We start from the raw sequence: 288,358 nt of genomic DNA, 5'->3' as shown, positions 1-288,358 counted from the left end.
TTTCTGCCCCCATACTTCGTACTTACTGGATGCTAGTGTACCTCTCTATGTATGTCTGTCTCTTACTTTGAGCGTGTCACCATGTGAACTCTCGTACTTATGTCTTATTGAGCATTTTGCGCGTTTTTCCCATCACCTGTACAGTATGAGAATGGCTGCACACAGCCTCTATTCTATACTCTTTAGGGGGCACGTACAAGAGCAAACCATCAATAACTGTGACAATTGAACCCAGCAGATCAAAGAAATGAACACTCACTGTACCACATTACACTCTTCTTTCCGATGTTTCTCCTGGTCACACTTACCGTAACCATACCACAATTACGTATTTTTGGCCCCCTTTACACACTTATTATATCAAATATGTTCCGGCATATACGATGCATACACACTCATAAGCAGCACTCTATTCACAGCCCAGTTTGTCCTCCCTTTCCTCCCTTTTCAACTGTCCCTGTCCGTCTTAATCTGATATATATATATTTGTCTTTCTAGTTTTGATGTAAAATTATTTTTCTACTTACATTATATCTTTGTTTGTACTAACCCGCTTTTATTTACCCGTAAACCTAGAGAGAAAAATAGAAATAGTAGCAGTCACTAATGTATTTTCCGTGTCTTCCTTTACCAGACACCTTTATCTCATATTCCACTTCTTCATATATTCCCAGTACTAGTCAAGATAGCACTATGCGTTGCCGCCTTCCACCCCCTTGCGGAGCTAGGGTCCCGTCTCTTTATCTCTGTTCACCTCTTAATCCTAATGGCCATATGCAAAGAAAAAAGCAAAGAAAGTTTAGGATGGTCCTTAGTAGACCAAAAGTGCCCCCCTTTCAACCAGCCTCGTTCCCCGTCCTATATTTCCTCCCCTGCTCCCTTTAAGGTCTCTCGCACTCAATACTCACGTGCCCGTCTTGAACCGAGAGTCTCCGAAACTGGGTCCGTCCAGGCAGTGTTGCCGTTTGCTCAACTGTCAGCCCCCGCTCCGGCGAGCAGTACTCAAAGGGGATTTTTCAACCGGGATCCCGTACCCTCTCTCTGGTGAGTGCGCACTTCTGAGCGTACCGGTCGCCGTTGGCGGGCAGCCTCCCGGAGCCGGCGCACCGTGCGTATCCCTTTTCGACCGGAGATTTTCGTGCCAAAGGGGACGGTAGGGATATATATATTAGGAGAGAAGTTAAAATCACGCTTTCGGGGTCACCACTGAAGGCAAGCGTCCCCAGATAGCACGATCCTATACATGCACACACACACACACACACACACACACATCACCGTCGAGATGCCACCCTCACCACTGTCCCATTTCAATGCATGTTGCACACATCTCCACTACCGATTACACACTGGAGACACAACCAAACAGCCATTGGCACACAGCCCCTGAGTCATGGCTACAGCACGCAAGCCACGACACACCTGTAGGCCACCCAACAGACACCATGGGCATCATGGCTGCACCAGAAGGATGCCAAAACAAGAACCCCCCCAACTCCTGCAAGTACCATGGCCGCCCCTCCAATATGCACACAGCATTGCACATGACTGAAATTGAACCAACATCGATGCATGCAGGATGTAAGTTCACCCATCACTGATGCCCTACCTCTCCATCCCCCACAGGCATGGATTCAGATAGCGATGCAGACCACACTGCATCTCAGAAAAAAACACCTGCATGCATGGGCAGAGGCACGATGACGCCAACAGGCCTTTGACGTCTATGGGTGGGCCAAGCAAAACCAGCACCCTAAAACCACAGACCAGTGGCCAACAGGGAGCACAGGCCGGAGACCAGGATGAGCAGCCAGGCCGAAGAAATCAGTGCCATCAAGGCACACATGCAAAAAGACACACCGGCCAAAAGGTTCAGACCAAAGGAAACACTGGCCCCCCAGCAGACACCTCATGTTGACGAGGATGCATGCACAGTGGCCAGTGATGTTGAGGGGCCGCACTCAATGGCGACAAGTGACATGGGTGACACGGCAGCATCTGCACAGCACAGCCTGGCAGAGGACGAGGGGCTGGATGATGCAGACACAACAGGACCTTGCATGTGGGAGGACGTGCAGCACACACCAAGCATGCAGGACATCCCACAGTACTCTCTTGGACAGGGATCTGATGGACACAGTACTGGGGAAGAGATGTCCTAACAAGTGCTCAGCCCTGTGAGGAGTAACAGACCACCTCCCGTGCAACCATCAGGTGGGACATCCATACGGGACTTTGAGGGATGACTGAGCCACATGGAGGGGCGGCAGCAGGCCAAGCATGACATGGTAAAGCAATACTTGGTCGAAGGGGATGCCACACGCCGGGCAAATCAGAACACCCAGGCAATTACCTGTGCCGTATACCGTGTGCCCAAGCGGGTGCATGAGGGCATGGCAGCCATGATGCAGGCTGTGAACCAGTTGGCTACCAACATGGCCCAACAACATCCTGGCCCTGCCGAACCACAAGACCCACCATCGACCAGCTCAACACCGGCGAGCTCGACACAGACGAGCCCTGTGCGCAGGTCCCTGCGCAGTATGCGCCAGCTGGAGGTACAACCCCCTTTATCTAAAAGGGTGCATCAATAGCCTGGAACACCTGGACATGTCAGGAAGGAGTCCAGTGGAACTCGCATTGGGTGGAGGAGGCATGGGTGTGTGGGGGTTTTGGGATGGGGGGTGAAGGCTGGGGGAGTGGGTGTGTGGGGGTTTTTTGGGCATGGGGTGGGGGACGTGGGTGTGTGGGGGTTTTGGGGCATGGGGAGTGGGGGGGTGGGGCTCTTGGGGCATGGGTGTGGGGGCGTGGGTGTGTAGGGGTATTGGGGCATAGGGGTGGGGTGTAGTATTTACTGTATCGAGGATGGAGGGCAACGTTGAATCATGTAAATAGTTTAATTTCATCAATACACCAGTTGTGCTAAAAAAACGCATGACTGGACATTGCTTCTTGAGTGTGTGTGAATTCATTGTTCAACAAAGCCCAATGCCGAGTGTCCCCCAATCCCAGTGCCCAGTGTCCCACGTTCCTAGCGCCTTCTGTAACCCAGTACATTAAAAATATTGTGCAATCAAAGATTTGCGTACAGCACGTCCCTCACGCACATCGTGATTTGGCCGATGTGCAGCATCATCCTCCTACTCATCTTGTGGTATTTGGTCCATGTCAGGGGGCAGGGGTATGTTGTGCTAGATGCACATGTTGTGCAGAATGGCACATGCCAATACAATCTTGCCCACCTTCTCAGGCACGTAATTGAGTGCCCCACCAGACCTGCTGAGGCAGCGAAACCATGCCTTCAACAGGCCAAATGTCTGCTCAATCATCACACGAGTGCGTACATGTGCACGATTGTAGTCCTCTTTGTGCCTGTTCAGTGGATGCCTGACAGGGGTGAGGAGCCACGGCCTCAAGGGATACCCAGCATCACCTGCATGGGAGTAACAGTAAGTTTGAATGTGAGTATTCTTGGCATTCCCTGTGTGCACTGGCTGTACATTGTTCTTGTTCAAATGCAAAAGATTTTCACTGCCTGATTTTGCCATTTCATCTGCGCAATTATCAGGTCGGTGTACTATTTGTCAATCCATGGTGGGGGGCATGGGTAACATACACAATTTAGGGACCTTGACATCAATATAGCACTCACACAGATGAAGTCAGAAGGTCCATGATGTACTCACATGTGATAGGTGTGTGGCAGAAGAAGAATCAGAATGCATGTTGCGCACTGTATGATGCATTAGCCGGATGTCCAACATGATACACATAGGTTTGCCTATCATGCTTTCCACTATGTGATGACGCCATACACATGTCCCTCAACACCTCCACCCATGTGACCATGGCACGATGGAATTGGTGCTATGGTCCGCCAGTGTAGGGATACATTCCTTTGATGACACAGGGTGTTAACTGGCATGGTGGAACTGAGGTACTGTGTATTGTTCATGCTCTACTGGCACATATGTTGGTGATGTTGAATACTTGATGGAATTTGTTTTCTACATGCATGTGACATAGGATTAATAGGTGTCCCTTCAGCTGCATGGAATTGCATGGTGGTCTGCAGTGTTCCTGTTGGGCAGGGACAGTGACAGGGGATTCTCTGAGAGGCATTGCTTTTTTGTGCAGTCATGGCTGCATGACCTGTGATATGTTTTGCTGCGCTCCTGTGAATTCTGCTTTCTGACTGCAGGGTGGTGCATTGTGGTACCTGTGGCGCCGGTCTGATGATGTACCATGTGCATGTGCAGGGGTGGGCACTGTGTGTGTAGCTACCAATTAAACATAGCTGTGCGGCAATGGCACATCTGCATCCATTGTCAGTCTCATGCATTCTGTTGAATTAATTTGGGTCACAGTGGTGTTTGCCACCCAGGACGGTGTCCCCACCCAGTAATATCCCCCATAGCCCAGACAGCAGACAGGTTGCAGATGCTTGTGGTCCGCCCAACAACAACCCCCATGGCCAAGACAGCAGACCGGTTGCAAATGCTTGTGGTCCCTCCCCAACAACAATCCCCATGGCCCAGGCAGCAGACAGGTTGCAAATACTTGTGGTCCCCCCCAACAACAACCCCCATTGCCCAGACAGCAGACAGGTTGCAAATGCTTGTGGCTCCCCCCCAACAACAACCCCCATGGCACAGACGGCAGACAAGTTGCAAATGCTTGTGCCCCCCCAACAACAACCCCCGTGGTCCAGACAGGTTGCAAATGCTTGTGCCCCCCCAACAACAACCCCCATGGCCCAGACAGCAGACAGGTTGCAAATGCTTGTGGCTTCCCCCCCATACAACCACCCCCATGGCCCAAACAGCAGACAGGTTGCAAATGCTTGTGGTCCCCCACAACAACAACCCCCACGGCCCAGACAACAGACTGGTTGCAAATGCTTTCGGTCCCCGCCTCAACAACCACCCCCGTGGTCCAGACGGCAGACAGGTTGCAAATACTTGTGGTCCCCCCCCAACAACAACCCCCATGGCCCAGACAGCAGACAGGTTGCAAATGCTTGTGGCTCCCCGCCAACAACCACCCTCATGGCCCAGACAGCAGAGAGGTTGCAAATGCTTGTGGTCCCCCCGCCCAACAACAACCCCCATGGACCAGACATCAGACAGGCTGCAAATGCTTGCGGTCCTCCCTCCCCAACAACAACCCCCATGGCCCTGTGGTCAGACTTACCCAGCAGCCAGGCACGTTATTCAGCGTGTCGTTCCATGTAGCGGGGAAGCGTGGAGTTCCGCAGAACCATTGCATCATGTGTGGATCTAGCACAGCAATGCATAATTATCTTGCTTGCATCACACACCATCTGGACGGTGAGGGAGTGGTATAGCTTCCAGTTATGGTAGACCACCTCCATGGCATGCCAGACTACCAGCTCCACATGGGTGCAGTCGAGGACACCAATGACGTTTGGCATGCCTGCCAGTGCATATAATGGAATTCTGGTGGCATTCACCTCCTCTGCAGTCTGTGGTAGGGATATGTGGGCCTTTGCATGCTTCAGGAGTGCATCCAGCACCTGGTTCAGCACACTGGAGAAAAATGGTTCTGAGATGCCATGCAGCTGACCCACTGTGTGCTGGTAGGTGCCTGTGGCCAGTAAGTGGAGCACAGACACTATCTTTAGCAGTGGGGGGATGGCGGTGTGGATGTTGATCAGGCTGACCAAGTCATCTTGGGTGAGGACCACTATGGTGGTGATGGTGTCCCTGCCCAGGCGGTACAGGGTGTGGATCTGTGCATGGGTTAAGTCTAATGGACTGTCCCTTATGCGTGGGATTTGTGGCTGCCTGTGGGGTACCACTGCCTGCACTGGTGGTATGTGCTGGCCAAGTCTCACCCTCCTTATCCTCCTGCGCCTCCTCTGCATTCCATGGTTTACTGCCTGCTCAAGGAGAAGCAGTGCAGGCATATCTTCCAGCTCCTGTATAACAACTGCTAGTGGTATCATGTTGTACTTTGAAGGGGTGTGGTGTGTGGGTGTGCTCCTTTTGTGCTAGGCCAGACTCCATTACCTCCACCTGTGCTGATTGTGTGCACCTGTGGCAGGTCTGGACACAGCAGATTGCTGTTAACGGCTGCCCTGCGATGCTGGTGTTACCGGAAACGTGGTAACCCTTTTTACCGGCACCTGGATGCTGGTAAGTGCTTGTCCATGCAACTCATAATGTGCCCTACTTTGCGGCATGCCGTTGTTACTGGCACGGCTCTCACGCACATTCAGGGTTGGTGCTAACCGGTCACAACGGGTCCCTGGTGTTGCCGGTAGCACCAGCATCGCGGGTTGTAATACACCAGTCCGGTAAACGATGCCGGTATTCCCTTACCGGTATCATTATTACCGGACCGCCAACCTTGTAATGAGGCCCAATATCTTTTACTAAAATCACAAATTCTGCCCCATTGTATGCTAGCCTTTTTTTTTTTTTTTTTTAATAATGTGAACTTAATCACTTCTTAAGACCCCATTCTGCAGCTAAGTCATAGTGATATTGCACAATTTGTTTAAGAAGTGAACTCTGGATTTTAAACCATCTGCAAATTAGGTACTTGACCACATACATTCTGAACTCTACTTAGTACAAATATTTGCCTTTCAGGGACTACATTAATATTGTCTTATCATGTTTACCTGAAGACAAAACCCCAAATCCCATTGGAAAGTAACCTGACAATAAGGTAAATACTTAAAGAAACATGTGACGCCAAATAGTATAACTGTACAGTTATTTTCCACATTCTGAATGGAAAACCAAAAGTCATAGAATGTGAAAGAATTATAGCCTAAACAATCTTCTATTGTACAGAACTCTGCTTTCAGAACTTTAAATATACAAAGGCGTATTTTATGTAAAAACGTAAATTGCATGGAGGGGGGATGCTATGTGTTGCCCTTAAGTGCAAAAAGGTTCCATGCTTGCAATTTTATTCAATTGCACTATGAAGTGGAAAGTAAAGGTGCAAATGCATGCATAATCTCCTATACACCTTAGTTGTTTCACGTTGTAAAGCTAATGGAGTAAATGCTGCCTGCTGTTTAAGCATGGCAGGCAGTGTTGCAATACATTCTTTTGGAATCTTTCTGCTTCAAGATGGTATACAAAGCAGTCAGTGTTCATAATAATCCCAAAAATGTGTGCTATGCTCCCATGAAAATGTCATGTTGGCATACATGATTGTGCTATTGTATGATGGACGGGGGTGGCGCAAAAGGCATTTTCGTTCTGTGCCCCCTATATGCCATTCAAATAAATGAAAATATGGCACATAAAAAGTATGTGTAAAACTCGTACGAATGTATTTTACACATGCTTTGTTTTATGTCATTATAGACATGATACCTGCTCTAAAAGAAATTGGTCACCCATTATAGAGATTGCAACAAACTTCAAGCTTGCAGTTACGCACGATGTGTTAGGGAGAATTCTCTGTAAAGGCTAATTTCCCAAACCTAGTGAGTCCCCCAGCAGCTTTGCTGGATTTTTGGGATTAATTTTTTTCTCCTGCTAAGAGTGAGACTTTTTTACTCCCACTCTTAGACATGATTTGAGGTGTTCCTTTGTCTTTCCATGTGTTTTATGGGCTATGGGGTCTTTTACTCCATAGGGCCTCATGTGATTTTGATGTGGGTTACACAGCACCCTCCGTGCCTTAACCCAGGGGTGTCATAGCGACCCCCCAACATAGACTCCATACCCTGGGACTGACTTCTGTCTCCCAGGGCATGTAAAGTCACCATTGGCTTTACTAGTCCCAAATTATGGACAGAAACCAGTACAAACCATCATATTGTGGACGTACTGGTCGGGGCAATTCGATTGCCCCGGGGTCTGTAATTCGAGGGGGCACGTCTCCGTCCCCCCTGATCGAGTTTTGGCTGGTGGCAGTGGATACTACTTTTTATATTCGACCGCAAATATATCTCTATGGGATTTTCCCATTGTTCGGGGCTACCAACTTTATTTATTTAATTCTTATAGCCTCGAACATACCGCCGGTTTATTTATTTAATATTAATTCACCGGTTGGTATTTTTTGCCAGAACTCGATCTAAAATGGCGTTTGTGTTCTCTTCTGTGACTCCAACCCAAGTCGAGCCCTTTGTTCCACTTTTTGGCGGGCTTCTCCACAGAAGCCTCCAAAAGTGGTGCCACTCTGTCTGGGCATCACAGGAGGTGTGGGAGGGGGTTTAGGCACCCTGGACTGAGTTACCTTGGTAACTCAAGTCGCACTCTTGTGTGATTGGCCCAAGTGGTGAGCCGGCCAGCTCACCACTTAGCATGTTTGATTGACAGCTAGGCTGAGTGAATGGGGGTGTGCTGCATAAAAGCAGGGCTTTGGGGACTGGAACTTCAGAAGTCGCCACAGGACCTAAGAATCCGAGGAGGGAGAAGCTGAGCCGACCTGCAATGACGACACCACCGGTGGAGCCCTGCTGAACCGTCTCACCACTTTTCCCAACGACAGAGGAGATCTCCAGTCCGGAGAGTCTTCTTCCTTTGATTGGTGGGGATAACCAGTTTTACCTTCTTTTCATCTTTCTGGAGCATCTCGTGGCCGCCTTGCCCGTGCCAAGCACCCCGGCAACTGGAATACCATGGATTACCACTACCGCGAAGAGAAGGGTAGTACCTTTTAACCGGAGAACTCAGCAGCTGGTTTCTTCCCTGGCAGTGCAAATACCTTCATCTTTCCTTCACGGCGAGACCTCTTCTTCCTCTGGACGAAACGCCGACTTGCACCTGCTGCCAGGAACAACTGCCCCCGCTGGAGCTTCCTTCACACTTAAGGTACTGTGTCCCGCCTGGCTTCCCTTGCGACAGATCTTTCGGGGTGACAGTAAAGCCTCGACTTTCTAACCTGGGCTAGCCTGGGACAACCTAGCTAACTTTTCCTGACTTTAATTTCATCCTTTTTGTGCGAACTATCTACAAGACTCTTTGGGCATAACCCCACTGTGTGAACCTGGACCCCTTCTGCTTGCTCTCTCCAAGAGTGGGCTTTGCAATTGACTTCCTGGCTCCCCAGTAGAACTCTGCCTATCCTGCCTTACTGTGGTTCTTTTAAAAGTATTGAAACTTGTGTGCTTCCTTAACTCTGCCTTTTTCCCTCCCTTTCTTTACAACTTATTAGAGTGTCATCTTATGTTAAGCGCTCACCTCTGTCTGAAAATAAGTGGTGTTTCTGACTAAGACTTGTCTAATAAGTGATTAGGGTTGTATATATATGATAGTGACTGTGTGCTGAATTTACTTACCTCGTTTTTGCTAGTGTAAATCACAAGTGTGTTTTTAAATAAATAATTATATACTTTTACACCAACGCTCTGGTCAGTGTTTGTTTGTACTACTGTGTCTCTGTACCTATTGTGTATACTCTGCATACTGCCTAACTCTTCTTGAGGGAAGTCTGACTGCTCAGGAACAGCTACCAAGTGAATCTGTGTGGTACAGACTGCTACCAAGTGGGTTTACTGCCAAACACCTGTAGTCTTAAATCTTTTGCAGTGGTCTCTAAGGGAACTGCACAGGTTTTTGCCTAACATGATGCTAAGAACATTTGACATCCACATGAAGGCAAACTCTTTTGTTTGTTGCATGTCAAGGTAGTGGAAATCATAGGTATAAACTCGTTTTTACAAGGGAACTTTATTGTTTTACGCACTCTCATTGTCTTGGAAGCACACGCAGATTTGCTACTTAACTGGATCAATGGGAACGTCCTTCGGTTGGAAATGACCCATTGCAGTGCCCAGTGTCTAATAATCCAAGCCAATAAGGCACTGCTGATAGCACAGGGAAATTAATTGCACAGACCCAGACTGTGTTCATCGTGTGCATTTTCATGCTAAGGATGGCTCTGAAGACCAGCAGGCCCACTCGGGATTGGCCCCAGAATTTCAGTGGAGGGGGGCAGGGGTGTGGAGCCAACTAGCCCAATGGTGCTGCACCCATGTCTGTTGTAGATAAAAACAAATGCAGCATTGCGAGGAAATGGGAGGCAATGACCAGAGCCCATAGACGCTGCACTCACCAATGCAAAGCTTTCTGCACCACGAGATGCACCAACAGAGAGTGTATGTGTGAAGGAGGAAAAGCATATGGTTGATGTCAGAAAAGAAAGGAATGGGTCAAGAGAAGTGTGTAAAATGAAAGGGCACTGAGCTGAATTACATCCCCAAATGAAATCTGACGGGGTGGAATGGACCCTGAGATATTTATTCAACCATCATCGCTTGGTGTGGCGACAAATACAATAATTAAGCTACATAAGCTATGACATTGTATTTCTCAGAATTTCATACTGCTATTTCCTTTTACCTTGTGTGTACACTCTTTCTTCTTGGCTCCACACGTTCTCCCTTTGCTCTCTTGTACTTCTCTTTTGGACACTCCTCTCTGCTTTTCATGACGGTTTCACTCAGTGTATTGAAAGTGTTAATTTGGCCTTCAGCATGTACAAGAAAGTAATTTTCTAGCACATCATGCCACACTTCTCCCACACATAGGCGCTGTCATTATATCCTTTGTCAAAAGGATGTTTGAAACGTTCTAGCGGGAATAAAACCTGCATAATTCTGACAGGCCTTTTGTCCAAGGCAAGTGCATGAAACTCCTCGCATAGGACGTTTGCTACAAGCAGCTGTTAGTTTATAAATAACAGTTTAGGTATACATCCCATGAATTGGCCGGTATTATCCTGACAGTCTATCACATTTTCACAGTAGTAACACAACAATTTCCCTAGCCCAGTTCCTTCTGCCCACCATTCCACGAAATGTGTTCAGTTCCCTGTCTGAATTAAAAGGAGTGCCTCTTTTATTCCCAACACAACATTACAACCTTACACCCCTTAGCTTACAACCATTCTCAATATTTGCATTGACAGATTTATAGGAGATACACCTTCTGCATGAAAAGCAGCGGACATCTGGGTTGTGCACATGGGACAACACTACTCCTCACCAGTAAGTGTAACTTTTCTTCCCTCGAACATTTTATCACTTGCAATACAGTCAGCTTGCAGAATTCTCACATGGAAAGTAGCTGTCAGCACAGGCACACTTTCTAAGCGATGGTCAGGGGAAGAAAACGTCCCCAGCCGATTTGTTTTACCTTAACAAAGGCAGAGCGCAAAACCTGGAAAAACTTCACAGGGTAGGGTTGAATGCTACTGCATATATCTATGATTGAGATTGCGCCCTCTGCCGAATGTCAATATTTCATAGTCCGATTTCATTTCTGGGACTTTCACAGGGGCACGCCTCTGAGGACAAATCTCGGCAAACTTGTACCTGTCTTAGAAACGAGTGTAATTTCAGAATGCAAATAAATAGTGATTGGACTTGGAAATGCTCCATGAATGATGCATGTAGGAGGATGCAAAGTAGGTGTGAGAAACTGAGATTTCAAAGGTTGCCATCAAGCACACGTTAGGCACCTGTATATTGCTGTTAGATAAGATATGGAGGGTAGTATTGTGCCTGCTTTAACTGATCCCAGCTGACATTCGACCTTGTATCTGCAAAATACAGTGGGACACGGTAGTCTTACTTTATACTATTAGTCAAGACCACGCACGGTCATGTCAACGAGAAACCTCACCCCAGAAAAGCAGACTTGCAGAACAGATTCTATGTGTGCTGTCGGGGTGCAGAGGTTGGGCGCATGAGCGCTTCTGCGTAGCACGAAGGCGGTCCAGTCCCATGAGTGGAGGGAGTGTTATATTGTAGTCTTGTCTTGTCACTGTCCAGCTGTGCTTGCTATCAGAATGCTGATGCATGAATGCAGCTCAGGAGAATATTGAGTGGATCTGTGTCTGAATGTTCTGAGAGTATCAGCTGGGGGCCTGAGCTGGGATGATAGGATGGCCGGTGGGTCTACTCCTCTGTTAGTACTGTTAATACCTGTAATATCCATGCTACTAGGAAGGAGAGCACGAGAAGCACGAGAAGCCAGCATGAGAAGCCGGGAGCGTGCCAGAGACATTACGTAGGGAAATGGAATGTTTAATACGGGTTGAAGATCAACTGCTGCCAGCCCGGGCTGAAGGATGCACAATCTCCCTCCTCCCTAATGTTCACATCTACTTATAATTATAATTAAATTTCACGTTAACTTACTCCGTAGTCTTTTCCTGTTTATCCGCCGGACACTTCAAATGGCGACGAGGATTTTGTTTTACACCATCCAGCTGACATAACAGGCCGCTCCGCTCAGGCCCGAGCGTTGCAGCGGCCCGAATTGTCTAACGGTAACATTGTTAATATTGTTACATATACGGAGTAGCTTTATGTTGTGTTGGGTTGCCGTGACTCCACCTGAGCTCCGTGAAATCCTTTTCAATTACGTCCATTCACTTCCTCGATTTCCACACGCATGCGTGTTGAATGCCTTACTCTTAAAGGGACATACATACCATTTTGTCTGCATAAACCAAACAACGTGAGAAAGGAAGGTGCTGCAGGCGTTTTGGACTAGTCACATGTGTGGTGCTCATGTTATTCGGGAACTGTTGTTATTGTAAAGGAAACAACGCTGTTTTCCCAAGTAATTTTGATGTCAAAGCATTTAGAAACAATATTAGTATATGGAGTGATGTTAAATGAACATTTAAGGACACAATTTAGTCAAACAATCAGTGTACTATTTTACATTCACTGAGGAGATTCATCCTGCATTAATTTAGAATAGCTCCAGCACTCCGGTGGGCATCATATTAAACCACATTAACTATTGGTGGATTATATATCATATACAGGGGCAGCGATGGCATTTAGTAGTGTGCCTCCTCCAGCATTGTTTATGCCTGATACAGATGAACCCATCATTCCTTGGAAAAGATGGATACGGTCCTTTGAACATTATGCAGGTGTGGTGTGCGGACCAAATTGCAGTGCTGACAAGAGAAAATCATTATTATTGCACTGTTTAGGACCTGCTGGTCAGGAAAAATATGAATCCTTACCAGAACTTACTGCTGATGAAGATGTAAATATTAATGAGTCTGAACGCACAGTAAAGAAAATAAACAAACACTATGAAAAAAAAGTGAGTATTATTCTGGAGAGGCACAAGTTTGGCAAAAGAACACAGGAGGAGGGAGAAAGTGTTGAAAAATATGTGACTGCTTTATGAAAACTTGCCAAAACCTGTAACTTCAATGAACAATTAGATGAAAGGCTAAGAGACCAATTCATGTTGGAATGCAGAAGTACTAAAGTAAGAGAGAAGCTATGGTCGGAAAATGATCCTTCATTAGATGTTGTGATTAGAGTAGCAAAAGAAGTGGAGCACACTGAGGAATGTGTGAAAGAACTGGAGAACAAGATGAAATCTGTCAAATTAGAAGCAAGCAGTCTGAAACTTGCTAAATTAACATGTGAGAATGCTGATGAAAAAGAATCCATAGCTATGGTGACCAACTCCAGAATAAAGAAGAAAGAGTACAATAAGTCACATCAATCATCACTGGACAGAGGGAAGCACAAACTTAATCAGAAAAACATTCCAAGCAACTATTGCAGGAAGGAAAATTCCAATATCAACTCAAGGAAGAAACGTCAAGGCAGATGTTACAGATGCGACAGTGCTAATCATTGGGCAGACGATCCCAAATGCCCAGCATTGAAGATCATATGTAGTAGTTGCAAAGGAAAGGGACATTATTCCAAGTGTTGCAGATTTCGCAGCATGTCTACCAACTGGATTGGTGGGAATTCAAGTAGTGACCGCAGTGATCAAGACGAAGGTGAAGAATGTGTCTTTGTGGTCATGGATGATGAAGATGAAAAAGTATTAGACAGTCCCAAGGCTAAAGTTCATCTTGATGGTGTTGAAATTGACATGATGATTGATACAGGAGCAAAGTATACATTAGTACCACAACAGTTATGGGATAAAAAAAAGGCATGAATATCTACATGAGACATATATTAAACCCAGGGCATATGGTGGTGTGAAAATAGATACCATAGGATGGTTTTGGGGAAATTTGAAATTTAAAGGAAGAAGAGCCAATGGAAAGATCTACATCACTGACTCAGGTCAAACTCCCCTATTAAGCTGGAGACATCAAAGCAAATTAAAAGTGAAAATTGATTCCATTGCTGAAGAATCTGCGTTTGTTGTTCAGGATGAAATGAATAAACGGAAAAATAGTCCTGAAGTGAAGAATTACACTTCTCAAGATGTCATGACAGAAGTGTTTCGTGAAGGGATCGGATGTCTTCAGGGATATGTGCATGAGATAAGACTTAAATCCAATCATACGTCTGTAGTACAGAAATTAAGGAACATTCCTATATCCATGAGAGATGAAGTCAGGAGAGAGATTAAACTCATGGAAAGTCAAGGCATAATTGAAAGCATAAACGCCAGTGAATGGGTGTCACCATTGGTAGTTCTCAGGAAGAAATCAGGAAAATTACGAATTTGCATTGATTTGAGAGAACTCAATAAATGTATCATGCCAGATACGCATCCCCTGCCCAATATTCAAGAGCTTATATCTACCATTGGACCTTCAAGTCATTTCTCCACTCTTGATCTTACGTCAGCTTACCATCAAGTCAAGTTACACGAGAAATCGAAACATTTTACGGCATTTATTACACCGGATGGATTATACCAATTTAGGAGGATGCCGTTCAGTCTCGTGTCAGCAGCATCCGTCTTTCAGAGGATTATGCATAAGCTATTTGAAAGAGTGCCAGGAGTGATATGTTTTCAAGATGATATTTTGATTTACGCAAATAGTAAAAAACTTCATGATGAAAGATTGAAATATGTGTATGGAAAACTTTGTGGAGCAGGAATGACATTAAGCAAAGAGAAATGCAAAATTGACCGTGCTGAAATTGAATATTTAGGGCATAAGATATCAGCCGAAGGAATATCTCCAAAAGAACAATTGGTCAATGCAATAAAGAATATGCCCAGACCAAGTAATAAAGAAGAAGTACGTACATTTTTAGGTATGGCAGAATACTACTCTAAGTTTGTTTGTGATTTTGCTGTACATACTGTTCCTTTACGTGAAGCCAATAAGAAGAAGAATTTTAATTGGAACAACGAATGTGAGTAAGAATTTGAATTTATCAAAAATGCAATTGATAAAGCTCCAGCGTTAAAAAATTTCATTAGTGATAAGAAAGTCATAATTACCACAGATGCCAGCAACGTTGGATTAGGAGCTGTCGTCACTCAGGAACATGAAGGGCGAGAGATGGTAATCGCATTCGCTTCGAGAATTCTTAAGGGTGCTGAAAAATCGTATGCAGCAATAGAAAAGGAAGCTTTGGCAATTAAGTGGTCGGCAGAAAAGTTCAGAAGCTTTATTTGGGGTCATGAAGTGGAGTTCCGGACTGACCACAAACCGTTGGTTCATGTTATTATGTCCAAAGGATTGGACAAAGTATCCAACCGGATTAGAAGATGGGTGATACTCTTTCAGGAATATAATTGTAATGTAAGATATGTACCAGGTACAAAAAACATTACAGCCGATTGTTTGTGACGTTTGACTAATATATCAGAAACTACAGATGAGGATGACGATACTGAAAATGTTCTTAATATTGAGTCCACTTCTATTTCAAGGATGGAATGGAGTGATGCCATAAAAAGTGACAGTGATATGGACAATCTCAAAGGATTGATATGCAGTTAAGCTCCATGGAACAAAGCTTTGTTTGAGAAAGCCAATCTCTCAGAATATTGGCCTATTGCTGATGAATTACATATACATAGAGACATAGTTATGAGAGGAGACAAGATAATCCCACCTACCAGCCTGAGAAGAAGAGTCATGGAATTAGGTCATGAGGGCCACCAAGGGATGGTGAAAACCAAACAATGCATAAGAAATGACTACTGGTGGCCAGGTTGTGACCTGCAAATTGAGCGACATATTAGGGATTGTATCCTTTGCAACAATAATGATAAAAGTTGTGTGGGAGTAAAACAAACGATGGTTGTAACTGAAATACCGGATAAGGCATGGAAGGATGTGGGAATGGATGTGTTAGGCCCAGTGTGCAGTGCTGGTGTACAAAAATACTGTCTAGTAGTAATTGACCTTCTCACCAGGTGGGTTGAAGTACTTATTGCACCCAAAATCACAAGTAATACAGTGATTAAATTCTTATCTGAAATATGTGAGAGGGAAGGTTACCCGAGTAGCATCATGACAGATAATGGTACTCAATTTAGGTCTAAAGATATGAAAGAATTTTGCAAAAAATATTCCATATTACATAAAAGGAGTGCCATTTACCATCCTCAAACAAATGGTACTGTGGAGCGCTTTAATGAAGTGTTGAAACAGACCATTAGATTGGCATGGTCTAACGGCATGGATTGGGAAAGAGCAGTTAAGGAGAGAATTGTTGCACATCGATTCACACCCCATTCGACTACGGGTCTTTCCCCGTTTGAGTTAAGTAGGGGTAGAAAGGTGCACACCAAATTAGCGCCTATGTGGTTAGGCAATGAGAACAATAGAGTCAACAAAGACTTTGGGTTAGTGTGTGAAAATATAAGAAATACGCAAATGAGAAACAAAAATGTTTATGATGAAAAAAGACCCATGGGCAAGTATGATGAAAGTACTGTGGTAGGAAAAATGATAAGAATTAATTTACCCCCTGTACTCAGAGAGGGTCCCTGTAAATGGTCCAAGCCCATCAGAGTGTTGGAAGCATGCAAACACTATGTCAGAACTGTGGATGGCAGAATCTGGAATGTGGAAAGAGTATGGATATGTGGTGACAACAAACATTCTGATGGGGGCAGAAGTAGTATAATGATGAAGCAAAAGAAGGGAAGGAAGGTAGATCAAAGAGAAGTAGAGAATAAGAAAGATCAGAATGTTGTATGTGAGATGAAGAATGTGCAAGAGATGACATCCAACAAGTCTGAAGTAATTTCCTTGCCCAGTCGCATCAGCGAGATGTCCCGCAAGTCCAGAAGTGGGAGAATATATCGCAAGCCCAGAAGGATGGAGGACTTTGTGTGAAGTTGTATATAGGCTAGTGTCAACACCTTTGGTGTTTCATATTATTGTATATAAAGGAAGGGAGATGTGTAATATCCATGCTACTAGGAAGGAGAGCACGAGAAGCACGAGAAGCCAGCATGAGAAGCCGGGAGCGTGCCAGAGACATTACGTAGGGAAATGGAATGTTTAATACGGGTTGAAGATCAACTGCTGCCAGCCCGGGCTGAAGGATGCACAATCTCCCTCCTCCCTAATGTTCACATCTACTTATAATTATAATTAAATTTCACGTTAACTTACTCCGTAGTCTTTTCCTGTTTATCCGCCGGATACTTCAATACCCATCCATGTTCCTGTCCTGTCCATGCGTGACTGTAAATACTACAAGAGTAACTGGAATATGTACATACTGTACTTACTGTATAATAAAGCCTTACCTGGACCAATCTAGACTCCACAGCAGGTCTGTGTATGAGTGCTGGGTGCTGATGACTACACAGAGGCTTTACAACAATTGGCAACGAGGACAACTGGAAATTGACAAAAATGTGAAACACTAAGGACAGGAGACAGTGGAGATGCAGCAACAGTAAAGGAAAGTAAGGAGCTGTGGGAGGAGAGGGGGGAACAGCAGCGTTTAGAGTGACCCACCGTTTCCCTGTGCCCTAGAAGTAAACCATCCTACCCAGCTAATGGACTTAAACAATCAAGAAGTGCCACTGGACACTGGGAGGAAGGTCCCCACCAATGTGTAATTCCCCAGAGATCCCCATAATTGGATGCAAATGGCCCTGCTGTTGGGAAAAATAATGTCCAGAGTGTAACATCAATGCTTATTTAAAAGAAAAAAAAATTGAAACTAAATGCTGGTGTGCCACAGCAACAATGGACGATTCAAGCTGCCATCAGTGTAAAATGAAATATGACCAGCGCGCTGTTTAGCTGACCGTGGAGCAATGTGGAGAGGCTCCTTTTGGCAGCGCTGCGTTGAAATGGCAGTTAATATGGGAAGCCCGACATGAGCAGTGTAAAATGAAATATGACCAGAGCGCCGTTTAGCTGACGCTGGAGCAACGTGGAGTGGCTCCTTTTGGCAGTGCTCGGCTGAAATGGCAGTTAATATGAGAGGCCCAAAATGATCCTCTCACCCTGATGACAGGAGTGATATGATGACGTACTTGGAATCTCCAAAGGGTCTGGCGATGGCAGTGTGAGTTTTTTTTTTCTTCAAAGTCACAGTGAGGCTTGGAAGTTGGCGAAAAAAAAAAAAACTGACGTGGATGTGCTGCTCTACAGTGTCATGTTGCAGCTATGAACTCAGCAGCGTTTAGATTCAGTCAGCACATGTTTTCTTTTATGGTGATGTCCGTTTTGCTTAACGGGACGAGGCAAAGTTCAAAGTTGATATTTACAAACACAGTGAAAAGAGAATGTTAAGCATAACGAACAAGGGAAGCAATGGATCATTGCAGTTTTCATTGCCTGTTGACATTTTTTCACTGCCTTTGCGATTCCTGCTCACTGGCTTTTTATCTGTGCCTTCCTGAGAGCTTCCATATACCACCCCATTTTATAAGAATTACTTAAATCCTCTAACTAAAAGAACAAGAGGGGCATACAGTGGCAGCATAACATCAAAAGGGAACGACATATTTTTTCATTTGGCGATAATTCATCCGTCCCTTTGTTGGTCTGGCTTTTTCACAAGCCTTCCTGCTGATAGTTTCAAGCCGCTCAGACACCACAGAGCAAATTTCGAATGGCACAAAACAACTATATATCGTACTGTAGGAAGGGAGTGAACCGGATGGACCCCAGCCGGCCCATAAGACTGGGGGTCTCGAAACGACCATTTAAGATGAGCGGCAGCACCCTCGAGATAGATGGGATGCAAATTCGTACTCTTGCATCAAATAATAATGACAACTCAATAGTTTGGCAAAGGGAATCCGTTTAATGACAAGTACAAAAAACGGGGAGTTCAATGAACATCAGTAACCGCTCGATCTTCATTCTCGCTTAAACTCCAACTAATATCAGCAAAAACACAACATTTATACCAAAACTCGTCATCATTGATGTGTAATCTTTAAAAACCTAACATGCAACTCGATTGGTTATAGGAAGGTAACTTTAACATAGGTACTATATCTGTATACGGTAACGGGGAGAGGGGATTGGATAAATATGTCAGGTGGGGCAACTACGCCCTGCATTCAAACTGGCCACTGTAAACATCACTAAAAGTACAACATCCCATTGGCTCTACTCTCTATACGACCCTAGATTACATTGTCCACTCTGATTGGGTTGGCATTGATCCCACCCATACTTTTCCACTTGCGCTTAGCAACATGCAGAATAATTAGCCAGGTGCAGGAAGTAAGCCTGCACTCCAGCTTCCCTTCAATTTATGTTGCAACCATTCATCACCTCAGTGGCCGTGTGTCAATTACTGCTTTGTAGTTTGGCCTTCAGTCTGCTTCTTGGTCTGAGAATGTTAAGGAGTGACAAGGCTCCATGCATAGGTGTGAAAGCCTGATCCCTTTCTGCCTGCCTTGCCACGTGACTAGGACACTGTGAAATCGGCCTCTTCCTCATGCAGTTTTGTGTATTTGATTTAATTCTGTCAGTCGTATACCATATGCGGCTTATCTCGACCTTGCTGAACAGGAGACTCTGTTATTCTTCTCTTTAACTACAGGCATTGCTAGCCTATTCCAGCCTGATACGACCTTGGCCTCTTTGCAGGGTTACCTTCAGCAGGGTTTCTCTCCATCTTTGTTGCTGCGGCCTTCTCCTCTTGAAACCTTCAGGAACATCTATTCAATTCTGCTCATGTGCATAATGGATTTTCACTCATCTATAAAAAGCTTTTGCGGTAGATATATGTAGTTGGCACTTGCCGCAATCTACTTTCTATTACGCATAGCAAGCTTCACAATTTCTTTGCTTCTTGCGGTTTCTTGCGTATGTACACGTTTTAACTAACTTAATGGCTTCATCATGCATATGGCATATGTTTCTTCGTCTTGAAATCAACTGTTTCACCTTAGGCCCAAGATGTCACTTATCCATGGCATTTCATCTCTTTATCAGCATTCTTAGGTCATTATATATTCTATATGTGCATCAGTCCGATTTCTCATGACGTCACCAGTTGTCTTCTTTTAGTATCTACTTGGCTTCTTCGTATATTCCATTCTGACAAACGTCCTTTTGTCGTGTCTGTCGATATGCATTTCTCAGTGGGTACCTTACTGTCCAGGTTTGCTTGGGTGTTGGTTCTTCAATAGTTGCTGTTATTTGGCTCTCTGCTGGTTTAACTGTTCTCCATACGTCACATATTTTGGTGTGAAAGTTCCAGGTACTACGAAGGGGGTGGCTGGAGTGTGGATGACACTTGGCCCTTCCTCTTCACTGCCCCCTCTAGGCGATTCATTGACCACTCTCGCTTCTTTCTTTGCATTCACTTTTCTGTTGTCCACTGGATCTAGACATCTAGGCCTGCAGAACTGTTCCTTTGGGGTCCATGTCTTTATCACTCCCTTTAAACACTCTGCTGTTCTTACGTGCTTGTCTTTGTTCCATGTCATTAGTTGACATTCTCCACTTGGATTGCAATAGATCCATTTCCCACATACTTTTTATGTTTCTTAAGATAGCAAAACTGTGTTCATTCTGGTGCATAAATGCTGGCCTTCACAAAGTCTCTTATTTCTTCATCAGTCAGGTCTTTAGGCTTCCATCCTGACTCAACGTCAATCATGATTTTCATCCCTATGGCCTTTTTCACAGTTTTCTGGCACTGAGAGATTATTATCTTGACAACACAGAATCCAAGCAATATCATCATCAACAGGGCTCCTAGGAACTTGAATGCATCTGCCATCCATTGTGGAACCCATGAAAACAGTGATCCAAACCAACTGTCACCGTCAACTTCGTCAGCTTCATTAATCATCTGATTCTGTAGTTTTGTCAGCATACCTATGGATTATGTTTAGGTTCAATTTTTGTCATCGTGAGATGGTATAAATGTGCAACATGATTCTCCCATTTTTGCACAAATACCTCCATCCATAGCTGTGATCATGTCTAGGACATATCTGTTCTGGAGAGTCATTAGTCGCTCTTAACTCTTCTTTGATTGCATTGAATCCTTTTATGGTTGTGTTGATGGTCTGCAGTAACTCCCATCTGGTTATCTGCAACCATTTAGTACTTGCTCCAATCTGAACTCTTGGCATCAGGATTGTCGTGAACACTGATGAGGTCAAGCTGAACAGTCTGTGTTCGTATGGGATTGCATGAAAGGGTTCTTCTGATTTGGCAGAAAAGTAATTCTCTCTCTTCATTCAGCGCATCAGTTCCACAGATCTCTTCTTCCTCATGGAAGCATCTGCTTTCGGGAAACTGTCAATATTCAGGTCACCTTTCAGAATCACCAATGCTGGAACATGGACATTCACCAATGTGCACATACCGCCCCAATTCTTCAGCAACCTAATATATGCTTTGATCCACATGCCCAATAATGATCCATGATCACTGCAGTACCACGTGCCATTCCTGTAGCATCAAAAATTCGCCCACAGTTCTGATTTTCTCCCATTTTTCTTGTACCATGGTTTCTGAAGCACAGTTTGGAATTTTCCAATGGCACTATCTGGAGGGGTCCTCCTCTGTCTTCGACCCATGTTATCAGTCTTGCCAGTCTCGGCCATAAGGGTTTGCATACCATCTGTGTATTTTCAATGGTTTCCTTATAGTGTCCAATGATCATCCATGCTCTGTAGATGTTAGGGAGAATTCTCTTTTTATGCTGAATTTCCTAACCTAGTGAGTCCCCCAGCAGCTTTGCTGGATTTTTGGGGTTTATTTTTTTCTCCTGCCAAGAGTGAGACTCTTTTACCCTCACTCTTGGGCATGATTTGAGTGTGTTTCTTTGAATCTAGATGTGTTTAATGGGCTATGGGGTTTTTTACTCCATAGGGCTTCATGTGTTTTTGTGATGTGTGTTACACAGCACCCTCAGTGCAGTGACACAGGGGTGTCATAGTGACCCCCCAGTATAGACTCCATACCCTGGGACTGACTACTGTCTCCCAGGGCATGTAAAGTCACCATTGACTTTACTAGTCTTAAATTCTGAACAGAACCAGTACAAACCATCATATTGTGGACGTACTGGCTGGGGCAATTCAATTGCCCCGGGGTCTGTTAGTCGAGGGGGCACGTCTCCGTCCCCCCTGATCGAGTTTTGGCTGGTGGCAGTGGATACTACTTTTTACATTCAACTGCGAATATTTCCCTATGGGATTTCCCATGGTTTTAGGCTACTACCTTTATTTAATTATTTACGGTAGCCTCGAACATACCGCCGGTTTATTTAATTAATATTAATTCTCCGGTTGGTATTTTTTGCCAAAACTCGATTCTAAAATGGCATTTGTGTTCTCTTCTGTGACTCCAACCCAAGTTGAGCCCTTTGTTCCACTTTTTGGCGGGCTTCTCCACAGAAGCCCTCCAAAGTGGTGCCACTCTGTCTGGGGTACTTAGGAGGGGTGGAGGGGAATTTAGGCACCCTGGACTGAGTTGCCTAGGCAACTCAAGTCGCACTCCGTCCTGATTGGCCCAAGTGGTGAGCCGGCCGGCTCACCATTTAGCCTGTTTGAGTGACAGCTAGGCTGAGTGAATGGGGGTTTTCTGCATAAAAGCAGGGCTTTGGGGACTGGAACTTCAGAAGTCGCCACAGGACCTAAGAATCCGACCAGGGAGAAGCTGAGCCGACCTGCCACGACACCACCACCGGTGGAGCCCTGCTGGACTGTCTCACCACTTTTCCCAACGACAGAGGAGATCACCCGCCGGAGAGTCTTCTTCCTTTGACTGGTGGGGATAACCAGTTTCACCGTCTTTTCGCCTTCCCGACGTACCTCGTGGCTGCCTTGCCTGTGCCAAGCACCCCGGCAACTGGGATACCACGTTTTACCAAGACCGTGAACAAAGGTACCACCTTTAACCGGAAAACTCCGCGGCTGGTTTCTTGCCTGGTAGTGCAACGACCTTCATCTTTCCTCCAAGTCGAGATCTTCTCTTCCCCTGGACGACGACGCGACTTGCACCCACTGCCAGGAACAACTGCCACCACTCGAGTATCCTTCCCACTTAAGGTACTGTCTCCCGCCCGGCTTCCCTTGCTACCGACTGTACGGGGTAGATTTAGCCTCCGGCTTTCGAACCTGGGTTAGCCTGGGACACCCTGGCTAAACTTTCCTAAAGCCTCTCTAAACTCTTTTTGAACCCTCTGCAAGACTTTCAAAGCCTAGTGTAACTGTGTGATCTTGGGCGCATTTGTGCTCTGCTCTCTCTAAGAGTGGGCCCAGCCTTTGGACTTTGGCTCACCAGTGACTTTTGCTCTTCTGCCTTGCTAACAGTGTTCCTGAATCTTAGAGTGGTGTACCTTTCCATATTCTGTCTTTTTCCCTCCCTTTCTCACAAACTTATTGGAGTGCCATCTAGTTAAGCGCTCACCTCTGTATGAAAATAAGTGGTGTTTTACTGTGACTTATCTGATAAGGAAAAAGAGGTGTATATATTATAATAGTAACTGTGTTTAGAATATTTTACAATAAGAGTGCTGGAGTGTTTCAAACAGTGAGTTTTTAAATAAATAATTATATACTTTGATACCAAAGCTCTGGTCAGTGTTTGCTTGTATTGGTGTGTCTGAGTGCCTATTGTGTATACTTTGCATACTGCCTAACTCTTCTTGAGAGAAGTCTGACTGCTCAACCACAGCTACCAGGTAAATCTGGGTGGTACAGACTGCTACCAAGTGGGTTTACTGCCAACACCTGTAGTCTTAACTCTTTTGCAGTGTTCCCTAAGGGAACTGCACAGGTTTCTGCCTAACAGTAGATCACTACTTCTTTCTCCCACCTGTCTGGTGAAAGCACTGTTCCCCAGATTTGCATTTCACCTCTGTTCTTCCATCTTTGTGCTTCTTCTGGAGATTTCCTTTCGAAGTTCAGTTTTTTGTTTGTTTCTCTTCTGATTTCTGCTCCTTTAACTCCAGGCTTTTCATATCTTATCACAATGTTCTTTGTTTTGCCGTTGTTTCTTGTCTTTATGTCTTGTACATAATCATCTTCATCAGGATCAGTTGTTTCAGTTGCCCATTTGAGTGAAGCATCACTTCCCATGAACTGACCTCTGGTCTTGCACATTGCTATGTGTGACCGACAGTGTGCTGTCTGCACCTCTACTTCGACAGCTACAAAGATGTTTTTCTTCCCCATGCTGTAAGGTAAGAGTGCACACACAAAGCATTCTTCCTCTGAAGTTCGTCTTCTAACTTCCTTCAGGTGTTGGTACCATATGCCATTTCCCAAGTGTGCTTTGCTGTCCAAGTAATCGTTCAATTCGTTATTGTCTTCCTGTGTGCTCCTATTTCTCAAGGTCTTCCTGTAGTTTGCTATAACCACATCCTTAAACACATCTGTATAGCTTCTTCTGAAGTGAAAGTTCACTTCTCGGGTTCACTTTGCCGACCCTGTCTCCAGCATTGCAGTTCATTTGTTACAACAAGGTTTGTGTGTGTGTCACTATTTATCACATCCATCTTAAGTTCAGTCACTCTGTCATTCCTTCTAGGAAATGGAATGACTATGTGAGGTCTGGGTACCTTTGTAGGTTGCATGCGTACATCATTAGGTGGATGCACGGGGACCTGAACGCTCTGTGCACCAATGACAAATGCATTTCTAATTGTCAATGACAGTAATATGATAATGAATACTATGCATATGTAAGTAATACATTTGTAAGTGAGCTTACAGCATTTGTTCCTTGGCCAATATGTACGTCTATCCTCATGAGGGAGGACAATGTTACTGCTCTGGTTTCCCATCTCAATCATTTAAGGAAGCAACCTAACTTTTAGTACATACTAACATTTGCCATTTTTATTTTGTTTCAACTGTCTCTATTTGCAGGTTACACATGCAAGACTGCTTATCCTCCTCGTCCGATTATTGAACTGTCTCTTGTCTCTGGAAACCAGTCCTTTCTCTAAAAATGAAAGTTCAAAATAAGGCAAGTCTTTTAATTTGCGTGTTTAAAATAGACCAGTTCCCAGTCAACGGGCCTCATGACGACCCAGGCGGTAGGGGGTTAATGGCGCCGGTAGAGCTGCCGGCGCCGTTAACACCCTACCGCCTCATTACGAGGTCTGCTCGCGGGTCCCGCTAAGGATGTCTGGTAAAACCAGGCATTCTCAGCGGGACCCCCTAGCAGACCAGGATGTTAACAACAGGCCTGTCATTAACGGGCCCGTTGTCAGCATCCTCCCCATTTCCATTGAGCCCAAGGAGGGCTCAAATGGGAATGGTGATGCACCGGGTCCGGGTTCCAGGAAAGGGAATTACCGGGCCCTCCAAGGTCGGAATGGCCCGGTAATTCCCCATTGCTGGAACCTGGATCTGGTACCCGGTATGGAGGTAGCCATGCCGCTAAAAGCAGCATGGCTACCTCCATACTCGTAATGAGGGCCAATGTCTCTTATCTGTTTTGCATCAGATGACATGTTGTTCCCTTCTGTCAGCATAAACAAAAACAGAGTCCTTGGCAACACCTTCACGATCTGTCCCTCTGAGGAAAGTTTTACAATCTTCTCTGGTGATTCTGCTGCTGATTATAAAGTTTGACCTGCATTATGATACCATGCAGGAGCATACTCATCTGTACAGAGTTCGCTGGGTCTCTAATAAAAGTGAGGACGTCAACACTGGCATGTCTCCCCACAAGTTCTGGAAAGTCTTCAATTAAGCGAAAGAAAATGTAACTGGCTAGTCTGCTATCTTCTGGTGACCGGGACATTTGTCTTGTCCTCGCTGTATTCCGGAAGCAAAAGAAACTTCTCTGCAATCACTGTGAGCAGCCTCCTTATTGTCTTTTCGTTTTCTGGATCTTGAAGAAACTCTGTTATGCTTGTGATTCTTCCCACCAACGACAGGTATGACCTCAATACTAACTCGAAATAGATCAGGATGTCTTTAGTGAGGTCACTGTTGCGCGACACCATGAGTAAGTCCAAATAAGGTTCCTGTATTGAAAGAGTCAGGATACTGTATTCTCTTCCAATTTATGTATCCTCGAATCAACATCTGGCATATCCTTTCTTTTCAAGGCTTCAGTGTGCCTCAGTCCAAAGTCCAAAGTCAACAAGCTATTTTGTGGCTTATACGTGCAATTTTTCTTCTTCGCCCTGAAACTAGGATGAACAGAGTGTCCGTGTTTTTATATCCTTTTCCCCTTATTTTGCTCAAAGGAAGTGTCCAAATTAAGCCCAATTTGCACAAAATGTTCCTTGTCTCTGCTTTGCTGGTCATGCGTCCTTCTTCCTCATCATGGATCTCGTCTGTGTGTGCTGTGGTACTTCCCCATTGTCTGTAGTCTCTATGCGGTGGGGTGCGGGCAGGGGGTCTACTCCGATGTATGGCTTGATGTCACCCAGAAAGATCCAAGCTCTTCTTCCCTGTAGCTTGACTGCTGAGGGTGTAATGTCCTCTACTCTAAAGGGGCAGTTGAACATCGGCTCGTCCCACTTTTTTCTTGTGTGGTTTCTCACCAGGACTGTGTCCCCAGGGAATATGGGAGGAACGTGTAATTTCGGAAATGGGTCTGTTGTAGTATCTCCCTCTGTGTTCTGTGCTTCCCTGTACACTTCTTGTCGTCGCTGCAGCTGTCCTAAAATGACAATAAGACAAGATGTCATGCAATTCAAGTAGTTTTGCATTTCCATCCTAGCACTTCTCCTGTTGGCTGGGCATCACATCTAGCTCTATTTTGAGGTGTCAATGGCGTGCGCATTCTTCTGCCTGTCACGATTTTGTGCAGCGTGAGATGATGGTCAGAACCAGGCTGGTTTCTGAATGCATACAGTGCCAGTGGAAGACAGTGTAGCCATCCCTTCTTCAGAGTAAGCTTCAACTTGATTATCCTTTCCTTTAACAAGCCGTTGAGCTTCTTGCATATGCCGTTCCCTTGAGGATGATACGCCGAAGAAAAATTGTGCTTTATACCAAGCAACAAGCTAATGTGTTCAAATACTGCATTAACAAAATGAGGACCGTTGTCTCATCTCATGACTTCACACACTACCCATCTGGGAAACACCTCCATCACCAAGAATTTGGCGACACAGGTAGAGTCTGGGTGTGTACATGGACCTGCTTTTATCCATCTAGAGAATGGACACACCACAACAATTAGATACATGTACCCGTTACATACTTGAATCATATCCACATAATCGATATGCAAGTGCTGAAAAGGCCCATTAGGCTTTGGGATAACTCCTCTAATTACACATAGCGTATGCCCAGCCGTGAACTGCTGACCAGTTATGCAGTTCACCATAAAAAATGTAACGTGTTCTGCCAAGTTCGGTATTAACCAGTCTTCAGCAATCGTTGCTGCTAGATTCTCCTTTGTCATGTGCGCTGGATAATGTAACTGTTCCAGTGCTATCTTTATTAAGGCTATAGGCATCACCGGTTTACCAGTGCTGTCTTGTCACCACAAGCTCTCAGAGGGGTTTAAAGAAGACTCTTGTTGCCTCCATAAGTTCTTCTCTTCCTGTGGTGCCTCCCCCTGTAGCTCCACTAACTGTGTTCTTGCCAAACTGCTATAGCCTTCAGGCTCGCTTCGTGCAACGGTCATTCTCTCATGCACATCAGTTATTTCCACAATCATGATTATTTCATCTTTATTTGCCACATGCTTGGCTTCAGTGTCTGCCGCTGGATTTCCGCGTGAGGTAAAATCTGTCCCTTTCGTGTGGGCGGTGCATTTTACGACCGCTATGCCCACTGGGAGCTGTAGTGCCTTAATGAGCCTGTCCAATAAGGCTGCGTGCTGCACTGGTGAGCCGTCCGCTCAGAGGTAACCCCTCCTTTTCCAGCGCGCTAGACCTGCGTGCACTGTCGATGTCACATAGGCGGAGTCACTGTATACTGTCACTTCCTGGTCTGCATGATTTTAGAGTGCAAGTATCAACACCAAAAATTCTGCAGCTTGTGCTGAATAATGTGAGGGTAATCGTGCACTAATGAGTACTCGAAATTCCCCATTCACCATGTGCGTCATCATAGCGCCGCCTGTATATCTTTGTCCATCATTTTGATCGATCCTCGAAGAATCATCAACGAAGATGATTTCTCCTCCTGCCAATGCATTTTCTTTTACTCTGGGAATCTCACCATAGAACTTTTCATAGTTCGCACAATCATGTATTGGCTCTCCTTCAGTGACTGGTTCCGCTATAAACATAGCTGGGTTCACTATTTTGCATCAAACTATTTTAATAGTTGGATTTGACATGATCACTTCATAAACAGAAGCTCTCTAAGATGTCAAAGTGCCTTTGGGTTTCTCCAAAATAGCAAATAATGCGTGCTCGACGAATAACGTCACTGGGCACCACATCACAATGGTTGTAGCCTTCTCTATGGCGAACGCTGTGGCAGCTAAACTTTGTTCACACGGGAAGTGACCCCTCATCACTGAGTCCAAATTCCCTCTGTAGTATGCAAGGGGCTTGTACCCCAACATGGTTCTCTGTGTGAGTACTGCTGTCATAACACTGCTATTCGTGTGTGAAAACAGGTAGAATTATCGGCATAGTTGGGAATCCCTAAAACTGGTGCTGTGCAAATGGCCTTCTTTAACTCAACAAACCCTTCTTCCATAGTCTCGGTCCACACAACTTTTTCTTACATTGCCTTTGCTTTCTTCAAAGCTTGTAACAAGGGTCTGGTGTAGGAACTGTAGTCAAAGACCCATGCCCTGATATAATTGCATAATCCGAGATAACTCTGCATTTGTTTTGTCGTGTGTGGTTTGGCCGTCTTTAAAATGGCCTCAGCTCTTTCAGGGGTAAACCTTTTCCCCTCATGTGAGATCAGCTGGCCTATATACAGCACTTCTTGTTGACAATATTGTAACTTCTCTTTGTCAACTGTACATCCTTTCTCAGCCAGTATAGTCAATAGCTGGATAGAATCGTGTCTGCACTTTTCCTCTGTCATGCTGCAAATTAGAATGTCATCCACGTATTGTACACTCTCTAATGCGATATTGCTCAGGTCCATCTGCAGGACTCTGTTGAAAATCGAAGGTGACTCACAGTACCCTTGAGGCAGACAAACTTGTCTGAACGTAAACAATGTCAAATCTTATGAATCCTTGTGCAATGGGATTGAGAAAAATGAATTTTTCAAGTCAATCACCGTGAAATACCTTGCTTCAACAGGTATATTACATAGGATCGTGGACGGGTTAGGGACTAGAGGGAACTCAGCCTCGACTATCTGGATTATTGGTCGTAAATCTTGGATTAAACGCCAAGACCCTCCCTTTGATTTCTTAACCTGATAAGCCGCAGTATTGCATGAAGATTCTGACATCATTAAAATGCCCTGCTCCACCATGGCAGAAATTGTCTTAAAAATCCCTTCATCTGCTTCCCTAGACATGGGATACTGTCGTGCTTTTGGTAGAATTGCTCCTGATTTCAATTTGTACTTCTCTGACTCCTTTCAGTAAGCCTACGTCATAGGGGCCTGTAGTCCATACTGAGACACGCATCTTTGCCATGTTGTCATCTAAGTATTCAGGATGTTTTTGTGCCAGCATCATTCTCTGAGGCACTTCTCTTTTGATAATTTTCACCAAATAGATGAGATTAACCTCAACTGTCATCTCATCTTCACCTGTTTGTTCTTCAAACAGATCGTCATCGTTGATGTCAGTCAATCTGTAACCTTCCCCAATGGCGATTACTGCACACTATTGTCTGCCTTCATCATCACAACTGTCAAGCAGAACCATCTTTCCTCGCACTAGGGCTGTTTGTATTGTCAAGGGAAACACTCGTCCCTTTTCTTCATGCATAGGTATTCTTGGCCTGAACAGAAACTCTTCTGGGGCTCTCATGGTTTCGTCAGCAAGGCCTGGTAGCCATGCCATTAATATGCGCACTCCAGAAGCGAATATTTCTGGTTCCAATGGAATAGCTCTCATAGCCATGTGTCATGCGTATGCTCCATTCATTTTGCATATGTTCAAATAATGCATTCCTGGACTTGAACATACAATGCCCTTCTCCGTGAACGAGATTGTCATGTTTAGCTTTGTCATTAGGTCTCGTCCCAATATATTCACAGGGGCTTGCCTTGAATATAGCATTGGCACGTTCATGTCACATTCTCCTATGGAGACTGGAAGTTCTTTTGTAAAAGGAACACGACTTGTTGCTCTTGTGAAGCCCTGAGTATTTATGGCATCGACGGACAAAGAAAACTTACCTTCACGTATACACGAGCGTGTCACACCTGTGTCAACTAAGAAAGAATACTCTTTATCCCCTATACAGACATCTACCCTGGGTTCCTCGTGAGGGTTCGGTGTCACTGATAGGATAGAACACATCAGGTCACCCAGTGATCTGTCCTAGTCTATATATAATCTTGTCCCATTCTGAGTGAATGGATTTCCCCGTCACTTGTGGCATTTCTTGTTCCTGAATTCAGTACTTGTCCTGTACCTGTTGTTTGTGACAGTTGCATTGGCAACTGTTGAGACTGTCCCTGTGGAAAATTTGTCACATTCTGGAGTTGCAAACCTTGCTGTACTCCCGGCGCTTGCTGCTGCACTGTGTGATTCTGCGTAACTCCATTTCCACCCTGCTGCGAGAACACAGATGGATTCACCATCCCTCCTCTTGGGAATTGGTTGTTTTGCACCATGCCTTGACTTCAGCATATGCGTGCTAGATGCCCAGTCATTACACACGTCCAACATGTCGGTGATGGTCTGATTATTTGGCCATTTTGCATACTCTGGTTTCCATTTTGCATATTTTGGAGACCTCCTTGATTGTTTTCAAAACCACCCTGATTACTCTGCCATCCTCTTCCTCGAAAGCCTCTTCCCCTTGCGTAAAGCCCATTATTGCTTTGATAAAACTGCCTTTGGCTATTGACCTGCTGCATGTTTGATCCATCTGTATTAATTATCATTGCCCCCTCAATGGCATACTTTGATAATTTGTTCTGCACCAATTTAGCCTCTTCACCTTTTCGTGCAGCATCCTTTTTGCAATTCTTTTCTTGCAGCAGCCTGCAATAGTGTGCAATGGTCAACTGTATTTCAGACCATGGCTTTGCCTCAATCCCTACCAATTTCTTGAGCTGCTTATGTACCTGTTCTGGCAGCCCTTGGCATAATATATGGTAAAACACGGGTATAGATTTCCCCCAAGATTCATGAGTTTCCAGCACCCAGGCGTCTTGGAAATTCTGAATGTAAAGCAAAGGATCATCTGACTCCTTCATCTTGTATGACATTAAAGCTCCAATATCAGAAGTGTCCTGGTATAGCACTCTTAGTGCTTTCCACACCGCGGTTCTTCAATTGTTAAACAGCGCTTCCGTCATGCGCGTTATTAACTGTAGTCACTCCAGGGTAACCCGCTCGTGCCCACACATCATCAGCTCTATCACCAAGTATGGCGGTAAAAGACCCTTAACATCCGCTATAGCATTTTCCGGCTCCCGATGTCAGCATTTGGGGCTTATTTTTCAGGTTCTCTCCATCCATGTGAGGCCAGGGTATATATTGTGGCCTAGCTCCACCTTTTCCTAGTAAACGGAACTGTGACACATGACACTCCTTTTCCTCTCTCATTTTTCTGTCTACTGCAGGGGTAATATTCCTGCATCGCCGTCTACCTGGCAATGTCCTTAGTCTGTTCACATAGGGTGGTGGCGACACCCCCCTCCAACCATATGATACTCCTTTAATCCACTCTGATGGTGTGGCTGACTCTGATGTCTTAGGTGCATACCCACTAGAATCTGACCATCTTACTCTCTTTCCCCCTAGAGAAGCGTTTTTCGCATCTTCTCTTGTCTTCTCTTTCTTCACATTCTTCTCTTACTGCTTCCGATATTGTCTGTGCTCAACTCGTGCAACTTCTCTCATCCTCCTCATTTCTGGTTAGGGTCAGCCTATCTAATGACAGCTCTCTATTTCTGCTACTTCAGAAGGCTTCCTCAGTATCGTACAACTGAGTGCTCTCCAGACGCCCATCCTCTCCTTTCCCTTGGGGTACCTGTTCTAACCCCAGCTCATCATATATTCTATTGGTTGTCCGCCAATGCTTCTGGTATCAAAGTCATCTTCGACATTTGCCCTGGACGTGCCTGGTACTAAATTATACTCAGGGAAGAATTCTTCCATATCTTCCCAGCCTACTACTGGATTGGGTTTTTTAACCCCTCTTTCCAGTTATTCAAGATCCCGTGCTCTCTGTCTTCGCTTATGTTCTATGTCGTCATCAAACTCTCTACGCTTCCTCGCATTCTCTCTGGCACTATCTACTTCTTGTCCCGGGAGGATAGCTAAGGGGCAATGTAGTCGCCTTGCAAGCAAGACGACACAGAGCAACACAGGTTCGATCCCCAGGTCCACGCTTAGAAACCTCTGGGTATTAAGCGCATTATAAATAATCTATCATATCATATCATATCTTGTTTCCTCGCATCTCTTTGTTCATTTGCCCTTTGCATTTCCTTATCTTTTTATTCTCTCCTCCCGTATCTTTTGTTCTTCTTCTATTCTTCTTTGTTCTATTCTATCTCGATCATCAGCTGTTCTCTGTTTACGATCGTGTTTTCTCTGTTCTTCTGCCTTTTCCTGTTTTCTGACCTGTTTGTAATGATATAACTGCTCTTGTTTATGTCTATCCTTTTTCTTAGCTCCTTGATCAGTTTTCCTTTTCCCTCCTTTCTAATTCGTCCGGTTCTCCTTTATGTCTCATCTCCTCAATGCCTTTACCATCGAGTTTCAATAAAATCTGACCTCCCATCCATTCGTTCTGTGTGAATGCCATTTCTTCAGTCCTATCCTGATCTCCTTTCCATCTCTTTCCCTCTCGTCCCGTATCTAGAGATGTACTTGCTTGTGTTTCGTCTTCTTTTTCCTTTTCGCGCTTCTCCTTGTCCTTCAGGACTTTGGAGGTAATATATCTGTCACTGTCTTTCTCTGGGCTTTCGTCAATACTTTGCCTAGGTGACTCATATGCTGGGTTGCTATATCCGTGGCTGCTTTAAGTTCCCTCAATGGGTATAACTCTTCATCTTTACTGGCTTCGCTTTTCATTTCAGAAGGGGCGGGTGGTGCAGAAGGCTCTTTACCCCCCTCTGTGCATATATTCAGTGTCCAATCTAACGGCGGCTCCTCTTCCTTTTCTTGTTGATACATCTTCCAAAGCTCTAAACTAGCTAGGCGTTTGTATAACTTTTTGCCCGTGAATGTGGCGTACAGATATGTCATCATGTGCTGCAGGACCGTTTTAGATAGCGATCCTCCCTGGGGCCATGGCATAAACATTTTGTTTGCGGTCCCTTTATCCCATTCTTCACTGTACTTTTTAAGCTTAGGTGCATGCTTCGGCAGCTGTTTGCACATGTGCGCCAATAGGGTAATGTCTTCCATGCTTTCACCTATTTATCTTCTCTTCTATACAACACTTTATTATGCTTTACGTTTCGAACCCAAAATCAACAATACGAGCGAGCACCAATCGTCACAAGCTCCAATCCCGTTTTCCCAACAAAAATGTCACATTTACTTTTGTTAACTACAATCATCAATAAATGCCATGCAACATCAAATTATCACAATCATGCAAAATTCATGCTATTTTAAAAGGTTTTTACCTTCTCACATCATAGATAGAAAACATGAAACAGACAAGACAGACTCCGGCCGGCTACACAAATCTCATGCCATCTGCTTCTTCAGATGCATTCTGCCCCTAATTGTATTCTGACATGGAATTTAAGCCCATTTCTTTCACATCGTCTTTAATCGATTCTGGTCTTCTACGTCGTCCTATCAATTCAGGACTTTAAATGAATGCTTCTTCTAGTGCTCTATTAAAAAGTAGGAAAAATGGGCATATATGCTCTACTTCGGCAACTCCCGGTATCTCTCTTATTGCTCGGCCACCTTCGAGTAAATATTTTCCCCTTATATATATATATTATGTTCTTACTCTGACATTTTTTGGTCCCACCTCCCTCCGTTACCTTCCGTTACTTGTTTCAAGGCCTGCAAGTTTTTGCCAAAGCATTCAGTCTTTTTCACTCACCTTTCGCATTTTTTTCCTCTCCGGACGCTCGGGATCACTACCTTCGTTGCCGCCTTTCCGTGCTGCTTGTCCGATCGGCTGCTCGTAGAAGTGGGAAGGGATTCTTGGAGGAAAACAAAGGTTCCTTCAGACCCAACCTGCAGGGTTTTTCATTAAACTGGCCACTATCTACGGGGAGCTTCTCGTTCTATCAGCCGGATGGCAAAGGACTCGTGATATTGCTGAGGACCCGAAGTTACTTATTTCGACGGTCAAAGGGTGTTTTATCTAATCTAACCATCTAATCTCTGCTACCAAGTGAACCGTATGGACCCCAGCCGGCCCATAAGAGTGGGTCTCTCCAAACGGCACTTTAAGATGAGCGGCAACACCCTTGAGATAGATGGGGATGCAGATTCATACTCTTGCATCAAATAATAATGACAACTCAATAGTTTGGCAAAGGGGGTCTGTTTAATGACAAGTACAGAAAACGGGGAGTTCAATGAACATCAGCAACTGCTCGATCTTCCTTCTCGCTTAAACTCTAATATCAGCAAAAACACAACATTTGTACCAAAAAATTGTCATCATTGATGTGTAATCTTTAAAAACCTAACATGCAACTCGATTGGTTATAGGAAGGTAACTTTAACATAGGTTCTATATCTGTATATGGTAACGGGGATAGGGGATTGGATAATAATGTCAGGTGGGGCAACTACGACCTTCCTTCAAACTGGCCACTGTAAACGACACTAAAAGTACAACGTCCCATTGGCTCTACTCTCTATAGGATCCTAGATTACATGGTCCACTCTGATTGGGTTGGCATTGATACCACACATACTTTTACACTTGCGCTTAGCAACATGCAAAATAATTAGCCAGGTGCAGGGAGTAAGTCTGCACCCCAGCTTCCCTTCAATTTATGTTGCAACCATTCATCACCTCAGTGGCCGTGTGTCAATTACTGCTTTGTAATTTGGTCTTGAGTCTGCTTCTTGGTCTGAGAAAGTTAAGGAGTATGGGTACGACAAGGCTCCATGCGTAGGTGTGAAAGCCTCATTCCTTTCTGACTGCCTTGCCACATGATTAGGACACCGTGAAATTGGCCTCTTCCTCATGCAGTTTTGTGTATTTGATTTAATTCTGTCAGTCGTATACCAGTTGCGGCTTATCTCGACTTTGCTGAACAGGAGACTCTGTTATTCTTCTCTGATACGACCTTGGCCTCTTTGCAGGGTTACCTTCAGCAGGGTTTCTCTCCATCTTTACTTGTTGATTTGTTGCCGCAGCCTTCTCCTCTTGAAACCTTTTGTTAGGCGGAAACCTGTGCAGTTCCCTCTGGGACCACTGCAAAAGATTTAGGACTACAGGCATTTGGCGGTGAACCCACTTGGTAGCAGTCTGTACCACACAGATTCACTTGGTAGCTGTGGCTGAGCAGTCAGACTTCTCTCAAGAAAAGTTGAGCAGTATGTGGAGTATACAATTTAGGACATTTCTTCACAGTAAGACAAGCAAAAACGCAACAAGGCTTCAATGTAAAGATATTAAGGTATTTATTTATAACGGAACATCTATGGAAAACACTATGGCACTATCACGGCAAACAATTCAATTACAATTACTCTACGAAGAGGAACACGATCAATCCCCCTAACAATATTTTGACAAGTCTAGGTTCTACCGGTATCACCTATTTTCAGACAGAGGTGTATACCTCAACCTAGATGGCACTCTAATATCAGTTAGGACGGGAGAGAAAAATAGGCAGGTTATGAAATCAACACAGTTCAATATGTCATGGATAATATGCAAGGCAGGAAGGCAAGAACCACAATAGATCATAAAGTTCAGCGGCCAGGCCCACTCGGAGAGGGGCAAGGCGGTATGTCCCAAAAAGTCTCTAATGTAGCTGCGTTCGAGTCTTTGTAGCAAATTGTTAGTGGCAGATTGAACTAGTTCAGAACAACACGTTGAAAAAGCTTGGAGGCGACCCAACGGAAAGGTGAGGATTAAGACACCTCACTCGAACCGATCGAAAGGGAAGCCAGGCGGACATGGTACCTTGTTGTGGAGAGACAGCTCCGGCAGGGGCAGTTGTTTCTGGTGGTGGATGCACGTCGGGTCTTTGCCAAGAGTAGAGATGATCTCGTCATCGAAGAAAAGTGAAGTCCAGTGCACCACCAGGGAAGAGACCAGCCACAGAGTGCTCCGTCACAAGGCACCACCTTTTGGTTGCGGTACAGGGGTAGTGGCTATCCGGTTGCCGGGGTGCTCTGCACGGGCAATTCGACCACCGCGTCCTGAGGCAAAGAAAAAACAAAGGGGACTGGTTGTTCCCACCAGTCAGGGGAAGAGACTCTCCGGCAGGGAGATCTCCTCTGTCGTCGGGAAGTGGTGAGTTGGTTCAGCAGGGCTCCACCAGAGGTGTCGTCGTGCAGGTCGGCTCAGCGTTTCCCTCGTCGGATTCTTAGGTCCTGTGGCGACTTCTGAAGATCCAGTCCAAAAATCTCTGCTTTTATGCAGAAAACCCCCATTCATTCAGCCTAGCTGTCAATCAACACATGCAGGGAGGCTCACCACTTGGGCCAATCACTCCAGAGTGCGACCGGAGTTGGGAAGGCAACTCGGTCCAGGGTGCCTAAACCCCCTCCAACACCCCTGTGGTAACCCAGACAGAATGGTACCACTTTGGAGGGTCTCTGTCCAGAGGCCCGCCAAAAGTGGAACAAAGGGCTCAACCTTTGGTTTAGGAGTCACAGAGACGAACACAGACGCCATTTTAAAAACCGAGTTCTGGCAGAAAATACCATCCGATAAACTTATTTAAGATAAGTAGATCGATGGTACTTTAGAGATTAACGAGAAAAAGTATCAATCCCCAACAATGGGAGGAATCCCATAGGGTTATGTCCGGGGTCAAACATAACAAGTAGTTTCCACTGCCACCAGCCAAAACTCGACGAGGGGGGACGGGACAGTGCCCCCTCGAGTAACAGATCCAGGAGTAATTGAATTACCCCTACTAGAACGTCCACAATAAGATGGTTTGTACTAGTTCTGTTAGTAAATTTAGGTCTAGTAAAGCCAATGGTGACTTTACATGCCCGGGGAGACAGTAGTCAGTCCCCGGGTATGGAGTCTATGGTGGAGGTCCGCTAGGACGCCCCAGTGTTACGGCACGTAGGGTGTGGTGTAACACACATAGAAAAACATATGAGACCCTATGGAGTAAAAGACCCCATAGCCCAGAGAACACATTGACGTTCAAAGGAATTACACACATACATGTCCAAGAGGGGGAGGAAAAGTGTCTCACTCTTGGCAGGATGGAAAAAAAACAAACTCCAGAAATCCAGCAAAGCTGCTAGGGGACTCACTAGGTTAGGAAATTCAGCCTAAACAGAGAATTCTCCCTAACACCTTTAGTAACCTCTATTTAATTCTGCTCATGTGCGTATTGGATTTTCACTCATCTATAAAGTGCTTTTGTGGTAGATATATGTAGTTGGCGCTTGCCGCAATCCACTTTCTACTAAGCATTGCAAGCTTCACAATTTATTTGCTTCTTGCGGTTTCTTGCCTATGTACACGTTTTAACTGACTTACAGGCCGATTCATGGAATAATTAGCGTGGCGCAAGTGGGCAAAAACGTGCGAATCGCAGTGGAATAGCGAAAATCGCAGTGCAAGTGCGAAAATCGCACGAAAAGCAGCGCACGTCGATTCATGGAAGTCCGTGCGCAAGAAAACCAGCGGATGTGCGATAAAAAAGTGCGCGGCGCACGTTGGCGCACAGGCCATCTAACAGCGTGCACCAGGTCACAGCGAAAATCGCACAGGCCACAGCGAAATTCGCACATAGCGCGGCGCACGCAACAAAAGTAGGCAGAACACGGGCGTAACACTCGGAATGGGGAACAACTTGCCAAAACGTGGGCGTCACGGGGGAAGTACAGGGCACAAGTGCGCCGAACGCCCACACGCTCGCCTACAACACGTATTCATGGGATAGAATAGGGCAAAAAAGCGCACGCTCAAACCAGCGCACAGGCACAAACACGACCGCCACAAGAAAGCAGGCGGTAGCGTCTCTGCGGCTGTAAGAAATGTGCGCCAAAAGGTGCGCCAACAAATAGCACCTATATACTGCCATAATGAATGTTCTATACTGTGGCCCTCCAGGACAAATGACGTGCAAAGGGGTACCCACAAACACGGACACCCGCTGACAAAAAATACGTGTGCGTGTATACCGGGGTGCGCGGGAAGTCTCACACGCGATTTGGCCGGGTACGTGGATTTCAGGGGTGCGCGGGAAGTTCCACACGCGATTTCAGCAGGGTACGTGTATTTCAGGGGTGAGCGGGAAGTTCCACACGCGATTGGCCCAGTGCGAGCAGGGTACGTGTATTTCAGGGGTGCGCGGGAATTTCCACACGCGATTTCAGCAGGGTACGTGTATTTCAGGGGTGCGCGGGAAGTTCCACACGCGATTTCATCAGGGTACGTGTATTTCAGGGGTGCGCGGGAAGTTCCACACGCGATTGGCCCAGTGCGAGCAGAGTACGTGTATTTCAGGGGTGCGCAGGAATTTCCACACGCGATTTCAGCAGGGTACGTGTATATCAGGGGTGCGCGGGAAGTTCCACACGCGATTTCAGCAGGGTACGTGTATTTCAGGGGTGCGCGGGAAGTTCCACACGCGATTGGCCCAGTGCGAGCAGGGTACGTGTATTTCAGGGGTGCGCGGGAAGTTCCACACGCAATTTCAGCAGGGTACGTGTATTTCAGGGGTGCGCGGGAAGTTCCACACGCGATTTCAGCAGGGTACGTGTATTTCAAGGGTGCGCAGGAAGTTCCACACGCGATTGGCCCAGTGCGAGCAGGGTACGTGTATTTCAGGGGTGCGCGGGAAGTTCCACACGCGATTTCAGCAGGGTACGTGTATTTCAGGGGTGCGCGGGAAGTTCCACACGCGATTTCAGCAGGGTACGTGTATTTCAGGGGTGCGCGGGAAGTTCCACACGCGATTTCAGCAGGGTACGTGTATTTCAGGGGTGCGCGGGAAGTTCCACACGCGATTTCAGCAGGGTACGTGTATTTCAGGGGTTCTGGGGAGTACCACACCTGAATTGGCCGTGTGGGCCCTCCCAGGTGTACGCTCCACAACCTCCAAGGACCCTGCAGCCAGCCCACACCACGGGGGACTACTCTGCACCCATGCTCATGTCCCGCAGGCAGCCCATCCACCATGGGCAGCCCCCACCAGGCCCCCACTCATGTCTCCCACCACCCCCACCCCCCAGCAGTGCAGGGGCAGCCTCCACCAGGCCCCCACTCATGTCTACCACCACCCCCACCCCCCAGCATCCAGGGTCACCCTCCACCAGGCCCCCACTCATGTCTCCCACCACCCCCGTCCCCCTGCCACCATGGGCAGCCTCCACCAGGCCCCCACTCATGTCTCCCACCACCCCCACACCCCAGCAGTGCAGGGGCAGCCTCCACCAGGCCCCCACTCCCCACCACCCCCACCCCCCAGCAGTGCAGGGGCAGCCTCCACCAGGCCCCCACTCATGTCTCCCACCACCCCCACCCCCCTGCCACCATGGGCAGCCTCCACCAGGCCCCCACTCATGTCTCCCACCACCCCCACCCCCCAGCCACCATGGGCAGCCTCCACCAGGCCCCCACTCATGTCTCCCACCACCCCCACCCCCCAGCAGTGCAGGGGCAGCCTCCACCAGGCCCCCACTCATGTCTCCCACCACCCCCACCCCCCAGCCACCAGCGGCAGCCTCCACCAGGCCCCCACTCATGTCTACCACCACCCCCCAGCCACCAGGGGCAGCCTCCACCAGGCCCCCACTCATGTCTCCCACCACCCCCACCCCCACCCCCCAGCAGTGCAGGGGCAGCCTCCACCAGGCCCCCACTCATGTCTCCCACCACCCCCACCCCCCTGCCACCATGGGCAGCCTCCACCAGGCCCCCACTCATGTCTCCCACCACCCCCACCCCCCAGCAGTGCAGGAGCAGCCTCCACCAGGCCCCCACTCATGTGTCCCACCACCCCCACCCCCCAGCCACCAGGGGCAGCCTCCACCAGGCCCCCACTCATGTCTACCACCACCCCCACCCCCCAGCAGTGCAGGGGCAGCCTCCACCAGGCCCCCACTCATGTCTCCCACCACCCCCACCCCCCAGCCACCAGGGGCAGCCTCCACCAGGCCCCCACTCATGTCTCCCACCACCCCCACCCCCCAGCAGTGCAGGGGCAGCCTCCACCAGGCCCCCACTCATGGCTCCCACCACCCCCACCCCCCAGCAGTGCAGGGGCAGCCTCCACCAGGCCCCCACTCATGTCTACCACCACCCCCACCCCCCAGCACCCAGGGTCACCCTCCCCAGGCCCCCACTCATGTCTACCACCACCCCCACCCCCCAGCAGTGCAGGGGCAGCCTCCACCAGGCCCCCACTCATGTCTACCACCACCCCCACCCCCCAGCATCCAGGGTCACCCTCCACCAGGCCCCCACTCATGTCTCCCACCACCCCCACCCCCCTGCCACCATGGGCAGCCTCCACCAGGCCCCCACTCATGTCTCCCACCACCCCCACCCCCCAGCAGTGCAGGGGCAGCCTCCACCAGGCCCCCACTCATGTCTCCCACCACCCCCAGCCACCAGGGGCAGCCTCCACCAGGCCCCCACTCATGTCTCCCACCACCCCCACCCCCGAGCAGTGCAGGGGCAGCCTCCACCAGGCCCCCACTCATGTCTCCCACCACCCCCACCCCCCAGCCACCAGGGGCAGCCTCCACCAGGCCCCCACTCATGTCTCCCACCACCCCCACCCCCCAGCAGTGCAGGGGCAGCCTCCACCAGGCCCCCACTCATGTCTCCCACCACCCCCACCCCCCTGCCACGATGGGCAGCCTCCACCAGGCCCCCACTCATGTCTCCCACCACCCCCACCCCCCAGCCACCAGGGGCAGCCTCCACCAGGCCCCCACTCATGTCTCCCACCACCCCCATCCCCCAGCCACCATGGGCAGCCCCCACCAGGTCCTCACAATCCCCAATCATGTGCGTAATGGACAGCCTCCACAGCCAAAAAGCCCTACCAAGTAACCCATTCACCCACATGGAAATGGAAATCACATGTTACACCCCCAATGTTCATTAAGCTAATGAACCCATGTCCGTCACACACAATGGTTGCAATTGAATGAGAAAACACACAACATGACATGCATGAAACCAATGAGATGATACCACACAGTGAAGTATGGAAACAAAATTGTATTGAATAAAATAAAGAATGCTAAAGAAAGAAAACAAACTACAATGTGAATGAGAAAAAAAAAGCTGCATGTCCGTATAAAAACACAAAACTGCAAATCAGAATCAAAAAAATATTTGCCCAAAGTCAAAAGTTAAAAAATCTCCATGCAATAAAGAACTATGTAAAAAACTACCAAGGGTCCATGAGCCCAACTGAACAAAGGAAACCTACTAAAAAACCTACCTAAAAATCAACTATACACAAAAAGTGGAGCAGTGTCCGTCGACTCCAAATCATAATAAGAAAGAAAGGAAACCTAAAACTAAAGAACTATATACAAAGGCGGCGGGCAAGTCCAGCGGCTCACTCCGTGGTGTCCCGGGCCAGGGCATCATCGAACTCCTGTTCGATGTCCCGGAGGCGGTCCAGTTCCATGGCCCCGAGGGTCTGCAGGGACGACGCCGTGTCCTCCTCCAACCCCCTGCGGATTGCCTCGAGGCACTCGGGCCGCCTCAGGGCCCTCCGCATGGAGTTCTCCGCCCTGACCATTGTGAGCCGCGCCTCTTCCGCCCGCCGCCGCTCCGCACCTAAGGCTTGGCCCAACCGCTGCCACACGGAAGACACTCTCTGTCCTGGGTCCCCCTGCCCTCCGGCCGATGCCTGCCCCTCCGATGTCGAAAGCCCCGAGCCTTCATGTCTCCCACCATGTTGCTGCTGCTGCTCTGCCTCTGCCCGTGCACTGCCTCCTGCTGCCTGCACACCCTCCGCCGGCTGGGGTGCAGTTGTTGATGTGGCCACCCCTGCTGGACCTCCGACTCCCGACTGTGGCAGGGATGCCTCCTCCACCAGCCTGGCCGCACCGTCAGAGGCAGCTCCACAGGGCACCCAGGTGACTGATGGGTGGGAAGATGGCACAGAGGACGACTGGCGCGTAGGGGGTCCAGTTGAGGAGGGGGTCAGAGCAAGCCCCATCAGACAGAGGAATCCGGCCTGGGTGACCTGTCCCAGCAGGCTGACGTGGTCAACGAGCCATTCGAGATGACGTGCAGTCTCTCCATGAAAAGACTGCAGGTCACCTCGCATGGCCCGTTGACGCAACGCCACACCAGCCAGGACAGGCTCAACCCGGACCTGGATGGCCACGTCCGCAGGCAGAGGAAGGCCAGTTGACGTCAGCTCATTCCCTGCCTGAAAACGGGTCTGGACGTAGGCATCCCTGCTGGTTCAAGATGATGCAGGGACAGGATCGGGGACAGGATTGCACACAGGCACCTCCGCGGCCGCCTGTGCTGCCTCCTGTCCCTGGTCCTGCACTGCACCACTAGCACCAGTGGGATCCCCACCTCCAGACCCCGTCTCTGGTGCTTGCACGGCCCCCTCCTCCACCAAACCCCCCACCAACCTGGATGACTCCGTGCCATCTTCCCCTGTTGGGCCCTGTGGGGTCCCAGCTGCCCCTTCTGCTGCCGAGGAGTCCAACTGCAACCTCCGCCTCTTGGACCTCCTCCCGGCAGCTGCGGCCTGGGACGCGGCCCCGGACTCCTCACTCCCCGACGAGATGACAACACGGGAGGGGAGCCGGGCCTTGCGTCTCCGGCTGGCGGTCGGATCCCCGCCGCTGTGCTCCACAGCACCTTCTCCGCCCTCTTCATCAGTTGACGCTGCAGACAGGGAGAAACAAAACACAGGCATCAGGGCACTGTACAATGGACACATACACGCATGACAGTTGCACATGAGTGGCATTGGCAAACCTCAGACATGTCATCACAATCCCCAACACACATGTCATTGCAACTCACACACATGAGCCATACCACAGCCATATCGCAACTGCCACCACCATCCCTACACATACAACAGCATCAGCAGCCAAAGGGGAGCCAGACATCACATGCAACACAGGAAGTGCACCACACATGTACACACAGCACCACACTTGCATGCATGTCTACACCTCTGCCAAGTGTTGCACTGTTCAGACGGGCATCCATGTCACATCTGCCAATCAGGCTTCCACATACCGCTGTCACATGCATCCATGTTGCATCACTGTTGCACCCTTGACAAATACACACACATGCACATGTACACAGTGCTCATACATGCAGCCGAAAACAACATACATGCCTGACATCAGGGACATGTCTACTTACATACACATTCATCCAAACATGTGTGCACGCACAACTGCATTTGCCATGCAAGCCCACACACACAAGCACCATCCATGTCTCACACATTACAGCCCTCGCATGTGTCAGACCCACGGCCCTGTACACCCCCACCCATACTCGACCCCATACAAACAGATGTGCAACCGGCACAATGCCGAATAATCACCACACGCACTGCTCACAATCAGGATGCATGTACACGCACTGCTCGACTCCAGACGGGTCTGCTTCTCTAGGACCTGGACGTGGAGCGCTGGGGATATGCGTTCCAGGACCCCCATCTGTTCTTCCGACAAGTGGCCCCGGCGCCCCTTGGCATCCGCTGCCTTCAAGAGGCGCCGGGCCTTGTTCAGGGTCCTGGACCTGAAGTCCTCCCAGTGCTTCCTGACATGTTGTAAGTCCCGTACTGCCACCCCCTCCGCGTTGATGGCAGTCACGATGTCAGTCCAGATCCGAGTCCGTCCTTCCTTGTCGGCGCGGGAACTTCCGAAGAGGGCATCATACTGCCCCAGGACTTGCTCCACCAGGACACCAACTTCGGTGGCACTGAAGCTGGTACCCCTCTGCCTCTCTGGCCGGGGATTGTCAGTGGTCACAGATGGTGTTTGCCCCGACATGACAACCCCAGAGGCAGGAGTGGGTGGGCAACTGGGTCCTGGGGCTGGGCTGTGGAGCGATGGAATTCCAGTCGGGAGTCTTCGGTTCCAGCAGGGGTGGTCACAGCAACAGCACCCCTGGCTGATGTGCAGGCAGCAAATGGCAGTGCACGTGGGCAGCAGGCAGTCAGGCAGCAGCAGATGGCAGGTGGGAGCGTGCTCGGGGCTCTGGGGGGCAGTAGTTCGGCCTTCTGGGCAGGAGCGTGGTCTTCCGTGTGCTTACGCGTGGCCAGCTTTGTACGGAGTGTTTTGGCACGTGAAAATCCTGCACGTCAGCGTGAAAACCGAGGAAAGGCCCTTAGCGCGTAAGCGCGTCAGCACGCATACGCGATTCCATTGGACCAAAGGCCCTCAGCGCGTAAACGCGTCTGTGACGTGACCCGCACGGGTGTTTCCCACACAGCACGTGATGACAGAGCACACGTGGAAAGACTGCACGTCAGAATGTCATCGCGTGTAATTGGACAGCACGTGAGAGTGTCATCGCGTGTAATTGGACAAAAGTGCGCGTACACGTGATTGGCCTATGTACGTGTATATCAGGGGTGCGCGGACACTTACACACGAAAGTACGTCAGCGCACCTGTATCCCGGGGTGCGCGGGAATTTCCACACGCTATTGGACTGGGTACTGGATTTCAGGGGTGCGCGGGTCACACGCTCGCCTACAACACGCGCAACGCATAAATTTACGCGCTAACAAAAGAACAAGCTCTGACCCAGGATGAACATACCGTTCCTAGCAGCAGTGGGCGTGGGCTACCAAAGGAGGAGGATAGTCAGGGCCAGAATATTCACACCCAGAACCAGCCTTTTCGGGATGCCTGATGACCAGGTGCATGGGAGGTACAGGTTTCCACCACACATTATACTGGACCTGGTGAGTGAGTGGGAGGATGACCTCACATCACCCACCCTGTGCTCCCAAGCACTCAGCCCCCTGGAGAAGGTCCTCAATGTACTGCACTTCTTAGCCACTGGATCATTTCAGCGGACAAGTGCCATTGTGGGTGGTGTATCACAGGCCACCCAGTCACGCTGCCTACACCAGGTCTTGAACATCATCACTGCACGGCCATCAGTCCGCAGGCACATATACCTGCCCAGAACACCTGCAGAAAGGCATGCTGCCGCCCTTGATTTTTACGGTGTGGCACGATTCCCCAAAGTGCTAGGTGCCATCGACTGCACCCATGTGGCTCTACGTCCCCCCAGGGCATCAGAGCACATCTATAGGAACCGCAAGCACTGGCATTCCATCAACGTGCAGGTAGTATGTAATGCCAAGGGAATCATCACCTCAGTATATGCCAACTATCCCGGGTCAACCCACGACAGCTTCATTTACCGAATGTCCACCTTAAGCCGGGACCTAGAAGCTGGGCGGCATGGCGATACATGGCTGCTTGGTGAGTATGAATGCCACTGCACATGCATGCATGTCAGATACTGAGCAAGGTCACAACCCCACCAATGATACCAATCACCACCTCCACAGGGGACAGTGCCTACCCTCTCAGCCCCCACATGATGACGCCAATTCGGAACCCCACCACGCCACCCCAGGTAAGATATAACACAGCCCACATTACAACCCGGGGCATAATGGAGCGCACATTTGGAGTGCTAAAGTCACGCTTTCGCTCCCTTGACCGTTCTGGCGGCCAGCTGTTGTACGCTCCCCCAGTAGTGTGCAGGATCATAGTGGCAGCATGTGTCCTGCACAACGTTGCAACACGCCAGGGCCTGGCCGTGGACATGGTGGTGGCCCCACATCCCCAACCACATGCACAGCCGCTGCGCATGGGAGGGGAAAGGGCACGGGGGGAGGCAGCCCATACACAGCTAGTGGCTAATTACTTCACATAGAAATCACACCCCTGTGGAGTGCACACTGCCCTGGCACATTCCATCTGACAATCAATGATGACTCAACCTGACACTGATCCTGAATGTCTGGAGAATGAACCGTGAATACCATATCAGCCTGAGATTGTTCACCTGGAAGTGTCACAATGTGTGCATCCCTACCCACACAGACACCACCAATGCAGTTTTGTGAAGTTACACATTCAAGCAGCTAAAATGAATACCCACTTGCAAAATGCAACAAGAGGACAGTGCCATGTCAGCCAACCCAACCCCAGCACCGCCACACGACACACCGTGCCATGTCATACTATTTGCAGGTAAACAAAGTAATCCCCACAACATGACACTAGTGTCACTATGTACATACAGTGTCCCTATTAGAAACTTGCAACACCTGAAATGCTCACAGCAATGCCGGACCAACAACATACTTGAGCACGTACTACCATTAACATGACATCACAAATGTTACATATTAGTAGTCTCACCACCTGGAAATGCCTGCACTCCCACCACTACCAACTGTGCAGTGTTGGCGCCATGTAGAGTTGTAGGTGCACTGCTGCCAACATGGACCCCATCTCCAGACTAGAGGTCCTTGTGTAGACATGAGGAAGGGACCTGCAAATTGGGAGGTAGACACAGAAGATGAGTTACACATCAATGCAACATGCAGTGTACAACACAACAGCAATATGCACTACGAATGTATACACAGTATTGACTACAGACTGCCCACAAAGCTCATGGGAGTCCAACGTCACTGTGTAATTCACTGTCACTTGGGCACACCCTTTGCAAGCCCATGGAAACGGGAAGCAGGAGGGGTGTGTGTGACTCAAACCCAAGCATCTGAACCAAATACATTACAAGCCTGCATGTGCCCAGCCACAATGCAGCGTATGCCCACAGGAACCATGGAAGCCAACAAATCGTCCCAAAAAAATAGGGAATAAAATAAATAAAAATAAAAATAAGAAACAATCAAAAATGGCCATTGATGGGCCCGGGGGGGGTTGGGGAGGCCACCCAGGAGGTCCGAGGACAGGATGCACACCAGAACCCACCTGCGTGGATCCTGGGAAAATAAAACACCTCCATGGGCTCATGGCCCACACGGCTACCCTATTGTGGGAGTATCACTGCTGTCGCTATTATCACCCTGTGCAGCTGCATCCGGAGGTGGTTGCACTATGGGAGGCAGCCCACGCAAGGCCCTAGTCTGCTCCTCCATGGCTGCAAGCATGCGGGTGTGGTAGGTCTGGTTCTGGAGGATGAGTGTGCGGAGGTCCCCATGCAACAACTCACGGGATGCCCGGACCTCCGCCCTCGTTGCCTGCATCTCAGCTGAGAGCGTACGGGTGAGACGCTCCAGCTGCTGTTCTGTCCTTTGGTGTGTTGAAGCCTCAAGCTCAACAAGAGTCGTCCTGAGGTGAAGGAGCCCCTGCCTCAGGGCTTCCCTGTGGCCCTGGGACTCAATGGAGATGGCCTCCTGCAGAGTCGCCAGTGCCGCCCGCCTGTCCCTGTTGGACCCCAACATGTCCTCCCTGTGTGACTGGCAGATGGAGTCGGTTGCCTGCTCTAGTCGCTCCATCAGCCTTTCTGGGGGGACAATGGAAGTGGCCACCCTATCCATGGCCTGAGCCATCATCTCGGATGATGCAGCCTGTTGGGTTGCCATACCGTAAATGGATTGCTCCCATGCGGTATTGCCAGGTGGTGTACGGCCACCACGTCTGCGGGCACCACACCTGTCTGGGGCAAGGCGAACTGCGCCTTGCTGTGCCGGCACTGCCTGAGGCTGCAGGACTGCATTCCCCCTCTGATCTGCTGGCCCAGGAACAGGATCAGATGTCGCGGAGTGTGACCCTGCATCCGTAACCACCAAAGGCGTAGCTGCCAACACTGACATCCCCATTGAGGGTTCTGACCCTGGTGCAGGTGGGTGAGACAGAACAGAATCCCTCCCTGGAACACTCACCTGCGACGGCACGTAGGTCTCATCCGAATCAACACCTGAGTACAGCTCGGGGGAGGTGCAGCCAGAGACACCCCTTGAGAGCACGACCTGCAGCACTTGTGGGTTCTCCCCCACCACCACACCACGTCCCTCACTGGTGGTGGTCGGCCCTCGGACCCCTCCTGGGTCTGCACCATCTCCACAACCCCAGCAGTATCAGGTGCGTCTTCCCCTGCAAAGACATAAAAACAAAGAAATGGAAACAGGCATTAGCACCATGGCACACAATGAGGGCTGAGAAGCAAGAGAACCAGTACTTGATTGACACATTTCCCACATGACTAAAACCCTCACATGCATGCACCCTCACTGCGTATGAAGTGCAGGCAAATGGCACACACTGATGACACCAAGATGGAAGATGAACACATTTTCTGCATGCTGCCTGGCAGTGGCATCACACATTGGCCTGTGATTGCCAGGTGAAACACACATGCCATCACACAGATGGCATGTACCATTGCTATTGAGTGAAGATGGAGAGGAGGGCAGCACCTATTCATTCAGTCCAGTTCCCGCATGTAATCGCTTTTCTAATTCTAACAGGTCAGATTTTTCACCTGGAGCTGCCAGTCTGATATGGTCCAATTGCACAGGGACATGTGTGTACAAATGATATCCAGGTAACAAAGTCACTCCACTTTACCATAGCCATGTCAGACATGTGACTAGTGGATAGCGACATGCCTAGTAAAAGTGGGGGAATGCAAACAATCTGACTGAATGAACAGTGAAAAATAAGCAACTATGTTGTGGCAAGGTGACACTTCAAGGGCAACTGGCGTGCAGTTGGGCTAGATGTCTACTGTTGGCAGAAGGGATACTGCTATGGCCAAATGCAGCTGCGCAGGAAATATTGCATGAAGCACATGGCTGACCCATACGACTCAGGCGCACACCCTCTCACCTTTCACACAAACAGAAGCCCTCACACACACACCATGCACATGGATGACACACACATGCATGTGCACTCACCGGACAATGCCTCGTAATCAGCCAGATCTCCCACGCCTTGGATCTGTTCCTCCGTGACGTAGGTCTCAGCGACTGACTCATGTGGAGTGAGTTCCATGTCTCCTACTGGAGACCCACCTCCAGTCACTAGAGTTGCGGCATGACTTGAGGCCAGCTTACTCTTTGCCCTGCGCTTTAGGTCATTCCAGCGCTTATAGCAATCATTGGCTGTGCGCCTCACGATTCCAAGGGCACTTACGATGTCCGCAACGGTCTGCCAGTGTGCCTGGCGTTGTGCAGGTGTGGTCTTGGATCCTGCAACAATGACCATCTCGTTGTCATGTGCGGACACATATTGGACAAGTGCATTCAGTTCGTCATCCGTGAATCTGGGCTTCCTGGACGGGCCGGACTGTGTAGCCGTGTCTGGGGCATCAGCCTGTGCCGGACGAGCACTCTTCCTCTTCCGCTTGGAAGGTGGTGGTGATCCTGAGTGTCCTGCGCCGCTCTGGACACTAGGGGCAGGAGCCCTGGTGGACTCTGTATCAGGAGTGTGGGATTGCACACTCAGCATGGGAGTTGGTGCAGGCATTGGCTCTAGTGTGATGGTGTCAGGGGGAATGTCAGCAGCATGGACTAGGACCGACACTGTCCTGGCTGGGTGTGTGAGGGCTGGGGTGGATGGAGCCGCAGCTGCCCCTGCAGCCTCTCCGCCCTGCCTCCTTGGTGCAGCAGATGACCTTGCTGGCCCAGATGCACGTGGCATGGTGACATCAACGTGCACCAGCGCACGTGTCATAGGCCTGCTTACCTGGAAGTCAGCCATGGAGTCAGCCAGATCTGGTGCCACAATGGGCTGGTCCAACAAGGGCTGAGCATGGATGGTGTCAGCCACATCAGCCTCAACGGGGGGGGGGATTATGGGTGCCCTTGACTGGTCCTCCACACATGGGGGGACAGGCTCACCCTGCAAGTAACGACCACGTCCCCTACCGGATCCACCACGGCCACCACTTGTGGCTCTTCCACCTTTGCCACCCTTACGGAATCCTCGCCTCCCAGCCATGGCACTGATGTAAATGTGCGTATGGGAGTGGCTGTAAACTACTTTCCTGGGCGATTGGGGGTCAAAGGGGTTGGGTACCAGATGGTAATTGTACCCTAGTGCTCTTGCAAGGCTGATTGTAACCCCTGGGGAAAGATGACGGGTCACGCTACGCACAGGAGCCCCAAAAAAGGGAGATGACGTGCACGCAACCTCTCCTAGACCACGTGTGCAGAAAGAAAAACCTGCACTACGCTGTGGCACCCAGTAACACAAGAATGAACGTATGCGTGTCACACGCAGCCTAGAATGACCTCTGAAGGGGTAGGCTACACACGGGGCAAGCACAGATGTTAGATACGTGCGTGACTCACCGTCTGCCTGGTAAACGAGCGTGTAAAAGGAGCACGTTTGGTTGGCAACACCCTTGCCAAAAGAAGATTTGTACGCTGTCTGAGGAGCCAGGACAACAGTAGAAGGGAACACTGTTTGAGGGAACAGGCCCAGGTAAACCAGTAAAAGCGAAAAAAGAGAAAAAGCTGTCAGAGGTAACAGGGAATACGAACTTGAAACGCCGTGAAGTAAATCGCGTGTGAAACGACAAGAAGTACAGAATTCACCCACTCGCTCTCCACGAAAAGCACGTACAAGGAAAACGTGTTCTACACGTACCTTTTATACAGGCCCAAACGTCCAGCGTCACTTACGCGGCATGTACGCGCTAGGGCCATTTCCACCAATTACACGCTTTGTCACTTCTGCGTGTAGGGCCATTTCCACCAATTACACGCTTTGTCACTTCTGCGTGTAGGGCCATTTCCACCAATCACACGCGATTACACTCTGACGTGCAGTCTTTCCACGTGTGCTCTGTCATCACGTGCTGTGTGGGAAACACCCGTGCGGGTCACGTCACAGACGCGCTTACGCGCTGAGGGCCTTTCCTCGGTTTTCACGCTGACTTGCAGGATTTTCACGTGCCAAATCACTCCGTACCAAGCTGGCCACGCGTAAGCACACGGAATACCACGCTCCTGCCCGGAAGGCCGAACTACTGCCCCCCAGAGCCCCGAGCACGCTCCCACCTGCTGCTGCCTGACTGCCTGCTGCCCCTGCACTGCTGGGGGGTGGAGGTGGTGGGAGACATGGGTGGGGGCCTGGTGGAGGCTGCCCCTGCACTGCTGGGGGGTGGGGGTGGTGGGACACATGGATGGGGGCCTGGTGGAGGGTGCCCCTGGTGGCGGGGGGGTGGGGGTGATAGGGGACATGAGTGTGGGCCTGGTGGAGGCTGCCCCTGCACTGCTGGTGGGTGGGGGTGGTGGGAGACATGGCTGGGGGCCTGGTGGAGGCTGCCCCTGCACTGCTGGGGGGGTGGGGGTGCAGGGGGACATGAGCAGGTGTGCAGGGTAGTCCCCTGTTTTGTGGGCTGCCTGCAGGGGCCGTCGAGGGTGTACCGGGAACACCTGTGAGGACCCACCCAGCCTAATCGCGTGTGTAACTTCCCACACACCCCTGTAATACACGTACCAAGCCAAATCGTGTGTGAGAATTCCCGCGCACCCCTGAAATACACGTACCCTGCTGAAATCGCGTGTAAAACTTCCCGCGCACCCCTGAAATACACGCGCCCAGGCTATTCGCGTGTGGAACTTCCCGCACACCCCTGAAATACACGCGCCCAGGCTATTCGCGTGTGGAACTTCCCGCGCACCCCTGAAATACACGTACCCTGCTGAAATCACGTGTAAAACTTCCCGCGCACCCCTGGAATACACGCGTCCAGGCTATTCGCGTGTGGAACTTCCCGCGCACCCCTGAAATACACGCGCCCAGGCTATTCGCGTGTGGAACTTCCTGCGCACCCCTGAAATACACGTACCCTGCTGAAATCGCGTGTAAAACTTCCCGCGCACCCCTGAAATACACGCGCCCAGGCTATTCGCGTGTGGAACTTCCCGCGCACCCCTGAAATACACGCGCCCAGGCTATTTGCGTGTGGAACTTCCCGCGCACCCCTGAAATACACGTAGCACGCTGGGAGACATGAGTGGGGGCCTGGTGGAGGGTGCCCCTGGTGACTGGGGGGTGGGGGTGGTGGGAGACATGAGTGGAGGCCTGGTGGAGGGTGCCCCTGGTGGCTGGGGGGGGGTGGGGTGGTGGGAGACATGAGTGGGGGCCTGGTGGGGGCTGCCCCTGCACTGCTGGGGGGTGGGGGTGGTGGGAGACATGAGTGGGGGCCTGGTGGAGGGTGCCCCTGCACTGCTGGGGGGTGGGGGTGCAGGGGGACATGAGCAGGTGTGCAGGGTAGTCCCCTGTTTTGTGGGCTGCCTGCAGGGGCCGCCGAGGGTGTATAGGGAACACCTGTGAGGACCCACCCAGCCTAATCGCGTGTGTAACGTCCCACGCACCCCTGTAATACACCTGGCCAAATCGCATGTGAGAATTCCCGCGCACCCCTGTAATACACGTACCCTGCTGAAATCGCGTGTAAAACTTCCCGCGCACCCCTGAAATACACGCGCCCAGGCTATTCGCGTGTGGAACTTCCCGCGCACCCCTGAAATACAGGCGCCCAGGCTATTCGCGTGTGGAACTTCCCGCGCACCCCTGAAATACACGCGCCCAGGCTATTCGCGTGTGGAACTTCCCGCGCACCCCTGTAATACACGTACCTGGCCAAATCGCATGTGAGAATTCACGCGCACCCCTGTAATACACGTACCCAGCCGAATCGCGTGTAAAACTTCCCGCGTACCCCTGTAATACACGTACCCTGGCTAATCGCGTGTATAACTTCCCGCGTACCCCTGATATGCACGTTACCCGCTTTGCGTTCCTTGTTTGGCAGCCCTGTAAACTGGTCCAGGGTTAGCGCAGCCCTTTGCGATGATTTAGCGATTTTAATGGCTTTTCCTTGTGCGAGGGCGTTCTTGGGGGCGTTACTGGCGCTGCTGCAGGGTCGCTGCGATACTCTGCGCCACGGCTGGTTTGGGAGCCTAAAATCCATGAATACGCTGTGCGCGGAAATCGGTTTTTGCGCACGTGCCTGGCGCAGACAATCGCACGCGGACACTCTGCGCCAGCCGCTTGCGACACTTTTCTGCGAAATTCTATGAATTACCCTGTTAATGTCTTCATCGTGCATATGGCATAGGTTTCTTCATCTTGAAATCAACTGTTTCACCTTAGGCCCAAGATGTCACTTATCCATGGCATTTCGTCTCTTTATCAGCATTCTTAGGTCATTATATATTCTATATGTGTGTCAGTCCGATTTCTCATGACGCCACCAGTCGTCTACTTTTAGTATCTTCTTGGCTTCTTCGGATATTCCATTCTGACAAACATCCTTTTGTCGTGTCTGTCGATATGGATTTCTCAGTGGGTACCTTACTATCCAGGTTTGCTTGGGTGTCGGGACTTCAATAGGTGCTGTTATTCTGATAGGCACTGGGCAGACCCCAACTGCGGCTCTCTGCTGGTTTAACTGTTCGCCATACATCACATATTTTGGCGTGAACGTTCCAGGTACTATGAAGGGGGTGACTTGAGTGTGAATGGCACTTGGCACTTCCTCTTCAGGAGCTCTGGGTAGCTTTTCCTGCAGAGCTGTGTGGGAACCGGCAATCGGATTAAGTCCCTAGCCTTGGTTCACCCTGCTTTGGGGTGCCTGGGAGCTCAACCATTTTACTAACCTTCTAATGCTGAAATAAAATGGCTGCCGGGGGAAACAAACAGAGGCTGGAGAGCCAATCACATCATACTGACATCACTGACTGCATATCCAATCAGATACTACTTACAGCAGAAAACACTAGACACCCATACCCACAAGCAAGTGCACAGTGGACATTTTAGAACAAATCATAACTATAATAGTACCTTTTTTTATTTTGAGTACAAAATACATTAAAATATCTAACATAACTTAAAAGCTGCAGTAACTATTTTTTGAAGCATCAAATCAAATTACTTTTTATTAACATTAGTACATGGCGGCTGCCATTTTGGAAGTTGCTCTGGTAAAACTGCCTTTGGCTATTGACCTGCTGCATGTTTGATCCATCTGTATTAATTATCATTGCCCCCTCAATGGCATACTTTGATAATTTGTTCTGCACCAATTTAGCCTCTTCACCTTTTCGTGCAGCATCCTTTTTGCAATTCTTTTCTTGCAGCAGCCTGCAATAGTGTGCAATGGTCAACTGTATTTCAGACCATGACTTTGCCTCAATCCCTACCAATTTCTTGAGCTGCTTATGTACCTGTTCTGGCAGCCCTTGTCATAATATATGGTAAAACACGGGTATAGATTTCCCCCAAGATTCATGAGTTTCCAGCACCCAGGCGTCTTGGAAATTCTGAATGTAAAGCAAAGGATCATCTGACTCCTTCATCTTGTATGACATTAAAGCTCCAATATCAGAAGTGTCCTGGTATAGCACTCTTAGTGCTTTCCACACCGCGGTTCTTCAATTGTTAAAAAGCGCTTCCGTCATGCGCGTTATTAACTGTAGTCACTCCAGGGTAACTCGCTCGTGCCCACACATCATCAGCTCTATCACCAAGTATGGCGGTAAAAGACCCTTAACATCCGCTATAGCTAACGTGTTTCCTCCTATCATTTTTTCTAACTCATGTATCCATTTTCCGGCTCCCGATGTCAGCATTGGGGGCTTATTTTTCAGGTTCTCTCCATCCATGTGAGGCCAGGGTATATATTGTGGCCTAGCTCCTCCTTTTTCTAGTAAACAGAACTGTGACACATGACACTCCTTTTCCTCTCTCACCATTTTTCTGTCTACTGCAGGGGTAATATTCCTGCATCGCCGTCTACCTGGCAATGTCCTTAGTCTGTTCACATAGGGTGGTGGCGACACCCCCCTCCGACCATATAATACTCCTTTAATCCACTCTGATGGTGTGGCTGACTCTGATGTCTTTGGTGCATACCCACTAGAATCTGACCATCTTACTCCCTTTCCCCTAGAGAAGCGTTTTTCGCATCTTCTCTTGTCTTCTCTTTCTTCACATTCTTCTCTTTCTGCTTCCGATATTGTCTGTGCTCAACTCGTGCAACTTCTCTCATCCTCCTCATTTCTGGTTAGGGTCAGCCTATCTAATGACAGCTCTCTATTTCTGCTACTTCAGGAGGCTTCCTCAGTATCGTACAACTGAGTGCTCTCCAGACGCCCATCCTCTCCTTTCCCATGGGGTACCTGTTCTAACCCCAGCTCATCATATATTCTATTGGTTGCCCGCTAATGCTTCTGGTGTCAAAGTCATCTTCGACATTTGCCCTGGACGTGCCTGGTACTAAATTATACTCAGGGAAGAATTCTTCTATATCTTCCCAGCCTACTACTGGATTGGGTTTTTTAACCCCTCTTTCCAGATATTCAAGATCCCGTGCTCTCTGTCTTCGCTTATGTTCTATGTCGTCATCAAACTCTCTACGCTTCCTCGCATCCTCTCTGGCCCTGTCTTCTTCTTGTCCCGGGAGGATAGCTAAGGGGCAATGTAGTCACCTTGGAAGCAAGACGACACAGAGCAACACAGGTTCGATCCCCAGGTCCACGCTTAGAAACCTCTGGGTATTAAGCGCATTATAAATAAGCTATCATATCATATCATATCTTGTTTCCTCGCATCTCTTTGTTCATTTGCCCTTTGCATTTCCTCATCTTTTTATTCTCTTCTCCCATATCTTTTGTTCTTCTTCTTCTATTCTTCTTTGTTCTATTCTATCTCGATCATCAGCTGTTCTCTGCTTATGATCGTGTTTTCTCTGTTCTTCTGCCTTTTCCTGTTTCATGACCTGTTTGTAATGATATAACTGCTCTTGTTTATGTCTATCCTTTTTCTTAGCTCCTTGATCAGTTTTCCTTTTCCTCCTTTCTAATTCGTCCGGTTCTCCTTTATGTCTCATCTCCTCAATGCCTTTACCATCGAGTTTCAATAAAATCTGACCTCCCATCCATTTGTTCTGTGTGAATGCCATTTCATCAGTCCTATCCTCATCTCCTTTCCATCTCTTTCCCTCTCTTCCCGTATCTGGAGATGTACTTGCTTGTGTTTCGTCTTCTTTTTCCTTTTTCCCGCCTCTCCTTGTCCTTCAGGACTTTGGAGGTAATATATCTGTCACTGTCTTTCTCTGGGCTTTCGTCACTACTTTGCCTAGGTGACTCATATGCTGGGTTGCTATATCCGTGGCTGCTTTAAGTTCCCTCAATGGGTATAACTCTTCGTCTTTACTGGCTTCGCTTTTCATTTCAGAAGGGGCGGGTGGTGCAGAAGGCTCTTTACCCCCCTCTGTGCATATATTCAGTGTCCAATCTAACAGCGGCTCCTCTTCCTTTTCTTGTTGATACATCTTCCAAAGCTCTAAACTAGCTAGGCATTTGTCTAACTTTTTGCCCGTGAATGTAGCGTACAGATATGTCATCATGTGCTGCAGGACCGTTTTAGATAGCGATCCTCCCTGGGGCCATGGCATAAACATTTTGTTTGCGGTCCCTTTATCCCATTCTTCACTGTACTGTTTAAGCTTAGGTGCATGCTTCGGCAGCTGTTTGCACATGTGCGCCAATGGGGTAATGTCTTCCATGCTTTAACCTATTTATCTTCTCTTCTATACAACACTTTATTATGCTTTACGTTTCAAACCCAAAATCAACAATACGAGCGAGCACCAATCGTCACAAGCTCCAATCCCGTTTTCCCAACAAAAATGTCACTTTTACTTTTGTTAACTACAATCATCAATACATGCCATGCAACATCAAATTATCACAATCATGCAAAATTCATGCTATTTTAAAAGGTTTTTACCTTCTTACATCATAGATAGAAAACATGAAACAGACAAGACAGACTCCGGCCGGCTACACAAATCTCATGCCATCTGCTTCTTCAGATGCATTCTGCCCCTAATTGTATTCTGACATGGAATTTAAGCCCATTTCTTTCAGATCGTCTTTAATCGATTCTGGTCTTCTACGTCGTCCTATCAATTCAGGACTTTAAATGAAGGCTTCTTCTAGTGCTCTATTAAAAAGTAGGAAAAATGGGCATATATGCTCTACCTCGGCTACTCCCGGTATCTCTCTCTATTGCTCGGCCACCTTCGAGTCAATATTATTCCCCTTATATATATATATATTATGTTCTTACTCTGATATTTTTTTGTCCCACCTCCCTCCGTTACCTTCCTTTACTTGTTTCAAGGCCTGCAAGTTTTTGCCAAAGCATTCAGTCTTTTTCACTCACCGTTCGCATTTTTTTCCTCTCCGGACACTGGGGATCACCACCTTCGTTGCCGCCTTTCCGTGCTGCTTGTCCGATCGGCTGCTCGTAGAAGTGGGAAGGGATTCTTGGAGGAAAACAAAGGTTCCTTCAGACCCAACCTGCAGGGTTTTTAATTAAGCTAGCCACTATCTACGGTGAGCTTCTCGTTCTATCAGCCGGATGGCAAAGGACTCGTGATATTGCTGAGGACCCGAAGTTACTTATTTCGACGGTCAAAGGGTGTTTTATCTAATCTAGCCATCTAATTTCTGCTACCAAGTGAACCGTATGGACCCCAGCCGGCCCATAAGAGTGGGGCTCTCCAAACGGCACTTTAAGATGAGCGGCAACACCCTCGAGATAGATGGGGACGCAGATTTGTACTCTTGCATCAAATAATAATGACAACTCAATAGTTTGGCAAAGGGGGTCCGTTTAATGACAAGTACAGAAAACGGGGAGTTCAATGAACATCAGCAACCGCTCGATCTTCCTTCTCGCTTAAACTCTAATATCAGCAAAAACACAACATTTATACCAAAAATTGTCATCATTGACGTGTAATCTTTAAAAACCTAACATGCAACTCGATTGGTTATAGGAAGGTAACTTTAACATAGGTTCTATATCTGTATATAGTAACGGGGATAGGGGATTGGATAATAATGTCAGGTGGGGCAACTACGACCTTCCTTCAAACTGGCCACTGTAAACGACACTAAAAGTACAACGTCCCATTGGCTCTACTCTCTATAGGACCCTAGATTACATGGTCCACTCTGATTGGGTTGGCATTGATACCACACATACTTTTACACTTGCGCTTAGCAACATGCAAAATAATTAGCCAGGTGCAGGGAGTAAGTCTGCACCCCAGCTTCCCTTCAATTTATGTTGCAACCATTCATCACCTCAGTGGCCGTGTGTCAATTACTGCTTTGTAATTTGGTCTTGAGTCTGCTTCTTGGTCTGAGAAAGTTAAGGAGTATGGGTACGACAAGGCTCCATGCGTAGGTGTGAAAGCCTCATTCCTTTCTGACTGCCTTGCCACATGATTAGGACACCGTGAAATTGGCCTCTTCCTCATGCAGTTTTGTGTATTTAATTTAATTCTGTCAGTCGTATACCAGTTGCGGCTTATCTCGACTTTGCTGAACAGGAGACTCTGTTATTCTTCTCTTTAACTGCAGGCATTACTAGCCTATTCAAGCCTGATACGACCTTGGCCTCTTTGCAGGGTTACCTTCAGCAGGGTTTCTCTCCATCTTTACTTCTTGATTTGTTGCTGCGGCCTTCTCCTCTTGAAACCTTTAGTAACCTCTATTTAATTGTGCTCATGTGCGTATTGGATTTTCACTCATCTATAAAGTGCTTTTGAGGTAGATATATGTAGTTGGCGCTTGCCGCAATCTACTTTCTACTAAGCATTGCAAGCTTCACAATTTCTTTGCTTCTTGCGGTTTCTTGCCTATGTACACGTTTTAACTGACTTAATGTCTTCATCGTGCATATGGCATAAGTTTCTTCCTCTTGAAATCAACTGTTTCACCTTAGGCCCAAGATGCCACTTATCCATGGCATTTCGTCTCTTTATCAGCATTCTTAGGTCATTATATATTCTACATGTGTGTCAGTCCGATTTCTCATGACGCCACCAGTCGTCTTCTTTTAGTATCTTCTTGGCTTATTCGGATATTCCATTCTGGCAAACGTCCTTTTGTCGTGTCTGTCGACATGGATTTCTCAGTGGGTACCTTACTATCCAGGTTTGCTTGGGTGTCGGTACTTCAGTAGGTGCTGTAATTCTGATAGGCACTGGGCAGACCCCAACTGCGGCTCTCTGCTGGTTTAACTGTTCGCCATACATCACATATTTTGGCGTGAACGTTCCAGGTACTATGAAGGGGGTGACTTGAGTGTGAATGGCACTTGGCACTTCCTCTTCAGGAGCTCTGGGTAGCTTTTCCTGCAGAGCTGTGTGGGAACCGGCAATCGGATTAAGTCCCTAGCCTTGGTTCACCCTGCTTTGGGGTGCCTGGGAGCTCAACCATTTTACTAACCTTCTAATGCTGAAATAAAATGGCTGCCGGGGGAAACAAACAGAGGCTGGAGATCCAATCACATCATACTGACATCACTGACTGCATATCCAATCAGATACTACTTACAGCAGAAAACACTAGACACCCATACCCACAAGCAGGTGCACAGTGGACATTTTAGAACAAATCATAACTATAATAGTACCTTTTTTATTTTGAGTACAAAATACATTAAAATATCTAACATAACTTAAAAGCTGCAGTAACTATTTTTTGAAGCATCAAGTCAAATTACTTTTTTATTAACATTAGTACATGGCGGCTGCCATTTTGGAAGTAAAAATGGTTGACAAGTTCAGCACACAAATCAAATGCAGGTAAAGAGTGCAAAAAGGGGTGTGGTTTAAGGTGAAGATGGGGGGAATGGTAGGAAAATCATATAGATTTGACTTGATGGGCATTGAATGTGTGGGACACATAGTCAAACAACACAAAACCATCCTCATATGTCATCTGAATTTAAAAGCATTACATGCCCCTATTCAATGCCCCATTTTGAAGCTCTTATGTTAAAGTTCTTATTTTAATGATGATAGTTTCTGCTTAATGGTTTCAGTGCCACCTAATAGCAAAACTAACAATGTGCCTCTCCATGTTCAAACAGATATCAAATTACTAACATTACAATAGATTTCCTAAAAGGGAAACACGTGTGCAATTCATGTAGTATAAGGAGAACAGGAAGGTGGGCACCACCCTGAGCAAAGCACTTTACTGGTATACATCTGGTATGTGGATAAAGAGCACTGCAGTGAAACCCAAGGCATTTTGGGCAATGAGTAGTCTAAAAAGAGACCCTAGAAGCACACTCAAGCGAGCTTCACAATCGTAAATAAAGATTCATTAATTTGGATAATTATAAAGAATTATTGATCTAATTCATCAAGTGGTCAGATGTTTTAATGTGAGGACCCCATTTAACGTGAATAGACACAGTTATTATTTAATCAGCCAATTCAATTCAGACATTTGTCCATCATCAAGGCATGGTGATACACTATATACATAAATGTCCAAAGAAACGGGAGGAACAAGCATGTTAAACATAACAAACACAGAGAAAAGGCCAAAGAAGTTGAAAAAAGGAGAAAAAACTGAGGAAAAAGGGAAAAAAGCTATCATGAAAATGTCTTTAACATTACACTAACATATTATGGTAATTGTGTGATTGGTTGCTTGTGTGTGAGCACCCCACCTCTGGCATTTAAATCAGAAAACTGAACCTTTGTCGCACTTTTCTAAACAATTTCACATTTTCAGTGAAACACACAACTTAACACAACTGCAGAATAAATGTACCTGTACCACTGTTGAAGACACCAGATTGAAATAAGAACAAAGACGCCTCATTACGAGTTTGCTGGTCCAGATACAACGGTACCGGTAAGCTTGCCGGTGCCATTGTATCCGGATCAGCAAACTCAGAGTTGTGCTCGTGGGTGCCTTTCATTCCGCCAGGTCTGACCTGGCGGAATGAAAGGCACCCGCGAGCACAGCATGCCTGTAGCACAGGCACCGTAATGATTGGTGCCGGTTCTACAGGCATCCTCATTCCCATTGAGCCCCATAGGAATGGGGATCACCCATTTCCGGCACCCACGAAAGGGCAATTACCAGGTCCAGCGGGGCTGGAATAACCCAGTAATTGCCCATTTGCGGGTGCCGGATTTTTTCGCAAGTTTGGAGGTACCCTGCCTTTATTACAGGCATGGCTACCTCCAAACTTGTAATGGAGCCCTCCTAAAACAAGTAATTAATGCAGTTGTGGTAAAAAAGAAAACGGAACTACTAAAACAACTGAAAAGAACTTCCTCTAAAGATCCTGCCTGTATAAACTTACCAGCAAAGCAGAGCGCCACCTCTTTGAACAATGATGGAAATTTAGGACTAACCTGATCTTCACTTTTAAATGCGAGTATTTGCGGCAAAATTGCGTAGGTGACGCCGAGCAATAGGGGTCTCAGATTTTGGCCTATCAATGGTCAAAAGAATGTACAAGATGGATAACTCCAGGTCAAATTTAAAAACAACATACGAATAACATGTGAATCGGTGCTAAGGCGTTTTTTCTTGTGGAACGCTCATTTAACCAGCGCAGCACTGCGAGCATTTTGTAGCTCTTGCTGCCCATTTCCATTCGTTCTCCGCTTCCTGGAGGAGGCGGGGCTGGCGGACAACACGTGACGCTTCACGTGACCTCATTGGGACATTTAAACTGCCTTGCCCCCCCCCGAGCGGGTTGTGTTGTGAATCGGTGCTAAGGCGTTTTTTCTTGTGGAACGCTCATTTAACCAGCGCAGCACTGCGAGCATTTTGTAGCTCTTGCTGCCCATTTCCATTCGTTCTCCGCTTCCTGGAGGAGGCGGGGCTGGCGGACAACACGTGACGCTTCACGTGACCTCATTGGGACATTTAAACTGCCTTGCCCCCCCCGAGCGGGTTGTGTTGTGAATCGGTGCTAAGGCGTTTTTTCTTGTGGAACGCTCATTTAACCAGCGCAGCACTGCGAGCATTTTGTAGCTCTTGCTGCCCATTTCCATTCGTTCTCCGCTTCCTGGAGGAGGCGGGGCTGGCGGACAACACGTGACGCTTCACGTGACCTCATTGGGACATTTAAACTGCCTTGCCCCCCCGAGCGGGTTGTGTTGTGAATCGGTGCTAAGGCGTTTTTTCTTGTGGAACGCTCATTTAACCAGCGCAGCACTGCGAGCATTTTGTAGCTCTTGCTGCCCATTTCCATTCATTCTCCGCTTCCTGGAGGAGGCGGGGCTGGCGGACAACACGTGACGCTTCACGTGACCTCATTGGGACATTTAAACTGCCTTGCCCCCCCGAGCGGGTTGTGTTGTGAATCGGTGCTAAGGCGTTTTTTCTTGTGGAACGCTCATTTAACCAGCGCAGCACTGCGAGCATTTTGTAGCTCTTGCTGCCCATTTCCATTCGTTCTCCGCTTCCTGGAGGAGGCGGGGCTGGCGGACAACACGTGACGCTTCACGTGACCTCATTGGGACATTTAAACTGCCTTGCCCCCCCCGAGCGGGTTGTGTTGTGAATCGGTGCTAAGGCGTTTTTTCTTGTGGAACGCTCATTTAACCAGCGCAGCACTGCGAGCATTTTGTAGCTCTTGCTGCCCATTTCCATTCGTTCTCCGCTTCCTGGAGGAGGCGGGGCTGGCGGACAACACGTGACGCTTCACGTGACCTCATTGGGACATTTAAACTGCCTTGCCCCCCCCGAGCGGGTTGTGTTGTGAATCGGTGCTAAGGCGTTTTTTCTTGTGGAACGCTCATTTAACCAGCGCAGCACTGCGAGCATTTTGTAGCTCTTGCTGCCCATTTCCATTCGTTCTCCGCTTCCTGGAGGAGGCGGGGCTGGCGGACAACACGTGACGCTTCACGTGACCTCATTGGGACATTTAAACTGCCTTGCCCCCCCCGAGCGGGTTGTGTTGTGAATCGGTGCTAAGGCGTTTTTTCTTGTGGAACGCTCATTTAACCAGCGCAGCACTGCGAGCATTTTGTAGCTCTTGCTGCCCATTTCCATTCGTTCTCCGCTTCCTGGAGGAGGCGGGGCTGGCGGACAACACGTGACGCTTCACGTGACCTCATTGGGACATTTAAACTGCCTTGCCCCCCCCGAGCGGGTTGTGTTGTGAATCGGTGCTAAGGCGTTTTTTCTTGTGGAACGCTCATTTAACCAGCGCAGCACTGCGAGCATTTTGTAGCTCTTGCTGCCCATTTCCATTCGTTCTCCGCTTCCTGGAGGAGGCGGGGCTGGCGGACAACACGTGACGCTTCACGTGACCTCATTGGGACATTTAAACTGCCTTGCCCCCCCTGAGCGGGTTGTGTTGTGAATCGGTGCTAAGGCGTTTTTTCTTGTGGAACGCTCATTTAACCAGCGCAGCACTGCGAGCATTTTGTAGCTCTTGCTGCCCATTTCCATTCGTTCTCCGCTTCCTGGAGGAGGCGGGGCTGGCGGACAACACGTGACGCTTCACGTGACCTCATTGGGACATTTAAACTGCCTTGCCCCCCCCGAGCGGGTTGTGTTGTGAATCGGTGCTAAGGCGTTTTTTCTTGTGGAACGCTCATTTAACCAGCGCAGCACTGCGAGCATTTTGTAGCTCTTGCTGCCCATTTCCATTCGTTCTCCGCTTCCTGGAGGAGGCGGGGCTGGCGGACAACACGTGACGCTTCACGTGACCTCATTGGGACATTTAAACTGCCTTGCCCCCCCAAGCGGGTTGTGTTGTGAATCGGTGCTAAGGCGTTTTTTCTTGTGGAACGCTCATTTAACCAGTGCAGCACTGCGAGCATTTTGTAGCTCTTGCTGCCCATTTCCATTCGTTCTCCGCTTCCTGGAGGAGGCGGGGCTGGCGGACAACACGTGACGCTTCACGTGACCTCATTGGGACATTTAAACTGCCTTGCCCCCCCCGAGCGGGTTGTGTTGTGAATCGGTGCTAAGGCGTTTTTTCTTGTGGAACGCTCATTTAACCAGCGCAGCACTGCAAGCATTTTGTAGCTCTTGCTGCCCATTTCCATTCGTTCTCCGCTTCCTGGAGGAGGCGGGGCTGGCGGACAACACGTGACGCTTCACGTGACCTCATTGGGACATTTAAACTGCCTTGCCCCCCCCCGAGCGGGTTGTGTTGTGAATCGGTGCTAAGGCGTTTTTTCTTGTGGAACGCTCATTTAACCAGCGCAGCACTGCGAGCATTTTGTAGCTCTTGCTGCCCATTTCCATTCGTTCTCCGCTTCCTGGAGGAGGCGGGGCTGGCGGACAACACGTGACGCTTCACGTGACCTCATTGGGACATTTAAACTGCCTTGCACCACCCTCGCGGCGTTAAGCCCGTCAGGTGTAAAGTCTGCGAGCTGTTGTTCGGCTGTTAAGCGGATGGTGGCGAGGTGATCCTGCTAAAGATCGGTAGAATCAGTTGATTCTTATTTTCCAATTATTGTTAGGTTTAAATTTAAAGTGAATTTTAACCATCTCCCTTGTATGTCACAATATTGTGGTTTATAGGTATAGTATATTAATTGTTGGTTAATTTTAAAATGTTCACTTTGAAGTCAGGAATGCCCTCTGATAGTACTAGAGATTCTATGGCGCTGCGGTCTAGTGAAATGCAGAGTACATCAGCCCAAGCATCCCCCCCTCAAACTCCTTCTAATAAGAATACTCCAAAAACACAGGAGAAGTCTAAAAGTGGTACACGGGTGTCAAGAAAAAACATCATCTTGACTCCAATTAGTAATAGCTCTATCCACAATGACATACGTAAATTTTATGAAAAAGTTCAAAGTGGGAGAACTTTGAATGAGCCAATGAACCTGCTTTTTCCGGTGGCCAAAACGCCTAAATTGGGTATACCTAAATCAGTTACAACTGATGTGAATCTATCTGTAATTTCTTTAAACAGTGCTATTCCTGCTTCTATTTTAAGTACTACCATCTCTGATCAGACGCTTTTAACTGCATCACATTCCCCTATAAGAAATTCTAAACCTATTCCAACCTTTGCCACAGTTATAGAAGAATCAATGCATGAGAGTGAAGACCTATTAAACTCAAATTTTATTGCAGCAAAGGAAACAACAATCTTGAATGATTCGGTGGCTTCTGTAAGCATTGAAACTGTGGGACATGTTAGTCCCGTCAAATCCCCTTCACCCTCTCACTCTGATACCATTGTCTGCAGAGATTTAGAAAGCTCGAGGGCCTCAATTAAGATCGATTATGCCCAACCCTGCTCCATGGACTCAACTAGAGAGGACGAGGAGTCTTTTTTACAACCAACACCTCGTAGTTGTCTAGCTACTGATAGGAAAAAACAAGGAAGTCCAATAGCTGAAAACCCGGCCCTTTTAGAGGTCACTCTGGGGGCAATTAATACTACGATTTATAGCCTATTTAAGCTTTTTGATTCTTTGGAGCAGAAAATAATTGCTCAAACAAATAAGCTAAACACCATTAGTGAATGGATGAAAGTGAGTACAGTGAAATCTAACGCAAATTCATCTTTAGGAAATTTGGAGCAAAGAGTCTCTCTTCTTGAAACATATGTCTCATCTCAGCAAGTTTTGCTCGGAAATCCTGGTGCCTCTATTATGCACCGCATCCGCACTTTGGAATCTGCTAGTGCAGTTCCCGTGAGTCTAACTTCTGCACTACCAACATTCTCTAATGTCATTCGACCAATCGAGTGTGCTGAAGACACCAGGACTGCAAAAAATAATGAGTCTTGGATTAGCTTAGATTCTCCAGCCACGAATGTTGTTCAACATATTGACAACAATAACGCACGCGGCTGTCACAAGCCTAATCCTCAAAGGAATAGTCGCACAACGGCGAATAATAAAAAATTAAAAGCTGTAGCCACTAAGATTGGCTCCAAAAAACAGCTTCAAAAGTGTCCCCTGGCAGAAGTCCAAAAAATTATTTCTTGTCTACCGATTATATCTATAGATAGTGGTGCTGATATCATACAGTCTGAACCAGGCACTACCGCGAGCATACCCTCGGTAATTAATGTCTCGTCTTGTATTTCTTCAATTCCACAAGTAGCCCCTAAGGAGGCTTTATTTCTGCCTGCAGAACATGATCCCCTGAATGAGTTGGTAAAATTATTGTTAACATCATCCAACAAGACACAACCTTTGCCTGTTGTGCAGACGACTATTTCAGCACACTTACAACCATCTTTAAGTATGGAAGTCAAGCCTGCTCAAATAGTTGACCCATTAGCAGGGTGTACCGATCGTTTAACCTCATTAAGAGTTGCGGTAGATTCTTATTTACAAAAAAAAATCTCAGAGGCCCTGCCAGAAATTCCGAGTGGTAGAGCCCTTCCTTCTCAGATATACAAGACACTTAATGAGAGTGTTATGGAAGTACCTTCCTATAACAATAGATCTGGTCCTAGTTTAAATCAGAATCCACTTCCAGGAAATGGTTGTTTTAAACAAGATATTGCAAAAGAAAACATCAGAATGAACTCAGAAACTGGCAAAGCTATAAACAACCACCATATGGATGATGTTAGTACTGCATTGTCAAAGAAGTTCAGCTTGTTTCATACTTTAATTTTGAAGTGTCGCGACGGGTCCTACCCAAAATATGATTTATGTCGGGCCAGTGTCCTCAACATCTTTGGAGACATTGAAGGGCTGGATGCTATTGCTTCTTCTGACATAAATCAAATAGAGTTCTTGTGTGATAAGAATCTCTCCGTAGTAAGATTATGGATTAAATCTGGAATAGTTCGCAATACTCTTTGGAACGCAAGAATGGAATTATTCAATCTTGGGTTTTTGTTGGCTCAAGATCCAGCACGCCAATCCTCTAAGGAGTTAAGCAATAAAGATTCTTTAAAATTCAAACCTCAATTAGTATGTGGCTGTAACTTCTGTGCCAATGACCCACGCACAGGCTTGTTGTCTACTGTTAATCACGACTCATAACCATCAATACATTTGCCTCTCACTGAAATATCACTAGCATGTTGGAATACCCGAGGCTCCTCTCATTTGCAATGGACATTAAATAATCAATTGAACATATATGATATTGTAGTATTACAAGAAACATGGTTATTAAAGTCGCCCGTCTGGGATGACCACGAGCTCAGTCTTCTCCCAGCTGAACATAGTGGTAAAGGTAGACCCACTGCCGGCCTACTAGTTGCGGTGAAAGTGAGCAAGGGTTATAAAATTTCCCCCTGGTGAGCGCCAAATAAATACATACAATTGGTTAAAATATCCTTTCAGAAGCGCATATATGCCCTTATTAATGTGTACAGAAACCCTGTAGGCATCACTGATGAAAATTTTTACACAGCTTTGTCATCTCTTTTTGAATTGATCTCTATTCAGGGCAATATATCTGGAACTCTTGTAATGGGTGATCTAAACTTTTCATGTGTCGAGCATAATCCAACAAGTAAAAATCGTAATGGAGTTCGGTGGATGGCTTTTATGAAAGATCTAAACTTAAAAATGGCAAATGGCACAATTATAGGACATATCCCCTCAATGAACACCTGGGAGCGAGGCAATTCAAAATCTACAATTGACTATGTTTTCATATCTAACAATATCTTTATGAATGCCTCTAAATTTGTTGTTGTAAAACAAACAGCTAGCGACCATCATCTGCTAGCTCTATCTTGGTCAGTCCCTGCGCCTGACTGCTTAAAACATGCACGTTATTATAAACAGACCTTGATAGTAAATAATGGTAAAAATCGATTTAAGTGGTCTACGAATAATTTGTTGGCCTTGAATGAAGCAATTTTACTAAACAATCAAAGAGCACAAGGGGCTATGTCCTATATAGATGTTTTAAGTACCTTTGCAAATATCCAGCCTGTTCATGACAGACCATTGAGAAGTCATGTTCATAGGTTTGATATAGCTCTCTATGAGAGAAAGAAAGCCCATTGCAGAGAGATCAGAAAACTTCGAAAATTACCTTTACTTGAACAAATTAAAGCGGTCAGGTCTGTTAATACAAAATATCGAAATTGGGCACGGTCAAGGAAAGCTGCACTATACCAACTAGATAGTGAAAGGTTTTTACAAGCATGCCGTAATAAAAACTCTGGTTTGATCTGGGAACTGCTAAACAAATGTGGCACAGCTCCACAAGCGTACTTCCAACTTAATGGTGTTCATGAAGCTGTGTGGATTAAACACTTTAACACTTTATATGATGATCCTAAGATGAGTAGCTATATTTATAATGGCAGTTCTGCAAGATGTTGGGAGCTGCAATGTACTGAAAATATCATCCAGTCCCTTATTAAAACAGCGTCTTCGTCAAGAGCAGCAGGCCTTGACGGACCTACCAACTGGATGTTTAAACAAAACATAAATGAATGGGCTCTAATTCTTAACAATGCATTTCAGCACATTTTACATACCAAATGTTTACCAGACTCTTGGCGCTCGTCCGTGATTATCCCGATTTATAAGAAGGGTGATCGCATGGACGCTAAAAGCTATCGCCCGATAGCGTTATTGGACGCCCCTGGGAAGCTGTTTACCAAGTTAGTATTAAGAGATTTCGTTCTCTGGGCATCGGCAACCTGTCAACGTGATCCAGCACAAACTGGTTTTGTGGCTGGTCTGGGCACTAGTGTTAACTTACTAACTTTAAATGCTATCCGACAACAAGCCCAGTGTAAGAGACAGCCTAGATAATTTGCATTTGTGGATTTACATTCCGCTTTTGATTCGGTTTCAAGACCTAAACTCATTAATAAGTTAATCAAAGCGGAATGTCCCTCCACTCTTATAGACATCATTTTTGCATTACATTCAAAAACCAAGATCTTTGTAAGATTAAACGCTGAAGGTCTTCTGTCATCGCCTGTTTATACGTACAGAGGGTTAAAACAAGGATGCAGCTTAGCGTCAGCCTTGTTCAACTTTTTTATTAACGATGTTCGCTGGATCTTTACTAAAATAGCGGCTGACGCTCCAATGCTGAATGGTGTTAAAATTAGTGCATTATGGTATGCAGATGATCTTGTCCTTGTGTCAAAAACACCCAGTGGCCTACGTAATCTTCTGTCAGTACTTTGCAGCTATTTCAAAGAAAATGAATTATTTGTAAATACTGCTAAAACACAGATTGTTACGTTTATCCCTAAAGGTTTACGCAAGCATTTATTAGAGTGGCAAATTGAGACAACCCCCATAAAGATAGTTCCAAATTATGTTTATTTGGGTGTTATTTTTGATGGTTGTCCTATATCAGACTCACAGCTGAATAAAATTAAACAGAAGCTAATTATGGCAATTTGTCAGACCCGAATAATTGTATCTAAGTACGGCAAATTCACACTCAAAGCAGCTCTTCTGTTTTGGAATCAAAATGTTGTCCCAACTATTCTTTATGGCATGGAAACGCAAATTTTACCAACTGGATTTCTTAATCGCTTAGAATCCAAATTTTGGCGAGCCATCTTGCATTTACCGCAATGCATTCCTGGGGTGATGATGCGTTATGAATTGGGCTTCATTTCATTAAGTGCCCAACATAATTGGCGCTTATGCGCATTATTGCGTAAATGTTTGCTTTCAACACAGGACAATTCTGCCTTGTCGGCTATCTCTAGTTACATACTAAACTCAGCAGAAAGGTTCCCGAAACAGTGGTCCTCAAATGTTCTCTCTATTATGGTAAAGGCCGATATTTCATTGAGCCTTTTATTAGATCATCCAGAGAGAGCAAAGAAGAAAGTCCACATGATGGACTGGATTGAGACCCGAGTAAAGTGTTTAACCTATAGAGATTTTGATCCTGCGATATTTGGACCTTAAGCTTATAAAGACATTGCCTCGTATTTGTGCTTGTCTCCTTCTTCTGCCATTAGATCTGACATCCTGAGGCTGCGGTTTAATATCTGGCCTACTAGGGAAGTCAAAGTAAGAAGGAGACAAATCACATCAGACTTCAATTGGTGCAGGTTTTGTCAAAACACAATAATTGTTGAAACCTTGCAACATTTATTATTGGAGTGCACAGCCCCTAAACTTTTGAGTTTAAGAAATATTCACTTTGCTAAATATTTTGTGTATTTTGCACAAATAGACCCAAGTAATAGATGGGTCGCTCTGGCTGCAACTGAATGTATGGGTATAAGGATTGCTACTATCAATTTTTTAAAATCTCTAAACCTGGAATGATTGATATACATCATGTTAAGCCAACACTCTTAAATTGTGAAAACTTGATTTGGAAGATGGTTGTAATTGTAATTGTAAACGTTTGTTTTATTGATTTAATGTTTTTACTTATGAAAGAATGGATTTTTGTAACATGTATAAAATTGAAAAAGTTGTTGTAATACAACTATATTCAATAAATAAAAAAAAAAAAAAAAAATACGATCCTCCTTTTTACGGTTTCCTCAGATGTCTTCCTCTGAAGATGCAACTACATGCGAAATGTCCCCCAGATCATTCACTTCTGGTCAAAGGTTAATGTATTTAAATTTATACAAATTGAACATTATTTTTGTAAAACAAGTAGGTAATTTCTAGTGTAAAATATTGATATGAACTTGTAGAGCCATATATAGAATAACTTTAGACTTTGCGCTTGCATCATCTACAATTTGTAGGGGTGTAGTGTTCTGAATCTTTTTATTTTTTTTCTAAGCAAGGTGAAGGGGGATTTTCTTCAGAAAAGTATTGGCTGCTAAACAGACACAATTTCCACATATGTTCTGTTGCTAAAAATGATTTCAAGTTCTGTGAGTATGTAACCAAATTGCTGTCATACTTAGAATGGATAGAGATATACTTCTGGTGTGAGCCATCATCTGAAACGAAAATATGTCACAATTCAGAAGCAAAGTAGCATTGGCATTAAATTTGCACATGCAGGAATTGGATTTGCATGCAAGTTCTCATATAAGAGATTTTTGGGCACGAAGGGAATCATTTCATAACATACAGATTTCTGTTGGCACCTCTCAGTGTATAGTATATGTGTATACAGTTAGGTAATGCTGTTTGCTAAAAACGAAATTCCTTTTATCAGCAAAGGGTTGCTTTTTAAACAAGAAATGGCAACGTGGATAGACCTTGCTTTGTAATTATAAAGAGGATAAGACTTTATTGTGCACTAGGTTCTTACAAAACCAATCTTACCCCCCCTTTAAATAGACAGAGCTTTTGCCTTTGCCAATGCTGGTTTTTAAAAGTCAGCAGCACAACATAACTGTTCAACCATGACCTCAAGTACTCCCTTCAACGAAAGGGTGTTTGTGTACAGGTCACAAGCCCACTTTGGAGAATTTGATTTGATTAAAGTATACATCTTAACTGTCTCTCTATATTATGTTTATATATATTTACTGAAAACACTTTGTTAAAGGGACGTTATGGTTAACTTGCACTAGTAAAAACCTATGAAATTCAATGAAAAGGGGATGTTATGGTTACAAGTAAAACCGAAAAACCTCAGAAATTTGCCAGTTATGGTAAATTAAGCAACCATAACTCACGCCACCACCGTGCACTGCTAGCACTAACACCCAGGACATCAAAGATGACATCAGTGATGACATCACATATGGAATTAATTTTGATGAAAAGTCCCTATAAGGGTTTGTGTTTATAATGTTGGTAACAAGATGTGAAGGGTGACCCGGAGACCTATTAAAGAATGTGCTCATCTAAACAAAACATTATATTGGAATGTTGTCAATACAGGAACCTAATCATACATAGGCAATGTTGCAGCATGCACTGTAGAAGAAGAATATTTATAATCTTGTAATTTGGATAGTAAAATAATGAATGCTTGTTAAAATGGATTTCTGAACTCTAATCTGGTGGGCAGAGGTTCAGAAGGCCAGCCTAGTTTCTTGGAAGAGGGTAACCCTCTGGACAAGCCAGACAAGCCAGACCAATCAAGGTAGCATTGGCGGCGTTCAAGACTAGGTCTCAAGAGGGGTGAGGATGACTGAAAGACCTCCATGAGCACACAGAGTAAAGGACACTCACAAATCACTCCCAGTTGTAGGTCGTAGGTCGTGACGTAGGTCTCAGCGACTGACTCATGTGGAGTGAGTTCCATGTCTCCTACTGGAGACCCACCTCCAGTCACTAGAGTTGCGGCATGACTTGAGGCCAGCTTACTCTTTGCCCTGCGCTTTAGGTCATTCCAGCGCTTATAGCAATCATTGGCTGTGCGCCTCACGATTCCAAGGGCACTTACGATGTCCGCAACGGTCTGCCAGTGTGCCTGGCGTTGTGCAGGTGTGGTCTTGGATCCTGCAACAATGACCATCTCGTTGTCATGTGCGGACACATATTGGACAAGTGCATTCAGTTCGTCATCCGTGAATCTGGGCTTCCTGGACGGGCCGGACTGTGTAGCCGTGTCTGGGGCATCAGCCTGTGCCGGACGAGCACTCTTCCTCTTCCGCTTGGAAGGTGGTGGTGATCCTGAGTGTCCTGCGCCGCTCTGGACACTAGGGGCAGGAGCCCTGGTGGACTCTGTATCAGGAGTGTGGGATTGCACACTCAGCATGGGAGTTGGTGCAGGCATTGGCTCTAGTGTGATGGTGTCAGGGGGAATGTCAGCAGCATGGACTAGGACCGACACTGTCCTGGCTGGGTGTGTGAGGGCTGGGGTGGATGGAGCCGCAGCTGCCCCTGCAGCCTCTCCGCCCTGCCTCCTTGGTGCAGCAGATGACCTTGCTGGCCCAGATGCACGTGGCATGGTGACATCAACGTGCACCAGCGCACGTGTCATAGGCCTGCTTACCTGGAAGTCAGCCATGGAGTCAGCCAGATCTGGTGCCACAATGGGCTGGTCCAACAAGGGCTGAGCATGGATGGTGTCAGCCACATCAGCCTCAACGGGGGGGGGGATTATGGGTGCCCTTGACTGGTCCTCCACACATGGGGGGACAGGCTCACCCTGCAAGTAACGACCACGTCCCCTACCGGATCCACCACGGCCACCACTTGTGGCTCTTCCACCTTTGCCACCCTTACGGAATCCTCGCCTCCCAGCCATGGCACTGATGTAAATGTGCGTATGGGAGTGGCTGTAAACTACTTTCCTGGGCAATTGGGGGTCAAAGGGGTTGGGTACCAGATGGTAATTGTACCCTAGTGCTCTTGCAAGGCTGATTGTAACCCCTGGGGAAAGATGACGGGTCACGCTACGCACAGGAGCCCCAAAAAAGGGAGATGACGTGCACGCAACCTCTCCTAGACCACGTGTGCAGAAAGAAAAACCTGCACTACGCTGTGGCACCCAGTAACACAAGAATGAACGTATGCGTGTCACACGCAGCCTAGAATGACCTCTGAAGGGGTAGGCTACACACGGGGCAAGCACAGATGTTAGATACGTGCGTGACTCACCGTCTGCCTGGTAAACGAGCGTGTAAAAGGAGCACGTTTGGTTGGCAACACCCTTGCCAAAAGAAGATTTGTACGCTGTCTGAGGAGCCAGGACAACAGTAGAAGGGAACACTGTTTGAGGGAACAGGCCCAGGTAAACCAGTAAAAGCGAAAAAAGAGAAAAAGCTGTCAGAGGTAACAGGGAATACGAACTTGAAACGCCGTGAAGTAAATCGCGTGTGAAACGACAAGAAGTACAGAATTCACCCACTCGCTCTCCACGAAAAGCACGTACAAGGAAAACGTGTTCTACACGTACCTTTTATACAGGCCCAAACGTCCAGCGTCACTTACGCGGCATGTACGCGCTAGGGCCATTTCCACCAATTACACGCTTTGTCACTTCTGCGTGTAGGGCCATTTCCACCAATTACACGCTTTGTCACTTCTGCGTGTAGGGCCATTTCCACCAATCACACGCGATTACACTCTGACGTGCAGTCTTTCCACGTGTGCTCTGTCATCACGTGCTGTGTGGGAAACACCCGTGCGGGTCACGTCACAGACGCGCTTACGCGCTGAGGGCCTTTCCTCGGTTTTCACGCTGACTTGCAGGATTTTCACGTGCCAAATCACTCCGTACCAAGCTGGCCACGCGTAAGCACACGGAATACCACGCTCCTGCCCGGAAGGCCGAACTACTGCCCCCCAGAGCCCCGAGCACGCTCCCACCTGCTGCTGCCTGACTGCCTGCTGCCCCTGCACTGCTGGGGGGTGGAGGTGGTGGGAGACATGGGTGGGGGCCTGGTGGAGGCTGCCCCTGCACTGCTGGGGGGTGGGGGTGGTGGGACACATGGATGGGGGCCTGGTGGAGGGTGCCCCTGGTGGCGGGGGTGTGGGGGTGATAGGGGACATGAGTGTGGGCCTGGTGGAGGCTGCCCCTGCACTGCTGGTGGGTGGGGGTGGTGGGAGACATGGCTGGGGGCCTGGTGGAGGCTGCCCCTGCACTGCTGGGGGGGTGGGGGTGCAGGGGGACATGAGCAGGTGTGCAGGGTAGTCCCCTGTTTTGTGGGCTGCCTGCAGGGGCCGTCGAGGGTGTACCGGGAACACCTGTGAGGACCCACCCAGCCTAATCGCGTGTGTAACTTCCCACACACCCCTGTAATACACGTACCAAGCCAAATCGTGTGTGAGAATTCCCGCGCACCCCTGAAATACACGTACCCTGCTGAAATCGCGTGTAAAACTTCCCGCGCACCCCTGAAATACACGCGCCCAGGCTATTCGCGTGTGGAACTTCCCGCACACCCCTGAAATACACGCGCCCAGGCTATTCGCGTGTGGAACTTCCCGCGCACCCCTGAAATACACGTACCCTGCTGAAATCGCGTGTAAAACTTCCCGCGCACCCCTGGAATACACGCGCCCAGGCTATTCGCGTGTGGAACTTCCCGCGCACCCCTGAAATACACGCGCCCAGGCTATTCGCGTGTGGAACTTCCTGCGCACCCCTGAAATACACGTACCCTGCTGAAATCGCGTGTAAAACTTCCCGCGCACCCCTGAAATACACGCGCCCAGGCTATTCGCGTGTGGAACTTCCCGCGCACCCCTGAAATACACGCGCCCAGGCTATTTGCGTGTGGAACTTCCCGCGCACCCCTGAAATACACGTAGCACGCTGGGAGACATGAGTGGGGGCCTGGTGGAGGGTGCCCCTGGTGACTGGGGGGTGGGGGTGGTGGGAGACATGAGTGGAGGCCTGGTGGAGGGTGCCCCTGGTGGCTGGGGGGGGGTGGGGTGGTGGGAGACATGAGTGGGGGCCTGGTGGGGGCTGCCCCTGCACTGCTGGGGGGTGGGGGTGGTGGGAGACATGAGTGGGGGCCTGGTGGAGGGTGCCCCTGCACTGCTGGGGGGTGGGGGTGCAGGGGGACATGAGCAGGTGTGCAGGGTAGTCCCCTGTTTTGTGGGCTGCCTGCAGGGGCCGCCGAGGGTGTATAGGGAACACCTGTGAGGACCCACCCAGCCTAATCGCGTGTGTAACGTCCCACGCACCCCTGTAATACACCTGGCCAAATCGCATGTGAGAATTCCCGCGCACCCCTGTAATACACGTACCCTGCTGAAATCGCGTGTAAAACTTCCCGCGCACCCCTGAAATACACGCGCCCAGGCTATTCGCGTGTGGAACTTCCCGCGCACCCCTGAAATACAGGCGCCCAGGCTATTCGCGTGTGGAACTTCCCGCGCACCCCTGAAATACACGCGCCCAGGCTATTCGCGTGTGGAACTTCCCGCGCACCCCTGTAATACACGTACCTGGCCAAATCGCATGTGAGAATTCACGCGCACCCCTGTAATACACGTACCCAGCCGAATCGCGTGTAAAACTTCCCGCGTACCCCTGTAATACACGTACCCTGGCTAATCGCGTGTATAACTTCCCGCGTACCCCTGATATGCACGTTACCCGCTTTGCGTTCCTTGTTTGGCAGCCCTGTAAACTGGTCCAGGGTTAGCGCAGCCCTTTGCGATGATTTAGCGATTTTAATGGCTTTTCCTTGTGCGAGGGCGTTCTTGGGGGCGTTACTGGCGCTGCTGCAGGGTCGCTGCGATACTCTGCGCCACGGCTGGTTTGGGAGCCTAAAATCCATGAATACGCTGTGCGCGGAAATCGGTTTTTGCGCACGTGCCTGGCGCAGACAATCGCACGCGGACACTCTGCGCCAGCCGCTTGCGACACTTTTCTGCGAAATTCTATGAATTACCCTGTTAATGTCTTCATCGTGCATATGGCATAGGTTTCTTCATCTTGAAATCAACTGTTTCACCTTAGGCCCAAGATGTCACTTATCCATGGCATTTCGTCTCTTTATCAGCATTCTTAGGTCATTATATATTCTATATGTGTGTCAGTCCGATTTCTCATGACGCCACCAGTCGTCTACTTTTAGTATCTTCTTGGCTTCTTCGGATATTCCATTCTGACAAACATCCTTTTGTCGTGTCTGTCGATATGGATTTCTCAGTGGGTACCTTACTATCCAGGTTTGCTTGGGTGTCGGGACTTCAATAGGTGCTGTTATTCTGATAGGCACTGGGCAGACCCCAACTGCGGCTCTCTGCTGGTTTAACTGTTCGCCATACATCACATATTTTGGCGTGAACGTTCCAGGTACTATGAAGGGGGTGACTTGAGTGTGAATGGCACTTGGCACTTCCTCTTCAGGAGCTCTGGGTAGCTTTTCCTGCAGAGCTGTGTGGGAACCGGCAATCGGATTAAGTCCCTAGCCTTGGTTCACCCTGCTTTGGGGTGCCTGGGAGCTCAACCATTTTACTAACCTTCTAATGCTGAAATAAAATGGCTGCCGGGGGAAACAAACAGAGGCTGGAGAGCCAATCACATCATACTGACATCACTGACTGCATATCCAATCAGATACTACTTACAGCAGAAAACACTAGACACCCATACCCACAAGCAAGTGCACAGTGGACATTTTAGAACAAATCATAACTATAATAGTACCTTTTTTTATTTTGAGTACAAAATACATTAAAATATCTAACATAACTTAAAAGCTGCAGTAACTATTTTTTGAAGCATCAAATCAAATTACTTTTTATTAACATTAGTACATGGCGGCTGCCATTTTGGAAGTTGCTCTGGTAAAACTGCCTTTGGCTATTGACCTGCTGCATGTTTGATCCATCTGTATTAATTATCATTGCCCCCTCAATGGCATACTTTGATAATTTGTTCTGCACCAATTTAGCCTCTTCACCTTTTCGTGCAGCATCCTTTTTGCAATTCTTTTCTTGCAGCAGCCTGCAATAGTGTGCAATGGTCAACTGTATTTCAGACCATGACTTTGCCTCAATCCCTACCAATTTCTTGAGCTGCTTATGTACCTGTTCTGGCAGCCCTTGTCATAATATATGGTAAAACACGGGTATAGATTTCCCCCAAGATTCATGAGTTTCCAGCACCCAGGCGTCTTGGAAATTCTGAATGTAAAGCAAAGGATCATCTGACTCCTTCATCTTGTATGACATTAAAGCTCCAATATCAGAAGTGTCCTGGTATAGCACTCTTAGTGCTTTCCACACCGCGGTTCTTCAATTGTTAAAAAGCGCTTCCGTCATGCGCGTTATTAACTGTAGTCACTCCAGGGTAACTCGCTCGTGCCCACACATCATCAGCTCTATCACCAAGTATGGCGGTAAAAGACCCTTAACATCCGCTATAGCTAACGTGTTTCCTCCTATCATTTTTTCTAACTCATGTATCCATTTTCCGGCTCCCGATGTCAGCATTGGGGGCTTATTTTTCAGGTTCTCTCCATCCATGTGAGGCCAGGGTATATATTGTGGCCTAGCTCCTCCTTTTTCTAGTAAACAGAACTGTGACACATGACACTCCTTTTCCTCTCTCACCATTTTTCTGTCTACTGCAGGGGTAATATTCCTGCATCGCCGTCTACCTGGCAATGTCCTTAGTCTGTTCACATAGGGTGGTGGCGACACCCCCCTCCGACCATATAATACTCCTTTAATCCACTCTGATGGTGTGGCTGACTCTGATGTCTTTGGTGCATACCCACTAGAATCTGACCATCTTACTCCCTTTCCCCTAGAGAAGCGTTTTTCGCATCTTCTCTTGTCTTCTCTTTCTTCACATTCTTCTCTTTCTGCTTCCGATATTGTCTGTGCTCAACTCGTGCAACTTCTCTCATCCTCCTCATTTCTGGTTAGGGTCAGCCTATCTAATGACAGCTCTCTATTTCTGCTACTTCAGGAGGCTTCCTCAGTATCGTACAACTGAGTGCTCTCCAGACGCCCATCCTCTCCTTTCCCATGGGGTACCTGTTCTAACCCCAGCTCATCATATATTCTATTGGTTGCCCGCTAATGCTTCTGGTGTCAAAGTCATCTTCGACATTTGCCCTGGACGTGCCTGGTACTAAATTATACTCAGGGAAGAATTCTTCTATATCTTCCCAGCCTACTACTGGATTGGGTTTTTTAACCCCTCTTTCCAGATATTCAAGATCCCGTGCTCTCTGTCTTCGCTTATGTTCTATGTCGTCATCAAACTCTCTACGCTTCCTCGCATCCTCTCTGGCCCTGTCTTCTTCTTGTCCCGGGAGGATAGCTAAGGGGCAATGTAGTCACCTTGGAAGCAAGACGACACAGAGCAACACAGGTTCGATCCCCAGGTCCACGCTTAGAAACCTCTGGGTATTAAGCGCATTATAAATAAGCTATCATATCATATCATATCTTGTTTCCTCGCATCTCTTTGTTCATTTGCCCTTTGCATTTCCTCATCTTTTTATTCTCTTCTCCCATATCTTTTGTTCTTCTTCTTCTATTCTTCTTTGTTCTATTCTATCTCGATCATCAGCTGTTCTCTGCTTATGATCGTGTTTTCTCTGTTCTTCTGCCTTTTCCTGTTTCATGACCTGTTTGTAATGATATAACTGCTCTTGTTTATGTCTATCCTTTTTCTTAGCTCCTTGATCAGTTTTCCTTTTCCTCCTTTCTAATTCGTCCGGTTCTCCTTTATGTCTCATCTCCTCAATGCCTTTACCATCGAGTTTCAATAAAATCTGACCTCCCATCCATTTGTTCTGTGTGAATGCCATTTCATCAGTCCTATCCTCATCTCCTTTCCATCTCTTTCCCTCTCTTCCCGTATCTGGAGATGTACTTGCTTGTGTTTCGTCTTCTTTTTCCTTTTTCCCGCCTCTCCTTGTCCTTCAGGACTTTGGAGGTAATATATCTGTCACTGTCTTTCTCTGGGCTTTCGTCACTACTTTGCCTAGGTGACTCATATGCTGGGTTGCTATATCCGTGGCTGCTTTAAGTTCCCTCAATGGGTATAACTCTTCGTCTTTACTGGCTTCGCTTTTCATTTCAGAAGGGGCGGGTGGTGCAGAAGGCTCTTTACCCCCCTCTGTGCATATATTCAGTGTCCAATCTAACAGCGGCTCCTCTTCCTTTTCTTGTTGATACATCTTCCAAAGCTCTAAACTAGCTAGGCATTTGTCTAACTTTTTGCCCGTGAATGTAGCGTACAGATATGTCATCATGTGCTGCAGGACCGTTTTAGATAGCGATCCTCCCTGGGGCCATGGCATAAACATTTTGTTTGCGGTCCCTTTATCCCATTCTTCACTGTACTGTTTAAGCTTAGGTGCATGCTTCGGCAGCTGTTTGCACATGTGCGCCAATGGGGTAATGTCTTCCATGCTTTAACCTATTTATCTTCTCTTCTATACAACACTTTATTATGCTTTACGTTTCAAACCCAAAATCAACAATACGAGCGAGCACCAATCGTCACAAGCTCCAATCCCGTTTTCCCAACAAAAATGTCACTTTTACTTTTGTTAACTACAATCATCAATACATGCCATGCAACATCAAATTATCACAATCATGCAAAATTCATGCTATTTTAAAAGGTTTTTACCTTCTTACATCATAGATAGAAAACATGAAACAGACAAGACAGACTCCGGCCGGCTACACAAATCTCATGCCATCTGCTTCTTCAGATGCATTCTGCCCCTAATTGTATTCTGACATGGAATTTAAGCCCATTTCTTTCAGATCGTCTTTAATCGATTCTGGTCTTCTACGTCGTCCTATCAATTCAGGACTTTAAATGAAGGCTTCTTCTAGTGCTCTATTAAAAAGTAGGAAAAATGGGCATATATGCTCTACCTCGGCTACTCCCGGTATCTCTCTCTATTGCTCGGCCACCTTCGAGTCAATATTATTCCCCTTATATATATATATATATATTATGTTCTTACTCTGATATTTTTTTGTCCCACCTCCCTCCGTTACCTTCCTTTACTTGTTTCAAGGCCTGCAAGTTTTTGCCAAAGCATTCAGTCTTTTTCACTCACCGTTCGCATTTTTTTCCTCTCCGGACACTGGGGATCACCACCTTCGTTGCCGCCTTTCCGTGCTGCTTGTCCGATCGGCTGCTCGTAGAAGTGGGAAGGGATTCTTGGAGGAAAACAAAGGTTCCTTCAGACCCAACCTGCAGGGTTTTTAATTAAGCTAGCCACTATCTACGGTGAGCTTCTCGTTCTATCAGCCGGATGGCAAAGGACTCGTGATATTGCTGAGGACCCGAAGTTACTTATTTCGACGGTCAAAGGGTGTTTTATCTAATCTAGCCATCTAATTTCTGCTACCAAGTGAACCGTATGGACCCCAGCCGGCCCATAAGAGTGGGGCTCTCCAAACGGCACTTTAAGATGAGCGGCAACACCCTCGAGATAGATGGGGACGCAGATTCGTACTCTTGCATCAAATAATAATGACAACTCAATAGTTTGGCAAAGGGGGTCCGTTTAATGACAAGTACAGAAAACGGGGAGTTCAATGAACATCAGCAACCGCTCGATCTTCCTTCTCGCTTAAACTCTAATATCAGCAAAAACACAACATTTATACCAAAAATTGTCATCATTGACGTGTAATCTTTAAAAACCTAACATGCAACTCGATTGGTTATAGGAAGGTAACTTTAACATAGGTTCTATATCTGTATATAGTAACGGGGATAGGGGATTGGATAATAATGTCAGGTGGGGCAACTACGACCTTCCTTCAAACTGGCCACTGTAAACGACACTAAAAGTACAACGTCCCATTGGCTCTACTCTCTATAGGACCCTAGATTACATGGTCCACTCTGATTGGGTTGGCATTGATACCACACATACTTTTACACTTGCGCTTAGCAACATGCAAAATAATTAGCCAGGTGCAGGGAGTAAGTCTGCACCCCAGCTTCCCTTCAATTTATGTTGCAACCATTCATCACCTCAGTGGCCGTGTGTCAATTACTGCTTTGTAATTTGGTCTTGAGTCTGCTTCTTGGTCTGAGAAAGTTAAGGAGTATGGGTACGACAAGGCTCCATGCGTAGGTGTGAAAGCCTCATTCCTTTCTGACTGCCTTGCCACATGATTAGGACACCGTGAAATTGGCCTCTTCCTCATGCAGTTTTGTGTATTTAATTTAATTCTGTCAGTCGTATACCAGTTGCGGCTTATCTCGACTTTGCTGAACAGGAGACTCTGTTATTCTTCTCTTTAACTGCAGGCATTACTAGCCTATTCAAGCCTGATACGACCTTGGCCTCTTTGCAGGGTTACCTTCAGCAGGGTTTCTCTCCATCTTTACTTCTTGATTTGTTGCTGCGGCCTTCTCCTCTTGAAACCTTTAGTAACCTCTATTTAATTGTGCTCATGTGCGTATTGGATTTTCACTCATCTATAAAGTGCTTTTGAGGTAGATATATGTAGTTGGCGCTTGCCGCAATCTACTTTCTACTAAGCATTGCAAGCTTCACAATTTCTTTGCTTCTTGCGGTTTCTTGCCTATGTACACGTTTTAACTGACTTAATGTCTTCATCGTGCATATGGCATAAGTTTCTTCCTCTTGAAATCAACTGTTTCACCTTAGGCCCAAGATGCCACTTATCCATGGCATTTCGTCTCTTTATCAGCATTCTTAGGTCATTATATATTCTACATGTGTGTCAGTCCGATTTCTCATGACGCCACCAGTCGTCTTCTTTTAGTATCTTCTTGGCTTATTCGGATATTCCATTCTGGCAAACGTCCTTTTGTCGTGTCTGTCGACATGGATTTCTCAGTGGGTACCTTACTATCCAGGTTTGCTTGGGTGTCGGTACTTCAGTAGGTGCTGTAATTCTGATAGGCACTGGGCAGACCCCAACTGCGGCTCTCTGCTGGTTTAACTGTTCGCCATACATCACATATTTTGGCGTGAACGTTCCAGGTACTATGAAGGGGGTGACTTGAGTGTGAATGGCACTTGGCACTTCCTCTTCAGGAGCTCTGGGTAGCTTTTCCTGCAGAGCTGTGTGGGAACCGGCAATCGGATTAAGTCCCTAGCCTTGGTTCACCCTGCTTTGGGGTGCCTGGGAGCTCAACCATTTTACTAACCTTCTAATGCTGAAATAAAATGGCTGCCGGGGGAAACAAACAGAGGCTGGAGATCCAATCACATCATACTGACATCACTGACTGCATATCCAATCAGATACTACTTACAGCAGAAAACACTAGACACCCATACCCACAAGCAGGTGCACAGTGGACATTTTAGAACAAATCATAACTATAATAGTACCTTTTTTATTTTGAGTACAAAATACATTAAAATATCTAACATAACTTAAAAGCTGCAGTAACTATTTTTTGAAGCATCAAGTCAAATTACTTTTTTATTAACATTAGTACATGGCGGCTGCCATTTTGGAAGTAAAAATGGTTGACAAGTTCAGCACACAAATCAAATGCAGGTAAAGAGTGCAAAAAGGGGTGTGGTTTAAGGTGAAGATGGGGGGAATGGTAGGAAAATCATATAGATTTGACTTGATGGGCATTGAATGTGTGGGACACATAGTCAAACAACACAAAACCATCCTCATATGTCATCTGAATTTAAAAGCATTACATGCCCCTATTCAATGCCCCATTTTGAAGCTCTTATGTTAAAGTTCTTATTTTAATGATGATAGTTTCTGCTTAATGGTTTCAGCGCCACCTAATAGCAAAACTAACAATGTGCCTCTCCATGTTCAAACAGATATCAAATTACTAACATTACAATAGATTTCCTAAAAGGGAAACACGTGTGCAATTCATGTAGTATAAGGAGAACAGGAAGGTGGGCACCACCCTGAGCAAAGCACTTTACTGGTATACATCTGGTATGTGGATAAAGAGCACTGCAGTGAAACCCAAGGCATTTTGGGCAATGAGTAGTCTAAAAAGAGACCCTAGAAGCACACTCAAGCGAGCTTCACAATCGTAAATAAAGATTCATTAATTTGGATAATTATAAAGAATTATTGATCTAATTCATCAAGTGGTCAGATGTTTTAATGTGAGGACCCCATTTAACGTGAATAGACACAGTTATTATTTAATCAGCCAATTCAATTCAGACATTTGTCCATCATCAAGGCATGGTGATACACTATATACATAAATGTCCAAAGAAACGGGAGGAACAAGCATGTTAAACATAACAAACACAGAGAAAAGGCCAAAGAAGTTGAAAAAAGGAGAAAAAACTGAGGAAAAAGGGAAAAAAGCTATCATGAAAATGTCTTTAACATTACACTAACATATTATGGTAATTGTGTGATTGGTTGCTTGTGTGTGAGCACCCCACCTCTGGCATTTAAATCAGAAAACTGAACCTTTGTCGCACTTTTCTAAACAATTTCACATTTTCAGTGAAACACACAACTTAACACAACTGCAGAATAAATGTACCTGTACCACTGTTGAAGACACCAGATTGAAATAAGAACAAAGACGCCTCATTACGAGTTTGCTGGTCCAGATACAACGGTACCGGTAAGCTTGCCGGTGCCATTGTATCCGGATCAGCAAACTCAGAGTTGTGCTCGTGGGTGCCTTTCATTCCGCCAGGTCTGACCTGGCGGAATGAAAGGCACCCGCGAGCACAGCATGCCTGTAGCACAGGCACCGTAATGATTGGTGCCGGTTCTACAGGCATCCTCATTCCCATTGAGCCCCATAGGAATGGGGATCACCCATTTCCGGCACCCACGAAAGGGCAATTACCAGGTCCAGCGGGGCTGGAATAACCCAGTAATTGCCCATTTGCGGGTGCCGGATTTTTTCGCAAGTTTGGAGGTACCCTGCCTTTATTACAGGCATGGCTACCTCCAAACTTGTAATGGAGCCCTCCTAAAACAAGTAATTAATGCAGTTGTGGTAAAAAAGAAAACGGAACTACTAAAACAACTGAAAAGAACTTCCTCTAAAGATCCTGCCTGTATAAACTTACCAGCAAAGCAGAGCGCCACCTCTTTGAACAATGATGGAAATTTAGGACTAACCTGATCTTCACTTTTAAATGCGAGTATTTGCGGCAAAATTGCGTAGGTGACGCCGAGCAATAGGGGTCTCAGATTTTGGCCTATCAATGGTCAAAAGAATGTACAAGATGGATAACTCCAGGTCAAATTTAAAAACAACATACGAATAACATGTGAATCGGTGCTAAGGCGTTTTTTCTTGTGGAACGCTCATTTAACCAGCGCAGCACTGCGAGCATTTTGTAGCTCTTGCTGCCCATTTCCATTCGTTCTCCGCTTCCTGGAGGAGGCGGGGCTGGCGGACAACACGTGACGCTTCACGTGACCTCATTGGGACATTTAAACTGCCTTGCCCCCCCCCGAGCGGGTTGTGTTGTGAATCGGTGCTAAGGCGTTTTTTCTTGTGGAACGCTCATTTAACCAGCGCAGCACTGCGAGCATTTTGTAGCTCTTGCTGCCCATTTCCATTCGTTCTCCGCTTCCTGGAGGAGGCGGGGCTGGCGGACAACACGTGACGCTTCACGTGACCTCATTGGGACATTTAAACTGCCTTGCCCCCCCGAGCGGGTTGTGTTGTGAATCGGTGCTAAGGCGTTTTTTCTTGTGGAACGCTCATTTAACCAGCGCAGCACTGCGAGCATTTTGTAGCTCTTGCTGCCCATTTCCATTCGTTCTCCGCTTCCTGGAGGAGGCGGGGCTGGCGGACAACACGTGACGCTTCACGTGACCTCATTGGGACATTTAAACTGCCTTGCCCCCCCGAGCGGGTTGTGTTGTGAATCGGTGCTAAGGCGTTTTTTCTTGTGGAACGCTCATTTAACCAGCGCAGCACTGCGAGCATTTTGTAGCTCTTGCTGCCCATTTCCATTCATTCTCCGCTTCCTGGAGGAGGCGGGGCTGGCGGACAACACGTGACGCTTCACGTGACCTCATTGGGACATTTAAACTGCCTTGCCCCCCCGAGCGGGTTGTGTTGTGAATCGGTGCTAAGGCGTTTTTTCTTGTGGAACGCTCATTTAACCAGCGCAGCACTGCGAGCATTTTGTAGCTCTTGCTGCCCATTTCCATTCGTTCTCCGCTTCCTGGAGGAGGCGGGGCTGGCGGACAACACGTGACGCTTCACGTGACCTCATTGGGACATTTAAACTGCCTTGCCCCCCCCGAGCGGGTTGTGTTGTGAATCGGTGCTAAGGCGTTTTTTCTTGTGGAACGCTCATTTAACCAGCGCAGCACTGCGAGCATTTTGTAGCTCTTGCTGCCCATTTCCATTCGTTCTCCGCTTCCTGGAGGAGGCGGGGCTGGCGGACAACACGTGACGCTTCACGTGACCTCATTGGGACATTTAAACTGCCTTGCCCCCCCCGAGCGGGTTGTGTTGTGAATCGGTGCTAAGGCGTTTTTTCTTGTGGAACGCTCATTTAACCAGCGCAGCACTGCGAGCATTTTGTAGCTCTTGCTGCCCATTTCCATTCGTTCTCCGCTTCCTGGAGGAGGCGGGGCTGGCGGACAACACGTGACGCTTCACGTGACCTCATTGGGACATTTAAACTGCCTTGCCCCCCCCGAGCGGGTTGTGTTGTGAATCGGTGCTAAGGCGTTTTTTCTTGTGGAACGCTCATTTAACCAGCGCAGCACTGCGAGCATTTTGTAGCTCTTGCTGCCCATTTCCATTCGTTCTCCGCTTCCTGGAGGAGGCGGGGCTGGCGGACAACACGTGACGCTTCACGTGACCTCATTGGGACATTTAAACTGCCTTGCCCCCCCCGAGCGGGTTGTGTTGTGAATCGGTGCTAAGGCGTTTTTTCTTGTGGAACGCTCATTTAACCAGCGCAGCACTGCGAGCATTTTGTAGCTCTTGCTGCCCATTTCCATTCGTTCTCCGCTTCCTGGAGGAGGCGGGGCTGGCGGACAACACGTGACGCTTCACGTGACCTCATTGGGACATTTAAACTGCCTTGCCCCCCCTGAGCGGGTTGTGTTGTGAATCGGTGCTAAGGCGTTTTTTCTTGTGGAACGCTCATTTAACCAGCGCAGCACTGCGAGCATTTTGTAGCTCTTGCTGCCCATTTCCATTCGTTCTCCGCTTCCTGGAGGAGGCGGGGCTGGCGGACAACACGTGACGCTTCACGTGACCTCATTGGGACATTTAAACTGCCTTGCCCCCCCGAGCGGGTTGTGTTGTGAATCGGTGCTAAGGCGTTTTTTCTTGTGGAACGCTCATTTAACCAGCGCAGCACTGCGAGCATTTTGTAGCTCTTGCTGCCCATTTCCATTCGTTCTCCGCTTCCTGGAGGAGGCGGGGCTGGCGGACAACACGTGACGCTTCACGTGACCTCATTGGGACATTTAAACTGCCTTGCCCCCCCAAGCGGGTTGTGTTGTGAATCGGTGCTAAGGCGTTTTTTCTTGTGGAACGCTCATTTAACCAGTGCAGCACTGCGAGCATTTTGTAGCTCTTGCTGCCCATTTCCATTCGTTCTCCGCTTCCTGGAGGAGGCGGGGCTGGCGGACAACACGTGACGCTTCACGTGACCTCATTGGGACATTTAAACTGCCTTGCCCCCCCCGAGCGGGTTGTGTTGTGAATCGGTGCTAAGGCGTTTTTTCTTGTGGAACGCTCATTTAACCAGCGCAGCACTGCAAGCATTTTGTAGCTCTTGCTGCCCATTTCCATTCGTTCTCCGCTTCCTGGAGGAGGCGGGGCTGGCGGACAACACGTGACGCTTCACGTGACCTCATTGGGACATTTAAACTGCCTTGCCCCCCCCCGAGCGGGTTGTGTTGTGAATCGGTGCTAAGGCGTTTTTTCTTGTGGAACGCTCATTTAACCAGCGCAGCACTGCGAGCATTTTGTAGCTCTTGCTGCCCATTTCCATTCGTTCTCCGCTTCCTGGAGGAGGCGGGGCTGGCGGACAACACGTGACGCTTCACGTGACCTCATTGGGACATTTAAACTGCCTTGCACCACCCTCGCGGCGTTAAGCCCGTCAGGTGTAAAGTCTGCGAGCTGTTGTTCGGCTGTTAAGCGGATGGTGGCGAGGTGATCCTGCTAAAGATCGGTAGAATCAGTTGATTCTTATTTTCCAATTATTGTTAGGTTTAAATTTAAAGTGAATTTTAACCATCTCCCTTGTATGTCACAATATTGTGGTTTATAGGTATAGTATATTAATTGTTGGTTAATTTTAAAATGTTCACTTTGAAGTCAGGAATGCCCTCTGATAGTACTAGAGATTCTATGGCGCTGCGGTCTAGTGAAATGCAGAGTACATCAGCCCAAGCATCCCCCCCTCAAACTCCTTCTAATAAGAATACTCCAAAAACACAGGAGAAGTCTAAAAGTGGTACACGGGTGTCAAGAAAAAACATCATCTTGACTCCAATTAGTAATAGCTCTATCCACAATGACATACGTAAATTTTATGAAAAAGTTCAAAGTGGGAGAACTTTGAATGAGCCAATGAACCTGCTTTTTCCGGTGGCCAAAACGCCTAAATTGGGTATACCTAAATCAGTTACAACTGATGTGAATCTATCTGTAATTTCTTTAAACAGTGCTATTCCTGCTTCTATTTTAAGTACTACCATCTCTGATCAGACGCTTTTAACTGCATCACATTCCCCTATAAGAAATTCTAAACCTATTCCAACCTTTGCCACAGTTATAGAAGAATCAATGCATGAGAGTGAAGACCTATTAAACTCAAATTTTATTGCAGCAAAGGAAACAACAATCTTGAATGATTCGGTGGCTTCTGTAAGCATTGAAACTGTGGGACATGTTAGTCCCGTCAAATCCCCTTCACCCTCTCACTCTGATACCATTGTCTGCAGAGATTTAGAAAGCTCGAGGGCCTCAATTAAGATCGATTATGCCCAACCCTGCTCCATGGACTCAACTAGAGAGGACGAGGAGTCTTTTTTACAACCAACACCTCGTAGTTGTCTAGCTACTGATAGGAAAAAACAAGGAAGTCCAATAGCTGAAAACCCGGCCCTTTTAGAGGTCACTCTGGGGGCAATTAATACTACGATTTATAGCCTATTTAAGCTTTTTGATTCTTTGGAGCAGAAAATAATTGCTCAAACAAATAAGCTAAACACCATTAGTGAATGGATGAAAGTGAGTACAGTGAAATCTAACGCAAATTCATCTTTAGGAAATTTGGAGCAAAGAGTCTCTCTTCTTGAAACATATGTCTCATCTCAGCAAGTTTTGCTCGGAAATCCTGGTGCCTCTATTATGCACCGCATCCGCACTTTGGAATCTGCTAGTGCAGTTCCCGTGAGTCTAACTTCTGCACTACCAACATTCTCTAATGTCATTCGACCAATCGAGTGTGCTGAAGACACCAGGACTGCAAAAAATAATGAGTCTTGGATTAGCTTAGATTCTCCAGCCACGAATGTTGTTCAACATATTGACAACAATAACGCACGCGGCTGTCACAAGCCTAATCCTCAAAGGAATAGTCGCACAACGGCGAATAATAAAAAATTAAAAGCTGTAGCCACTAAGATTGGCTCCAAAAAACAGCTTCAAAAGTGTCCCCTGGCAGAAGTCCAAAAAATTATTTCTTGTCTACCGATTATATCTATAGATAGTGGTGCTGATATCATACAGTCTGAACCAGACACTACCGCGAGCATACCCTCGGTAATTAATGTCTCGTCTTGTATTTCTTCAATTCCACAAGTAGCCCCTAAGGAGGCTTTATTTCTGCCTGCAGAACATGATCCCCTGAATGAGTTGGTAAAATTATTGTTAACATCATCCAACAAGACACAACCTTTGCCTGTTGTGCAGACGACTATTTCAGCACACTTACAACCATCTTTAAGTATGGAAGTCAAGCCTGCTCAAATAGTTGACCCATTAGCAGGGTGTACCGATCGTTTAACCTCATTAAGAGTTGCGGTAGATTCTTATTTACAAAAAAAAATCTCAGAGGCCCTGCCAGAAATTCCGAGTGGTAGAGCCCTTCCTTCTCAGATATACAAGACACTTAATGAGAGTGTTATGGAAGTACCTTCCTATAACAATAGATCTGGTCCTAGTTTAAATCAGAATCCACTTCCAGGAAATGGTTGTTTTAAACAAGATATTGCAAAAGAAAACATCAGAATGAACTCAGAAACTGGCAAAGCTATAAACAACCACCATATGGATGATGTTAGTACTGCATTGTCAAAGAAGTTCAGCTTGTTTCATACTTTAATTTTGAAGTGTCGCGACGGGTCCTACCCAAAATATGATTTATGTCGGGCCAGTGTCCTCAACATCTTTGGAGACATTGAAGGGCTGGATGCTATTGCTTCTTCTGACATAAATCAAATAGAGTTCTTGTGTGATAAGAATCTCTCCGTAGTAAGATTATGGATTAAATCTGGAATAGTTCGCAATACTCTTTGGAACGCAAGAATGGAATTATTCAATCTTGGGTTTTTGTTGGCTCAAGATCCAGCACGCCAATCCTCTAAGGAGTTAAGCAATAAAGATTCTTTAAAATTCAAACCTCAATTAGTATGTGGCTGTAACTTCTGTGCCAATGACCCACGCACAGGCTTGTTGTCTACTGTTAATCACGACTCATAACCATCAATACATTTGCCTCTCACTGAAATATCACTAGCATGTTGGAATACCCGAGGCTCCTCTCATTTGCAATGGACATTAAATAATCAATTGAACATATATGATATTGTAGTATTACAAGAAACATGGTTATTAAAGTCGCCCGTCTGGGATGACCACGAGCTCAGTCTTCTCCCAGCTGAACATAGTGGTAAAGGTAGACCCACTGCCGGCCTACTAGTTGCGGTGAAAGTGAGCAAGGGTTATAAAATTTCCCCCTGGTGAGCGCCAAATAAATACATACAATTGGTTAAAATATCCTTTCAGAAGCGCATATATGCCCTTATTAATGTGTACAGAAACCCTGTAGGCATCACTGATGAAAATTTTTACACAGCTTTGTCATCTCTTTTTGAATTGATCTCTATTCAGGGCAATATATCTGGAACTCTTGTAATGGGTGATCTAAACTTTTCATGTGTCGAGCATAATCCAACAAGTAAAAATCGTAATGGAGTTCGGTGGATGGCTTTTATGAAAGATCTAAACTTAAAAATGGCAAATGGCACAATTATAGGAGATATCCCCTCAATGAACACCTGGGAGCGAGGCAATTCAAAATCTACAATTGACTATGTTTTCATATCTAACAATATCTTTATGAATGCCTCTAAATTTGTCGTTGTAAAACAAACAGCTAGCGACCATCATCTGCTAGCTCTATCTTGGTCAGTCCCTGCGCCTGACTGCTTAAAACATGCACGTTATTATAAACAGACCTTGATAGTAAATAATGGTAAAAATCGATTTAAGTGGTCTACGAATAATTTGTTGGCCTTGAATGAAGCAATTTTACTAAACAATCAAAGAGCACAAGGGGCTATGTCCTATATAGATGTTTTAAGTACCTTTGCAAATATCCAGCCTGTTCATGACAGACCATTGAGAAGTCATGTTCATAGGTTTGATATAGCTCTCTATGAGAGAAAGAAAGCCCATTGCAGAGAGATCAGAAAACTTCGAAAATTACCTTTACTTGAACAAATTAAAGCGGTCAGGTCTGTTAATACAAAATATCGAAATTGGGCACGGTCAAGGAAAGCTGCACTATACCAACTAGATAGTGAAAGGTTTTTACAAGCATGCCGTAATAAAAACTCTGGTTTGATCTGGGAACTGCTAAACAAATGTGGCACAGCTCCACAAGCGTACTTCCAACTTAATGGTGTTCATGAAGCTGTGTGGATTAAACACTTTAACACTTTATATGATGATCCTAAGATGAGTAGCTATATTTATAATGGCAGTTCTGCAAGATGTTGGGAGCTGCAATGTACTGAAAATATCATCCAGTCCCTTATTAAAACAGCGTCTTCGTCAAGAGCAGCAGGCCTTGACGGACCTACCAACTGGATGTTTAAACAAAACATAAATGAATGGGCTCTAATTCTTAACAATGCATTTCAGCACATTTTACATACCAAATGTTTACCAGACTCTTGGCGCTCGTCCGTGATTATCCCGATTTATAAGAAGGGTGATCGCATGGACGCTAAAAGCTATCGCCCGATAGCGTTATTGGACGCCCCTGGGAAGCTGTTTACCAAGTTAGTATTAAGAGATTTCGTTCTCTGGGCATCGGCAACCTGTCAACGTGATCCAGCACAAACTGGTTTTGTGGCTGGTCTGGGCACTAGTGTTAACTTACTAACTTTAAATGCTATCCGACAACAAGCCCAGTGTAAGAGACAGCCTAGATAATTTGCATTTGTGGATTTACATTCCGCTTTTGATTCGGTTTCAAGACCTAAACTCATTAATAAGTTAATCAAAGCGGAATGTCCCTCCACTCTTATAGACATCATTTTTGCATTACATTCAAAAACCAAGATCTTTGTAAGATTAAACGCTGAAGGTCTTCTGTCATCGCCTGTTTATACGTACAGAGGGTTAAAACAAGGATGCAGCTTAGCGTCAGCCTTGTTCAACTTTTTTATTAACGATGTTCGCTGGATCTTTACTAAAATAGCGGCTGACGCTCCAATGCTGAATGGTGTTAAAATTAGTGCATTATGGTATGCAGATGATCTTGTCCTTGTGTCAAAAACACCCAGTGGCCTACGTAATCTTCTGTCAGTACTTTGCAGCTATTTCAAAGAAAATGAATTATTTGTAAATACTGCTAAAACACAGATTGTTACGTTTATCCCTAAAGGTTTACGCAAGCATTTATTAGAGTGGCAAATTGAGACAACCCCCATAAAGATAGTTCCAAATTATGTTTATTTGGGTGTTATTTTTGATGGTTGTCCTATATCAGACTCACAGCTGAATAAAATTAAACAGAAGCTAATTATGGCAATTTGTCAGACCCGAATAATTGTATCTAAGTACGGCAAATTCACACTCAAAGCAGCTCTTCTGTTTTGGAATCAAAATGTTGTCCCAACTATTCTTTATGGCATGGAAACGCAAATTTTACCAACTGGATTTCTTAATCGCTTAGAATCCAAATTTTGGCGAGCCATCTTGCATTTACCGCAATGCATTCCTGGGGTGATGATGCGTTATGAATTGGGCTTCATTTCATTAAGTGCCCAACATAATTGGCGCTTATGCGCATTATTGCGTAAATGTTTGCTTTCAACACAGGACAATTCTGCCTTGTCGGCTATCTCTAGTTACATACTAAACTCAGCAGAAAGGTTCCCGAAACAGTGGTCCTCAAATGTTCTCTCTATTATGGTAAAGGCCGATATTTCATTGAGCCTTTTATTAGATCATCCAGAGAGAGCAAAGAAGAAAGTCCACATGATGGACTGGATTGAGACCCGAGTAAAGTGTTTAACCTATAGAGATTTTGATCCTGCGATATTTGGACCTTAAGCTTATAAAGACATTGCCTCGTATTTGTGCTTGTCTCCTTCTTCTGCCATTAGATCTGACATCCTGAGGCTGCGGTTTAATATCTGGCCTACTAGGGAAGTCAAAGTAAGAAGGAGACAAATCACATCAGACTTCAATTGGTGCAGGTTTTGTCAAAACACAATAATTGTTGAAACCTTGCAACATTTATTATTGGAGTGCACAGCCCCTAAACTTTTGAGTTTAAGAAATATTCACTTTGCTAAATATTTTGTGTATTTTGCACAAATAGACCCAAGTAATAGATGGGTCGCTCTGGCTGCAACTGAATGTATGGGTATAAGGATTGCTACTATCAATTTTTTAAAATCTCTAAACCTGGAATGATTGATATACATCATGTTAAGCCAACACTCTTAAATTGTGAAAACTTGATTTGGAAGATGGTTGTAATTGTAATTGTAAACGTTTGTTTTATTGATTTAATGTTTTTACTTATGAAAGAATGGATTTTTGTAACATGTATAAAATTGAAAAAGTTGTTGTAATACAACTATATTCAATAAATAAAAAAAAAAAAAAAAAATACGATCCTCCTTTTTACGGTTTCCTCAGATGTCTTCCTCTGAAGATGCAACTACATGCGAAATGTCCCCCAGATCATTCACTTCTGGTCAAAGGTTAATGTATTTAAATTTATACAAATTGAACATTATTTTTGTAAAACAAGTAGGTAATTTCTAGTGTAAAATATTGATATGAACTTGTAGAGCCATATATAGAATAACTTTAGACTTTGCGCTTGCATCATCTACAATTTGTAGGGGTGTAGTGTTCTGAATCTTTTTATTTTTTTTCTAAGCAAGGTGAAGGGGGATTTTCTTCAGAAAAGTATTGGCTGCTAAACAGACACAATTTCCACATATGTTCTGTTGCTAAAAATGATTTCAAGTTCTGTGAGTATGTAACCAAATTGCTGTCATACTTAGAATGGATAGAGATATACTTCTGGTGTGAGCCATCATCTGAAACGAAAATATGTCACAATTCAGAAGCAAAGTAGCATTGGCATTAAATTTGCACATGCAGGAATTGGATTTGCATGCAAGTTCTCATATAAGAGATTTTTGGGCACGAAGGGAATCATTTCATAACATACAGATTTCTGTTGGCACCTCTCAGTGTATAGTATATGTGTATACAGTTAGGTAATGCTGTTTGCTAAAAACGAAATTCCTTTTATCAGCAAAGGGTTGCTTTTTAAACAAGAAATGGCAACGTGGATAGACCTTGCTTTGTAATTATAAAGAGGATAAGACTTTATTGTGCACTAGGTTCTTACAAAACCAATCTTACCCCCCCTTTAAATAGACAGAGCTTTTGCCTTTGCCAATGCTGGTTTTTAAAAGTCAGCAGCACAACATAACTGTTCAACCATGACCTCAAGTACTCCCTTCAACGAAAGGGTGTTTGTGTACAGGTCACAAGCCCACTTTGGAGAATTTGATTTGATTAAAGTATACATCTTAACTGTCTCTCTATATTATGTTTATATATATTTACTGAAAACACTTTGTTAAAGGGACGTTATGGTTAACTTGCACTAGTAAAAACCTATGAAATTCAATGAAAAGGGGATGTTATGGTTACAAGTAAAACCGAAAAACCTCAGAAATTTGCCAGTTATGGTAAATTAAGCAACCATAACTCACGCCACCACCGTGCACTGCTAGCACTAACACCCAGGACATCAAAGATGACATCAGTGATGACATCACATATGGAATTAATTTTGATGAAAAGTCCCTATAAGGGTTTGTGTTTATAATGTTGGTAACAAGATGTGAAGGGTGACCCGGAGACCTATTAAAGAATGTGCTCATCTAAACAAAACATTATATTGGAATGTTGTCAATACAGGAACCTAATCATACATAGGCAATGTTGCAGCATGCACTGTAGAAGAAGAATATTTATAATCTTGTAATTTGGATAGTAAAATAATGAATGCTTGTTAAAATGGATTTCTGAACTCTAATCTGGTGGGCAGAGGTTCAGAAGGCCAGCCTAGTTTCTTGGAAGAGGGTAACCCTCTGGACAAGCCAGACAAGCCAGACCAATCAAGGTAGCATTGGCGGCGTTCAAGACTAGGTCTCAAGAGGGGTGAGGGTGACTGAAAGACCTCCATGAGCACACAGAGTAAAGGACACTCACAAATCACTCCCAGTCAGGTGTATATATGTAACTCGCGCCACCGTGCCACCGTGCACTGCTAACACTAACACCCAGGACATCAAAGATGACATCACAAATGTCATTGAGGACACCGCGAGTCTTCTTAGCTCAATTTTAGCTTGCTTACGAACAAAACGGACACATACTCCGTCCTCGGAACACCCCACCATTTAGTTTATATAGAACATTTCAGAACAGCCGTGCTGTCCGCAGACTGTCACGCTTACCGGGAGACCGGGGTTCGCTGCTCGCGCTCTTCCTCCCTGGCGCCTCTATTCGCGCTTTCGCACTTGGGGAGGCGCCGGGAGGAGAGCTCCGGGGACATGGGCTGCAGCTCCTCGGTGCGGGCGCCGGAGACCGCGGTCACGGTCCCGCGCATGCGCCGTGGAGCGGTTGCCCAGGATTGGAGCAGCTTGCTGCTCAAGCCTCATTCTGGGTCCGCCGGCGCCTGGCAACGATCAGGCTTGCGCTCCGGGCCTCGCGGGCGCCGGCGGCCCATAAAGGGGGAGCAGATCGCGTCTCAACGCGTTCTGTTCCGGATCGTGTACTCGCTCTCCTTTGCTTCGGTCAGCGCTGCCTCAGTCCAAGACTTCTGCTTCTGCTCTCCTTCTCCTCCTGCCTGCTGCCTATTTGGTTTTCCCTAGGAGTAGTTCTGGTCCTCTTCCAGGTCTTCTCCCCAGGTCCCAGTCAGTTTTCCCTTCTATTCCTGGTTCCTCTCCCTTGCCAGCCCTAGTTCACCTGCCTGCCTTCTCCCTCCTCTCTTCCCTGGCCAGGCCCCTTCTCAGTGGTTCCCTCCAGTGTCTCTCTTGGGACTGTCTCCACACCTTTGGACTCTCATCTTCACGGCCTCTAGTACCAGCTATAGAAGTACGGATTCCACACCTTTGGTCTCTCATCACCACAGCCTCCAGTGTCAGCCACGGGAGGACGGCTCCCACACCTTTGGACTCTCATCTTCACGGCCTCTGGTACCAGCTAGAGAAGTACGGATTCCACGCCTTTGGTCTCTCATCACCACAGCCTCCAGTGTCAGCTACGGGAGTACAGCTCCCACACCTTTGGACCCTCATCACCACCGCATCAGTGTTAGTTACGGGAGTAGGCTCCCACATCTTCGGACTCATCACCACAGTATCCATTGCCAGCTACGGGAGTACGGCTCCCACTCTTTGGGACTCTCGTCACCACAACATCCATTGCCAGCTACGGGAGTACGGCTCCCACTCTTTGGGACTCTCAACTTCTATAACATCCAGTGCTAGCTTCTGGAGTTCTGCTCTCTCATCTTTGAACTCCGGAGCCTCGCCTCTTCAAGGATTATCTCCTTCAACTTCTCCGGTCTGTGCTTGCACAGCTCAGACGTCACTGAACCAGCTTGTGGCGTTGGGAATCGGCCCATCTTCTACCCAGTATCCATTCTGGGTGGTGGAGAGGCTGGTTGCTTGTGTCACCTGTTCTTCTCGTCAGTCTGGCTCCCCCGTCGAGATCAACCAGGAATTCAGGTATGCAACTCTCCCGTGATTCTCACCTTAACACAGACAAATCGAACACAACAAAAGCGTCTAGCACATAAAAAAAACAGAACATTGAACCTATCTCATACTCCCCCACCCTCCCCAAACACTCGTACACACCAACACACTCCACTAAATACAATTTTTAATCAAAGTACCACCACGCTGTCCGCAGTCGTCGACGAATGCAAAATGGCGGGCTTCACGCACCACGCTGTCCAATCAGTGAACACGTCGCATGTCCGCGGATATCACGCAAGCCGCTTGGCCAATCGGGGCACGGAGCGAACAGGGAAGTCCGTCCTTGAAGCGAACGGAGATATCACTAATTTTTTTGCCTTACATTTTGGTAATTTAAAAAAAAAAACTACTGGATGGATTTACACCAAATTTGCAAAAGCACGCTTTCGGGAGCAAGCCCCCACTCCTGCCACAAATTTGGCTTAAATCCGTCCAGCGGTTTGGGGTTTAGGCGTGCACAAAGTTTTTTCCCATTATGTCTATGGGAAAAAACAAAAGTTTTGGGACCCCCTATTACTTTGCCCCCCCTGGACCAAACCTCCCCAAACTTTGCAAGAAAATTCAGAGCGGGCCATATACTTTTTTTGCAAAGTTTGGTGAGGATTCGTCCAGAGGGAACGTAGTTATAAGCCACCCTAAAAATGCTCTTGTATGGAAACACCAATTTAACCATAACTACCGCGTCCAAGTAATATATATATATATATAATACAAATACATGTATTCAAGGCCTTTGAGTTTCAACACACAGTAATAATCAACAGTAATACTTTTACACCATCACAATCCTACTAAAATACATATATATACAAAACTGCCATTTATCTTAAAAATGGCATCAGCTATTGCCATCCCTCCTCCCCAAGAGACACCATCACCACCAGCTGGAGGACCTACATAATAAAAAAGGCGCAGTACTTCCAAAGACAATGAAGAAGACCAAGAAGAGAGGTAGAGGAAGTGCTTACCTCTAGCACCAAAAGAGAATCATGGGTGTGCCAGTTCTTTACCACTGTTTGGAATGTACCAAAGGCTAAAGCCTAAAACGTGAAATGCACTGGGTGCAACGTTGTACTCAGTCACGGAAAACCTGGACAGTACTCCTATGGGACCACCTCCATGCGCCGCCACACCCAATCCAACCACTGCAAAGCTCTCAAAAAGGCTGTTCCTTTCTTAGCAAGTAGTAGGCTGTCAGCCTCCACCTCATCTTCATCAACCAGTACTGTAACCACAAAATCACAGCAGCTACCCCGCAAGCAATAAAAGGGGGTTGTGGATCCATATCTTTTGAAGACAACAGTCCTCTGTATATACTGCAACACACCACTCTGTGGGGGGAGACATTTCAAAGTGCTTTTGAAGCTGTAATCAAGGAGCATGAGAAACACTGCCCCCTTCCTTAGATGTAACACTCATACAACATCTTTCCCTGTCCATCTGTCCCTCCATATTAGTGCTTGGTGCCTCTTCACTCATTTCCCTCTCGACCATACGTTCTACCTCTCCTGCAAAAAAACAAACAAAAAAGTTTCCTTTCATAACCACCTTTCACAGTTAAAAAAAAAGAACTCATCTAGACTCCATCTACCTTTACATTTCTCAGTAAAGTACATATACTCATTAAGATTTTTTAACATTTCCATTAGCATTTTGTGTTATACGAATGGAATAATGTGGCATTCATCCTCCGCTCTAGGGACTGGAACAGGGGATAACGGCCCTCCAGCCCAAGTTATCGGCCCAAGCGAAGCAAGGGCAGATAACAAAGGCTCTGCACCGTTATGCCCGTTCCAGCCCCTGCAATGAGGGATGAAGGCCATTAGCACCCTGGTTTGCCAAAGCAGTAACCCGGGGTACTAATAAAAAGGATTTTTCTTCCTACACGTCCCACTGTAAGAAGGAACATCCTTTTCCCAGATGGCCATCATAAAAGGGGAAAGTGGGACTCTGTACAGAGCCCTTCTTCCCTTTCCATGGCAGCCTGCAGAAGGCGAAGAGAGAACCCTCTGACCATATTACCACAAGCACATTTTTCTTTCCCTTTCAAACCTATCCCAATTTCGAAAAAACGTTACCACATATTCGGTCCCTGGTGCACATGGCCACTTTATCCCCATTGGTCATCCCTCGTGGTCATGGCCAGTAGCCAGATTGTCGGGGTCATGACCTTAGACCATGACCCAGACAATCTGGTCACTGCCCATGGCCACAGGCTATACCTCAATCACCAAAGGTATATCACTATTTTTTGTACCTACATTATGACACTTGTCAAAAAATAAAACACAGACACATTTGGAAAACCATGCTTTCAGTACCTTGCTAATGCGCCGTACAGAAGTTTGCTGGAAATCTGCCCATGTTTTATTTTTTCAAGACTCCCTCTACTTTACATTTCTCAGTAAAGTACATTGACTCAATAAGATTTTCCAACATTTCCATTAGCATTTTGTGTTATGCTAATTGGAATAATATGGCGCTCACCCCCGTTCCAGGGACTGGAACAGGGGATAATGACCCACCAGCCCAGGCTCCTTACCATTATCCCCCGTTCCAGCCCCTGCGATGAGGGATGAAGGCCATTTGCACCCTGGTTTGCCAAAGCGGGAACCCGGGGTACTAATAAAAAAGGATTTTTCTTCCTACACCGGGACAAGCGTGGCATCTCACTGTAGGAAGAAAAATCCTTTTCCAAGATGGCCACCATGAAAAGGGAAGGAGTGGCTCCGTACAGAGTCATTCTTCCCTTTCCATGGCAGCCTGCAAAAGGCGAAGAGAGAACCCTCTGACCATATTACCGCAAGCACATTTTTCTTTCCCTTTCAAACCTAACCCATTTTCGAAAAACTTGACCACATAGTCGGTCCCTGGTCCACATGGCCACTTTATGCCCATTGGTCATCCCTCGTGGTCATGGCCCGTAGCCAGATTGTCCGGGTCATGACCTTATGCCATGACCCAGACAATCTGTTATGTTATGTTATGTTACTTGACATTTATATAGCGCCTTATGTATGATCTCAAAGCGCTGGTAAGTTGAATGCCCTCGGGAACCGTAGTTCTAGTCAGTAGAGAGAGAAAGAGAGTCTTATGGTGCGTTGGAGCACCGGATATATGTGCAGTTGGTGTAGTTGTTGGATGGTAGCTGCTTCTTAGCGATAGGTGTGGTGCTGAGGAAATCAGTTGGATGTGTCCAGTTTGGTGGGTGGACACTCAGACTGGGTTCTAGCAGCGTTAGGCCTGAGGAATGCCTAAGCTAGCCGGAATGTTCTTCAGCTAGCTGTGTTTTTATTACTTTTTATTAGGGTGATGAGGTGATCACGGAGTCGTGTTCGTATGTGAACAGCTAGGCCGAATTATCATTGGTATAGCAGTGTTCTGGTTGAATGATGGTGTATAGTATAGAGTAGGCATATTGGTGTGATATGGTGGCTATCAGTATAAGCGCCTGAGACCTGGCACGTAAGCAGGACAGTGGGGACGTACATAGTGACATACATATATATAGCGACAGGATGGGTAGAGCTATATATGGGATATAGATATATATATGGGGATACAGGTACAAAGGATATATTGGGGATGCAGATATTTGGCATATATAGCATATATAGGGGATACAGATATATGGCAACACCACGGGAGCAGGTGCACAGTGAAGCAAGACGTGGGGTGAGTTTCAGTAGGTTCCACTCATTCTATTCTTCCCCAATCATTGAGCCTCCTCCGATCATTTTTGCTTCGTCTACTCAATCCATTCCATCTATTTTATCTATGTCATCTATTCCACAAATTTTGTTCACTCTATTCATTCTACCTATTCCAGTGCAGGATATGCTATCATTCTAACTAAGTGAGAGGTATGGTATCAATCATAATTCTATCAAGATGAGGCACATGCTATCATTCACAATTCCATGTAAGTGTGGCATATGCTATCATTTACTATTCCTTATAATTGAGGCACATGCTAACATTTACAATTCCATCTAGGTGTGGCGCATGCTAACATTTACAATTCCAACTAAGTGAGGGATATGCTACCAATCATAATTCTATCTAGATGAGGCACATGCTCTCAATCACATTTCCATCTAAGTGTGGCACATGCTATCATTCACAGTTCCAACTAAGAGAGGGATATGCTAACAGTCATAGTTCAATCTAGGTGAGGCACATGCTCTCATTCATAATTCCATCTAGGTGTTTAGGTGTGTACATGCTGTTGTTTACAATTCTAAGTGCAGGATATGCTATCATTCGCAATTCCACATAAGACTGGGACATGCTATCATTCACAACTCCATCCAGGTGCTGCACCTGCCACCACTCAAAATTCCATCCAGGTGCTGCACATGCCATTGTTCACAATTCTATATAATTGCAGGATATACTATCATTCACAATTCCATCTAGATGTTGCACATGCTACAATTCCATCTAAGTATTGCACATGCCATCAATTACAATTCTATCCAAGTGAGGGATATGCTACCAATTGTAATTCCATCCAAGTGTGCAACATGCTATCATTCGCAATTCCATATCCGTCTTGCACATTTTATCATTTATAATTCTAAGTGAGGGACATGTTCTCGTTTGCAATTCCACGCAAGAGTGGGACATGTTATCATTCACAGTTCCATCTAGGTGTTGCATATGCCGTTGTTTACAATTCAGTCTAGATGAGGCACCTGCTATCCTTCACAATTCCATCCAAGTGTGGCACACGCTATCATATAAACTTCTAACTAAGTGAGGGTTACGCTATTAGTCATAATTCCATCTAGGTGAGTTACATGCTAACATTCACAATTCTGTCTACGTGTTGCACATGTTAACATTCGCAATTCCATTTAAGTGTGGCACATGCTATCCTTCGAAATTCCGTCTAAGTGTGGCACATGCTAACATTCACAATTATGTCTAAGTGTGGCACATGCTATCTTTCACAATTCTGTCTACGTGTGGCACATGCTATCCTTCACAATTGCGTCTAAGTGTGCCACATGCTAAAATTCACAATTCTGTCTAAGTGTGGCACATGCTATCCTTCACAATTCCATCTAAGTGTGGCACATGCTATTGTTCTCAACCATCTACGTGTGGTACTTGCTATCCTTCGCAATTCCATCTAAGTGTGACACATGCTAACATTCACAATTCTGTTTAAGTGTGGCACATGCTATACTTCACAATTCCGTCTTTGTGTGGCACATGCTAACATTTACAATTCTGTTTAAGTGTGGCACATGCTATCCATCACAATTCCGTCTAAGTGTAGGACATGCTATCTTTTACAATTCTGTCAACATGTGGCACATGCTAACATTCACAATTCTGTTTAAGTGTGGCAAATGCTATCCTTCACAATTCTGTCTAAGTGTGGCACATACTATCCTTCACAATTCCGTCTAAGTGTGGCATATGCTATCTTTACAATTCCGTCTATGCGTGGCACATGCTACCCTTCACAATGCGTCTAAGTAAGGCACATGCTAACATTCACAATTCTGTCTAAGTGTGGGACATGCTATCCTTCACAATTCCGTCTAAGTGTGGCACATGCTATCCTTCACAATTCCGTCTAAGTGTGGCACATGGTAACATTCACAATTCTGTCGAAGTGTGGCACATGCTATCCTTCACAATTCTGTCTAATTCTGTCTTTACAATTCCGTCTACATGTGGCAAATGCTATCCTTCACAGTTCTGTCTAAGTGTGGCACATGCTATCTTTCACAATTCTGTCTATGTGTGGCACATGCTAACATTCACAATTCTGTTTAAGTGTGGGACATGCTATCCTTCACAATTCCGTCTAAGTGTGGCACATGCTATCCTTCACAATTCCGTCTAAGTGTGGCACATGGTAACATTCACAATTCTGTCTAAGTGTGGCACATGCTATCCTTCACAATTCCGTCTAATTCTGTCTTTACAATTCCGTCTACATGTGGCACATGCTAACATTCACAATTCTGTTTAAGTGTGGCAAATGCTATCCTTCACAATTTTGTCTATGTGTGGCACAATCTATCTTTCACAATTCTGTCTGAGTGTGGCACATGCTATACTTCGCAATTCCGTCTATGTGTGGCACATGCTAACATTCACAATTCTGTTTAAGTGTGGCACATGCTATCCATCACAATTCCGTCTAAGTGTGGCACATGCTATCTTTTACAATTCTGTCAACATGTGGCACATGCTAACATTCACAATTCTGTTTAAGTATGGCAAATGCTATCCTTCACAATTCTGTCTAAGTGTGGCACATGCTATCCTTCACAATTCCGTCTAAGTGTGGCATATGCTATCTTTACAATTCCGTCTACGCATGGCACATGCTATCCTTCACAATTCTGTCTAAGTGTGGCACATGCTACCCTTCACATTGCGTCTAAGTGTGGCACATGCTATCCTTCACAATTCCATCTAATTCTGTCTTTACAATTCCGTCTACATGTGGCACATGCTAACATTCACAATTCTGTTTAAGTGTGGCAAATGCTATCCTTCACAATTCTGTCTAAGTGTGGCACATGCTATCTTTCACAATTCTGTCTAAGTGTGGCACATGCTATCCTTCACAATTCCGTCTAAGTGTGGCATATGCTATCCTTCACAATTGCGTCTAAGTGTGGCACATGCTAACATTCACAATTCCGTCTAAGTGTTGCACATGGTAATATTCACAATTCTGTCTAAGTGTGGAACATGCTAATATTCACAATTCTGTCTAAGTGTGGGACATGCTATCCTTCACAATTCCCTCTAAGTGTGGCACATGTTATAGTTCACAATTCTGTCTACGTGTGGTACTTGCTATCCTTCGCAATTCCGTCTAAGTGTGACACATACTAACATTCACAATTCTGTTTAAGTGTGGCACATGCTATCCATCACAATTCCGTCTAAGTGTGGCACATGCTATCCTTTACAATTCCGTCTACATGTGGCATATGCTAACATTCACAATTCTGTTTAAGTGTGGCAAATGCTATCCTTAACAATTCTGTATAAGTGTGGCACATGCTATCTTTCACAATTCTGTCTAAGTGTGGCATGTGCTATCCTTCACAAATCCGTCTGTGTGCGGCATATGCTATCCTTTACAATTCCGTCTACGTGTGGCACATGCTATCCTTCACAATTCTGTCTAAGTGTGGGACATGCTATCCTTCACAATTCCGTCTAAGTGTGGCATATGCGATCCTTTACAATTCCATCTATGTGTGGCACATGCTATCCTTCACAATTCTGTCTAAGTGTAGCACATGCTATCCTTCACAATTGCGTCTAAGTGTGGCACATGCTATCTTTCACAATTCCGTCTATGTGTGGCACACGCTATCCTTCACAATTCTGTCTAAGTGTGGCACATGCAATCTTTCACAATTCCGTCTAAGTGTGGCATATGCTATCCATTACAATTCCGTCTATGTGTGGCACATGCTATCCTTCACAATTCTGTCTAAGTGTGGGACATGCTATCCTTCACAATTCCGTCTAAGTGTTGCACATGGTAATATTCACAATTCTGTCTAAGTGTGGAACATGCTAATATTCACAATTCTATCTAAGTGTCGGACATGCTATCCTTCACAATTCCCTCTAAGTGTTGCACATGGTAATATTCACAATTCTGTCTAAGTGTGGCGCATGCTATCCTTCACAATTCCATCTATGTGTGGCACACGCTATCCTTCACAATTCTGTCTAAGAGTGGCACATGCTGTCCTTCACATTTGCGTCTAAGTGTGGCACATGCTAACATTTACAATTCTGTCTAAGTGTGGGACATGCTATCCTTCACAATTCCGTCTAAGTGTGGCACATGGTAACATTCACAATTCTGTCTAAGTGTGGCACATGCTAACATTTACAATTCTGTCTAAGTGTGGGACATGCTATCCATCACAATTCCGTCTAAGTGTGGCACAAGGTAACATTCACAATTCTGTCTAAGTGTGGCACATGCTATCCTTCACAATTGCGTCTAAGTGTGGCATATGCTATCCTTTACAATTCCGTCTAAGTGTGGCACACGCTATCCTTCACAATTCTGTCTACATGTGAACATGCTATCCTTCGCAATTCCGTCTAAGTGTGGCAAATGCTATCCATCACAATTCCATCTAAGTGTGGCACATGCTATCCTATACAATTCCGTCTATGTGTGGCACATGCTATCCTTCGCAATTCCATCTAAGTGTAGCACATGCTATCTTTCACAATTCCGTCTACGTGTGGCACACGCTATCCTTAACAATTCCGTCTACATGTGGACATGCTATCCTTTGCAATTCAGTCTAAGTGTGGCAAATGCTATCCATCACAATTCTATCTAAGTGTGGCACATGCTATCCTTTACAATTCCGTCTATGTTTGGCACATGCTATCCTTCGCAATTCCATCTAAGTGTGGCACATGGTAACATTCACAATTCTGTCTAAGTGTGGCACATGCTAACATTCACAATTCTGTCTAAGTGTGGGACATGCTATCCTTCACAATTCCGTCTAAGTGTGGCACATGGTAACATTCACAATTCTGTTTTAGTGTGGCACATGCTATACTTCACAATTCCGTCTTTGTGTGGCACATGCTAACATTTACAATTCTGTTTAAGTGTGGCACATGCTATCCATCACAATTCCGTCTAAGTGTAGGACATGCTATCTTTTACAATTCTGTCAACATGTGGCACATGCTAACATTCACAATTCTGTTTAAGTGTGGCAAATGATATCCTTCACAATTCTGTCTAAGTGTGGGACATGCTATCCTTCACAATTCCGTCTAAGTGTGGCACATGCTATCCTTCACAATTCCGTCTAAGTGTGGCACATGGTAACATTCACAATTCTGTCGAAGTGTGGCACATGCTATCCTTCACAATTCTGTCTAATTCTGTCTTTACAATTCCGTCTACATGTGGCAAATGCTATCCTTCACAGTTCTGTCTAAGTGTGGCACATGCTATCTTTCACAATTCTGTCTATGTGTGGCACATGCTAACATTCACAATTCTGTTTAAGTGTGGGACATGCTATCCTTCACAATTCCGCCTAAGTGTGGCACATGCTATCCTTCACAATTCCGTCTAAGTGTGGCACATGGTAACATTCACAATTCTGTCTAAGTGTGGCACATGCTATCCTTCACAATTCCATCTAAGTGTGGCACATGCTATCTTTTACAATTCTGTCAACATGTGGCACATGCTAACATTCACAATTCTGTCTAAGAGTGGCACATGCTATCCTTCACAATTCCGTCTAAGTGTGGCATATGCTATCCTTTACAATTCCATCTACGTGTGGCACATGCTATCCTTCACAATTCTGTCTAAGTGTGGCACATGCTATCCTTCACAATTGCGTCTAATTGTGGCACATGCTATCTTTCACAATTCCGTCTAAGTGTGGCACATGCTAACATTCACAATTATGTCTAAGTGTGGCACATGCTATCCTTCACAATTGCGTCTAAGTGTGGCACATGCTATCTTTCACAATTCCGTCTACGTGTGGCACAAGCTATCCTTCACAATTCTGTCTGAGTGTGGCACATGTTATAGTTCACAATTCTGTCTACGTGTGGTACTTGCTATCCTTCGCAATTCCGTCTAAGTGTGACACATGCTAACATTCACAATTCTGTCTAAGAGTGGCACATGCTATCCTTCACAATTCCGTCTAAGTGTGGCATATGCTATCCTTTACAATTCCATCTACGTGTGGCACATGCTATCCTTCACAATTCTGTCTAAGTGTGGCACATGCTATCCTTCACAATTGCGTCTAATTGTGGCACATGCTATCCATCACAATTCCGTCTAAGTGTTGCACATGCTATCCTTTACAATTCCGTCTACATGTGGCATATGCTAACATTCACAATTCTGTTTAAGTGTGGCAAATGCTATCCTTAACAATTCTGTATAAGTGTGGCACATGCTATCTTTCACAATTCTGTCTAAGTGTGGCATATGCTATCCTTCACAAATCCGTCTGTGTGTGGCATATGCTATCTTTTACAATTCCGTCTACGTGTGGCACATGCTATCCTTCACAATTGCGTCTAAGTGTGGCACATGCTAACATTCACAATTCTGTCTAAGTGTGGGACATGCTATCCTTCACTATTCCGTCTAAGTGTGGCACATGGTAACATTCACAATTCTGTCTAAGTGTGGCACATGCTATCCTTCACAATTCCGTCTAAGTGTGGCATATGCTATCCTTTACAATTGCGTCTAAGTGTGGCACATGCTATCTTTCACAATTCCGTCTATGTGTGGCACACGCTATCCTTCACAATTCTGTCTAAGTGTGGCACATGCAATCTTTCACAATTCCATCTAAGTGTGGCATATGCTATCCATTACAATTCCGTCTACGTGTGGCACATGCTATCCTTCACAATTCTGTCTAAGTGTGGGACATGCTATCCTTCACAATTCCGTCTAAGTGTTGCACATGGTAATATTCACAATTCTGTCTAAGTGTGGAACATGCTAATATTCACAATTCTGTCTAAGTGTGGGACATGCTATCCTTCACAATTCCCTCTAAGTGTTGTACATGGTAATATTCACAATTCTGTCTAAGTGTGGCACATGCAATCTTTCACAATTCCGTCTAAGTGTGGCATATGCTATCCATTACAATTCCCTCTACGTGTGGCACATGCTATCCTTCACAATTCTGTCTAAGTGTGGGACATGCTATCCTTCACAATTCCGTCTAAGTGTTGCACATGGTAATATTCACAATTCTGTCTAAGTGTGGGACATGCTATCCTTCACAATTCCCTCTAAGTGTGGCACATGTTATAGTTCACAATTCTGTCTACGTGTGGTACTTGCTATCCTTCGCAATTCCGTCTAAGTGTGACACATACTAACATTCACAATTCTGTTTAAGTGTGGCACATGCTATCCATCACAATTCCGTCTAAGTGTGGCACATGCTATCCTTTACAATTCCGTCTACATGTGGCATATGCTAACATTCACAATTCTGTTTAAGTGTGGCAAATGCTATCCTTAACAATTCTGTATAAGTGTGGCACATGCTATCTTTCACAATTCTGTCTAAGTGTGGCATGTGCTATCCTTCACAAATCCGTCTGTGTGCGGCATATGCTATCCTTTACAATTCCGTCTACGTGTGGCACATGCTATCCTTCACAATTGCGTCTAAGTGTGGCACATGCTAACATTCACAATTCTGTCTAAGTGTGGGACATGCTATCCTTCACAATTGCGTCTAAGTGTGGCACATGCTATCTTTCACAATTCCGTCTACGTGTGGCATACGCTATCCTTCACAATTCTGTCTAAGAGTGGCACATGCTATCCTTCACAATTCCGTCTAAGTGTGGCATATGCGATCCTTTACAATTCCATCTATGTGTGGCACATGCTATCCTTCACAATTCTGTCTAAGTGTGGCACATGCTATCCTTCACAATTGCGTCTAAGTGTGGTACATGCTATCTTTCACAATTCCGTCTATGTGTGGCACACGCTATCCTTCACAATTCTGTCTAAGTGTGGCACATGCAATCTTTCACAATTCCGTCTAAGTGTGGCATATGCTATCCATTACAATTCCGTCTATGTGTGGCACATGCTATCCTTCACAATTCTGTCTAAGTGTGGGACATGCTATCCTTCACAATTCCGTCTAAGTGTTGCACATGGTAATATTCACAATTATGTCTAAGTGTGGAACATGCTAATATTCACAATTCTGTCTAAGTGTGGGACATGCTATCCTTCACAATTCCCTCTAAGTGTTGCACATGGTAATATTCACAATTCTGTCTAAGTGTGGCGCATGCTATCCTTCACAATTCCATCTACGTGTGGCACACGCTATCCTTCACAATTCTGTCTAAGTGTGGCACATGCTGTCCTTCACATTTGCGTCTAAGTGTGGCACATGCTAACATTTACAATTCTGTCTAAGTGTGGGACATGCTATCCTTCACAATTCCGTCTAAGTGTGGCACATGGTAACATTCACAATTCTGTCTAAGTGTGGCACATGCTAACATTTACAATTCTGTCTAAGTGTGGGACATGCTATCCATCACAATTCCGTCTAAGTGTGGCACATGGTAACATTCACAATTCTGTCTAAGTGTGGCACATGCTATCTTTCACAATTCCATCTACGTGTGGCACACGCTATCCTTCACAATTCTGTCTACATGTGAACATGCTATCCTTTGCAATTCCGTCTAAGTGTGGCAAATGCTATCCATCACAATTCCATCTAAGTGTGGCACATGCTATCCTATACAATTCCGTCTATGTGTGGCACATGCTATCCTTCGCAATTCCATCTAAGTGTAGCACATGCTATCTTTCACAATTCCGTCTACATGTGGCACACGCTATCCTTAACAATTGCGTCTACATGTGGACATGCTATCCTTTGCAATTCAGTCTAAGTGTGGCAAATGCTATCCATCACAATTCTATCTAAGTGTGGCACATGCTATCCTTTACAATTCCGTCTATGTGTGGCACATGTTATCCTTCATAATTCTGTCTAAGTGTGGCACATGCTATCCTTCACAGTTGCGTCTAAGTGTGGCACATGCTATCTTTCACAATTCCGTCTATGTGTGGCACACGCTATCCTTCACAATTCTGTCTAAGTGTGGCACATGCTATCTTTCACAATTCCGTCTAAGTGTGGCATATGCTATCCATTACAATTCCGTCTACGTGCGGCACATGCTATCCTTCACAATTCTGTCTAAGTGTGGGACATGCTATCCTTCACAATTCCGTCTAAGTGTTGCACATGGTAATATTCACAATTCTGTCTAAGTGTGGCACATGCTATCCTTCACAATTCCATCTACGTGTGGCACACGCTATCCTTCACAATTCTGTCTAAGTGTGGCACATGCTATCCTTCACATTTGCGTCTAAGTGTGGCACATGCTAACATTTACAATTCTGACTAAGTGTGGGACATGCTATCCTTCACAATTCCATCTAAGTGTGGCACATGGTAACATTCACAATTCTGTCTAAGTGTGGCACATGCTATCCTTCACAATTGCGTCAAAGTGTTGCAGATGCTAACATTTACAATTCTGTCTAAGTGTGGCACATGCTATCCTTCACAATTGCATCTAAGTGTGGCACATGCTATCTTTCACAATTCCGTCTACGTGTGGCACACGCTATCCTTCACAATTCTGTCTACATGTGGACATGCTATCCTTCGCAATTCCGTCTAAGTGTGGCAAATGCTATCCATCACAATTCCATCCAAGTGTGGGACATGCTATCCTTCACAATTCCGTCTAAGTGTGGCACATGCTATCCTTCACAATTGCGTCTAAGTGTGGCACATGCTAACATTCACAATTCTGTCTAAGTGTGGGACATGCTATCCTTCACAATTGCGTCTGAGTGTGGCACATGCTATCTTTCACAATTCCGTCTACGTGTGGCATACGCTATCCTTCACAATTCTGTCTAAGAGTGGCACATGCTGTCCTTAACAATTCCGTCTAAGTGTGGCATATGCGATCCTTTACAATTCCATCTATGTGTGGCACATGCTATCCTTCACAATTCTGTCTAAGTGTGGCACATGCTATCCTTCACAATTGCGTCTAAGTGTGGTACATGCTATCTTTCACAATTCCGTCTATGTGTGGCACACGCTATCCTTCACAATTCTGTCTAAGTGTGGCACATGCAATCTTTCACAATTCCGTCTAAGTGTGGCATATGCTATCCATTACAATTCCGTCTATGTGTGGCACATGCTATCCTTCACAATTCTGTCTAAGTGTGGGACATGCTATCCTTCACAATTCCGTCTAAGTGTTGCACATGGTAATATTCACAATTCTGTCTAAGTGTGGAACATGATAATATTCACAATTCTGTCTAAGTGTGGGACATGCTATCCTTCACAATTCCCTCTAAGTGTTGCACATGGTAATATTCACAATTCTGTCTAAGTGTGGCGCATGCTATCCTTCACAATTCCATCTACGTGTGGCACACGCTATCCTTCACAATTCTGTCTAAGTGTGGCACATGCTGTCCTTCACATTTGCGTCTAAGTGTGGCACATGCTAACATTTACAATTCTGTCTAAGTGTGGGACATGCTATCCTTCACAATTCCGTCTAAGTGTGGCACATGGTAACATTCACAATTCTGTCTAAGTGTGGCACATGCTAACATTTACAATTCTGTCTAAGTGTGGGACATGCTATCCATCACAATTCCGTCTAAGTGTGGCACATGGTAACATTCACAATTCTGTCTAAGTGTGGCACATGCTATCCTTCACAATTGCGTCTAAGTGTGGCACATGCTATCTTTCACAATTCCATCTACGTGTGGCACACGCTATCCTTCACAATTCTGTCTACATGTGAACATGCTATCCTTTGCAATTCCGTCTAAGTGTGGCAAATGCTATCCATCACAATTCCATCTAAGTGTGGCACATGCTATCCTATACAATTCCGTCTATGTGTGGCACATGCTATCCTTCGCAATTCCATCTAAGTGTAGCACATGCTATCTTTCACAATTCCGTCTACATGTGGCACACGCTATCCTTAACAATTGCGTCTACATGTGGACATGCTATCCTTTGCAATTCAGTCTAAGTGTGGCAAATGCTATCCATCACAATTCTATCTAAGTGTGGCACATGCTATCCTTTACAATTCCGTCTATGTGTGGCACATGTTATCCTTCATAATTCTGTCTAAGTGTGGCACATGCTATCCTTCACAGTTGCGTCTAAGTGTGGCACATGCTATCTTTCACAATTCCGTCTATGTGTGGCACACGCTATCCTTCACAATTCTGTCTAAGTGTGGCACATGCTATCTTTCACAATTCCGTCTAAGTGTGGCATATGCTATCCATTACAATTCCGTCTACGTGCGGCACATGCTATCCTTCACAATTCTGTCTAAGTGTGGGACATGCTATCCTTCACAATTCCGTCTAAGTGTTGCACATGGTAATATTCACAATTCTGTCTAAGTGTGGCACATGCTATCCTTCACAATTCCATCTACGTGTGGCACACGCTATCCTTCACAATTCTGTCTAAGTGTGGCACATGCTATCCTTCACATTTGCGTCTAAGTGTGGCACATGCTAACATTTACAATTCTGTCTAAGTGTGGGACATGCTATCCTTCACAATTCCATCTAAGTGTGGCACATGGTAACATTCACAATTCTGTCTAAGTGTGGCACATGCTATCCTTCACAATTGCGTCAAAGTGTTGCAGATGCTAACATTTACAATTCTGTCTAAGTGTGGCACATGCTATCCTTCACAATTGCATCTAAGTGTGGCACATGCTATCTTTCACAATTCCGTCTACGTGTGGCACACGCTATCCTTCACAATTCTGTCTACATGTGGACATGCTATCCTTCGCAATTCCGTCTAAGTGTGGCAAATGCTATCCATCACAATTCCATCCAAGTGTGGGACATGCTATCCTTCACAATTCCGTCTAAGTGTGGCACATGCTATCCTTCACAATTCCGTCTAAGTGTGGCACATGGTAACATTCACAATTCTGTTTAAGTGTGGCACCTGCTATCCTTCACAATTCCGTCTAATTCTGTCTTTACAATTCCGTCTACATGTGGCACATGCTAACATTCACAATTCTGTTTAAGTGTCGCACATGCTATCCATCAAAATTCCGTCTAAGTGTGGCACAGGCTATCTCTTACAATTCTGTCAACATGTGGCACATGCTAACATTCACAATTCTGTCTAAGTGTGGCACATGCTATCCTTCACAATTCCGTCTAATTCTGTCTTCACAATTCCGTCTACATGTGGCACATGCTAACATTCACAATTCTGTTTAAGTGTGGCAAATGCTATCCTTCACAATTCTGTCTAAGTGTGGCACATGCTATCTTTCACAATTCTGTCTAAGTATGGCACATGCTATACTTCACAATTCCGTCTATGTGTGGCACATGCTAACATTCACAATTCTGTTTAAGTGTGGCACATGCTATCCATCACAATTCCGTCTAAGTGTGGCACATGCTATCTTTTACAATTCTGTCAACATGTGGCACATGATAACATTCACAATTCTGTTTAAGTGTGGCAAATGCTATCCTTCACAATTCTGTCTAAGTGTGGCACATGCTATCCTTCACAATTCCGTCTAAGTGTGGCATATGCTATCTTTACAATTCCATCTACGCGTGGCACATGCTATCCTTCACAATTCCGTCTAAGTGTGGCATATGCTATCTTTACAATTCCATCTACGCGTGGCACATGCTATCCTTCACAATTCTGTCTAAGTGTGGCACATGCTATCCTTCACAAATCCGTCTAAGTGTGGCACATGGTAACATTCACAATTCAGTCTAAGTGTGGCAGATGCTATCCTTCACAATTCCATCTAATTCTGTCTTTAAGATTCCGTCTACATGTGGCACATGCTAACATTCACAATTCTGTTTAAGTGTGGCAAATGCTATCCTTCACAATTCTGTCTAAGTGTGGCACATGGTATCTTTCACAATTCTGTCTAAGTGTGGCACATGCTATCCTTCACAATTCCGTCTAAGTGTGGCATATGCTATCCTTCACAATTGCGTCTAAGTGTGGCACATGCTAACATTCACAATTCTGTCTAAGTGTGGGACATGCTATCCTTCACAATTCCGTCTAAGTGTGGCACATGGTAACATTCACAATTCTGTCTAGGTGTGGCACATGCTATCCTTCACAATGCCGTCTAAGTGTGGCACATGCTATCCTTCACAATTCTGTCTAAGTGTGGCACATGCTATCCTTCACAATTCCGTCTAAGTGTGGCATATGCTATCCTTCACAATTGCGTCTAAGTGTGGCCCATGCTAACATTCACAATTCCATCTAAGTGTGGCACATGGTAACATTCACAATTCTGTCTAAGTGTGGCACATGCTATCCTTCACAATTGCGTCAAAGTGTTGCAGATGCTAACATTTACAATTCTGTCTAAGTGTGGCACATGCTATCCTTCACAATTGCATCTAAGTGTGGCACATGCTATCTTTCACAATTCCGTCTACGTGTGGCACACGCTATCCTTCACAATTCTGTCTACATGTGGACATGCTATCCTTCGCAATTCCGTCTAAGTGTGGCAAATGCTATCCATCACAATTCCATCCAAGTGTGGGACATGCTATCCTTCACAATTCCGTCTAAGTGTGGCACATGCTATCCTTCACAATTGCGTCTAAGTGTGGCACATGCTAACATTCACAATTCTGTCTAAGTGTGGGACATGCTATCCTTCACAATTGCGTCTGAGTGTGGCACATGCTATCTTTCACAATTCCGTCTACGTGTGGCATACGCTATCCTTCACAATTCTGTCTAAGAGTGGCACATGCTGTCCTTCACAATTCCGTCTAAGTGTGGCATATGCGATCCTTTACAATTCCATCTATGTGTGGCACATGCTATCCTTCACAATTCTGTCTAAGTGTGGCACATGCTATCCTTCACAATTGCGTCTAAGTGTGGTACATGCTATCTTTCACAATTCCGTCTATGTGTGGCACACGCTATCCTTCACAATTCTGTCTAAGTGTGGCACATGCAATCTTTCACAATTCCGTCTAAGTGTGGCATATGCTATCCATTACAATTCCGTCTATGTGTGGCACATGCTATCCTTCACAATTCTGTCTAAGTGTGGGACATGCTATCCTTCACAATTCCGTCTAAGTGTTGCACATGGTAATATTCACAATTCTGTCTAAGTGTGGAACATGATAATATTCACAATTCTGTCTAAGTGTGGCACACGCTATCCTTCACAATTCTGTCTACATGTGAACATGCTATCCTTTGCAATTCCGTCTAAGTGTGGCAAATGCTATCCATCACAATTCCATCTAAGTGTGGCACATGCTATCCTATACAATTCCGTCTATGTGTGGCACATGCTATCCTTCGCAATTCCATCTAAGTGTAGCACATGCTATCTTTCACAATTCCGTCTACATGTGGCACACGCTATCCTTAACAATTGCGTCTACATGTGGACATGCTATCCTTTGCAATTCAGTCTAAGTGTGGCAAATGCTATCCATCACAATTCTATCTAAGTGTGGCACATGCTATCCTTTACAATTCCGTCTATGTGTGGCACATGTTATCCTTCATAATTCTGTCTAAGTGTGGCACATGCTATCCTTCACAGTTGCGTCTAAGTGTGGCACATGCTATCTTTCACAATTCCGTCTATGTGTGGCACTCGCTATCCTTCACAATTCTGTCTAAGTGTGGCACATGCTATCTTTCACAATTCCGTCTAAGTGTGGCATATGCTATCCATTACAATTCCGTCTACGTGCGGCACATGCTATCCTTCACAATTCTGTCTAAGTGTGGGACATGCTATCCTTCACAATTCCGTCTAAGTGTTGCACATGGTAATATTCACAATTCTGTCTAAGTGTGGCACATGCTATCCTTCACAATTCCATCTACGTGTGGCACACGCTATCCTTCACAATTCTGTCTAAGTGTGGCACATGCTATCCTTCACATTTGCGTCTAAGTGTGGCACATGCTAACATTTACAATTCTGTCTAAGTGTGGGACATGCTATCCTTCACAATTCCATCTAAGTGTGGCACATGGTAACATTCACAATTCTGTCTAAGTGTGGCACATGCTATCCTTCACAATTGCGTCAAAGTGTTGCAGATGCTAACATTTACAATTCTGTCTAAGTGTGGCACATGCTATCCTTCACAATTGCATCTAAGTGTGGCACATGCTATCTTTCACAATTCCGTCTACGTGTGGCACACGCTATCCTTCACAATTCTGTCTACATGTGGACATGCTATCCTTCGCAATTCCGTCTAAGTGTGGCAAATGCTATCCATCACAATTCCATCCAAGTGTGGGACATGCTATCCTTCACAATTCCGTCTAAGTGTGGCACATGCTATCCTTCACAATTCCGTCTAAGTGTGGCACATGGTAACATTCACAATTCTGTTTAAGTGTGGCACCTGCTATCCTTCACAATTCCGTCTAATTCTGTCTTTACAATTCCGTCTACATGTGGCACATGCTAACATTCACAATTCTGTTTAAATGTCGCACATGCTATCCATCAAAATTCCGTCTAAGTGTGGCACAGGCTATCTCTTACAATTCTGTCAACATGTGGCACATGCTAACATTCACAATTCTGTCTAAGTGTGGCACATGCTATCCTTCACAATTCCGTCTAATTCTGTCTTCACAATTCCGTCTACATGTGGCACATGCTAACATTCACAATTCTGTTTAAGTGTGGCAAATGCTATCCTTCACAATTCTGTCTAAGTGTGGCACATGCTATCTTTCACAATTCTGTCTAAGTATGGCACATGCTATACTTCACAATTCCGTCTATGTGTGGCACATGCTAACATTCACAATTCTGTTTAAGTGTGGCACATGCTATCCATCACAATTCCGTCTAAGTGTGGCACATGCTATCTTTTACAATTCTGTCAACATGTGGCACATGATAACATTCACAATTCTGTTTAAGTGTGGCAAATGCTATCCTTCACAATTCTGTCTAAGTGTGGCACATGCTATCCTTCACAATTCCGTCTAAGTGTGGCATATGCTATCTTTACAATTCCATCTACGCGTGGCACATGCTATCCTTCACAATTCCGTCTAAGTGTGGCATATGCTATCTTTACAATTCCATCTACGCGTGGCACATGCTATCCTTCACAATTCTGTCTAAGTGTGGCACATGCTATCCTTCACAAATCCGTCTAAGTGTGGCACATGGTAACATTCACAATTCAGTCTAAGTGTGGCAGATGCTATCCTTCACAATTCCATCTAATTCTGTCTTTAAGATTCCGTCTACATGTGGCACATGCTAACATTCACAATTCTGTTTAAGTGTGGCAAATGCTATCCTTCACAATTCTGTCTAAGTGTGGCACATGGTATCTTTCACAATTCTGTCTAAGTGTGGCACATGCTATCCTTCACAATTCCGTCTAAGTGTGGCATATGCTATCCTTCACAATTGCGTCTAAGTGTGGCACATGCTAACATTCACAATTCTGTCTAAGTGTGGGACATGCTATCCTTCACAATTCCGTCTAAGTGTGGCACATGGTAACATTCACAATTCTGTCTAGGTGTGGCACATGCTATCCTTCACAATGCCGTCTAAGTGTGGCACATGCTATCCTTCACAATTCTGTCTAAGTGTGGCACATGCTATCCTTCACAATTCCGTCTAAGTGTGGCATATGCTATCCTTCACAATTGCGTCTAAGTGTGGCCCATGCTAACATTCACAATTCTGTCTAAGTGTGGGACATGCTATCCTTCACAATTCCGTCTAAGTGTGGCACATGGTAACATTCACAATTCTGTCTAGGTGTGGCACATGCTATCCTTCACAATTCCGTCTAAGTGTGGCACATGCTATCCTTCACAATTCTGTCTAAGTGTGGCATATGCTATCCTTCACAATTGCGTCTAAGTGTGGCACATGCTAACATTCACAATTCTGTCTAAGTGTGGGACATGCTATCCTTCACAATTCCGTCTAAGTGTGGCACATGGTAACATTCACAATTGTGTCTAGGTGTGGCACATGCTATCCTTCACAATGCCGTCTAAGTGTGGCACATGCTATCCTTCACAATTCTGTCTACGTGTGGGACACGCTATCCTTCACAATTCTGTCTAAGTGTGGCACATGCTATCCTTCACAATTCCGTCTAAGTGTTGTACATGCGAACATTCACAATTCTGTCTAAGTGTGCCACATGCTATCCTTCACAATTCTGTCTAAGTGTGGCACATGCTATCCTTCACAATTGCGTCTAAGTGTGGCACATGCTATCTTTCACAATTCCGTCTTCGTGTGGCACACGCTATCCTTCACAATTCTGTCTGAGTGTGGCACATGCTATAGTTCACAATTCTGTCTACGTGTGGCACATGCTATCCTTTACAATTCCGTCTACATGTGGCATATGCTAACATTCACAATTCTGTTTAAGTGTGGCAAATGCTATCCTTAACAATTCTGTATACGTGTGGCACATGCTATCCTTCACAAATCTGTCAGTGTGTGGCATATGCTATCCTTTAGAATTCCGTCTACGTGTGGCAAATGCTATCCTTCACAATTGCGTCTAAGTGTGGCACATGCTATCTTTCACAATTCCGTCTATGTGTGGCACACGCTATCCTTCACAATTCTGTCTAAGTGTGGCACATGCTATCTTTCACAATTCCGTCTAAGTGTGGCATATGCTATCCATTACAATTCCGTCTACGTGTGGCACATGCTATCCTTCACAATTCTGTTTAAGTGTGGGACATGCTATCCTTCACAATTCCGTCTAAGTGTTGCACATGGTAATATTCACAATTCTGTCTAAGTGTGGAACATGCTAATATTCACAATTCTGTCAAAGTGTGGGACATGCTATCCTTCACAATTCCGTCTAAGTGTTGCACATGGTAATATTCACAATTCTGTCTAAGTGTGGCGCATGCTATCCTTCACAATTCCATCTACGTGTGGCACACGCTATCCTTCACAATTCTGTCTAAGTGTGGCACATTCTATCCTTCACATTTGCGTCTAAGTGTGGCACATGCTAACATTTACAATTCTGTCTAAGTTTGGCACATGCTAACATTCACAATTCTGTCTAAGTGTGGGACATGCTATCCTTCACAATTCCGTCTAAGTGTGGCACATGCTATCCTTCACAATTCCGTCTAAGTGTGGCACATGGTAACATTCACAATTCCGTCTACATGTGGCACATGCTAACATTCACAATTCTGTTTAAGTGTGGCAAATGCTATCCTTCACAATTCTGTCTAAGTGTGGCACATGCTATCTTTCACAATTCTGTCTAAGTGTGGCACATGCTATCCTTCACAATTCCGTCTAAGTGTGGCATATGCTATCCTTCACAATTGCGTCTAAGTGTGGCACATGCTAACATTCACAATTCTGTCTAAATGTGGGACATGCTATCCTTCACAATTCCGTCTAAGTGTGGCACATTTTAACATTCACAATTCTGTCTAAGTGTGGCACATGCTATCCTTCACAATGCCGTCTAAGTGTGGCACATGCTATCCTTCACAATTCCGTCTAAGTGTGGCACATGCTATCCTTTACAATTCCGTCTACATGTGGCATATGCTAACATTCACAATTCTGTTTAAGTGTGGCAAATGCTATCCTTAACAATTCCGTCTAAGTGTGACACATGCTAACATTCACAATTCTGTTTAAGTGTGGCACATGCTATCCTTCACAAATCCGTCTGTGTGTGGCATATGCTATCCTCTACAATTCCGTATACGTGTGGCACATGCTATCCTTCACAATTGCGTCTAAGTGTGGCACATGCTAACTCTCACAATTCTGTCTAAGTGTGGCACATGCTATCTTTCACAATTCCGTCTACGTGTGGCATACGCTATCCTTCACAATTCTGTCTAAGAGTGGCACATGCTATCCTTCACAATTCCGTCTAAGTGTGGCATATGCTATCCTTTACAATTCCATCTACGTGTGGCACATGCTATCCTTCACAATTCTGTCTAAGTGTGGCACATGCTATCCTTCACAATTGCGTCTAATTGTGGCACATGCTATCTTTCACAATTCCGTCTAAGTGTGGCACATGCTAACATTCACAATTATGTCTAAGTGTCGCACATGCTATCCTTCAGAATTCTGTCTAAGTGTGGCACATGCTATCCTTCACAATTGCGTCTAAGTGTGGCACATGCTATCCTTCACAATTCCGTCTAAGTGTGGCATATGCTATCCTTTACAATTGCGTCTAAGTGTGGCACATGCTATCTTTCACAATTCCGTCTATGTGTGGCACACGCTATCCTTCACAATTCTGTCTAAGTGTGGCACATGCAATCTTTCACAATTCCATCTAAGTGTGGCATATGCTATCCTTTACAATTCCATCTACGTGTGGCACATGCTATCCTTCACAATTGCGTCTAAGTGTGGCACATGCTATCTTTCACAATTCCGTCTATGTGTGGCACACGCTATCCTTCACAATTCTGTCTAAGTGTGGCACATGCTATCTTTCACAATTCCGTCTAAGTGTGGCATATGCTATCCATTACAATTCCGTCTACGTGTGGCACATGCTATCCTTCACAATTCTGTTTAAGTGTGGGACATGCTATCCTTCACAATTCCGTCTAAGTGTTGCACATGGTAATATTCACAATTCTGTCTAAGTGTGGAACATGCTAATATTCACAATTCTGTCTAAGTGTGGGACATGCTATCCTTCACAATTCCGTCTAAGTGTTGCACATGGTAATATTCACAATTCTGTCTAAGTGTGGCGCATGCTATCCTTCACAATTCCATCTACGTGTGGCACACGCTATCCTTCACAATTCTGTCTAAGTGTGGCACATTCTATCCTTCACGTTTGCGTCTAAGTGTGGCACATGCTAACATTTACAATTCTGTCTAAGTGTGGCACATGCTAACATTCACAATTCTGTCTAAGTGTGGGACATGCTATCCTTCACAATTCCGTCTAAGTGTGGCACATGCTATCCTTCACAATTCCGTCTAAGTGTGGCACATGGTAACATTCACAATTCCGTCTACATGTGGCACATGCTAACATTCACAATTCTGTTTAAGTGTGGCAAATGCTATCCTTCACAATTCTGTCTAAGTGTGGCACATGCTATCTTTCACAATTCTGTCTAAGTGTGGCACATGCTATCCTTCACAATTCCGTCTAAGTGTGGCATATGCTATCCTTCACAATTGCGTCTAAGTGTGGCACATGCTAACATTCACAATTCTGTCTAAATGTGGGACATGCTATCCTTCACAATTCCGTCTAAGTGTGGCACATTTTAACATTCACAATTCTGTCTAAGTGTGGCACATGCTATCCTTCACAATGCCGTCTAAGTGTGGCACATGCTATCCTTCACAATTCCGTCTAAGTGTGGCACATGCTATCCTTTACAATTCCGTCTACATGTGGCATATGCTAACATTCACAATTCTGTTTAAGTGTGGCAAATGCTATCCTTAACAATTCCGTCTAAGTGTGACACATGCTAACATTCACAATTCTGTTTAAGTGTGGCACATGCTATCCTTCACAAATCCGTCTGTGTGTGGCATATGCTATCCTCTACAATTCCGTATACGTGTGGCACATGCTATCCTTCACAATTGCGTCTAAGTGTGGCACATGCTAACTCTCACAATTCTGTCTAAGTGTGGCACATGCTATCCTTCACAATTGCGTCTAAGTGTGGCACATGCTATCTTTCACAATTCCGTCTACGTGTGGCATACGCTATCCTTCACAATTCTGTCTAAGAGTGGCACATGCTATCCTTCACAATTCCGTCTAAGTGTGGCATATGCTATCCTTTACAATTCCATCTACGTGTGGCACATGCTATCCTTCACAATTCTGTCTAAGTGTGGCACATGCTATCCTTCACAATTGCGTCTAATTGTGGCACATGCTATCTTTCACAATTCCGTCTAAGTGTGGCACATGCTAACATTCACAATTATGTCTAAGTGTCGCACATGCTATCCTTCACAATTCTGTCTAAGTGTGGCACATGCTATCCTTCACAATTGCGTCTAAGTGTGGCACATGCTATCCTTCACAATTCCGTCTAAGTGTGGCATATGCTATCCTTTACAATTGCGTCTAAGTGTGGCACATGCTATCTTTCACAATTCCGTCTATGTGTGGCACACGCTATCCTTCACAATTCTGTCTAAGTGTGGCACATGCAATCTTTCACAATTCCATCTAAGTGTGGCATATGCTATCCTTTACAATTCCATCTACGTGTGGCACATGCTATCCTTCACAATTGCGTCTAAGTGTGGCACATGCTATCTTTCACAATTCCGTCTATGTGTGGCACACGCTATCCTTCACAATTCTGTCTAAGTGTGGCACATGCTATCTTTCACAATTCCGTCTAAGTGTGGCATATGCTATCCATTACAATTCCGTCTACGTGTGGCACATGCTATCCTTCACAATTCTGTTTAAGTGTGGGACATGCTATCCTTCACAATTCCGTCTAAGTGTTGCACATGGTAATATTCACAATTCTGTCTAAGTGTGGAACATGCTAATATTCACAATTCTGTCTAAGTGTGGGACATGCTATCCTTCACAATTCCGTCTAAGTGTTGCACATGGTAATATTCACAATTCTGTCTAAGTGTGGCGCATGCTATCCTTCACAATTCCATCTACGTGTGGCACACGCTATCCTTCACAATTCTGTCTAAGTGTGGCACATTCTATCCTTCACGTTTGCGTCTAAGTGTGGCACATGCTAACATTTACAATTCTGTCTAAGTGTGGCACATGCTAACATTCACAATTCTGTCTAAGTGTGGGACATGCTATCCTTCACAATTCCGTCTAAGTGTGGCACATGCTATCCTTCACAATTCCGTCTAAGTGTGGCACATGGTAACATTCACAATTCCGTCTACATGTGGCACATGCTAACATTCACAATTCTGTTTAAGTGTGGCAAATGCTATCCTTCACAATTCTGTCTAAGTGTGGCACATGCTATCTTTCACAATTCTGTCTAAGTGTGGCACATGCTATCCTTCACAATTCCGTCTAAGTGTGGCATATGCTATCCTTCACAATTGCGTCTAAGTGTGGCACATGCTAACATTCACAATTCTGTCTAAATGTGGGACATGCTATCCTTCACAATTCCGTCTAAGTGTGGCACATTTTAACATTCACAATTCTGTCTAAGTGTGGCACATGCTATCCTTCACAATGCCGTCTAAGTGTGGCACATGCTATCCTTCACAATTCCGTCTAAGTGTGGCACATGCTATCCTTTACAATTCCGTCTACATGTGGCATATGCTAACATTCACAATTCTGTTTAAGTGTGGCAAATGCTATCCTTAACAATTCCGTCTAAGTGTGACACATGCTAACATTCACAATTCTGTTTAAGTGTGGCACATGCTATCCTTCACAAATCCGTCTGTGTGTGGCATATGCTATCCTCTACAATTCCGTATACGTGTGGCACATGCTATCCTTCACAATTGCGTCTAAGTGTGGCACATGCTAACTCTCACAATTCTGTCTAAGTGTGGCACATGCTATCCTTCACAATTGCGTCTAAGTGTGGCACATGCTATCTTTCACAATTCCGTCTACGTGTGGCATACGCTATCCTTCACAATTCTGTCTAAGAGTGGCACATGCTATCCTTCACAATTCCGTCTAAGTGTGGCATATGCTATCCTTTACAATTCCATCTACGTGTGGCACATGCTATCCTTCACAATTCTGTCTAAGTGGGGCACATGCTATCCTTCACAATTGCGTCTAATTGTGGCACATGCTATCTTTCACAATTCCGTCTAAGTGTGGCACATGCTAACATTCACAATTATGTCTAAGTGTCGCACATGCTATCCTTCACAATTCTGTCTAAGTGTGGCACATGCTATCCTTCACAATTGCGTCTAAGTGTGGCACATGCTATCCTTCACAATTCCGTCTAAGTGTGGCATATGCTATCCTTTACAATTGCGTCTAAGTGTGGCACATGCTATCTTTCACAATTCCGTCTATGTGTGGCACACGCTATCCTTCACAATTCTGTCTAAGTGTGGCACATGCAATCTTTCACAATTCCATCTAAGTGTGGCATATGCTATCCATTACAATTCCGTCTACGTGTGGCACATGCTATCCTTCACAATTCTGTCTAAGTGTGGGACATGCTATCCTTCACAATTCCGTCTAAGTGTTGCACATGGTAATATTCACAATTCTGTCTAAGTGTGGAACATGCTAATATTCACAATTCTGTCTAAGTGTGGGACATGCTATCCTTCACAATTCCCTCTAAGTGTTGTACATGGTAATATTCACAATTCTGTCTAAGTGTGGCACATGCAATCTTTCACAATTCCGTCTAAGTGTGGCATATGCTATCCATTACAATTCCCTCTACGTGTGGCACATGCTATCCTTCACAATTCTGTCTAAGTGTGGGACATGCTATCCTTCACAATTCCGTCTAAGTGTTGCACATGGTAATATTCACAATTCTGTCTAAGTGTGGAACATGCTAATATTCACAATTCTGTCTAAGTGTGGGACATGCTATCCTTCACAGTTGCGTCTAAGTGTGGCACATGCTATCCTTCACAATTCTGTCTACGTGTGGTACTTGCTATCCTTCGCAATTCCGTCTAAGTGTGACACATACTAACATTCACAATTCTGTTTAAGTGTGGCACATGCTATCCATCACAATTCCGTCTAAGTGTGGCACATGCTATCCTTTACAATTCCGTCTACATGTGGCATATGCTAACATTCACAATTCTGTTTAAGTGTGGCAAATGCTATCCTTAACAATTCTGTATAAGTGTGGCACATGCTATCTTTCACAATTCTGTCTAAGTGTGGCATATGCTATCCTTCACAAATCCGTCTGTGTGCGGCATATGCTATCCTTTACAATTCCGTCTACGTGTGGCACATGCTATCCTTCACAATCGCGTCTAAGTGTGGCACATGCTAACATTCACAATTCTGTCTAAGTGTGGGACATGCTATCCTTCACAATTGCGTCTAAGTGTGGCACATGCTATCTTTCACAATTCCGTCTATGTGTGGCACACGCTATCCTTCAAAATTCTGTCTAAGTGTGGCACATGCAATCTTTCACAATTCCATCTAAGTGTGGCATATGCTATCCATTACAATTCCGTCTACGTGTGGCACATGCTATCCTTCACAATTCTGTCTAAGTGTGGGACATGCTATCCTTCACAATTCCGTCTAAGTGTTGCACATGGTAATATTCACAATTCTGTCTAAGTGTGGAACATGCTAATATTCACAATTCTGTCTAAGTGTGGGACATGCTATCCTTCACAATTCCCTCTAAGTGTTGTACATGGTAATATTCACAATTCTGTCTAAGTGTGGCACATGCAATCTTTCACAATTCCGTCTAAGTGTGGCATATGCTATCCATTACAATTCCCTCTACGTGTGGCACATGCTATCCTTCACAATTCTGTCTAAGTGTGGGACATGCTATCCTTCACAATTCCGTCTAAGTGTTGCACATGGTAATATTCACAATTCTGTCTAAGTGTGGAACATGCTAATATTCACAATTCTGTCTAAGTGTGGGACATGCTATCCTTCACAGTTGCGTCTAAGTGTGGCACATGCTATCCTTCACAATTCTGTCTACGTGTGGTACTTGCTATCCTTCGCAATTCCGTCTAAGTGTGACACATACTAACATTCACAATTCTGTTTAAGTGTGGCACATGCTATCCATCACAATTCCGTCTAAGTGTGGCACATGCTATCCTTTACAATTCCGTCTACATGTGGCATATGCTAACATTCACAATTCTGTTTAAGTGTGGCAAATGCTATCCTTAACAATTCTGTATAAGTGTGGCACATGCTATCTTTCACAATTCTGTCTAAGTGTGGCATATGCTATCCTTCACAAATCCGTCTGTGTGCGGCATATGCTATCCTTTACAATTCCGTCTACGTGTGGCACATGCTATCCTTCACAATCGCGTCTAAGTGTGGCACATGCTAACATTCACAATTCTGTCTAAGTGTGGGACATGCTATCCTTCACAATTGCGTCTAAGTGTGGCACATGCTATCTTTCACAATTCCATCTACGTGTGGCACACGCTATCCTTCACAATTCTGTCTACATGTGAACATGCTATCCTTCGCAATTCCGTCTAAGTGTGGCAAATGCTATCCATCACAATTCCATCTAAGTGTGGCACATGCTATCCTATACAATTCCGTCTATGTGTGGCACATGCTATCATTCGCAATTCCATCTAAGTGTAGCACATGCTATCTTTCACAATTCCGTCTACGTGTGGCACACGCTATCCTTAACAATTCCGTCTACATGTGGACATGCTATCCTTTGCAATTCAGTCTAAGTGTGGCAAATGCTATCCATCACAATTCTATCTAAGTGTGGCACATGCTATCCTCTACAATTCCGTCTATGTTTGGCACATGCTATCCTTCGCAATTCCATGTAAGTGTGGCACATGGTAACATTCACAATTCTGTCTAAGTGTGGGACATGCTATCCTTCACAATTCCGTCTAAGTGTGGCACATGGTAACATTCACAATTCTGTTTAAGTGTGGCACATGCTATACTTCACAATTCCATCTTTGTGTGGCACATGCTAACATTTACAATTCTGTTTAAGTGTGGCACATGCTGTCCTTCACATTTGCGTCTAAGTGTGGCACATGCTAACATTTACAATTCTGTCTAAGTGTGGGACATGCTATCCTTCACAATTCCGTCTAAGTGTGGCACATGGTAACATTCACAATTCTGTCTAAGTGTGGCACATGCTAACATTTACAATTCTGTCTAAGTGTGGGACATGCTATCCATCACAATTCCGTCTAAGTGTGGCACATGGTAACATTCACAATTCTGTCTAAGTGTGGCACATGCTATCCTTCACAATTGCGTCTAAGTGTGGCACATGCTATCTTTCACAATTCCATCTACGTGTGGCACACGCTATCCTTCACAATTCTGTCTACATGTGAACATGCTATCCTTCGCAATTCTGTCTAAGTGTGGCAAATGCTATCCATCACAATTCCATCTAAGTGTGGCACATGCTATCCTATACAATTCCGTCTATGTGTGGCACATGCTATCCTTCGCAATTCCATCTAAGTGTAGCACATGCTATCTTTCACAATTCCGTCTACGTGTGGCACACGCTATCCTTAACAATTCCGTCTACATGTGGACATGCTATCCTTTGCAATTCAGTCTAAGTGTGGCAAATGCTATCCATCACAATTCTATCTAAGTGTGGCACATGCTATCCTTTACAATTCCGTCTATGTTTGGCACATGCTATCCTTCGCAATTCCATCTAAGTGTGGCACATGGTAACATTCACAATTCTGTCTAAGTGTGGCACATGCTAACATTCACAATTCTGTCTAAGTGTGGGACATGCTATCCTTCACAATTCCGTCTAAGTGTGGCACATGGTAACATTCACAATTCTGTTTAAGTGTGGCACATGCTATACTTCACAATTCCGTCTTTGTGTGGCACATGCTAACATTTACAATTCTGTTTAAGTGTGGCACATGCTGTCCTTCACATTTGCGTCTAAGTGTGGCACATGCTAACATTTACAATTCTGTCTAAGTGTGGGACATGCTATCCTTCACAATTCCGTCTAAGTGTGGCACATGGTAACATTCACAATTCTGTCTAAGTGTGGCACATGCTAACATTTACAATTCTGTCTAAGTGTGGGACATGCTATCCATCACAATTCCGTCTAAGTGTGGCACATGGTAACATTCACAATTCTGTCTAAGTGTGGCACATGCTATCCTTCACAATTGCGTCTAAGTGTGGCACATGCTATCTTTCACAATTCCATCTACGTGTGGCACACGCTATCCTTCACAATTCTGTCTACATGTGAACATGCTATCCTTCGCAATTCTGTCTAAGTGTGGCAAATGCTATCCATCACAATTCCATCTAAGTGTGGCACATGCTATCCTATACAATTCCGTCTATGTGTGGCACATGCTATCCTTCGCAATTCCATCTAAGTGTAGCACATGCTATCTTTCACAATTCCGTCTACGTGTGGCACACGCTATCCTTAACAATTCCGTCTACATGTGGACATGCTATCCTTTACAATTCAGTCTAAGTGTGGCAAATGCTATCCATCACAATTCTATCTAAGTGTGGCACATGCTATCCTTTACAATTCCGTCTATGTTTGGCACATGCTATCCTTCGCAATTCCATCTAAGTGTGGCACATGGTAACATTCACAATTCTGTCTAAGTGTGGCACATGCTAACATTCACAATTCTGTCTAAGTGTGGGACATGCTATCCTTCACAATTCCGTCTAAGTGTGGCACATGGTAACATTCACAATTCTGTTTAAGTGTGGCACATGCTATACTTCACAATTCCGTCTTTGTGTGGCACATGCTAACATTTACAATTCTGTTTAAGTGTGGCACATGCTATCCATCACAATTCCGTCTAAGTGTAGGACATGCTATCTTTTACAATTCTGTCAACATGTGGCACATGCTAACATTCACAATTCTGTTTAAGTGTGGCAAATGATATCCTTCACAATTCTGTCTAAGTGTGGGACATGCTATCCTTCACAATTCCGTCTAAGTGTGGCACATGCTATCCTTCACAATTCCTTCTAAGTGTGGCACATGGTAACATTCACAATTCTGTCGAAGTGTGGCACATGCTATCCTTCACAATTCTGTCTAATTCTGTCTTTACAATTCCGTCTACATGTGGCAAATGCTATCCTTCACAGTTCTGTCTAAGTGTGGCACATGCTATCTTTCACAATTCTGTCTATGTGTGGCACATGCTAACATTCACAATTCTGTTTAAGTGTGGGACATGCTATCCTTCACAATTCCGTCTAAGTGTGGCACATGCTATCCTTCACAATTCCGTCTAAGTGTGGCACATGGTAACATTCACAATTCTGTCTAAGTGTGGCACATGCTATCCTTCACAATTCCGTCTAAGTGTGGCACATGCTATCTTTTACAATTCTGTCAACATGTGGCACATGCTAACATTCACAATTCTGTCTAAGAGTGGCACATGCTATCCTTCACAATTCCGTCTAAGTGTGGCATATGGTATCCTTTACAATTCCATCTACGTGTGGCACATGCTATCCTTCACAATTCTGTCTAAGTGTGGCACATGCTATCCTTCACAATTGCGTCTAATTGTGGCACATGCTATCTTTCACAATTCCGTCTAAGTGTGGCACATGCTAACATTCACAATTATGTCTAAGTGTGGCACATGCTATCCTTCAAAATTGCGTCTAAGTGTGGCACATGCTATCTTTCACAATTCCGTCTACGTGTGGCACACGCTATCCTTCACAATTCTGTCTGAGTGTGGCACATGTTATAGTTCACAATTCTGTCTACGTGTGGTACTTGCTATCCTTCGCAATTCTGTCTAAGTGTGACACATGCTAACATTCACAATTCTGTCTAAGAGTGGCACATGCTATCCTTCACAATTCCGTCTAAGTGTGGCATATGCTATCCTTTACAATTCCATCTACGTGTGGCACATGCTATCCTTCACAATTCTGTCTAAGTGTGGCACATGCTATCCTTCACAATTGCGTCTAATTGTGGCACATGCTATCCATCACAATTCCGTCTAAGTGTTGCACATGCTATCCTTTACAATTCCGTCTACATGTGGCATATGCTAACATTCACAATTCTGTTTAAGTGTGGCAAATGCTATCCTTAACAATTCTGTATAAGTGTGGCACATGCTATCTTTCACAATTCTGTCTAAGTGTGGCATATGCTATCCTTCACAAATCCGTCTGTGTGTGGCATATGCTATCTTTTACAATTCCGTCTACGTGTGGCACATGCTATCCTTCACAATTGCGTCTAAGTGTGGCACATGCTATCTTTCACAATTCCGTCTACGTGTGGCATACGCTATCCTTCACAATTCTGTCTAAGAGTGGCACATGCTATCCTTCACAATTCCGTCTAAGTGTGGCATATGCTATCCTTTACAATTCCATCTACGTGTGGCACATGCTATCCTTCACAATTCTGTCTAAGTGTGGCACATGCTATCCTTCACAATTGCGTCTAATTGTGGCACATGCTATCTTTCACAATTCCGTCTAAGTGTGGCACATGCTAACATTCACAATTATGTCTAAGTGTCGCACATGCTATCCTTCACAATTCTGTCTAAGTGTGGCACATGCTATCCTTCACAATTGCGTCTAAGTGTGGCACATGCTATCCTTCACAATTCCGTCTAAGTGTGGCATATGCTATCCTTTACAATTGCGTCTAAGTGTGGCACATGCTATCTTTCACAATTCCGTCTATGTGTGGCACACGCTATCCTTCACAATTCTGTCTAAGTGTGGCACATGCAATCTTTCACAATTCCATCTAAGTGTGGCATATGCTATCCATTACAATTCCGTCTACGTGTGGCACATGCTATCCTTCACAATTCTGTCTAAGTGTGGGACATGCTATCCTTCACAATTCCGTCTAAGTGTTGCACATGGTAATATTCACAATTCTGTCTAAGTGTGGAACATGCTAATATTCACAATTCTGTCTAAGTGTGGGACATGCTATCCTTCACAGTTGCGTCTAAGTGTGGCACATGCTATCCTTCACAATTCTGTCTACGTGTGGTACTTGCTATCCTTCGCAATTCCGTCTAAGTGTGACACATACTAACATTCACAATTCTGTTTAAGTGTGGCACATGCTATCCATCACAATTCCGTCTAAGTGTGGCACATGCTATCCTTTACAATTCCGTCTACATGTGGCATATGCTAACATTCACAATTCTGTTTAAGTGTGGCAAATGCTATCCTTAACAATTCTGTATAAGTGTGGCACATGCTATCTTTCACAATTCTGTCTAAGTGTGGCATATGCTATCCTTCACAAATCCGTCTGTGTGCGGCATATGCTATCCTTTACAATTCCGTCTACGTGTGGCACATGCTATCCTTCACAATCGCGTCTAAGTGTGGCACATGCTAACATTCACAATTCTGTCTAAGTGTGGGACATGCTATCCTTCACAATTGCGTCTAAGTGTGGCACATGCTATCTTTCACAATTCCATCTACGTGTGGCACACGCTATCCTTCACAATTCTGTCTACATGTGAACATGCTATCCTTCGCAATTCCGTCTAAGTGTGGCAAATGCTATCCATCACAATTCCATCTAAGTGTGGCACATGCTATCCTATACAATTCCGTCTATGTGTGGCACATGCTATCCTTCGCAATTCCATCTAAGTGTAGCACATGCTATCTTTCACAATTCCGTCTATGTGTGGCACACGCTATCCTTAACAATTCCGTCTACATGTGGACATGCTATCCTTTGCAATTCAGTCTAAGTGTGGCAAATGCTATCCATCACAATTCTATCTAAGTGTGGCACATGCTATCCTTTACAATTCCGTCTATGTTTGGCACATGCTATCCTTCGCAATTCCATCTAAGTGTGGCACATGGTAACATTCACAATTCTGTCTAAGTGTGGCACATGCTAACATTCACAATTCTGTCTAAGTGTGGGACATGCTATCCTTCACAATTCCGTCTAAGTGTGGCACATGGTAACATTCACAATTCTGTGTAAGTGTGGCACATGCTATACTTCACAATTCCGTCTTTGTGTGGCACATGCTAACATTTACAATTCTGTTTAAGTGTGGCACATGCTGTCCTTCACATTTGCGTCTAAGTGTGGCACATGCTAACATTTACAATTCTGTCTAAGTGTGGGACATGCTATCCTTCACAATTCCGTCTAAGTGTGGCACATGGTAACATTCACAATTCTGTCTAAGTGTGGCACATGCTAACATTTACAATTCTGTCTAAGTGTGGGACATGCTATCCATCACAATTCCGTCTAAGTGTGGCACATGGTAACATTCACAATTCTGTCTAAGTGTGGCACATGCTATCCTTCACAATTGCGTCTAAGTGTGGCACATGCTATCTTTCACAATTCCATCTACGTGTGGCACACGCTATCCTTCACAATTCTGTCTACATGTGAACATGCTATCCTTCGCAATTCTGTCTAAGTGTGGCAAATGCTATCCATCACAATTCCATCTAAGTGTGGCACATGCTATCCTATACAATTCCGTCTATGTGTGGCACATGCTATCCTTCGCAATTCCATCTAAGTGTAGCACATGCTATCTTTCACAATTCCGTCTACGTGTGGCACACACTATCCTTAACAATTCCGTCTACATGTGGACATGCTATCCTTTGCAATTCAGTCTAAGTGTGGCAAATGCTATCCATCACAATTCTATCTAAGTGTGGCACATGCTATCCTTTACAATTCCGTCTATGTTTGGCACATGCTATCCTTCGCAATTCCATCTAAGTGTGGCACATGGTAACATTCACAATTCTGTCTAAGTGTGGCACATGCTAACATTCACAATTCTGTCTAAGTGTGGGACATGCTATCCTTCACAATTCCGTCTAAGTGTGGCACATGGTAACATTCACAATTCTGTTTAAGTGTGGCACATGCTATACTTCACAATTCCGTCTTTGTGTGGCACATGCTAACATTTACAATTCTGTTTAAGTGTGGCACATGCTATCCATCACAATTCCGTCTAAGTGTAGGACATGCTATCTTTTACAATTCTGTCAACATGTGGCACATGCTAACATTCACAATTCTGTTTAAGTGTGGCAAATGATATCCTTCACAATTCTGTCTAAGTGTGGGACATGCTATCCTTCACAATTCCGTCTAAGTGTGGCACATGCTATCCTTCACAATTCCGTCTAAGTGTGGCACATGGTAACATTCACAATTCTGTCGAAGTGTGGCACATGCTATCCTTCACAATTCTGTCTAATTCTGTCTTTACAATTCCGTCTACATGTGGCAAATGCTATCCTTCACAGTTCTGTCTAAGTGTGGCACATGCTATCTTTCACAATTCTGTCTATGTGTGGCACATGCTAACATTCACAATTCTGTTTAAGTGTGGGACATGCTATCCTTCACAATTCCGCCTAAGTGTGGCACATGCTATCCTTCACAATTCCGTCTAAGTGTGGCACATGGTAACATTCACAATTCTGTCTAAGTGTGGCACATGCTATCCTTCACAATTCCGTCTAAGTGTGGCACATGCTATCTTTTACAATTCTGTCAACATGTGGCACATGCTAACATTCACAATTCTGTCTAAGAGTGGCACATGCTATCCTTCACAATTCCGTCTAAGTGTGGCATATGCTATCCTTTACAATTCCATCTACGTGTGGCACATGCTATCCTTCACAATTCTGTCTAAGTGTGGCACATGCTATCCTTCACAATTGCGTCTAATTGTGGCACATGCTATCTTTCACAATTCCGTCTAAGTGTGGCACATGCTAACATTCACAATTATGTCTAAGTGTGGCACATGCTATCCTTCACAATTGCGTCTAAGTGTGGCACATGCTATCTTTCACAATTCCGTCTACGTGTGGCACACGCTATCCTTCACAATTCTGTCTGAGTGTGGCACATGTTATAGTTCACAATTCTGTCTACGTGTGGTACTTGCTATCCTTCGCAATTCCGTCTAAGTGTGACACATGCTAACATTCACAATTCTGTCTAAGAGTGGCACATGCTATCCTTCACAATTCCGTCTAAGTGTGGCATATGCTATCCTTTACAATTCCATCTACGTGTGGCACATGCTATCCTTCACAATTCTGTCTAAGTGTGGCACATGCTATCCTTCACAATTGCGTCTAATTGTGGCACATGCTATCCATCACAATTCCGTCTAAGTGTTGCACATGCTATCCTTTACAATTCCGTCTACATGTGGCATATGCTAACATTCACAATTCTGTTTAAGTGTGGCAAATGCTATCCTTAACAATTCTGTATAAGTGTGGCACATGCTATCTTTCACAATTCTGTCTAAGTGTGGCATATGCTATCCTTCACAAATCCGTCTGTGTGTGGCATATGCTATCTTTTACAATTCCGTCTACGTGTGGCACATGCTATCCTTCACAATTGCGTCTAAGTGTGGCACATGCTAACATTCACAATTCTGTCTAAGTGTGGGACATGCTATCCTTCACTATTCCGTCTAAGTGTGGCACATGGTAACATTCACAATTCTGTCTAAGTGTGGCACATGCTATCCTTCACAATTCCGTCTAAGTGTGGCATATGCTATCCTTTACAATTGCGTCTAAGTGTGGTACATGCTATCTTTCACAATTCCGTCTATGTGTGGCACACGCTATCCTTCACAATTCTGTCTAAGTGTGGCACATGCAATCTTTCACAATTCCATCTAAGTGTGGCATATGCTATCCATTACAATTCCGTCTACGTGTGGCACATGCTATCCTTCACAATTCTGTCTAAGTGTGGGACATGCTATCCTTCACAATTCCGTCTAAGTGTTGCACATGGTAATATTCACAATTCTGTCTAAGTGTGGAACATGCTAATATTCACAATTCTGTCTAAGTGTGGGACATGCTATCCTTCACAATTCCCTCTAAGTGTTGTACATGGTAATATTCACAATTCTGTCTAAGTGTGGCACATGCAATCTTTCACAATTCCGTCTAAGTGTGGCATATGCTATCCATTACAATTCCGTCTACGTGTGGCACATGCTATCCTTCACAATTCTGTCTAAGTGTGGGACATGCTATCCTTCACAATTCCGTCTAAGTGTTGCACATGGTAATATTCACAATTCTGTCTAAGTGTGGAACATGCTAATATTCACAATTCTGTCTAAGTGTGGGACATGCTATCCTTCACAATTCCCTCTAAGTGTGGCACATGTTATAGTTCACAATTCTGTCTACGTGTGGTACTTGCTATCCTTCGCAATTCCGTCTAAGTGTGACACATACTAACATTCACAATTCTGTTTAAGTGTGGCACATGCTATCCATCACAATTCCGTCTAAGTGTGGCACATGCTATCCTTTACAATTCCGTCTACATGTGGCATATGCTAACATTCACAATTCTGTTTAAGTGTGGCAAATGCTATCCTTAACAATTCTGTATAAGTGTGGCACATGCTATCTTTCACAATTCTGTCTAAGTGTGGCATGTGCTATCCTTCACAAATCCGTCTGTGTGCGGCATATGCTATCCTTTACAATTCCGTCTACGTGTGGCACATGCTATCCTTCACAATTGCGTCTAAGTGTGGCACATGCTAACATTCACAATTCTGTCTAAGTGTGGGACATGCTATCCTTCACAATTGCGTCTAAGTGTGGCACATGCTATCTTTCACAATTCCGTCTACGTGTGGCATACGCTATCCTTCACAATTCTGTCTAAGAGTGGCACATGCTATCCTTCACAATTCCGTCTAAGTGTGGCATATGCGATCCTTTACAATTCCATCTATGTGTGGCACATGCTATCCTTCACAATTCTGTCTAAGTGTGGCACATGCTATCCTTCACAATTGCGTCTAAGTGTGGTACATGCTATCTTTCACAATTCCGTCTATGTGTGGCACACGCTATCCTTCACAATTCTGTCTAAGTGTGGCACATGCAATCTTTCACAATTCCGTCTAAGTGTGGCATATGCTATCCATTACAATTCCGTCTATGTGTGGCACATGCTATCCTTCACAATTCTGTCTAAGTGTGGGACATGCTATCCTTCACAATTCCGTCTAAGTGTTGCACATGGTAATATTCACAATTCTGTCTAAGTGTGGAACATGCTAATATTCACAATTCTGTCTAAGTGTGGGACATGCTATCCTTCACTATTCCGTCTAAGTGTGGCACATGGTAACATTCACAATTCTGTCTAAGTGTGGCACATGCTATCCTTCACAATTCCGTCTAAGTGTGGCATATGCTATCCTTTACAATTGCGTCTAAGTGTGGCACATGCTATCTTTCACAATTCCGTCTATGTGTGGCACACGCTATCCTTCACAATTCTGTCTAAGTGTGGCACATGCAATCTTTCACAATTCCATCTAAGTGTGGCATATGCTATCCATTACAATTCCGTCTACGTGTGGCACATGCTATCCTTCACAATTCTGTCTAAGTGTGGGACATGCTATCCTTCACAATTCCGTCTAAGTGTTGCACATGGTAATATTCACAATTCTGTCTAAGTGTGGAACATGCTAATATTCACAATTCTGTCTAAGTGTGGGACATGCTATCCTTCACAATTCCCTCTAAGTGTTGTACATGGTAATATTCACAATTCTGTCTAAGTGTGGCACATGCAATCTTTCACAATTCCGTCTAAGTGTGGCATATGCTATCCATTACAATTCCGTCTACGTGTGGCACATGCTATCCTTCACAATTCTGTCTAAGTGTGGGACATGCTATCCTTCACAATTCCGTCTAAGTGTTGCACATGGTAATATTCACAATTCTGTCTAAGTGTGGAACATGCTAATATTCACAATTCTGTCTAAGTGTGGGACATGCTATCCTTCACAATTCCGTCTAAGTGTTGCACATGGTAATATTCACAATTCTGTCTAAGTGTGGAACATGCTAATATTCACAATTCTGTCTAAGTGTGGGACATGCTATCCTTCACAGTTGCGTCTAAGTGTGGCACATGCTATCCTTCACAATTCTGTCTACGTGTGGTACTTGCTATCCTTCGCAATTCCGTCTAAGTGTGACACATACTAACATTCACAATTCTGTTTAAGTGTGGCACATGCTATCCATCACAATTCCGTCTAAGTGTGGCACATGCTATCCTTTACAATTCCGTCTACATGTGGCATATGCTAACATTCACAATTCTGTTTAAGTGTGGCAAATGCTATCCTTAACAATTCTGTATAAGTGTGGCACATGCTATCTTTCACAATTCTGTCTAAGTGTGGCATATGCTATCCTTCACAAATCCGTCTGTGTGCGGCATATGCTATCCTTTACAATTCCGTCTACGTGTGGCACATGCTATCCTTCACAATCGCGTCTAAGTGTGGCACATGCTAACATTCACAATTCTGTCTAAGTGTGGGACATGCTATCCTTCACAATTGCGTCTAAGTGTGGCACATGCTATCTTTCACAATTCCATCTACGTGTGGCACACGCTATCCTTCACAATTCTGTCTACATGTGAACATGCTATCCTTCGCAATTCCGTCTAAGTGTGGCAAATGCTATCCATCACAATTCCATCTAAGTGTGGCACATGCTATCCTATACAATTCCGTCTATGTGTGGCACATGCTATCCTTCGCAATTCCATCTAAGTGTAGCACATGCTATCTTTCACAATTCCGTCTATGTGTGGCACACGCTATCCTTAACAATTCCGTCTACATGTGGACATGCTATCCTTTGCAATTCAGTCTAAGTGTGGCAAATGCTATCCATCACAATTCTATCTAAGTGTGGCACATGCTATCCTTTACAATTCCGTCTATGTTTGGCACATGCTATCCTTCGCAATTCCATCTAAGTGTGGCACATGGTAACATTCACAATTCTGTCTAAGTGTGGCACATGCTAACATTCACAATTCTGTCTAAGTGTGGGACATGCTATCCTTCACAATTCCGTCTAAGTGTGGCACATGGTAACATTCACAATTCTGTGTAAGTGTGGCACATGCTATACTTCACAATTCCGTCTTTGTGTGGCACATGCTAACATTTACAATTCTGTTTAAGTGTGGCACATGCTGTCCTTCACATTTGCGTCTAAGTGTGGCACATGCTAACATTTACAATTCTGTCTAAGTGTGGGACATGCTATCCTTCACAATTCCGTCTAAGTGTGGCACATGGTAACATTCACAATTCTGTCTAAGTGTGGCACATGCTAACATTTACAATTCTGTCTAAGTGTGGGACATGCTATCCATCACAATTCCGTCTAAGTGTGGCACATGGTAACATTCACAATTCTGTCTAAGTGTGGCACATGCTATCCTTCACAATTGCGTCTAAGTGTGGCACATGCTATCTTTCACAATTCCATCTACGTGTGGCACACGCTATCCTTCACAATTCTGTCTACATGTGAACATGCTATCCTTCGCAATTCTGTCTAAGTGTGGCAAATGCTATCCATCACAATTCCATCTAAGTGTGGCACATGCTATCCTATACAATTCCGTCTATGTGTGGCACATGCTATCCTTCGCAATTCCATCTAAGTGTAGCACATGCTATCTTTCACAATTCCGTCTACGTGTGGCACACGCTATCCTTAACAATTCCGTCTACATGTGGACATGCTATCCTTTGCAATTCAGTCTAAGTGTGGCAAATGCTATCCATCACAATTCTATCTAAGTGTGGCACATGCTATCCTTTACAATTCCGTCTATGTTTGGCACATGCTATCCTTCGCAATTCCATCTAAGTGTGGCACATGGTAACATTCACAATTCTGTCTAAGTGTGGCACATGCTAACATTCACAATTCTGTCTAAGTGTGGGACATGCTATCCTTCACAATTCCGTCTAAGTGTGGCACATGGTAACATTCACAATTCTGTTTAAGTGTGGCACATGCTATACTTCACAATTCCGTCTTTGTGTGGCACATGCTAACATTTACAATTCTGTTTAAGTGTGGCACATGCTATCCATCACAATTCCGTCTAAGTGTAGGACATGCTATCTTTTACAATTCTGTCAACATGTGGCACATGCTAACATTCACAATTCTGTTTAAGTGTGGCAAATGATATCCTTCACAATTCTGTCTAAGTGTGGGACATGCTATCCTTCACAATTCCGTCTAAGTGTGGCACATGCTATCCTTCACAATTCCGTCTAAGTGTGGCACATGGTAACATTCACAATTCTGTCGAAGTGTGGCACATGCTATCCTTCACAATTCTGTCTAATTCTGTCTTTACAATTCCGTCTACATGTGGCAAATGCTATCCTTCACAGTTCTGTCTAAGTGTGGCACATGCTATCTTTCACAATTCTGTCTATGTGTGGCACATGCTAACATTCACAATTCTGTTTAAGTGTGGGACATGCTATCCTTCACAATTCCGCCTAAGTGTGGCACATGCTATCCTTCACAATTCCGTCTAAGTGTGGCACATGGTAACATTCACAATTCTGTCTAAGTGTGGCACATGCTATCCTTCACAATTCCGTCTAAGTGTGGCACATGCTATCTTTTACAATTCTGTCAACATGTGGCACATGCTAACATTCACAATTCTGTCTAAGAGTGGCACATGCTATCCTTCACAATTCCGTCTAAGTGTGGCATATGCTATCCTTTACAATTCCATCTACGTGTGGCACATGCTATCCTTCACAATTCTGTCTAAGTGTGGCACATGCTATCCTTCACAATTGCGTCTAATTGTGGCACATGCTATCTTTCACAATTCCGTCTAAGTGTGGCACATGCTAACATTCACAATTATGTCTAAGTGTGGCACATGCTATCCTTCACAATTGCGTCTAAGTGTGGCACATGCTATCTTTCACAATTCCGTCTACGTGTGGCACACGCTATCCTTCACAATTCTGTCTGAGTGTGGCACATGTTATAGTTCACAATTCTGTCTACGTGTGGTACTTGCTATCCTTCGCAATTCCGTCTAAGTGTGACACATGCTAACATTCACAATTCTGTCTAAGAGTGGCACATGCTATCCTTCACAATTCCGTCTAAGTGTGGCATATGCTATCCTTTACAATTCCATCTACGTGTGGCACATGCTATCCTTCACAATTCTGTCTAAGTGTGGCACATGCTATCCTTCACAATTGCGTCTAATTGTGGCACATGCTATCCATCACAATTCCGTCTAAGTGTTGCACATGCTATCCTTTACAATTCCGTCTACATGTGGCATATGCTAACATTCACAATTCTGTTTAAGTGTGGCAAATGCTATCCTTAACAATTCTGTATAAGTGTGGCACATGCTATCTTTCACAATTCTGTCTAAGTGTGGCATATGCTATCCTTCACAAATCCGTCTGTGTGTGGCATATGCTATCTTTTACAATTCCGTCTACGTGTGGCACATGCTATCCTTCACAATTGCGTCTAAGTGTGGCACATGCTAACATTCACAATTCTGTCTAAGTGTGGGACATGCTATCCTTCACTATTCCGTCTAAGTGTGGCACATGGTAACATTCACAATTCTGTCTAAGTGTGGCACATGCTATCCTTCACAATTCCGTCTAAGTGTGGCATATGCTATCCTTTACAATTGCGTCTAAGTGTGGTACATGCTATCTTTCACAATTCCGTCTATGTGTGGCACACGCTATCCTTCACAATTCTGTCTAAGTGTGGCACATGCAATCTTTCACAATTCCATCTAAGTGTGGCATATGCTATCCATTACAATTCCGTCTACGTGTGGCACATGCTATCCTTCACAATTCTGTCTAAGTGTGGGACATGCTATCCTTCACAATTCCGTCTAAGTGTTGCACATGGTAATATTCACAATTCTGTCTAAGTGTGGAACATGCTAATATTCACAATTCTGTCTAAGTGTGGGACATGCTATCCTTCACAATTCCCTCTAAGTGTTGTACATGGTAATATTCACAATTCTGTCTAAGTGTGGCACATGCAATCTTTCACAATTCCGTCTAAGTGTGGCATATGTATCCATTACAATTCCGTCTACGTGTGGCACATGCTATCCTTCACAATTCTGTCTAAGTGTGGGACATGCTATCCTTCACAATTCCGTCTAAGTGTTGCACATGGTAATATTCACAATTCTGTCTAAGTGTGGAACATGCTAATATTCACAATTCTGTCTAAGTGTGGGACATGCTATCCTTCACAATTCCCTCTAAGTGTGGCACATGTTATAGTTCACAATTCTGTCTACGTGTGGTACTTGCTATCCTTCGCAATTCCGTCTAAGTGTGACACATACTAACATTCACAATTCTGTTTAAGTGTGGCACATGCTATCCATCACAATTCCGTCTAAGTGTGGCACATGCTATCCTTTACAATTCCGTCTACATGTGGCATATGCTAACATTCACAATTCTGTTTAAGTGTGGCAAATGCTATCCTTAACAATTCTGTATAAGTGTGGCACATGCTATCTTTCACAATTCTGTCTAAGTGTGGCATGTGCTATCCTTCACAAATCCGTCTGTGTGCGGCATATGCTATCCTTTACAATTCCGTCTACGTGTGGCACATGCTATCCTTCACAATTGCGTCTAAGTGTGGCACATGCTAACATTCACAATTCTGTCTAAGTGTGGGACATGCTATCCTTCACAATTGCGTCTAAGTGTGGCACATGCTATCTTTCACAATTCCGTCTACGTGTGGCATACGCTATCCTTCACAATTCTGTCTAAGAGTGGCACATGCTATCCTTCACAATTCCGTCTAAGTGTGGCATATGCGATCCTTTACAATTCCATCTATGTGTGGCACATGCTATCCTTCACAATTCTGTCTAAGTGTGGCACATGCTATCCTTCACAATTGCGTCTAAGTGTGGTACATGCTATCTTTCACAATTCCGTCTATGTGTGGCACACGCTATCCTTCACAATTCTGTCTAAGTGTGGCACATGCAATCTTTCACAATTCCGTCTAAGTGTGGCATATGCTATCCATTACAATTCCGTCTATGTGTGGCACATGCTATCCTTCACAATTCTGTCTAAGTGTGGGACATGCTATCCTTCACAATTCCGTCTAAGTGTTGCACATGGTAATATTCACAATTCTGTCTAAGTGTGGAACATGCTAATATTCACAATTCTGTCTAAGTGTGGGACATGCTATCCTTCACTATTCCGTCTAAGTGTGGCACATGGTAACATTCACAATTCTGTCTAAGTGTGGCACATGCTATCCTTCACAATTCCGTCTAAGTGTGGCATATGCTATCCTTTACAATTGCGTCTAAGTGTGGCACATGCTATCTTTCACAATTCCGTCTATGTGTGGCACACGCTATCCTTCACAATTCTGTCTAAGTGTGGCACATGCAATCTTTCACAATTCCATCTAAGTGTGGCATATGCTATCCATTACAATTCCGTCTACGTGTGGCACATGCTATCCTTCACAATTCTGTCTAAGTGTGGGACATGCTATCCTTCACAATTCCGTCTAAGTGTTGCACATGGTAATATTCACAATTCTGTCTAAGTGTGGAACATGCTAATATTCACAATTCTGTCTAAGTGTGGGACATGCTATCCTTCACAATTCCCTCTAAGTGTTGTACATGGTAATATTCACAATTCTGTCTAAGTGTGGCACATGCAATCTTTCACAATTCCGTCTAAGTGTGGCATATGCTATCCATTACAATTCCGTCTACGTGTGGCACATGCTATCCTTCACAATTCTGTCTAAGTGTGGGACATGCTATCCTTCACAATTCCGTCTAAGTGTTGCACATGGTAATATTCACAATTCTGTCTAAGTGTGGAACATGCTAATATTCACAATTCTGTCTAAGTGTGGGACATGCTATCCTTCACAATTCCCTCTAAGTGTGGCACATGTTATAGTTCACAATTCTGTCTACGTGTGGTACTTGCTATCCTTCGCAATTCCGTCTAAGTGTGACACATACTAACATTCACAATTCTGTTTAAGTGTGGCACATGCTATCCATCACAATTCCGTCTAAGTGTGGCACATGCTATCCTTTACAATTCCGTCTACATGTGGCATATGCTAACATTCACAATTCTGTTTAAGTGTGGCAAATGCTATCCTTAACAATTCTGTATAAGTGTGGCACATGCTATCTTTCACAATTCTGTCTAAGTGTGGCATGTGCTATCCTTCACAAATCCGTCTGTGTGCGGCATATGCTATCCTTTACAATTCCGTCTACGTGTGGCACATGCTATCCTTCACAATTGCGTCTAAGTGTGGCACATGCTAACATTCACAATTCTGTCTAAGTGTGGGACATGCTATCCTTCACAATTGCGTCTAAGTGTGGCACATGCTATCTTTCACAATTCCGTCTACGTGTGGCATACGCTATCCTTCACAATTCTGTCTAAGAGTGGCACATGCTATCCTTCACAATTCCGTCTAAGTGTGGCATATGCGATCCTTTACAATTCCATCTATGTGTGGCACATGCTATCCTTCACAATTCTGTCTAAGTGTGGCACATGCTATCCTTCACAATTGCGTCTAAGTGTGGTACATGCTATCTTTCACAATTCCGTCTATGTGTGGCACACGCTATCCTTCACAATTCTGTCTAAGTGTGGCACATGCAATCTTTCACAATTCCGTCTAAGTGTGGCATATGCTATCCATTACAATTCCGTCTATGTGTGGCACATGCTATCCTTCACAATTCTGTCTAAGTGTGGGACATGCTATCCTTCACAATTCCGTCTAAGTGTTGCACATGGTAATATTCACAATTCTGTCTAAGTGTGGAACATGCTAATATTCACAATTCTGTCTAAGTGTGGGACATGCTATCCTTCACAATTCCCTCGAAGTGTTGCACATGGTAATATTCACAATTCTGTCTAAGTGTGGCGCATGCTATCCTTCACAATTCCATATACGTGTGGCACACGCTATCCTTCACAATTCTGTCTAAGTGTGGCACATGCTGTCCTTCACATTTGCGTCTAAGTGTGGAACATGCTAACATTTACAATTCTGTCTAAGTGTGGGACATGCTATCCTTCACAATTCCGTCTAAGTGTGGCACATGGTAACATTCACAATTCTGTCTAAGTGTGGCACATGCTAACATTTACAATTCTGTCTAAGTGTGGGACATGCTATCCATCACAATTCCGTCTAAGTGTGGCACATGGTAACATTCACAATTCTGTCAAAGTGTGGCACATGCTATCCTTCACAATTGCGTCTAAGTGTGGCACATGCTATCTTTCACAATTCCATCTACGTGTGGCACACGCTATCCTTCACAATTCTGTCTACATGTGAACATGCTATCCTTTGCAATTCCGTCTAAGTGTGGCAAATGCTATCCATCACAATTCCATCTAAGTGTGGCACATGCTATCCTATACAATTCCGTCTATGTGTGGCACATGCTATCCTTCGCAATTCCATCTAAGTGTAGCACATGCTATCTTTCACAATTCCGTCTACATGTGGCACACGCTATCCTTAACAATTGCGTCTACATGTGGACATGCTATCCTTTGCAATTCAGTCTAAGTGTGGCAAATGCTATCCATCACAATTCTATCTAAGTGTGGCACATGCTATCCTTTACAATTCCGTCTATGTGTGGCACATGTTATCCTTCATAATTCTGTCTAAGTGTGGCACATGCTATCCTTCACAGTTGCGTCTAAGTGTGGCACATGCTATCTTTCACAATTCCGTCTATGTGTGGCACACGCTATCCTTCACAATTCTGTCTAAGTGTGGCACATGCTATCTTTCACAATTCCGTCTAAGTGTGGCATATGCTATCCATTACAATTCCGTCTACGTGCGGCACATGCTATCCTTCACAATTCTGTCTAAGTGTGGGACATGCTATCCTTCACAATTCCATCTACGTGTGGCACACGCTATCCTTCACAATTCTGTCTAAGTGTGGCACATGCTATCCTTCACATTTGCGTCTAAGTGTGGCACATGCTAACATTTACAATTCTGTCTAAGTGTGGGACATGCTATCCTTCACAATTCCATCTAAGTGTGGCACATGCTATCCTTCACAATTGCGTCAAAGTGTTGCAGATGCTAACATTTACAATTCTGTCTAAGTGTGGCACATGCTATCCTTCACAATTGCATCTAAGTGTGGCACATGCTATCTTTCACAATTCCGTCTACGTGTGGCACACGCTATCCTTCACAATTCTGTCTACATGTGGACAAGCTATCCTTCGCAATTCCGTCTAAGTGTGGCAAATGCTATCCATCACAATTCCATCCAAGTGTGGGACATGCTATCCTTCACAATTCCGTCTAAGTGTGGCACATGCTATCCTTCACAATTCCGTCTAAGTGTGGCACATGGTAACATTCACAATTCTGTTTAAGTGTGGCACCTGCTATCCTTCACAATTCCGTCTAATTCTGTCTTTACAATTCCGTCTACATGTGGCACATGCTAACATTCACAATTCTGTTTAAGTGTCGCACATGCTATCCATCAAAATTCCGTCTAAGTGTGGCACATGCTATCTCTTACAATTCTGTCAACATGTGGCACATGCTAACATTCACAATTCTGTCTAAGTGTGGCACATGCTATCCTTCACAATTCCGTCTAATTCTGTCTTTACAATTCCGTCTACATGTGGCACATGCTAACATTCACAATTCTGTTTAAGTGTGGCAAATGCTATCCTTCACAATTCTGTCTAAGTGTGGCACATGCTATCTTTCACAATTCTGTCTAAGTATGGCACATGCTATACTTCACAATTCCATCTATGTGTGGCACATGCTAACATTCACAATTCTGTTTAAGTGTGGCACATGCTATCCATCACAATTCCGTCTAAGTGTGGCACATGCTATCTTTTACAATTCTGTCAACATGTGGCACATGATAACATTCACAATTCTGTTTAAGTGTGGCAAATGCTATCCTTCACAATTCTGTCTAAGTGTGGCACATGCTATCCTTCACAATTCCGTCTAAGTGTGGCATATGCTATCTTTACAATTCCATCTACGCGTGGCACATGCTATCCTTCACAATTCCGTCTAAGTGTGGCATATGCTATCTTTACAATTCCATCTACGCGTGGCACATGCTATCCTTCACAATTCTGTCTAAGTGTGGCACATGCTATCCTTCACAAATCCGTCTAAGTGTGGCACATGGTAACATTCACAATTCAGTCTAAGTGTGGCAGATGCTATCCTTCACAATTCCATCTAATTCTGTCTTTAAGATTCCGTCTACATGTGGCACATGCTAACATTCACAATTCTGTTTAAGTGTGGCAAATGCTATCCTTCACAATTCTGTCTAAGTGTGGCACATGGTATCTTTCACAATTCTGTCTAAGTGTGGCACATGCTATCCTTCACAATTCCGTCTAAGTGTGGCATATGCTATCCTTCACAATTGCGTCTAAGTGTGGCACATGCTAACATTCACAATTCTGTCTAAGTGTGGGACATGCTATCCTTCACAATTCCGTCTAAGTGTGGCACATGGTAACATTCACAATTCTGTCTAGGTGTGGCACATGCTATCCTTCACAATGCCGTCTAAGTGTGGCACATGCTATCCTTCACAATTCTGTCTAAGTGTGGCACATGCTATCCTTCACAATTCCGTCTAAGTGTGGCATATGCTATCCTTCACAATTGCGTCTAAGTGTGGCCCATGCTAACATTCACAATTCTGTCTAAGTGTGGGACATGCTATCCTTCACAATTCCGTCTAAGTGTGGCACATGGTAACATTCACAATTCTGTCTAGGTGTGGCACATGCTATCCTTCACAATTCCGTCTAAGTGTGGCACATGCTATCCTTCACAATTCTGTCTAAGTGTGGCATATGCTATCCTTCACAATTGCGTCTAAGTGTGGCACATGCTAACATTCACAATTCTGTCTAAGTGTGGGACATGCTATCCTTCACAATTCCGTCTAAGTGTGGCACATGGTAACATTCACAATTGTGTCTAGGTGTGGCACATGCTATCCTTCACAATGCCGTCTAAGTGTGGCACATGCTATCCTTCACAATTCTGTCTACGTGTGGGACACGCTATCCTTCACAATTCTGTCTAAGTGTGGCACATGCTATCCTTCACAATTCCGTCTAAGTGTTGTACATGCGAACATTCACAATTCTGTCTAAGTGTGGCACATGCTATCTTTCACAATTCCGTCTTCGTGTGGCACACGCTATCCTTCACAATTCTGTCTGAGTGTGGCACATGCTATAGTTCACAATTCTGTCTATGTGTGGCACATGCTATCCTTTACAATTCCGTCTACATGTGGCATATGCTAACATTCACAATTCTGTTTAAGTGTGGCAAATGCTATCCTTAACAATTCTGTATAAGTGTGGCACATGCTATCCTTCACAAATCTGTCAGTGTGTGGCATATGCTATCCTTTAGAATTCCGTCTACGTGTGGCACATGCTATCCTTCACAATTGCGTCTAAGTGTGGCACATGGTAACATTCACAATTCTGACTAAGTGCGGCACATGCTATCCTTCACAATTGCGTCTAAGTGTGGCACACGCTATCCTTCACAATTCTGTCTAAGTGTGGCACATGCTATCTTTCACAATTCCGTCTAAGTGTGGCATATGCTATCCTTTACAATTCCATCTACGTGTGGCACATGCTATCCTTCACAATTCTGTCTAAGTGTGGGACATGCTATCCTTCACAATTCCATCTACGTGTGGCACACGCTATCCTTCACAATTCTGTCTAAGTGTGGCACATGCTATCCTTCACATTTGCGTCTAAGTGTGGCACATGCTAACATTTACAATTCTGTCTAAGTGTGGGACATGCTATCCTTCACAATTCCATCTAAGTGTGGCACATGCTATCCTTCACAATTGCGTCAAAGTGTTGCAGATGCTAACATTTACAATTCTGTCTAAGTGTGGCACATGCTATCCTTCACAATTGCATCTAAGTGTGGCACATGCTATCTTTCACAATTCCGTCTACGTGTGGCACACGCTATCCTTCACAATTCTGTCTACATGTGGACAAGCTATCCTTCGCAATTCCGTCTAAGTGTGGCAAATGCTATCCATCACAATTCCATCCAAGTGTGGGACATGCTATCCTTCACAATTCCGTCTAAGTGTGGCACATGCTATCCTTCACAATTCCGTCTAAGTGTGGCACATGGTAACATTCACAATTCTGTTTAAGTGTGGCACCTGCTATCCTTCACAATTCCGTCTAATTCTGTCTTTACAATTCCGTCTACATGTGGCACATGCTAACATTCACAATTCTGTTTAAGTGTCGCACATGCTATCCATCAAAATTCCGTCTAAGTGTGGCACATGCTATCTCTTACAATTCTGTCAACATGTGGCACATGCTAACATTCACAATTCTGTCTAAGTGTGGCACATGCTATCCTTCACAATTCCGTCTAATTCTGTCTTTACAATTCCGTCTACATGTGGCACATGCTAACATTCACAATTCTGTTTAAGTGTGGCAAATGCTATCCTTCACAATTCTGTCTAAGTGTGGCACATGCTATCTTTCACAATTCTGTCTAAGTATGGCACATGCTATACTTCACAATTCCATCTATGTGTGGCACATGCTAACATTCACAATTCTGTTTAAGTGTGGCACATGCTATCCATCACAATTCCGTCTAAGTGTGGCACATGCTATCTTTTACAATTCTGTCAACATGTGGCACATGATAACATTCACAATTCTGTTTAAGTGTGGCAAATGCTATCCTTCACAATTCTGTCTAAGTGTGGCACATGCTATCCTTCACAATTCCGTCTAAGTGTGGCATATGCTATCTTTACAATTCCATCTACGCGTGGCACATGCTATCCTTCACAATTCCGTCTAAGTGTGGCATATGCTATCTTTACAATTCCATCTACGCGTGGCACATGCTATCCTTCACAATTCTGTCTAAGTGTGGCACATGCTATCCTTCACAAATCCGTCTAAGTGTGGCACATGGTAACATTCACAATTCAGTCTAAGTGTGGCAGATGCTATCCTTCACAATTCCATCTAATTCTGTCTTTAAGATTCCGTCTACATGTGGCACATGCTAACATTCACAATTCTGTTTAAGTGTGGCAAATGCTATCCTTCACAATTCTGTCTAAGTGTGGCACATGGTATCTTTCACAATTCTGTCTAAGTGTGGCACATGCTATCCTTCACAATTCCGTCTAAGTGTGGCATATGCTATCCTTCACAATTGCGTCTAAGTGTGGCACATGCTAACATTCACAATTCTGTCTAAGTGTGGGACATGCTATCCTTCACAATTCCGTCTAAGTGTGGCACATGGTAACATTCACAATTCTGTCTAGGTGTGGCACATGCTATCCTTCACAATGCCGTCTAAGTGTGGCACATGCTATCCTTCACAATTCTGTCTAAGTGTGGCACATGCTATCCTTCACAATTCCGTCTAAGTGTGGCATATGCTATCCTTCACAATTGCGTCTAAGTGTGGCCCATGCTAACATTCACAATTCTGTCTAAGTGTGGGACATGCTATCCTTCACAATTCCGTCTAAGTGTGGCACATGGTAACATTCACAATTCTGTCTAGGTGTGGCACATGCTATCCTTCACAATTCCGTCTAAGTGTGGCACATGCTATCCTTCACAATTCTGTCTAAGTGTGGCATATGCTATCCTTCACAATTGCGTCTAAGTGTGGCACATGCTAACATTCACAATTCTGTCTAAGTGTGGGACATGCTATCCTTCACAATTCCGTCTAAGTGTGGCACATGGTAACATTCACAATTGTGTCTAGGTGTGGCACATGCTATCCTTCACAATGCCGTCTAAGTGTGGCACATGCTATCCTTCACAATTCTGTCTACGTGTGGGACACGCTATCCTTCACAATTCTGTCTAAGTGTGGCACATGCTATCCTTCACAATTCCGTCTAAGTGTTGTACATGCGAACATTCACAATTCTGTCTAAGTGTGGCACATGCTATCTTTCACAATTCCGTCTTCGTGTGGCACACGCTATCCTTCACAATTCTGTCTGAGTGTGGCACATGCTATAGTTCACAATTCTGTCTATGTGTGGCACATGCTATCCTTTACAATTCCGTCTACATGTGGCATATGCTAACATTCACAATTCTGTTTAAGTGTGGCAAATGCTATCCTTAACAATTCTGTATAAGTGTGGCACATGCTATCCTTCACAAATCTGTCAGTGTGTGGCATATGCTATCCTTTAGAATTCCGTCTACGTGTGGCACATGCTATCCTTCACAATTGCGTCTAAGTGTGGCACATGGTAACATTCACAATTCTGACTAAGTGCGGCACATGCTATCCTTCACAATTGCGTCTAAGTGTGGCACACGCTATCCTTCACAATTCTGTCTAAGTGTGGCACATGCTATCTTTCACAATTCCGTCTAAGTGTGGCATATGCTATCCTTTACAATTCCATCTACGTGTGGCACATGCTATCCTTCACAATTGCGTCTAAGTGTGGCACATGCTATCTTTCACAATTCCGTCTATGTGCGGCACACGCTATCCTTCACAATTCTGTCTAAGTGTGGCACATGCTATCTTTCACAATTCCGTCTAAGTGTGGCATATGCTATCCATTACAATTCCGTCTACGTGTGGCACATGCTATCCTTCACAATTCTGTTTAAGTGTGGGACATGCTATCCTTCACAATTCCGTCTAAGTGTTGCACATGGTAATATTCACAATTCTGTCTAAGTGTGGAACATGCTAATATTCACAATTCTGTCTAAGTGTGGGACATGCTATCCTTCACAATTCCGTCTAAGTGTTGCACATGGTAATATTCACAATTCTGTCTAAGTGTGGCGCATGCTATCCTTCACAATTCCATCTACGTGTGGCACACGCTATCCTTCACAATTCTGTCTAAGTGTGGCACATTCTATCCTTCACATTTGCGTCTAAGTGTGGCACATGCTAACATTTACAATTCTGTCTAAGTGTGGCACATGCTAACATTCACAATTCTGTCTAAGTGTGGGACATGCTATCCTTCACAATTCCGTCTAAGTGTGGCACATGCTATCCTTCACAATTCTGTCTAAGTGTGGCACATGCTATCTTTCACAATTCCGTCTAAGTGTGGCACATGTTATCCTTCATAATTCTGTCTAAGTGTGGCACATGCTATCCTTCACAGTTGCGTCTAAGTGTGGCACATGCTATCTTTCACAATTCCGTCTATGTGTGGCACACGCTATCCTTCACAATTCTGTCTAAGTGTGGCACATGCTATCTTTCACAATTCCGTCTAAGTGTGGCATATGCTATCCATTACAATTCCGTCTACGTGCGGCACATGCTATCCTTCACAATTCTGTCTAAGTGTGGGACATGCTATCCTTCACAATTCCGTCTAAGTGTTGCACATGGTAATATTCACAATTCTGTCTAAGTGTGGCACATGCTATCCTTCACAATTCCATCTACGTGTGGCACACGCTATCCTTCACAATTCTGTCTAAGTGTGGCACATGCTATCCTTCACATTTGCGTCTAAGTGTGGCACATGCTAACATTTACAATTCTGTCTAAGTGTGGGACATGCTATCCTTCACAATTCAATCTAAGTGTGGCACATGGTAACATTCACAATTCTGTCTAAGTGTGGCACATGCTATCCTTCACAATTGCGTCAAAGTGTTGCAGATGCTAACATTTACAATTCTGTCTAAGTGTGGCACATGCTATCCTTCACAATTGCATCTAAGTGTGGCACATGCTATCTTTCACAATTCCGTCTACGTGTGGCACACGCTATCCTTCACAATTCTGTCTACATGTGGACATGCTATCCTTCGCAATTCTGTCTAAGTGTGGCAAATGCTATCCATCACAATTCCATCCAAGTGTGGGACATGCTATCCTTCACAATTCCGTCTAAGTGTGGCACATGCTATCCTTCACAATTCCGTCTAAGTGTGGCACATGGTAACATTCACAATTCTGTTTAAGTGTGGCACCTGCTATCCTTCACAATTCCGTCTAATTCTGTCTTTACAATTCCGTCTACATGTGGCACATGCTAACATTCACAATTCTGTTTAAGTGTCGCACATGCTATCCATCAAAATTCCGTCTAAGTGTGGCACATGCTATCTCTTACAATTCTGTCAACATGTGGCACATGCTAACATTCACAATTCTGTCTAAGTGTGGCACATGCTATCCTTCACAATTCCGTCTAATTCTGTCTTTACAATTCCGTCTACATGTGGCACATGCTAACATTCACAATTCTGTTCAAGTGTGGCAAATGCTATCCTTCACAATTCTGTCTAAGTGTGGCACATGCTATATTTCACAATTCTGTCTAAGTATGGCACATGCTATACTTCACAATTCCGTCTATGTGTGGCACATGCTAACATTCACAATTCTGTTTAAGTGTGGCACATGCTATCCATCACAATTCCGTCTAAGTGTGGCACATGCTATCTTTTACAATTCTCTCAACATGTGGCACATGATAACATTCACAATTCTGTTTAAGTGTGGCAAATGCTATCCTTCACAATTCTGTCTAAGTGTGGCACATGCTATCCTTCACAATTCCGTCTAAGTGTGGCATATGCTATCTTTACAATTCCATCTACGCGTGGCACATGCTATCCTTCACAATGCCGTCTAAGTGTGGCACATGCTATCCTTCACAATTCTGTCTACGTGTGGGACACGCTATCCTTCACAATTCTGTCTAAGTGTGGCACATGCTATCCTTCACAATTCCGTCTAAGTGTTGTACATGCGAACATTCACAATTCTGTCTAAGTGTGGCACATGCTATCCTTCACAATTCTGTCTAAGTGTGGCACATGCTATCCTTCACAATTGCGTCTAAGTGTGGCACATGCTATCTTTCACAATTCCGTCTTCGTGTGGCACACGCTATCCTTCACAATTCTGTCTGAGTGTGGCACATGCTATAGTTCACAATTCTGTCTACGTGTGGCACATGCTATCCTTTACAATTCCGTCTACATGTGGCATATGCTAACATTCACAATTCTGTTTAAGTGTGGCAAATGCTATCCTTAACAATTCTGTATAAGTGTGGCACATGCTATCCTTCACAAATCTGTCAGTGTGTGGCATATGCTATCCTTTAGAATTCCGTCTACGTGTGGCACATGCTATCCTTCACAATTGCGTCTAAGTGTGGCACATGGTAACATTCACAATTCTGACTAAGTGCGGCACATGCTATCCTTCACAATTGCGTCTAAGTGTGGCACACGCTATCCTTCACAATTCTGTCTAAGTGTGGCACATGCTATCTTTCACAATTCCGTCTAAGTGTGGCATATGCTATCCTTTACAATTCCATCTACGTGTGGCACATGCTATCCTTCACAATTGCGTCTAAGTGTGGCACATGCTATCTTTCACAATTCCGTCTATGTGTGGCACACGCTATCCTTCACAATTCTGTCTAAGTGTGGCACATGCTATCTTTCACAATTCCGTCTAAGTGTGGCATATGCTATCCATTACAATTCCGTCTACGTGTGGCACATGCTATCCTTCACAATTCTGTTTAAGTGTGGGACATGCTATCCTTCACAATTCCGTCTAAGTGTTGCACATGGTAATATTCACAATTCTGTCTAAGTGTGGAACATGCTAATATTCACAATTCTGTCTAAGTGTGGGACATGCTATCCTTCACAATTCCGTCTAAGTGTTGCACATGGTAATATTCACAATTCTGTCTAAGTGTGGCGCATGCTATCCTTCACAATTCCATCTACGTGTGGCACACGCTATCCTTCACAATTCTGTCTAAGTGTGGCACATTCTATCCTTCACATTTGCGTCTAAGTGTGGCACATGCTAACATTTACAATTCTGTCTAAGTGTGGCACATGCTAACATTCACAATTCTGTCTAAGTGTGGGACATGCTATCCTTCACAATTCCGTCTAAGTGTGGCACATGCTATCCTTCACAATTCTGTCTAAGTGTGGCACATGCTATCTTTCACAATTCCGTCTAAGTGTGGCACATGTTATCCTTCATAATTCTGTCTAAGTGTGGCACATGCTATCCTTCACAGTTGCGTCTAAGTGTGGCACATGCTATCTTTCACAATTCCGTCTATGTGTGGCACACGCTATCCTTCACAATTCTGTCTAAGTGTGGCACATGCTATCTTTCACAATTCCGTCTAAGTGTGGCATATGCTATCCATTACAATTCCATCTACGTGCGGCACATGCTATCCTTCACAATTCTGTCTAAGTGTGGGACATGCTATCCTTCACAATTCCGTCTAAGTGTTGCACATGGTAATATTCACAATTCTGTCTAAGTGTGGCACATGCTATCCTTCACAATTCCATCTACGTGTGGCACACGCTATCCTTCACAATTCTGTCTAAGTGTGGCACATGCTATCCTTCACATTTGCGTCTAAGTGTGGCACATGCTAACATTTACAATTCTGTCTAAGTGTGGGACATGCTATCCTTCACAATTCCATCTAAGTGTGGCACATGCTAACATTCACAATTCTGTCTAAGTGTGGCACATGCTATCCTTCACAATTGCGTCAAAGTGTTGCAGATGCTAACATTTACAATTCTGTCTAAGTGTGGCACATGCTATCCTTCACAATTGCATCTAAGTGTGGCACATGCTATCTTTCACAATTCCGTCTACGTGTGGCACACGCTATCCTTCACAATTCTGTCTACATGTGGACATGCTATCCTTCGCAATTCTGTCTAAGTGTGGCAAATGCTATCCATCACAATTCCATCCAAGTGTGGGACATGCTATCCTTCACAATTCCGTCTAAGTGTGGCACATGCTATCCTTCACAATTCCGTCTAAGTGTGGCACATGGTAACATTCACAATTCTGTTTAAGTGTGGCACCTGCTATCCTTCACAATTCCGTCTAATTCTGTCTTTACAATTCCGTCTACATGTGGCACATGCTAACATTCACAATTCTGTTTAAGTGTCGCACATGCTATCCATCAAAATTCCGTCTAAGTGTGGCACATGCTATCTCTTACAATTCTGTCAACATGTGGCACATGCTAACATTCACAATTCTGTCTAAGTGTGGCACATGCTATCCTTCACAATTCCGTCTAATTCTGTCTTTACAATTCCGTCTACATGTGGCACATGCTAACATTCACAATTCTGTTTAAGTGTGGCAAATGCTATCCTTCACAATTCTGTCTAAGTGTGGCACATGCTATCTTTCACAATTCTGTCTAAGTATGGCACATGCTATACTTCACAATTCCGTCTATGTGTGGCACATGCTAACATTCACAATTCTGTTTAAGTGTGGCACATGCTATCCATCACAATTCCGTCTAAGTGTGGCACATGCTATCTTTTACAATTCTCTCAACATGTGGCACATGATAACATTCACAATTCTGTTTAAGTGTGGCAAATGCTATCCTTCACAATTCTGTCTAAGTGTGGCACATGCTATCCTTCACAATTCCGTCTAAGTGTGGCATATGCTATCTTTACAATTCCATCTACGCGTGGCACATGCTATCCTTCACAATTCCGTCTAAGTGTGGCATATGCTATCTTTACAATTCCATCTACGCGTGGCACATGCTATCCTTCACAATTCTGTCTAAGTGTGGCACATGCTATCCTTCACAAATCCGTCTAAGTGTGGCACATGGTAACATTCACAATTCAGTCTAAGTGTGGCAGATGCTATCCTTCACAATTCCATCTAATTCTGTCTTTAAGATTCCGTCTACATGTGGCACATGCTAACATTCACAATTCTGTTTAAGTGTGGCAAATGCTATCCTTCACAATTCTGTCTAAGTGTGGCACATGGTATCTTTCACAATTCTGTCTAAGTGTGGCACATGCTATCCTTCACAATTCCGTCTAAGTGTGGCATATGCTATCCTTCACAATTGCGTCTAAGTGTGGCACATGCTAACATTCACAATTCTGTCTAAGTGTGGGACATGCTATCCTTCACAATTCCGTCTAAGTGTGGCACATGGTAACATTCACAATTCTGTCTAGGTGTGGCACATGCTATCCTTCACAATGCCGTCTAAGTGTGGCACATGCTATCCTTCACAATTCTGTCTAAGTGTGGCACATGCTATCATTCACAATTCCGTCTAAGTGTGGCATATGCTATCCTTCACAATTGCGTCTAAGTGTGGCCCATGCTAACATTCACAATTCTGTCTAAGTGTGGGACATGCTATCCTTCACAATTCCGTCTAAGTGTGGCACATGGTAACATTCACAATTCTGCCTAGGTGTGGCACATGCTATCCTTCACAATTCCGTCTAAGTGTGGCACATGCTATCCTTCACAATTCTGTCTAAGTGTGGCATATGCTATCCTTCACAATTGCGTCTAAGTGTGGCACATGCTAACATTCACAATTCTGTCTAAGTGTGGGACATGCTATCCTTCACAATTCCGTCTAAGTGTGGCACATGGTAACATTCACAATTGTGTCTAGGTGTGGCACATGCTATCCTTCACAATGCCGTCTAAGTGTGGCACATGCTATCCTTCACAATTCTGTCTACGTGTGGGACACGCTATCCTTCACAATTCTGTCTAAGTGTGGCACATGCTATCCTTCACAATTCCGTCTAAGTGTTGTACATGCGAACATTCACAATTCTGTCTAAGTGTGGCACATGCTATCCTTCACAATTCTGTCTAAGTGTGGCACATGCTATCCTTAACAATTGCGTCTAAGTGTGGCACATGCTATCTTTCACAATTCCGTCTTCGTGTGGCACACGCTATCCTTCACAATTCTGTCTGAGTGTGGCACATGCTATAGTTCACAATTCTGTCTACGTGTGGCACATGCTATCCTTTACAATTCCGTCTACATGTGGCATATGCTAACATTCACAATTCTGTTTAAGTGTGGCAAATGCTATCCTTAACAATTCTGTATAAGTGTGGCACATGCTATCCTTCACAAATCTGTCAGTGTGTGGCATATGCTATCCTTTAGAATTCCGTCTACGTGTGGCACATGCTATCCTTCACAATTGCGTCTAAGTGTGGCACATGGTAACATTCACAATTCTGACTAAGTGCGGCACATGCTATCCTTCACAATTGCGTCTAAGTGTGGCACACGCTATCCTTCACAATTCTGTCTAAGTGTGGCACATGCTATCTTTCACAATTCCGTCTAAGTGTGGCATATGCTATCCTTTACAATTCCATCTACGTGTGGCACATGCTATCCTTCACAATTGCGTCTAAGTGTGGCACATGCTATCTTTCACAATTCCGTCTATGTGTGGCACACGCTATCCTTCACAATTCTGTCTAAGTGTGGCACATGCTATCTTTCACAATTCCGTCTAAGTGTGGCATATGCTATCCATTACAATTCTGTCTACGTGTGGCACATGCTATCCTTCACAATTCTGTTTAAGTGTGGGACATGCTATCCTTCACAATTCCGTCTAAGTGTTGCACATGGTAATATTCACAATTCTGTCTAAGTGTGGAACATGCTAATATTCACAATTCTGTCTAAGTGTGGGACATGCTATCCTTCACAATTCCGTCTAAGTGTTGCACATGGTAATATTCACAATTCTGTCTAAGTGTGGCGCATGCTATCCTTCACAATTCCATCTACGTGTGGCACACGCTATCCTTCACAATTCTGTCTAGGTGTGGCACATTCTATCCTTCACATTTGCGTCTAAGTGTGGCACATGCTAACATTTACAATTCTGTCTAAGTGTGGCACATGCTAACATTCACAATTCTGTCTAAGTGTGGGACATGCTATCCTTCACAATTCCGTCTAAGTGTGGCACATGCTATCCTTCACAATTCCTTCTAAGTGTGGCACATGGTAACATTCACAATTCCGTCTACATGTGGCACATGCTAACATTCACAATTCTGTTTAAGTGTGGCAAATGCTATCCTTCACAATTCTGTCTAAGTGTGGCACATGCTATCTTTCACAATTCTGTCTAAGTGTGGCACATGCTATCCTTCACAATTCCGTCTAAGTGTGGCATATGCTATCCTTCACAATTGCGTCTAAGTGTGGCACATGCTAACATTCACAATTCTGTCTAAATGTGGGACATGCTATCCTTCACAATTCCGTCTAAGTGTGGCACATTTTAACATTCACAATTCTGTCTAAGTGTGGCACATGCTATCCTTCACAATGCCGTCTAAGTGTGGCACATGCTATCCTTCACAATTCCGTCTAAGTGTGGCACATGCTATCCTTTACAATTCCGTCTACATGTGGCATATGCTAACATTCACAATTCTGTTTAAGTGTGGCAAATGCTATCCTTAACAATTCCGTCTAAGTGTGACACATGCTAACATTCACAATTCTGTTTAAGTGTGGCACATGCTATCCTTCACAAATCCGTCTGTGTGTGGCATATGCTATCCTCTACAATTCCGTATACGTGTGGCACATGCTATCCTTCACAATTGCGTCTAAGTGTGGCACATGCTAACTCTCACAATTCTGTCTAAGTGTGGCACATGCTATCCTTCACAATTGCGTCTAAGTGTGGCACATGCTATCTTTCACAATTCCGTCTACGTGTGGCATACGCTATCCTTCACAATTCTGTCTAAGAGTGGCACATGCTATCCTTCACAATTCCGTCTAAGTGTGGCATATGCTATCCTTTACAATTCCATCTACGTGTGGCACATGCTATCCTTCACAATTCTGTCTAAGTGTGGCACATGCTATCCTTCACAATTGCGTCTAATTGTGGCACATGCTATCTTTCACAATTCCGTCTAAGTGTGGCACATGCTAACATTCACAATTATGTCTAAGTGTCGCACATGCTATCCTTCACAATTCTGTCTAAGTGTGGCACATGCTATCCTTCACAATTGCGTCTAAGTGTGGCACATGCTATCCTTCACAATTCCGTCTAAGTGTGGCATATGCTATCCTTTACAATTGCGTCTAAGTGTGGCACATGCTATCTTTCACAATTCCGTCTATGTGTGGCACACGCTATCCTTCACAATTCTGTCTAAGTGTGGCACATGCAATCTTTCACAATTCCATCTAAGTGTGGCATATGCTATCCATTACAATTCCGTCTACGTGTGGCACATGCTATCCTTCACAATTCTGTCTAAGTGTGGGACATGCTATCCTTCACAATTCCGTCTAAGTGTTGTACATGGTAATATTCACAATTCTGTCTAAGTGTGGCACATGCAATCTTTCACAATTCCGTCTAAGTGTGGCATATGCTATCCATTACAATTCCCTCTACGTGTGGCACATGCTATCCTTCACAATTCTGTCTAAGTGTGGGACATGCTATCCTTCACAATTCCGTCTAAGTGTTGCACATGGTAATATTCACAATTCTGTCTAAGTGTGGAACATGCTAATATTCACAATTCTGTCTAAGTGTGGGACATGCTATCCTTCACAGTTGCGTCTAAGTGTGGCACATGCTATCCTTCACAATTCTGTCTACGTGTGGTACTTGCTATCCTTCGCAATTCCGTCTACATGTGGCATATGCTAACATTCACAATTCTGTTTAAGTGTGGCACATGCTAATATTCACAATTCTGTCTAAGTGTGGGACATGCTATCCTTCACAATTCCCTCTAAGTGTTGTACATGGTAATATTCACAATTCTGTCTAAGTGTGGCACATGCAATCTTTCACAATTCCGTCTAAGTGTGGCATATGCTATCCATTACAATTCCCTCTACGTGTGGCACATGCTATCCTTCACAATTCTGTCTAAGTGTGGGACATGCTATCCTTCACAATTCCGTCTAAGTGTTGCACATGGTAATATTCACAATTCTGTCTAAGTGTGGAACATGCTAATATTCACAATTCTGTCTAAGTGTGGGACATGCTATCCTTCACAGTTGCGTCTAAGTGTGGCACATGCTATCCTTCACAATTCTGTCTACGTGTGGTACTTGCTATCCTTCGCAATTCCGTCTACATGTGGCATATGCTAACATTCACAATTCTGTTTAAGTGTGGCACATGCTATCCATCACAATTCCGTCTAAGTGTGGCACATGCTATCCTTTACAATTCCGTCTACATGTGGCATATGCTAACATTCACAATTCTGTTTAAGTGTGGCAAATGCTATCCTTAACAATTCTGTATAAGTGTGGCACATGCTATCTTTCACAATTCTGTCTAAGTGTGGCATATGCTATCCTTCACAAATCCGTCTGTGTGCGGCATATGCTATCCTTTACAATTCCGTCTACGTGTGGCACATGCTATCCTTCACAATCGCGTCTAAGTGTGGCACATGCTAACATTCACAATTCTGTCTAAGTGTGGGACATGCTATCCTTCACAATTGCGTCTAAGTGTGGCACATGCTATCTTTCACAATTCCATCTACGTGTGGCACACGCTATCCTTCACAATTCTGTCTACATGTGAACATGCTATCCTTCGCAATTCCGGATAAGTGTGGCAAATGCTATCCATCACAATTCCATCTAAGTGTGGCACATGCTATCCTATACAATTACGTCTATGTGTGGCACATGCTATCCTTCGCAATTCCATCTAAGTGTAGCACATGCTATCTTTCACAATTCCGTCTACGTGTGGCACACGCTATCCTTAACAATTCCGTCTACATGTGGACATGCTATCCTTTGCAATTCAGTCTAAGTGTGGCAAATGCTATCCATCACAATTCTATCTAAGTGTGGCACATGCTATCCTTTACAATTCCGTCTATGTTTGGCACATGCTATCCTTCGCAATTCCATCTAAGTGTGGCACATGGTAACATTCACAATTCTGTCTAAGTGTGGCACATGCTAACATTCACAATTCTGTCTAAGTGTGGGACATGCTATCCTTCACAATTCCGTCTAAGTGTGGCACATGGTAACATTCACAATTCTGTTTAAGTGTGGCACATGCTATACTTCACAATTCCGTCTTTGTGTGGCACATGCTAACATTTACAATTCTGTTTAAGTGTGGCACATGCTATCCATCACAATTCCGTCTAAGTGTAGGACATGCTATCTTTTACAATTCTGTCAACATGTGGCACATGCTAACATTCACAATTCTGTTTAAGTGTGGCAAATGATATCCTTCACAATTCTGTCTAAGTGTGGCACATGCTATCCTTCACAATTGCGTCTAAGTGTGGCACATGCTATCTTTCACAATTCCGTCTAAGTGTGGCATATGCTATCTTTACAATTCCATCTACGCGTGGCACATGCTACCCTTCACAATGCGTCTAAGTAAGGCACATGCTAACATTCACAATTCTGTCTAAGTGTGGGACATGCTATCCTTCACAATTCCGTCTAAGTGTGGCACATGCTATCCTTCACAATTCCGTCTAAGTGTGGCACATGGTAACATTCACAATTCTGTCGAAGTGTGGCACATGCTATCCTTCACAATTCTGTCTAATTCTGTCTTTACAATTCCGTCTACATGTGGCAAATGCTATCCTTCACAGTTCTGTCTAAGTGTGGCACATGCTATCTTTCACAATTCTGTCTATGTGTGGCACATGCTAACATTCACAATTCTGTTTAAGTGTGGGACATGTTATCCTTCACAATTCCGTCTAAGTGTGGCACATGCTATCCTTCACAATTCCGTCTAAGTGTGGCACATGCTATCTTTTACAATTCTGTCAACATGTGGCACATGCTAACATTCACAATTCTGTCTAAGAGTGGCACATGCTATCCTTCACAATTCCGTCTAAGTGTGGCATATGCTATCCTTTACAATTCCATCTACGTGTGGCACATGCTATCCTTCACAATTCTGTCTAAGTGTGGCACATGCTATCCTTCACAATTGCGTCTAATTGTGGCACATGCTATCTTTCACAATTCCGTCTAAGTGTGGCACATGCTAACATTCACAATTATGTCTAAGTGTGGCACATGCTATCCTTCACAATTGCGTCTAAGTGTGGCACATGCTATCTTTCACAATTCCGTCTACGTGTGGCACACGCTATCCTTCACAATTCTGTCTGAGTGTGGCACATGTTATAGTTCACAATTCTGTCTACCTGTGGTACTTGCTATCCTTCGCAATTCCGTCTAAGTGTGACACATACTAACATTCACAATTCTGTTTAAGTGTGGCACATGCTATCCATCACAATTCCGTCTAAGTGTTGCACATGCCATCCTTTACAATTCCGTCTACATGTGGCATATGCTAACATTCACAATTCTGTTTAAGTGTGGCAAATGCTATCCTTAACAATTCTGTATAAGTGTGGCACATGCTATCTTTCACAATTCTGTCTAAGTGTGGCATATGCTATCCTTCACAAATCCGTCTGTGTGTGGCATATGCTATCTTTTACAATTCCGTCTACGTGTGGCACATGCTATCCTTCACAATTGCGTCTAAGTGTGGCACATGCTAACATTCACAATTCTGTCTAAGTGTGGGACATGCTATCCTTCACAATTCCGTCTAAGTGTGGCACATGGTAACATTCACAATTCTGTCTAAGTGTGGCACATGCTATCCTTCACAATTGCGTCTAAGTGTGGCACATGCTATCCTTCACAATTCCGTCTAAGTGTGGCATATGCTATCCTTTACAATTGCGTCTAAGTGTGGCACATGCTATCTTTCACAATTCCGTCTATGTGTGGCACACGCTATCCTTCACAATTCTGTCTAAGTGTGGCACATGCAATCTTTCACAATTCCATCTAAGTGTGGCATATGCTATCCATTACAATTCCGTCTACGTGTGGCACATGCTATCCTTCACAATTCTGTCTAAGTGTGGGACATGCTATCCTTCACAATTCCGTCTAAGTGTTGCACATGGTAATATTCACAATTCTGTCTAAGTGTTGTACATGGTAATATTCACAATTCTGTCTAAGTGTGGCACATGCAATCTTTCACAATTCCGTCTAAGTGTGGCATATGCTATCCATTACAATTCCGTCTACGTGTGGCACATGCTATCCTTCACAATTCTGTCTAAGTGTGGGACATGCTATCCTTCACAATTCTGTCTAAGTGTTGCACATGGTAATATTCACAATTCTGTCTAAGTGTGGAACATGCTAATATTCACAATTCTGTCTAAGTGTGGGACATGCTATCCTTCACAATTCCCTCTAAGTGTGGCACATGTTATAGTTCACAATTCTGTCTACGTGTGGTACTTGCTATCCTTCGCAATTCCGTCTAAGTGTGACACATACTAACATTCACAATTCTGTTTAAGTGTGGCACATGCTATCCATCACAATTCCGTCTAAGTGTGGCACATGCTATCCTTTACAATTCCGTCTACATGTGGCATATGCTAACATTCACAATTCTGTTTAAGTGTGGCAAATGCTATCCTTAACAATTCTGTATAAGTGTGGCACATGCTATCTTTCACAATTCTGTCTAAGTGTGGCATGTGCTATCCTTCACAAATCCGTCTGTGTGCGGCATATGCTATCCTTTACAATTCCGTCTACGTGTGGCACATGCTATCCTTCACAATTGCGTCTAAGTGTGGCACATGCTAACATTCACAATTCTGTCTAAGTGTGGGACATGCTATCCTTCACAATTGCGTCTAAGTGTGGCACATGCTATCTTTCACAATTCCGTCTACGTGTGGCATACGCTATCCTTCACAATTCTGTCTAAGAGTGGCACATGCTATCCTTCACAATTCCGTCTAAGTGTGGCATATGCGATCCTTTACAATTCCATCTATGTGTGGCACATGCTATCCTTCACAATTCTGTCTAAGTGTGGCACATGCTATCCTTCACAATTGCGTCTAAGTGTGGTACATGCTATCTTTCACAATTCTGTCTATGTGTGGCACACGCCATCCTTCACAATTCTGTCTAAGTGTGGCACATGCAATCTTTCACAATTCCGTCTAAGTGGGGCATATGCTATCCATTACAATTCCGTCTATGTGTGGCACATGCTATCCTTCACAATTCTGTCTAAGTGTGGGACATGATATCCTTCACAATTCCGTCTAAGTGTTGCACATGGTACTATTCACAATTCTGTCTAAGTGTGGAACATGCTAATATTCACAATTCTGTCTAAGTGTGGGACATGCTATCCTTCACAATTCCCTCTAAGTGTTGCACATGGTAATATTCACAATTCTGTCTAAGTGTGGCGCATGCTATCCTTCACAATTCCATCTACGTGTGGCACACGCTATCCTTCACAATTCTGTCTAAGTGTGGCACATGCTGTCCTTCACATTTGCGTCTAAGTGTGGCACATGCTAACATTTACAATTCTGTCTAAGTGTGGGACATGCTATCCTTCACAATTCCGTCTAAGTGTGGCACATGGTAACATTCACAATTCTGTCTAAGTGTGGCACATGCTAACATTTACAATTCTGTCTAAGTGTGGGACATGCTATCCATCACAATTCCGTCTAAGTGTGGCACATGGTAACATTCACAATTCTGTCTAAGTGTGGGACATGCTATCCTTCACAATTCCCTCTAAGTGTTGCACATGGTAATATTCACAATTCTGTCTAAGTGTGGCGCATGCTATCCTTCACAATTCCATCTACGTGTGGCACACGCTATCCTTCACAATTCTGTCTAAGTGTGGCACATGCTGTCCTTCACATTTGCGTCTAAGTGTGGCACATGCTAATATTTACAATTCTGTCTAAGTGTGGGACATGCTATCCTTCACAATTCCGTCTAAGTGTGGCACATGGTAACATTCACAATTCTGTCTAAGTGTGGCACATGCTAACATTTACAATTCTGTCTAAGTGTGGGACATGATATCCATCACAATTCCGTCTAAGTGTGGCACATGGTAACATTCACAATTCTGTCTAAGTGTGGCACATGCTATCCTTCACAATTGCGTCTAAGTGTGGCACATGCTATCTTTCACAATTCCATCTACGTGTGGCACACGCTATCCTTCACAATTCTGTCTACATGTGAACATGCTATCCTTCGCAATTCCGTCTAAGTGTGGCAAATGCTATCCATCACAATTCCATCTAAGTGTGGCACACGCTATCCTTAACAATTGCGTCTATATGTGGACATGCTATCCTTTGCAATTCAGTCTAAGTGTGGCAAATGCTATCCATCACAATTCTATCTAAGTGTGGCACATGCTATCCTTTACAATTCCGTCTATGTTTGGCACATGCTATCCTTCGCAATTCCATCTAAGTGTGGCACATGGTAACATTCACAATTCTGTCTAAGTGTGGGACATGCTATCCTTCACAATTCCGTCTAAGTGTGGCACATGGTAACATTCACAATTCTGTCTAAGTGTGGCACATGCTATCCTTCACAATTCCGTCTAAGTGTGGCACATGTTATCCTTCATAATTCTGTCTAAGTGTGGCACATGCTATCCTTCACAGTTGCGTCTAAGTGTGGCACATGCTATCTTTCACAATTCCGTCTGTGTGGCACACGCTATCCTTCACAATTCTGTCTAAGTGTGGGACATGCTATCCTTCACAATTCCGTCTACGTGTGGCACACGCTATCCTTCACAATTCTGTCTAAGTGTGGCACATGCTATCCTTCACATTTGCGTCTAAGTGTGGCACATGCTAACATTTACAATTCTGTCTAAGTGTGGGACATGCTATCCTTCACAATTCCATCTAAGTGTGGCACATGGTAATATTCACAATTCTGTCTAAGTGTGGCACATGCTATCCTTCACAATTCCATCTACGTGTGGCACACGCTATCCTTCACAATTCTGTCTAAGTGTGGCACATGCTATCCTTCACATTTGCGTCTAAGTGTGGCACATGGTAACATTCACAATTCTGTCTAAGTGTGGCACATGCTATCCTTCACAATTGCGTCAAAGTGTTGCAGATGCTAACATTTACAATTCTGTCTAAGTGTGGCACATGCTATCCTTCACAATTGCGTCTAAGTGTGGCACATGCTATCTTTCACAATTCCGTCTACGTGTGGCACACGCTATCCTTCACAATTCTGTCTACATGTGGACATGCTATCCTTCGCAATTCCGTCTAAGTGTGGCACATGCTATCCTTCACAATTCCGTCTAAGTGTGGCACATGGTAACATTCACAATTCTGTTTAAGTGTGGCACCTGCTATCCTTCACAATTCCGTCTAATTCTGTCTTTACAATTCCGTCTACATGTGGCACATGCTAACATTCACAATTCTGTTTAAGTGTGGCACATGCTATCCATCAAAATTCCGTCTAAGTGTGGCACATGCTATCTTTTACAATTCTGTCAACATGTGGCACATGCTAACATTCACAATTCTGTCTAAGTGTGGCACATGCTATCCTTCACAATTCCGTCTAAGTGTGGCACATGGTAACATTCACAATTCCGTCTACATGTGGCACATGCTAACATTCACAATTCTGTTTAAGTGTGGCAAATGCTATCCTTCACAATTCTGTCTAAGTGTGGCACATGCTATCTTTCACAATTCTGTCTAAGTGTGGCACATGCTATCCTTCACAATTCCGTCTAAGTGTGGCATATGCTATCCTTCACAATTGCGTCTAAGTGTGGCACATGCTAACATTCACAATTCTGTCTAAATGTGGGACATGCTATCCTTCACAATTCCGTCTAAGTGTGGCACATTTTAACATTCACAATTCTGTCTAAGTGTGGCACATGCTATCCTTCACAATGCCGTCTAAGTGTGGCACATGCTATCCTTCACAATTCCGTCTAAGTGTGGCACATGCTATCCTTTACAATTCCGTCTACATGTGGCATATGCTAACATTCACAATTCTGTTTAAGTGTGGCAAATGCTATCCTTAACAATTCCGTCTAAGTGTGACACATGCTAACATTCACAATTCTGTTTAAGTGTGGCACATGCTATCCTTCACAAATCCGTCTGTGTGTGGCATATGCTATCCTCTACAATTCCGTATACGTGTGGCACATGCTATCCTTCACAATTGCGTCTAAGTGTGGCACATGCTAACTCTCACAATTCTGTCTAAGTGTGGCACATGCTATCCTTCACAATTGCGTCTAAGTGTGGCACATGCTATCTTTCACAATTCCGTCTACGTGTGGCATACGCTATCCTTCACAATTCTGTCTAAGAGTGGCACATGCTATCCTTCACAATTCCGTCTAAGTGTGGCATATGCTATCCTTTACAATTCCATCTACGTGTGGCACATGCTATCCTTCACAATTCTGTCTAAGTGTGGCACATGCTATCCTTCACAATTGCGTCTAATTGTGGCACATGCTATCTTTCACAATTCCGTCTAAGTGTGGCACATGCTAACATTCACAATTATGTCTAAGTGTCGCACATGCTATCCTTCACAATTCTGTCTAAGTGTGGCACATGCTATCCTTCACAATTGCGTCTAAGTGTGGCACATGCTATCCTTCACAATTCCGTCTAAGTGTGGCATATGCTATCCTTTACAATTGCGTCTAAGTGTGGCACATGCTATCTTTCACAATTCCGTCTATGTGTGGCACACGCTATCCTTCACAATTCTGTCTAAGTGTGGCACATGCAATCTTTCACAATTCCATCTAAGTGTGGCATATGCTATCCATTACAATTCCGTCTACGTGTGGCACATGCTATCCTTCACAATTCTGTCTAAGTGTGGGACATGCTATCCTTCACAATTCCGTCTAAGTGTTGCACATGGTAATATTCACAATTCTGTCTAAGTGTGGAACATGCTAATATTCACAATTCTGTCTAAGTGTGGGACATGCTATCCTTCACAATTCCCTCTAAGTGTTGTACATGGTAATATTCACAATTCTGTCTAAGTGTGGCACATGCAATCTTTCACAATTCCGTCTAAGTGTGGCATATGCTATCCATTACAATTCCCTCTACGTGTGGCACATGCTATCCTTCACAATTCTGTCTAAGTGTGGGACATGCTATCCTTCACAATTCCGTCTAAGTGTTGCACATGGTAATATTCACAATTCTGTCTAAGTGTGGAACATGCTAATATTCACAATTCTGTCTAAGTGTGGGACATGCTATCCTTCACAGTTGCGTCTAAGTGTGGCACATGCTATCCTTCACAATTCTGTCTACGTGTGGTACTTGCTATCCTTCGCAATTCCGTCTACATGTGGCATATGCTAACATTCACAATTCTGTTTAAGTGTGGCACATGCTATCCATCACAATTCCGTCTAAGTGTGGCACATGCTATCCTTTACAATTCCGTCTACATGTGGCATATGCTAACATTCACAATTCTGTTTAAGTGTGGCAAATGCTATCCTTAACAATTCTGTATAAGTGTGGCACATGCTATCTTTCACAATTCTGTCTAAGTGTGGCATATGCTATCCTTCACAAATCCGTCTGTGTGCGGCATATGCTATCCTTTACAATTCCGTCTACGTGTGGCACATGCTATCCTTCACAATCGCGTCTAAGTGTGGCACATGCTAACATTCACAATTCTGTCTAAGTGTGGGACATGCTATCCTTCACAATTGCGTCTAAGTGTGGCACATGCTATCTTTCACAATTCCATCTACGTGTGGCACACGCTATCCTTCACAATTCTGTCTACATGTGAACATGCTATCCTTCGCAATTCCGGATAAGTGTGGCAAATGCTATCCATCACAATTCCATCTAAGTGTGGCACATGCTATCCTATACAATTACGTCTATGTGTGGCACATGCTATCCTTCGCAATTCCATCTAAGTGTAGCACATGCTATCTTTCACAATTCCGTCTACGTGTGGCACACGCTATCCTTAACAATTCCGTCTACATGTGGACATGCTATCCTTTGCAATTCAGTCTAAGTGTGGCAAATGCTATCCATCACAATTCTATCTAAGTGTGGCACATGCTATCCTTTACAATTCCGTCTATGTTTGGCACATGCTATCCTTCGCAATTCCATCTAAGTGTGGCACATGGTAACATTCACAATTCTGTCTAAGTGTGGCACATGCTAACATTCACAATTCTGTCTAAGTGTGGGACATGCTATCCTTCACAATTCCGTCTAAGTGTGGCACATGGTAACATTCACAATTCTGTTTAAGTGTGGCACATGCTATACTTCACAATTCCGTCTTTGTGTGGCACATGCTAACATTTACAATTCTGTTTAAGTGTGGCACATGCTATCCATCACAATTCCGTCTAAGTGTAGGACATGCTATCTTTTACAATTCTGTCAACATGTGGCACATGCTAACATTCACAATTCTGTTTAAGTGTGGCAAATGATATCCTTCACAATTCTGTCTAAGTGTGGCACATGCTATCCTTCACAATTGCGTCTAAGTGTGGCACATGCTATCTTTCACAATTCCGTCTAAGTGTGGCATATGCTATCTTTACAATTCCATCTACGCGTGGCACATGCTACCCTTCACAATGCGTCTAAGTAAGGCACATGCTAACATTCACAATTCTGTCTAAGTGTGGGACATGCTATCCTTCACAATTCCGTCTAAGTGTGGCACATGCTATCCTTCACAATTCCGTCTAAGTGTGGCACATGGTAACATTCACAATTCTGTCGAAGTGTGGCACATGCTATCCTTCACAATTCTGTCTAATTCTGTCTTTACAATTCCGTCTACATGTGGCAAATGCTATCCTTCACAGTTCTGTCTAAGTGTGGCACATGCTATCTTTCACAATTCTGTCTATGTGTGGCACATGCTAACATTCACAATTCTGTTTAAGTGTGGGACATGTTATCCTTCACAATTCCGTCTAAGTGTGGCACATGCTATCCTTCACAATTCCGTCTAAGTGTGGCACATGCTATCTTTTACAATTCTGTCAACATGTGGCACATGCTAACATTCACAATTCTGTCTAAGAGTGGCACATGCTATCCTTCACAATTCCGTCTAAGTGTGGCATATGCTATCCTTTACAATTCCATCTACGTGTGGCACATGCTATCCTTCACAATTCTGTCTAAGTGTGGCACATGCTATCCTTCACAATTGCGTCTAATTGTGGCACATGCTATCTTTCACAATTCCGTCTAAGTGTGGCACATGCTAACATTCACAATTATGTCTAAGTGTGGCACATGCTATCCTTCACAATTGCGTCTAAGTGTGGCACATGCTATCTTTCACAATTCCGTCTACGTGTGGCACACGCTATCCTTCACAATTCTGTCTGAGTGTGGCACATGTTATAGTTCACAATTCTGTCTACCTGTGGTACTTGCTATCCTTCGCAATTCCGTCTAAGTGTGACACATACTAACATTCACAATTCTGTTTAAGTGTGGCACATGCTATCCATCACAATTCCGTCTAAGTGTTGCACATGCCATCCTTTACAATTCCGTCCACATGTGGCATATGCTAACATTCACAATTCTGTTTAAGTGTGGCAAATGCTATCCTTAACAATTCTGTATAAGTGTGGCACATGCTATCTTTCACAATTCTGTCTAAGTGTGGCATATGCTATCCTTCACAAATCCGTCTGTGTGTGGCATATGCTATCTTTTACAATTCCGTCTACGTGTGGCACATGCTATCCTTCACAATTGCGTCTAAGTGTGGCACATGCTAACATTCACAATTCTGTCTAAGTGTGGGACATGCTATCCTTCACAATTCCGTCTAAGTGTGGCACATGGTAACATTCACAATTCTGTCTAAGTGTGGCACATGCTATCCTTCACAATTGCGTCTAAGTGTGGCACATGCTATCCTTCACAATTCCGTCTAAGTGTGGCATATGCTATCCTTTACAATTGCGTCTAAGTGTGGCACATGCTATCTTTCACAATTCCGTCTATGTGTGGCACACGCTATCCTTCACAATTCTGTCTAAGTGTGGCACATGCAATCTTTCACAATTCCATCTAAGTGTGGCATATGCTATCCATTACAATTCCGTCTACGTGTGGGACATGCTATCCTTCACAATTCCGTCTAAGTGTTGCACATGGTAATATTCACAATTCTGTCTAAGTGTGGAACATGCTAATATTCACAATTCTGTCTAAGTGTGGGACATGCTATCCTTCACAATTCCCTCTAAGTGTTGTACATGGTAATATTCACAATTCTGTCTAAGTGTGGCACATGCAATCTTTCACAATTCCGTCTAAGTGTGGCATATGCTATCCATTACAATTCCGTCTACGTGTGGCACATGCTATCCTTCACAATTCTGTCTAAGTGTGGGACATGCTATCCTTCACAATTCTGTCTAAGTGTTGCACATGGTAATATTCACAATTCTGTCTAAGTGTGGAACATGCTAATATTCACAATTCTGTCTAAGTGTGGGACATGCTATCCTTCACAATTCCCTCTAAGTGTGGCACATGTTATAGTTCACAATTCTGTCTACGTGTGGTACTTGCTATCCTTCGCAATTCCGTCTAAGTGTGACACATACTAACATTCACAATTCTGTTTAAGTGTGGCACATGCTATCCATCACAATTCCGTCTAAGTGTGGCACATGCTATCCTTTACAATTCCGTCTACATGTGGCATATGCTAACATTCACAATTCTGTTTAAGTGTGGCAAATGCTATCCTTAACAATTCTGTATAAGTGTGGCACATGCTATCTTTCACAATTCTGTCTAAGTGTGGCATGTGCTATCCTTCACAAATCCGTCTGTGTGCGGCATATGCTATCCTTTACAATTCCGTCTACGTGTGGCACATGCTATCCTTCACAATTGCGTCTAAGTGTGGCACATGCTAACATTCACAATTCTGTCTAAGTGTGGGACATGCTATCCTTCACAATTGCGTCTAAGTGTGGCACATGCTATCTTTCACAATTCCGTCTACGTGTGGCATACGCTATCCTTCACAATTCTGTCTAAGAGTGGCACATGCTATCCTTCACAATTCCGTCTAAGTGTGGCATATGCGATCCTTTACAATTCCATCTATGTGTGGCACATGCTATCCTTCACAATTCTGTCTAAGTGTGGCACATGCTATCCTTCACAATTGCGTCTAAGTGTGGTACATGCTATCTTTCACAATTCTGTCTATGTGTGGCACACGCTATCCTTCACAATTCTGTCTAAGTGTGGCACATGCAATCTTTCACAATTCCGTCTAAGTGGGGCATATGCTATCCATTACAATTCCGTCTATGTGTGGCACATGCTATCCTTCACAATTCTGTCTAAGTGTGGGACATGATATCCTTCACAATTCCGTCTAAGTGTTGCACATGGTACTATTCACAATTCTGTCTAAGTGTGGAACATGCTAATATTCACAATTCTGTCTAAGTGTGGGACATGCTATCCTTCACAATTCCTCTCTAAGTGTTGCACATGGTAATATTCACAATTCTGTCTAAGTGTGGCGCATGCTATCCTTCACAATTCCATCTACGTGTGGCACACGCTATCCTTCACAATTCTGTCTAAGTGTGGCACATGCTGTCCTTCACATTTGCGTCTAAGTGTGGCACATGCTAACATTTACAATTCTGTCTAAGTGTGGGACATGCTATCCTTCACAATTCCGTCTAAGTGTGGCACATGGTAACATTCACAATTCTGTCTAAGTGTGGCACATGCTAACATTTACAATTCTGTCTAAGTGTGGGACATGATATCCATCACAATTCCGTCTAAGTGTGGCACATGGTAACATTCACAATTCTGTCTAAGTGTGGGACATGCTATCCTTCACAATTCCCTCTAAGTGTTGCACATGGTAATATTCACAATTCTGTCTAAGTGTGGCGCATGCTATCCTTCACAATTCCATCTACGTGTGGCACACGCTATCCTTCACAATTCTGTCTAAGTGTGGCACATGCTGTCCTTCACATTTGCGTCTAAGTGTGGCACATGCTAATATTTACAATTCTGTCTAAGTGTGGGACATGCTATCCTTCACAATTCCGTCTAAGTGTGGCACATGGTAACATTCACAATTCTGTCTAAGTGTGGCACATGCTAACATTTACAATTCTGTCTAAGTGTGGGACATGATATCCATCACAATTCCGTCTAAGTGTGGCACATGGTAACATTCACAATTCTGTCTAAGTGTGGCACATGCTATCCTTCACAATTGCGTCTAAGTGTGGCACATGCTATCTTTCACAATTCCATCTACGTGTGGCACACGCTATCCTTCACAATTCTGTCTACATGTGAACATGCTATCCTTCGCAATTCCGTCTAAGTGTGGCAAATGCTATCCATCACAATTCCATCTAAGTGTGGCACACGCTATCCTTAACAATTGCGTCTATATGTGGACATGCTATCCTTTGCAATTCAGTCTAAGTGTGGCAAATGCTATCCATCACAATTCTATCTAAGTGTGGCACATGCTATCCTTTACAATTCCGTCTATGTTTGGCACATGCTATCCTTCGCAATTCCATCTAAGTGTGGCACATGGTAACATTCACAATTCTGTCTAAGTGTGGGACATGCTATCCTTCACAATTCCGTCTAAGTGTGGCACATGGTAACATTCACAATTCTGTCTAAGTGTGGCACATGCTATCCTTCACAATTCCGTCTAAGTGTGGCACATGTTATCCTTCATAATTCTGTCTAAGTGTGGCACATGCTATCCTTCACAGTTGCATCTAAGTGTGGCAAATGCTATCTTTCACAATTCCGTCTGTGTGGCACACGCTATCCTTCACAATTCTGTCTAAGTGTGGGACATGCTATCCTTCACAATTCCGTCTACGTGTGGCACACGCTATCCTTCACAATTCTGTCTAAGTGTGGCACATGCTATCCTTCACATTTGCGTCTAAGTGTGGCACATGCTAACATTTACAATTCTGTCTAAGTGTGGGACATGCTATCCTTCACAATTCCATCTAAGTGTGGCACATGGTAATATTCACAATTCTGTCTAAGTGTGGCACATGCTATCCTTCACAATTCCATCTACGTGTGGCACACGCTATCCTTCACAATTCTGTCTAAGTGTGGCACATGCTATCCTTCACATTTGCGTCTAAGTGTGGCACATGCTAACATTTACAATTCTGTCTAAGTGTGGGACATGCTATCCTTCACAATTCCATCTAAGTGTGGCACATGGTAACATTCACAATTCTGTCTAAGTGTGGCACATGCTATCCTTCACAATTGCGTCAAAGTGTTGCAGATGCTAACATTTACAATTCTGTCTAAGTGTGGCACATGCTATCCTTCACAATTGCGTCTAAGTGTGGCACATGCTATCTTTCACAATTCCGTCTACGTGTGGCACACGCTATCCTTCACAATTCTGTCTACATGTGGACATGCTATCCTTCGCAATTCCGTCTAAGTGTGGCAAATGCTATCGGTCACAATTCCATCCAAGTGTGGGACATGCTATCCTTCACAATTCCGTCTAAGTGTGGCACATGCTATCCTTCACAATTCCGTCTAAGTGTGGCACATGGTAACATTCACAATTCTGTTTAAGTGTGGCACCTGCTATCCTTCACAATTCCGTCTAATTCTGTCTTTACAATTCCGTCTACATGTGGCACATGCTAACATTCACAATTCTGTTTAAGTGTGGCACATGCTATCCATCAAAATTCCGTCTAAGTGTGGCACATGCTATCTTTTACAATTCTGTCAACATGTGGCACATGCTAACATTCACAATTCTGTATAAGTGTGGCACATGCTATCCTTCACAATTCCGTCTAATTCTGTCTTTACAATTCCGTCTACATGTGGCACATGCTAACATTCACAATTCTGTTTAAGTGTGGCAAATGCTATCCTTCACAATTCTGTCTAAGTGTGGCACATGCTATCTTTCACAATTCTGTCTAAGTGTGGCACATGCTATACTTCACAATTCCGTCTATGTGTGGCACATGCTAACATTCACAATTCTGTTTAAGTGTGGCACATGCTATCCATCACAATTCCGTCTAAGTGTGGCACATGCTATCTTTTACAATTCTGTCAACATGTGGCACATGATAACATTCACAATTCTGTTTAAGTGTGGCAAATGCTATCCTTCACAATTCTGTCTAAGTGTGGCACATGCTATCCTTCAAAATTCCGTCTAAGTGTGGCATATGGTATCTTTACAATTCCATCTACGCGTGGCACATGCTATCCTTCACAATTCCGTCTAAGTGTGGCATATGCTATCTTTACAATTCCATCTACGCGTGGCACATGCTATCCTTCACAATTCTGTCTAAGTGTGGCACATGCTATCCTTCACAAATCCGTCTAAGTGTGGCACATGGTAACATTCACAATTCAGTCTAAGTGTGGCAGATGCTATCCTTCACAATTCCATCTAATTCTGTCTTTAAGATTCCGTCTACATGTGGCACATGCTAACATTCACAATTCTGTTTAAGTGTGGCAAATGCTATCCTTCACAATTCTGTCTAAGTGTGGCACATGGTATCTTTCACAATTCTGTCTAAGTGTGGCACATGCTATCCTTCACAATTTCGTCTAAGTGTGGCATATGCTATCCTTCACAATTGCGTCTAAGTGTGGCACATGCTAACATTCACAATTCTGTCTAAGTGTGGGACATGCTATCCTTCACAATTCCGTCTAAGTGTGGCACATGGTAACATTCACAATTCTGTCTAGATGTGGCACATGCTATCCTTCACAATGCCGTCTAAGTGTGGCACATGCTATCCTTCACAATTCTGTCTAAGTGTGGCACATGCTATCCTTCACAATTCCGTCTAAGTGTGGCATATGCTATCCTTCACAATTGCGTCTAAGTGTGGCACATGCTAACATTCACAATTCTGTCTAAGTGTGGGACATGCTATCCTTCACAATTCCGTCTAAGTGTGGCACATGGTAACATTCACAATTCTGTCTAGGTGTGGCACATGCTATCCTTCACAATTCCGTCTAAGTGTGGCACATGCTATCCTTCACAATTCTGTCTAAGTGTGGCATATGCTATCCTTCACAATTGCGTCTAAGTGTGGCACATGCTAACATTCACAATTCTGTCTAAGTGTGGGACATGCTATCCTTCACAATTCCGTCTAAGTGTGGCACATGGTAACATTCACAATTGTGTCTAGGTGTGGCACATGCTATCCTTCACAATGCCGTCTAAGTGTGGCACATGCTATCCTTCACAATTCTGTCTACGTGTGGGACACGCTATCCTTCACAATTCTGTCTAAGTGTGGCACATGCTATCCTTCACAATTCCGTCTAAGTGTGGCACATGCGAACATTCACAATTCTGTCTAAGTGTGGCACATGCTATCCTTCACAATTCTGTCTAAGGGTGGCACATGCTATCCTTCACAATTGCGTCTAAGTGTGGCACATGCTATCTTTCACAATTCCGTCTTCGTGTGGCACACGCTATCCTTCACAATTCTGTCTGAGTGTGGCACATGCTATAGTTCACAATTCTGTCTACGTGTGGCACATGCTATCCTTTACAATTCCGTCTACATGTGGCATATGCTAACATTCACAATTCTGTTTAAGTGTGACAAATGCTATCCTTAACAATTCTGTATAAGTGTGGCACATGCTATCCTTCACAAATCTGTCAGTGTGTGGCATATGCTATCCTTTAGAATTCCGTCTACATGTGGCACACGCTATCCTTCACAATTGCGTCTAAGTGTGGCACATGGTAACATTCACAATTCTGACTAAGTGTGGCACATGCTATCCTTCACTATTGCGTCTAAGTGTGGCACATGCTATCTTTCACAATTCCGTCTACGTGTGGCATACGCTATCCTTCACAATTCTGTCTAAGTGTGGCACATGCTATCCTTCACAATTGCGTCTAAGTGTGGCACACGCTATCCTTCACAATTCTGTCTAAGTGTGGCACATGCTATCTTTCACAATTCCGTCTAAGTGTGGCATATGCTATCCTTTACAATTCCATCTACGTGTGGCACATGCTATCCTTCACAATTGCGTCTAAGTGTGGCACATGCTATCTTTCACAATTCCGTCTATGTGTGGCACACGCTATCCTTCACAATTCTGTCTAAGTGTGGCACATGCTATCTTTCACAATTCCGTCTAAGTGTGGCATATGCTATCCATTACAATTCCGTCTACGTGTGGCACATGCTATCCTTCACAATTCCGTCTAAGTGTTGCACATGGTAATATTCACAATTCTGTCTAAGTGTGGAACATGCTAATATTCACAATTCTGTCTAAGTGTGGGACATGCTATCCTTCACAATTCCGTCTAAGTGTTGCACATGGTAATATTCACAATTCTGTCTAAGTGTGGCGCATGCTATCCTTCACAATTCCATCTACGTGTGGCACACGCTATCCTTCACAATTCTGTCTAAGTGTGGCACATTCTATCCTTCACATTTGCGTCTAAGTGTGGCACATGCTAACATTTACAATTCTGTCTAAGTGTGGCACATGCTAACATTCACAATTCTGTCTAAGTGTGGGACATGCTATCCTTCACAATTCCGTCTAAGTGTGGCACATGCTATCCTTCACAATTCCGTCTAAGTGTGGCACATGGTAACATTCACAATTCCGTCTACATGTGGCACATGCTAACATTCACAATTCTGTTTAAGTGTGGCAAATGCTATCCTTCACAATTCTGTCTAAGTGTGGCACATGCTATCTTTCACAATTCTGTCTAAGTGTGGCACATGCTATCCTTCACAATTCCGTCTAAGTGTGGCATATGCTATCCTTCACAATTGCGTCTAAGTGTGGCACATGCTAACATTCACAATTCTGTCTAAATGTGGGACATGCTATCCTTCACAATTCCGTCTAAGTGTGGCACATTTTAACATTCACAATTCTGTCTAAGTGTGGCACATGCTATCCTTCACAATGCCGTCTAAGTGTGGCACATGCTATCCTTCACAATTCTGTCTAAGTGTGGCACATGCTATCCTTCACAATTCCGTGTAAGTGTGGCACACGCTATCCTTCACAATTCTGTCTAAGTGTGGCACATGCTATCCTTCACAATTCCGTCTAAGTGTGGCATATGCTATCCTTTACAATTCCGTCTAAGTGTGGCACATGCTATCTTTTACAATTCTGTCAACATGTGGCACATGCTAACATTCACAATTCTAAGTGTGGGACATGCTATCCTTCACAATTCCGTCTAAGTGTGGCACATGCTATCCTTCACAATTCTGTCTAAGTGTGGCACATGCTATCCTTCACAATTCCGTCTAAGTGTGGCATATGCTATCCTTCACAATTGCGTCTAAGTGTGGCACATGCTAACATTCACAATTCTGTCTAAATGTGGGACATGCTATCCTTCACAATGCCGTCTAAGTGTGGCACATGCTATCCTTCACAATTCTGTCTAAGTGTGGCACATGCTATCCTTCACAATTCCGTGTAAGTGTGGCACACGCTATCCTTCACAATTCTGTCTAAGTGTGGCACATGCTATCCTTCACAATTCCGTCTAAGTGTGGCATATGCTATCCTTTACAATTCCGTCTAAGTGTGGCACATGCTATCTTTTACAATTCTGTCAACATGTGGCACATGCTAACATTCACAATTCTAAGTGTGGGACATGCTATCCTTCACAATTCCGTCTAAGTGTGGCACATGCTATCCTTCACAATTCTGTCTAAGTGTGGCACATGCTATCCTTCACAATTCCGTCTAAGTGTGGCACATGCTAACATTCACAATTCTGTCTAAATGTGGGACATGCTATCCTTCACAATTCCGTCTAAGTGTGGCACATTTTAACATTCACAATTCTGTCTAAGTGTGGCACATGCTATCCTTCACAATGCCGTCTAAGTGTGGCGCATGGTAACATTCACAATTCTGTCTACATGTGGCACATGCTAACATTCACAATTCTGTTTAAGTGTGGCACATGCTATCCTTCACAATGCCGTCTAAGTGTGGCACATGCTATCCTTCACAATTCTGTCTAAGTGTGGCACATGCTATCCTTCACAATTCCGTCTAAGTGTGGCACACGCTATCCTTCACAATTCTGTCTAAGTGTGGCACATGCTATCCTTCACAATTCCGTCTAAGTGTAGCATATGCTATCCTTTACAATTCCGTCTAAGTGTGGCACATGCTATCTTTTACAATTCTGTCAACATGTGGCACATGCTAACATTCACAATTCTAAGTGTGGGACATGCTATCCTTTACAATTCCGTCTAAGTGTGGCACATGCTATCCTTCACAATTCCGTCTAAGTGTGGCACATGGTAAGATTCACAATTCTGTCTAAGTGTGGCACATGCTATCCTTCACAATTCCGTCTAATTCTGTCTTTACAATTCCGTCTACATGTGGCACATGCTAACATTCACAATTGTGTTTAAGTGTGGCACATGCTATCCTTCACAATTCCGTCTACGTGTGGGACACGCTATCCTTCACAATTCTGTCTAAGTGTGGCACATGCTATCCTTCACAATTCCGTCTAAGTGTGGCACATGCGAACATTCACAATTCTGTCTAAGTGTGGCACATGCTATCCTTCACAATTCTAAGTGTGGCACATGCTATCCTTCACAATTGCGTCTAAGTGTGGCACATGCTATCTTTCACAATTCCGTCTTCGTGTGGCACACGCTATCCTTCACAATTCTGTCTGAGTGTGGCACATGCTATAGTTCACAATTCTGTCTACATGTGGCACATGCTATCCTTTACAATTCCGTCTACATGTGGCATATGCTAACATTCACAATTCTGTTTAAGTGTGGCAAATGCTATCCTTAACAATTCTGTATAAGTGTGGCACATGCTATCTTTCACAATTCTGTCTAAGTGTGGCACATGCTATCCTTCACAAATCTGTCAGTGTGTGGCATATGCTATCCTTTACAATTCCGTCTACGTGTGGCACATGCTATCCTTCACTATTGCGTCTAAGTGTGGCACATGCTATCTTTCACAATTCCGTCTACGTGTGGCATACGCTATCCTTCACAATACTGTCTAAGAGTGGCACATGCGATCCTTCACAATTGCGTCTAAGTGTGGCACACGCTATCCTTCACAATTCTGTCTAAGTGTGGCACATGCTATCTTTCACAATTCCGTCTAAGTGTGGCATATGCCATCCTTTACAATTCTATCTACGTGTGGCATATGCTATCTTTTACAATTCCGTCTACGTGTGGCACATGCTATCCTTCACAATTGCGTCTAAGTGTGGCACATGCTAACATTCACAATTCTGTCTAAGTGTGGGACATGCTATCCTTTACAATTGCGTCTAAGTGTGGCACATGCAATCTTTCACAATTCCGTCTAAGTGTGGCATATGCTATCCATTACAATTCCGTCTACGTGTGGCACATGCTATCCTTCACAATTCTGTCTAAGTGTGGGACATGCTATCCTTCACAATTCCGTCTAAGTGTTGCACATGGTAATATTCACAATTCTGTCTAAGTGTGGAACATGCTAATATTCACAATTCTGTCTAAGTGTGGGACATGCTATCCTTCACAATTCCCTCTAAGTGTTGTACATGGTAATAGTCACAATTCTGTCTAAGTGTGGCACATGCAATCTTTCACAATTCCGTCTAAGTGTGGCATATGCTATCCATTACAATTCCGTCTACGTGTGGCACATGCTATCCTTCACAATTCTGTCTAAGTGTGGGACATGCTATCCTTCACAATTCCGTCTAAGTGTTGCACATGGTAATATTCACAATTCTGTCTAAGTGCGGAACATGCTAATATTCACAATTCTGTCTAAGTGTGGGACATGCTATCCTTCACAATTCCCTCTAAGTGTGGCACATGTTATAGTTCACAATTCTGTCTACGTGTGGTACTTGCTATCCTTCGCAATTCCGTCTAAGTGTGACACATACTAACATTCACAATTCTGTTTAAGTGTGGCACATGCTATCCTTTACAATTCCGTCTACATGTGGCATATGCTAACATTCACAATTCTGTTTAAGTGTGGCAAATGCTATCCTTAACAATTCTGTATAAGTGTGGCACATGCTATCTTTCACAATTCTGTCTAAGTGTGGCATGTGCTATCCTTCACAAATCCGTCTGTGTGCGGCATATGCTATCCTTTACAATTCCGTCTACGTGTGGCACATGCTATCCTTCACAATTGCGTCTAAGTGTGGCACATGCTAACATTCACAATTCTGTCTAAGTGTGGGACATGCTATCCTTCACAATTGCGTCTAAGTGTGGCACATGCTATCTTGCACAATTCCGTCTACGTGTGGAATACGCTATCCTTCACAATTCTGTCTAAGAGTGGCACATGCTATCCTTCACAATTCCGTCTAAGTGTGGCATATGCGATCCTTTACAATTCAATCTATGTGTGGCACATGCTATCCTTCACAATTCCGTCTAAGTGTTGCATATGCTATCCATTACAATTCCGTCTATGTGTGGCACATGCTATCCTTCACAATTCTGTCTAAGTGTGGGACATGCTATCCTTCACAATTCCGTCTAAGTGTTGCACATGGTAATATTCACAATTCTGTCTAAGTGTGGAACATGCTAATATTCACAATTCTGTCTAAGTGTGGGACATGCTATCCTTCACAATTCCCTCTAAGTGTTGCACATGGTAATATTCACAATTCTGTCTAAGTGTGGCGCATGCTATCCTTCACAATTCCATCTACGTGTGGCACACGCTATCCTTCACAATTCTGTCTAAGTGTGGCACATGCTGTCCTTCACATTTGCGTCTAAGTGTGGCACATGCTAACATTTACAATTCTGTCTAAGTGTGGGACATGCTATCCTTCACAATTCCGTCTAAGTGTGGCACATGGTAACATTCACAATTCTGTCTAAGTGTGGCACATGCTAACATTTACAATTCTGTCTAAGTGTGGGACATGCTATCCATCACAATTCCGTCTAAGTGTGGCACATGGTAACATTCACAATTCTGTCTAAGTGTGGCACATGCTATCCTTCACAATTGCGTCTAAGTGTGGCACATGCTATCTTTCACAATTCCATCTACGTGTGGCACACGCTATCCTATACAATTCCGTCTATGTGTGGCACATGCTATCCTTCGCAATTCCATCTAAGTGTAGCACATGCTATCTTTCACAATTCCGTCTTCATGTGGCACACGCTATCCTTAACAATTGCGTCTACATGTGGACATGCTATCCTTTGCAATTCAGTCTAAGTGTGGCAAATGCTATCCATCACAATTCTATCTAAGTGTGGCACATGCTATCCTTTACAATTCCGTCTATGTTTGGCACATGCTATCCTTCGCAATTCCATCTAAGTGTGGCACATGCTAACATTCACAATTCTGTCTAAGTGTGGGACATGCTATCCTTCACAATTCCGTCTAAGTGTGGCACATGGTAACATTCATAATTCTGTTTAAGTGTGGCACATGCTATACTTCACAATTCCGTCTTTGTGTGGCACATGCTAACATTTACAATTCTGTTTAAGTGTGGCACATGCTATCCATCACAATTCCGTCTAAGTGTAGGACATGCTATCTTTTACAATTCTGTCAACATGTGGCACATGCTAACATTCACAATTCTGTTTAAGTGTGGCAAATGATATCCTTCACAATTCTGTCTAAGTGTGGCACATGCTATCCTTCACAATTGCGTCTAAGTGTGGCACATGCTATCTTTCACAATTCCGTCTAAGTGTGGCATATGCTATCTTTACAATTCCATCTACGCGTGGCACATGCTACCCTTCACAATGCGTCTAAGTAAGGCACATGCTAACATTCACAATTCTGTCTAAGTGTGGGACATGCTATCCTTCACAATTCCGTCTAAGTGTGGCACATGCTATCCTTCACAATTCCGTCTAAGTGTGGCACATGGTAACATTCACAATTCTGTCGAAGTGTGGCACATGCTATCCTTCACAATTCTGTCTAATTCTGTCTTTACAATTCCGTCTACATGTGGCAAATGCTATCCTTCACAGTTCTGTCTAAGTGTGGCACATGCTATCTTTCACAATTCTGTCTATGTGTGGCACATGCTAACATTCACAATTCTGTTTAAGTGTGGGACATGCTATCCTTCACAATTCCGTCTAAGTGTGGCACATGCTATCCTTCACAATTCCGTCTAAGTGTGGCACATGCTATCTTTTACAATTCTGTCAACATGTGGCACATGCTAACATTCACAATTCTGTCTAAGAGTGGCACATGCTATCCTTCACAATTCCGTCTAAGTGTGGCATATGCTATCCTTTACAATTCCATCTACGTGTGGCACATGCTATCCTTCACAATTCTGTCTAAGTGTGGCACATGCTATCCTTCACAATTGCGTCTAATTGTGGCACATGCTATCCTTCACAATTGCGTCTAAGTGTGGCACATGCTATCTTTCACAATTCCGTCTAAGTGTGGCACACGCTATCCTTCACAATTCTGTTTAAGTGTGGCACATGCTATCCTTTACAATTCCGTCTACATGTGGCATATGCTAACATTCACAATTCTGTTTAAGTGTGGCAAATGCTATCCTTAACAATTCTGTATAAGTGTGGCACATGCTATCTTTCACAATTCTGTCTAAGTGTGGCATATGCTATCCTTCACAAATCCGTCTGTGTGTGGCATATGCTATCTTTTACAATTCCGTCTACGTGTGGCACATGCTATCCTTCACAATTGCGTCTAAGTGTGGCACATGCTAACATTCACAATTCTGTCTAAGTGTGGGACATGCTATCCTTCACAATTCCGTCTAAGTGTGGCACATGGTAACATTCACAATTCTGTCTAAGTGTGGCACATGCTATCCTTCACAATTGCGTCTAAGTGTGGCACATGCTATCCTTCACAATTCCGTCTAAGTGTGGCATATGCTATCCTTTACAATTGCGTCTAAGTGTGGCACATGCTATCTTTCACAATTCCGTCTATGTGTGGCACACGCTATCCTTCACAATTCTGTCTAAGTGTGGCACATGCAATCTTTCACAATTCCATCTAAGTGTGGCATATGCTATCCATTACAATTCCGTCTACGTGTGGCACATGCTATCCTTCACAATTCTGTCTAAGTGTGGGACATGCTATCCTTCACAATTCCGTCTAAGTGTTGCACATGGTAATATTCACAATTCTGTCTAAGTGTGGAACATGCTAATATTCACAATTCTGTCTAAGTGTGGGACATGCTATCCTTCACAATTCCCTCTAAGTGTTGTACATGGTAATATTCACAATTCTGTCTAAGTGTGGCACATGCAATCTTTCACAATTCTGTCTAAGTGTGGCATATGCTATCCATTACAATTCCGTCTACGTGTGGCACATGCTATCCTTCACAATTCTGTCTAAGTGTGGGACATGCTATCCTTCACAATTCTGTCTAAGTGTTGCACATGGTAATATTCACAATTCTGTCTAAGTGTGGAACATGCTAATATTCACAATTCTGTCTAAGTGTGGGACATGCTATCCTTCACAATTCCCTCTAAGTGTGGCACATGTTATAGTTCACAATTCTGTCTAAGTGTGGCATGTGCTATCCTTCACAAATCCGTCTGTGTGCGGCATATGCTATCCTTTACAATTCTGTCTACGTGTGGCACATGCTATCCTTCACAATTGCGTCTAAGTGTGGCACATGCTAACATTCACAATTCTGTCTAAGTGTGGGACATGCTATCCTTCACAATTGCGTCTAAGTGTGGCACATGCTATCTTTCACAATTCCGTCTACGTGTGGCATACGCTATCCTTCACAATTCTGTCTAAGAGTGGCACATGCTATCCTTCACAATTCCGTCTAAGTGTGGCATATGCGATCCTTTACAATTCCATCTATGTGTGGCACATGCTATCCTTCACAATTCTGTCTAAGTGTGGCACATGCTATCCTTCACAATTCCGTCTAAGTGTGGTACATGCTATCTTTCACAATTCCGTCTATGTGTGGCACACGCTATCCTTCACAATTCTGTCTAAGTGTGGCACATGCAATCTTTCACAATTCCGTCTAAGTGTGGCATATGCTATCCATTACAATTCCGTCTATGTGTGGCACATGCTATCCTTCACAATTCTGTCTAAGTGTGGGACATGCTATCCTTCACAATTCCGTCTAAGTGTTGCACATGGTAATATTCACAATTCTGTCTAAGTGTGGAACATGCTAATATTCACAATTCTGTCTAAGTGTGGGACATGCTATCCTTCACAATTCCCTCTAAGTGTTGCACATGGTAATATTCACAATTCTGTCTAAGTGTGGCGCATGCTATCCTTCACAATTCCATCTACGTGTGGCACACGCTATCCTTCACAATTCTGTCTAAGTGTGGCACATGCTGTCCTTCACATTTGCGTCTAAGTGTGGCACATGCTAACATTTACAATTCTGTCTAAGTGTGGGACATGATATCCATCACAATTCCGTCTAAGTGTGGCACATGGTAACATTCACAATTGCGTCTAAGTGTGGCACATGCTATCTTTCACAATTCCATCTACGTGTGGCACACGCTATCCTTCACAATTCTGTCTACATGTGAACATGCTATCCTTCGCAATTCCGTCTAAGTGTGGCAAATGCTATCCATCACAATTCCATCTAAGTGTGGCACACGCTATCCTTAACAATTGCGTCTATATGTGGACATGCTATCCTTTGCAATTCAGTCTAAGTGTGGCAAATGCTATCCATCACAATTCTATCTAAGTGTGGCACATGCTATCCTTTACAATTCTGTCTATGTTTGGCACATGCTATCCTTCGCAATTCCATCTAAGTGTGGCACATGGTAACATTCACAATTCTGTCTAAGTGTGGGACATGCTATCCTTCACAATTCCGTCTAAGTGTGGCACATGGTAACATTCACAATTCTGTCTAAGTGTGGCACATGCTATCCTTCACAATTCCGTCTAAGTGTGGCACATGTTATCCTTCATAATTCTGTCTAAGTGTGGCACATGCTATCCTTCACAGTTGCGTCTAAGTGTGGCACATGCTATCTTTCACAATTCCGTCTATGTGTGGCACACGCTATCCTTCACAATTCTGTCTAAGTGTGGCACATGCTATCTTTCACAATTCCGTCTAAGTGTGGCATATGCTATCCATTACAATTCCGTCTACGTGCGGCACATGCTATCCTTCACAATTCTGTCTAAGTGTGGGACATGCTATCCTTCACAATTCCGTCTAAGTGTTGCACATGGTAATATTCACAATTCTGTCTAAGTGTGGCACATGCTATCCTTCACAATTCCATCTACGTGTGGCACACGCTATCCTTCACAATTCTGTCTAAGTGTGGCACATGCTATCCTTCACATTTGCGTCTAAGTGTGGCACATGCTAACATTTACAATTCTGTCTAAGTGTGGGACATGCTATCCTTCACAATTCCATCTAAGTGTGGCACATGGTAACATTCACAATTCTGTCTAAGTGTGGCACATGCTATCCTTCACAATTGCGTCAAAGTGTTGCAGATGCTAACATTTACAATTCTGTCTAAGTGTGGCACATGCTATCCTTCACAATTGCGTCTAAGTGTGGCACATGCTATCTTTCACAATTCCGTCTACGTGTGGCACACGCTATCCTTCACAATTCTGTCTAGATGTGGACATGCTATCCTTCGCAATTCCGTCTAAGTGTGGCAAATGCTATCGATCACAATTCCATCCAAGTGTGGGACATGCTATCCTTCACAATTCCGTCTAAGTGTGGCACATGCTATCCTTCACAATTCCGTCTAAGTGTGGCACATGGTAACATTCACAATTCTGTTTAAGTGTGGCACCTGCTATCCTTCACAATTCCGTCTAATTCTGTCTTTACAATTCCGTCTACATGTGGCACATGCTAACATTCACAATTCTGTTTAAGTGTGGCACATGCTATCCATCAAAATTCCGTCTAAGTGTGGCACATGCTATCTTTTACAATTCTGTCAACATGTGGCACATGCTAACATTCACAATTCTGTCTAAGTGTGGCACATGCTATCCTTCACAATTCCGTCTAATTCTGTCTTTACAATTCCGTCTACATGTGGCACATGCTAACATTCACAATTCTGTTTAAGTGTGGCAAATGCTATCCTTCACAATTCTGTCTAAGTGTGGCACATGCTATCTTTCACAATTCTGTCTAAGTGTGGCACATGCTATACTTCACAATTCCGTCTATGTGTGGCACATGCTAACATTCACAATTCTGTTTAAGTGTGGCACATGCTATCCATCACAATTCCGTCTAAGTGTGGCACATGCTATCTTTTACAATTCTGTCAACATGTGGCACATGATAACATTCACAATTCTGTTTAAGTGTGGCAAATGCTATCCTTCACAATTCTGTCTAAGTGTGGCACATGCTATCCTTCACAATTCCGTCTAAGTGTGGCATATGGTATCTTTACAATTCCATCTATGCGTGGCACATGCTATCCTTCACAATTCCGTCTAAGTGTGGCATATGCTATCTTTACAATTCCATCTACGCGTGGCACATGCTATCCTTCACAATTCTGTCTAAGTGTGGCACATGCTATCCTTCACAAATCCGTCTAAGTGTGGCACATGGTAACATTCACAATTCAGTCTAAGTGTGGCAGATGCTATCCTTCACAATTCCATCTAATTCTGTCTTTAAGATTCCGTCTACATGTGGCACATGCTAACATTCACAATTCTGTTTAAGTGTGGCAAATGCTATCCTTCACAATTCTGTCTAAGTGTGGCACATGGTATCTTTCACAATTCTGTCTAAGTGTGGCACATGCTATCCTTCACAATTCCGTCTAAGTGTGGCATATGCTATCCTTCACAATTGCGTCTAAGTGTGGCACATGCTAACATTCACAATTCTGTCTAAGTGTGGGACATGCTATCCTTCACAATGCCGTCTAAGTGTGGCATGTGCTATCCTTCACAAATCCGTCTGTGTGCGGCATATGCTATCCTTTACAATTCCGTCTACGTGTGGCACATGCTATCCTTCACAATTGCGTCTAAGTGTGGCACATGCTAACATTCACAATTCTGTCTAAGTGTGGGACATGCTATCCTTCACAATTGCGTCTAAGTGTGGCACATGCTATCTTTCACAATTCCGTCTACGTGTGGCATACGCTATCCTTCACAATTCTGTCTAAGAGTGGCACATGCTATCCTTCACAATTCCGTCTAAGTGTTGCATATGCGATCCTTTACAATTCAATCTATGTGTGGCACATGCTATCCTTCACAATTCCGTCTAAGTGTGGCATATGCTATCCATTACAATTCCGTCTATGTGTGGCACATGCTATCCTTCACAATTCTGTCTAAGTGTGGGACATGCTATCCTTCACAATTCCGTCTAAGTGTTGCACATGGTAATATTCACAATTCTGTCTAAGTGTGGAACATGCTAATATTCACAATTCTGTCTAAGTGTGGGACATGCTATCCTTCACAATTCCCTCTAAGTGTTGCACATGGTAATATTCACAATTCTGTCTAAGTGTGGCGCATGCTATCCTTCACAATTCCATCTACGTGTGGCACACGCTATCCTTCACAATTCTGTCTAAGTGTGGCACATGCTGTCCTTCACATTTGCGTCTAAGTGTGGCACATGCTAACATTTACAATTCTGTCTAAGTGTGGGACATGCTATCCTTCACAATTCCGTCTAAGTGTGGCACATGGTAACATTCACAATTCTGTCTAAGTGTGGCACATGCTAACATTTACAATTCTGTCTAAGTGTGGGACATGCTATCCATCACAATTCCGTCTAAGTGTGGCACATGGTAACATTCACAATTCTGTCTAAGTGTGGCACATGCTATCCTTCACAATTGCGTCTAAGTGTGGCACATGCTATCTTTCACAATTCCATCTACGTGTGGCACACGCTATCCTATACAATTCCGTCTATGTGTGGCACATGCTATCCTTCGCAATTCTATCTAAGTGTGGCACATGCTATCCTTTACAATTCCGTCTATGTTTGGCACATGCTATCCTTCGCAATTCCATCTAAGTGTGGCACATGCTAACATTCACAATTCTGTCTAAGTGTGGGACATGCTATCCTTCACAATTCCGTCTAAGTGTGGCACATGGTAACATTCATAATTCTGTTTAAGTGTGGCACATGCTATACTTCACAATTCCGTCTTTGTGTGGCACATGTTAACATTTACAATTCTGTTTAAGTGTGGCACATGCTATCCATCACAATTCCGTCTAAGTGTAGGACATACTATCTTTTACAATTCTGTCAACATGTGGCACATGCTAACATTCACAATTCTGTTTAAGTGTGGCAAATGATATCCTTCACAATTCTGTCTAAGTGTGGCACATGCTATCCTTCACAATTGCGTCTAAGTGTGGCACATGCTATCTTTCACAATTCCGTCTAAGTGTGGCATATGCTATCTTTACAATTCCATCTACGCGTGGCACATGCTACCCTTCACAATGCGTCTAAGTAAGGCACATGCTAACATTCACAATTCTGTCTAAGTGTGGGACATGCTATCCTTCACAATTCCGTCTAAGTGTGGCACATGCTATCCTTCACAATTCCGTCTAAGTGTGGCACATGGTAACATTCACAATTCTGTCGAAGTGTGGCACATGCTATCCTTCACAATTCTGTCTAAGTGTGGCACATGCTATCTTTCACAATTCTGTCTATGTGTGGCACATGCTAACATTCACAATTCTGTTTAAGTGTGGGACATGCTATCCTTCACAATTACGTCTAAGTGTGGCACATGCTATCCTTCACAATTCCGTCTAAGTGTGGCACATGCTATCTTTTACAATTCTGTCAACATGTGGCACATGCTAACATTCACAATTCTGTCTAAGAGTGGCACATGCTATCCTTCACAATTGCGTCTAATTGTGGCACATGCTATCCTTCACAATTCCGTCTAAGTGTGGCATATGCTATCCTTTACAATTCCATCTACGTGTGGCACATGCTATCCTTCACAATTCTGTCTAAGTGTGGCACATGCTATCCTTCACAATTGCGTCTAATTGTGGCACATGCTATCTTTCACAATTCCGTCTAAGTGTGGCACATGCTAACATTCACAATTATGTCTAAGTGTGGCACATGCTATCCTTCACAATTGCGTCTAAGTGTGGCACATGCTATCTTTCACAATTCCGTCTACGTGTGGCACACGCTATCCTTCACAATTCTGTCTGAGTGTGGCACATGTTATAGTTCACAATTCTGTCTACGTGTGGTACTTGCTATCCTTCGCAATTCCGTCTAAGTGTGACACATACTAACATTCACAATTCTGTTTAAGTGTGGCACATGCTATCCATCACAATTCCGTCTAAGTGTTGCACATGCTATCCTTTACAATTCCGTCTACATGTGGCATATGCTAACATTCACAATTCTGTTTAAGTGTGGCAAATGCTATCCTTAACAATTCTGTATAAGTGTGGCACATGCTATCTTTCACAATTCTGTCTAAGTGTGGCATATGCTATCCTTCACAAATCCGTCTGTGTGTGGCATATGCTATCTTTTACAATTCCGTCTACGTGTGGCACATGCTATCCTTCACAATTGCGTCTAAGTGTGGCACATGCTAACATTCACAATTCTGTCTAAGTGTGGGACATGCTATCCTTCACAATTCCGTCTAAGTGTGGCACATGGTAACATTCACAATTCTGTCTAAGTGTGGCACATGCTATCCTTCACAATTGCGTCTAAGTGTGGCACATGCTATCCTTCACAATTCCGTCTAAGTGTGGCATATGCTATCCTTTACAATTGCGTCTAAGTGTGGCACATGCTATCTTTCACAATTCCGTCTATGTGTGGCACACGCTATCCTTCACAATTCTGTCTAAGTGTGGCACATGCAATCTTTCACAATTCCATCTAAGTGTGGCATATGCTATCCATTACAATTCCGTCTACGTGTGGCACATGCTATCCTTCACAATTCTGTCTAAGTGTGGGACATGCTATCCTTCACAATTCCGTCTAAGTGTTGCACATGGTAATATTCACAATTCTGTCTAAGTGTGGAACATGCTAATATTCACAATTCTGTCTAAGTGTGGGACATGCTATCCTTCACAATTCCCTCTAAGTGTTGTACATGGTAATATTCACAATTCTGTCTAAGTGTGGCACATGCAATCTTTCACAATTCTGTCTAAGTGTGGCATATGCTATCCATTACAATTCCGTCTACGTGTGGCACATGCTATCCTTCACAATTCTGTCTAAGTGTGGGACATGCTATCCTTCACAATTCTGTCTAAGTGTTGCACATGGTAATATTCACAATTCTGTCTAAGTGTGGAACATGCTAATATTCACAATTCTGTCTAAGTGTGGGACATGCTATCCTTCACAATTCCCTCTAAGTGTGGCACATGTTATAGTTCACAATTCTGTCTACGTGTGGTACTTGCTATCCTTCGCAATTCCGTCTAAGTGTGACACATACTAACATTCACAATTCTGTTTAAGTGTGGCACATGCTATCCATCACAATTCCGTCTAAGTGTGGCACATGCTATCCTTTACAATTCCGTCTTCATGTGGCATATGCTAACATTCACAATTCTGTTTAAGTGTGGCAAATGCTATCCTTAACAATTCTGTATAAGTGTGGCACATGCTATCTTTCACAATTCTGTCTAAGTGTGGCATGTGCTATCCTTCACAAATCCGTCTGTGTGCGGCATATGCTATCCTTTACAATTCCGTCTACGTGTGGCACATGCTATCCTTCACAATTGCGTCTAAGTGTGGCACATGCTAACATTCACAATTCTGTCTAAGTGTGGGACATGCTATCCTTCACAATTGCGTCTAAGTGTGGCACATGCTATCTTTCACAATTCCGTCTACGTGTGGCATACGCTATCCTTCACAATTCTGTCTAAGAGTGGCACATGCTATCCTTCACAATTCCGTCTAAGTGTGGCATATGCGATCCTTTACAATTCCATCTATGTGTGGCACATGCTATCCTTCACAATTCTGTCTAAGTGTGGCACATGCTATCCTTCACAATTGCGTCTAAGTGTGGTACATGCTATCTTTCACAATTCCGTCTATGTGTGGCACACGCTATCCTTCACAATTCTGTCTAAGTGTGGCACATGCAATCTTTCACAATTCCGTCTAAGTGTGCCATATGCTATCCATTACAATTCCGTCTATGTGTGGCACATGCTATCCTTCACAATTCTGTCTAAGTGTGGGACATGCTATCCTTCACAATTCCGTCTAAGTGTTGCACATGGTAATATTCACAATTCTGTCTAAGTGTGGAACATGCTAATATTCACAATTCTGTCTAAGTGTGGGACATGCTATCCTTCACAATTCCCTCTAAGTGTTGCACATGGTAATATTCACAATTCTGTCTAAGTGTGGCGCATGCTATCCTTCACAATTCCATCTACGTGTGGCACACGCTATCCTTCACAATTCTGTCTAAGTGTGGCACATGCTGTCCTTCACATTTGCGTCTAAGTGTGGCACATGCTAACATTTACAATTCTGTCTAAGTGTGGGACATGCTATCCTTCACAATTCCGTCTAAGTGTGGCACATGGTAACATTCACAATTCTGTCTAAGTGTGGCACATGCTAACATTTACAATTCTGTCTAAGTGTGGGACATGATATCCATCACAATTCCGTCTAAGTGTGGCACATGGTAACATTCACAATTGCGTCTAAGTGTGGCACATGCTATCTTTCACAATTCCATCTACGTGTGGCACACGCTATCCTTCACAATTCTGTCTACATGTGAACATGCTATCCTTCGCAATTCCGTCTAAGTGTGGCAAATGCTATCCATCACAATTCCATCTAAGTGTGGCACACGCTATCCTTAACAATTGCGTCTATATGTGGACATGCTATCCTTTGCAATTCAGTCTAAGTGTGGCAAATGCTATCCATCACAATTCTATCTAAGTGTGGCACATGCTATCCTTTACAATTCCGTCTATGTTTGGCACATGCTATCCTTCGCAATTCCATCTAAGTGTGGCACATGGTAACATTCACAATTCTGTCTAAGTGTGGGACATGCTATCCTTCACAATTCCGTCTAAGTGTGGCACATGTTATCCTTCATAATTCTGTCTAAGTGTGGCACATGCTATCCTTCACAGTTGCGTCTAAGTGTGGCACATGCTATCTTTCACAATTCCGTCTATGTGTGGCACACGCTATCCTTCACAATTCTGTCTAAGTGTGGCACATGCTATCTTTCACAATTCCGTCTAAGTGTGGGACATGCTATCCTTCAAAATTCCGTCTAAGTGTTGCACATGGTAATATTCACAATTCTGTCTAAGTGTGGCACATGCTATCCTTCACAATTCCATCTACGTGTGGCACACGCTATCCTTCACAATTCTGTCTAAGTGTGGCACATGCTATCCTTCACATTTGCGTCTAAGTGTGGCACATGCTAACATTTACAATTCTGTCTAAGTGTGGGACATGCTATCCTTCACAATTCCATCTAAGTGTGGCACATGGTAACATTCACAATTCTGTCTAAGTGTGGCACATGCTATCATTCACAATTGCGTCAAAGTGTTGCAGATGCTAACATTTACAATTCTGTCTAAGTGTGGCACATGCTATCCTTCACAATTGCGTCTAAGTGTGGCACATGCTATCTTTCACAATTCCGTCTACGTGTGGCACACGCTATCCTTCACAATTCTGTCTACATGTGGACATGCTATCCTTCGCAATTCCGTCTAAGTGTGGCAAATGCTATCGATCACAATTCCATCCAAGTGTGGGACATGCTATCCTTCACAATTCCGTCTAAGTGTGGCACATGCTATCCTTCACAATTCCGTCTAAGTGTGGCACATGGTAACATTCACAATTCTGTTTAAGTGTGGCACCTGCTATCCTTCACAATTCCGTCTAATTCTGTCTTTACAATTCCGTCTACATGTGGCACATGCTAACATTCACAATTCTGTTTAAGTGTGGCACATGCTATCCATCAAAATTCCGTCTAAGTGTGGCACATGCTATCTTTTACAATTCTGTCAACATGTGGCACATGCTAACATTCACAATTCTGTCTAAGTGTGGCACATGCTATCCTTCACAATTCCGTCTAATTCTGTCTTTACAATTCCGTCTACATGTGGCACATGCTAACATTCACAATTCTGTTTAAGTGTGGCAAATGCTATCCTTCACAATTCTGTCTAAGTGTGGCACATGCTATCTTTCACAATTCTGTCTAAGTGTGGCACATGCTATACTTCACAATTCCGTCTATGTGTGGCACATGCTAACATTCACAATTCTGTTTAAGTGTGGCACATGCTATCCATCACAATTCCGTCTAAGTGTGGCACATGCTATCTTTTACAATTCTGTCAACATGTGGCACATGATAACATTCACAATTCTGTTTAAGTGTGGCAAATGCTATCCTTCACAATTCTGTCTAAGTGTGGCACATGCTATCCTTCACAATTCCGTCTAAGTGTGGCATATGGTATCTTTACAATTCCATCTACGCGTGGCACATGCTATCCTTCACAATTCCGTCTAAGTGTGGCATATGCTATCTTTACAATTCCATCTACGCGTGGCACATGCTATCCTTCACAATTCTGTCTAAGTGTGGCACATGCTATCCTTCACAAATCCGTCTAAGTGTGGCACATGGTAACATTCACAATTCAGTCTAAGTGTGGCAGATGCTATCCTTCACAATTCCATCTAATTCTGTCTTTAAGATTCCGTCTACATGTGGCACATGCTAACATTCACAATTCTGTTTAAGTGTGGCAAATGCTATCCTTCACAATTCTGTCTAAGTGTGGCACATGGTATCTTTCACAATTCTGTCTAAGTGTGGCACATGCTATCCTTCACAATTCCGTCTAAGTGTGGCATATGCTATCCTTCACAATTGCGTCTAAGTGTGGCACATGCTAACATTCACAATTCTGTCTAAGTGTGGGACATGCTATCCTTCACAATGCCGTCTAAGTGTGGCACATGCTATCCTTCACAATTCTGTCTAAGTGTGGCACATGCTATCCTTCACAATTGCGTCTAAGTGTGGCACATGCTATCTTTCACAATTCCGTCTACGTGTGGCACACGCTATCCTTCACAATTCTGTCTGAGTGTGGCACATGTTATAGTTCACAATTCTGTCTACGTGTGGTACTTGCTATCCTTCGCAATTCCGTCTAAGTGTGACACATACTAACATTCACAATTCTGTTTAAGTGTGGCACATGCTATCCATCACAATTCCGTCTAAGTGTTGCACATGCTATCCTTTACAATTCCGTCTACATGTGGCATATGCTAACATTCACAATTCTGTTTAAGTGTGGCAAATGCTATCCTTAACAATTCTGTATAAGTGTGGCACATGCTATCTTTCACAATTCTGTCTAAGTGTGGCATATGCTATCCTTCACAAATCCGTCTGTGTGTGGCATATGCTATCTTTTACAATTCCGTCTACGTGTGGCACATGCTATCCTTCACAATTGCGTCTAAGTGTGGCACATGCTAACATTCACAATTCTGTCTAAGTGTGGGACATGCTATCCTTCACAATTCCGTCTAAGTGTGGCACATGGTAACATTCACAATTCTGTCTAAGTGTGGCACATGCTATCCTTCACAATTGCGTCTAAGTGTGGCACATGCTATCCTTCACAATTCCGTCTAAGTGTGGCATATGCTATCCTTTACAATTGCGTCTAAGTGTGGCACATGCTATCTTTCACAATTCCGTCTATGTGTGGCACACGCTATCCTTCACAATTCTGTCTAAGTGTGGCACATGCAATCTTTCACAATTCCATCTAAGTGTGGCATATGCTATCCATTACAATTCCGTCTATGTGTGGCACATGCTATCCTTCACAATTCTGTCTAAGTGTGGGACATGCTATCCTTCACAATTCCGTCTAAGTGTTGCACATGGTAATATTCACAATTCTGTCTAAGTGTGGAACATGCTAATATTCACAATTCTGTCTAAGTGTGGGACATGCTATCCTTCACAATTCCCTCTAAGTGTTGTACATCGTAATATTCACAATTCTGTCTAAGTGTGGCACATGCAATCTTTCACAATTCTGTCTAAGTGTGGCATATGCTATCCATTACAATTCCGTCTACGTGTGGCACATGCTATCCTTCACAATTCTGTCTAAGTGTGGGACATGCTATCCTTCACAATTCTGTCTAAGTGTTGCACATGGTAATATTCACAATTCTGTCTAAGTGTGGAACATGCTAATATTCACAATTCTGTCTAAGTGTGGGACATGCTATCCTTCACAATTCCCTCTAAGTGTGGCACATGTTATAGTTCACAATTCTGTCTACGTGTGGTACTTGCTATCCTTCGCAATTCCGTCTAAGTGTGACACATACTAACATTCACAATTCTGTTTAAGTGTGGCACATGCTATCCATCACAATTCCGTCTAAGTGTGGCACATGCTATCCTTTACAATTCCGTCTACATGTGGCATATGCTAACATTCACAATTCTGTTTAAGTGTGGCAAATGCTATCCTTAACAATTCTGTATAAGTGTGGCACATGCTATCTTTCACAATTCTGTCTAAGTGTGGCATGTGCTATCCTTCACAAATCCGTCTGTGTGCGGCATATGCTATCCTTTACAATTCCGTCTACGTGTGGCACATGCTATCCTTCACAATTGCGTCTAAGTGTGGCACATGCTAACATTCACAATTCTGTCTAAGTGTGGGACATGCTATCCTTCACAATTGCGTCTAAGTGTGGCACATGCTATCTTTCACAATTCCGTCTACGTGTGGCATACGCTATCCTTCACAATTCTGTCTAAGAGTGGCACATGCTATCCTTCACAATTCCGTCTAAGTGTGGCATATGCGATCCTTTACAATTCCATCTATGTGTGGCACATGCTATCCTTCACAATTCTGTCTAAGTGTGGCACATGCTATCCTTCACAATTGCGTCTAAGTGTGGTACATGCTATCTTTCACAATTCCGTCTATGTGTGGCACACGCTATCCTTCACAATTCTGTCTAAGTGTGGCACATGCAATCTTTCACAATTCCGTCTAAGTGTGCCATATGCTATCCATTACAATTCCGTCTATGTGTGGCACATGCTATCCTTCACAATTCTGTCTAAGTGTGGGACATGCTATCCTTCACAATTCCGTCTAAGTGTTGCACATGGTAATATTCACAATTCTGTCTAAGTGTGGAACATGCTAATATTCACAATTCTGTCTAAGTGTGGGACATGCTATCCTTCACAATTCCCTCTAAGTGTTGCACATGGTAATATTCACAATTCTGTCTAAGTGTGGCGCATGCTATCCTTCACAATTCCATCTACGTGTGGCACACGCTATCCTTCACAATTCTGTCTAAGTGTGGCACATGCTGTCCTTCACATTTGCGTCTAAGTGTGGCACATGCTAACATTTACAATTCTGTCTAAGTGTGGGACATGCTATCCTTCACAATTCCGTCTAAGTGTGGCACATGGTAACATTCACAATTCTGTCTAAGTGTGGCACATGCTAACATTTACAATTCTGTCTAAGTGTGGGACATGATATCCATCACAATTCCGTCTAAGTGTGGCACATGGTAACATTCACAATTGCGTCTAAGTGTGGCACATGCTATCTTTCACAATTCCATCTACGTGTGGCACACGCTATCCTTCACAATTCTGTCTACATGTGAACATGCTATCCTTCGCAATTCTGTCTAAGTGTGGCAAATGCTATCCATCACAATTCCATCTAAGTGTGGCACACGCTATCCTTAACAATTGCGTCTATATGTGGACATGCTATCCTTTGCAATTCAGTCTAAGTGTGGCAAATGCTATCCATCACAATTCTATCTAAGTGTGGCACATGCTATCCTTTACAATTCCGTCTATGTTTGGCACATGCTATCCTTCGCAATTCCATCTAAGTGTGGCACATGGTAACATTCACAATTCTGTCTAAGTGTGGGACATGCTATCCTTCACAATTCCGTCTAAGTGTGGCACATGGTAACATTCACAATTCTGTCTAAGTGTGGCACATGCTATCCTTCACAATTCCGTCTAAGTGTGGCACATGTTATCCTTCATAATTCTGTCTAAGTGTGGCACATGCTATCCTTCACAGTTGCGTCTAAGTGTGGCACATGCTATCTTTCACAATTCCGTCTATGTGTGGCACACGCTATCCTTCACAATTCTGTCTAAGTGTGGCACATGCTATCTTTCACAATTCCGTCTAAGTGTGGGACATGCTATCCTTCAAAATTCCGTCTAAGTGTTGCACATGGTAATATTCACAATTCTGTCTAAGTGTGGCACATGCTATCCTTCACAATTCCATCTACGTGTGGCACACGCTATCCTTCACAATTCTGTCTAAGTGTGGCACATGCTATCCTTCACATTTGCGTCTAAGTGTGGCACATGCTAACATTTACAATTCTGTCTAAGTGTGGGACATGCTATCCTTCACAATTCCATCTAAGTGTGGCACATGGTAACATTCACAATTCTGTCTAAGTGTGGCACATGCTATCATTCACAATTGCGTCAAAGTGTTGCAGATGCTAACATTTACAATTCTGTCTAAGTGTGGCACATGCTATCCTTCACAATTGCGTCTAAGTGTGGCACATGCTATCTTTCACAATTCCGTCTACGTGTGGCACACGCTATCCTTCACAATTCTGTCTACATGTGGACATGCTATCCTTCGCAATTCCGTCTAAGTGTGGCAAATGCTATCGATCACAATTCCATCCAAGTGTGGGACATGCTATCCTTCACAATTCCGTCTAAGTGTGGCACATGCTATCCTTCACAATTCCGTCTAAGTGTGGCACATGGTAACATTCACAATTCTGTTTAAGTGTGGCACCTGCTATCCTTCACAATTCCGTCTAATTCTGTCTTTACAATTCCGTCTACATGTGGCACATGCTAACATTCACAATTCTGTTTAAGTGTGGCACATGCTATCCTTCAAAATTCCGTCTAAGTGTGGCACATGCTATCTTTTACAATTCTGTCAACATGTGGCACATGCTAACATTCACAATTCTGTCTAAGTGTGGCACATGCTATCCTTCACAATTCCGTCTAATTCTGTCTTTACAATTCCGTCTACATGTGGCACATGCTAACATTCACAATTCTGTTTAAGTGTGGCAAATGCTATCCTTCACAATTCTGTCTAAGTGTGGCACATGCTATCTTTCACAATTCTGTCTAAGTGTGGCACATGCTATACTTCACAATTCCGTCTATGTGTGGCACATGCTAACATTCACAATTCTGTTTAAGTGTGGCACATGCTATCCATCACAATTCCGTCTAAGTGTGGCACATGCTATCTTTTACAATTCTGTCAACATGTGGCACATGATAACATTCACAATTCTGTTTAAGTGTGGCAAATGCTATCCTTCACAATTCTGTCTAAGTGTGGCACATGCTATCCTTCACAATTCCGTCTAAGTGTGGCATATGGTATCTTTACAATTCCATCTACGCGTGGCACATGCTATCCTTCACAATTCCGTCTAAGTGTGGCATATGCTATCTTTACAATTCCATCTACGCGTGGCACATGCTATCCTTCACAATTCTGTCTAAGTGTGGCACATGCTATCCTTCACAAATCCGTCTAAGTGTGGCACATGGTAACATTCACAATTCAGTCTAAGTGTGGCAGATGCTATCCTTCACAATTCCATCTAATTCTGTCTTTAAGATTCCGTCTACATGTGGCACATGCTAACATTCACAATTCTGTTTAAGTGTGGCAAATGCTATCCTTCACAATTCTGTCTAAGTGTGGCACATGGTATCTTTCACAATTCTGTCTAAGTATGGCACATGCTATCCTTCACAATTCCGTCTAAGTGTGGCATATGCTATCCTTCACAATTGCGTCTAAGTGTGGCACATGCTAACATTCACAATTCTGTCTAAGTGTGGGACATGCTATCCTTCACAATGCCGTCTAAGTGTGGCACATGCTATCCTTCACAATTCTGTCTAAGTGTGGCACATGCTATCCTTCACAATTCCGTCTAAGTGTGGCATATGCTATCCTTCACAATTGCGTCTAAGTGTGGCACATGCTAACATTCACAATTCTGTCTAAGTGTGGGACATGCTATCCTTCACAATTCCGTCTAAGTGTGGCACATGGTAACATTCACAATTCTGTCTAGGTGTGGCACATGCTATCCTTCACAATTCCGTCTAAGTGTGGCACATGCTATCCTTCACAATTCTGTCTAAGTGTGGCATATGCTATCCTTCACAATTGCGTCTAAGTGTGGCACATGCTAACATTCACAATTCTGTCTAAGTGTGGGACATGCTATCCTTCACAATTCCGTCTAAGTGTGGCACATGGTAACATTCACAATTGTGTCTAGGTGTGGCACATGCTATCCTTCACAATGCCGTCTAAGTGTGGCACATGCTATCCTTCACAATTCTGTCTACGTGTGGGACACTCTAACATTTACAATTCTGTCTAAGTGTGGCACATGCTAACATTCACAATTCTGTCTAAGTGTGGGACATGCTATCCTTCACATTTGCGTCTAAGTGTGGCACATGCTAACATTTACAATTCTGTCTAAGTGTGGCACATGCTATCCTTCACAATTCTGTCTAAGTGTGGCACATGGTAACATTCACAATTCCGTCTACATGTGGCACATGCTAACATTCACAATTCCGTCTAAGTGTGGCACATGATATCCTTCACAATTCTGTCTAAGTGTGGCACATGCTATCCTTCACAATTCCGTCTAAGTGTGGCATGTGCTATCCTTCACAATTGCGTCTAAGTGTGGCACATGCTAACATTCACAATTCTGTCTAAATGTGGGACATGCTATCCTTCACAATTCCGTCTAAGTGTGGCACATTTTAACATTCACAATTCTGTCTAAGTGTGGCACATGCTATCCTTCACAATGCCGTCTAAGTGTGGCACATGGTAACATTCACAATTCTGTCTACATGTGGCACATGCTAACATTCACAATTCTGTTTAAGTGTGGCAAATGCTATCCTTCACAATTCTGTCTAAGTGTGACACATGCTATCTTTCACAATTCTGTCTAAGTGTGGCACATGCTATCCTTCACAATTCCGTCTAAGTGTGGCATATGCTATCCTTCACAATTGCGTCTAAGTGTGGCACATGCTAACATTCACAATTCTGTCTAAATGTGGGACATGCTATCCTTCACAATTCCGTCTAAGTGTGGCACATTTTAACATTCACAATTCTGTCTAAGTGTGGCACATGCTATCCTTCACAATGCCGTCTAAGTGTGGCACATGCTATCCTTCACAATTCTGTCTAAGTGTGGCACATGCTATCCTTCACAATTCCGTCTAAGTGTGGCACACGCTATCCTTCACAATTCTGTCTAAGTGTGGCACATGCTATCCTTCACAATTCCGTCTAAGTGTAGCATATGCTATCCTTTACAATTCCGTCTAAGTGTGGCACATGCTATCTTTTACAATTCTGTCAACATGTGGCACATGCTAACATTCACAATTCTAAGTGTGGGACATGCTATCCTTTACAATTCCGTCTAAGTGTGGCACATGCTATCCTTCACAATTCCGTCTAAGTGTGGCACATGGTAAGATTCACAATTCTGTCTAAGTGTGGCACATGCTATCCTTCACAATTCCGTCTAATTCTGTCTTTACAATTCCGTCTACATGTGGCACATGCTAACATTCACAATTGTGTTTAAGTGTGGCACATGCTATCCTTCACAATTCCGTCTACGTGTGGGACACGCTATCCTTCACAATTCTGTCTAAGTGTGGCACATGCTATCCTTCACAATTCCGTCTAAGTGTGGCACATGCGAACATTCACAATTCTGTCTAAGTGTGGCACATGCTATCCTTCACAATTCTAAGTGTGGCACATGCTATCCTTCACAATTGCGTCTAAGTGTGGCACATGCTATCTTTCACAATTCCGTCTTCGTGTGGCACACGCTATCCTTCACAATTCTGTCTGAGTGTGGCACATGCTATAGTTCACAATTCTGTCTACATGTGGCACATGCTATCCTTTACAATTCCGTCTACATGTGGCATATGCTAACATTCACAATTCTGTTTAAGTGTGGCAAATGCTATCCTTAACAATTCTGTATAAGTGTGGCACATGCTATCTTTCACAATTCTGTCTAAGTGTGGCACATGCTATCCTTCACAAATCTGTCAGTGTGTGGCATATGCTATCCTTTACAATTCCGTCTACGTGTGGCACATGTTATCCTTCACAATTGCGTCTAAGTGTGGCACATGCTAACATTCACAATTCTGTCTAAGTGTGGGACATGCTATCCTTCACAATTCCGTCTAAGTGTGGCACATGGTAACATTCCCAATTCTGACTAAGTGTGGCACATGTTATCCTTCACTATTGCGTCTAAGTGTGGCACATGCTATCTTTCACAATTCCGTCTACGTGTGGCATACGCTATCCTTCACAATACTGTCTAAGAGTGGCACATGCGATCCTTCACAATTGCGTCTAAGTGTGGCACACGCTATCCTTCACAATTCTGTCTAAGTGTGGCACATGCTATCTTTCACAATTCCGTCTAAGTGTGGCATATGCCATCCTTTACAATTCTATCTACGTGTGGCATATGCTATCTTTTACAATTCCGTCTACGTGTGGCACATGCTATCCTTCACAATTGCGTCTAAGTGTGGCACATGCTAACATTCACAATTCTGTCTAAGTGTGGGACATGCTATCCTTCACAATTGCGTCTAAGTGTGGCACATGCTATCCTTCACAATTCCGTCTAAGTGTGGCATATGCTATCCTTTACAATTGCGTCTAAGTGTGGCACATGCTATCTTTCACAATTCCGTCTATGTGTGGCACACGCTATCCTTCACAATTCTGTCTAAGTGTGGCACATGCAATCTTTCACAATTCTGTCTAAGTGTGGCACATGCTATCTTTCACAATTCCGTCTAAGTGTGGCATATGCTATCCATTACAATTCCGTCTACGTGCGGCACATGCTATCCTTCACAATTCTGTCTAAGTGTGGGACATGCTATCCTTCACAATTCCGTCTAAGTGTTGCACATGGTAATATTCACAATTCTGTCTAAGTGTGGCACATGCTATCCTTCACAATTCCATCTACGTGTGGCACACGCTATCCTTCACAATTCTGTCTAAGTGTGGCACATGCTATCCTTCACATTTGCGTCTAAGTGTGGCACATGCTAACATTTACAATTCTGTCTAAGTGTGGGACATGCTATCCTTCACAATTCCATCTAAGTGTGGCACATGGTAACATTCACAATTCTGTCTAAGTGTGGCACATGCTATCATTCACAATTGCGTCAAAGTGTTGCAGATGCTAACATTTACAATTCTGTCTAAGTGTGGCACATGCTATCCTTCACAATTGCGTCTAAGTGTGGCACATGCTATCTTTCACAATTCCGTCTACGTGTGGCACACGCTATCCTTCACAATTCTGTCTACATGTGGCACACGCTAACCTTCACAATTCTGTCTGAGTGTGGCACATGCTATAGTTCACAATTCTGTCTACGTGTGGCACATGCTATCCTTTACAATTCCGTCTACATGTGGCATATGCTAACATTTACAATTCTGTCTAAGTGTGGGACATGCTATCCTTCACAATTCCATCTAAGTGTGGCACATGGTAACATTCACAATTCTGTCTAAGTGTGGCACATGCTATCATTCACAATTGCGTCAAAGTGTTGCAGATGCTAACATTTACAATTCTGTCTAAGTGTGGCACATGCTATCCTTCACAATTCTGTCTAAGGGTGGCACATGCTATCCTTCACAATTGCGTCTAAGTGTGGCACATGCTATCTTTCACAATTCCGTCTTCGTGTGGCACACGCTAACCTTCACAATTCTGTCTGAGTGTGGCACATGCTATAGTTCACAATTCTGTCTACGTGTGGCACATGCTATCCTTTACAATTCCGTCTACATGTGGCATATGCTAACATTCACAATTCTGTTTAAGTGTGGCAAATGCTATCCTTAACAATTCTGTATAAGTGTGGCACATGCTATCCTTCACAAATCTGTCAGTGTGTGGCATATGCTATCCTTTAGAATTCCGTCTACGTGTGGCACATGCTATCCTTCACAATTGCGTCTAAGTGTGGCACATGGTAACATTCACAATTCTGACTAAGTGTGGCACATGCTATCCTTCACTATTGCGTCTAAGTGTGGCACATATTATCTTTCACAATTCCGTCTACGTGTGGCATACGCTATCCTTCACAATTCTGTCTAAGTGTGGCACATGCTATCCTTCACAATTGCGTCTAAGTGTGGCACACGCTATCCTTCACAATTCTGTCTAAGTGTGGCACATGCTATCTTTCACAATTCCGTCTAAGTGTGGCATATGCTATCCTTTACAATTCCATCTACGTGTGGCACATGCTATCCTTCACAATTGCGTCTAAGTGTGGCACATGCTATCCTTCACAATTCCGTCTATGTGTGGCACACGCTATCCTTCACAATTCTGTCTAAGTGTGGCACATGCTATCTTTCACAATTCCGTCTAAGTGTGGCATATGCTATCCATTACAATTCCGTCTACGTGTGGCACATGCTATCCTTCACAATTCCGTCTAAGTGTTGCACATGGTAATATTCACAATTCTGTCTAAGTGTGGAACATGCTAATATTCACAATTCTGTCTAAGTGTGGGACATGCTATCCTTCACAATTCCGTCTAAGTGTTGCACATGGTAATATTCACAATTCTGTCTAAGTGTGGCGCATGCTATCCTTCACAATTCCATCTACGTGTGGCACACGCTATCCTTCACAATTCTGTCTAAGTGTGGCACATTCTATCCTTCACATTTGCGTCTAAGTGTGGCACATGCTAACATTTACAATTCTGTCTAAGTGTGGCACATGCTAACATTCACAATTCTGTCTAAGTGTGGGACATGCTATCCTTCACTATTCCGTCTAAGTGTGGCACATGCTATCCTTCACAATTCCGTCTAAGTGTGGCACATGGTAACATTCACAATTCCGTCTACATGTGGCACATGCTAACATTCACAATTCCGTCTAAGTGTGGCACATGATATCCTTCACAATTCTGTCTAAGTGTGGCACATGCTATCCTTCACAATTCCGTCTAAGTGTGGCATGTGCTATCCTTCACAATTGCGTCTAAGTGTGGCACATGCTAACATTCACAATTCTGTCTAAATGTGGGACATGCTATCCTTCACAATTCCGTCTAAGTGTGGCACATTTTAACATTCACAATTCTGTCTAAGTGTGGCACATGCTATCCTTCACAATGCCGTCTAAGTGTGGCACATGGTAACATTCACAATTCTGTCTACATGTGGCACATGCTAACATTCACAATTCTGTTTAAGTGTGGCAAATGCTATCCTTCACAATTCTGTCTAAGTGTGACACATGCTATCTTTCACAATTCTGTCTAAGTGTGGCACATGCTATCCTTCACAATTCCGTCTAAGTGTGGCATATGCTATCCTTCACAATTGCGTCTAAGTGTGGCACATGCTAACATTCACAATTCTGTCTAAATGTGGGACATGCTATCCTTCACAATTCCGTCTAAGTGTGGCACATTTTAACATTCACAATTCTGTCTAAGTGTGGCACATGCTATCCTTCACAATGCCGTCTAAGTGTGGCACATGCTATCCTTCACAATTCTGTCTAAGTGTGGCACATGCTATCCTTCACAATTCCGTCTAAGTGTGGCACACGCTATCCTTCACAATTCTGTCTAAGTGTGCCACATGCTATCCTTCACAATTCCGTCTAAGTGTAGCATATGCTATCCTTTACAATTCCGTCTAAGTGTGGCACATGCTATCTTTTACAATTCTGTCAACATGTGGCACATGCTAACATTCACAATTCTAAGTGTGGGACATGCTATCCTTTACAATTCCGTCTAAGTGTGGCACATGCTATCCTTCACAATTCCGTCTAAGTGTGGCACATGGTAAGATTCACAATTCTGTCTAAGTGTGGCACATGCTATCCTTCACAATTCCGTCTAATTCTGTCTTTACAATTCCGTCTACATGTGGCACATGCTAACATTCACAATTGTGTTTAAGTGTGGCACATGCTATCCTTCACAATTCCGTCTACGTGTGGGACACGCTATCCTTCACAATTCTGTCTAAGTGTGGCACATGCTATCCTTCACAATTCCGTCTAAGTGTGGCACATGCGAACATTCACAATTCTGTCTAAGTGTGGCACATGCTATCCTTCACAATTCTAAGTGTGGCACATGCTATCCTTCACAATTGCGTCTAAGTGTGGCACATGCTATCTTTCACAATTCCGTCTTCGTGTGGCACACGCTATCCTTCACAATTCTGTCTGAGTGTGGCACATGCTATAGTTCACAATTCTGTCTACATGTGGCACATGCTATCCTTTACAATTCCGTCTACATGTGGCATATGCTAACATTCACAATTCTGTTTAAGTGTGGCAAATGCTATCCTTAACAATTCTGTATAAGTGTGGCACATGCTATCTTTCACAATTCTGTCTAAGTGTGGCACATGCTATCCTTCACAAATCTGTCAGTGTGTGGCATATGCTATCCTTTACAATTCCGTCTACGTGTGGCACATGTTATCCTTCACAATTGCGTCTAAGTGTGGCACATGCTAACATTCACAATTCTGTCTAAGTGTGGGACATGCTATCCTTCACAATTCCGTCTAAGTGTGGCACATGGTAACATTCCCAATTCTGACTAAGTGTGGCACATGTTATCCTTCACTATTGCGTCTAAGTGTGGCACATGCTATCTTTCACAATTCCGTCTATGTGTGGCATACGCTATCCTTCACAATACTGTCTAAGAGTGGCACATGCGATCCTTCACAATTGCGTCTAAGTGTGGCACACGCTATCCTTCACAATTCTGTCTAAGTGTGGCACATGCTATCTTTCACAATTCCGTCTAAGTGTGGCATATGCCATCCTTTACAATTCTATCTACGTGTGGCATATGCTATCTTTTACAATTCCGTCTACGTGTGGCACATGCTATCCTTCACAATTGCGTCTAAGTGTGGCACATGCTAACATTCACAATTCTGTCTAAGTGTGGGACATGCTATCCTTCACAATTGCGTCTAAGTGTGGCACATGCTATCCTTCACAATTCCGTCTAAGTGTGGCATATGCTATCCTTTACAATTGCGTCTAAGTGTGGCACATGCTATCTTTCACAATTCCGTCTATGTGTGGCACACGCTATCCTTCACAATTCTGTCTAAGTGTGGCACATGCAATCTTTCACAATTCCGTCTAAGTGTGGCACACGCTATCCTTCACAATTCTGTCTAAGTGTGTCACATGCTATCTTTCACAATTCCGTCTAAGTGTGGCATATGCTATCCATTACAATTCCGTCTACGTGCGGCACATGCTATCCTTCACAATTCTGTCTAAGTGTGGGACATGCTATCCTTCACAATTCCGTCTAAGTGTTGCACATGGTAATATTCACAATTCTGTCTAAGTGTGGCACATGCTATCCTTCACAATTCCATCTACGTGTGGCACACGCTATCCTTCACAATTCTGTCTAAGTGTGGCACATGCTATCCTTCACATTTGCGTCTAAGTGTGGCACATGCTAACATTTACAATTCTGTCTAAGTGTGGGACATGCTATCCTTCACAATTCCATCTAAGTGTGGCACATGGTAACATTCACAATTCTGTCTAAGTGTGGCACATGCTATCATTCACAATTGCGTCAAAGTGTTGCAGATGCTAACATTTACAATTCTGTCTAAGTGTGGCACATGCTATCCTTCACAATTGCGTCTAAGTGTGGCACATGCTATCTTTCACAATTCCGTCTACGTGTGGCACACGCTATCCTTCACAATTCTGTCTACATGTGGACATGCTATCCTTCGCAATTCCGTCTAAGTGTGGCAAATGCTATCGATCACAATTCCATCCAAGTGTGGGACATGCTATCCTTCACAATTCCGTCTAAGTGTGGCACATGCTATCCTTCACAATTCCGTCTAAGTGTGGCACATGGTAACATTCACAATTCTGTTTAAGTGTGGCACCTGCTATCCTTCACAATTCCGTCTAATTCTGTCTTTACAATTCCGTCTACATGTGGCACATGCTAACATTCACAATTCTGTTTAAGTGTGGCACATGCTATCCATCAAAATTCCGTCTAAGTGTGGCACATGCTATCTTTTACAATTCTGTCAACATGTGGCACATGCTAACATTCACAATTCTGTCTAAGTGTGGCACATGCTATCCTTCACAATTCCGTCTAATTCTGTCTTTACAATTCCGTCTACATGTGGCACATGCTAACATTCACAATTCTGTTTAAGTGTGGCAAATGCTATCCTTCACAATTCTAAGTGTGGCACATGCTATCTTTCACAATTCTGTCTAAGTGTGGCACATGCTATACTTCACAATTCCGTCTATGTGTGGCACATGCTAACATTCACAATTCTGTCTAAGTGTGGCACATGCTATCCTTCACAATTCCGTCTAAGTGTGGCACATGTTATCCTTCATAATTCTGTCTAAGTGTGGCACATGCTATCCTTCACAGTTGCGTCTAAGTGTGGCACATGCTATCTTTCACAATTCCGTCTATGTGTGGCACACGCTATCCTTCACAATTCTGTCTAAGTGTGGCACATGCTATCTTTCACAATTCCGTCTAAGTGTGGGACATGCTATCCTTCAAAATTCCGTCTAAGTGTTGCACATGGTAATATTCACAATTCTGTCTAAGTGTGGCACATGCTATCCTTCACAATTCCATCTACGTGTGGCACACGCTATCCTTCACAATTCTGTCTAAGTGTGGCACATGCTATCCTTCACATTTGCGTCTAAGTGTGGCACATGCTAACATTTACAATTCTGTCTAAGTGTGGGACATGCTATCCTTCACAATTCCATCTAAGTGTGGCACATGGTAACATTCACAATTCTGTCTAAGTGTGGCACATGCTATCATTCACAATTGCGTCAAAGTGTTGCAGATGCTAACATTTACAATTCTGTCTAAGTGTGGCACATGCTATCCTTCACAATTGCGTCTAAGTGTGGCACATGCTATCTTTCACAATTCCGTCTACGTGTGGCACACGCTATCCTTCACAATTCTGTCTACATGTGGACATGCTATCCTTCGCAATTCCGTCTAAGTGTGGCAAATGCTATCGATCACAATTCCATCCAAGTGTGGGACATGCTATCCTTCACAATTCCGTCTAAGTGTGGCACATGCTATCCTTCACAATTCCGTCTAAGTGTGGCACATGGTAACATTCACAATTCTGTTTAAGTGTGGCACCTGCTATCCTTCACAATTCCGTCTAATTCTGTCTTTACAATTCCGTCTACATGTGGCACATGCTAACATTCACAATTCTGTTTAAGTGTGGCACATGCTATCCTTCAAAATTCCGTCTAAGTGTGGCACATGCTATCTTTTACAATTCTGTCAACATGTGGCACATGCTAACATTCACAATTCTGTCTAAGTGTGGCACATGCTATCCTTCACAATTCCGTCTAATTCTGTCTTTACAATTCCGTCTACATGTGGCACATGCTAACATTCACAATTCTGTTTAAGTGTGGCAAATGCTATCCTTCACAATTCTGTCTAAGTGTGGCACATGCTATCTTTCACAATTCTGTCTAAGTGTGGCACATGCTATACTTCACAATTCCGTCTATGTGTGGCACATGCTAACATTCACAATTCTGTTTAAGTGTGGCACATGCTATCCATCACAATTCCGTCTAAGTGTGGCACATGCTATCTTTTACAATTCTGTCAACATGTGGCACATGATAACATTCACAATTCTGTTTAAGTGTGGCAAATGCTATCCTTCACAATTCTGTCTAAGTGTGGCACATGCTATCCTTCACAATTCCGTCTAAGTGTGGCATATGGTATCTTTACAATTCCATCTACGCGTGGCACATGCTATCCTTCACAATTCCGTCTAAGTGTGGCATATGCTATCTTTACAATTCCATCTACGCGTGGCACATGCTATCCTTCACAATTCTGTCTAAGTGTGGCACATGCTATCCTTCACAAATCCGTCTAAGTGTGGCACATGGTAACATTCACAATTCAGTCTAAGTGTGGCAGATGCTATCCTTCACAATTCCATCTAATTCTGTCTTTAAGATTCCGTCTACATGTGGCACATGCTAACATTCACAATTCTGTTTAAGTGTGGCAAATGCTATCCTTCACAATTCTGTCTAAGTGTGGCACATGGTATCTTTCACAATTCTGTCTAAGTATGGCACATGCTATCCTTCACAATTCCGTCTAAGTGTGGCATATGCTATCCTTCACAATTGCGTCTAAGTGTGGCACATGCTAACATTCACAATTCTGTCTAAGTGTGGGACATGCTATCCTTCACAATGCCGTCTAAGTGTGGCACATGCTATCCTTCACAATTCTGTCTAAGTGTGGCACATGCTATCCTTCACAATTCCGTCTAAGTGTGGCATATGCTATCCTTCACAATTGCGTCTAAGTGTGGCACATGCTAACATTCACAATTCTGTCTAAGTGTGGGACATGCTATCCTTCACAATTCCGTCTAAGTGTGGCACATGGTAACATTCACAATTCTGTCTAGGTGTGGCACATGCTATCCTTCACAATTCCGTCTAAGTGTGGCACATGCTATCCTTCACAATTCTGTCTAAGTGTGGCATATGCTATCCTTCACAATTGCGTCTAAGTGTGGCACATGCTAACATTCACAATTCTGTCTAAGTGTGGGACATGCTATCCTTCACAATTCCGTCTAAGTGTGGCACATGGTAACATTCACAATTGTGTCTAGGTGTGGCACATGCTATCCTTCACAATGCCGTCTAAGTGTGGCACATGCTATCCTTCACAATTCTGTCTACGTGTGGGACACTCTAACATTTACAATTCTGTCTAAGTGTGGCACATGCTAACATTCACAATTCTGTCTAAGTGTGGGACATGCTATCCTTCACATTTGCGTCTAAGTGTGGCACATGCTAACATTTACAATTCTGTCTAAGTGTGGCACATGCTATCCTTCACAATTCTGTCTAAGTGTGGCACATGGTAACATTCACAATTCCGTCTACATGTGGCACATGCTAACATTCACAATTCCGTCTAAGTGTGGCACATGATATCCTTCACAATTCTGTCTAAGTGTGGCACATGCTATCCTTCACAATTCCGTCTAAGTGTGGCATGTGCTATCCTTCACAATTGCGTCTAAGTGTGGCACATGCTAACATTCACAATTCTGTCTAAATGTGGGACATGCTATCCTTCACAATTCCGTCTAAGTGTGGCACATTTTAACATTCACAATTCTGTCTAAGTGTGGCACATGCTATCCTTCACAATGCCGTCTAAGTGTGGCACATGGTAACATTCACAATTCTGTCTACATGTGGCACATGCTAACATTCACAATTCTGTTTAAGTGTGGCAAATGCTATCCTTCACAATTCTGTCTAAGTGTGACACATGCTATCTTTCACAATTCTGTCTAAGTGTGGCACATGCTATCCTTCACAATTCCGTCTAAGTGTGGCATATGCTATCCTTCACAATTGCGTCTAAGTGTGGCACATGCTAACATTCACAATTCTGTCTAAATGTGGGACATGCTATCCTTCACAATTCCGTCTAAGTGTGGCACATTTTAACATTCACAATTCTGTCTAAGTGTGGCACATGCTATCCTTCACAATGCCGTCTAAGTGTGGCACATGCTATCCTTCACAATTCTGTCTAAGTGTGGCACATGCTATCCTTCACAATTCCGTCTAAGTGTGGCACACGCTATCCTTCACAATTCTGTCTAAGTGTGGCACATGCTATCCTTCACAATTCCGTCTAAGTGTAGCATATGCTATCCTTTACAATTCCGTCTAAGTGTGGCACATGCTATCTTTTACAATTCTGTCAACATGTGGCACATGCTAACATTCACAATTCTAAGTGTGGGACATGCTATCCTTTACAATTCCGTCTAAGTGTGGCACATGCTATCCTTCACAATTCCGTCTAAGTGTGGCACATGGTAAGATTCACAATTCTGTCTAAGTGTGGCACATGCTATCCTTCACAATTCCGTCTAATTCTGTCTTTACAATTCCGTCTACATGTGGCACATGCTAACATTCACAATTGTGTTTAAGTGTGGCACATGCTATCCTTCACAATTCCGTCTACGTGTGGGACACGCTATCCTTCACAATTCTGTCTAAGTGTGGCACATGCTATCCTTCACAATTCCGTCTAAGTGTGGCACATGCGAACATTCACAATTCTGTCTAAGTGTGGCACATGCTATCCTTCACAATTCTAAGTGTGGCACATGCTATCCTTCACAATTGCGTCTAAGTGTGGCACATGCTATCTTTCACAATTCCGTCTTCGTGTGGCACACGCTATCCTTCACAATTCTGTCTGAGTGTGGCACATGCTATAGTTCACAATTCTGTCTACATGTGGCACATGCTATCCTTTACAATTCCGTCTACATGTGGCATATGCTAACATTCACAATTCTGTTTAAGTGTGGCAAATGCTATCCTTAACAATTCTGTATAAGTGTGGCACATGCTATCTTTCACAATTCTGTCTAAGTGTGGCACATGCTATCCTTCACAAATCTGTCAGTGTGTGGCATATGCTATCCTTTACAATTCCGTCTACGTGTGGCACATGTTATCCTTCACAATTGCGTCTAAGTGTGGCACATGCTAACATTCACAATTCTGTCTAAGTGTGGGACATGCTATCCTTCACAATTCCGTCTAAGTGTGGCACATGGTAACATTCCCAATTCTGACTAAGTGTGGCACATGTTATCCTTCACTATTGCGTCTAAGTGTGGCACATGCTATCTTTCACAATTCCGTCTACGTGTGGCATACGCTATCCTTCACAATACTGTCTAAGAGTGGCACATGCGATCCTTCACAATTGCGTCTAAGTGTGGCACACGCTATCCTTCACAATTCTGTCTAAGTGTGGCACATGCTATCTTTCACAATTCCGTCTAAGTGTGGCATATGCCATCCTTTACAATTCTATCTACGTGTGGCATATGCTATCTTTTACAATTCCGTCTACGTGTGGCACATGCTATCCTTCACAATTGCGTCTAAGTGTGGCACATGCTAACATTCACAATTCTGTCTAAGTGTGGGACATGCTATCCTTCACAATTGCGTCTAAGTGTGGCACATGCTATCCTTCACAATTCCGTCTAAGTGTGGCATATGCTATCCTTTACAATTGCGTCTAAGTGTGGCACATGCTATCTTTCACAATTCCGTCTATGTGTGGCACACGCTATCCTTCACAATTCTGTCTAAGTGTGGCACATGCAATCTTTCACAATTCTGTCTAAGTGTGGCACATGCTATCTTTCACAATTCCGTCTAAGTGTGGCATATGCTATCCATTACAATTCCGTCTACGTGCGGCACATGCTATCCTTCACAATTCTGTCTAAGTGTGGGACATGCTATCCTTCACAATTCCGTCTAAGTGTTGCACATGGTAATATTCACAATTCTGTCTAAGTGTGGCACATGCTATCCTTCACAATTCCATCTACGTGTGGCACACGCTATCCTTCACAATTCTGTCTAAGTGTGGCACATGCTATCCTTCACATTTGCGTCTAAGTGTGGCACATGCTAACATTTACAATTCTGTCTAAGTGTGGGACATGCTATCCTTCACAATTCCATCTAAGTGTGGCACATGGTAACATTCACAATTCTGTCTAAGTGTGGCACATGCTATCATTCACAATTGCGTCAAAGTGTTGCAGATGCTAACATTTACAATTCTGTCTAAGTGTGGCACATGCTATCCTTCACAATTGCGTCTAAGTGTGGCACATGCTATCTTTCACAATTCCGTCTACGTGTGGCACACGCTATCCTTCACAATTCTGTCTACATGTGGCACACGCTAACCTTCACAATTCTGTCTGAGTGTGGCACATGCTATAGTTCACAATTCTGTCTACGTGTGGCACATGCTATCCTTTACAATTCCGTCTACATGTGGCATATGCTAACATTTACAATTCTGTCTAAGTGTGGGACATGCTATCCTTCACAATTCCATCTAAGTGTGGCACATGGTAACATTCACAATTCTGTCTAAGTGTGGCACATGCTATCATTCACAATTGCGTCAAAGTGTTGCAGATGCTAACATTTACAATTCTGTCTAAGTGTGGCACATGCTATCCTTCACAATTCTGTCTAAGGGTGGCACATGCTATCCTTCACAATTGCGTCTAAGTGTGGCACATGCTATCTTTCACAATTCCGTCTTCGTGTGGCACACGCTAACCTTCACAATTCTGTCTGAGTGTGGCACATGCTATAGTTCACAATTCTGTCTACGTGTGGCACATGCTATCCTTTACAATTCCGTCTACATGTGGCATATGCTAACATTCACAATTCTGTTTAAGTGTGGCAAATGCTATCCTTAACAATTCTGTATAAGTGTGGCACATGCTATCCTTCACAAATCTGTCAGTGTGTGGCATATGCTATCCTTTAGAATTCCGTCTACGTGTGGCACATGCTATCCTTCACAATTGCGTCTAAGTGTGGCACATGGTAACATTCACAATTCTGACTAAGTGTGGCACATGCTATCCTTCACTATTGCGTCTAAGTGTGGCACATATTATCTTTCACAATTCCGTCTACGTGTGGCATACGCTATCCTTCACAATTCTGTCTAAGTGTGGCACATGCTATCCTTCACAATTGCGTCTAAGTGTGGCACACGCTATCCTTCACAATTCTGTCTAAGTGTGGCACATGCTATCTTTCACAATTCCGTCTAAGTGTGGCATATGCTATCCTTTACAATTCCATCTACGTGTGGCACATGCTATCCTTCACAATTGCGTCTAAGTGTGGCACATGCTATCCTTCACAATTCCGTCTATGTGTGGCACACGCTATCCTTCACAATTCTGTCTAAGTGTGGCACATGCTATCTTTCACAATTCCGTCTAAGTGTGGCATATGCTATCCATTACAATTCCGTCTACGTGTGGCACATGCTATCCTTCACAATTCCGTCTAAGTGTTGCACATGGTAATATTCACAATTCTGTCTAAGTGTGGAACATGCTAATATTCACAATTCTGTCTAAGTGTGGGACATGCTATCCTTCACAATTCCGTCTAAGTGTTGCACATGGTAATATTCACAATTCTGTCTAAGTGTGGCGCATGCTATCCTTCACAATTCCATCTACGTGTGGCACACGCTATCCTTCACAATTCTGTCTAAGTGTGGCACATTCTATCCTTCACATTTGCGTCTAAGTGTGGCACATGCTAACATTTACAATTCTGTCTAAGTGTGGCACATGCTAACATTCACAATTCTGTCTAAGTGTGGGACATGCTATCCTTCACTATTCCGTCTAAGTGTGGCACATGCTATCCTTCACAATTCCGTCTAAGTGTGGCACATGGTAACATTCACAATTCCGTCTACATGTGGCACATGCTAACATTCACAATTCCGTCTAAGTGTGGCACATGATATCCTTCACAATTCTGTCTAAGTGTGGCACATGCTATCCTTCACAATTCCGTCTAAGTGTGGCATGTGCTATCCTTCACAATTGCGTCTAAGTGTGGCACATGCTAACATTCACAATTCTGTCTAAATGTGGGACATGCTATCCTTCACAATTCCGTCTAAGTGTGGCACATTTTAACATTCACAATTCTGTCTAAGTGTGGCACATGCTATCCTTCACAATGCCGTCTAAGTGTGGCACATGGTAACATTCACAATTCTGTCTACATGTGGCACATGCTAACATTCACAATTCTGTTTAAGTGTGGCAAATGCTATCCTTCACAATTCTGTCTAAGTGTGACACATGCTATCTTTCACAATTCTGTCTAAGTGTGGCACATGCTATCCTTCACAATTCCGTCTAAGTGTGGCATATGCTATCCTTCACAATTGCGTCTAAGTGTGGCACATGCTAACATTCACAATTCTGTCTAAATGTGGGACATGCTATCCTTCACAATTCCGTCTAAGTGTGGCACATTTTAACATTCACAATTCTGTCTAAGTGTGGCACATGCTATCCTTCACAATGCCGTCTAAGTGTGGCACATGCTATCCTTCACAATTCTGTCTAAGTGTGGCACATGCTATCCTTCACAATTCCGTCTAAGTGTGGCACACGCTATCCTTCACAATTCTGTCTAAGTGTGCCACATGCTATCCTTCACAATTCCGTCTAAGTGTAGCATATGCTATCCTTTACAATTCCGTCTAAGTGTGGCACATGCTATCTTTTACAATTCTGTCAACATGTGGCACATGCTAACATTCACAATTCTAAGTGTGGGACATGCTATCCTTTACAATTCCGTCTAAGTGTGGCACATGCTATCCTTCACAATTCCGTCTAAGTGTGGCACATGGTAAGATTCACAATTCTGTCTAAGTGTGGCACATGCTATCCTTCACAATTCCGTCTAATTCTGTCTTTACAATTCCGTCTACATGTGGCACATGCTAACATTCACAATTGTGTTTAAGTGTGGCACATGCTATCCTTCACAATTCCGTCTACGTGTGGGACACGCTATCCTTCACAATTCTGTCTAAGTGTGGCACATGCTATCCTTCACAATTCCGTCTAAGTGTGGCACATGCGAACATTCACAATTCTGTCTAAGTGTGGCACATGCTATCCTTCACAATTCTAAGTGTGGCACATGCTATCCTTCACAATTGCGTCTAAGTGTGGCACATGCTATCTTTCACAATTCCGTCTTCGTGTGGCACACGCTATCCTTCACAATTCTGTCTGAGTGTGGCACATGCTATAGTTCACAATTCTGTCTACATGTGGCACATGCTATCCTTTACAATTCCGTCTACATGTGGCATATGCTAACATTCACAATTCTGTTTAAGTGTGGCAAATGCTATCCTTAACAATTCTGTATAAGTGTGGCACATGCTATCTTTCACAATTCTGTCTAAGTGTGGCACATGCTATCCTTCACAAATCTGTCAGTGTGTGGCATATGCTATCCTTTACAATTCCGTCTACGTGTGGCACATGTTATCCTTCACAATTGCGTCTAAGTGTGGCACATGCTAACATTCACAATTCTGTCTAAGTGTGGGACATGCTATCCTTCACAATTCCGTCTAAGTGTGGCACATGGTAACATTCCCAATTCTGACTAAGTGTGGCACATGTTATCCTTCACTATTGCGTCTAAGTGTGGCACATGCTATCTTTCACAATTCCGTCTATGTGTGGCATACGCTATCCTTCACAATACTGTCTAAGAGTGGCACATGCGATCCTTCACAATTGCGTCTAAGTGTGGCACACGCTATCCTTCACAATTCTGTCTAAGTGTGGCACATGCTATCTTTCACAATTCCGTCTAAGTGTGGCATATGCCATCCTTTACAATTCTATCTACGTGTGGCATATGCTATCTTTTACAATTCCGTCTACGTGTGGCACATGCTATCCTTCACAATTGCGTCTAAGTGTGGCACATGCTAACATTCACAATTCTGTCTAAGTGTGGGACATGCTATCCTTCACAATTGCGTCTAAGTGTGGCACATGCTATCCTTCACAATTCCGTCTAAGTGTGGCATATGCTATCCTTTACAATTGCGTCTAAGTGTGGCACATGCTATCTTTCACAATTCCGTCTATGTGTGGCACACGCTATCCTTCACAATTCTGTCTAAGTGTGGCACATGCAATCTTTCACAATTCCGTCTAAGTGTGGCACACGCTATCCTTCACAATTCTGTCTAAGTGTGTCACATGCTATCTTTCACAATTCCGTCTAAGTGTGGCATATGCTATCCATTACAATTCCGTCTACGTGCGGCACATGCTATCCTTCACAATTCTGTCTAAGTGTGGGACATGCTATCCTTCACAATTCCGTCTAAGTGTTGCACATGGTAATATTCACAATTCTGTCTAAGTGTGGCACATGCTATCCTTCACAATTCCATCTACGTGTGGCACACGCTATCCTTCACAATTCTGTCTAAGTGTGGCACATGCTATCCTTCACATTTGCGTCTAAGTGTGGCACATGCTAACATTTACAATTCTGTCTAAGTGTGGGACATGCTATCCTTCACAATTCCATCTAAGTGTGGCACATGGTAACATTCACAATTCTGTCTAAGTGTGGCACATGCTATCATTCACAATTGCGTCAAAGTGTTGCAGATGCTAACATTTACAATTCTGTCTAAGTGTGGCACATGCTATCCTTCACAATTGCGTCTAAGTGTGGCACATGCTATCTTTCACAATTCCGTCTACGTGTGGCACACGCTATCCTTCACAATTCTGTCTACATGTGGACATGCTATCCTTCGCAATTCCGTCTAAGTGTGGCAAATGCTATCGATCACAATTCCATCCAAGTGTGGGACATGCTATCCTTCACAATTCCGTCTAAGTGTGGCACATGCTATCCTTCACAATTCCGTCTAAGTGTGGCACATGGTAACATTCACAATTCTGTTTAAGTGTGGCACCTGCTATCCTTCACAATTCCGTCTAATTCTGTCTTTACAATTCCGTCTACATGTGGCACATGCTAACATTCACAATTCTGTTTAAGTGTGGCACATGCTATCCATCAAAATTCCGTCTAAGTGTGGCACATGCTATCTTTTACAATTCTGTCAACATGTGGCACATGCTAACATTCACAATTCTGTCTAAGTGTGGCACATGCTATCCTTCACAATTCCGTCTAATTCTGTCTTTACAATTCCGTCTACATGTGGCACATGCTAACATTCACAATTCTGTTTAAGTGTGGCAAATGCTATCCTTCACAATTCTAAGTGTGGCACATGCTATCTTTCACAATTCTGTCTAAGTGTGGCACATGCTATACTTCACAATTCCGTCTATGTGTGGCACATGCTAACATTCACAATTCTGTTTAAGTGTGGCACATGCTATCCATCACAATTCCGTCTAAGTGTGGCACATGCTATCTTTTACAATTCTGTCAACATGTGGCACATGATAACATTCACAATTCTGTTTAAGTGTGGCAAATGCTATCCTTCACAATTCTGTCTAAGTGTGGCACATGCTATCCTTCACAATTCCGTCTAAGTGTGGCATATGGTATCTTTACAATTCCATCTACGCGTGGCACATGCTATCCTTCACAATTCCGTCTAAGTGTGGCATATGCTATCTTTACAATTCCATCTACGCGTGGCACATGCTATCCTTCACAATTCTGTCTAAGTGTGGCACATGCTATCCTTCACAAATCCGTCTAAGTGTGGCACATGGTAACATTCACAATTCAGTCTAAGTGTGGCAGATGCTATCCTTCACAATTCCATCTAATTCTGTCTTTAAGATTCCGTCTACATGTGGCACATGCTAACATTCACAATTCTGTTTAAGTGTGGCAAATGCTATCCTTCACAATTCTGTCTAAGTGTGGCACATGGTATCTTTCACAATTCTGTCTAAGTGTGGCACATGCTATCCTTCACAATTCCGTCTAAGTGTGGCATATGCTATCCTTCACAATTGCGTCTAAGTGTGGCACATGCTAACATTCACAATTCTGTCTAAGTGTGGGACATGCTATCCTTCACAATGCCGTCTAAGTGTGGCACATGCTATCCTTCACAATTCTGTCTAAGTGTGGCACATGCTATCCTTCACAATTCCGTCTAAGTGTGGCATATGCTATCCTTCACAATTGCGTCTAAGTGTGGCACATGCTAACATTCACAATTCTGTCTAAGTGTGGGACATGCTATCCTTCACAATTCCGTCTAAGTGTGGCACATGGTAACATTCACAATTCTGTCTAGGTGTGGCACATGCTATCCTTCACAATTCCGTCTAAGTGTGGCACATGCTATCCTTCACAATTCTGTCTAAGTGTGGCATATGCTATCCTTCACAATTGCGTCTAAGTGTGGCACATGCTAACATTCACAATTCTGTCTAAGTGTGGGACATGCTATCCTTCACAATTCCGTCTAAGTGTGGCACATGGTAACATTCACAATTGTGTCTAGGTGTGGCACATGCTATCCTTCACAATGCCGTCTAAGTGTGGCACATGCTATCCTTCACAATTCTGTCTACGTGTGGGACACGCTATCCTTCACAATTCTGTCTAAGTGTGGCACATGCTATCCTTCACAATTCCGTCTAAGTGTGGCACATGCGAACATTCACAATTCTGTCTAAGTGTGGCACATGCTATCCTTCACAATTCTGTCTAAGGGTGGCACATGCTATCCTTCACAATTGCGTCTAAGTGTGGCACATGCTATCTTTCACAATTCCGTCTTCGTGTGGCACACGCTAACCTTCACAATTCTGTCTGAGTGTGGCACATGCTATAGTTCACAATTCTGTCTACGTGTGGCACATGCTATCCTTTACAATTCCGTCTACATGTGGCATATGCTAACATTCACAATTCTGTTTAAGTGTGGCAAATGCTATCCTTAACAATTCTGTATAAGTGTGGCACATGCTATCCTTCACAAATCTGTCAGTGTGTGGCATATGCTATCCTTTAGAATTCCGTCTACGTGTGGCACATGCTATCCTTCACAATTGCATCTAAGTGTGGCACATGGTAACATTCACAATTCTGACTAAGTGTGGCACATGCTATCCTTCACTATTGCGTCTAAGTGTGGCACATGCTATCTTTCACAATTCCGTCTACGTGTGGCACATGCTATCCTTCACAATTGCGTCTAAGTGTGGCACATGGTAACATTCACAATTCTGACTAAGTGTGGCACATGCTATCCTTCACAATTGCGTCTAAGTGTGGCACACGCTATCCTTCACAATTCTGTCTAAGTGTGGCACATGCTATCTTTCACAATTCCGTCTAAGTGTGGCATATGCTATCCTTTACAATTCCATCTACGTGTGGCACATGCTATCCTTCACAATTGCGTCTAAGTGTGGCACATGCTATCTTTCACAATTCCGTCTATGTGTGGCACACGCTATCCTTCACAATTCTGTCTAAGTGTGGCACATGCTATCTTTCACAATTCCGTCTAAGTGTGGCATATGCTATCCATTACAATTCCGTCTACGTGTGGCACATGCTATCCTTCACAATTCCGTCTAAGTGTTGCACATGGTAATATTCACAATTCTGTCTAAGTGTGGAACATGCTAATATTCACAATTCTGTCTAAGTGTGGGACATGCTATCCTTCACAATTCCGTCTAAGTGTTGCACATGGTAATATTCACAATTCTGTCTAAGTGTGGTGCATGCTATCCTTCACAATTCCATCTACGTGTGGCACATGCTATCCTTCACAATTGCGTCTAAGTGTGGCACACGCTATCCTTCACAATTCTGTCTAAGTGTGGCACATGCTATCTTTCACAATTCCGTCTAAGTGTGGCATATGCTATCCTTTACAATTCCATCTACGTGTGGCACATGCTATCCTTCACAATTGCGTCTAAGTGTGGCACATGCTATCTTTCACAATTCCGTCTATGTGTGGCACACGCTATCCTTCACAATTCTGTCTAAGTGTGGCACATGCTATCTTTCACAATTCCGTCTAAGTGTGGCATATGCTATCCATTACAATTCTGTCTACGTGTGGCACATGCTATCCTTCACAATTCCGTCTAAGTGTTGCACATGGTAATATTCACAATTCTGTCTAAGTGTGGCACATTCTATCCTTCACATTTGCGTCTAAGTGTGGCACATGCTAACATTTACAATTCTGTCTAAGTGTGGCACATGCTAACATTCACAATTCTGTCTAAGTGTGGGACATGCTATCCTTCACAATTCCGTCTAAGTGTGGCACATGCTATCCTTCACAATTCCGTCTAAGTGTGGCACATGGTAACATTCACAATTCCGTCTACATGTGGCACATGCTAACATTCACAATTCCGTCTAAGTGTGGCACATGATATCCTTCACAATTCTGTCTAAGTGTGGCACATGCTATCCTTCACAATTCCGTCTAAGTGTGGCATGTGCTATCCTTCACAATTGCGTCTAAGTGTGGCACATGCTAACATTCACAATTCTGTCTAAATGTGGGACATGCTATCCTTCACAATTCCGTCCAAGTGTGGCACATTTTAACATTCACAATTCTGTCTAAGTGTGGCACATGCTATCCTTCACAATGCCGTCTAAGTGTGGCACATGGTAACATTCACAATTCTGTCTACATGTGGCACATGCTAACATTCACAATTCTGTTTAAGTGTGGCAAATGCTATCCTTCACAATTCTGTCTAAGTGTGACACATGCTATCTTTCACAATTCTGTCTAAGTGTGGCACATGCTATCCTTCACAATTCCGTCTAAGTGTGGCATATGCTATCCTTCACAATTGCGTCTAAGTGTGGCACATGCTAACATTCACAATTCTGTCTAAATGTGGGACATGCTATCCTTCACAATTCCGTCTAAGTGTGGCACATTTTAACATTCACAATTCTGTCTAAGTGTGGCACATGCTATCCTTCACAATGCCGTCTAAGTGTGGCACATGCTATCCTTCACAATTCTGTCTAAGTGTGGCACATGCTATCCTTCACAATTCCGTCTAAGTGTGGCACACGCTATCCTTCACAATTCTGTCTAAGTGTGGCACATGCTATCCTTCACAATTCCGTCTAAGTGTAGCATATGCTATCCTTTACAATTCCGTCTAAGTGTGGCACATGCTATCTTTTACAATTCTGTCAACATGTGGCACATGCTAACATTCACAATTCTAAGTGTGGGACATGCTATCCTTTACAATTCCGTCTAAGTGTGGCACATGCTATCCTTCACAATTCCGTCTAAGTGTGGCACATGGTAAGATTCACAATTCTGTCTAAGTGTGGCACATGCTATCCTTCACAGTTCCGTCTAATTCTGTCTTTACAATTCCGTCTACATGTGGCACATGCTAACATTCACAATTGTGTTTAAGTGTGGCACATGCTATCCTTCACAATTCCGTCTACGTGTGGGACACGCTATCCTTCACAATTCTGTCTAAGTGTGGCACATGCTATCCTTCACAATTCCGTCTAAGTGTGGCACATGCGAACATTCACAATTCTGTCTAAGTGTGGCACATGCTATCCTTCACAATTGCGTCTAAGTGTGGCACATGCTATCTTTCACAATTCCGTCTTCGTGTGGCACACGCTATCCTTCACAATTCTGTCTGAGTGTGGCACATGCTATAGTTCACAATTCTGTCTACATGTGGCACATGCTATCCTTTACAATTCCGTCTACATGTGGCATATGCTAACATTCACAATTCTGTTTAAGTGTGGCAAATGCTATCCTTAACAATTCTGTATAAGTGTGGCACATGCTATCTTTCACAATTCTGTCTAAGTGTGGCACATGCTATCCTTCACAAATCTGTCAGTGTGTGGCATATGCTATCCTTTACAATTCCGTCTACGTGTGGCACATGTTATCCTTCACAATTGCGTCTAAGTGTGGCACATGCTAACATTCACAATTCTGTCTAAGTGTGGGACATGCTATCCTTCACAATTCCGTCTAAGTGTGGCACATGGTAACATTCCCAATTCTGACTAAGTGTGGCACATGCTATCTTTCACAATTCCGTCTACGTGTGGCATACGCTATCCTTCACAATACTGTCTAAGAGTGGCACATGCGATCCTTCACAATTGCGTCTAAGTGTGGCACACGCTATCCTTCACAATTCTGTCTAAGTGTGGCACATGCTATCTTTCACAATTCCGTCTAAGTGTGGCATATGCCATCCTTTACAATTCTATCTACGTGTGGCATATGCTATCTTTTACAATTCCGTCTACGTGTGGCACATGCTATCCTTCACAATTGCGTCTAAGTGTGGCACATGCTAACATTCACAATTCTGTCTAAGTGTGGGACATGCTATCCTTCACAATTGCGTCTAAGTGTGGCACATGCTATCCTTCACAATTCCGTCTAAGTGTGGCATATGCTATCCTTTACAATTGCGTCTAAGTGTGGCACATGCTATCTTTCACAATTCCGTCTATGTGTGGCACACGCTATCCTTCACAATTCTGTCTAAGTGTGGCACATGCAATCTTTCACAATTCCGTCTAAGTGTGGCATATGCTATCCATTACAATTCTGTTTACGTGTGGCACATGCTATCCTTCACAATTCTGTCTAAGTGTGGGACATGCTATCCTTCACAATTCCGTCTAAGTGTTGCACATGGTAATATTCACAATTCTGTCTAAGTGTGGAACATGCTAATATTCACAATTCTATCTAAGTGTGGGACATGCTATCCTTCACAATTCCCTCTAAGTGTGGCACATGTTATAGTTCACAATTCTGTCTACGTGTGGTACTTGCTATCCTTCGCAATTCCGTCTAAGTGTGACACATACTAACATTCACAATTCTGTTTAAGTGTGGCACATGCTATCCATCACAATTCCGTCTAAGTGTGGCACATGCTATCCTTTACAATTCCGTCTACATGTGGCATATGCTAACATTCACAATTCTGTTTAAGTGTGGCAAATGCTATCCTTAACAATTCTGTATAAGTGTGGCACATGCTATCTTTCACAATTCTGTCTAAGTGTGGCATGTGCTATCCTTCACAAATCCGTCTGTGTGCGGCATTTGCTATCCTTTACAATTCCGTCTACGTGTGGCACATGCTATCCTTCACAATTGCGTCTAAGTGTGGCACATGCTAACATTCACAATTCTGTCTAAGTGTGCGACATGCTATCCTTCACAATTGCGTCTAAGTGTGGCACATGCTATCTTTCACAATTCCGTCTACGTGTGGCATACGCTATCCTTCACAATTCTGTCTAAGAGTGGCACATGCTATCCTTCACAATTCCGTCTAAGTGTGGCATATGCGATCCTTTACAATTCAATCTATGTGTGGCACATGCTATCCTTCACAATTCTGTCCAAGTGTGGCACATGCTATCCTTCACAATTGCGTCTAAGTGTGGTACATGCTATCTTTCACAATTCCGTCTATGTGTGGCACACGCTATCCTTCACAATTCTGTCTAAGTGTGGCACATGCAATCTTTCACAATTCCGTCTAAGTGTGGCGTATGCTATCCATTACAATTCCGTCTATGTGTGGCACATGCTATCCTTCACAATTCTGTCTAAGTGTGGGACATGCTATCCTTCACAATTCTGTCTAAGTGTTGCACATGGTAATATTCACAATTCTGTCTAAGTGTGGAACATGCTAATATTCACAATTCTGTCTAAGTGTGGGACATGCTATCCTTCACAATTCCCTCTAAGTGTTGCACATGGTAATATTCACAATTCTGTCTAAGTGTGGCGCATGCTATCCTTCACAATTCCATCTACCTGTGGCACACGCTATCCTTCACAATTCTGTCTAAGTGTGGCACATGCTGTCCTTCACATTTGCGTCTAAGTGTGGCACATGCTAACATTTACAATTCTGTCTAAGTGTGGGACATGCTATCCTTCACAATTCCGTCTAAGTGTGGCACATGGTAACATTCACAATTCTGTCTAAGTGTGGCACATGCTAACATTTACAATTCTGTCTAAGTGTGGCACATGCTATCCTTCACAATTGCGTCTAAGTGTGGCACATGCTATCTTTCACAATTCCATCTACGTGTGGCACACGCTATCCTATACAATTCCGTCTATGTGTGGCACATGCTATCCTTCGCAATTCCATCTAAGTGTAGCACATGCTATCTTTCACAATTCCGTCTACATGTGGCACACACTATCCTTAACAATTGCGTCTACATGTGGACATGCTATCCTTTGCAATTCAGTCTAAGTGTGGCAAATGCTATCCATCACAATTCTATCTAAGTGTGGCACATGCTATCCTTTACAATTCCGTCTATGTTTGGCACATGCTATCCTTCGCAATTCCATCTAAGTGTGGCACATGGTAACATTCACAATTCTGTCTAAGTGTGGCACATGCTAACATTCACAATTCTGTCTAAGTGTGGGACATGCTATCCTTCACAATTCCGTCTAAGTGTGGCACATGGTAACATTCACAATTCTGTCTAAGTGTGGCACATGCTATCCTTCACAATTCCGTCTAAGTGTGGCACATGTTATCCTTCATAATTCTGTCTAAGTGTGGCACATGCTATCCTTCACAGTTGCGTCTAAGTGTGGCACATGCTATCTTTCACAATTCCGTCTATGTGTGGCACACGCTATCCTTCACAATTCTGTCTAAGTGTGGCACATGCTATCTTTCACAATTCCGTCTAAGTGTGGCAGATGCTATCCATTACAATTCCGTCTATGTGCGGCACATGCTATCCTTCACAATTCTGTCTAAGTGTGGGACATGCTATCCTTCACAATTCCGTCTAAGTGTTGCACATGATAATATTCACAATTCCGTCTAAGTGTGGCACGTGCTAACATTCACAATTCTGTCTAAGTGTGGGACATGCTATCCGTCACAATTCCGTCTAAGTGTTGCACATGGTAATATTCACAATTCTGTCTAAGTGTGGCACATGCTATCCTTCACAATTCCATCTACGTGTGGCACACGCTATCCTTCACAATTCTGTCTAAGTGTGGCACATGCTATCCTTCACATTTGCGTCTAAGTGTGGCACATGCTAACATTTACAATTCTGTCTAAGTGTGGGACATGCTATCCTTCACAATTCCATCTAAGTGTGGCACATGGTAACATTCACAATTCTGTCTAAGTGTGGCACATGCTATCCTTCACAATTGCGTCAAAGTGTTGCAGATGCTAACATTTACAATTCTGTCTAAGTGTGGCACATGCTATCCTTCACAATTGCGTCTAAGTGTGGCGCATGCTATCTTTCACAATTCCGTCTACGTGTGGCACACGCTATCCTTCACAATTCTGTCTACATGTGGACATGCTATCCTTCGCAATTCCGTCTAAGTGTGGCAAATGCTATCCATCACAATTCCATCCAAGTGTGGGACATGCTATCCTTCACAATTCCGTCTAAGTGTGGCACATGCTATCCTTCACAATTCCGTCTAAGTGTGGCACATGGTAACATTCACAATTCTGTTTAAGTGTGGCACCTGCTATCCTTCACAATTCCGTCTAATTCTGTCTTTACAATTCCGTCTACATGTGGCACATGCTAACATTCATAATTCTGTTTAAGTGTGGCACATGCTATCCATCAAAATTCCGTCTAAGTGTGGCACATGCTATCTTTTACAATTCTGTCAACATGTGGCACATGCTAACATTCACAATTCTGTCTAAGTGTGGCACATGCTATCCTTCACAATTCCGTCTAAATCTGTCTTTACAATTCCGTCTACATGTGGCACATGCTAACATTCACAATTCTGTTTAAGTGTGGCAAATGCTATCCTTCACAATTCTGTCTAAGTGTGGCACATGCTATCTTTCACAATTCTGTCTAAGTGTGGCACATGCTATACTTCACAATTCCGTCTATGTGTGGCACATGCTAACATTCACAATTCTGTTTAAGTGTGGCACATGCTATCCATCACAATTCCGTCTAAGTGTGGCACATGCTATCTTTTACAATTCTGTCAACATGTGGCACATGATAACATTCACAATTCTGTTTAAGTGTGGCAAATGCTATCCTTCACAATTCTGTCTAAGTGTGGCACATGCTATCCTTCACAATTCCGTCTAAGTGTGGCATATGCTATCTTTACAATTCCATCTACGCGTGGCACATGCTATCCTTCACAATTCCGTCTAAGTGTGGCATATGCTATCTTTACAATTCCATCTACGCGTGGCACATGCTATCCTTCACAATTCTGTCTAAGTGTGACACATGCTGCCCTTCACATTGCTTCTAAGTATGGCACATGCTAACATTCACAATTCTGTCTAAGTGTGGGACATGCTATCCTTCACAATTCCGTGTAAGTGTGGCACATGCTATCCTTCACAAATCCGTCTAAGTGTGGCACATGGTAACATTCACAATTCAGTCTAAGTGTGGCAGATGCTATCCTTCACAATTCCATCTAACTCTGTCTTTAAGATTCCGTCTACATGTGGCACATGCTAACATTCACAATTCTGTTTAAGTGTGGCAAATGCTATCCTTCACAATTCTGTCTAAGTGTGGCACATGGTATCTTTCACAATTCTGTCTAAGTGTGGCACATGCTATCCTTCACAATTCCGTCTAAGTGTGGCATATGCTATCCTTCACAATTGCGTCTAAGTGTGGCACATGCTAACATTCACAATTCTGTCTAAGTGTGGGACATGCTATCCTTCACAATTCCGTCTAAGTGTGGCACATGGTAACATTTTCAATTCTGTCTAGGTGTGGCACATGCTATCCTTCACAATGCCGTCTAAGTGTGGCACATGCTATCCTTCACAATTCTGTCTAAGTGTGGCACATGCTATCCTTCACAATTCCGTCTAAGTGTGGCATATGCTATCCTTCACAATTGCGTCTAAGTGTGGCACATGCTAACATTCACAATTCTGTCTAAGTGTGGGACATGCTATCCTTCACAATTCCGTCTAAGTGTGGCACATGGTAACATTCACAATTCTGTCTAGGTGTGGCACATGCTATCCTTCACAATTCCGTCTAAGTGTGGCACATGCTATCCTTCACAATTCTGTCTAAGTGTGGCATATGCTATCCTTCACAATTGCGTCTAAGTGTGGCACATGCTAACATTCACAATTCTGTCTAAGTGTGGGACATGCTATCCTTCACAATTCCGTCTAAGTGTGGCACATGGTAACATTCACAATTGTGTCTAGGTGTGGCACATGCTATCCTTCACAATGCCGTCTAAGTGTGGCACATGCTATCCTTCACAATTCCGTCTACGTGTATGACACGCTATCCTTCACAATTCTGTCTAAGTGTGGCACATGCTATCCTTCACAATTCCGTCTAAGTGTGGCACATGCGAACATTCACAATTCTGTCTAAGTGTGGCACATGCTTTCCTTCACAATTCTGTCTAAGTGTGGCACATGCTATCCTTCACAATTGCGTCTAAGTGTGGCACATGCTATCTTTCACAATTCCGTCTTTGTGTGGCACACGCTATCCTTCACAATTCTGTCTGAGTGTGGCACATGCTATAGTTCACAATTCTGTCTACGTGTGGCACATGCTATCCTTTACAATTCCGTCTACATGTGGCATATGCTAACATTCACAATTCTGTTTAAGTGTGGCAAATGCTATCCTTAACAATTCTGTATAAGTGTGGCACATACTATCTTTCACAATTCTGTCTAAGTGTGGCACATGCTATCCTTCACAAATCTGTCAGTGTGTGGCATATGCTATCCTTTACAATTCCGTCTACATGTGGCACATGCTATCCTTCACAATTGCGTCTAAGTGTGGCACATGCTAACATTCACAATTCTGTCTAAGTGTGGGACATGCTATCCTTCACAATTCCATCTAATTCTGTCTTTAAGATTCCGTCTACATGTGGCACATGCTAACATTCACAATTCTGTTTAAGTGTGGCAAATGCTATCCTTCACAATTCTGTCTAAGTGTGGCACATGGTATCTTTCACAATTCTGTCTAAGTGTGGCACATGCTATCCTTCACAATTCCGTCTAAGTGTTGCATATGCTATCCTTCACAATTGCGTCTAAGTGTGGCACATGCTAACATTCACACTTCTGTCTAAGTGTGGGACATGCTATCCTTCACAATTCCGTCTAAGTGTGGCACATGGTAACATTCACAATTCTGTCTAGGTGTGGCACATGCTATCCTTCACAATGCCGTCTAAGTGTGGCACATGCTATCCTTCACAATTCTGTCTAAGTGTGGCACATGCTATCCTTCACAATTCCGTCTAAGTGTGGCATATGCTATCCTTCACAATTGCGTCTAAGTGTGGCAAATGCTATCCTTAACAATTCTGTCTAAGTGTGGGACATGCTATCCTTCACAATTCCGTCTAAGTGTGGCACATGGTAACATTCACAATTCCGTCTAAGTGTGGCACATCCTATCCTTCACAATTCTGTCTAAGTGTGGGACATGCTATCCTTCACAATTCCGTCTAAGTGTGGCACATGGTAACATTCACAATTGTGTCTAGGTGTGGCACATGCTATCCTTCACAATGCCGTCTAAGTGTGGCACATGCTATCCTTCACAATTCCGTCTACGTGTGGGACACGCTATCCTTCACAATTCTGTCTAAGTGTGGCACATGCTATCCTTCACAATTCCGTCTAAGTGTGGCACATGCGAACATTCACAATTCTGTCTAAGTGTGGCACATGCTATCCTTCACAATTCTGTCTAAGTGTCGCACATGCTATCCTTCACAATTGCGTCTAAGTGTGGCACATGCTATCTTTCACAATTCCGTCTTCGTGTGGCACACGCTATCCTTCACAATTCTGTCTGAGTGTGGCACATGCTATAGTTCACAATTCTGTCTACGTGTGGCACATGCTATCCTTTACAATTCCGTCTACATGTGGCATATGCTAACATTCACAATTCTGTTTAAGTGTGGCAAATGCTATCCTTAACAATTCTGTATAAGTGTGGCACATGCTATCTTTCACAATTCTGTCTAAGTGTGGCACATGCTATCCTTCACAAATCTGTCAGTGTGTGGCATATGCTATCCTTTACAATTCCGTCTACGTGTGGCACATGCTATCCTTCACAATTGCGTCTAAGTGTGGCACATGCTAACATTCACAATTCTGTCTAAGTGTGGGACATGCTATCCTTCACAATTCCGTCTAAGTGTGGCACATGGTAACATTCACAATTCTGACTAAGTGTGGCACATGCTATCCTTCACTATTGCGTCTAAGTGTGGCACATGCTATCTTTCACAATTCCGTCTACGTGTGGCATACGCTATCCTTCACAATTCTGTCTAAGTGTGGCACATGCTATCCTTCACAATTGCGTCTAAGTGTGGCACACGCTATCCTTCACAATTCTGTCTAAGTGTGGCACATGCTATCTTTCACAATTCCGTCTAAGTGTGGCATATGCTATCCTTTACAATTCCATCTACGTGTGGCACATGCTATCCTTCACAATTGCGTCTAAGTGTGGCACATGCTATCTTTCACAATTCCGTCTATGTGTGGCACACGCTATCCTTCACAATTCTGTCTAAGTGTGGCACATGCTATCTTTCACAATTCCGTCTAAGTGTGGCATATGCTATCCATTACAATTCCGTCTACGTGTGGCACATGCTATCCCTCACAATTCTGTTTAAGTGTGGGACATGCTATCCTTCACAACTCCGTCTAAGTGTTGCACATGGTAATATTCAGAATTCTGTCTAAGTGTGGAACATGCTAATATTCACAATTCTGTCTAAGTGTGGGACATGCTATCCTTCACAATTCCGTCTAAGTGTTGCACATGGTAATATTCACAATTCTGTCTAAGTGTGGCGCATGCTATCCTTCACAATTCCATCTACGTGTGGCACACGCTATCCTTCACAATTCTGTCTAAGTGTGGCACATTCTATCCTTCACATTTGCGTCTAAGTGTGGCACATGCTAACATTTACAATTCTGTCTAAGTGTGGCACATGCTAACATTCACAATTCTGTCTAAGTGTGGGACATGCTATCCTTCACAATTCCGTCTAAGTGTGGCACATGCTATCCTTCACAATTCCGTCTAAGTGTGGCACATGGTAACATTCACAATTCCGTCTACATGTGGCACATGCTAACATTCACAATTCTGTTTAAGTGTGGCAAATGCTATCCTTCACAATTCTGTCTAAGTGTGGCACATGCTATCTTTCACAATTCTGTCTAAGTATGGCACATGCCATCCTTCACAATTCCGTCTAAGTGTGGCATATGCTATCCTTCACAATTGCGTCTAAGTGTGGCACATGCTAACATTCACAATTCTGTCTAAATGTGGGACATGCTATCCTTCACAATTCCGTCTAAGTGTGGCACATTTTAACATTCACAATTCTGTCTAAGTGTGGCACATGCTATCCTTCACAATGCCGTCTAAGTGTGGCACATGCTATCCTTCACAATTCTGTCTAAGTGTGGCACATGCTATCCTTCACAATTCCGTCTAAGTGTGGCACACGCTATCCTTCACAATTCTGTCTAAGTGTGGCACATGCTATCCTTCACAATTCCGTCTAAGTGTGGCATATGCTATCCTTTACAATTCCGTCTAAGTGTGGCACATGCTATCTTTTACAATTCTGTCAACATGTGGCACATGCTAACATTCACAATTCTAAGTGTGGGACATGCTATCCTTCACAATTCCGTCTAAGTGTGGCACATGCTATCCTTCACAATTCTGTCTAAGTGTGGCACATGCTATCCTTCACAATTCCGTCTAAGTGTGGCATATGCTATCCTTCACAATTGCGTCTAAGTGTGGCACATGCTAACATTCACAATTCTGTCTAAATGTGGGACATGCTATCCTTCACAATTCCGTCTAAGTATGGCACATTTTAACATTCACAATTCTGTCTAAGTGTGGCACATGCTATCCTTCACAATGCCGTCTAAGTGTGGCACATGGTAACATTCACAATTCTGTCTACATGTGGCACATGCTAACATTCACAATTCTGTTTAAGTGTGGCAAATGCTATCCTTCACAATTCTGTCTAAGTGTGGCACATGCTATCCTTCACAATTCCGTCTAAGTGTAGCATATGCTATCCTTTACAATTCCGTCTAAGTGTGGCACATGCTATCTTTTAAAATTCTGTCAACATGTGGCACATGCTAACATTCACAATTCTAAGTGTGGGACATGCTATCCTTTACAATTCCGTCTAAGTGTGGCACATGCTATCGTTCACAATTCCGTCTAAGTGTGGCACATGGTAAGATTCACAATTCTGTCTAAGTGTGGCACATGCTATCCTTCACAATTCCGTCTAATTCTGTCTTTACAATTCCGTCTACATGTGGCACATGCTAACATTCACAATTCTGTTTAAGTGTGGCACATGCTATCCTTCACAATTCCGTCTACGTGTGGGACACGCTATCCTTCACAATTCTGTCTAAGTGTGGCACATGCTATCCTTCACAATTCCGTCTAAGTGTGGCACATGCGAACATTCACAATTCTGTCTAAGTGTGGCACATGCTATCCTTCACAATTCTAAGTGTGGCACATGCTATCCTTCACAATTGCGTCTAAGTGTGGCACATGCTATCTTTCACAATTCCGTCTTCGTTTGGCACACGCTATCCTTCACAATTCTGTCTGAGTGTGGCACATGCTATAGTTCACAATTCTGTCTACGTGTGGCACATGCTATCCTTTACAATTCCGTCTACATGTGGCATATGCTAACATTCACAATTCTGTTTAAGTGTGGCAAATGCTATCCTTAACAATTCTGTATAAGTGTGGCACATGCTATCTTTCACAATTCTGTCTAAGTGTGGCACAAGCTATCCTTCACAAATCTGTCAGTGTGTGGCATATGCTATCCTTTACAATTCCGTCTACGTGTGGCACATGCTATCCTTCACAATTGCGTCTAAGTGTGGCACATGCTAACATTCACAATTCTGTCTAAGTGTGGAACATGCTATCCTTCACAATTCCGTCTAAGTGTGGCACATGGTAACATTCACAATTCTGACTAAGTGTGGCACATGCTATCCTTCACTATTGCGTCTAAGTGTGGCACATGCTATCTTTCATAATTCCGTCTACGTGTGGCATACGCTATCCTTCACAATACTGTCTAAGAGTGGCACATGCGATCCTTCACAATTGCGTCTAAGTGTGGCACACGCTATCCTTCACAATTCTGTCTAAGTGTGGCACATGCTATCTTTCACAATTCCGTCTAAGTGTGGCATATGCCATCCTTTACAATTCCATCTACGTGTGGCACATGCTATCCTTCACAATTCTGTCTAAGTGTGGCACATGCTATCCTTCACAATTGCGTCTAAGTGTGGCACATGCTATCTTTCACAATTCCGTCTATGTGTGGCACACGCTATCCTTCACAATTCTGTCTAAGTGTGTCACATGCTATCTTTCACAATTCCTTCTAAGTGTGGCATATGCTATCCATTACACTTCCGTCTACGTGTGGCACATGCTATCCTTCACAATTCTGTTTAAGTGTGGGACATGCTATCCTTCACAATTCCGTCTAAGTGTTGCACATGGTAATATTCACAATTCTGTCTAAGTGTGGAACATGCTAATATTCACAATTCTGTCTAAGTGTGGGACATGCTATCCTTCACAATTCTGTCTAAGTGTTGCACATAGTAATATTCACAATTCTGTCTAAGTGTGGCGCATGCTATCCTTCACAATTCCATCTACGTGTGGCACACGCTATCCTTCACAATTCTGTCTAAGTGTGGCACATTCTATCCTTCACATTTGCGTCTAAGTGTGGCACATGCTAACATTTACAATTCTGTCTAAGTGTGGCACATGCTAACATTCACAATTCTGTCTAAGTGTGGGACATGCTATCCTTCACAATTCCGTCTAAGTGTGGCACATGCTATCCTTCACAATTCCGTCTACATGTGGCACATGCTAACATTAACAATTCTGTTTAAGTGTGGCAAATGCTATCCTTCACAATTCTGTCTAAGTGTGGCACATGCTATCCTTCACAATTCCGTCTACGTGTGGGACACGCTATCCTTCACAATTCTGACTAAGAGTGGCACATGCTATCCTTCACAATTCCGTCTAAGTGTGGCACATGCGAACATTCACAATTCTGTCTAAGTGTGGCACATGCTATCCTTCACAATTCTGTCTAAGTGTGGCACATGCTATCCTTCACAATTGCGTCTAAGTGTGGCACATGCTATAGTTCACAATTCTGTCTACGTGTGGCACATGCTATCCTTTACAATTCCGTCTACATGTGGCATATGCTAACATTCACAATTCTGTTTAAGTGTGGCAAATGCTATCCTTAACAATTCTGTATAAGTGTGGCACATGCTATCTTTCACAATTCTGTCTAAGTGTGGCACATGCTATCCTTCACAAATCTGTCAGTGTGTGGCATATGCTATCCTTTACAATTCCGTCTACGTGTGGCACATGCTATCCTTCACAATTGCGTCTAAGTGTGGCACATGCTAACATTCACAATTCTGTCTAAGTGTGGGACATGCTATCCTTCACAATTCCGTCTAAGTGTGACACATGGTAACATTCACAATTCTGACTAAGTGTGGCACATGCTATCCTTCACTATTGCGTCTAAGTGTGGCACATGCTATCTTTCACAATTCCGTCTACGTGTGGCATACGCTATCCTTCACAATTCTGTCTAAGTGTGGCACATGCTATCCTTCACAATTGCGTCTAAGTGTGGCACACACTATCCTTCACAATTCTGTCTAAGTGTGGCACATGCTATCTTTCACAATTCCGTCTAAGTGTGGCATATGCTATCCTTTACAATTCCATCTACCTGTGGCACATGCTATCCTTCACAATTGCGTCTAAGTGTGGCACATGCTATCTTTCACAATTCCGTCTATGTGTGGCACACGCTATCCTTCACAATTCTGTCTAAGTGTGGCACATGCTATCTTTCACAATTCCGTCTAAGTGTGGCATATGCTATCCATTACAATTCCGTCTACGTGTGGCACATGCTATCCTTCACAATTCTGTTTAAGTGTGGGACATGCTATCCTTCACAACTCCGTCTAAGTGTTGCACATGGTAATATTCACAATTCTGTCTAAGTGTGGGACATGCTATCCTTCACAATTCCGTCTAAGTGTTGCACATGGTAATATTCACAATTCTGTCTAAGTGTGGCGCATGCTATCCTTCACAATTCCATCTACGTGTGGCACACGCTATCCTTCACAATTCTGTCTAAGTGTGGCACATTCTATCCTTCACATTTGCGTCTAAGTGTGGCACATGCTAACATTTACAATTCTGTCTAAGTGTGGCACATGCTAACATTCACAATTCTGTCTAAGTGTGGGACATGCTATCCTTCACAATTCCGTCTATGTGTGGCACATGCTATCCTTCGCAATTCCATCTAAGTGTAGCACATGCTATCTTTCACAATTCCGTCTACATGTGGCACACGCTATCCTTAACAATTGCGTCTACATGTGGACATGCTATCCTTTGCAATTCAGTCTAAGTGTGGCAAATGCTATCCATCACAATTCTATCTAAGTGTGGCACATGCTATCCTTTACAATTCCGTCTATGTTTGGCACATGCTATCCTTCGCAATTCCATCTAAGTGTGGCACATGGTAACATTCACAATTCTGTCTAAGTGTGGCACATGCTAACATTCACAATTCTGTCTAAGTGTGGGACATGCTATCCTTCACAATTCCGTCTAAGTGTGGCACATGGTAACATTCACAATTCTGTCTAAGTGTGGCACATGCTATCCTTCACAATTCCGTCTAAGTGTGGCACATGTTATCCTTCATAATTCTGTCTAAGTGTGGCACATGCTATCCTTCACAGTTGCGTCTAAGTGTGGCACATGCTATCTTTCACAATTCCGTCTATGTGTGGCACACGCTATCCTTCACAATTCTGTCTAAGTGTGGCACATGCTATCTTTCACAATTCCGTCTAAGTGTGGCATATGCTATCCATTACAATTCCGTCTACGTGCGGCACATGCTATCCTTCACAATTCTGTCTAAGTGTGGCACATGCTATCCTTCACAGTTGCGTCTAAGTGTGGCACATGCTATCTTTCACAATTCCGTCTATGTGTGGCACACGCTATCCTTCACAATTCTGTCTAAGTGTGGCACATGCTATCTTTCACAATTCCGTCTAAGTGTGGCATATGCTATCCATTACAATTCCGTCTACGTGCGGCACATGCTATCCTTCACAATTCTGTCTAAGTGTGGGACATGCTATCCTTCACAATTCCGTCTAAGTGTTGCACATGATAATATTCACAATTCCGTCTAAGTGTGGCACGTGCTAACATTCACAATTCTGTCTAAGTGTGGGACATGCTATCCGTCACAATTCCGTCTAAGTGTTGCACATGGTAATATTCACAATTCTGTCTAAGTGTGGCACATGCTATCCTTCACAATTCCATCTACGTGTGGCACACGCTATCCTTCACAATTCTGTCTAAGTGTGGCACATGCTATCCTTCACATTTGCGTCTAAGTGTGGCACATGCTAACATTTACAATTCTGTCTAAGTGTGGGACATGCTATCCTTCACAATTCCATCTAAGTGTGGCACATGGTAACATTCACAATTCTGTCTAAGTGTGGCACATGCTATCCTTCACAATTGCGTCAAAGTGTTGCAGATGCTAACATTTACAATTCTGTCTAAGTGTGGCACATGCTATCCTTCACAATTGCGTCTAAGTGTGGCACATGCTATCTTTCACAATTGCGTCTACATGTGGACATGCTATCCTTTGCAATTCAGTCTAAGTGTGGCAAATGCTATCCATCACAATTCTATCTAAGTGTGGCACATGCTATCCTTTACAATTCCGTCTATGTTTGGCACATGCTATCCTTCGCAATTCCATCTAAGTGTGGCACATGGTAACATTCACAATTCTGTCTAAGTGTGGCACATGCTAACATTCACAATTCTGTCTAAGTGTGGGACATGCTATCCTTCACAATTCCGTCTAAGTGTGGCACATGGTAACATTCACAATTCTGTCTAAGTGTGGCACATGCTATCCTTCACAATTCCGTCTAAGTGTGGCACATGTTATCCTTCATAATTCTGTCTAAGTGTGGCACATGCTATCCTTCACAGTTGCGTCTAAGTGTGGCACATGCTATCTTTCACAATTCCGTCTATGTGTGGCACACGCTATCCTTCACAATTCTGTCTAAGTGTGGCACATGCTATCTTTCACAATTCCGTCTAAGTGTGGCATATGCTATCCATTACAATTCCGTCTACGTGCGGCACATGCTATCCTTCACAATTCTGTCTAAGTGTGGCACATGCTATCCTTCACAGTTGCGTCTAAGTGTGGCACATGCTATCTTTCACAATTCCGTCTATGTGTGGCACACGCTATCCTTCACAATTCTGTCTAAGTGTGGCACATGCTATCTTTCACAATTCCGTCTAAGTGTGGCATATGCTATCCATTACAATTCCGTCTACGTGCGGCACATGCTATCCTTCACAATTCTGTCTAAGTGTGGGACATGCTATCCTTCACAATTCCGTCTAAGTGTTGCACATGATAATATTCACAATTCCGTCTAAGTGTGGCACGTGCTAACATTCACAATTCTGTCTAAGTGTGGGACATGCTATCCGTCACAATTCCGTCTAAGTGTTGCACATGGTAATATTCACAATTCTGTCTAAGTGTGGCACATGCTATCCTTCACAATTCCATCTACGTGTGGCACACGCTATCCTTCACAATTCTGTCTAAGTGTGGCACATGCTATCCTTCACATTTGCGTCTAAGTGTGGCACATGCTAACATTTACAATTCTGTCTAAGTGTGGGACATGCTATCCTTCACAATTCCATCTAAGTGTGGCACATGGTAACATTCACAATTCTGTCTAAGTGTGGCACATGCTATCCTTCACAATTGCGTCAAAGTGTTGCAGATGCTAACATTTACAATTCTGTCTAAGTGTGGCACATGCTATCCTTCACAATTGCGTCTAAGTGTGGCACATGCTATCTTTCACAATTCCGTCTACCTGTGGCACACGCTATCCTTCACAATTCTGTCTACATGTGGACATGCTATCCTTCGAAATTCCGTCTAAGTGTGGCAAATGCTATCCATCACAATTCCATCCAAGTGTGGGACATGCTATCCTTCACAATTCCGTCTAAGTGTGGCACATGCTATCCTTCACAATTCCGTCTAAGTGTGGCACATGGTAACATTCACAATTCTGTTTAAGTGTGGCACCTGCTATCCTTCACAATTCCGTCTAATTCTGTCTTTACAATTCCGTCTACATGTGGCACATGCTAACATTCATAATTCTGTTTAAGTGTGGCACATGCTATCCATCAAAATTCCGTCTAAGTGTGGCACATGCTATCTTTTACAATTCTGTCAACATGTGGCACATGCTAACATTCACAATTCTGTCTAAGTGTGGAACATGCTATCCTTCACAATTCCGTCTAATTCTGTCTTTACAATTCCGTCTACATGTGGCACATGCTAACATTCACAATTCTGTTTAAGTGTGGCAAATGCTATCCTTCACAATTCTGTCTAAGTGTGGCACATGCTATCTTTCACAATTCTGTCTAAGTGTGGCACATGCTATACTTCACAATTCCGTCTATGTGTGGCACATGCTAACATTCACAATTCTGTTTAAGTGTGGCACATGCTATCCATCACAATTCCGTCTAAGTGTGGGACATGCTATCTTTTACAATTCTGTCAACATGTGGCACATGATAACATTCACAATTCTGTTTAAGTGTGGCAAATGCTATCCTTCACAATTCTGTCTAAGTGTGGCACATGCTATCCTTCACAATTCCGTCTAAGTGTGGCATATGCTATCTTTACAATTCCATCTACGCGTGGCACATGCTATCCTTCACAATTCCGTCTAAGTGTGGCATATGCTATCTTTACAATTCCATCTACGCGTGGCACATGCTATCCTTCACAATTCTGTCTAAGTGTGACACATGCTGCCCTTCACATTGCTTCTAAGTATGGCACATGCTAACATTCACAATTCTGTCTAAGTGTGGGACATGCTATCCTTCACAATTCCGTGTAAGTGTGGCACATGCTATCCTTCACAAATCCGTCTAAGTGTGGCACATGGTAACATTCACAATTCAGTCTAAGTGTGGCAGATGCTATCCTTCACAATTCCATCTAATTCTGTCTTTAAGATTCCGTCTACATGTGGCACATGCTAACATTCACAATTCTGTTTAAGTGTGGCAAATGCTATCCTTCACAATTCTGTCTAAGTGTGGCACATGGTATCTTTCACAATTCTGTCTAAGTGTGGCACATGCTATCCTTCACAATTCCGTCTAAGTGTGGCATATGCTATCCTTCACAATTCTGTCTAAGTGTGGCACATGCTATCCTTCACAATTCCGTCTAAGTGTGGCATATGCTATCCTTCACAATTGCGTCTAAGTGTGGCAAATGCTATCCTTAACAATTCTGTCTAAGTGTGGGACATGCTATCCTTCACAATTCCGTCTAAGTGTGGCACATGGTAACATTCACAATTCCGTCTAAGTGTGGCACATCCTATCCTTCACAATTCTGTCTAAGTGTGGGACATGCTATCCTTCACAATTCCGTCTAAGTGTGGCACATGGTAACATTCACAATTGTGTCTAGGTGTGGCACATGCTATCCTTCACAATGCCGTCTAAGTGTGGCACATGCTATCCTTCACAATTCCGTCTACGTGTGGGTCACGCTATCCTTCACAATTCTGTCTAAGTGTGGCACATGCTATCCTTCACAATTCCGTCTAAGTGTGGCACATGCGAACATTCACAATTCTGTCTAAGTGTGGCACATGCTATCCTTCACAATTCTGTCTAAGTGTCGCACATGCTATCCTTCACAATTGCGTCTAAGTGTGGCACATGCTATCTTTCACAATTCCGTCTTCGTGTGGCACACGCTATCCTTCACAATTCTGTCTGAGTGTGGCACATGCTATAGTTCACAATTCTGTCTACGTGTGGCACATGCTATCCTTTACAATTCCGTCTACATGTGGCATATGCTAACATTCACAATTCTGTTTAAGTGTGGCAAATGCTATCCTTAACAATTCTGTATAAGTGTGGCACATGCTATCTTTCACAATTCTGTCTAAGTGTGGCACATGCTATCCTTCACAAATCTGTCAGTGTGTGGCATATGCTATCCTTTACAATTCCGTCTACGTGTGGCACATGCTATCCTTCACAATTGCGTCTAAGTGTGGCACATGCTAACATTCACAATTCTGTCTAAGTGTGGGACATGCTATCCTTCACAATTCCGTCTAAGTGTGGCACATGGTAACATTCACAATTCTGACTAAGTGTGGCACATGCTATCCTTCACTATTGCGTCTAAGTGTGGCACATGCTATCTTTCACAATTCCGTCTACGTGTGGCATACGCTATCCTTCACAATTCTGTCTAAGTGTGGCACATGCTATCCTTCACAATTGCGTCTAAGTGTGGCACACGCTATCCTTCACAATTCTGTCTAAGTGTGGCACATGCTATCTTTCACAATTCCGTCTAAGTGTGGCATATGCTATCCTTTACAATTCCATCTACGTGTGGCACATGCTATCCTTCACAATTGCGTCTAAGTGTGGCACATGCTATCTTTCACAATTCCGTCTATGTGTGGCACACGCTATCCTTCACAATTCTGTCTAAGTGTGGCACATGCTATCTTTCACAATTCCGTCTAAGTGTGGCATATGCTATCCATTACAATTCCATCTACGTGTGGCACATGCTATCCTTCACAATTCTGTTTAAGTGTGGGACATGCTATCCTTCACAACTCCGTCTAAGTGTTGCACATGGTAATATTCAGAATTCTGTCTAAGTGTGGAACATGCTAATATTCACAATTCTGTCTAAGTGTGGGACATGCTATCCTTCACAATTCCGTCTAAGTGTTGCACATGGTAATATTCACAATTCTGTCTAAGTGTGGCGCATGCTATCCTTCACAATTCCATCTACGTGTGGCACACGCTATCCTTCACAATTCTGTCTAAGTGTGGCACATTCTATCCTTCACATTTGCGTCTAAGTGTGGCACATGCTAACATTTACAATTCTGTCTAAGTGTGGCACATGCTAACATTCACAATTCTGTCTAAGTGTGGGACATGCTATCCTTCACAATTCCGTCTAAGTGTGGCACATGCTATCCTTCACAATTCCGTCTAAGTGTGGCACATGGTAACATTCACAATTCCGTCTACATGTGGCACATGCTAACATTCACAATTCTGTTTAAGTGTGGCAAATGCTATCCTTCACAATTCTGTCTAAGTGTGGCACATGCTATCTTTCACAATTCTGTCTAAGTGTGGCACATGCCATCCTTCACAATTCCGTCTAAGTGTGGCATATGCTATCCTTCACAATTGCGTCTAAGTGTGGCACATGCTAACATTCACAATTCTGTCTAAATGTGGGACATGCTATCCTTCACAATTCCGTCTAAGTGTGGCACATTTTAACATTCACAATTCTGTCTAAGTGTGGCACATGCTATCCTTCACAATGCCGTCTAAGTGTGGCACATGCTATCCTTCACAATTCTGTCTAAGTGTGGCACATGCTATCCTTCACAATTCCGTCTAAGTGTGGCACACGCTATCCTTCACAATTCTGTCTAAGTGTGGCACATGCTATCCTTCACAATTCCGTCTAAGTGTGGCATATGCTATCCTTTACAATTCCGTCTAAGTGTGGCACATGCTATCTTTTACAATTCTGTCAACATGTGGCACATGCTAACATTCACAATTCTAAGTGTGGGACATGCTATCCTTCACAATTCCGTCTAAGTGTGGCACATGCTATCCTTCACAATTCTGTCTAAGTGTGGCACATGCTATCCTTCACAATTCCGTCTAAGTGTGGCATATGCTATCCTTCACAATTGCGTCTAAGTGTGGCACATGCTAACATTCACAATTCTGTCTAAATGTGGGACATGCTATCCTTCACAATTCCGTCTAAGTGTGGCACATTTTAACATTCACAATTCTGTCTAAGTGTGGCACATGCTATCCTTCACAATGCCGTCTAAGTGTGGCACATGGTAACATTCACAATTCTGTCTACATGTGGCACATGCTAACATTCACAATTCTGTTTAAGTGTGGCAAATGCTATCCTTCACAATTCTGTCTAAGTGTGGCACATGCTATCCTTCACAATTCCGTCTAAGTGTAGCATATGCTATCCTTTACAATTCCGTCTAAGTGTGGCACATGCTATCTTTTACAATTCTGTCAACATGTGGCACATGCTAACATTCACAATTCTAAGTGTGGGACATGCTATCCTTTACAATTCCGTCTAAGTGTGGCACATGCTATCGTTCACAATTCCGTCTAAGTGTGGCACATGGTAAGATTCACAATTCTGTCTAAGTGTGGCACATGCTATCCTTCACAATTCCGTCTGATTCTGTCTTTACAATTCCGTCTACATGTGGCACATGCTAACATTCACAATTCTGTTTAAGTGTGGCACATGCTATCCTTCACAATTCCGTCTACGTGTGGGACACGCTATCCTTCACAATTCTGTCTAAGTGTGGCACATGCTATCCTTCACAATTCCGTCTAAGTGTGGCACATGCGAACATTCACAATTCTGTCTAAGTGTGGCACATGCTATCCTTCACAATTCTAAGTGTGGCACATGCTATCCTTCACAATTGCGTCTAAGTGTGGCACATGCTATCTTTCACAATTCCGTCTTCGTTTGGCACACGCTATCCTTCACAATTCTGTCTGAGTGTGGCACATGCTATAGTTCACAATTCTGTCTACGTGTGGCACATGCTATCCTTTACAATTCCGTCTACATGTGGCATATGCTAACATTCACAATTCTGTTTAAGTGTGGCAAATGCTATCCTTAACAATTCTGTATAAGTGTGGCACATGCTATCTTTCACAATTCTGTCTAAGTGTGGCACAAGCTATCCTTCACAAATCTGTCAGTGTGTGGCATATGCTATCCTTTACAATTCCGTCTACGTGTGGCACATGCTATCCTTCACAATTGCGTCTAAGTGTGGCACATGCTAACATTCACAATTCTGTCTAAGTGTGGGACATGCTATCCTTCACAATTCCGTCTAAGTGTGGCACATGGTAACATTCACAATTCTGACTAAGTGTGGCACATGCTATCCTTCACTATTGCGTCTAAGTGTGGCACATGCTATCTTTCATAATTCCGTCTACGTGTGGCATACGCTATCCTTCACAATACTGTCTAAGAGTGGCACATGCGATCCTTCACAATTGCGTCTAAGTGTGGCACACGCTATCCTTCACAATTCTGTCTAAGTGTGGCACATGCTATCTTTCACAATTCCGTCTAAGTGTGGCATATGCCATCCTTTACAATTCCATCTACGTGTGGCACATGCTATCCTTCACAATTCTGTCTAAGTGTGGCACATGCTATCCTTCACAATTGCGTCTAAGTGTGGCACATGCTATCTTTCACAATTCCGTCTATGTGTGGCACACGCTATCCTTCACAATTCTGTCTAAGTGTGTCACATGCTATCTTTCACAATTCCTTCTAAGTGTGGCATATGCTATCCATTACACTTCCGTCTACGTGTGGCACATGCTATCCTTCACAATTCTGTTTAAGTGTGGGACATGCTATCCTTCACAATTCCGTCTAAGTGTTGCACATGGTAATATTCACAATTCTGTCTAAGTGTGGAACATGCTAATATTCACAATTCTGTCTAAGTGTGGGACATGCTATCCTTCACAATTCTGTCTAAGTGTTGCACATGGTAATATTCACAATTCTGTCTAAGTGTGGCGCATGCTATCCTTCACAATTCCATCTACGTGTGGCACACGCTATCCTTCACAATTCTGTCTAAGTGTGGCACATTCTATCCTTCACATTTGCGTCTAAGTGTGGCACATGCTAACATTTACAATTCTGTCTAAGTGTGGCACATGCTAACATTCACAATTCTGTCTAAGTGTGGGACATGCTATCCTTCACAATTCCGTCTAAGTGTGGCACATGCTATCCTTCACAATTCCGTCTACATGTGGCACATGCTAACATTAACAATTCTGTTTAAGTGTGGCAAATGCTATCCTTCACAATTCTGTCTAAGTGTGGCACATGCTATCCTTCACAATTCCGTCTACGTGTGGGACACGCTATCCTTCACAATTCTGACTAAGAGTGGCACATGCTATCCTTCACAATTCCGTCTAAGTGTGGCACATGCGAACATTCACAATTCTGTCTAAGTGTGGCACATGCTATCCTTCACAATTCTGTCTAAGTGTGGCACATGCTATCCTTCACAATTGCGTCTAAGTGTGGCACATGCTATAGTTCACAATTCTGTCTACGTGTGGCACATGCTATCCTTTACAATTCCGTCTACATGTGGCATATGCTAACATTCACAATTCTGTTTAAGTGTGGCAAATGCTATCCTTAACAATTCTGTATAAGTGTGGCACATGCTATCTTTCACAATTCTGTCTAAGTGTGGCACATGCTATCCTTCACAAATCTGTCAGTGTGTGGCATATGCTATCCTTTACAATTCCGTCTACGTGTGGCACATGCTATCCTTCACAATTGCGTCTAAGTGTGGCACATGCTAACATTCACAATTCTGTCTAAGTGTGGGACATGCTATCCTTCACAATTCCGTCTAAGTGTGGCACATGGTAACATTCACAATTCTGACTAAGTGTGGCACATGCTATCCTTCACTATTGCGTCTAAGTGTGGCACATGCTATCTTTCACAATTCCGTCTACGTGTGGCATACGCTATCCTTCACAATTCTGTCTAAGTGTGGCACATGCTATCCTTCACAATTGCGTCTAAGTGTGGCACACACTATCCTTCACAATTCTGTCTAAGTGTGGCACATGCTATCTTTCACAATTCCGTCTAAGTGTGGCATATGCTATCCTTTACAATTCCATCTACCTGTGGCACATGCTATCCTTCACAATTGCGTCTAAGTGTGGCACATGCTATCTTTCACAATTCCGTCTATGTGTGGCACACACTATCCTTCACAATTCTGTCTAAGTGTGGCACATGCTATCTTTCACAATTCCGTCTAAGTGTGGCATATGCTATCCATTACAATTCCGTCTACGTGTGGCACATGCTATCCTTCACAATTCTGTTTAAGTGTGGGACATGCTATCCTTCACAACTCCGTCTAAGTGTTGCACATGGTAATATTCACAATTCTGTCTAAGTGTGGGACATGCTATCCTTCACAATTCCGTCTAAGTGTTGCACATGGTAATATTCACAATTCTGTCTAAGTGTGGCGCATGCTATCCTTCACAATTCCATCTACGTGTGGCACACGCTATCCTTCACAATTCTGTCTAAGTGTGGCACATTCTATCCTTCACATTTGCGTCTAAGTGTGGCACATGCTAACATTTACAATTCTGTCTAAGTGTGGCACATGCTAACATTCACAATTCTGTCTAAGTGTGGGACATGCTATCCTTCACAATTCCGTCTATGTGTGGCACATGCTATCCTTCGCAATTCCATCTAAGTGTAGCACATGCTATCTTTCACAATTCCGTCTACATGTGGCACACGCTATCCTTAACAATTGCGTCTACATGTGGACATGCTATCCTTTGCAATTCAGTCTAAGTGTGGCAAATGCTATCCATCACAATTCTATCTAAGTGTGGCACATGCTATCCTTTACAATTCCGTCTATGTTTGGCACATGCTATCCTTCGCAATTCCATCTAAGTGTGGCACATGGTAACATTCACAATTCTGTCTAAGTGTGGCACATGCTAACATTCACAATTCTGTCTAAGTGTGGGACATGCTATCCTTCACAATTCCGTCTAAGTGTGGCACATGGTAACATTCACAATTCTGTCTAAGTGTGGCACATGCTATCCTTCACAATTCCGTCTAAGTGTGGCACATGTTATCCTTCATAATTCTGTCTAAGTGTGGCACATGCTATCCTTCACAGTTGCGTCTAAGTGTGGCACATGCTATCTTTCACAATTCCGTCTATGTGTGGCACACGCTATCCTTCACAATTCTGTCTAAGTGTGGCACATGCTATATTTCACAATTCCGTCTAAGTGTGGCATATGCTATCCATTACAATTCCGTCTACGTGCGGCACATGCTATCCTTCACAATTCTGTCTAAGTGTGGCACATGCTATCCTTCACAGTTGCGTCTAAGTGTGGCACATGCTATCTTTCACAATTCCGTCTATGTGTGGCACACGCTATCCTTCACAATTCTGTCTAAGTGTGGCACATGCTATCTTTCACAATTCCGTCTAAGTGTGGCATATGCTATCCATTACAATTCCGTCTACGTGCGGCACATGCTATCCTTCACAATTCTGTCTAAGTGTGGGACATGCTATCCTTCACAATTCCGTCTAAGTGTTGCACATGATAATATTCACAATTCCGTCTAAGTGTGGCACGTGCTAACATTCACAATTCTGTCTAAGTGTGGGACATGCTATCCGTCACAATTCCGTCTAAGTGTTGCACATGGTAATATTCACAATTCTGTCTAAGTGTGGCACATGCTATCCTTCACAATTCCATCTACGTGTGGCACACGCTATCCTTCACAATTCTGTCTAAGTGTGGCACATGCTATCCTTCACATTTGCGTCTAAGTGTGGCACATGCTAACATTTACAATTCTGTCTAAGTGTGGGACATGCTATCCTTCACAATTCCATCTAAGTGTGGCACATGGTAACATTCACAATTCTGTCTAAGTGTGGCACATGCTATCCTTCACAATTGCGTCAAAGTGTTGCAGATGCTAACATTTACAATTCTGTCTAAGTGTGGCACATGCTATCCTTCACAATTGCGTCTAAGTGTGGCACATGCTATCTTTCACAATTCCGTCTACCTGTGGCACACGCTATCCTTCACAATTCTGTCTATATGTGGACATGCTATCCTTCGAAATTCCGTCTAAGTGTGGCAAATGCTATCCATCACAATTCCATCCAAGTGTGGGACATGCTATCCTTCACAATTCCGTCTAAGTGTGGCACATGCTATCCTTCACAATTCCGTCTAAGTGTGGCACATGGTAACATTCACAATTCTGTTTAAGTGTGGCACCTGCTATCCTTCACAATTCCGTCTAATTCTGTCTTTACAATTCCGTCTACATGTGGCACATGCTAACATTCATAATTCTGTTTAAGTGTGGCACATGCTATCCATCAAAATTCCGTCTAAGTGTGGCACATGCTATCTTTTACAATTCTGTCAACATGTGGCACATGCTAACATTCACAATTCTGTCTAAGTGTGGCACATGCTATCCTTCACAATTCCGTCTAATTCTGTCTTTACAATTCCGTCTACATGTGGCACATGCTAACATTCACAATTCTGTTTAAGTGTGGCAAATGCTATCCTTCACAATTCTGTCTAAGTGTGGCACATGCTATCTTTCACAATTCTGTCTAAGTGTGGCACATGCTATACTTCACAATTCCGTCTATGTGTGGCACATGCTAACATTCACAATTCTGTTTAAGTGTGGCACATGCTATCCATCACAATTCCGTCTAAGTGTGGGACATGCTATCTTTTACAATTCTGTCAACATGTGGCACATGATAACATTCACAATTCTGTTTAAGTGTGGCAAATGCTATCCTTCACAATTCTGTCTAAGTGTGGCACATGCTATCCTTCACAATTCCGTCTAAGTGTGGCATATGCTATCTTTACAATTCCATCTACGCGTGGCACATGCTATCCTTCACAATTCCGTCTAAGTGTGGCATATGCTATCTTTACAATTCCATCTACGCGTGGCACATGCTATCCTTCACAATTCTGTCTAAGTGTGACACATGCTGCCCTTCACATTGCTTCTAAGTATGGCACATGCTAACATTCACAATTCTGTCTAAGTGTGGGACATGCTATCCTTCACAATTCCGTGTAAGTGTGGCACATGCTATCCTTCACAAATCCGTCTAAGTGTGGCACATGGTAACATTCACAATTCAGTCTAAGTGTGGCAGATGCTATCCTTCACAATTCCATCTAATTCTGTCTTTAAGATTCCGTCTACATGTGGCACATGCTAACATTCACAATTCTGTTTAAGTGTGGCAAATGCTATCCTTCACAATTCTGTCTAAGTGTGGCACATGGTATCTTTCACAATTCTGTCTAAGTGTGGCACATGCTATCCTTCACAATTCCGTCTAAGTGTGGCATATGCTATCCTTCACAATTCTGTCTAGGTGTGGCACATGCTATCCTTCACAATGCCGTCTAAGTGTGGCACATGCTATCCTTCACAATTCTGTCTAAGTGTGGCACATGCTATCCTTCACAATTCCGTCTAAGTGTGGCATATGCTATCCTTCACAATTGCGTCTAAGTGTGGCACATGCTAACATTCACAATTCTGTCTAAGTGTGGGACATGCTATCCTTCACAATTCCGTCTAAGTGTGGCACATGGTAACATTCACAATTCTGTCTAGGTGTGGCACATGCTATCCTTCACAATTTCGTCTAAGTGTGGCACATGCTATCCTTCACAATTCTGTCTAAGTGTGGCATATGCTATCCTTCACAATTGCGTCTAAGTGTGGCACATGCTAACATTCACAATTCTGTCTAAGTGTGGGACATGCTATCCTTCACAATTCCGTCTAAGTGTGGCACATGGTAACATTCACAATTGTGTCTAGGTGTGGCACATGCTATCCTTCACAATGCCGTCTAAGTGTGGCACATGCTATCCTTCACAATTCCGTCTACGTGTATGACACGCTATCCTTCACAATTCTGTCTAAGTGTGGCACATGCTATCCTTCACAATTCCGTCTAAGTGTGGCACATGCGAACATTCACAATTCTGTCTAAGTGTGGCACATGCTTTCCTTCACAATTCTGTCTAAGTGTGGCACATGCTATCCTTCACAATTGCGTCTAAGTGTGGCACATGCTATCTTTCACAATTCCGTCTTCGTGTGGCACACGCTATCCTTCACAATTCTGTCTGAGTGTGGCACATGCTATAGTTCACAATTCTGTCTACGTGTGGCACATGCTATCCTTTACAATTCCGTCTACATGTGGCATATGCTAACATTCACAATTCTGTTTAAGTGTGGCAAATGCTATCCTTAACAATTCTGTATAAGTGTGGCACATACTATCTTTCACAATTCTGTCTAAGTGTGGCACATGCTATCCTTCACAAATCTGTCAGTGTGTGGCATATGCTATCCTTTACAATTCCGTCTACGTGTGGCACATGCTATCCTTCACAATTGCGTCTAAGTGTGGCACATGCTAACATTCACAATTCTGTCTAAGTGTGGGACATGCTATCCTTCACAATTCCATCTAATTCTGTCTTTAAGATTCCGTCTACATGTGGCACATGCTAACATTCACAATTCTGTTTAAGTGTGGCAAATGCTATCCTTCACAATTCTGTCTAAGTGTGGCACATGGTATCTTTCACAATTCTGTCTAAGTGTGGCACATGCTATCCTTCACAATTCCGTCTAAGTGTTGCATATGCTATCCTTCACAATTGCGTCTAAGTGTGGCACATGCTAACATTCACAATTCTGTCTAAGTGTGGGACATGCTATCCTTCACAATTCCGTCTAAGTGTGGCACATGGTAACATTCACAATTCTGTCTAGGTGTGGCACATGCTATCCTTCACAATGCCGTCTAAGTGTGGCACATGCTATCCTTCACAATTCTGTCTAAGTGTGGCACATGCTATCCTTCACAATTCCGTCTAAGTGTGGCACATGGTAACATTCACAATTCCGTCTAAGTGTGGCACATGCTATCCTTCACAATTCTGTCTAAGTGTGGGACATGCTATCCTTCACAATTCCGTCTAAGTGTGGCACATGGTAACATTCACAATTGTGTCTAGGTGTGGCACATGCTATCCTTCACAATGCCGTCTAAGTGTGGCACATGCTATCCTTCACAATTCCGTCTACGTGTGGGACACGCTATCCTTCACAATTCTGTCTAAGTGTGGCACATGCTATCCTTCACAATTCCGTCTAAGTGTGGTACATGCGAACATTCACAATTCTGTCTAAGTGTGGCACATTATATCCTTCACAATTCTGTCTAAGTGTGGCACATGCTATCCTTCACAATTGCGTCTAAGTGTGGCACATGCTATCTTTCACAATTCCGTCTTCGTGTGGCACACGCTATCCTTCACAATTCTGTCTGAGTGTGGCACATGCTATAGTTCACAATTCTGTCTACGTGTGGCACATGCTATCCTTTACAATTCCGTCTACATGTGGCATATGCTAACATTCACAATTCTGTTTAAGTGTGGCAAATGCTATCCTTAACAATTCTGTATAAGTGTGGCACATGCTATCGTTCACAATTCTGTCTAAGTGTGGCACATGCTATCCTTCACAAACCTGTCAGTGTGTGGCATATGCTATCCTTTACAATTCCGTCTACGTGTGGCACATGCTATCCTTCAGAATTGCGTCTAAGTGTGGCACATGCTAACATTCACAATTCTGTCTAAGTGTGGGACATGCTATCCTTCACAATTCCGTCTAAGTGTGGCACATGGTAACATTCACAATTCTGACTAAGTGTGGCACATGCTATCCTTCACTATTGCGTCTAAGTGTGGCACATGCTATCTTTCACAATTCCGTCTACGTGTGGCATACGCTATCCTTCACAATTCTGTCTAAGTGTGGCACATGCTATCCTTCACAATTGCGTCTAAGTGTGGCACACGCTATCCTTCACAATTCTGTCTAAGTGTGGCACATGCTATCTTTCACAATTCCGTCTAAGTGTGGCATATGCTATCCTTTACAATTCCATCTACGTGTGGCACATGCTATCCTTCACAATTGCGTCTAAGTGTGGCACATGCTATCTTTCACAATTCCGTCTATGTATGGCACACGCTATCCTTCACAATTCTGTCTAAGTGTGGCACATGCTATCTTTCACAATTCCGTCTAAGTGTGGCATATGCTATCCATTACAATTCCGTCTACGTGTGGCACATGCTATCCTTCACAATTCTGTTTAAGTGTGGGACATGCTATCCTTCACAACTCCGTCTAAGTGTTGCACATGGTAATATTCAGAATTCTGTCTAAGTGTGGAACATGCTAATATTCACAATTCTGTCTAAGTGTGGGACATGCTATCCTTCACAATTCCGTCTAAGTGTTGCACATGGTAATATTCACAATTCTGTCTAAGTGTGGCGCATGCTATCCTTCACAATTCCATCTACGTGTGGCACACGCTATCCTTCACAATTCTGTCTAAGTGTGGCACATTCTATCCTTCACATTTGCGTCTAAGTGTGGCACATGCTAACATTTACAATTCTGTCTAAGTGTGGCACATGCTAACATTCACAATTCTGTCTAAGTGTGGCACATGGTAACATTCACAATTCCGTCTACATGTGGCACATGCTAACATTCACAATTCTGTTTAAGTGTGGCAAATGCTATCCTTCACAATTCTGTCTAAGTGTGGCACATGCTATCTTTCACAATTCTGTCTAAGTGTGGCACATGCTATCCTTCACAATTCCGTCTAAGTGTGGCATATGCTATCCTTCACAATTGCGTCTAAGTGTGGCACATTTTAACATTCACAATTCTGTCTAAGTGTGGCACATGCTATCCTTCACAATGCCGTCTAAGTGTGGCACATGCTATCCTTCACAATTCTGTCTAAGTGTGGCACATGCTATCCTTCACAATTCCGTCTAAGTGTGGCACACGCTATCCTTCACAATTCTGTCTAAGTGTGGCACATGCTATCCTTCACAATTCCGTCTAAGTGTGGCATATGCTATCCTTTACAATTCCGTCTAAGTGTGGCACATGCTATCTTTTACAATTCCGTCTAAGTGTGGCACATGCGAACATTCACAATTCTGTCTAAGTGTGGCACATGCTATCCTTCACAATTCTGTCTAAGTGTCGCACATGCTATCCTTCACAATTGCGTCTAAGTGTGGCACATGCTATCTTTCACAATTCCGTCTTCGTGTGGCACACGCTATCCTTCACAATTCTGTCTGAGTGTGGCACATGCTATAGTTCACAATTCTGTCTACGTGTGGCACATGCTATCCTTTACAATTCCGTCTACATGTGGCATATGCTAACATTCACAATTCTGTTTAAGTGTGGCAAATGCTATCCTTAACAATTCTGTATAAGTGTGGCACATGCTATCTTTCACAATTCTGTCTAAGTGTGGCACATGCTATCCTTCACAAATCTGTCAGTGTGTGGCATATGCTATCCTTTACAATTCCGTCTACGTGTGGCACATGCTATCCTTCACAATTGCGTCTAAGTGTGGCACATGCTAACATTCACAATTCTGTCTAAGTGTGGGACATGCTATCCTTCACAATTCCGTCTAAGTGTGGCACATGGTAACATTCACAATTCTGACTAAGTGTGGCACATGCTATCCTTCACTATTGCGTCTAAGTGTGGCACATGCTATCTTTCACAATTCCGTCTACGTGTGGCATACGCTATCCTTCACAATTCTGTCTAAGTGTGGCACATGCTATCCTTCACAATTGCGTCTAAGTGTGGCACACGCTATCCTTCACAATTCTGTCTAAGTGTGGCACATGCTATCTTTCACAATTCCGTCTAAGTGTGGCATATGCTATCCTTTACAATTCCATCTACGTGTGGCACATGCTATCCTTCACAATTGCGTCTAAGTGTGGCACATGCTATCTTTCACAATTCCGTCTATGTGTGGCACACGCTATCCTTCACAATTCTGTCTAAGTGTGGCACATGCTATCTTTCACAATTCCGTCTAAGTGTGGCATATGCTATCCATTACAATTCCGTCTACGTGTGGCACATGCTATCCTTCACAATTCTGTTTAAGTGTGGGACATGCTATCCTTCACAACTCCGTCTAAGTGTTGCACATGGTAATATTAAGAATTCTGTCTAAGTGTGGAACATGCTAATATTCACAATTCTGTCTAAGTGTGGGACATGCTATCCTTCACAATTCCGTCTAAGTGTTGCACATGGTAATATTCACAATTCTGTCTAAGTGTGGCGCATGCTATCCTTCACAATTCCATCTACGTGTGGCACACGCTATCCTTCACAATTCTGTCTAAGTGTGGCACATTCTATCCTTCACATTTGCGTCTAAGTGTGGCACATGCTAACATTTACAATTCTGTCTAAGTGTGGCACATGCTAACATTCACAATTCTGTCTAAGTGTGGGACATGCTATCCTTCACAATTCCGTCTAAGTGTGGCACATGCTATCCTTCACAATTCCGTCTAAGTGTGGCACATGGTAACATTCACAATTCCGTCTACATGTGGCACATGCTAACATTCACAATTCTGTTTAAGTGTGGCAAATGCTATCCTTCACAATTCTGTCTAAGTGTGGCACATGCTATCTTTCACAATTCTGTCTAAGTGTGGCACATGCCATCCTTCACAATTCCGTCTAAGTGTGGCATATGCTATCCTTCACAATTGCGTCTAAGTGTGGCACATGCTAACATTCACAATTCTGTCTAAATGTGGGACATGCTATCCTTCACAATTCCGTCTAAGTGTGGCACATTTTAACATTCACAATTCTGTCTAAGTGTGGCACATGCTATCCTTCACAATGCCGTCTAAGTGTGGCACATGCTATCCTTCACAATTCTGTCTAAGTGTGGCACATGCTATCCTTCACAATTCCGTCTAAGTGTGGCACACGCTATCCTTCACAATTCTGTCTAAGTGTGGCACATGCTATCCTTCACAATTCCGTCTAAGTGTGGCATATGCTATCCTTTACAATTCCGTCTAAGTGTGGCACATGCTATCTTTTACAATTCTGTCAACATGTGGCACATGCTAACATTCACAATTCTAAGTGTGGGACATGCTATCCTTCACAATTCCGTCTAAGTGTGGCACATGCTATCCTTCACAATTCTGTCTAAGTGTGGCACATGCTATCCTTCACAATTCCGTCTAAGTGTGGCATATGCTATCCTTCACAATTGCGTCTAAGTGTGGCACATGCTAACATTCACAATTCTGTCTAAATGTGGGACATGCTATCCTTCACAATTCCGTCTAAGTGTGGCACATTTTAACATTCACAATTCTGTCTAAGTGTGGCACATGCTATCCTTCACAATGCCGTCTAAGTGTGGCACATGGTAACATTCACAATTCTGTCTACATGTGGCACATGCTAACATTCACAATTCTGTTTAAGTGTGGCAAATGCTATCCTTCACAATTCTGTCTAAGTGTGGCACATGCTATCCTTCACAATTCCGTCTAAGTGTAGCATATGCTATCCTTTACAATTCCGTCTAAGTGTGGCACATGCTATCTTTTACAATTCTGTCAACATGTGGCACATGCTAACATTCACAATTCTAAGTGTGGGACATGCTATCCTTTACAATTCCGTCTAAGTGTGGCACATGCTATCGTTCACAATTCCGTCTAAGTGTGGCACATGGTAAGATTCACAATTCTGTCTAAGTGTGGCACATGCTATCCTTCACAATTCCGTCTAATTCTGTCTTTACAATTCCGTCTACATGTGGCACATGCTAACATTCACAATTCTGTTTAAGTGTGGCACATGCTATCCTTCACAATTCCGTCTACGTGTGGGACACGCTATCCTTCACAATTCTGTCTAAGTGTGGCACATGCTATCCTTCACAATTCCGTCTAAGTGTGGCACATGCGAACATTCACAATTCTGTCTAAGTGTGGCACATGCTATCCTTCACAATTCTAAGTGTGGCACATGCTATCCTTCACAATTGCGTCTAAGTGTGGCACATGCTATCTTTCACAATTCCGTCTTCGTTTGGCACACGCTATCCTTCACAATTCTGTCTGAGTGTGGCACATGCTATAGTTCACAATTCTGTCTACGTGTGGCACATGCTATCCTTTACAATTCCGTCTACATGTGGCATATGCTAACATTCACAATTCTGTTTAAGTGTGGCAAATGCTATCCTTAACCATTCTGTATAAGTGTGGCACATGCTATCTTTCACAATTCTGTCTAAGTGTGGCACAAGCTATCCTTCACAAATCTGTCAGTGTGTGGCATATGCTATCCTTTACAATTCCGTCTACGTGTGGCACATGCTATCCTTCACAATTGCGTCTAAGTGTGGCACATGCTAACATTCACAATTCTGTCTAAGTGTGGGACATGCTATCCTTCACAATTCCGTCTAAGTGTGGCACATGGTAACATTCACAATTCTGACTAAGTGTGGCACATGCTATCCTTCACTATTGCGTCTAAGTGTGGCACATGCTATCTTTCATAATTCCGTCTACGTGTGGCATACGCTATCCTTCACAATACTGTCTAAGAGTGGCACATGCGATCCTTCACAATTGCGTCTAAGTGTGGCACACGCTATCCTTCACAATTCTGTCTAAGTGTGGCACATGCTATCTTTCACAATTCCGTCTAAGTGTGGCATATGCCATCCTTTACAATTCCATCTACGTGTGGCACATGCTATCCTTCACAATTCTGTCTAAGTGTGGCACATGCTATCCTTCACAATTGCGTCTAAGTGTGGCACATGCTATCTTTCACAATTCCGTCTATGTGTGGCACACGCTATCCTTCACAATTCTGTCTAAGTGTGTCACATGCTATCTTTCACAATTCCTTCTAAGTGTGGCATATGCTATCCATTACACTTCCGTCTACGTGTGGCACATGCTATCCTTCACAATTCTGTTTAAGTGTGGGACATGCTATCCTTCACAATTCCGTCTAAGTGTTGCACATGGTAATATTCACAATTCTGTCTAAGTGTGGAACATGCTAATATTCACAATTCTGTCTAAGTGTGGGACATGCTATCCTTCACAATTCTGTCTAAGTGTTGCACATGGTAATATTCACAATTCTGTCTAAGTGTGGCGCATGCTATCCTTCACAATTCCATCTACGTGTGGCACACGCTATCCTTCACAATTCTGTCTAAGTGTGGCACATTCTATCCTTCACATTTGCGTCTAAGTGTGGCACATGCTAACATTTACAATTCTGTCTAAGTGTGGCACATGCTAACATTCACAATTCTGTCTAAGTGTGGGACATGCTATCCTTCACAATTCCGTCTAAGTGTGGCACATGCTATCCTTCACAATTCCGTCTACATGTGGCACATGCTAACATTAACAATTCTGTTTAAGTGTGGCAAATGCTATCCTTCACAATTCTGTCTAAGTGTGGCACATGCTATCCTTCACAATTCCGTCTACGTGTGGGACACGCTATCCTTCACAATTCTGACTAAGAGTGGCACATGCTATCCTTCACAATTCCGTCTAAGTGTGGCACATGCGAACATTCACAATTCTGTCTAAGTGTGGCACATGCTATCCTTCACAATTCTGTCTAAGTGTGGCACATGCTATCCTTCACAATTGCGTCTAAGTGTGGCACATGCTATAGTTCACAATTCTGTCTACGTGTGGCACATGCTATCCTTTACAATTCCGTCTACATGTGGCATATGCTAACATTCACAATTCTGTTTAAGTGTGGCAAATGCTATCCTTAACAATTCTGTATAAGTGTGGCACATGCTATCTTTCACAATTCTGTCTAAGTGTGGCACATGCTATCCTTCACAAATCTGTCAGTGTGTGGCATATGCTATCCTTTACAATTCCGTCTACGTGTGGCACATGCTATCCTTCACAATTGCGTCTAAGTGTGGCACATGCTAACATTCACAATTCTGTCTAAGTGTGGGACATGCTATCCTTCACAATTCCGTCTAAGTGTGGCACATGGTAACATTCACAATTCTGACTAAGTGTGGCACATGCTATCCTTCACTATTGCGTCTAAGTGTGGCACATGCTATCTTTCACAATTCCGTCTACGTGTGGCATACGCTATCCTTCACAATTCTGTCTAAGTGTGGCACATGCTATCCTTCACAATTGCGTCTAAGTGTGGCACACACTATCCTTCACAATTCTGTCTAAGTGTGGCACATGCTATCTTTAACAATTCCGTCTAAGTGTGGCATATGCTATCCTTTACAATTCCATCTACCTGTGGCACATGCTATCCTTCACAATTGCGTCTAAGTGTGGCACATGCTATCTTTCACAATTCCGTCTATGTGTGGCACACGCTATCCTTCACAATTCTGTCTAAGTGTGGCACATGCTATCTTTCACAATTCCGTCTAAGTGTGGCATATGCTATCCATTACAATTCCGTCTACGTGTGGCACATGCTATCCTTCACAATTCTGTTTAAGTGTGGGACATGCTATCCTTCACAACTCCGTCTAAGTGTTGCACATGGTAATATTCACAATTCTGTCTAAGTGTGGGACATGCTATCCTTCACAATTCCGTCTAAGTGTTGCACATGGTAATATTCACAATTCTGTCTAAGTGTGGCGCATGCTATCCTTCACAATTCCATCTACGTGTGGCACACGCTATCCTTCACAATTCTGTCTAAGTGTGGCACATTCTATCCTTCACATTTGCGTCTAAGTGTGGCACATGCTAACATTTACAATTCTGTCTAAGTGTGGCACATGCTAACATTCACAATTCTGTCTAAGTGTGGGACATGCTATCCTTCACAATTCCGTCTATGTGTGGCACATGCTATCCTTCGCAATTCCATCTAAGTGTAGCACATGCTATCTTTCACAATTCCGTCTACATGTGGCACACGCTATCCTTAACAATTGCGTCTACATGTGGACATGCTATCCTTTGCAATTCAGTCTAAGTGTGGCAAATGCTATCCATCACAATTCTATCTAAGTGTGGCACATGCTATCCTTTACAATTCCGTCTATGTTTGGCACATGCTATCCTTCGCAATTCCATCTAAGTGTGGCACATGGTAACATTCACAATTCTGTCTAAGTGTGGCACATGCTAACATTCACAATTCTGTCTAAGTGTGGGACATGCTATCCTTCACAATTCCGTCTAAGTGTGGCACATGGTAACATTCACAATTCTGTCTAAGTGTGGCACATGCTATCCTTCACAATTCCGTCTAAGTGTGGCACATGTTATCCTTCATAATTCTGTCTAAGTGTGGCACATGCTATCCTTCACAGTTGCGTCTAAGTGTGGCACATGCTATCTTTCACAATTCCGTCTATGTGTGGCACACGCTATCCTTCACAATTCTGTCTAAGTGTGGCACATGCTATATTTCACAATTCCGTCTAAGTGTGGCATATGCTATCCATTACAATTCCGTCTACGTGCGGCACATGCTATCCTTCACAATTCTGTCTAAGTGTGGCACATGCTATCCTTCACAGTTGCGTCTAAGTGTGGCACATGCTATCTTTCACAATTCCGTCTATGTGTGGCACACGCTATCCTTCACAATTCTGTCTAAGTGTGGCACATGCTATCTTTCACAATTCCGTCTAAGTGTGGCATATGCTATCCATTACAATTCCGTCTACGTGCGGCACATGCTATCCTTCACAATTCTGTCTAAGTGTGGGACATGCTATCCTTCACAATTCCGTCTAAGTGTTGCACATGATAATATTCACAATTCCGTCTAAGTGTGGCACGTGCTAACATTCACAATTCTGTCTAAGTGTGGGACATGCTATCCGTCACAATTCCGTCTAAGTGTTGCACATGGTAATATTCACAATTCTGTCTAAGTGTGGCACATGCTATCCTTCACAATTCCATCTACGTGTGGCACACGCTATCCTTCACAATTCTGTCTAAGTGTGGCACATGCTATCCTTCACATTTGCGTCTAAGTGTGGCACATGCTAACATTTACAATTCTGTCTAAGTGTGGGACATGCTATCCTTCACAATTCCATCTAAGTGTGGCACATGGTAACATTCACAATTCTGTCTAAGTGTGGCACATGCTATCCTTCACAATTGCGTCAAAGTGTTGCAGATGCTAACATTTACAATTCTGTCTAAGTGTGGCACATGCTATCCTTCACAATTGCGTCTAAGTGTGGCACATGCTATCTTTCACAATTCCGTCTACCTGTGGCACACGCTATCCTTCACAATTCTGTCTACATGTGGACATGCTATCCTTCGAAATTCCGTCTAAGTGTGGCAAATGCTATCCATCACAATTCCATCCAAGTGTGGGACATGCTATCCTTCACAATTCCGTCTAAGTGTGGCACATGCTATCCTTCACAATTCCGTCTAAGTGTGGCACATGGTAACATTCACAATTCTGTTTAAGTGTGGCACCTGCTATCCTTCACAATTCCGTCTAATTCTGTCTTTACAATTCCGTCTACATGTGGCACATGCTAACATTCATAATTCTGTTTAAGTGTGGCACATGCTATCCATCAAAATTCCGTCTAAGTGTGGCACATGCTATCTTTTACAATTCTGTCAACATGTGGCACATGCTAACATTCACAATTCTGTCTAAGTGTGGCACATGCTATCCTTCACAATTCCGTCTAATTCTGTCTTTACAATTCCGTCTACATGTGGCACATGCTAACATTCACAATTCTGTTTAAGTGTGGCAAATGCTATCCTTCACAATTCTGTCTAAGTGTGGCACATGCTATCTTTCACAATTCTGTCTAAGTGTGGCACATGCTATACTTCACAATTCCGTCTATGTGTGGCACATGCTAACATTCACAATTCTGTTTAAGTGTGGCACATGCTATCCATCACAATTCCGTCTAAGTGTGGGACATGCTATCTTTTACAATTCTGTCAACATGTGGCACATGATAACATTCACAATTCTGTTTAAGTGTGGCAAATGCTATCCTTCACAATTCTGTCTAAGTGTGGCACATGCTATCCTTCACAATTCCGTCTAAGTGTGGCATATGCTATCTTTACAATTCCATCTACGCGTGGCACATGCTATCCTTCACAATTCCGTCTAAGTGTGGCATATGCTATCTTTACAATTCCATCTACGCGTGGCACATGCTATCCTTCACAATTCTGTCTAAGTGTGACACATGCTGCCCTTCACATTGCTTCTAAGTATGGCACATGCTAACATTCACAATTCTGTCTAAGTGTGGGACATGCTATCCTTCACAATTCCGTGTAAGTGTGGCACATGCTATCCTTCACAAATCCGTCTAAGTGTGGCACATGGTAACATTCACAATTCAGTCTAAGTGTGGCAGATGCTATCCTTCACAATTCCATCTAATTCTGTCTTTAAGATTCCGTCTACATGTGGCACATGCTAACATTCACAATTCTGTTTAAGTGTGGCAAATGCTATCCTTCACAATTCTGTCTAAGTGTGGCACATGGTATCTTTCACAATTCTGTCTAAGTGTGGCACATGCTATCCTTCACAATTCCGTCTAAGTGTGGCATATGCTATCCTTCACAATTCTGTCTAGGTGTGGCACATGCTATCCTTCACAATGCCGTCTAAGTGTGGCACATGCTATCCTTCACAATTCTGTCTAAGTGTGGCACATGCTATCCTTCACAATTCCGTCTAAGTGTGGCATATGCTATCCTTCACAATTGCGTCTAAGTGTGGCACATGCTAACATTCACAATTCTGTCTAAGTGTGGGACATGCTATCCTTCACAATTCCGTCTAAGTGTGGCACATGGTAACATTCACAATTCTGTCTAGGTGTGGCACATGCTATCCTTCACAATTTCGTCTAAGTGTGGCACATGCTATCCTTCACAATTCTGTCTAAGTGTGGCATATGCTATCCTTCACAATTGCGTCTAAGTGTGGCACATGCTAACATTCACAATTCTGTCTAAGTGTGGGACATGCTATCCTTCACAATTCCGTCTAAGTGTGGCACATGGTAACATTCACAATTGTGTCTAGGTGTGGCACATGCTATCCTTCACAATGCCGTCTAAGTGTGGCACATGCTATCCTTCACAATTCCGTCTACGTGTATGACACGCTATCCTTCACAATTCTGTCTAAGTGTGGCACATGCTATCCTTCACAATTCCGTCTAAGTGTGGCACATGCGAACATTCACAATTCTGTCTAAGTGTGGCACATGCTTTCCTTCACAATTCTGTCTAAGTGTGGCACATGCTATCCTTCACAATTGCGTCTAAGTGTGGCACATGCTATCTTTCACAATTCCGTCTTCGTGTGGCACACGCTATCCTTCACAATTCTGTCTGAGTGTGGCACATGCTATAGTTCACAATTCTGTCTACGTGTGGCACATGCTATCCTTTACAATTCCGTCTACATGTGGCATATGCTAACATTCACAATTCTGTTTAAGTGTGGCAAATGCTATCCTTAACAATTCTGTATAAGTGTGGCACATACTATCTTTCACAATTCTGTCTAAGTGTGGCACATGCTATCCTTCACAAATCTGTCAGTGTGTGGCATATGCTATCCTTTACAATTCCGTCTACGTGTGGCACATGCTATCCTTCACAATTGCGTCTAAGTGTGGCACATGCTAACATTCACAATTCTGTCTAAGTGTGGGACATGCTATCCTTCACAATTCCATCTAATTCTGTCTTTAAGATTCCGTCTACATGTGGCACATGCTAACATTCACAATTCTGTTTAAGTGTGGCAAATGCTATCCTTCACAATTCTGTCTAAGTGTGGCACATGGTATCTTTCACAATTCTGTCTAAGTGTGGCACATGCTATCCTTCACAATTCCGTCTAAGTGTTGCATATGCTATCCTTCACAATTGCGTCTAAGTGTGGCACATGCTAACATTCACAATTCTGTCTAAGTGTGGGACATGCTATCCTTCACAATTCCGTCTAAGTGTGGCACATGGTAACATTCACAATTCTGTCTAGGTGTGGCACATGCTATCCTTCACAATGCCGTCTAAGTGTGGCACATGCTATCCTTCACAATTCTGTCTAAGTGTGGCACATGCTATCCTTCACAATTCCGTCTAAGTGTGGCATATGCTATCCTTCACAATTGCGTCTAAGTGTGGCAAATGCTATCCTTAACAATTCTGTCTAAGTGTGGGACATGCTATCCTTCACAATTCCGTCTAAGTGTGGCACATGGTAACATTCACAATTCCGTCTAAGTGTGGCACATGCTATCCTTCACAATTCTGTCTAAGTGTGGGACATGCTATCCTTCACAATTCCGTCTAAGTGTGGCACATGGTAACATTCACAATTGTGTCTAGGTGTGGCACATGCTATCCTTCACAATGCCGTCTAAGTGTGGCACATGCTATCCTTCACAATTCCGTCTACGTGTGGGACACGCTATCCTTCACAATTCTGTCTAAGTGTGGCACATGCTATCCTTCACAATTCCGTCTAAGTGTGGTACATGCGAACATTCACAATTCTGTCTAAGTGTGGCACATTATATCCTTCACAATTCTGTCTAAGTGTGGCACATGCTATCCTTCACAATTGCGTCTAAGTGTGGCACATGCTATCTTTCACAATTCCGTCTTCGTGTGGCACACGCTATCCTTCACAATTCTGTCTGAGTGTGGCACATGCTATAGTTCACAATTCTGTCTACGTGTGGCACATGCTATCCTTTACAATTCCGTCTACATGTGGCATATGCTAACATTCACAATTCTGTTTAAGTGTGGCAAATGCTATCCTTAACAATTCTGTATAAGTGTGGCACATGCTATCGTTCACAATTCTGTCTAAGTGTGGCACATGCTATCCTTCACAAATCTGTCAGTGTGTGGCATATGCTATCCTTTACAATTCCGTCTACGTGTGGCACATGCTATCCTTCAGAATTGCGTCTAAGTGTGGCACATGCTAACATTCACAATTCTGTCTAAGTGTGGGACATGCTATCCTTCACAATTCCGTCTAAGTGTGGCACATGGTAACATTCACAATTCTGACTAAGTGTGGCACATGCTATCCTTCACTATTGCGTCTAAGTGTGGCACATGCTATCTTTCACAATTCCGTCTACGTGTGGCATACGCTATCCTTCACAATTCTGTCTAAGTGTGGCACATGCTATCCTTCACAATTGCGTCTAAGTGTGGCACACGCTATCCTTCACAATTCTGTCTAAGTGTGGCACATGCTATCTTTCACAATTCCGTCTAAGTGTGGCATATGCTATCCTTTACAATTCCATCTACGTGTGGCACATGCTATCCTTCACAATTGCGTCTAAGTGTGGCACATGCTATCTTTCACAATTCCGTCTATGTGTGGCACACGCTATCCTTCACAATTCTGTCTAAGTGTGGCACATGCTATCTTTCACAATTCCGTCTAAGTGTGGCATATGCTATCCATTACAATTCTGTCTACGTGTGGCACATGCTATCCTTCACAATTCTGTTTAAGTGTGGGACATGCTATCCTTCACAACTCCGTCTAAGTGTTGCACATGGTAATATTCAGAATTCTGTCTAAGTGTGGAACATGCTAATATTCACAATTCTGTCTAAGTGTGGGACATGCTATCCTTCACAATTCCGTCTAAGTGTTGCACATGGTAATATTCACAATTCTGTCTAAGTGTGGCGCATGCTATCCTTCACAATTCCATCTACGTGTGGCACACGCTATCCTTCACAATTCTGTCTAAGTGTGGCACATTCTATCCTTCACATTTGCGTCTAAGTGTGGCACATGCTAACATTTACAATTCTGTCTAAGTGTGGCACATGCTAACATTCACAATTCTGTCTAAGTGTGGCACATGGTAACATTCACAATTCCGTCTACATGTGGCACATGCTAACATTCACAATTCTGTTTAAGTGTGGCAAATGCTATCCTTCACAATTCTGTCTAAGTGTGGCACATGCTATCTTTCACAATTCTGTCTAAGTGTGGCACATGCTATCCTTCACAATTCCGTCTAAGTGTGGCATATGCTATCCTTCACAATTGCGTCTAAGTGTGGCACATTTTAACATTCACAATTCTGTCTAAGTGTGGCACATGCTATCCTTCACAATGCCGTCTAAGTGTGGCACATGCTATCCTTCACAATTCTGTCTAAGTGTGGCACATGCTATCCTTCACAATTCCGTCTAAGTGTGGCACACGCTATCCTTCACAATTCTGTCTAAGTGTGGCACATGCTATCCTTCACAATTCCGTCTAAGTGTGGCATATGCTATCCTTTACAATTCCGTCTAAGTGTGGCACATGCTATCTTTTACAATTCTGTCAACATGTGGCACATGCTAACATTCACAATTCTAAGTGTGGGACATGCTATCCTTCACAATTCCGTCTAAGTGTGGCACATGCTATCCTTCACAATTCTGTCTAAGTGTGGCACATGCTATCCTTCACAATTCCGTCTAAGTGTGGCATATGCTATCCTTCACAATTGCGTCTAAGTGTGGCACATGCTAACATTCACAATTCTGTCTAAATGTGGGACATGCTATCCTTCACAATTCCGTCTAAGTGTGGCACATTTTAACATTCACAATTCTGTCTAAGTGTGGCACATGCTATCCTTCACAATGCCGTCTAAGTGTGGCACATGGTAACATTCACAATTCTGTCTACATGTGGCACATGCTAACATTCACAATTCTGTTTAAGTGTGGCAAATGCTATCCTTCACAATTCTGTCTAAGTGTGGCACATGCTATCCTTCACAATTCCGTCTAAGTGTAGCATATGCTATCCTTTACAATTCCGTCTAAGTGTGGCACATGCTATCTTTTACAATTCTGTCAACATGTGGCACATGCTAACATTCACAATTCTAAGTGTGGGACATGCTATCCTTTACAATTCCGTCTAAGTGTGGCACATGCTATCGTTCACAATTCCGTCTAAGTGTGGCACATGGTAAGATTCACAATTCTGTCTAAGTGTGGCACATGCTATCCTTCACAATTCCGTCTAATTCTGTCTTTACAATTCCGTCTACATGTGGCACATGCTAACATTCACAATTCTGTTTAAGTGTGGCACATGCTATCCTTCACAATTCCGTCTACGTGTGGGACACGCTATCCTTCACAATTCTGTCTAAGTGTGGCACATGCTATCCTTCACAATTCCGTCTAAGTGTGGCACATGCGAACATTCACAATTCTGTCTAAGTGTGGCACATGCTATCCTTCACAATTCTAAGTGTGGCACATGCTATCCTTCACAATTGCGTCTAAGTGTGGCACATGCTATCTTTCACAATTCCGTCTTCGTTTGGCACACGCTATCCTTCACAATTCTGTCTAAGTGTGGCACATGCTATAGTTCACAATTCTGTCTACGTGTGGCACATGCTATCCTTTACAATTCCGTCTACATGTGGCATATGCTAACATTCACAATTCTGTTTAAGTGTGGCAAATGCTATCCTTAACAATTCTGTATAAGTGTGGCACATGCTATCTTTCACAATTCTGTCTAAGTGTGGCACAAGCTATCCTTCACAAATCTGTCAGTGTGTGGCATATGCTATCCTTTACAATTCCGTCTACGTGTGGCACATGCTATCCTTCACAATTGCGTCTAAGTGTGGCACATGGTAACATTCACAATTCTGACTAAGTGTGGCACATGCTATCCTTCACTATTGCGTCTAAGTGTGGCACATGCTATCTTTCACAATTCCGTCTACGTGTGGCATACGCTATCCTTCACAATACTGTCTAAGAGTGGCACATGCGATCCTTCACAATTGCGTCTAAGTGTGGCACACGCTATCCTTCACAATTCTGTCTAAGTGTGGCACATGCTATCTTTCACAATTCCGTCTAAGTGTGGCATATGCCATCCTTTACAATTCCATCTACGTGTGGCACATGCTATCCTTCACAATTCTGTCTAAGTGTGGCACATGCTATCCTTCACAATTGCGTCTAAGTGTGGCACATGCTATCTTTCACAATTCCGTCTATGTGTGGCACACGCTATCCTTCACAATTCTGTCTAAGTGTGGCACATGCTATCTTTCACAATTCCGTCTAAGTGTGGCATATGCTATCCATTACACTTCCGTCTACGTGTGGCACATGCTATCCTTCACAATTCTGTTTAAGTGTGGGACATGCTATCCTTCACAATTCCGTCTAAGTGTTGCACATGGTAATATTCACAATTCTGTCTAAGTGTGGAACATGCTAATATTCACAATTCTGTCTAAGTGTGGGACATGCTATCCTTCACAATTCCGTCTAAGTGTTGCACATGGTAATATTCACAATTCTGTCTAAGTGTGGCGCATGCTATCCTTCACAATTCCATCTACGTGTGGCACACGCTATCCTTCACAATTCTGTCTAAGTGTGGCACATTCTATCCTTCACATTTGCGTCTAAGTGTGGCACATGCTAACATTTACAATTCTGTCTAAGTGTGGCACATGCTAACATTCACAATTCTGTCTAAGTGTGGGACATGCTATCCTTCACAATTCCGTCTAAGTGTGGCAAATGCTATCCTTCACAATTCTGTCTAAGTGTGGCACATGCTATCCTTCACAATTCCGTCTACGTGTGGGACACGCTATCCTTCACAATTCTGTCTAAGTGTGGCACATGCTATCCTTCACAATTCCGTCTAAGTGTGGCACATGCGAACATTCACAATTCTGTCTAAGTGTGGCACATGCTATCCTTCACAATTCTGTCTAAGTGTGGCACATGCTATCCTTCACAATTGCGTCTAAGTGTGGCACATGCTATCTTTCACAATTCCGTCTTCGTGTGGCACACGCTATCCTTCACAATTCTGTCTGAGTGTGGCACATGCTATAGTTCACAATTCTGTCTACGTGTGGCACATGCTATCCTTTACAATTCCGTCTACATGTGGCATATGCTAACATTCACAATTCTGTTTAAGTGTGGCAAATGCTATCCTTAACAATTCTGTATAAGTGTGGCACATGCTATCTTTCACAATTCTGTCTAAGTGTGGCACATGCTATCCTTCACAAATCTGTCAGTGTGTGGCATATGCTATCCTTTACAATTCCGTCAACGTGTGGCACATGCTATCCTTCACAATTGCGTCTAAGTGTGGCACATGCTAACATTCACAATTCTGTCTAAGTGTGGGACATGCTATCCTTCACAATTCCGTCTAAGTGTGGCACATGGTAACATTCACAATTCTGTCTAAGTGTGGCACATGCTATCCTTCACAATTGCGTCTAAGTGTGGCACACACTATCCTTCACAATTCTGTCTAAGTGTGGCACATGCTATCTTTCACAATTCCGTCTAAGTGTGGCATATGCTATCCTTTACAATTCCATCTACCTGTGGCACATGCTATCCTTCACAATTGCGTCTAAGTGTGGCACATGCTATCTTTCACAATTCCGTCTATGTGTGGCACACGCTATCCTTCACAATTCTGTCTAAGTGTGGCACATGCTATCTTTCACAATTCCGTCTAAGTGTGGCATATGCTATCCATTACAATTCCGTCTACGTGTGGCACATGCTATCCTTCACAATTCTGTTTAAGTGTGGGACATGCTATCCTTCACAACTCCGTCTAAGTGTTGCACATGGTAATATTCACAATTCTGTCTAAGTGTGGAACATGCTAATATTCACAATTCTGTCTAAGTGTGGGACATGCTATCCTTCACAATTCCGTCTAAGTGTTGCACATGGTAATATTCACAATTCTGTCTAAGTGTGGCGCATGCTATCCTTCACAATTCCATCTACGTGTGGCACACGCTATCCTTCACAATTCTGTCTAAGTGTGGCACATTCTATCCTTCACATTTGCGTCTAAGTGTGGCACATGCTAACATTTACAATTCTGTCTAAGTGTGGCACATGCTAACATTCACAATTCTGTCTAAGTGTGGGACATGCTATCCTTCACAATTCCGTCTAAGTGTGGCACATGCTATCCTTCACAATTCCGTCTAAGTGTGGCACATGGTAACATTCACAATTCCGTCTACATGTGGCACATGCTAACATTCACAATTCTGTTTAAGTGTGGCAAATGCTATCCTTCACAATTCCGTCTAAGTGTGGCATATGCTATCCTTCACAATTGCGTCTAAGTGTGGCAAATGCTATCCTTAACAATTCTGTCTAAGTGTGGGACATGCTATCCTTCACAATTCCGTCTAAGTGTGGCACATGGTAACATTCACAATTCCGTCTAAGTGTGGCACATGCTATCCTTCACAATTCTGTCTAAGTGTGGGACATGCTATCCTTCACAATTCCGTCTAAGTGTGGCACATGGTAACATTCACAATTGTGTCTAGGTGTGGCACATGCTATCCTTCACAATGCCGTCTAAGTGTGGCACATGCTATCCTTCACAATTCCGTCTACGTGTGGGACACGCTATCCTTCACAATTCTGTCTAAGTGTGGCACATGCTATCCTTCACAATTCCGTCTAAGTGTGGTACATGCGAACATTCACAATTCTGTCTAAGTGTGGCACATTATATCCTTCACAATTCTGTCTAAGTGTGGCACATGCTATCCTTCACAATTGCGTCTAAGTGTGGCACATGCTATCTTTCACAATTCCGTCTTCGTGTGGCACACGCTATCCTTCACAATTCTGTCTGAGTGTGGCACATGCTATAGTTCACAATTCTGTCTACGTGTGGCACATGCTATCCTTTACAATTCCGTCTACATGTGGCATATGCTAACATTCACAATTCTGTTTAAGTGTGGCAAATGCTATCCTTAACAATTCTGTATAAGTGTGGCACATGCTATCGTTCACAATTCTGTCTAAGTGTGGCACATGCTATCCTTCACAAATCTGTCAGTGTGTGGCATATGCTATCCTTTACAATTCCGTCTACGTGTGGCACATGCTATCCTTCAGAATTGCGTCTAAGTGTGGCACATGCTAACATTCACAATTCTGTCTAAGTGTGGGACATGCTATCCTTCACAATTCCGTCTAAGTGTGGCACATGGTAACATTCACAATTCTGACTAAGTGTGGCACATGCTATCCTTCACTATTGCGTCTAAGTGTGGCACATGCTATCTTTCACAATTCCGTCTACGTGTGGCATACGCTATCCTTCACAATTCTGTCTAAGTGTGGCACATGCTATCCTTCACAATTGCGTCTAAGTGTGGCACACGCTATCCTTCACAATTCTGTCTAAGTGTGGCACATGCTATCTTTCACAATTCCGTCTAAGTGTGGCATATGCTATCCTTTACAATTCCATCTACGTGTGGCACATGCTATCCTTCACAATTGCGTCTAAGTGTGGCACATGCTATCTTTCACAATTCCGTCTATGTGTGGCACACGCTATCCTTCACAATTCTGTCTAAGTGTGGCACATGCTATCTTTCACAATTCCGTCTAAGTGTGGCATATGCTATCCATTACAATTCCGTCTACGTGTGGCACATGCTATCCTTCACAATTCTGTTTAAGTGTGGGACATGCTATCCTTCACAACTCCGTCTAAGTGTTGCACATGGTAATATTCAGAATTCTGTCTAAGTGTGGAACATGCTAATATTCACAATTCTGTCTAAGTGTGGGACATGCTATCCTTCACAATTCCGTCTAAGTGTTGCACATGGTAATATTCACAATTCTGTCTAAGTGTGGCGCATGCTATCCTTCACAATTCCATCTACGTGTGGCACACGCTATCCTTCACAATTCTGTCTAAGTGTGGCACATTCTATCCTTCACATTTGCGTCTAAGTGTGGCACATGCTAACATTTACAATTCTGTCTAAGTGTGGCACATGCTAACATTCACAATTCTGTCTAAGTGTGGCACATGGTAACATTCACAATTCCGTCTACATGTGGCACATGCTAACATTCACAATTCTGTTTAAGTGTGGCAAATGCTATCCTTCACAATTCTGTCTAAGTGTGGCACATGCTATCTTTCACAATTCTGTCTAAGTGTGGCACATGCTACCTTCACAATTCCGTCTAAGTGTGGCATATGCTATCCTTCACAATTGCGTCTAAGTGTGGCACATTTTAACATTCACAATTCTGTCTAAGTGTGGCACATGCTATCCTTCACAATGCCGTCTAAGTGTGGCACATGCTATCCTTCACAATTCTGTCTAAGTGTGGCACATGCTATCCTTCACAATTCCGTCTAAGTGTGGCACACGCTATCCTTCACAATTCTGTCTAAGTGTGGCACATGCTATCCTTCACAATTCCGTCTAAGTGTGGCATATGCTATCCTTTACAATTCCGTCTAAGTGTGGCACATGCTATCTTTTACAATTCTGTCAACATGTGGCACATGCTAACATTCACAATTCTAAGTGTGGGACATGCTATCCTTTACAATTCCGTCTAAGTGTGGCACATGCTATCGTTCACAATTCCGTCTAAGTGTGGCACATGGTAAGATTCACAATTCTGTCTAAGTGTGGCACATGCTATCCTTCACAATTCCGTCTAATTCTGTCTTTACAATTCCGTCTACATGTGGCACATGCTAACATTCACAATTCTGTTTAAGTGTGGCACATGCTATCCTTCACAATTCCGTCTACGTGTGGGACACGCTATCCTTCACAATTCTGTCTAAGTGTGGCACATGCTATCCTTCACAATTCCGTCTAAGTGTGGCACATGCGAACATTCACAATTCTGTCTAAGTGTGGCACATGCTATCCTTCACAATTCTAAGTGTGGCACATGCTATCCTTCACAATTGCGTCTAAGTGTGGCACATGCTATTTTTCACAATTCCGTCTTCGTTTGGCACACGCTATCCTTCACAATTCTGTCTAAGTGTGGCACATGCTATAGTTCACAATTCTGTCTACGTGTGGCACATGCTATCCTTTACAATTCCGTCTACATGTGGCATATGCTAACATTCACAATTCTGTTTAAGTGTGGCAAATGCTATCCTTAACAATTCTGTATAAGTGTGGCACATGCTATCTTTCACAATTCTGTCTAAGTGTGGCACAAGCTATCCTTCACAAATCTGTCAGTGTGTGGCATATGCTATCCTTTACAATTCCGTCTACGTGTGGCACATGCTATCCTTCACAATTGCGTCTAAGTGTGGCACATGGTAACATTCACAATTCTGACTAAGTGTGGCACATGCTATCCTTCACTATTGCGTCTAAGTGTGGCACATGCTATCTTTCACAATTCCGTCTACGTGTGGCATACGCTATCCTTCACAATACTGTCTAAGAGTGGCACATGCGATCCTTCACAATTGCGTCTAAGTGTGGCACACGCTATCCTTCACAATTCTGTCTAAGTGTGGCACATGCTATCTTTCACAATTCCGTCTAAGTGTGGCATATGCCATCCTTTACAATTCCATCTACGTGTGGCACATGCTATCCTTCACAATTCTGTCTAAGTGTGGCACATGCTATCCTTCACAATTGCGTCTAAGTGTGGCACATGCTATCTTTCACAATTCCGTCTATGTGTGGCACACGCTATCCTTCACAATTCTGTCTAAGTGTGGCACATGCTATCTTTCACAATTCCGTCTAAGTGTGGCATATGCTATCCATTACACTTCCGTCTACGTGTGGCACATGCTATCCTTCACAATTCTGTTTAAGTGTGGGACATGCTATCCTTCACAATTCCGTCTAAGTGTTGCACATGGTAATATTCACAATTCTGTCTAAGTGTGGAACATGCTAATATTCACAATTCTGTCTAAGTGTGGGACATGCTATCCTTCACAATTCCGTCTAAGTGTTGCACATGGTAATATTCACAATTCTGTCTAAGTGTGGCGCATGCTATCCTTCACAATTCCATCTACGTGTGGCACACGCTATCCTTCACAATTCTGTCTAAGTGTGGCACATTCTATCCTTCACATTTGCGTCTAAGTGTGGCACATGCTAACATTTACAATTCTGTCTAAGTGTGGCACATGCTAACATTCACAATTCTGTCTAAGTGTGGGACATGCTATCCTTCACAATTCCGTCTAAGTGTGGCAAATGCTATCCTTCACAATTCTGTCTAAGTGTGGCACATGCTATCCTTCACAATTCCGTCTACGTGTGGGACACGCTATCCTTCACAATTCTGTCTAAGTGTGGCACATGCTATCCTTCACAATTCCGTCTAAGTGTGGCACATGCGAACATTCACAATTCTGTCTAAGTGTGGCACATGCTATCCTTCACAATTCTGTCTAAGTGTGGCACATGCTATCCTTCACAATTGCGTCTAAGTGTGGCACATGCTATCTTTCACAATTCCGTCTTCGTGTGGCACACGCTATCCTTCACAATTCTGTCTGAGTGTGGCACATGCTATAGTTCACAATTCTGTCTACGTGTGGCACATGCTATCCTTTACAATTCCGTCTACATGTGGCATATGCTAACATTCACAATTCTGTTTAAGTGTGGCAAATGCTATCCTTAACAATTCTGTATAAGTGTGGCACATGCTATCTTTCACAATTCTGTCTAAGTGTGGCACATGCTATCCTTCACAAATCTGTCAGTGTGTGGCATATGCTATCCTTTACAATTCCGTCAACGTGTGGCACATGCTATCCTTCACAATTGCGTCTAAGTGTGGCACATGCTAACATTCACAATTCTGTCTAAGTGTGGGACATGCTATCCTTCACAATTCCGTCTAAGTGTGGCACATGGTAACATTCACAATTCTGTCTAAGTGTGGCACATGCTATCCTTCACAATTGCGTCTAAGTGTGGCACACACTATCCTTCACAATTCTGTCTAAGTGTGGCACATGCTATCTTTCACAATTCCGTCTAAGTGTGGCATATGCTATCCTTTACAATTCCATCTACCTGTGGCACATGCTATCCTTCACAATTGCGTCTAAGTGTGGCACATGCTATCTTTCACAATTCCGTCTATGTGTGGCACACGCTATCCTTCACAATTCTGTCTAAGTGTGGCACATGCTATCTTTCACAATTCCGTCTAAGTGTGGCATATGCTATCCATTACAATTCCGTCTACGTGTGGCACATGCTATCCTTCACAATTCTGTTTAAGTGTGGGACATGCTATCCTTCACAACTCCGTCTAAGTGTTGCACATGGTAATATTCACAATTCTGTCTAAGTGTGGAACATGCTAATATTCACAATTCTGTCTAAGTGTGGGACATACTATCCTTCACAATTCCGTCTAAGTGTTGCACATGGTAATATTCACAATTCTGTCTAAGTGTGGCGCATGCTATCCTTCACAATTCCATCTACGTGTGGCACACGCTATCCTTCACAATTCTGTCTAAGTGTGGCACATTCTATCCTTCACATTTGCGTCTAAGTGTGGCACATGCTAACATTTACAATTCTGTCTAAGTGTGGCACATGCTAACATTCACAATTCTGTCTAAGTGTGGGACATGCTATCCTTCACAATTCCGTCTAAGTGTGGCACATGCTATCCTTCACAATTCCGTCTAAGTGTGGCACATGGTAACATTCACAATTCCGTCTACATGTGGCACATGCTAACATTCACAATTCTGTTTAAGTGTGGCAAATGCTATCCTTCACAATTCTGTCTAAGTGTGGCACATGCTATCTTTCACAATTCTGTCTAAGTGTGGCACATCCGATCCTTCACAATTCCGTCTAAGTGTGGCATATGCTATCCTTCACAATTGCGTCTAAGTGTGGCACATGCTAACATTCACAATTCTGTCTAAATGTGGGACATGCTATCCTTCACAATTCCGTCTAAGTGTGGCACATTTTAACATTCACAATTCTGTCTAAGTGTGGCACATGCTATCCTTCACAATGCCGTCTAAGTGTGGCACATGCTATCCTTCACAATTCTGTCTAAGTGTGGCACATGCTATCCTTCACAATTCCGTCTAAGTGTGGCACACGCTATCCTTCACAATTCTGTCTAAGTGTGGCACATGCTATCCTTCACAATTCCGTCTAAGTGTGGCATATGCTATCCTTTACAATTCCGTCTAAGTGTGGCACATGCTATCTTTTACAATTCTGTCAACATGTGGCACATGCTAACATTCACAATTCTAAGTGTGGGACATGCTATCCTTCACAATTCCGTCTAACTGTGGCACATGCTATCCTTCACAATTCTGTCTAAGTGTGGCACATGCTATCCTTCACAATTCCGTCTAAGTGTAGCATATGCTATCCTTTACAATTCCGTCTAAGTGTGGCACATGCTATCTTTTACAATTCTGTCAACATGTGGCACATGCTAACATTCACAATTCTAAGTGTGGGACATGCTATCCTTTACAATTCCGTCTAAGTGTGGCACATGCTATCGTTCACAATTCCGTCTAAGTGTGGCACATGGTAAGATTCACAATTCTGTCTAAGTGTGGCACATGCTATCCTTCACAATTCCGTCTAATTCTGTCTTTACAATTCCGTCTACATGTGGCACATGCTAACATTCACAATTCTGTTTAAGTGTGGCACATGCTATCCTTCACAATTCCGTCTACGTGTGGGACACGCTATCCTTCACAATTCTGTCTAAGTGTGGCACATGCTATCCTTCACAATTCCGTCTAAGTGTGGCACATGCGAACATTCACAATTCTGTCTAAGTGTGGCACATGCTATCCTTCACAATTCTAAGTGTGGCACATGCTATCCTTCACAATTGCGTCTAAGTGTGGCACATGCTATCTTTCACAATTCCGTCTTCGTTTGGCACACGCTATCCTTCACAATTCTGTCTGAGTGTGGCACATGCTATAGTTCACAATTCTGTCTACGTGTGGCACATGCTATCCTTTACAATTCCGTCTACATGTGGCATATGCTAACATTCACAATTCTGTTTAAGTGTGGCAAATGCTATCCTTAACAATTCTGTATAAGTGTGGCACATGCTATCTTTCACAATTCTGTCTAAGTGTGGCACAAGCTATCCTTCACAAATCTGTCAGTGTGTGGCATATGCTATCCTTTACAATTCCGTCTACGTGTGGCACATGCTATCCTTCACAATTGCGTCTAAGTGTGGCACATGCTAACATTCACAATTCTGTCTAAGTGTGGGACATGCTATCCTTCACAATTCCGTCTAAGTGTGGCACATGTTATCCTTCACAATTGCGTCTAAGTGTGGCACATGCTAACATTCACAATTCTGTCTAAGTGTGGCACATGCTATCTTTCACAATTCCGTCTACGTGTGGCATACGCTATCCTTCACAATACTGTCTAAGAGTGGCACATGCGATCCTTCACAATTGCGTCTAAGTGTGGCACACGCTATCCTTCACAATTCTGTCTAAGTGTGGCACATGCTATCTTTCACAATTCGGTCTAAGTGTGGCATATGCCATCCTTTACAATTCCATCTACGTGTGGCACATGCTATCCTTCACAATTCTGTCTAAGTGTGGCACATGCTATCCTTCACAATTGCGTCTAAGTGTGGCACATGCTATCTTTCACAATTCCATCTATGTGTGGCACACGCTATCCTTCACAATTCTGTCTAAGTGTGGCACATGCTATCTTTCACAATTCCGTCTAAGTGTGGAATATGCCATCCTTTACAATTCCATCTACGTGTGGCACATGCTATCCTTCACAATTCTGTCTAAGTGTGGGACATGCTATCCTTCACAATTCCGTCTAAGTGTTGCACATGGTAATATTCACAATTCTGTCTAAGTGTGGAACATGCTAATATTCACAATTCTGTCTAAGTGTGGGACATGCTATCCTTCACAATTCCGTCTAAGTGTTGCACATGGTGATATTCACAATTCTGTCTAAGTGTGGCGCATGCTATCCTTCACAATTCCATCTACGTGTGGCACACGCTATCCTTCACAATTCTGTCTAAGTGTGGCACATTCTATCCTTCACATTTGCGTCTAAGTGTGGCACATGCTAACATTTACAATTCTGTCTAAGTGTGGCACATGCTAACATTCACAATTCTGTCTAAGTGTGGGACATGCTATCCTTCACAATTCCGTCTAAGTGTGGCACATGCTATCCTTCACAATTCCGTCTACATGTGGCACATGCTAACATTAACAATTCTGTTTAAGTGTGGCAAATGCTATCCTTCACAATTCTGTCTAAGTGTGGCACATGCTATCCTTCACAATTCTGTCTAAGTGTGGCACATGCTATCCTTCACAATTGCGTCTAAGTGTGGCACATGCTATCTTTCACAATTCCGTCTTCGTGTGGCACACGCTATCCTTCACAATTCTGTCTGAGTGTGGCACATGCTATAGTTCACAATTCTGTCTACGTGTGGCACATGCTATCCTTTACAATTCCGTCTACATGTGGCATATGCTAACATTCACAATTCTGTTTAAGTGTGGCAAATGCTATCCTTAACAATTCTGTATAAGTGTGGCACATGCTATCTTTCACAAGTCTGTCTAAGTGTGGCACATGCTATACTTCACAAATCTGTCAGTGTGTGGCATATGCTATCCTTTACAATTCCGTCTACGTGTGGCACATGCTATCCTTCACAATTGCGTCTAAGTGTGGCACATGCTAACATTCACAATTCTGTCTAAGTGTGGGACATGCTATCCTTCACAATTCCGTCTAAGTGTGGCACATGGTAACATTCACAATTCTGACTAAGTGTGGCACATGCTATCCTTCACTATTGCGTCTAAGTGTGGCACATGCTATCTTTCACAATTCCATCTACGTGTGGCATACGCTATCCTTCACAATTCTGTCTAAGTGTGGCACATGCTATCCTTCACAATTGCGTCTAAGTGTGGCACACACTATCCTTCACAATTCTGTCTAAGTGTGGCACATGCTATCTTTCACAATTCCGTCTAAGTGTGGCATATGCTATCCTTTACAATTCCATCTACCTGTGGCACATGCTATCCTTCACAATTGCGTCTAAGTGTGGCACATGCTATCTTTCACAATTCCGTCTATGTGTGGCACACGCTATCCTTCACAATTCTGTCTAAGTGTGGCACATGCTATCTTTCACAATTCCGTCTAAGTGTGGCATATGCTATCCATTACAATTCTGTCTACGTGTGGCACATGCTATCCTTCACAATTCTGTTTAAGTGTGGGACATGCTATCCTTCACAACTCCGTCTAAGTGTTGCACATGGTAATATTCACAATTCTGTCTAAGTGTGGAACATGCTAATATTCACAATTCTGTCTAAGTGTGGGACATGCTATCCTTCACAATTCCGTCTAAGTGTTGCACATGGTAATATTCACAATTCTGTCTAAGTGTGGCGCATGCTATCCTTCACAATTCCATCTACGTGTGGCACACGCTATCCTTCACAATTCTGTCTAAGTGTGGCACATTCTATCCTTCACATTTGCGTCTAAGTGTGGCACATGGTAACATTCACAATTCCGTCTACATGTGGCACATGCTAACATTCACAATTCTGTTTAAGTGTGGCAAATGCTATCCTTCACAATTCTGTCTAAGTGTGGCACATGCTATCTTTCACAATTCTGTCTAAGTGTGGCACATGCTATCCTTCACAATTCCGTCTAAGTGTGGCATATGCTATCCTTCACAATTGCGTCTAAGTGTGGCACATGCTAACATTCACAATTCTGTCTAAATGTGGGACATGCTATCCTTCACAATTCCGTCTAAGTCTGGCACATTTTAACATTCACAATTCTGTCTAAGTGTGGCACATGCTATCCTTCACAATGCCGTCTAAGTGTGGCACATGCTATCCTTCACAATTCTGTCTAAGTGTGGCACATGCTATCCTTCACAATTCCGTCTAAGTGTGGCACACGCTATCCTTCACAATTCTGTCTAAGTGTGGCACATGCTATCCTTCACAATTCCGTCTAAGTGTGGCATATGCTATCCTTTACAATTCCGTCTAAGTGTGGCACATGCTATCTTTTACAATTCTGTCAACATGTGGCACATGCTAACATTCACAATTCTAAGTGTGGGACATGCTATCCTTCACAATTCCGTCTAACTGTGGCACATGCTATCCTTCACAATTCTGTCTAAGTGTGGCATATGCTATCCTTCACAATTGCGTCTAAGTGTGGCACATGCTAACATTCACAATTCTGTCTAAATGTGGGACATGCTATCCTTCACAATTCCGTCTAAGTGTGGCACATTTTAACATTCACAATTCTGTCTAAGTGTGGCACATGCTATCCTTCACAATGCCGTCTAAGTGTGGCACATGGTAACATTCACAATTCTGTCTACATGTGGCACATGCTAACATTCACAATTCTGTTTAAGTGTGGCAAATGCTATCCTTCACAATTCTGTCTAAGTGTGGCACATGCTATCCTTCACAATTCCGTCTAAGTGTAGCATATGCTATCCTTTACAATTCCGTCTAAGTGTGGCACATGCTATCTTTTACAATTCTGTCAACATGTGGCACATGCTAACATTCACAATTCTAAGTGTGGGACATGCTATCCTTTACAATTCCGTCTAAGTGTGGCACATGCTATCGTTCACAATTCCGTCTAAGTGTGGGACATGGTAAGATTCACAATTCTGTCTAAGTGTGGCACATGCTATCCTTCACAATTCCGTCTAATTCTGTCTTTACAATTCCGTCTACATGTGGCACATGCTAACATTCACAATTCTGTTTAAGTGTGGCACATGCTATCCTTCACAATTCCGTCTACGTGTGGGACACGCTATCCTTCACAATTCTGTCTAAGTGTGGCACATGCTATCCTTCACAATTCCGTCTAAGTGTGGCACATGCGAACATTCACAATTCTGTCTACGTGTGGCACATGCTATCCTTTACAATTCCGTCTACATGTGGCATATGCTAACATTCACAATTCTGTTTAAGTGTGGCAAATGCTATCCTTAACAATTCTGTATAAGTGTGGCACATGCTATCTTTCACAATTCTGTCTAAGTGTGGAACAAGCTATCCTTCACAAATCTGTCAGTGTGTGGCATATGCTATCCTTTACAATTCCGTCTACGTGTGGCACATGTTATCCTTCACAATTGCGTCTAAGTGTGGCACATGCTAACATTCACAATTCTGTCTAAGTGTGGGACATGCTATCCTTCACAATTCCGTCTAAGTGTGGCACATGGTAACATTCACAATTCTGACTAAGTGTGGCACATGCTATCCTTCACTATTGCGTCTAAGTGTGGCACATTCTATCTTTCACAATTCCGTCTACGTGTGGCATACGCTATCCTTCACAATACTGTCTAAGAGTGGCACATGCGATCCTTCACAATTGCGTCTAAGTGTGGCACACGCTATCCTTCACAATTCTGTCTAAGTGTGGCACATGCTATCTTTCACAATTCCGTCTAAGTGTGGCATATGCCATCCTTTACAATTCCATCTACGTGTGGCACATGCTATCCTTCACAATTCTGTCTAAGTGTGGCACATGCTATCCTTCACAATTGCGTCTAAGTGTGGCACATGCTATCTTTCACAATTCCGTCTATGTGTGGCACACGCTATCCTTCACAATTCTGTCTAAGTGTGGCACATGCTATCTTTCACAATTCCGTCTAAGTGTGGCATATGCTATCCATTACACTTCCGTCTACGTGTGGCACATGCTATCCTTCACAATTCTGTTTAAGTGTGGGACATGCTATCCTTCACAATTCCGTCTAAGTGTTGCACATGGTAATATTCACAATTCTGTCTAAGTGTGGAACATGCTAATATTCACAATTCTGTCTAAGTGTGGGACATGCTATCCTTCACAATTCCGTCTAAGTGTTGCACATGGTAATATTCACAATTCTGTCTAAGTGTGGCGCATGCTATCCTTCACAATTCCATCTACGTGTGGCACACGCTATCCTTCACAATTCTGTCTAAGTGTGGCACATTCTATCCTTCACATTTGCGTCTAAGTGTGGCACATGCTAACATTTACAATTCTGTCTAAGTGTGGCACATGCTAACATTCACAATTCTGTCTAAGTGTGGGACATGCTATCCTTCACAATTCCGTCTAAGTGTGGCACATGCTATCCTTCACAATTCCGTCTACATGTGGCACATGCTAACATTAACAATTCTGTTTCAGTGTGGCAAATGCTATCCTTCACAATTCTGTCTAAGTGTGGCACATGCTATCTTTCACAATTCTGTCTAAGTGTGGCACATGCTATCCTTCACAATTCCGTCTAAGTGTGGCATATGCTATCCTTCACAATTGCGTCTAAGTGTGGCACATGCTAACATTCACAATTCTGTCTAAATGTGGGACATGCTATCCTTCACAATGCCGTCTAAGTGTGGCACATGCTATCCTTCACAATTCTGTCTAAGTGTGGCACATGCTATCCTTCACAATTCCGTCTAAGTGTGGCACATGCTAACATTCACAATTCTGTCTAAATGTGGGACATGCTATCCTTCACAATTCCGTCTAAGTGTGGCACATTTTAACATTCACAATTCTGTCTAAGTGTGGCACATGCTATCCTTCACAATGCCGTCTAAGTGTGGCACATGCTATCCTTCACAATTCTGTCTAAGTGTGGCACATGCTATCCTTCACAATTCCGTCTAAGTGTGGCACACGCTATCCTTCACAATTCTGTCTAAGTGTGGCACATGCTATCCTTCACAATTCCGTCTAAGTGTGGCATATGCTATCCTTTACAATTCCGTCTAAGTGTGGCACATGCTATCTTTTACAATTCTGTCTAAGTGTGGCACATGCTATCCTTCACAATTCCGTCTAAGTGTGGCATATGCTATCCTTCACAATTGCGTCTAAGTGTGGCACATGCTAACATTCACAATTCTAAGTGTGGGACATGCTATCCTTCACAATTCCGTCTAAGTGTGGCACATGCTATCCTTCACAATTCTGTCTAAGTGTGGCACATGCTATCCTTCACAATTCCGTCTAAGTGTGGCATATGCTATCCTTCACAATTGCGTCTAAGTGTGGCACATGCTAACATTCACAATTCTGTCTAAATGTGGGACATGCTATCCTTCACAATTCCGTCTAAGTGTGGCACATTTTAACATTCACAATTCTGTCTAAGTGTGGCACATGCTATCCTTCACAATGCCGTCTAAGTGTGGCACATGGTAACATTCACAATGCCGTCTACATGTGGCACATGCTAACATTCACAATTCTGTCTAAGTGTGGCACATGCTATCCTTCACAATTCCGTCTAAGTGTGGCATATGCTATCCTTCACAATTGCGTCTAAGTGTGGCACATGCTAACATTCACAATTCCGTCTAAGTGTGGGACATGCTATCCTTCACAATTCCGTCTAAGTGTGGCACATGGTAACATTCACAATTCTGTCTAAATGTGGGACATGCTATCCTTCACAATTCCGTCTAAGTGTGGCACATGCTATCCTTCACAATTCTGTCTAAGTGTGGCATATGCTATCCTTCACAATTGCGTCTAAGTGTGGCACATGCTAACATTCACAATTCTGTCTAAGTGTGGGACATGCTATCCTTCACAATTCCGTCTAAGTGTGGCACACGCTATCCTTCACAATTCTGTCTAAGTGTGGCACATGCTATCCTTCACAATTCCGTCTAAGTGTAGCATATGCTATCCTTTACAATTCCGTCTAAGTGTGGGACACGCTATCCTTCACAATTCTGTCTAAGTGTGGCACATGCTATCCTTCACAATTCTGTCTAAGTGTGGCACATGCTATCCTTCACAATTGCGTCTAAGTGTGGCACATGCTATCTTTCACAATTCCGTCTTCGTGTGGCACACGCTATCCTTCACAATTCTGTCTGAGTGTGGCACATGCTATAGTTCACAATTCTGTCTACCTGTGGCACATGCTATCCTTTACAATTCCGTCTACATGTGGCATATGCTAACATTCACAATTCTGTTTAAGTGTTGCAAATGCTATCCTTAACAATTCTGTATAAGTGTGGCACATGCTATCTTTCACAATTCTGTCTAAGTGTGGCACATGCTATCCTTCACAAACCTGTCAGTGTGTGGCATATGCAATCCTTTACAATTCCGTCTACGTGTGGCACATGCTATCCTTCACAATTGCGTCTAAGTGTGGCACATGCTAACATTCACAATTCTGTCTAAGTGTGGGACATGCTATCCTTCACAATTCCGTCTAAGTGTGGCACATGGTAACATTCACAATTCTGACTAAGTGTGGCACATGCTATCCTTCTCTATTGCGTCTAAGTGTGGCACATGCTATCTTTCGCAATTCCGTCTACGTGTGGCATACGCTATCCTTCACAATTCTGTCTAAGTGTGGCACATGCTATCCTTCACAATTGCGTCTAAGTGTGGCACACGCTATCCTTCACAATTCTGTCTAAGTGTGGCACATGCTATCTTTCACAATTCCGTCTAAGTGTGGCATATGCTATCCTTTACAATTCCATCTACGTGTGGCACATGCTATCCTTCACAATTGCGTCTAAGTGTGGCACATGCTATCTTTCACAATTCCGTCTATGTGTGGCACACACTATCCTTCACAATTCTGTCTAAGTGTGGCACATGCTATCTTTCACAATTCCGTCTAAGTGTGGCATATGCTATCCATTACAATTCCATCTACGTGTGGCACATGCTATCCTTCACAATTCTGTTTAAGTGTGGGACATGCTATCCTTCACAACTCCGTCTAAGTGTTGCACATGGTAATATTCACAATTCTGTCTAAGTGTGGAACATGCTAATATTCACAATTCTGTCTAAGTGTGGGACATGCTATCCTTCACAATTCCGTCTAAGTGTTGCACATGGTAATATTCACAATTCTGTCTAAGTGTGGCGCATGCTATCCTTCACATTTGCGTCTAAGTGTGGCACATGCTAACATTTACAATTCTGTCTAAGTGTGGCACATGCTAACATTCACAATTCTGTCTAAGTGTGGGACATGCTATCCTTCACAATTCCGTCTAAGTGTGGCACATGCTATCCTTCACAATTCCGTCTAAGTGTGGCACATGGTAACATTCACAATTCCGTCTACATGTGGCACATGCTAACATTCACAATTCTGTTTAAGTGTGGCAAATGCTATCCTTCACAATTCTGTCTAAGTGTGGCACATGCTATCTTTCACAATTCTGTCTAAGTGTGGCACATGCTAACATTCACAATTCTGTCTAAATGTGGGACATGCTATCCTTCACAATTCCGTCTAAGTGTGGCACATTTTAACATACACAATTCTGTCTAAGTGTGGCACATGCTATCCTTCACAATGCCGTCTAAGTGTGGCACATGCTATCCTTCACAATTCTGTCTAAGTGTGGCACATGCTATCCTTCACAATTCCGTCTAAGTGTGGCACACGCTATCCTTCACAATTCTGTCTAAGTGTGGCACATGCTATCCTTCACAATTCCGTCTAAGTGTGGCATATGCTATCCTTTACAATTCCGTCTAAGTGTGGCACATGCTATCTTTTACAATTCTGTCAACATGTGGCACATGCTAACATTCACAATTCTAAGTGTGAGACATGCTATCCTTCACAATTCCGTCTAAGTGTGGCACATGCTATCCTTCACAATTCCGTCTAAGTGTGGCATATGCTATCCTTCACAATTGCGTCTAAGTGTGGCACATGCTAACATTCACAATTCTGTCTAAATGTGGGACATGCTATCCTTCACAATTCCGTCTAAGTGTGGCACATTTTAACATTCACAATTCTGTCTAAGTGTGGCACATGCTATCCTTCACAATGCCGTCTAAGTGTGGCACATGGTAACATTCACAATTCTGTCTAAATGTGGCACATGCTAACATTCACATTCTGTTTAAGTGTGGCAAATGCTATCCTTCACAATTCTGTCTAAGTGTGGCACATGCTATCCTTCACAATTCCGTCTAAGTGAAGCATATGCTAGCCTTTACAATTCCGTCTAAGTGTGGCACATGCTATCTTTTACAATTCTGTCAACATGTGGCACATGCTAACATTCACAATTCTAAGTGTGGGACATGCTATCCTTTACAATTCCGTCTAAGTGTGGCACATGCTATCGTTTACAATTCCGTCTAAGTGTGGCACATGGTAAGATTCACAATTCTGTCTAAGTGTGGCACATGCTATCCTTCACAATTCCGTCTAATTCTGTCTTTACAATTCCGTCTACATGTGGCACATGCTAACATTCACAATTCTGTTTAAGTGTGGCACATGCTATCCTTCACAATTCCGTCTACGTGTGGGACACGCTATCCTTCACAATTCTGTCTAAGTGTGGCACATGCTATCCTTCACAATTCCGTCTAAGTGTGGCACATGCGAACATTCACAATTCTGTCTAAGTGTGGCACATGCTATCCTTCACAATTCTAAGTGTGGCACATGCTATCCTTCACAATTGCGTCTAAGTGTGGCACATGCTATCTTTCACAATTCCGTCTTCGTGTGGCACACGCTATCCTTCACAATTCTGTCTGAGTGTGGCACATGCCATAGTTCACAATTCTGTCTACGTGTGGCACATGCTATCCTTTACAATTCCGTCTACATGTGGCATATGCTAACATTCACAATTCTGTTTAAGTGTGGCAAATGCTATCCTTAACAACTCTGTATAAGTGTGGCACATGCTATCTTTCACAATTCTGTCTAAGTGTGGCACATGCTATCCTTCACAAATCTGTCAGTGTGTGGCATATGCTATCCTTTACATTTCCGTCTACGTGTGGCACATGCTATCCTTCACAATTGCGTCTAAGTGTGGCACATGCTAACATTCACAATTCTGTCTAAATGTGGGACATGCTATCCTTCACAATTCCGTCTAAGTGTGGCACATTTTAACATTCACAATTCTGTCTAAGTGTGGCACATGCTATCCTTCACAATGCCGTCTAAGTGTGGCACATGGTAACATTCACAATTCTGTCTACATGTGGCACATGCTAACATTCACAATTCTGTTTAAGTGTGGCACATGCTATCCTTCACAATTCTGTCTAAGTGTGGCACATGCTATCCTTCACAATTCCGTCTAAGTGTAGCATATGCTATCCTTTACAATTCCGTCTAAGTGTGGCACATGCTATCTTTTACAATTCTGTCAACATGTTGCACATGCTAACATTCACAATTCTAAGTGTGGGACATGCTATCCTTTACAATTCCGTCTAAGTGTGGCACATGCTATCGTTCACAATTCCGTCTAAGTGTGGCACATGGTAAGATTCACAATTCTGTCTAAGTGTGGCACATGCTATCCTTCACAATTCCGTCTAATTCTGTCTTTACAATTCCGTCTACATGTGGCACATGCTAACATTCACAATTCTGTTTAAGTGTGGCACATGCTATCCTTCACAATTCCGTCTACATGTGGGACACGCTATCCTTCACAATTCTAAGTGTGGCACATGCTATCCTTCACAATTGCGTCTAAGTGTGGCACATGCGAACATTCACAATTCTGTCTAAGTGTGGCACATGCTATCCTTCACAATTCTAAGTGTGGCACATGCTATCCTTCACAATTGCGTCTAAGTGTGGCACATGCTATCTTTCACAATTCCGTCTTCGTGTGGCACACGCTATCCTTCACAATTCTGTCTGAGTGTGGCACATGCTATAGTTCACAATTCTGTCTACGTGTGGCATATGCTAACATTCACAATTCTGTTTAAGTGTGGCAAATGCTATCCTTAACAATTCTGTATAAGTGTGGCACATGCTATCTTTCACAATTCTGTCTAAGTGTGGCACATGCTATCCTTCACAAATCTGTCAGTGTGTGGCATATGCTATCCTTTACAATTCCGTCTACGTGTGGCACATGCTATCCTTCACAATTGCGTCTAAGTGTGGCACATGCTAACATTCACAATTCTGTCTAAGTGTGGGACATGCTATCCTTCACAATTCCGTCTAAGTGTGGCACATGATAACATTCACAATTCTGACTAAGTGTGGCACATGCTATCCTTCACTATTGCGTCTAAGTGTGGCACATGCTATCTTTCACAATTCCGTCTACGTGTGGCATACGCTATCCTTCACAATACTGTCTAAGAGTGGCACATGCGATCCTTCACAATTGCGTCTAAGTGTGGCACACGCTATCCTTCACAATTCTGTCTAAGTGTGGCACATGCTATCTTTCACAATTCCGTCTAAGTGTGGCATATGCCATCCTTTACAATTCCATCTACGTGTGGCACATGCTATCCTTCACAATTCTGTCTAAGTGTGGCACATGCTATCCTTCACAATTGCGTCTAAGTGTGGCACATGCTATCTTTCACAATTCCGTCTATGTGTGGCACACGCTATCCTTCACAATTCTGTCTAAGTGTGGCACATGCTATCTTTCACAATTCCGTCTAAGTGTGGCATATGCTTTCCATTACACTTCCGTCTACGTGTGGCACATGCTATCCTTCACAATTCTGTTTAAGTGTGGGACATGCTATCCTTCACAATTCCGTCTAAGTGTTGCACATGGTAATATTCACAATTCTGTCTAAGTGTGGAACATGCTAATATTCACAATTCTGTCTAAGTGTGGGACATGCTATCCTTCACAATTCCGTCTAAGTGTTGCACATGGTAATATTCACAATTCTGTCTAAGTGTGGCGCATGCTATCCTTCACAATTCCATCTACGTGTGGCACACGCTATGCTTCACAATTCTGTCTTAGTGTGGCACATTCTATCCTTCACATTTGCGTCTAAGTGTGGCACATGCTAACATTTACAATTCTGTCTAAGTGTGGCACATGCTAACATTCACAATTCTGTCTAAGTGTGGGACATGCTATCCTTCACAATTCCGTCTAAGTGTGGCACATGCTATCCTTCACAATTCCGTCTACATGTGGCACATGCTAACATTAACAATTCTGTTTAAGTGTGGCAAATGCTATCCTTCACAATTCTGTCTAAGTGTGGCACATGCTATCCTTCACAATTCCGTCTAAGTGTGGCATATGCTATCCTTCACAATTGCGTCTAAGTGTGGCACATGCTAACATTCACAATTCTGTCTAACTGTGGGACATGCTATCCTTCACAATTCCATCTAAGTGTGGCACATTTTAACATTCACAATTCTGTCTAAGTGTGGCACATGCTATCCTTCACAATGCCGTCTAAGTGTGGCACATGCTATCCTTCACAATTCTGTCTAAGTGTGGCACATGCTATCCTTCACAATTCCGTCTAAGTGTGGCACACGCTATCCTTCACAATTCTGTCTAAGTGTGGCACATGCTATCCTTCACAATTCCGTCTAAGTGTGGCATATGCTATCCTTTACAATTCCGTCTAAGTGTGGCACATGCTATCTTTTACAATTCTGTCAACATGTGGCACATGCTAACATTCACAATTCTAAGTGTGGGACATGCTATCCTTCACAATTCCGTCTAAGTGTGGCACATGCTATCCTTCACAATTCTGTCTAAGTGTGGCACATGCTATCCTTCACAATTACGTCTAAGTGTGGCATATGCTATCCTTCACAATTGCGTCTAAGTGTCGCACATGCTAACATTCACAATTCAGTCTAAATGTGGGACATGCTATCCTTCACAATTCCGTCTAAGTGTGGCACATTTTAACATTCACAATTCTGTCTAAGTGTGGCACATGTTATCCTTCACAATGATGTCTAAGTGTGGCACATGGCAACATTCACAATTCCATCTACATGTGGCACATGCTAACATTCACAATTCTGTTTAAGTGTGGCAAATGCTATCCTTCACAATTCTGTCTAAGTGTGGCACATGCTATCTTTCACAATTCTGTCTAAGTGTGGCACATGCTAACATTCACAATTCTATCTAAGTGTGGCACATGCTATCCTTCACAATTCCGTCTAAGTGTGGCACATTTTAACATACACAATTCTGTCTAAGTGTGGCACATGCTATCCTTCACAATGCCGTCTAAGTGTGGCACATGCTATCCTTCACAATTCTGTCTAAGTGTGGCACATGCTATCCTTCACAATTCCGTCTAAGTGTGGCACATTTTAACATACACAATTCTGTCTAAGTGTGGCACATGCTATCCTTCACAATGCCGTCTAAGTGTGGGACATGCTATCCT

This window comes from Ambystoma mexicanum, chromosome 5p, assembly GCF_040938575.1.
Source record: "Ambystoma mexicanum isolate Mex_15411 chromosome 5p, UKY_AmexF1_1, whole genome shotgun sequence".
In the NCBI taxonomy this organism is placed as follows: Eukaryota; Metazoa; Chordata; class Amphibia; order Caudata; family Ambystomatidae; genus Ambystoma; species Ambystoma mexicanum.
Note: the sequence above shows the minus strand (reverse complement) of the source record.